The sequence below is a fragment of the Falco peregrinus genome, chromosome 5 (assembly GCF_023634155.1).
Source record: "Falco peregrinus isolate bFalPer1 chromosome 5, bFalPer1.pri, whole genome shotgun sequence".
NCBI classification, from domain to species: Eukaryota; Metazoa; Chordata; class Aves; order Falconiformes; family Falconidae; genus Falco; species Falco peregrinus.
In genome coordinates, this window is record NC_073725.1 from 63,002,812 (window position 1) to 63,291,169 (window position 288,358).

Sequence of the window (288,358 nt, forward strand, 5' to 3'; positions counted from 1 at the left end):
CCTACAATTAATTCAATTAGTGTAACAGAGGAGGAGTTATTTAGGAGAGTCAGAATAACAGAAGTCCTCCAGATGGACTTCAACTCACTAGTGAACACGACAGGGGAAGTTTCCCTTCTGTGATGCTAAAGTGATGAGATAAACATTTTCTTCTTTGATTTTCTGCATTTATTGCCTCCAGGGCGTTAGCATACATTTTGGAGTAAATTTCCAAAAGCAGGTTTATGCTACAGCAATTCCAGTGGTTTGGGGTTTGTTGGGAGGGGTGGTGCTAATTAAAAGGATAAAGTAAGCTAGATAGCCTTCCCAAATGTGGCAAGCTATTTTATTATCACAGTTGGTCAGAGTGCATTCTTTATGAGCCCGCAACCTGCTTGATGTCGTGCAAGGCATATCTGCCAGCAGGGTAACAGCTTATTACAATTAACGGATCACAGTTCAGCTCCAACAGTTGACCTCTATGTTTCAGGTCAAAGCATCTGAGATTACTTTCTATAACGGCCTGAATTTTACATTAAACCAAACAAAACCCAAAAAAACTGAGGAAGTTTTTCTTGATGTCTGTGAATGCAGAGCACTTGCCACACTGACACGTCTTTGAGCAAGAGGTTTGAAGCAAGCGTAGATCCTGTAAGAGACTTCAAGCAGGGAGGACCGTGTTCCTAAGTGACACAGAAAGCAGGGCTGGTGGGAAACATGGAGCAAGTTGCTGCTAGCAGACCTAAGCTGGCCTTGTGTCCTCCGTCCTAACCACCTCTGTCCCACCCTCCAGGTGCTCCAGGAGAAAGTCCTCCCCCTGATGTGCAGCTATTGCCTTCACCCATACGTTAGTTCACACCCAGAACTGTTCACCCCTGGCTCAAGGAAGAAGGAGGCAATTGTCCTTCCCAGCTTCCTCAGTAAATCTGCATGTTTTCAGACCCACCAGGCCCTTGCAATGGTTACTGCCCCCCTCCAAAGGGGACCTGGAGCTGAGCTACATGCAACTGGCTCATCCCTCCCATGGGCTGTTGGGATGCTACAGCCATCACTAAACCAGGCTCAGGGAGCAGGTGCCTGAAACACAGCTCTCTGTAAATGAGAAGATAATAGAAAAGCACTCTATTTTTAAAAGCTTTTAAAGAGAGATTTCTTCCACTCCCCTTCAATGGAGTTCCACTAATTCTTTAGGGGTTTTCTCCCTCTTCTGTGCAATCAGAGTAGGAGCACAGGGCAGGAGTGGGGAGTGAATATTTCAGTTCTGCATGATCCATTTCTGTTTAAGAAAAAAAAAAAAATCCCTTGGGCATTAGCTTGTACCATACTCAAGGTAGGAATTTTCTCACTGTTAACTGCTTCTTGCCTTTGGGACCGTTAGCTAACAACAGAGCATCCGTTCATTCATTCCTGATAAGGCAACTGCTCCTTCTTTTTCATCCTCCTCAGCAGGGAAGGGAATGCTCTGGGTCATAAACTTCCTAGCATTTCACAAACACCCTGGGATTTGAAAACTGCTTGTCATAATATTGTAACAGCTTTGCAGCTACAACAGACCTGGTGGTAGTCCCCACACTTCAGGTGCTGGCCAGACAGAAACGCACGCCTCATCATATAGGTCAAGCGGCTTATTGGTATATCACCTGAAATTGCACCCTGCAGGTATGGCTTTTTGCCTTAAGGCCAGGATATATTATGACATGAGAGCAAGGAGGATTGTTTGTGGCAGGAGCTCAGAAAAATCTTGCCAGTATTGGAGGAAAGAGCAAACATAAGGAAACCTTGCAGGTTACACATGAGAGCATGCAGATTAGTTTGCAAACTTGCCATCAATAATTCCCAGAACAGGGGCGGGGGTGATCCCCAGTGAATTCAGGAGTCGTGTCCCTAAACATTTTGTACACCTCTATCCTTCAACACATCGCAAGCAGATTTGGCATGTCACTTGGCACAAGACCTGTGGGATCTGATCAGGGTACGTGACCCACCTAACTGATATAGTTCAGGCACTTGACGTTGCTGAGGACTCACAAACTGCCACAGACTGACAAGTTGTGGCGAGCCCCATGGTGGTGCTACTGAAGGTAGTAACCACTTAGGCATGTTCCCTCAGGCCCCCCAGGATGCCTGATGATGCAAACCAGCTTAGTCCTAGCACAGGCTGTGGTAGCTTCTGGTGGCCTGCATTCGGCACTGGCAAAGAGCATGGGCACCAACATACTCCGTTCAGCTACTGTATGGTAAGGGACTGCTCTAAGGTAAACTGACCATGTACCTAATGATTCATGTTCTGGTATGATATCCCTCAGAAAATCCAAGCCCTTAACTGCCTGGAATAGTTGCTTAAGCACAGAGGCAGGAAGAATAATGTCTTTCCCTAAAACATAGGTTGTTTCACTCCAGATTGCGTTTTGCCCTCAGTGCAAACCCATATATTTTCCAATGACCTCACCAGTGAAGGTTCCTTGAAATCCAGACCAAAACGTGCTTATCTATGAACTCTCCTGCCTTTGAACTCAACGAACCAAGGTGGATGGAAAAGCAGTTTCTTTTTATCAGCTTTCAGTGTTTGGCCTCCATAGCATTATCCTTAATCCTTGTCACTACACAGGGGTTGCAGGTGATACAGGAGTGGGGTGAGGTGGGACAAGGGTTACTACAATAAAGTCACGTGCTAACTTCTCTGCTGCGTTCATCTCTACATCCCTGCTGATGGCTTTCTCATAAAATGAACAAAACAAATATTTAAGAATCATGTTTGAAGTTCTAAACCAGGCCTGCAGTTTGGCATATATCACCCTTTCTACTGGTTACCTCTGGTTTCTGCTTTCATCTCTTTTCAACAATCATGGATGAATTTTAAAAAACTTGGCATTTTCTTAGGTTTCCTGGGACTTGTCCACGTGGGGAGGCAGATTGGAGCAGGCTATTCAACAGAGACCCCTGGAGCACAACTCTGATGATGGAAATTTGCTGCCTGATGCCGTCTGAGATCCCCTTAAGTCTCAGCATGAGAAAATAAAAATTCATCTAAAGGAAAAAAGTCCTAGTAAGGCATCTGTAGGAAGTCTTCTATTGCACTTCCAAAAGACTGATAATTACAATAATTTAAATTCTTCTTTTTAATACCCTTATGCAAAAAGCCTGTCATGACTTTATAAATATGCATCCTACACCACAGTTTGTTGACTTGGAAATATAACCAGCTTATGTTGGCCGTGACTTTTTTTTTTCTCCCAAGACAAATCAAATCCTATTTCCTAGAAAATTACGTCAGAAGAGGCCCTCAGAAATCTCATGGTTGTCATCAAATGAAGGCCAAGTCTATTGAGCCCTTCCCACCATGTCTATCTATCTGTTCTTAAACACCCTTGGTGACAGAAGCCATGTGCTCGTCTCCAAGCGATCAGTTTGGGTACTTTATTGCCCTTTTGTTAGAAAGTTTCCTGCTCTTGAATTCCCTGAAATACCTTTTCCACCAATGAAGAAACTTGGATGTCAACAAAGAGTTTATTATTTCCCCTACCTCTACTCATCAAAAAGTTAAACATGTTAATAAAATTAGAATCTCTATCAATGAAGAAAGAAGTCAGGACTTCCAAAGGGCAAATCTTCCCCTGTTAAAAAAAAAATTGCATAAGATACTTGGGATAAATTGCACTCTAGTACATCCAGTAGCTGTTGAAGCAGCTTGCGTGACTAGATGCTCACCTTGTCACAGCTGAAGTTAGATAAATCGTTTGCCTAAGGCCTATAAAAATTCTGTAGAAGAGGACTTTGCAGAGAAAAAAACCCAAACTAGCCTTTCTCTCACTCTTCACTACTTTATGTTTGCCTTCCAATTAAGCAATGTTGACTCTTGTGCTTTCTCCCTGCCTTCTAACAATTGACATGAGTAATTGATTTTAGCAAATAATGATGCTGTTATACAAATGATACAGACGCAGCCCTGCAGCTCCCACTTGCTCTGGCCTTTCAGAGCACAGAGAAATGGAAAATCTTCATTTTCTGGTGACTTGATGCTCACAGTGAGGAGGGTGGGATGACCAGACACACACACACACAAACTGTTCTTCAGCATAACGCAGCATTTTTGTTTGCTCTTTGGTTAAAATTTGCACTGAGCACTACGCAACTATTTGCACTTGTGGGTGCAACACAAGCACCAACCTTCTCTGCAGCTTGCAGAGCACTGTTGAGACCCTGTTGGCACAGACATGGGTATTTCGTTCACCATTGCTCCCATCCTATCAAAACACAAATTGCATCACTGCCAAAGCTGTCCCTTACCCTCCCTCTGCCTGTCTGCCTGCTCATCCCTGACCTCCCGTGCCATATTTTAGTAAGTAACGCCACAGACATTCCTGTGACCGCCATATAAGCTGGCTCAAGAAACCTCTTGGGTTAAAACTAACCCAACAGAAAACATAGTAAGTTTTATTCTGGGTCAGCCTGACATCCTGGTTTAAGACAGCCTGAGTGAATGTGACGGTTTGGCCAAAATGTTAACAGAAAAAGACCTGGAGTTGAGCAAGAGTTCAGAATTAAATACTGAATGCTTAACACGGAGGGACTTAATGTTAATTGAGAGGAATCTCAACCTGAGACATCTATTAAGGCATTACAAATTCAGCTGCAACAGGCTTCCATGGCTTGAATGGGCAATTCGGCTGTGCACCAGTGCCCATATAGTCAATGATATACAAAAAGAGCTTGTAACTGTGGCAAGAAGTCACTCTAAGTCAAACTCATGGATTCCTTTTTGCGTGTACCATATTGTTCAAATCTTTTGAGTTCTTCTTTGCAGTCACTGAAAAAGCATCAGTCCGAGCTTGCTAGTCACACCTTAGGATAGATGGCTGAGCTAGGTGAAACAAACCTTTGTCTGGAGCTGCCAATTGCTCTTTGATGTGGGAAAAATTAATCCAGAGAACTGACTTAAACTTGGCACTCTAGTTGCATAGGGATAAAATCCATTGACAACCTTATTCTAAGTCATAAGGCAAGGATTCAAGGGGTTTGGGATCAATTCCCAGCTCTATAACAGTCTGCTTTTATAAACCCATCAAGTCACTTAAATTCTCTATGACTCTGCTTACCATCTGTGAGCAAGACATTTTTTTGCCTGACTCATCTGCTAAGAAGCTAAATTCTTGGAGCAGGAGCCATAAATCTCACCATAACTGCAGTGTTGAGCAAAACACATTGTTCTTGGTGAGGTGCTGTCGTAACATACTTCTCGGCGTTGTTAGAGCTTTCTCTAGCCCTTGTGAATCCACCAGCATGAAGAACAGGGTGTCAACAGCAAACCTGGGCACCTCATGCACTTTCTTCCCAGCCTCCAGGGTTGCTATTGACTATGTTGATTTCAAGAAAGCAATTAAAAAAATATTCTGATCAGCATCAAGGAGATTGGATATAGTCTTGAAAGCTGTTTCTTCCTCTTTTCCCCCCTGTCCTTTCCCCTTCTTCCCTTCCCTCCTATAACCATCTCCTTGTCAGGGAAGCCTTTTACAGCCAGCTTTTCTCAAGAGCCTTCCAAGAGCATGTGTTCGTAACGTCAGTCTGGGCAAACTTGAGCTCCTGAAATCAACATTGCAAAAGTAGGTGACCACTAGAATAATAGTAAAAATACGTTTAAGCAATTTTCACAATAGGATTGGGATTTTTGGGTTCTCTAGTTTTCTTTTATAACATGTTCTAAATTCGGCTTTGTCCACTCAGCAGACCACAATGCAGTGGCATGATTACAGCTTATTCATTCTTCAAAATAAATAAATTTTATTTAACTTTGGGGTGGATGTAGGAAAACAATTTCTGCTTTAACCAAAAGAGAAAGAAGAAGAAAAACAGTTCTGCAAGCAGCAGAACTTTTTATAAACTTTTTTTTTTTCCCTGCAGCTCCACCCTATAGTTTGGTGACTGATTTCACATTGCAGCCTCTCTCTCGGGGGTGGTTCTTTACTGGAATTTTTCCTCTCCCCTCAGCATCATATTTTCACAAAACTTACAGTAACTTAGTATTTACAGGACTTTCATCCATCTGTTAAATTTATTTAAAATTGAGCAACAAGTTCAAAAGTTACTGGGGCAGGGACTGAGAGACCTGACAAGCAAATAGATTGTCAGGGGAAAAACACCTATGGAATAAAATTAAATAAGTGTGATGCTATAAAATAACTGTGATAAACTTGATTGTTTTGATGAGGAAGGTTAGAACTAAATATGACTGATAGATATTTTTCTTGCATTCATGAGTGGTCTAAGGAATTTTTCCTTTTTTTTTTTTTTTTTTTAACCTGTCCTTGCCTCATTTTTTTCTACACCAGCAAAGTCATGGCAATAGGATTCATCATCAGTATATAAAGGTCCCCTCCACCCCTAGGTTTCACCTATGATACCTATTTTTTGTTGCAGCCTCTCACCCAAGCATATATAAAACACGAGTGGAACTGCAAAGCTTCCAAGACTGATTGTTTTGTTTTGCTGAGACGGTGCAATGCAATACCGACTGCCAGCTGGAAAACAGAGGTGGCAGGGGTTGACCACCTCCTTTAGCTGTCTAGAAATTGGTATCTACTCCAAAGCATCATCCAGGCTCCCTCTAGGGACCGTGACGAGAGATCGGCTTCTCCAGTGGGGCTCCTCCTGGGCTGGGGTGGGTTTCTAAGGTCAATCTCCCCCTGGCACAGCACCGCCCGAACTAGTTTTGATGAGATGCCAGTCTTTAAGTGTTTAGATTTTACTTGAATCCCACTTGCTGCAAAAGAAGGCTGTAAAAAAGCTATAAAGCAGCTGTATCAGAGATACTGTGAAACCTAAGGTAGAGAATCAATGACCTGGGCAAATTACTGTCCCAGCCAGTTGGACTTGTGCTTTGCTCGGGCGAGGAGAGAAATGGCTGGCACAACCATGTCGGAACCCAAGTAACCTGTCCAAATATGAGACTCAGTGATGAACCTGGAGCATGTTCTGGATTCAGGCCAGAGCCTTAATCACAAAGTGGTCCATCCCTAGGAAATTAAAAGTCACAAGAATTCCTTTAAAGTCATACAGTGGATGAGTTTGTTTATTTAAAGGACAGGTTAAGAGTGACATCAGGATAGCACTCATGCCTTACTCAATCTTGCCAGTAGACTTCCTCTCAGAATAATGAGTCACTTTTGGGATGTGACCATAGATGTGCCTCTCAGGTAGGCTATAGAGAGGTGTCATGTTAGATGTGCAGGAACCACAGTCCAAAATCCTCCTTGGATGAGAAAGAAAAATGCATCGTTGCCCACTAGCACATGGTAGCTTCAGCTGCAAGAAGGTTGGATGATCCCCACATGTTAGCTCACTGGGTAACAAAAGACAAAATGGGTGTTATACTGAGATCGTCAACACAGATGTTAGGCAACAGTGGGGGGTTTTTTATTGGTTTTCTAATAAAAAGTCATTGCCTTAAGAAACCAGGCTAAAAGCTAGGGTAAATAAAAACTGGGATAAAACAAAACAGGATTCACAGAAGCTGCCACATGGGATTCGTTGAACTGAAGACTGGTTGTCTAAAATGTAAGCTTCTCCTCTCTGCAAGCTGTGCAGACTGCATGCTTGGAGGTTCTGCCAAAGGGTGGTGCCTCACCAGGTCACCTTCTGGAAAAGCCACCGGCTCAAGAGGGAGCTGAGACCACTCGCTTTGACTGGACATGTAACCTGATGTGAGATAGCCTAATCTTTGTGTAGTAGCATCACATCAGTGAACAAAGACCAAAAAGACTCGTCACTTTGTTGGTTTTGGTGCTGTTATTGAACACAATGTCTTCTTTTCCACCTTCAGGAATTCTGTGGCTATTGCAGAAGAAAGAGCGAGTCTTTCATTTGTGGTTGAGTCCATGTGAAGAAATTAACCCATACAGAGACTACACCTTCACTTTTACGTGTCTGAATCTCACGTTGAATCTCATCTCTAGTTTTAGCCATCTAAACACGCAAGTGGAATCACACCTGAAGTGATTGTCCTACAGGAAGTCTCACAGGGTTCTTAGTGTTTTGGGTTTAAAGTCATTCAAATCTTAAACAAGGGGCTTAATTTCTTGGCTGACCTTTGTGTCCTAGGAAGATAAATGACCTGAATAACCCTCCAGACCAATTCAGTAAGTTGGTGGCAAATCTGTGCAGTCTCTGACCATAACCCAATGCAATAAAAAAGAACTTTTCTTTATTATTTAATACAGATTTCCTCTTATTTCAGGAAAAAATGTTACATAATGCACAAGGAAATATATTTGGCTCTTCATTCAAATAACAGTCTAAGCTGCTTCTCTCCCTATGCCTAATAAAGTATATTTGGGACCTGCTCCCCTTGGATGGAAAGAGATCAACTTTTTCATTGCAGCCTGAACTCAGGGCCAACTTACACTCCCCAGTGACAAAACTGTTCTTTAGCAGCACTTTTCCCTCCCCACCCTTCACCCACTCCTGGTGTCTCATACGCACCAAGACTCATGGTCTAGCCTGAGATGTTCTGCTTGGCAGACGCTGTTCCTGCTCTCACCGGCTGCAGCAGGCCTTCGGGGCTGCCTGCGCCGACGCCAGTGCCAGTGGACTCTAGCCTCACAAAGGCAATGAGATGCAGGTATTTAGCAACTAGCACAGATTTTTAGCAACCAGCACTTGGGCAACTGGCTTAGTGAATTGCTAGACACTGATTCACCTCTTCTGGAAATGGATTAGTTCCAAGCAGTTGACTATCTCCAGGCAAAGCTCAGTTAAAAATTGCTGACATCTCACAGAAATGCTGGACCAACTTTCTATTTCAAGACACTTCTGTCCATGTGGCACGTCCCCCACTGCCTGCCTTCTGTTTATTTCAAGGCTGTCTGCTGCAAGTAAGGATCTTGATGCTTATCATCTTCCAAAATCATAAATTCCTTCCTTTACTAGCTTACTAGAAAATCTCTTAGCATTAATGAGTATGCAGTATCTTTAATTGGAGTCTGAGCAGCAGCAGGGGATGGACAGTAAAAATGGGCTTAATTTCCCCTAACTTCAGCCATTGAGTTGTTTAGCTGAAACTAATCCTCTAGGCTCCCTCTAGAGTCATCAGAGAAAGAAGACAACACTGGCTTTCATTCCCACCCAAAGATAAGCATCTGAAATATCCTAGAAAAGTATCGTCAAATGGCTGAAGTTTAAATGCAGCGATCATCTCTCCCTTTTATCCGTGACACATTTCCCCCCGCCCATTTCTGGCATGGTGATTTTGGGTGGGGGTTTTTTCCTACCCCTGCTCCCAACTGATACTATTTGGCATCAACAAGGAGGTTCTGTTTGTCTTTGTTATCTTCTCTGCCACTGCAGGTGTGTGACTGTATACAAATGGATGCTCCTGTGTGAATGAAGTTTAGACACGTGCATCTGGAAACTAGACATGATTCAATTTATCACATTACTTGGCAAAAGAGGAGGGGAAGAGAAGGAATTCCAGAAAAGTCTGTTCAGCCTTGTTCCAGTCTTCAAAACCAACCCAAAACATCTCCATTTAAAACTTTCCACTGAAAAAATATCAGATGTGATGAATAAACAAAGCAATAAATGCAACTGCACAGCACATGGGGCAATGACATTGCTCTTGCACAAGGAGACTGATATTTTGACATTTGTTTTCCTCTCAAATTGGAACAAAGTCAAAATACTTAAACTTTCCTGGAGGGAAACATTTCAGTTTAGAAAGGTCAACATTTCATCTCAACACACGAGACTGACATCAAGAGACCAATGAAATGCTTCCCTTTTATTTAATGTTGCCCATTGAGTCAAGCTAACGCCACACGAAGATGTCACTTTGGGTCTCTCTGCCATGATCCCTGTGGACCCACTTCTTTGGCAGGGCTCCTCCCCCAACGATGCGTAACATTTTTTGCTCTCCTTTCTTTGTTGCCCCAAATGGTGTGAGCTCAGACGATAGGACTCTGCTGGCAATATGATTAAAAATTTTCTTTTTTGTGTATATAATATAATTGACTTTGTGTATATAATAATGGGACAAAGTACCGGCTTCTTCCCTAACTCTGATCGTAGAATCATAGAATCCAAGAATGGATTAGATTGGAAGGGACCTTAAAGTTCCTGCCACGTGCAGGGCCCCCTTCCCCCAGCCCCGGTGGCTCCCAGCCCCGTCCAGCCTGGCCTTGGGCACTGCCAGGGCTGGGGCACCCACAGCTGCTCTGGGCAGCCCGTGCCGGCGCCTCGCCGCCCTTACAGGGAAGGATTTCTCCCTCAGCTCTGATCTCCATCTGCCCTCTTTTACTATAAAACCATTATGGCTTGTTCTATCACAACGTGCCCTTGTGAAAAGCCCCCCTCCAGCTCCCACCCAGGCTCCTCTGCTACAAACAGCTGTCATCTCCCTGACGGACCAGCATCCTGGTAGCAGAGGGATTCAGTGGGTTGAACACAGCCATTCACAAGTGCAGTGCCACAAGGCATCTGCCTGGCCTCCAGCTGCCACTCCAAAAGGGCATGGATCTCCCTTAGATCCAGTGGCCCACCTGCAACCTCACACGGCTATGCTGGTAGCACAAGATACCTCAGAAAATACTGTCTACAGTTTGGAAAATGAATTCTGCTCCTAGTGTGAATGGATATTATTTAGGGTAAGCAATGAATACGACCTGCTCTAGACAAGTAGAGAGAAAATTTGATTTAGAGGTGACAGAAAGTAATGCTTAAGCTGCAACTGCATGAATCTTTTGTGGCCTGTTCCCTTCTTCACCATACCTCTACGAAACAGGTAATTTGTCTCTTTATTGACCCTCTCTTTATTGACCCAGAAGGCTGAGGGCTCCATTCATCTCATTGCTTCTGGCAGGGCAAGGCACACAAATCCTTCCTCCTTTAGCTGCTCTGGAATTAATGAGCACTGATTCATGTTTACGGCAGATAAGAGTTTCACTCGTTGGCTCACCAAGTCCCGCTTCCTGGGACACCTGCAGCTTGTTTCAGATTCTCCTTCAGCTCTTCCACCCACTCTCTGATACGTGAAATAAGCACATCCTGAAAATGTGAAACCAGAAGATATTTCACTGCTTAGTTCACTAGATCCAAACCAGGCACCACCTGGGATCCTGTAAGCAGCTTTTACTGGACTAGTTCAGGCTGTGGTCAATGCTGGATATCCAGGCTTTCCCATGGGGACCCTCATGGACATGGCAGAACATCACCGACAGGACTTCCTGCCACAAAAGAGGCTTTGAAGAAGGTTAAATACTTCCAGTAGCCTCCACTTCAGTGAAGCAAAACTTGCTCAAGTCCTGGGACAGGTTAAAACCCATGATTTCCACACCCAAGCCTGCAAAAACACAAACCAATTTAAAAATGTATCAAGTGAAAACCTTATGGATAGAGGGGGAGATTGTTATGGAAATGGTCTCCTGCTACAGTGGTTGAACAATACACTTTTTAATGGAATTCCACCCTAAGATCCAACCGGGCACTTAAAAGAACCAATAAATGTATACAAGCTGTACAACTGGCCACAGTTGAGGTTCCCTGCCTGTGCTCCAGCACCACTTCATCACCACTGAATCACAGAGAAACAGACACAAAAGGGACCTCAAGACATCATCTGATCAGCCCCTGCCTCAAGTTAAGAACAACCCTACCTCAGCCATCTCCAAACATATTTAATTTTTTTCTCCATAACATCCTAATCTGAGGTTACTACTTTCCCCTTAGGCAAAAGAGGATAAATTTCCACCAGCTGAGAAGCTAGGAGACTGTCTCTCAACTCGGATCATATGGAGAAGATTGGAGAAAAGGAGGAGAGAAAAAGAATAAATCTCCACTAGTCTTCAACACGTTCAGTTATAGCATTAAGACTGATCCTTCCAATACAATACACAAATTTATTCTTTTCACAGTCCTGCACCCTGAGAGTCAGCCCAGAACACACTGCCAAAGGCATCTCTGTGAGAACTGCTTTGATTCAAAGAGCTCATCTTTCCAAAAGATGGGGCCTTGTTGTTTCTGACTACATCCATGCTGAAAGAAAAGGGATCCCTGATTTGGAAATTTTATTATTAAATGAAATTTAATTTGTCACTCACTTCTGCTAAAGTAGCGCTATTTATAACTAAGAAAAGGTTTTTTAATAGAGAAGCTGGAAAATGTTCCTAAACTGAAAATACCTAAAATCCTGGCAAAAAGTAAATGTTCCAAAGACTGGTGTGTTTCTTTTCTTTTCTTTCTCCTTTTTTTTTTTTTTTTTTCTCTCTCTTTTTCTTTCCATTCTGCTCCCTTATTCTTATGCTTGGCTGAGTAACATTGTTGAAATGTGCAAGAGCCAACTTCCACCATTTCCTCATGCAGCAAAAAGTGTTTATGGGCTGTAGCCATACTGTGTTCTGGCGTATTTTATAGATAGCCTTTAGGTACACAGCTCAGGGAAGTGTAGAATGAGCTAAAGAGGCATGAGGATGTCTCCAAGTTCTGTCCGAAGAAACCAAGTTTAAGGAAAATCCTAATTCACAGCTGCCAGGTGTAAAAAAAAAGAGAATCTTTGAGGGAAATGTTAAAAACATTTGTGTTTCACACCTATTAAACAAAATGTTTTCTATTTCTCATTAATTATTTTATAAAATTTCTATTTCTGCAGAAGGGAAGGAAAAAATCCATGATTTTCTTATCGAAGTCTGTTTTCATCCTACAAAGATGGTCGGGAATTATACTGCAACCCAACTGCTTTCTAATACAAGGTTTTAAAATTAATGAAAAACTTAAAACCAAGAACCATAAGAACAATAGAAAATGCTGAATAACTTTCAAAGTTCCATTTTAAGAAGGCACTTCTGCCAGAAAAAGTAATTGGTAAAATCTTATCTTCTTAACTGTTGACTAACTACTTCTATCTGCTGAAGGTGGCAGATCCTTGGATCCTCCTAAGCCTCGTAGTTTACTATGGGTAGATCACTGGAGCTGCTTTGGAGCATTCTTAATAAAATCTTCGGAGTTTCTTTATTAAAAAACAATATTGTCCTTTCAAAATTGAAGACGTTGGTGCAAATATATCAGTTTTGGGGAAGGTGCTGCTGGAAAGAGAGGACATTTCGTTCAGACTCGGTGAACTCCTGACAGAGCCAATCATGGTACTCACGAGATGCTCAGGTTCAACCCCTGTATTAAAGGAGAAAAAAAACTGAGGATGCAGCCCCCTCTGGGCTTTCATTTACTGTGGGCACGTCTTCCTTGGGGTTTATCAGCTCATCTTAAGTTACGCACAGGTTCTGCCCATGTAGGGTGAAATGCACACGCACGGTCACACATATGAATATTTCCATTGCAGTTATACAGGGCATCTAACTCTCAATTCTGAGCAAATTGACCCAGAAGCTTGGGTCAATGATGGGGATGGCTAAAAAGCTCATACATCTTCTTGCAAGGTGTCTTGCCCAGGTTTGGCACTCACGACACTAACCCGCCCCCTGCTCAGTTTCCTTGTGCAATAAAGTCATGAAATATCTCAGAAAAGGCTCCTCAGGCACAAATGGAAAGGTTACAAATGTATTAAAATAGTATGTTGGTTTGAATGTGGATGAGGGTTGTTGGAGGTTCTCTTTGGCTTTTCTAGAAGAATTTACCTTTACTAGCCCCTGGCTTGAAACAGTAAGAACAAACGAAAGACACAAAAGGCAAATAACATGAGCTGCTCTCTCATTAATGGATAAAAGTGACCCAGAAAGCTGTCCAGCAGATGCTCTCCAAACCACCTGTAGTCCTGAAGAGATCAGAAGAGTGCATGCTATTTCTCCTGTAGAAATTCCTAGCCAGCCAAAGTGTGTCAGTACTCATACAAAGGAGAAAACCTTTTCAGCTTTCTCAGTTAACATAATGATTTTGTAATTACTCTATTTCTTTTGGCTAAAGGGCCTCAGTAACTGATTTTTTTAATACATCACAATTCCTTCTTTTCGAACCAGCAGACAAATAGAGAACACAAGATGAACAATTTCTCTCTATGTGCCTCTAACTTAGAAGGTTGGTCAGACCTCTGACTGAAAAAACCTGGAGAAACCCTGCTGTCGATGCTAAGCAACCAGAAATCCAAGAGGAATGGGTGGTTTTCAGATGGAGAGTATAACTTCATTAAAATTGATCATGCAAAGATTGTTCCAGTCAAGCAACTCTCCGGAAATCCAAAAAAAATGGATTTCCATTCCTGATATACACCATCAGTTCACCCTTTTCTGCATAACCTGGCTCTTGGCATCGTTATTGACTGCTGGTGGCAAACCAAGAACCTCCAAGGGCCAGTTCCCAGGCTGTGAAGTGCTCAGTTCCAGAGAAATCCTAGAGCATCTGGGCATTTATGAATTCATCCTCAGGGCACAACCACAATTCAGTAAATAACCTTTCAAGAGGGATTAGAATAAGAAAGCTTGAGTTTACTTTAGTAACAGGAAAAAAAAAATTATAACCTACTCCATATAAAACTTTGAAGGTTAGGCAGATCTTCAAATTGGAAAACAAAATGTGAATATCAACTCTGTTTTCCTTCACAGAAGAGAATTGCCTTTCTCCCCACTCCTCCTCTCCAAAACTCCCTCTGGGAAACTTGAAGGACGAGGTCGCTACAGCACTTAAATTTCTTTTAAAGATACTTAGTCAAGCACAGTCGATATCAGTGTCAGTCAACATTAAAGGGATTAAGAGTTTGAGGTCAGATTTAGCTGACTTTGGCTCTTGGTTAAGTGGAAAGCTATGGTTATCTCTGCAAGGAGATGCAACTCATTTATTTTGACAAGGGAACCCAAATACCCACCTTTGCAAAGGAGGGACATTCATCTGCTGAATATTGGCATTTACAGTGCAACCGTTGTCACTTGGCGTGCTCACTTAGGGCATCCCCCCCAGCCACCACAGGCCTGGAGTCTATTGCCCCATTTCCCTCACCTGACAAAAGCTGGCCTCTAAAACAATCAGATTAATTGTCATCCTATATCCCCTCTTTAATCTGTGAAGAAGTATCAATGCCCTCACGTGCATCTCGAGTGTCTAAGCATGGACCTTGGGAAGCTTCTGACACCTGACTTCCATAACACTGTTGTGGGATAAATTCTACCATAAGCAATACGGTGAGTCCCATAGAAAACCTTCTATTACACTGCATTTCTTAGAGCAGCAGTTATGAACTAAGAAGAAGAAGAAAAAAAAGCCAAAATACATAAATAAAAAGATGAAAGACAGAAAGAAAAAAAAACCCTCATAGAAACAGCAAGCGTCAGGGTCTGACTCCACTGTCTGGTCCTCCATGAAAAAAACAAGTTTATTTTGATATAGCAGTCTTGACCAGGAACTGAAAAGGTCTGGAGGAAAGATGAGCTTAAAAACTAGATGCAAGAAAAAACCTGATTTTTTTACATTGTGGGAGAACTAGGATGAGCTTCCAGAGGAAGGAGGAAGGGTCTGGGCTTTAAATATTTTTGATTCTAATTACAAACATCAGTCTTCCAGGGATACCTTGCTAAGTGCACACAGGATTCCTCTGCCATATATTATGGGAAGAAATAAAGCTGGTGTCTTAGATATTGCAGGTTCTCCTTGTGTGCCAACTGAGAACTGAGAACAAAGGGAGACACGCCGATGCGATCTCAGTGAAAATACATAATAATGTACATTATTACAATATTATTACAATTAATACAAGACGGGAAGGGGAACAGAAGGGTGTATTGGAGAGAGAAGGGGAATGGGATAAAGAAAGAAAAGGGAAAGGAAAGGGAAAGGGAAAGGCAAAGAAAAAGACCTGTGAGACAGACCCAGTCCTTTACGCTGGTGTATCTATGTGATGTTTAGCGGATTCCCAGGCTGTTAAATGAGATCATTACTGTTTTTCTTTCCATATTGTCTTGTTTCAAAGTCAAGATGTTGGATGTCTCTTTTTCCCTCTTGCTCTGTGCTTTGTCTTTGCATTTTCCATTACTGATTTTGACCTAGGATAAAATTTGTGCCAAAAAAAGAAAGAAAGAAAAAAGTTTAACCATTGATTTAGACTGAGCAAGATTCATCTGCCCTAAGTTGAGTGTCTAAAAAACAGATGGAAAATGCTGAGCCAGTAAACCTGGGTTATCTTTACAGCCAGAGGAGAGAAATGGGCACCTGCAGAGCTAATGTGTGCCATCTCAAGATCAGTGTCTAAGCTGGGTGAGATTAATTACTCCTGGACTCTCCTCTTTATCTACCTCAGGGCGACTAGCTCAGAAACAGATACCCAATGCACATCTAATATAGGGAAGATGAATACTACCTTAATATTTCCAAGTTTGCTTTTAACAGTATTTTATGAGGCAGTGCCAAACACTCTGTCAGAGCCAAGACGTAACACAGTCTCCTAATCCTCCCTGATCCCATTATCTTGTAAAAACTGAAAGTATGTGAGGTTGAGATGGCTTGTTCTTGACAGATCCACAGTGGCTGTTTTTCATCACCGTATTAGTACCTCCAGGTGCTTATGAATATATAATTAATTCATTCCAGTATCTTCCCAAGACCTAAAGTTGGGTAACGTCACCTGCACCTTCCCTGATCCTCCTTTTTCCCTCTGCATGAAGATCAGTTGCATCTCTGCCTTCCTCCAGCCAGCTGGGGCTTCCTTGCAATCTCAGCTGTCAAGGTATTCCTTACTTAGCTGTCTTCAGAGAACCATTTAGGCTGGAAAAGACTGTCTTCTCTTCTACTCCTCTAGGTAAAATTTGGGGGTTTTGAAGTATCTTCTTAAAAAAACCACCGGGCTTTATAGAAATAAAATGCAAAAAAGCCTCAGAATATTTGTCTTCTGGAGTCTCATTTCAATGGAGTAATAAGCTTATCCTAGCTGCTTATTTTTTTATTTCTTACATATTCACAGATGCTTCCCTAGCATTTTTCTTTTGGGGCAATATGGGGGACATACTGTACAAATGGTAATTAACTTTTCAGCTCTGGCATTCCCATTTGAATCCTATGCTTTCCTAACTCAAATATGTTCAGTCATGTACCTTTGTCCCCACTCTGACCTTCTCTGGAGACAATCTAATTCCCACACTGAAAAGTTTCAAGAAAGGAGGAGGAGGAAGTATTCCTGCCACAGACACAAACTTTCTAATGCTTCTCAAAACTTCTATTCATTGACTTCAAACTGCCTCACATGACAGCTGGTGCCAGTGATTTGTATACCTGTAAAAGAATCTGAAAACACCACGGCAGATTTTGCACTGGACTCAAAATGGATTTTTGCTCACCCATTCCACATCCAGATGATTTAATGAAACAGAAGAATACAACAGTAGATTTATATTACATTTCTATTTCAGGGTCCTGGCAGTCACATTATTGGGCATAGTGTAGATAAGCAGAAAGACACTTCCAACTTTAAATTATTTTTCTACTGCACAAGATCAAATCAGCTACAGTTCTCCCCGGCTTAACAATTTTGAGCTGAGACACAGGAAATCCAAGTGCCCACCTGTAGGCATCGCCTTCCTGCTGCAAATGTCCTTCTCTGAGTCCATCACAGAGTGTTGGAGAAGTCAGTTATTATTTCCTTGTAAATGAAGAGGAAGCTGCTACTGTCTCCCAGTCTTGAAAAAAAAAAAAAAATTAAAAAAATAAAAATGCACCAAACTTTCTCTTTGCAGACTATATTTAAGATCTTATGTTTACTGCTGACTTTCCTCCAGGCACTTTCTGGTTTGCCTGGGTGTTACCCTGCAATCTTTCCCTAAGAGCCCCCACTCAGACTGACAGCCAAGACCCCTGGGAGCAGCTTTGGTGTCTCACTCAGCTAATGGGAGCTGGATGGGCGCTGCGGAGAGGCACCTGCCAGCCCCATGGGTGGCTGGGCGGCAGTGCATGGCATCTCCTCCCAGCCCCAAGCTCATGTCAGATCATGAACAGGAACTTTCATGTCTTGCATGCACATGGCAGGACTCAGAGCACTCAGTAATCACCTGTGGGAAGCCCAGAGCACCTCGGTGCCCCTTGAGATGTTCACAATGTGGTGGCATGTCCGTGCTAGCATGTTGAAAAAGGATCACCCACTGGTTTTGAAGCAGAAGCCACACTCGGAAGACTGACCTGCTGTGTTTCATGTAAAGAGTGGCTCCCACCCCCCATTCCTGACCCTATTCCCCTCCAGCCCATCCTGGATCTCACCTGCTGGAACATCTTTCTTCAGCACTGTGGCCCCACATTCCTTTTCCAAGAGCTGCTGGAAAGGTCGAGGAGAAAGAGAGATGATGTGGTGAAGAGCAACGGCAGAGGGAAAGAAAATGAGCAGAAGCAGGTTTGAAAGCAATGCTGCTCCAAGGCACGTCCCTCTCTGCAGCGCCCCAGCTCTTCCCGGTGACGTGGTGCCCTTCCCCTGGACATTACATGGCCCACTTACACAGTGAGAGGAGAAATTTAAGATATCAATCCTAGTGATCACTTCTAGGTCATAATCAATTATTTCTCAATGAGGGGCAGGTGCTTTTTGTTTTCAGCAGCAATGTCATATTCTGGTCATTGCACTTGGCCTGGAGAAATTATGCTTCTTCATCAGTTGACGATGCACGTTTAGACCTACTTCTCAAGAGAGATGAGCAAATGAAGAGGAGGGGGAGCAGAGCTGAAATCACAGTTACTGTGTTCTTATAGTTTTTATTTTCTGTTTTAATGTATCTCATTTCATTACATTTCAATTTATGTATGTATATCATTTTAGATATTCAAATACATTTTATATATTTATAAATTTCAAAATTTTTTCTATATTAAAAACTCCCATTTTACATGTAAAAATCAGAACTGGAGAGAGAATAAATTGCAGACCTTCCTTAGTCTGTAGGGTTCAGGTCCACCTTTCCTGATTTTAAAGACAGAAGCCATTTCATTTAACTTTAGGGTCTTGAGTCACTTGGTTAAGCACAGGCGCCCCGTTACACCTGGGGTGCCTTGGACACCAGCAGTGCTAGCAGATAGAGCAGGCAGATCCCAGAAGCCACTTTCTTAAGCAAAGTGCATCTTTTTCTCCTGTCATCTTCCAGCAGTGGGCAGAAGCAAGGCGGCCAGGTGCTGGCTTTCTGAATGCTTTCCCTTGGAATTGGGGTGGGAGGGGAGCAGATGGGTTATTCTGGTCCCTCCCTGCAACATGCCAGCTTCCAGCCAGCTTCCTTATGACCCTAGCCCTGCCTGAGAGAGGTGGTAATGTTGTTGTTCATCTTTTGCCCCTGCCATTTTCCAAGTTTCTTCCTTTTTATTTAGGAGTAAAACAGGAGGAATGGCAAAGTTTGGGGTAGCTTCTAACAAAGACGAAAGAGGACATTGTTCATTGCATTAATCTTGCAGGGGAAAAGAATAATTTGGCTTCATTAGCTAAGAAAATAAAACCAGAGTTATCTTATGATGAAAAAAAATGCATAGAATGATGATTTAACCACAAAATTTTTGTGCAGAAGGCTCAGTGACTTGGCAGCATCCAAGGAAGGGCAGCAAGTCTCTATCCCTGAACAGATCCTCTCATATTTACTACTTCAGAGAAACAGTCATCCTATCTTCTTAAAAAAATAGAGCTTTTCTGATAAACATGAGACTCATGGGAAAAGGGGATTGCTTTTACGAGTCTATAGGGTACGAATGGAAAAAACAAAGGTTTTCAGCCCACAAGCAACTGCTTTCAGCCTTGTTTTCTGAACATCTCCTTCCAGGCTTCTCTGTTAAAATATTTGCATGTTTTTCCAAGTGCATCGATGGTCGGTGAGAGGAGAGCATGCCGATCTAAAACTCTGCCTTATTTACAGTCCTGGACCATCCCTGTTGCACCAGCCTTGCTATTGATTTTTGAGCCAAAGCTCCTGCGGCTGTTGCAAGGCTTTCCATGGCAGGTAAAACTGGTTTTCCACTAGCAGCTGGATGTGTGAATAAGGACAGAGCTGGGACGGGGAATGTGGTGACTTCTGCAGGTCTGGAAATCTGGTGGGGAAGAGGTACAAGCCAGGCAAGTGAGGGGAGTTTTCTAAGGATGAATGGTGGGATATGGGACACTCACATGCAGCATCACAGAAGCCGTTTCTGCTGTACCAGAGCCAGCTGATATTTGCTCTTTCACTGACCGAAAGGCTAAAGAAAATCTGAGGACTAAGAGTGCACCAAGCAGAAACCATGTTCAGGGAAGGACGCCAGCCAAAGAAGCCCCTTCTTCTTCCTCACCCTTAGAGACACCACCACAAGGAGAGCTCAGGAACAGGGACACGGTTGTCCCAATGAGCTGTACAGCTTGTCCAGCTGGAGGATCCTTCCTGAGCCAGATTTGTCATTCTCTGCAGGCAATGGTGGCATAGGGAGCATGGACACGTGTCAGCCTGGTCCAGACAACACTCAGGGCAAGCTCCAGCAGTTCCTGGGGAACTGTGCAGATGGGGAATACAAAGCAGGAGGTGATCAGAAATCACCGATCACCACCTTTGACTTCCAGCAAGCCTGCTGGCAAGTCCAACCTAAAAAAGTCAGTCCTACGGTCAAAGGGGAAATACAGCCCTGTTTTACTCTGCCTGGGTCCTCAGGACAACAGCAGGAAAAGAAAAGAAAAAAAAAGAAAAGAAAAGAAAGAAAAGAAAAGAAAAGAAAAGAAAAGAAAACAAAACAAAACAAAACAAAACAAAACAAAACAAAACAAAACAAAACAAAACAAAACAAAACAAAACAACCACACACACAAAGAAAAGAACACCTGCTCATTGAAACTTACACAGATTTTACTGTGTAAATCATGTTTAAAACTCTATCCTGGGTAGCTGGTGGCAGTTCTTCCATGCTTTAGTTTCTTATTTCCATTTAAAACATAATAGTTATATAAAGCACTAACTGGTCATAATGAAAGATGGATATTAGCCCCACTCCTGCAAGACCAGCTTGGGTATTACTGTGTTTCTTCTAGTGTGTAAGTGCTGGTATTATTTCATTGCTGTACCCCAGGATGCTTTCTTTCAGAGTCTGTGTTACAGGACAGTAGGAAAATAGCCCATAATCATATGTTGCTAAAAATAATTGGATACTTCATTGAGGCTGCAGTCATTGACACTGAAAATATATGTGCGTTAGTTTTTTTCTTTTTCCAGTTTTGCCTGATGCAGGCTGGAAGCTTCAATCAGAGATTGAAGACTTCTTTAAAGCCATCCACTTTGATAAAGGAGACTTTGTAAAGACTGAAAGACCAGCCAAGCCATTTCTCTGTTTGTGAAAGAAAGCTGTAAGGAAGTTCAAGAGCTGAAAACAAAAGCCACATGAGTTGTACACCAATATGCAGCTGAACCTTTTTTAGCAGCAAGCCAAGTATGAGAAGCAGCAGATTTCCAGACACTCAAGCCTCCAAATCAAGAGGTAACTCCTGCTTCTCAGTTAGATGCTCTTCTCACACCTCAGGATGGGGTGGGGGTCAGTGCTGTGATAATCAGGGGTGATGCTTCAGGCCTGGATAGCAGAGGCAAGTGACATAAACAAGCTCCGTGACTCTCCGGACACCTGGCAAGACCTTGTCCAGGCTCTGTGAGAGCAGACACAATGCTGAGGTTACCTGTCCCAGAGAGCAGGAGCTGGATTCGGACTGGTCCTGCCAAAACACAAGGACAGGGAAGAAAGGAAGGACTCCTGAGGTCACATCTTTTAATATTGCCAGGCTATCCCACCCATCCAAGCCCTGACTTTCCAGCTAATCAGGCGGTGGGGTGTCGGGCATGGGCTGGGGCAGACCCTGAGGGAGTGATGACCATGGTCCTGCTGGAGGGGTGGCAGTGCAGATGGACAGGAGGCATGGGGCACCGGGACCATGTCCCTGGTCAGGATTCTCCCAAAGTCCCGTCTTTCAGAGAGGGATGGACTTTGTCAGGAGCTGAGTTTGCCATCTGTGCAACTGGAAAATCAACTTTTGTTCTTTTTTTATTTTTTTTCTTAATCCCAGAATTGCTGATCCAGCTCAGATGAAGAGTATCCTGTCTCCAACAGCACTCGTAAGGGATAGCGACTGAACAATGTGCTGTACTGAAAACTATCAGCAGTAGCACTAATTACCATAAGAACAGCATGAACATGTACTGATGGTTTCCCACATGCCTTCCCAGGCCTCTGTAACCCCTAACTCAGAGACCTCCTAGGGCACAAACATTACATTAGTGTTTAAAAGTCTTGAATGTTTTTCCCTTCTGTTAACTCATCTAATCACATTTTGAATGTATGCAAAGAAGATCCTGTGCAGGCGGTTCCACAGCTTCACCACCTGCTTGTGAAAAGCCGCCTCCTTTTGCTTGCTTTGTAGCTACCCTGAAATTGCCAGTCCTGTCTTCCCAATCTCTTTATTAGCAGAGATACCTAACTGCCATTTCCCAGTGCCCGTCTTCTTGATTTTCATGTATCTATCTCTTCCCTATCGCCCTCCTCTTCTTCAGTACCCTCTTTTCTAGGTTGAAAAGTCCAGGTCTACTGCAAGGTTATGCTGACAAACCAGGATTCAACCCAAACAACCTATAAATTACCAGGGCTTGAAGTCACTGACATCTGTGGTCAGAGTTTTCCTGGACAGGGCTGCACTCCTGTCCAGGACAAAGGTTGAGGATCTTCCTAGGCTGTTTGGGGAACTGAATGAAAGATTTCATTCAACTCACGAAGCACAGGCATCCCAGCAAGCTGCAGCTTTGTGTTGCCTGCAGTGTGCAGCAGCAAGCTCCAACAGCCGCACAAAGAAAGCTTGTTTCTACACACACACACACACACCCCGCCTTGCTGCCAGCTCTGCAGGTTTCAGGCCATCACCTTTGAACGCTTATCAGAGCTGAAATGGACTGTGAACTCCGGGGAAATCTCACCCCAAGGCTGTTCATGAGAGTCCCTCACATGTTCCCCACACGCTCAGCCAAACAGGCTCATCAGAGATAAATAGAGCTTTATGAGGGCAAGATGCTATATACTGCTTTATGGCCCCAGGGAACAGGTTACAAGCTCAGCAACTGTTAAAAAAAAAATAAAATATAATATCCCTCATCATTCCCCTATCTGACTCAGCAAGGAGCTGGCTCACAGCTAATGATAAGGTGATTCCAGCTTCTTTCGTCCCACTTGCACAAGCACTTTGTGCGCAGGTTCTGAGCGCATTACAGCCACTGCTGCAGAGTCTGCTAGTTTAGTCTCCTATCTGCGATTAAAAAAAATATATGAATAAGTATTACTTACAAAGAACTCCTTGTCCAGTCGCAATTGGACACAATTGAAGTCTAGAGAGAGTCCCTGCAGCTGTGGTGTGCTGTGGTTTTGCTGATGCTGGAGTGGGAGAAGCTGTCCCATCCTGCAGGACGCAGGCAGCTCTCCTCCAGGCTCTCTCATCCACAAGCCCTGGAACAAGTCTGAGAAGCGAGTCAGACTCCCCATTATAGCCAGACTTCTCCAGCTGTTTTAACTCCATGACGGTCCATCAAAGCTGCCTTGACCCATGCCAGCAAGGGATCTGGCCCGCTTATTGGCCTGCGTGACTCCATGGTGCAGCTGGCAGCTGCGAAAGGGCTCATTTGGAAGGCAGCGTGGCTGGGATCAACATCACTTAAGCGATAATCTGCTAATCAGAGCTTCTTCTGTTGAAGTAATGCTCCCACCTCCTCGTTCCATGCTGGCAATTTTCTTCTGCAAAGCTTGCCAAATTGTTTCAGCCCCTGGCAGTTTCAGAGGGGTTTTCTTGCTCACCTCTGAATGGGAGTTTGCTCTTGGTTCTGTAGGTTGGATGGCAACCCAGGAAAAGGATAATCTGATTCAAACCCACAGACATCCAGCCTGTCACACATGCAGCAGAGGTGGGGGAGAGGGGAAAACAGTTTTTTTTAAAGAGTGATAGAAGACCTGGTGCATATGGAGAAAAGTACGCAGGCTCAAGACGCTTCTCCCTCAGGGTGGGAATGAGATTGTTCAGTGGTGTGCAGAAATCACTGAAATAGCTAAAGTGTGATGAGCATCGGGCAGGGTAACTACATGTGAAATGTAGCATAAAACCTCTAACTCACGTTGCTGTTTTGGAAGATGGAGCTGGTCAATCAATGAAGACCCTCCCCAGGAAAGAAGAAAATGAGGACAAGGCAGAAGTGGCATCAGTTGCTGCTCTGCAAAGAAGACAAAGCCCTGGTGGTAAATGGGTCGCCGGCAAGGGAAAACCTCACCTGGTAAAGAGAGGAGCTGCAATGCTCACCCTGTTCCCTTCTTGTGCTCACCTACTCAGCAGTGTCTCCCCACAACAGGAGGATGAATGAGGGCACCCTGGAGACCCACAAAGCTGCAGAGCAGGCAGTGCTGGATGCTGATGACTTCTGCCCAGCATGACAACTGAGGGTTCAACAACTACAAGCTGGAGCTGTGTTTCCCTGTCCTAGCCCTGCTCCAGAGCCCAGACTTGGATCACCAGCCTGCCCACCTCCACCCAGGCTCATAGCATCAGCACAGATCAGGCCTACAGCAAGAAGAACAACAGAAGGAGAGTGAGAGAAGAGCCCAGGATGCTTCACAGAGCCTGTCTGTCCCACCTGCTCATCAGGAGTCCAACAAAGGCTGGCATTTTCAGGGCTGCCTGGATGAAGAGAGGCTGGGAGACAGTCATCCATATCCCCTCGTCTTTCCAAAAATGCAACTAAATGGAGGCCCAGCCCATTGCTTGGAAGATGGTCCATGACCTCCCCAGACACTTTCAGTCCTGTTTGATGGAAGGACTTGAAAAAGCTCAAAAAGGACTGAATCAAACCTGTTTCGAAATGAAAAGTAGAAGAGGACAGCTTTGCTTCAGCTGAAGGCCACTGCCTGAAGGCATTGGCTACTGTCCCTGCTGCTGGTTTCTTTCCTAGCCCAACTGTTTTTCACCTGGCCTGCCTAAGATAGCAAATGCCTCAAATGACTTGTGAGGGAGATCTCTTCTTCACCTCCAGCACTCCTTTGTCTCCCTTAACCCAAGCCCTCAGCCCCACATGCCTCAAATCCCTCTTCTCCCAAACCGGAATTTCAGCCCTGTGATCCTCCCATTGCTACACTTGCTGCATCTCCTCATGCAGGGCACCCAGCCCCATGGAGATGGCTCACTGCCAGCTACCCAGACCAGGACCCCAAGGCATGACCCATAACCTGCTCTGTCACCCCTCCAGCTGCCCATGGCTGCATGCACCACCTCCCAGGTCTGCCCAGCTTCCATGGACCCAGGCGGAGGTACCCTGCTGACTGGAGATATTCCAGGTCTCAGGCTGGAAGGAGCTACCACTGAGAATAAAGGTGGCAGGTGGAAGGCAACATAGGTGCCTCATCCTATGAATTGCAGGTTCATCAGAATTTTGTCCCATCTCATGATCCTCCTGAATACAGCACGTAAATCTTTTAACATGTTTGTAGTCCCTGGATAATAGCTCAGGAAGGGACACAGGCCAGAAAGAAGGTGGACATGGCTGCTTTGGCACCTTCTAAACCATTACCACAGAGTGTTACAGGAGGTGTACAGTCTCCTTAGTCCACCCCTGACTACAGATCACAAGCAGTCTTGCACGCTCCTACCTAGAGAGAAAATAATGCTTTGCGGAGAAAGGTAAGCTACTTTTAAAATTTATTTTTAGATTTCCCCTATATATAAAAAAATTTTTTTTGACCAAGAGTAATATTTTTGCTTAGGCTGATTTCCTATCACATGGAGGCAGGGAAGCAGCATTTAGAAGGAATCAAAAGAAAACAGAAAAGTACTGAAAACCAAAATATTGTTCTAGGAAGGGTTTTAACAGTTTAGACTCTCGCTTCCAGCTCTTCATGAGGATTCACTGGTTGTTCACTAAGGCTGTATGAGAAAAATGAGTGTATTTTCCTTGTCCTGCCACTTACTTGCAGGACAGTCCTGTTCCTCGAGAACTAAATGCTTATGGAGAAGGTCAATGCAAGGACCAGCAAACAAAAGACAGCTTAGAAAAAAGGGCAGCTGTTTTCCCTACTTTTTGGGTGGTTGACCAATGGTCGATGCTGTGTTTCAAAGAAAGGACAGCGAGGATATAATCTGACATCCCTGGAAGCCTTGACACCAAGGTGGGTTGGGTTTCTGGAGAAGATCTCCCCACTGTGAAGGCCGAGAGGAGTGGTGACTGAAAGGCTGTGAGTGGAGCGGTAGGAGAGAGTGGGACAGAGACCCACCTAGGTCTAACAGCCTCCCCATCTTGATATTCAGATGGATTTTTTTCTGCTTGGCAAAAAAGCCTCCAAACTTGTTTCATTTCACGTGACCACATCGTTCACATTGCTGACAAAGATGGGCAGATGCATGCCTGGTCTGGTGCCAGGCCAGATACCACATCTGCAGCAGAAACTGCCAGACAAAAAACCAACCACCTCCTCCTTCAGCTTAGCAAGTTGGGACTGTGTTTGGCCTGGGAGCCACTGAGTGGGAACATCTCTAATAGTGTTTTCAGTGCATTGTGGCACCTCTTTGGTGTCACTTTTCTTGAGTCCCTCTCCACAAACTCATCTCTGACAGCTTCCCCTGTTCCACCTCCTCTCTCACACCTCCTTACTGATGAGGTGAAAGCCACTGTCCGCCTGCAAGGAGACTTCAACTAATTTTGGTTGGTTTTTGGGCTGAACATCCAGCCTTGCCCTTCCTTTCGCACAAGGCAGATCTTCAGGCACGACTACCCAAGGCATAAGGAGTGAGAGTTTTGAAGCAGGACAGTCTTGTCCTGGTCACAGAGGTGTCTGACGGCAAGGACGGGGAGGTCTTGATCTCCACCGGCGATACCAACACAGGCTGTTCACTCTGCTAACACTGCACCACAGCTACTGAGGCACCAAGAACTAAACTACAGAGGGGCTCACAGCTTGCCCTCAGGACCCTCATACGTATTCTCATTTTGCTTTGACAGAAATTTTCACCTTGGATTTTGTCCATAAGACCCAGAGCAGATGTTTCCCTTAAAAGCTGACAAAGAAGCCATCGCACACCGCTTTCACCGTCATCTCAGCCAAGAGTTATGACGTCAGCCTTGTGCAAACAGCGCCAGGCTTGAAGTAGCAGGTCTCCTTCATACCCCTTCACTTGTCTGCTCACATTAAAAGCAAGCAGCGACATCAAAACTCTCTTCTTTGCAACACGTACAAACCATACACTGAATATAGCCAGAAACCCATGGTGGCCATTTGGCCTGATGCACAAACCTCATTTAGCCAAAGTTCCTTCTTGTATGTTTTGGCCTTGACTTTGTATACAAAACATGAGCAATAGCCAAGTGGAAAAAAAGCAGCAAAGGCCATCTCGTCCTCCACAACATTTGGTCGTTGGACCGGCTCCTTACACAGTGCGGGACTTCTGCACTGCGGCTTCCAGCACCACCGTGTCAGCCCCTTCCCTCCCCAATCAATGGCTTTGGCTGATGTAAGCCGCAATGTTTCACTGAACCTGAGTGACTCAGGAGAGAAAGGACAGGAGGCTTTTTATCCAGGATGGGATTTCAGCTCCTGCAAAAGGGAAGTGTTCACCCAGTTGGGAAGAAAACAATCCTGGAAGAGGAGAGGTTTATTATTAGGCTGTGTAAAAGTCAGTTAAAATATAGAGCTGATTCCCAATAGCAATCATTTCTGGCCAAAACCTTAGCCAGTTTAAATTGATTATGCTTTTTTTGGATGCTATTTTACATCAGTAGAAGGATCTAAACATCTGGAGAGGTTTGTTGTAAGATGTTGGAGAAACTCATTTCAAACCTGTGCCATCCCCAAGGGTCTCCTTAAAATAGCAACATTACAAAGCCCTCTTTTACTGCCGCATTCCTTCGTGGTTCATTATATACATGCGCATGGATACAATCTCAAAAAAAACCAAAACAAAACTTAGATGTCTGAATTACCTTTGCCTTGATAGGAATATAAGCCTGGGACAGAGCTGCTAAGGAGAATGGAGTCCCCCGGTGGGAAGACTTCCAAGCAGGGACCTCACACACTCGCACGCCTCATCCCAAACAAAAGTAGGCACCTGGACATGCAGAATAATTCATCTCACCCTCAAAAGCCTGTAGAGAGAGAAAGGATCCTCTTAGAACCAGTGCAGAGAGAATACACAGGGTTTAGGGATGATGGGAGATGACAAAAGCATTTTTCTGGAGCACCTGCTCAAAAATAAACTAGAGCAGTAGAGCTGCTTCTTGTCTGACCTTGCACAAATCAGCATTTCCAAGGATGTTAAGGCCTAAAAGCAATCCTTGTCACCTCGCAAGTCAGACAGGGACTCTTTTCATGTGGGGGAAGAAGTGGGCAGGTTGTTTGGGGTTGATGTGAATGGTGAAGATGCTCACATCTGTCCACCTCTGGTACTGGGAGTCCTCGGACCTGATTCACTGCAACTTTAGAGGACATCTGTATCAACCACCCCCACAGCCCAGCTCTTCAGCGCTGTCCTGCTTTCCTGCTCTACCCAGAGGGTCAAGAAGATGACGAGCTGAGCAGGGTGGCACCCAAGGAGACCTCTCCTGCGGATCTGAGCTTATTCACAGCAGTGGCAAAAACCTACGTGGGTGATGCTGAGCTGTGAACGGAACTTTGATTCTTATGGCTGCGTCTGAGAGAGGGGTGGGGGCTGTGGGGCAATACCTTGTCCATCCTCACTTGTGCCTTGCATTCAGTGGTCAGGGGGAGAGTTACAGCTGCCACCTGGGGAAACCCCCCTTTGCACTTGGCTGCAGTGCATTTGATGCCCATCCTTCCGAAGAATACTCTAGCCCTTGCACTTCCCATCTTCCCAGATGGGAACAGGCAGAGAAATTAATCACGCCCTGACTGCTATACCAAGCAGGGGGGCTGACTTTGGACCTAAGGAGTCCTGAGGAGTGAGTTTATTTTGCTTGTGGATAAAGGGGAGCCAGGAAAATATCTCCCATAGTCTTGGTGGCCACGAAAGCCAGACACAGCCAGAGTCAGATTTCTCCACTGCAATTCTGGGCAAACTTTAAACTGGGAACTGTTTCCTTCATGTGCAGCTTCAGACGTTCGGTAGTACCTGCCTGGGGAGAAATACCAGCCCGGAGGCATCCCTGGTCCAGTCTCTTACCGTGCACATGGGGGACTAGGTACAGACAGAGGACCAAAGGCTGGACGTGGCGATCTCCTAAAGCGCATAGGTTCCACTTTATTTACACCACCTCCTCCTCCTGGTAGCAGCAGGAGGTGGGGGCATTTAAATATACAAGGCTTTCCCCTGCTTCTCCCAGGCTTCTCCCCTCTCTCCAAGAAAAAAAAAAAAAAAGAAAAAAAAGCAAGGGAGCTGCCATGAGGCCCCTGAAACTTTGCAGTGGATTTTTTTAACTCTCCTTCTCAGAATGACTATAGAGCCCTGAGTACATATTTGCTCAGTCCGCCCCACACTTAAACACACACAGATGCTCGGCTCCCCTGGGGATAGGGGCTCCCCCACCCCCAGCCCCCCCTCAGTCGAGCACAGTGGGCAGAAACAAGCCAGACCCCACGGAACAAACCCCATCAAAGCTGGAAATACCTGTGCAGAGATTCCCCAAGGAACCCCTCTCAAACCACCGCCCCTCTCCCTCTTGAGCCCCTGTCCCCAATAAATATGTTTTTAATCCCTGCTATAAGAGCTTGAAAAATAGATTGGGGATTAGCCCGCATTGGGGCGGGGGGGGGAGGGGGAGGGGGAGTATGGCTTTATTGCTTTTAAATCCGCCCCCCCCAGCATCCCCATCTCCCCACACACACACACATGCACCGCCTAACTAGAGGCATGTGTCGCCTGCGAGCCGGAGGGAAGGGGGTGGGACAGAGGTGGGGCGGGGGGGTGGGATGGGGTGGGAGGGATGCAGGAGTGACCCCGCGCTTCCCAGCCCCTCGGTCACAGGCTGGGTACGACCTACCAACGGGGTCCCGGAATGGGGGGGGGGGGGTGTTATACCTTGCCCCCCCCCCCCCCCCCCGCCCCCGCAGCTGGAGAGATCAGCTGAGGCTGGCAGGGAGAGGCACGGGGTTTGCAGGGAGGAGAAGGAAGAGGAGGAGGAGGAGGAGGAGGAAAAGATTGCATCAAGAGCAGAACTTTTTTTTCCCCCTCTCTCTCTCTTACAGGAAGCCCTACTCTACCTTAGCCTTGGAAAGAGCCCCTTTTCATAAAATTAGCTGAAGGCACCTATTCACAGCCATGGAGCTGTGAAAAAAAAAAAAAAAAAAAAGGCAAGCAACAAACCGACTGTAGAGTTTGGGGTTTTTTTTTTCTCTCTCCTTTTTTTTTCTTTGCTCCAAAAAATGAAACAGAAATGCACACAGCTCCACTCTGCGAAAATCTGATGTTTTTACCGTCTGCTCTCTGACAGATCTAGAGAGGAGGTTGGCTTTTTTTTTTTTTTTTCCTTTTTCTTTTCCCCTCCTTGCCGCCGTTCAGCTCCTAAATATCCGCTGCTCCTACACGGAAAGAAGAAGAAAAAAAAGAAAAAAAACCCAAAAAACTACCCAACCCCAAACCGAAAAGGCAAAGCACCACACCATCACGGCTTGATTTCCAGAGATCCCCCCGTGCGCCAGCGCGGAGCGGGTGTGCGCTGCCGGCGCGCCGCATCCCTGCGCATCCCTGCGCGCTCTCCTCCCCCGCCGAAAAAATGAGGGGATGTTTGCTGGAGCCTGCTGTCGGCTCCGGGATAACCCCCCAACAGCTTGGCTTCGGGGGGGGGGGGGGGGGGGGGGCGCGGTTGTTTGGGTTTTTTTCTGTCTTAGTTTTATGAATGAAACCTCCCGGCTGAGTTGAGAGTAACATCCCTCCCCTAAAACTCTGAAAAGCTGGCGAAATCCCGGGGGGAGGCGACTCCCCCCGGGCGCTCGGCAGGGACTCAGCCCCGGGGGGCGGGCGGGAGGCAGCGCGACCCCCCCGGCCGGTCCCCCGCGAGCCCTGGGAAGCTGCAGCCTCCCCCCCCCGCCCTTCTGGCTCCTCCTGGGCACGGGATCCTGAGTCCATGCGGGTGCGCTAGTGGGGGGTGGGGTGGGGTGGTAAATTAAAAAAAAAAAAAAAAATTGAAAACATTTTTTTAAAATTAAATTAAAAACTAAAGAAGAAAAAGTTAAAAAAAAAAAAAACCAAAAGAAAACAACAAAAACCCCCAAAGTAAAACAAAACAAAACAACGAACCAAACAAAAAAAACCCAAACCAAAACAAACAAAAAAAAAAAAAACCTGAGGATTTCAGAACATTTCACAGAGTAAATGAAAAGCGTTTTAGCCGCGGGAAAAATAATAATATCTAAAATAAACTCCTTAAAGGGGGTGGGGGGAGCGATCTTTCAGCCCCACGCTTTCATGCCGTACTCAATCGGCTTTTTGAAACTGCAGATCCTTTGAGACAGAGAGGGAGAGAGAAGGAAAAATCCCGATTTGTGACTAAAACACAGTGCGACCTGGAGAGCTGGCAGAATAAACCTATTGTGGGGCCGAACCGCGCCGGGACCCCCGGGCAGGACCCCCGGGGGCCGCTGCTGGCGAAAAGGTAATTGCTAAGGGGAAATATTTCCAAGCTTTCGCTTTTTGTAACTTTCGACTTTGCCATTTGTTTGCATGCCGAAAAGAGAAGACTTAAAAAAAAAAAAGCTGTTTTTTTCCCCCCCCCCCCCCCTCTCCAAACCCCTCTGAAACCTAAAAGATAAAATTACTGGATCTAAAAATAAAGCAGTGGTTAAAGCCTCCCCCACCCCCCCCCCGGTCCCCCACCCCTCCCACCCCTCTCGCCTTCCTCCTCCCGCCCTCCCTCCCTCTCCTTCTTTCTGTGTGTTTGCGTTTGACAAAGAAATGATTTGAACTTCCCACTGCTTCATAAAAAGGAACCCGAGGAGCGGTCCTGCCATGTGGATGTGATTTTTCCTGCTCCGCGGCAGATGCGCCGGGGGAGCCGCCGCCCGCGGGGGCTGCGGCGCTGAGGGAAGCGGGGCCGCCCGCTCCGCACCGGCTGCGCGGCCGCTCCACCATGCGAAAGCGGAGCAAAGGACCGGGGCTCCTCGTCATGTGCCTTTCTGGCTAAAACTGTGGAAACAAACAAACAAGCAATCAAACAAACACAAATTCTGGAGCGGGGGGGGTGGGGGGGTGGGGGGGCGGGAGGGAAGGAGAAGGAGAAATCATCTGCGACCGGAGCGCTGGAAGACCTCTCGTCCTCCTACTTCCCTGAGCGAGCGTGGATGCTGGAAGGAGCCTCTTGGATATGGGATCATATCTGGTGTATCACAGCCTGGGTTTGATCCTCTGCTGCTCCGTGCTGAGCTCAGTCTACGCGCTGGTGAGTCCCTCACGTTCCCCTTCGCGGTCCTGCGCGGCGGCTCCCTGATGAGTAATTTACTGTATGTAGCAAGGATTTAGAAGGCAGAGCGCTGGGATTTTTTTTTTTTTTTCCTTTCAGCCCAGTGGCTTATTTCGCTGGCAGTGTGTGCAGTTGGTCTGGGAGCTGCTGCTCCAGATGAAATTAAAATGTCTGTGCTTCCCCAAGAGTTTGAATCATTTTTAAACCCCTCCGGACAGGAACGCGTGCAGTTTGACAGGGGGCTGGGGAAAGCAGTTGGGAGATAATTTAAAAGACACCTACGGGTAAAGGGCAACTTTTTTCCTTTTCTTTTTTTTCTTTCTTTTTTTTTTTAATCCACACCCCTTTCCAAGACGACAAATTTAATTTTAATTTAATCTTTTTAATCTGCTTAATCTCAGTGAAACAGTGCCGCCTTCTCCGGCACTGAATTTGGAGAGGACCTTGGTGTGCAGGGCTTGCAGACAGTTTACACGCAGGAGCATGAGAGTAGTATTAACCCTTTGCTACTTGGCACTGTTTTCACCTGTTCCTGCACACACCGAAAGAAAGTATCTTCCCAGAGGTAGCAAAAAGGGCTAAAGTATGTCAAAACGGCCTTGGTGGCAGTGATGGGGAGTGGGCTAAGGTCTGCAGACCCTTCTCTGCAGTCCCATGTGGTCTCCAAAGCCCTTCTGCAGAAGTGAAGGGAAATGTCACACAGCATCAGCCACCAGCTGTTAACCCACCGGTGGGCACGCTGCTTTGAGGTGTGCTGTCCTGGCTTTCTCCATCCCTGGAATCACAGTTATTCTACCTTTTCCCAGTGCCTTCTTGTGTAGGAAGAGGCATCACCACCACCTAAAGTGGCATCTGCTTTCTGTGAGGGATGAAAATGTGTTTGAAAGGAGTGGGCTCACCCTGATCCTGGCTCCAGCCAGGTCCTCCCTGACCCTCCAGGAGCCATCACCCTGGGTCCTGTCCCCTGGGTTTGGTAGGGACTGCTTGGGACCTTGTGTGGGGCTGGTAGGGGGGTATTTCCCCCATATGTCCAGCATCGTGTTAGAGGGAAACACCAATAAATGAGGAGCAACAGCCCCTCGGAAAGCAATCACTGTTGCAGTCCCTCCCTGTCTTCCTTTACCTCTAAGCACAAACAAACCTTTCAAAACGTGAAGAAAATTGGGAAGACCGCTTGTAGATACCTTGAGGTTTTAGTGATGGTTGAGGTTTCTCCCCTTTTCTGAGGCTGGATTAGCATCTCGGTGAGCACGTCTGATTTAGGGCCATATCATGACAGGGCAGGTCCTGTAGCACCTGCTACCGCCCACCTCCGCAGCTCTGCTGCTGCTGAGGTCAGCACCAAAATTCCCGCTGGCTTTGGTGTCTCTGTTGATACCAGTGAAAATGTGGTTTGTGAAACGGCCAGATTGGAGCTCAGCAAATCAGGACCTGGAAAAGACAGGCGAGGTTGCAGAGTGCATCTCTGGTCCCATTCTCAATTCAGTCTCCTCTCCCAGTACATCCCGCTACCTCCAGAAGGTGCAGCGGACCAAACAGTGAGCCAAGTGTCTGTCAGCTGTCTCATGTTCCCAGCAGGTATTTTATTTCTGATACCCCCATCACAACAGACACTTTCCGATCACAAGCAATGTGCTCAGCAGCGCTGGCGGGCAACAGGGGCTCATGGCTGGAGCAGCTGAGCACGTCCCATGCACCAGCTCAGGGTGAGCTGGACCTGGGCATAAACCAGCAATAGCTCTGCCAGAATCATAGAGGGTCAAGAGACCAGGGCAATTTGCTGGGAAGAGCTAGGAGAAGAATGCACAAGAGTATTTTGCTTGGTTGCATTTCCAGAAGCGTGCTCCTCTCCTGTACTGGTTTAGGGTCCTGCTGCTAGAAACCCCATTTGCTTTAATTAAGCCCAGGCCACCGTGCATGTTTCAGACACTTCCCTTGCTTTTCAGACCCACTATGGACAGCTGGAGGAGTTGCCAGAAGGTTTCAAAAGTTGTCCTGAGAATTCAGGGGCTGCAGAGATGTTGTGTGTCCCTTCTGGCATCCACTTAGGCAGAATGAGAAGGTCAGCCTAATGTCACCCCACTGTACAACAACTTGTGAGGCAGGGAATAACTTGCAGGGTGCTTAGAGCCTGACTTCTTTTCACTGTTGTTGTTTCTTTCCCAAACTAACCTGATTTTTAAATGAACTTTGAAAACACAGAATGGTATTGACTGCATGTTTCAGCATGGTGATGTCTTGTTAGTTACACTATAAGAAGGGTCATATATATACTTGATATCTGGTGACCAGGTCTGAGTGTGTTTTATGTGCTGCCATCAATAGAAGTCACCGAGTGCCTTCCTCCTAGAAACAAGAAGAAAAAATCAATGAGCGTAGCTGCAGAAGGATGGGGATGCAAGGACTTAATTTAGAGGCAGGCTCCGTAGCAGCTTCAGGCTAAGCTAAAAGTGGTACCCAGCAGAGCAAAGCAAAGCTCTGTTGTGGCGTTGCAGTCAGGAGGATTCCCACAGACTGAGGCAGCCGACCGCTCAGAGCTTCAGGGCACAATTCATCTGTCTGAGGCTGGAAAACTTAAATCTTGAGAGCTGTGGTCCTAATTGCTGAGCTCTTTGCAGCTCAGTCGCTTTGTGTCTGAGAGCTGGTGATACTGAGATAGGGCAGAGCATGATGCAACCTAAATGTGAAGCTGTCACTGTGGTTATTCTTTTTGTCAGCCAGCAAAGATGATAGTAAAGGCACTTTTTGAAGTGAGAGTGCTGAAGCAGGGCTGGGAAATGGTTTCTTTGATTGCCTATGTCACCGGTACATCATCATGGGGCAGGACACTGGCAGCTGGATCACTTCTCCGCAGCACGAGGGATTGCATGTCCCTGTATTGACTGTAAACCAGGGTGGGAAATTCAGCACATGGAAAAATGCTGTGGGAGTGAGTTCTTTCAAAGTTAAAAGTGTCTGTGCAGAAATCAAGTTCCCCCTGGCCCTGGCGAGCCTGTGGCCACACAAAACCCATAGCAAGATCAGCATCCCTGTCCGGAGCTTTTGAGGGGCAGCTGAGAGGGACAGACCTTGATGTGGGGTAAAGTATTGGGTGAAGCTCTGCTCTCCTCCAGCTCCCCTGGCAATCCAGAGAAGTCGTCCTCCAACATTTCCCTGGGAATATCATGAACAACACCTGCTTAAACCGTGAGGGGGATTTTGCTTGTCAACTGAGCTCTTTGTGCCTGAAATCTGGCAGCATGAGGGAGTAAATTTGGGTTAATTCTGCTATTTGGTCCAATAGCCAGGGAAGCGAGATTGGCCTGAGCCAGATAGCCCTGTAAAGATGGGCTTGAAAAGTAGATGGGTGCAAAAGGAGCTTTAAAAGTAGGGTCTGACCTCAGCAGAGCGCAGGAGAAGTTAAGCTGCAGGCACTATGATTTTATCTGAAAGACACTGCCAGAGCCCCTTGCAGAAAAACCTCCCCATGTCCTACTCCCCGCTGAAAGCCCACAGTTTGCTTTGCTGACCCCTTCACTTTTCATTTTGATGCCTTCTCTTGCCAGTCTCAGCCTGGCAGCCCCCAACTCAGTTGTCACTGGAGGAGATATTCTGCATCATCATCATCAGCCCCCAGCCTTCTGCAGGGCTTTGGACCAGAATAGCTCCATTTTGGGAAACAGGTATCAGCCTGAGCCGGCTACAGTCGGCTGAGCTCAACATGATGCAGGGAAGCAGGTCTGTGTGGTGTATGAAGTGGGTAGCAAAAGGGACCCCCACTTTACTGCAGGGGTCTTGCATTTCAGCAGTGCTCGGTGCCTTGCAGAAGGTGCTGCACATCAGAACGATGCATTTTGGCAGTTGAATGATCTCGATGCCTTTCTGTTTGCTGGAGCCTGTAGTTCCCCAGCCCTGGCCCCACTCGGGCTGCTCGGGCAATGCTCAAGCTTCCCTCTGGTTTTCGCAGAGAAGCTGTAGCACACACACACACACCACACCCAGAAATTCGAGGGGTATCATTAAGGGATTGGGAACCTTTTCTTCCAGATATAACCCAAAGCAGGGACAAGCTTGGCCAGGTCACCTGCAGAAAGACCCCAGCCCCTATTCCCAAGGGAGCTGCATCCACAGCAGCATCAGTGTTAATCTCTGTTCAGAAGGTCTGGTGTAAATCAGAAAGTTCCCACTAGAGCGATGCTGGAGTCACCAGCTAGCCAAGATCCCAGCGCTCAGGCAGCAAAGCAGCTGTGTTAAGGAGTGTGGGGTGGTGGTTTGCTCTGTGACTTCTTGTTCCTCTGATCAGACTCACATCTTCACAGTTCGGGAAAGGGGAATGATTTGAAGTTGAATAATTTGTACCTGGAAGGGAAAGTTAATCATATTCTGCCTCAGAATACAGCCCATAATAAAAATAATAATAATCAAATAATCCTATCTAGAGATCCTGCAAATCCCAACTAGCTGTCTAGCTTCATTAAATAAAGACAGGCTCCAAGTGCAGGGAAACAATGTCTGAAATGTTCTTCCCTCCACACACGCTTGGGAGCGTGCCCATCCCTGCCTCGTGTATTTATGAAAGATAGGATTTTTGTTATTGTACATCGGGATTAGCAGATATCCCCGGATTGTAAAGTACTCAACCACAAAATATAAAGCAAACAAGCCTCCACGTCAGGGTAATGCATGGGCTGTGATTTCACCCCATGCAAGCCAAACAGAGCCCAGCTGCCCGGTGGCAAGCCTGACCTGAGCAGGCTGGGGCTGCTGCGAGCTCCCAGCATGGGGAAGAGGAGAAGCAACGGGGCAACTGCACACAGGGGGGGAAGGAAGGCTGGAGGAAATGAAATCCGAGGTGTGCCTTTTAGGTCCAGGCAGTTGTTGTTTGGTTTCTGGCCTCCTAGAAATAGCCCCGGAGCAGTGTTTTGAGATCAGTGGGATTATTCCAGCTAGGGCACTGTGTCTGCACTCCCTGCGAGGGGTACCCCCAGCCCAGACAGCTCAAGCAGAGACAGCTGCTGCCCCTGCCACCACCTCCCTTCGCTCCCATGTCCCTTTGAAAAATGATGCTGAGAGTCGTCCACAGCTGTGTGTTTTCCTGGGCCAGGTGTACTGATAAGGGACTCTCCCTGGGTGTAAAGATGCTGGCTGGAGGATTTCCCTCTGCTTGGGAAATTCACTGCTCAGCCCCTCCAGTAAATTCAGTTGAAACGAATCCCTGGTTTGCAAAGCTATTTGGGACACAGACATCACACTCATCACACTGAAACCCCCAAATTGCAGCTATTTGCAGGCAGCCTCCAACCGAGCAGCATGGGGCGAGCTGGAAAAGCACCCGGCTAGCACCCAGATACAGGGCTGGGGAAATCCTGCTCCCTGGAGTCAGTGGCAGAGCTATAGCTATGGCTCCAGCTAAACTTTGCAGTCCTTGAATTTTTTGTCTAAATACCAGGAGGAGGGAACAGCAGAGCCGGATCACAGCTGCCTCTGACTTAAGTCCCTCCTGGGAACTGGCCCTTGTCGCTGCTGAGCGGCTCCATCCTCATCCCGCATGGCTGGGAGAGGGCGGTGGGGTCCGGTGGGTGTTTAGGTGCTCACTAGACTGTGCAGCTCTCCGACCCCGTGGCTGTCGCTGGGCTCGTCTCAGCCGTTTGAGCTCTGATCCCTCCAAACTCCCTTGCCCTCTGACACAGTCCAGATCAAAGGGAGAAGCCAGCAGGGATCCTCCCCCCTGCTTTCGGATGGGCTGTTTCTCTGCAAAAGGGCAAGCATAGAGGGGTTTCTCTGTCTGCTCAGCTTCTGCTGTAAGTGAAATTTTAGCGCCTCTCAATTAATAACTGTTGCAACAACAACAAAAATAAGGAATCGTGCTCCTTAGGGCAAGCCCTGACTGAAAGGAAGAACTCAACAGGATCAGCCTTTGTTAAAGATTAGACCGTATCAAAAATACTTTACCCTGACATGGAGAATTTGCTTTCTCCCTCTACATCCACTTGGCTGTTACAATACCATTTGGCTATCTTGACCCGTAACACCTGAAACTTCAGCTGGCCTTCAAGAGTGTGCTAAAGATGATCTTTCTGTTGCACCTTTCGCGACATGGCAATAAACAAATGACCCCTGGGGCTGAAACCCCCAGTGGAATGCCTGCTGGGTCAGACTGAGCTTTGCTGTCTTGTGTCATGGGAAGAACACCCAAACCCCTGCTTGAGGCACCTGGCTTGGCATTAATCCCTCTATTTCCACTGAGGCTAGGCCGACCCTTGCCAGTGATTACAGGGGCTCTGTGTTTTAGGGTTTTCCTTTTCTTTTGGAAGCTCAGCTTGGACTGACTTCCATAAATATGATTTGCAGGAAAAGAAAATTTTGGACTGATGGCATCCTCATAACATATCGTACTTTGATCTTTCTGTTAGAGAAATCCCTCTGACGGCATTCAGGTGAGGGTTTGGTTGTCGAAATCTTCTGCAGGGCTGGCCTGTCTCTCTGGCCATGTGTTTTTCCTTTATCCAGCAAAGCAGAAAGTGGACTTCTCTGCCCCTTTTCCCTCTCACCCCTCCAGCATTGCTGGTCCAAGGCATTTCAGCAGCACAGGGGCTGTATTCCTGTCTCCCTTCTTCCCTCCTGACCATGTGCGCCCTTGCATGAGCTGATTCAACTCACTGAGCTTGCACGAAACTACCCCGAGATGGAATAAAGAAAATAAACAGAGGAAAAGGTTTGTAGCTGGGTCAGTGAATGGCATCTTCACAGGAAAGTCTTGGATGAATCCCCAAGGCATGTGACACAGACACTGGGGACAAGAAGGGGTGAGCAGCCCGTAATGCGTGCCGGTTTGCCCTGACACCATGGCTGTACTGTCATGTTACGTGGGCATAAAGCCCCCCAGATCCTCTGTTTAAAACCCCCCACCCCGTTCCTGTTGTACCTCCCACCCCTTAGTGATAAATACACATACAGCAGTGTGAGCCGTGGGGTCGGTGTGAGCTCACCGTGCTGCTCCTGAACCTCCCCTCCACCAGCCACACCATCTGGTCATCAGCACACGTGGCAGTTTTCGGCTGAGCAGATGAGTCCTGCAGATAGTGCTAAGTGATGTGCAGGATAACATAGGTCAGGGGTATTAGATATGACTACATTCTCGGGGTTTTGGGGGAAAAATGAGTTTAGGCTTGTAGACATGAGATGTGTTGTGCCATTTGGCTTCAGGGCCAGAGGACAGGACCCAGCCCTTGTATTTAGCAGGACAGACATAAACACAGACTTCCAAGTGGCCTGTACAAGCTGAGATACAACAGACTTGTTACCTACTTACCTGTTTTCTAGTCTGTTGCTTGCAGGGGCAATGAAATGGTCGAGGCAAACTGCTCCTGCTATGTCCAAATTGTGGAAGGCGTTGAGCCAGGCAGGACAGCCCTGTCAGAAAGGGCAGAACAAATGAACCTTCAAAGTCCAAAGGTGTCTGGTGTCTTTGAGTCTTTCCACCATAACAAGCTCTGAGTATCAGCTGTCTGTCGGATAAGGGCAGCTCATCCAAAGGAGACTTGGCTTCTTGTAAAAGACCTCCTGCTAGATCAGTGTCTGGGGCAAGGGCTGGAGGCAGGAGTTGCTGTCTCAGCACACAAGGCAGGCTGGTTATCTCGTTTTTCACATGGTTGCCCTGTTGCTAATCAGGGTTCCTCGATGTTATCTTTACTTCAGTCCCCCTTCCCCTCTCTCCAGTCATTTCAGTGTACTTATCTGCTTGGTCTTGCCACACTGAGATCAAGAAGCAGCCTCAGTTGCACACACACACCTCAGTAAAGGCAGGACTGAAAGTCACTGGGTGTCCTTAGAAAACCTTCTCTTCCCTTCACTGAACTTTGGCTTAGGACCTAAATGGTTTATTTCTGCATGTTTTAACAGAAAAGTGAGTGGTATGCAAAACCTAACTCATGCTTGCCATGGGTTAAGGGATGAGGCACTTTGTAAGGAGCAGCAGATGGGAGGGAGTTACTACCGCTTGGGCGCATAGCAGAGGACAAATCACACAATCATAGAATCATTTAGGTTGGAAAAGACCTTTGAAATCGTATAGTCCAACCGGTAACCCAGCACTGCCAAGCCCACCACCAAACCATGTCACTGAGCACTGAGTCTACACTTTTTTCCAAACACCCCCAGGGACGGTGACCCCACCACCTCCGTGGGCAGCCTGTCCCAGTGCCTGACCAGCCTTTCAGGGAAGATGTTCCCCAACCCACAATCTAAACCTGCCTTGGGGCAAGGTGAGGCCGTTTCCCCTTGTCCTGTCACTTGTTCCTGGGAGCAGAGACCGACCCCCCCTCGCTGCACCCCCCTGTCAGGCAGCTGCAGGGAGCGAGAAGGTCCCCCCTGAGCCCTCTTCTCTCCAGGCTGAACCCCCCATCTCCACACCACTGAACTGGTGCTCCAGCCCCTTCCCCAGTTCTATTGCCCTAATGACCAATTAACTTTTGGTCAATTAAATGATCAATTAACTGAGACTCAGTGAGGCCTTGGGAGACTGTGCCACTGTTTAGGACTACTAGTAAGTCATTTAATCATCTTATTGCCTTGATGTATCCCCCTGGTTTATATGCCTTGAGGACTCAAGGGATGCAGCATCCCGGAAGAGCTCCACCCCATGCTGTATGCTAACCACAGGAATGGTGCTGGTAGCAAACACGGAATGGGACTTTTCTTACCTCAGGAGGAAAAGGAAGATTTCAGGAGCTGGAATTGCCCTGGTGCTGCTGTGCCCAGCAAGGCTGGGACTGCTGGACTCAGGAGCATCATCTGAACTTGATATTGCTCACACTTTGCTGCACCATGCTGCTCCCCTGCTCCATCTCCCCACCGCCAGGCCAGCCTGCTCTGTCATTTCTGTCACTGTCTTTGGCCTCTCTTTCACAAGGCTGGGGAGAAATAAATCAACATTTTTGACCAACATGGAAAGCACAGGGGGCTGCACTCAGACCACTCCCAGTAGGCACATGGAAGCCCAGCAAAAGACAAAGCTGACTCTGACTCATGCACTGACTCACTTGCACCCAGACTGTGTTACTGCGTTTCCCTTAGCCCCAGGACCTGAAAACGGTCTCTAACCCGCTTTATTTAGTGACACAGTGGGTCCAGGGGCTCCTGAGACAGCTCAGCCATAGGAAAACATAGGCTGGCCTGGAGTAATTAAATTTCATTGATCTTGTGAATTAAAAGACATTAGGCAATGCCTGATCTCCTCTAGAAGCAAACAGCCAGTAGCTTCTTTTGTTTTGCAAACATACAAATCAAATTCCAAAATTCAGTGAAACCACTGGAATTATTTCCACGCACTTCACATACTGTTTCCATCTATCCCTCTTTTGTTGCCTAAACCCCTGCCTCACCTCAATGTTACCTTGACTTTCTCCTCATCTCCTACATCCCAAACAACTTCTCCTTTTAGGCACTGAGCAATCAAAGCTAAAGTAGCTTTGATGCATTGGCTATGGCGAGTGATTGCAAGGAAATGACCTCTTTCTGCTGGCTGCACTCGAAGAGTAAGATCAATAAAGCAACATTACGTAGCATATCTATTTCGTGGTTAGCAATTTCACTCAGCTAAGTAAAAATACACACACACACAAAACCTAACATAAAAGTGGGAGGGAGCTGATAAAAGGTGGGACTGCTAAGAGGTGACCAACGTAGAGAGCTTCAAAAGCTGGAACTGCTGGCTTATCAGGAGCAACTTATGAAGCCTTTGACCTCTCGGAGTTGATATCCTCAATGTTTTCTCTGAGTTTGTGTTTTCTTCCAGCACCCTCAAGGTTACACTCACTGATTTGCTTGCTCTAGATGGCATTTTCAGTAAGGAGAGGCATCCAGGAGTTGAGCTCTAGCCCTCCTGCTGACTTTCCGTATGCTTTCAGGCATTTCTTGCTCTGTATGTTCAGCAAAGGCACAGAGGACTTGTGGGGAGCACACAGGACACTCTGGGTTTGGAAACGTAGTTTATCTTTATTGTTCTTCCCAGAAAAGGGTAAGAGAGAGAACGATGGCTCTGTAAGCACTGAGGTGGAAATGTTTTCCCAGTCTAAATAGCCATGGTTACTAAACCGCACACCAGTAGGTGGTCAGAGGGGCTGATGCGCTGTATCTGATGCAGACATGGCTTATTTTCACTTGTGCTGCATCACCAGGACTGTTTACTCAGGCTAGCCACTGGATGGGGACAAAGCAGGATAGGGCTAATTTCCCTGCTGGGCTTTGATGTCAGCAGCGGGTACTGGTGCATCTCCAAGCTGCCCCATATCCTCGAGGGACCCCCTCAGCTGCAGAGCATCCTGGCACGCACCACCTCTGCATCCCACGGACCCTGGGTGGGCCTCGAGGTCTCATTTCCTCAGCTGACAAAGACACAGGCTTTGGTACAACGCTGTTACGTGTGTGTGTATCTACAAGTGAGCGGGGGGGCATAACTGTACGGAACTGACTCATGCCGTAGCATTGTTAAACAGTCTCGGAGCATCCCACCATACGATCCCACTGCAGAGTACCAGCTTTATCTCCAATTCATTTCCCACCATGACTGGTGTTTCTCCGTCAGCCTTTCACCACCACAATGAAGCATGTTTGTTGGTTTGGTGCCTTTTTTTTTTTTTTTTGTTTCATTTCTGGGATCAGATTTTCTTGTGATTTGCCTTAACCTCATCACAGAAACCACAAAGCTCAAGGGGCCAGAGCCTTCTGCTGGCATAAATCGGTGGTGTTCCTGTGGAGTGCAGAAGGGCCAAGAGAATCTCATCTGATGTCAATCAGTGTCTCGGCAGGGAAATAAGGAGAGAGCCGGAGGGTAAATTGGAGAAGCCCAACTGGCACATGCTGGTCCTTAGGAGGAATCTGGACAGGAGGGGAGAGAGTTTTGCAAATTGAGAGATCTGGGTCGGATGACAAGCTCCCAGTTTCCAGATGCTTCTCCAAACCATGTTCGGCCATTCTTCAGTAGCTTCGTTTGTGGCTGGCTGCCTTGTGCAACGAATGCCATCTTGAAAGCATTTAAACAAGAGCAATTTGGGGCCAGGGGACACATGGACTGACGACTCTAAAAGTGGGGAGCATCACTCTTGTTTCTGGCTGCGGTGGCAGTGGGGAAGGATGATAAGCATAAGCATGCTGGCAGGCTGGATTTTTCAAACCACAGGATAGGACTGAATTCAGCTGTGGATTTGGTTCCATCCTTAAAGGATGCCAGATCATGATGTCTAAATCTCTGAAATTTGAGCAAATATAGCATCACTGTTCAAAGCAGACAGTGTAACAGATGATTACTTTTTCTTTTCCCCTACACAAATTCTCACACTGATTTTGCCCTTGCATACCTTAGTGTCATTGACAATGTCACTGTGATCAATGAATTGAACTTTAAGTACCGTAGGACTGGAAGTGGGAAATCAGGCCTTTGAAAGTTACAGCTACTGCATACTACTAATTTACTTTGTCATCAGCAAAAGATGACTCAGGCTGATGGAGGATCAGGGAGAGGGGAGAGTGCTTCAGCTGGTGAAAATGGAACAGTCAGCCCTTGTTTTGCACCAGGTAAGGATCCAGCCCTGGTTTTGTGCCAACAAGTCTGAGCACAGAGGATCACCATAGGGGTCAATGTGGGCATGTGCTTGGCTGACCTGACTCAGCACTTCCTAAGGCGATAAGGGCTCTGAGCGACCCAGATAAGCAGAGCAATGGTCAAGCCAGAGGATGAACTGACTGCCAGCCCATGAACAGAGCTGGGTGAAGGAGACACCTGAGGTGGAGTAGGAGCAGACCACCCAGGTGGATCCCTGCGACCTTCCATTTGCCAGTTTTCCTGTTTAGGCTGACATGGAGGTGAATCTCCCACCCCTTCTGCAGTTGCAATGCAGCCAAATCTGCTGCATAATAGGCGTCATCATTGCCAGTGGGAGCATGCATGGATGAGGGTCTATAGGGCATGCACAGAGGGAGACCGAGCAGACATGGACACACAACTCCTTTCCCAGGCTGGTGCCTAACTCCCTTTTACTCTGCTGACAGTGCCAGCCTTCATTAGCAGCACCATTAGTCCTCCAGAAGAACCAGTTATGCATTGTCTCACTGCTGTGGTGGTAGCTTTTGCTTCTCTTCTGGGTTTCCTCATTCACTGCTTTCCCCTTTGCCTCTTGGTAGCACCGTTGTTCCTTACCCTACTGCTGGCCCTAAGCCCCTCAGATTTCAAAACAGACATCTAAAATGAAACAGAAGGGAAGAACACTCCATTGGGAAGGACCTTCTTAGGGTTCAGAGTTAACACGCCGTAGAAAGTGGACCAGGCAAAGATCTGTAGTTCATCCCTCCAAAAGCATTCAGGCTGGAAAGCCCATGTTTCCCAGAAAGCCTGGGGGGCAATGCAAAGCAGAATGAAACAGGAAGAGAAGGCTGGTTTTGACCCATAAAATTCCAGCATTTTCTGTCTTCCAGCCTTGTTGCTGCAAGGTTGGGGAAAAGGAGTGTGACAGACGCTGGAACAGGTTCCACACCTCCTACAAATCACCTGTTCAAGGCTGGAAACATGGTGCTCAAGATGGTGAAGCTGATACAGAATCATTTCAGTTGGAAAAGACCTTTAAGACCATAAAGTCCAACTGCTAACCCAGCACTGCCAAGCCCACCACTAGGTATCTCCAGCTTGTTGGTGTACAAAGAGGATACTTGCAGTGAAGACAGGTCATGAGATGGCAGGAGGTAAGACCATTTTGGTGTGGGTCCAAGGCCTTAGCTAATAGCCTTGGGTTGACCCTGGAATAGGGCAGCAGGGGGACATGTCCTATCGCAAGGGCTGACAGTGCTTTGATGGGGCAAGAGGCTCTTTTTGAACTGGCCAGGGGAGAGCAGGCATTGAGAACCATGGCTGTTCCTCGAGTCCAGGGAGAGGGATGGACAAGAGAAGACAGATGAGACTTTGGCACTGTCTAAAGAAGCTCCTAGCTGATGGGACTTTGCCTTTACTAATAAGGAAAAACAGGCTGGCCAGGGATGAGCAAGCTCCCTAGCACTTACCAGCCTGCACCACCCCAAATAACACCTAGGCACGTTTCAGGTGTGCTGTAGCCTGTAGGAAGTGATTTGGATGAGGCCACACTGCTTTGGAAAAAAGATATTGTAGACATATGGATGTTGGCACGGCTGAAGGTGACAGAGAATAGGACCCAGCTGATTTATTTTTTTACAGAGGATAAGCTGATGCTTGTAGTCCCATGGGAGGGGTCCCATGCCTGAACAGGTCCCGCTCCATGGGTGCCTGGCTGGATCCCTGCTACAGTCACATCTAAAGCAACAACAGCCCAAACCAGGGCTTTTTTGGGACTCCCACCAGCATCCACTGGCCGGTACCCGTGGCTCGGTGGGATGCTTCTATCTCCACAGGAAGATGCCCCACTGGAACGTGCCACAGGGTTGATTTTGTCTCTCGCAATGGGTGGCAGCCAGGGATTTTCACTCCGGGGATCTCCCTTTTCCCCTCCATCTCCCACCGAGGCACGTGCAGCCACCACAGCTTTGTGCCTTCCCCGGCGGCTCCAGGGCCATGGCTGCCCTCAACTCCAGGTGAGCAGCCTGTCAGGCTCTCCAGCATCTCCCCCCACCATGCCCAGCAAAAGGAGGAGACGAGGGGGATGGCGGAGGTGACTGGCTGGAGCTGGGAGGACGTCATGCCCCAGAGCTGCCTGCACCGCACTGAGGCTCAATGTGCCCCGATCACAGAGGTGGCCTTGTTGTAGGCACCCCGGCCACGCGCCGCTCCGGCCGCTGCTGGCAGCTCCCGCTCCCAGCCTGTGCCTGCTGCCCGGTGGCTTTTCTGGAACAGATCCCCCCCCACACACTCCCCGAGCAAAGAGAGGGGGGTCTGCAGGGAGCTTAGGAGAGAGTGGGGAGTGGGCTAGTGTCCCGTCTCGGCTACCGATGGTGCCGGCCCTATCGCGTCGTGAATCAGGACATTAATCAGTGTTATGGGGCTTGGGACAGGGTCAGATACCTGTGGTTTGAGGCGTGCTGGCAGCGCTCGGCATCGCCGGAGTCATAATACCACACACTGCTCATGAAAGAGTGGGGCTGTGACGTTCCAGGAGGCATGGTGCCGGGGGGGGGGGGGGGGGGGGGCGCGGGGGGCGCGGGGAATGAGGACGGGCTAGGGAGGTGGCTGCTGATGGGGGTGGGAAAGGAAAGGCGAGAGGAAGAAGGGAAAAAATAGGAATAAAAGAAAGGAAAGGAAAAGGAAAGGAAAGGAAGAGAAAGAAAAAGAAAGAAAAAGAAGGAGAGCAAGCAAGAAAGAAAAGAGCAAGAGAAGGAAAGCAAGAAAGAAAAGGAAGGAAGGAATGAAAGAAGGAAGAAAGGAAGGAAGGAAGAAAAAGAAATAAGGGAAAAAAGAAAGGAAGGAAGGAAAGAAAGAAAGGAAGAAAGAAAGGAAGGAAGGAAGAAAAAGAAAGAAAGAATGAAAGAAAGAAACCCTTTCTATGCGTTTCCAGGCTGCCTTGCCTACAGGTGTGTGAGAGGAGAGGGCTGCCTGCTTTATAACCCTGCCTTTTGCGTCCTCTGTGCAGGGAGTTTGCTGCACATCCCTTCCCACAAGCACAGGCAAGAAAGTGAGGGTATGAGAGCAGGAAAATTAATTGCACCAACCAGGCAGGAGAAGTGGCAGAGGAGGGTGGGAAGGCAGGCCCCTAAAGGCTGGGCCAGGAGCTTCGAAGAGAAATAAATGGGATCCCTGTTCCTGGGAAGGGGGGACCAGTGGAGACAGGGTCCCATCATTGTCCCTGCTTTGCTTTCCAAGGCAGCATGAAGCAGGCTCTCAGCCTGTGTCTGGCTTTCAGAGGATACCAGGTGTTACAAAGTCTAAGGGAAGTTGTCAGGAGTTCAGGTCTGGGTCTACCCAGGCAGCCTGCAGAGCTTTCCATGCTGGTTTCTCTCCACCTATGACAGGACACCAGGATGGGAGAAGATATGGGGATCTGCTATGGCAAGACAGAGGGGTCCCAGCAAGGGTGCAGCCTCACCTGGGGACTGCCCTGGGAGAAGCATGCTGTGGTCCCCAGCCTCAGAGCTCCCATCCACCCCTGACCCTCCCAGTCCTCCCAACACAAGCAGGGAAACTGGCCCAGCCATGCCATCCCAGGGCAGGAAAGGGACTGTAACACAACACTACAAAGGCACAAAGCTGGGAAAGTGGAGAGTGTAATGACAGAGGGGTCTGTGTTTGCCCTCAAGACCTGAACATGCTGTGAGGTATTTGTGGGGACACCTTGGCTATGTGAAGTTGTGTTTTCCTTTCTACTGCTGCTGCCTGGAGGGAGGCAGGACTCCCCACAGCAAGCATGGGGTTGAGCCTGACACTGTGACTTGCTTGGAAGTCAGATGAGACGGATCTCACCTGCTTTTGGAGGTCACAGTCTCTCCCATCTCCAAGGGAGGGTGGTAACCCAGTTTTCCTCCATAGGCAGCAAAGATCCAGCAAGGAGAGACATGCTACAGCAGGACCCCCAAGGGGAGCAGATAAGACATCACAGTGGCGATGAAAGCATCGCTCTACTCTTGGGACAGCCTGGGCACTGAGCTCGTACCACAAATATCTGCAGTGAGGCAAGCTGAATCACTGGGTGGGACAGAGGCAGAGCAGCCCTCAGGAGACCCTGGGTCTGTCTCCCAGGTCCCACCAGCACAGACTGACACAAGCTGCTTCTGCCTGTGGTCCAGGCAGCCACCAGCCACCACTACACAGGAGGTGCTAGGCCACCCTACAAGGCAAAACCCCAGGCCTGTTGGCTTAGCGTTGCATCTTTCTCTTCTTTTTTTTTTCTGTTCTTTTACCTGTTTCTGTAGTTTTATTACTGCGTCTTTTACCCACAGTGGGCTTCAGGCCATCCTCCCTGTTTTAAGACAATAATGTTGTGTTTGTGGAATCGTGGTTAGTGGCATCAGCAGGATGTTCTCAAAGGCTTCCCATTTTCCGTGAACACTGTCTGCTCTGAATTTATTTTGCCAGCTGATGCCAACAATAGACCTTGTAAGTCTTTTCACCTCTGCCATGAAGAAAAAAATCCTCTTTGGCCTCTGCAGTACAATGGACATTTTCTCCTCCCAATGAAAGTTTGCAGGTAGCACCCAGTGCTGCAGTGCAGGAGACCCTGCCTTAGCAACCCATTTGAATGATTACAGGTGGCAAACATCCCCCAGATTATGGCAGTTGCTTAAAATATCATGAGCTTTTCAAAAAGGGGAAATTTTTATCTACTTTTGTCTCTCCTTATTCTGGCACTCTGGAGTTAACCACCTCCAGCTTCTTTCTGCTGCCATGGCAGGTAAATGCTTGCTTCTATTTTAAATGTGAGCTGTGTGCCCCCCCAACACGTGAGCTAAGGCTCAACGAAAACCAGAGTTAAAAAACACCAGAGAAAGGAGTGAGAACTCCCAGTCCTGCTGCATGTCTGGCTACCCATGCCCTTAAAGGGTAGGGGAAAATGAGTAAGAAAATCCCGTTATCTTCTTCCTGCATGTCCTTCAGCAAGTCATCCTCTGGAAGGAGCTGGCAAAGTAGGTGTTTAAAGAGTCTGGGGGTGTTACTGAAAGTAAAAGTTCTTTAGCTGTTTTTCACGTTCATCATCTAGCCAGTCACTGTGTGGTAGAGGAAAGTTTCAGGGCAAATTAAAAGAAAACAATAACGCTCCATGTTTTTACTCCTCTGGGGATTACTTCTGTGCTTTGTTTGTAGAGGAAAAGGTGTTCTGGAAACGCCTCAAAAGAAATTTGGCTTCATTTGTTTGGTGTTTTGGGGATGATTTTGATTTGGGGATGCATTTATGACATTCAGAGTTAGGAGATCTTAACATTGAAGTTTTCATGTTTAGATTTTGGAAATGTGCCTTTGGAAAGAGCAAAACCCTGCATTTTGTGCATGAATTAAAAATTTAAATTAATATTTTAAAAAGAAGTCCTGAATATGACTGAAAGAGGACAGTCACAGTGAGAGCCCCAGAGCCAAAAGTGTTCTCTGGGAAATGCAGAGACTGTCTTGCACTAAATGAGCACAAGGTGTTGCAAGTAGCTGTATGAACATCTCACAGGGGGATACTTAGGAAGCTGCTTTATCCTCCAAGTGCTCCTTTTCCTCTTGGCTGTGTTGGAGCTGGAAGCTTTTAGAGGCAGAGATTGCCCCATGCTCTGGTCCAGGTTCCCTTGGGCACCCTGGGCAGGAGACTCTGAGATGTCTAGGTATCTACCTGGGCTTTGTGGTCTGAGCTTGTCCATGGAGCTCCAACCAGCACAGCAGTGAGCCTGGGGAGAAATTCAGTTCTGTCTACATAGGCAATGAAGGCCCAATTCATTTGCCTTCATGTAGTCATCTAGAGGCACCCAAGGTGTCCGAGATATCTGCCAAGAGCAGGTAGACATGGCACAGGACCAGCAGGAAGCCATGGAGCAGAAGCTGGAAGCCAAGTGAGCTATTGCAAGGCATCAAGTTGCACTCGACACCTTGTTTCTTGCCACTGAACAACCTCTAGCGAAGCAAGATTTCAGATTTTCCTCTCTGTGGTCAGTGGAACAAGACAGAGACCTGGAAAGGGTGCATCACCCCTCACAAGTAGAGTCTGTGTTTCTCTGCTGACTAAGTTGGAGGGATTTACCCTAGGACAGCTCAGGTATGTGTGGTGGATTTTGGCCTAAGTGATTATTCTGTAGTAGTTTCTGGACAGTTCCAATTCCTGGTCAGAACCTGCAGCTGCTGTAGTAATGCAAGTGGTTGTTACCAATGAAATTCCCTCCAAGACTGCAGCAAGGCTGGGAATTTTATCCTTCCTTTCTGTCCAGGATATTGGGCTTCAAATCTAATGATGTGTTTTAAATAAACTTTTAAAAATGTTTTTGTTGGGGTAAAAAAGCCAGAAAGCAGCCATTTATCTGCTTGTAAATAAACCTACTAATTTAAAGAGCAGAAGGAAAACACCCACTTGAGCAAGGACTTTTGAGAAAACCATGGCAAGTCCCTGTCCCTGCCATCTCTTTGCATTTTCACGTACCGCTGGAGAGTGGCTGGTACAGCTACATCACAGACCACCATCTTCTTCTGGAACATCCAGACCCACAAGCAGGACCTGCTCTTCCAGGCTGTGCCTCACTGGTTTTGAGCCTGCAGTCCTCATCTTCATTGGCAGCAATGGACACCGGGAGGTTTGTGAAAGGTGGATAAAAATCCCAAAGTCTGTCACAAATAGACATGCAGGTTTGCTGCGAGGTCCACACCTCCACCAAGAAATGGTGAAGGGCTCACAAATGACAAAGAAACGTGGGAAGCCACCAGTCAAATCAGTACTGCCTATGTTCTGTGGCCAGGGGAGCAGTTAGCCACCAATTCTTCCTTTAGACCACCAGGATTTGAATCCTCTGACCCTGAGTTTAAAATGTGGGTGTTTACTCTGGTTCTGTAGGGAAACTGGGGATCACTTCTCAAGCCCTCATCAGCCACCGGTGTGGATAACTGACTAGCTGAAAAGGGTCACATAGACATAGTCCAGCTGGCTGGACAAAAATGCACATCGCTCTCAGCTTATCTGAAGTAAAGCAAAATACACTGTCTTTGGCTGTCCTTGTTACACAATAACAGGAAGATTTTGGTGGGAAAAGAATGTTGCAGGTGGGAACAGGTAACTACAGAAGAGAAACTAGGGGTGGGCTTGGTATTTAGGCAACTAACCAATAATGAGCTTAACTTTTGTAATATGTATGAGCTAATTATAAGAAGGCATAAAAGGTGACTGGAAGAGACAATAAACGAAGTCTGCTGATCACTCATATTGAGTGACTGTGTCTTCCCTCCGTCGCGACACACCGGCTGTTGTGGACCATGGCATGGGAACACCAGCCTGGATGGAGACTGAGTGTGCTGCTGGCCCCTGCTGAACCGCAGACCTGCAGGTGGGATCCATCTCACCTTCTTGAGCCTTTTAAAAATAACTTCTTGAGGTTTCTTTTACAGTCAGTATGTCAGTCAGACCTCTCCTCTCATCCCATGTAAGGCGGTTTGTGTCACCTGATGGTTGTTCCTTCTTTTCTTCATGGTCTATAGAAAGAGCCTTGAACAACACGCTAGGTTAGATGCTTAACCTTTATATGGCTGAGGATGGAGATGGCCCCGCACCAAAATAACCTGTGTGCTATTCCTGGCTCTGCCAGTCACCCCGGGGTGACTTTGAGAAACCCCTTCCTTTTTTGGCTCTTCTGTCCTTTGTCCAACTCACTTCTTTAGGCTTGGCTTTCCAAGTATCTAGGTACTAAACTGAAATCTGAGGGAGTTATCACCAAAACAACTTTGTACCCTTATTTCTGGGCCCTGAGCCATGAGTTCCTCGGAAGAGAGATGTATTTTGCTGCAAGCGTGCATGAAGATAAGCTTAACAGCAACAGACCCTTATCTGCGGCTTCAAAATGTGCTTGTCCTACAAACAGTGATGTAAATCTCTAGCCTGTGCCTCCCACGGAAGTCACTAATACAGATCTATCGGCTTTGGAGTGGTGGCTGGTTTTGCTGTAGGCAAGCAGCCAAAAATAACATCTTCCTGTCCTCCCCCTCCCAAATCTGTTGTGCAAATCTGGTGTCCCATTTTAGGTGGGGCTTCTTTATTTTCAGTGGCGCAGGATCCTCTGCGCGGAGGGGAGCACACGTACAGAGGCGTGCATCCCACGGACACCCTGGCTCTGCCAGCTCCTGTTCCAAGGTGCTTGATAGCAGCAGACCAATAGTGGATGATCTAAGGGGACAATGAGGATGGGGGCTGGTGTCCCTCGGTGCCTGCTTGCACCTTCAGAGGATGGAGTCTGGCCAGAGAAGCTTTCTGCTTCCTCATCGCCTCTGCGGCAAATCAACCCGGGATGGGAGGGAGGGGGGTGTAAAAGAATCACAGTTAATGGATTTGAGAGATCGTTACAACGGGAACTGTGCACGACAGCGTTGTGGTTTCAGCAGCCGCTCTGAAATGACCATCTTCCCTCTGCATCTGAGTGCTCATGGATATTGTTTCAGACTCCTGGCCAGCTGAGCAGGATAAGCTGAGCTTGTGTAGGGTGTCAGTTTGTTTTCTCCAAAACTGTCTCCCATCTCTTTGTATTTCTCCTGAAAAAGTCTATGAAACTTTTGACTGTTTAGGAGGTGTGGCCTCTGATAGCTTTTGGGTAAAACAACTCTCCCTCGTGGTGTTTTTTAATATGCAAATGCGTATTTGATCTGGGGAACTCTTTGCCGTAAGACTGCATTATGACCAGAGGTAGAGAAGGATTCAAGTATGGGCGTAAAAATGGGTAGAAGTACCGTTAACATGACATAGGTAACATTTTTGGGATGTACAACAGTGCTTTGGGACATAGCCGGTCTGCTCTAAATACAGGCCAAGCAGAAGTTTCTTCCAATGGGAGACTATTTAATAGCTTCATATCACAAAATTTCTTTCACCTTCATCCAAGGCAGGTGGTGCTGGCCAGAATCAAAGGCAGGATGTTAGAATTCAGGATCAAGGGTATCACAACCAAGCATGGTTTTGCAGCTCCTTCAGGCAGAGGTCAGAGACCTGCCGAGTCCCAGGCAACAAAGCAGAGCATTTAACCTGATGTAGTCTTGAGAGCTCAAAGACTCCAGCAAGTTCCAGAACTCTTTACAGGAGAAAAATGCTTTGCCCGCAGGAGAAACTCAGAGACTAGTCCACTCCCCAGACACGCAGAATTTGTGAGCTAGCATTGGGATCTCTGCTTTGAATAACACGCAGTGGATCGCTCTTCCATAAGAAAGTCTTGTTTGGTCATGCCTTCAATCATTGCAAGTCCTCTTTGCCACAAATTTTTGCAGTAATGGATCTAACTACATGTTGCACGAGTGTCTCATACCTGCCACATCCTGACTTTCGCTGACATCCCACAATGCATTGTCACTCCACAGCTCCTGCAGCCAAGCACTGCCAATGCTATTAAGAACCATCCTTCTCCTTCTCTGAAAAGACCCAGTGGCCTTGAGAGGGATCCTCAGACCTGTATCCACCTACCAAGGAGCTGTCAGCACAGCTTCCATCAAATTGCTGAGGACACATTAGAAGATTTTTGGTGCAAAGGTTGTGCATCTGCCATAAGCACCCCTTCAGTTCATTGCTGCTGAGCAGTCTTGTCGTTGTAACAGAGTCCAGGAATAATGCTGTCCCATACATCCAGCAGAGGAGGTGACTTTGTCCCACTCTGGCAGGCAATGACTCAATGCCACCTTTGGTTTGAGTTTCCACCAAGCTACCACATGAAGCTACGAAGCTTCTACATGAAGCTACTACAGCAGCCTTCAGAACAGTGGGTTTCTCGCTCGCAGTCCATAACTGCCAGCCTATATACAGCATGTCTGTATGTTGAAGAAACCCCTCCAGGACCTGCATGAGGCTCCACAGCCTCACTCAGAGCATGACAAGGCAAGTCCTTGGCATTAAAAGCTGACAAATCACAGGTCCTCTGCTTTTTATGCTGCCTGCCTGGATTCAAAGTTGAGACCTTCATCCCTTCCTTCTAGACGCTCCATGTCCTACATCCAGAATATCAGAGAAATCTTTAACTTTGGCTGCAGACATTAATAATAACAGCATTCTTTGGTTGCCTTCAAACCCTTTATAGCAAGTGCAAAGGTCATCTGTGCAGACAGACACCCGGCTGCCCAAGAGCAAGACAGAACTCATGATCTGTGAGGCTGAGAAGACATCTAGTCTGGGGAGGATCAAGGGGGCACATGATCGCAGCCTTCCAGCACATAAAAGGCTTCTGAACAGAGGAAGGAAGAGAAAAGAATGTTCCTTATGTCCCTCAGGGACAGAAGGTAATGACATTAGATTGATGCTAAGGAAATCACATTAGAAGTCAGGAGCTTTCTAAGAGAGGGTTGCAGGGCAGGGGAGCTTGCAGCCTCCTGAAGGGAGAGAGACTGTCCATCGCTAAGAGTTTCTACAACAGCTCCAGCACCTCACCAAAGAAATTACAGCAGAGCTGATTCTGCATTTGATTAAGCAAATGGACACGGTCCTTCCCACCAGACCTGTCTTTCTAACAGTTCAGCTGTGGCACAGTTTCCCCAAAGACCACCCAGCCTACCACCTCCACCTTCCTCCCCGTACCCAGCACCTGTTCAGTTTTACTTTCCTTCTCTAAGGCAACTTCCAGCAGAAGATAGATGAAAGAAACCTAATCAGGACCTTTCAAAACCCTGAGACAATCCCCTCTGCACAAAACTGTCTTTCGGAGAGGAGGAAGCAAACAGTATGTCTTAAATGACCCACTAAATGTTTAATCTGCTCCTGGAAGTTTTTTGCAGAGGCTAGTGATGACTGGAGGATGATGCTATTTTAGTGGCCCCAGCCCAGAATGGCAGCCCTCTAGGACAGGGAAGCCCACCAGCCTGGATAGAGCTGTCTAATGGAGTAAGACATTGTTGTGAGACTCTTTCTAAGTGTTCCTGTCTGAAAGCAGCTATCTGAGCTGTCAACAAAACCTTCCTTTCTCTAGCAGAACAAAAGCAATTTGCCTCCAGCGAGGCTGGGTTTCCTTTGTTATGCAACTGTCAGTGGTCTCCGAGTTTAACTGTGTAATTACATTCTCCACAGCTGGCTTGGGTTCAGTAGGTTCCTTACTCAGCCCCTAGCTGCCAGGCACTTGCACAGCACGCTAATATCGCGAAGACACCCTTCAGCATCCCAAGCATGTATGTGTGCATGGAGGGTGCGATCCTCGGAGCAGATTCCCAAGTATGCCCAGACCCTAGTGCAAGGCTGGGCTAATACAAGACAGTTGTTCACAGGAGTGACCAAGCTGACAGCTGCTTTGCATCACCCCAGCCCAGCAAAACAGCTCCTGCAGGCCAGCCAAATCACTCCCTGCAATCCTCGCTGTGTTTACTGTATCGGTGGTGTTTTACGGCGTGTTTATATCTGCTTCATGTTCTGACTTTCTGGCTAGGCACATACTGTCACTGCAGAGCACGGGCGCGTGGGAGGTGGCATGAACGCAGCAGGACCTGGACCAGCCTCTGCTTGTGCTCAGGGCAGGTGACCCATGAGGAAACCTGTCTCGTCTGGATCTGGACCCGAGTTCCAGGTCTTGCTGGTCCATGTTCTCCAGACATACACATGGATCTGCAGACTCGAGCCTTCCAAAAGCACTGCAAGTTCAGACCACTACCAAGGTATTTTCTAAAAGCTCTGGGCCATTATCACCTGTGTATGAACCCACGAGGCTGGGAGAACCAGCCCCCTCTGAACTGGTGCCAGTTTGCTCCCTCAGCCACCAGTGCTTTTTGGAAATATCACCTGTTGTGCATCTGGGTAGCCCTGTGCAGCATCTGTCTGGTTATCTACTAAATAAGTACATAGGTAGGGGAACCTCCAAATCTTTTCCGTCTAATTAATGCTCCGCTCCTCTTTTCCTCCTTTTCAAGGGTTATTACTTCTCATTCCTCCTGTTCTACCCAGGAAATGCTGGGATGCTGCCTTTCATAGAGTTCCCAGGAGGTAGAGCAGATCAATTTTTAATTCAATTTCCTTTCCTTCTACCGTGGGTTTATCTAATAGTGTAAAGCACCTAAAAGAGGCAGAAAGCTGGAAAGAGACAGCTGTATTTGCTAATGCCCAGAAGGGTGGGAAATCAAGGCAGGACTGATACTGTGTATTTCTGTCTACCTTCCAGGAAAAGAGCATATTATTTTCTTGCAAAAGTCATCAGGTTGGTAAGTGAAATTGGCCTTGCAGCAGTGATATTTTTCTGCTACATTCTTTAAAATTCAGACCCGCACCAGCTCCGCTTACAGCTCCTGGCAGCTGCAGGAAGAAGTGGGGTAAATGCTGTCCCAGGGAGTCTGTCGCCTTCAAAAGCTGATGGTCACCCAGCCAGTCTTGAGTCTTCTTACTCTTTGACGAAGTGCTAATGGAGCCATTTAACATCATGCAAAGCACTCTGCCACAAGAGGTATGGCTGCATGTACACAGCCTGCACCCCAACAGCCCCCATCACTGCCCATCTCCCACGGGCATTCAGGAAGGATCAGGGAAATAAGTGTGCCCAGCAAACAGAGGGTTTCAGCCTCAAGCTTGTGCAGAGTTTCAACAGTCCCAGGACCCAGAATGTCCCACTGTCACTGAAATCCGGGAATAAAATTCCTTACTGCCAGGCAGCATCGAGCAGCGGGCATTATCCATTGCGGCACAGGGTGCACGGGGATCGCCCCATCTGCCCCGCGTGCCCATCTGTTTCGTGGGTCCCATTTTATGTTACACGGTTATACATGTTCATTACATTTCTCGGAATTGTTTGCATATGTAGGAGTCTTCACGCCGGGGCAGTTATACCGGTCGTTATCACCTCTTCACCCCGTTGTTTGCCCCACGGCTCCCCCCCCCCCCCCCCCCCACTTTCTCCTTCACAAACCCCAGGAGCTCCACCTGCTTTTTCTGCTGCGGACCCTCCCTTATTACCTGTTCTTTGTTCCCCGAGATTGATTGCCTTGATTAGAGGTCCTGTCGGCCATCAGTTTTCATGACTTGAGATGGTGGGTACTTGAGCATTAACGACTTGAGTGGGTGGGTGAGCTTGACCTAAGCTTTGTGCACATGCTTGTTTAATTAAACCAGGATTTGGTAACTGGGGACTTTAGGCAATACCACGATAGGCTCAATTGGAAAGGCTTAGCCTGACAGGCTTCCTGCTCTGAGCTGTATCTTTTCCTCCTCATCCTAAAGCTTGCTGCAAAGACAAGGGCGATGACCCTTCCGTGTCATTGGGAAGGCTGGAGTAAAGGCTGAGAGAGGGCTCTTTGTCTTGTGGTTGTGAATCAATGGGAAAAAGACAACTGCTCTTAGTGGGAGATCAGATCTGACCCCCGATGGGCCAGAGGTAGAAGACATTAGGTCAGTGGTGATGGAACCCCAATATGGGAGATGTAGCTCATGCAAATTTGCCCCCTCTCACGAATAAGGGGACATGAACACAGTGAGGACAGGGATGTGAACAGAGCAAGGACAAGGCATGTCTAGGGCATGGAGGCTGGGAGGCTGAACCCTTGAACAGGATGCTCCAGGTTGAATGCAACCCCCCCAGCCTGAAGCTGTGCCTCTGCTTGGTCCTTCTTTCTACATTTACATGTGTTGTGGGGGAGATCCAGGATCCCTGGAAGCAGCAGCTAAAGAAAGGGTAGACAGATGCTCTGAACCCCTCCCAAGTGATGAGGGGTGGAAGGGACACAGCATCAGCTGGATGGACAGCCTCTCTGCATCCTTCCCCATAGGCTTTTCCTGTTTTCCCTTATCAACAGAGAGGAGCTGGGGTAAATCCCCTGAAGAAGGGCCAAGAGACCACGTTAGAAGGGGATCCCCTGGCCCCTTTGGCAGCAGTCCCCCTCTCCGTGCTGTAACAAATAGACACGGAGTCACTGCCATGGAGATGCTGTGCCTTGCTCTCCTGGCAGCATCCCAGGGGCTTTGTGTGGGTCTGGCTCTAATGGCACAGCATCACTTGCTGGTAACAGGACTGATCTGTGATGAGTTTCTTTGGCGCACATTTAGGTAGTCAGGAAAATATTTATGAAGCAGGATTGATGTGCTCTGCAAGCCCTCCGAGGAGAGGGAAGGCAGGGGAGGAGAAGGAAGCAGAAGCAGCACTACATTTGCAGAGGCTGCTACAGTTCCCTCCTGTAATACACTGTTAAACCCTCCATGAAATGTTTTCTCTAAACAGGAATGCTCCCACATGCATGTGGGCAGCCCAGACGCTAGAACAAAGTTAATGGTTCAAACAAACCTGGCTCTGCATCTGGTATGTGGTTAAACAACAGGTACACATCAGTAATGACCCCAGGCAGTGGTGTGGGGACTCACAGCACCAGCCCACCAGAGCAGGTCCAGCTAGCAGCCATGGCACAGAAGTTGCAAGACCACGAGGTCAACCCCAGGCTTGTGTCTGGTGGGAACCCGATCTTTTCAGTGCAAAATTATTTGGTCCTTTTCCCCCACTCCTCTTTTCTCATCCTGCAATCCCCTGTGCAACCTCTTGCAGCACCAGAAGCTGCCTGGGTCTCTCCCACAGCATCACCACTCACCTGTGAAATGGCAGTAGGTCCTTCTGTCTGCTTGAGGTCCTCACTGGGACAGCCACATGCATTAGGGTCTTCCCATCACTCTGTAGTTCAGTCCCAGGGGCTTTCATCCAGAAAGGAGAGGAGGTAGAAAGGGCCATACTAACTTCCAAGCTGAGGCACTTCTCCTTTCTTTAGACATCCAAAAGATGAGCTCTTCTCTCTGGGCTGGTCACCCCAGCGCACACATTTATAGGCCATGAAGGGACTATTCAGCTGTAAAACAACTATCGTAAACTGAGCTGTTCTCATCCAACACAGATTTCTCTCAGCTGGCTGACAGCAGCCTGCAGAGACTAGCTCAGATGAAACATCTACCTTTCAGAATCAGCCAGCAGGATACCCCAGCCAGGTCCTCACCGTGTTCATACAGCATTCAGCACAACAGCACCTGAAATCCTGCCCGGGAGAGCTCCCAAAACACACACAAAACACAGTAATTGTCTGCCCTGCTTGGTGCAATACTCCACATACATTTGCTCCAGGCCTCTGGAGAGGGAAAACTCATACCCGAGAGAGCAGCAGGCAGAAAGACTCTGTAGGTGGTCATGAGCAGATGGCTTTGGAAACCCATAACAGGTCAAGTGTAACGCAATGATTCCTTTCAATACCCAAACCATACAAAGTTCAGGGACTTCCCAAGCAAGACTTCTTTTCCCCATGGACATACCAGACCTGAGTGGCTTTTTTTGTTTGATTTTTAAGCTGTCCAGCCTTCCCTTAAACTTTTAGCATCCACATTGCTTTGCATCAAGAAGTTTCCCAGCTTTACCAGAACTAATGCAGAACATTGCTGGTCATCAAGTCAGGCTAGTGGGATAAGGTGGAGAAAGCTGCTTTCTATAACTGGCTTTAGCACAGATCTTCTGAGGGCTCTTGGGCACACACTCCTTTTCCCTAGGCAGCCAGAGCACCTCTGTGTTCAATGTCACACAAGGGCTCTAGAAATATCCTGGATGCCACCAGCCTGGATGGTCCTTCAGAGCTGTGCCATTTCTCACCACATTCCCTGCTGTCACTGGGCTCTATTTGACTCTCTGAACGAAACAGCCCAAATTCATTTCACCTGAAATTCATTTCACCTGGAGTAAAGAACGTGACTGAGCTGAGTTAGCAATCTGGGTACATCTGGATGCCTCAAAAGTCAGAGCAGAGCATCAATAAACCGTCTTTTGGCTCCTCTAAGGTCTGGGGTGTGAGTAAACATCACCATCCTGCCCCATGGCAACAGTTTGAAGCTGGGCATGTAGAAGGTCACACAGCAGGTGATGATGTGTGGGACTCCTTGCCATGGGATGCTCTGAAAAGGGCTTAAGTGGTCCTGTGGAGGAGCCCATATCTCCATGCTAGCTATGTCCTTGATACAGGCTTCCCCGTGGGATGGGCTGAACTGTGCTGGAAGGACATGGTGTCGCCTCTGGGCTATGGAGGTAACCCTGCCACCCCAGCCTTGGTTTCGTTTCTGAGGTTAAACAGTATGGTGCCTGCACCAGACACACCGGCTCCGAGAGACCCAGCAAACCCAGGGACCATGGAGCTCGTCTACGTGCTTTGTCACACAGGCACCCCAGCTGTCTGAGGGTCAGAGGTTTGGGTTTGGGGAGGGGAAGGAAGGACATGGAGGAAGAGGGGCTGGCCCAGGGGTCCTCTGCTATCGCCAAACCGGCTGTCACAATAGCGGCACTGTTGCCTGGCGGGCTGGCTGGGCGATGGGATTTCGCAGGGCTGTAAATCACTTTCCTGGCGGCCGCGTTCTCCTGCCCGTGTTGAAAAGGCTTAGGTTTCCCTCCCGCAGAAGCGATGGCAAGCTGGGGAAGGAGGCGGAGGCCAGGTGCTGGAAACGTGCAGTGGGGGCATCCCCGATCGCATACCTCTGAAATCTGACCCTGGCAGGGAAGTCGATGCGGTTCAACTGACTTCAGGACCTCGCTGCGCTGGTGCCAGAACAAACAGCTGCATTGAGGATTCCTGGGCCATTAGCAGTGGCCATCCATGCTGGGAATGCTTTCTCCTGCCTCGCCAGGAGGGAGGGAGGGAGGCACCACACGCTCGCTTCTGCGGCTCCCAGATGCTCGCAGGCAGCCCCATGCTCACACGGCATGTGCGTGCACGGTGTCACCTGTACCAGGAACTTGCTTCAGGCATGGGGGGATGCAAGCACCCTGAGTGATAGCATGGATGCCGGCAGGGTAACACATGTCCAGATACTAAGGCATAGGTGGAGCAGGACATTGAAACCCTCTGGGATAAGTACCCGCACCCAGAGGTCTGGGCATACAGCTCTGCAAAGTCCCCAGTGTGTGAAAAACAGGTACCTGATAGAGAAGTCTTTCCACCTGTTGGGAAGAGCTGTCCAATATGGCTGCAAGGAGGGTGAGGGTGTCTTCTGGAGGGACCTCCCACCATGCCTAAGTCCCTTTGTCCCAATGCACAAGTCCATGATTTGATCCCAGTCCATCCCAGGTATCCTCTGACTTAGCTGTACTACATACTTGGGGACCAATTGCAACACTGAGGGGTGACAGATCTGAGAAGAGGAGGGGCAAACAGCCCTGAGAGCATAAATATCCTCCTGTCAAGTTAGGCTGTGTTATTAGCTTCATCCAGTGGTTCTTGGGCAAGAAGGAAGGAAAGGATGGAGGCCAGGAGCATAAGGCACACAGTGCTGCAGGTTTCTGCCTTGCAGTGAATGGGAGAGAGCATTCACACTCCAAGCATGGCCCAGCCAAAGAGGAGCTGGGGATGGGTGGCATGTCCTCTGCAAAGGACAGGTGGGTAGTGGTGGCCTTGCAAAGCAGGTAGCAAGCAGAAATCTGCATGAAGGTGAAATGGCTCACTGAAAGAGGAAAACACATTTGGTTTGTTGAGTGATGGTGATACTTGTACCATGTTAAGAAAAATGCTGTGGTCTGTCAGTTGAGCTTCTGTTTTCTGTAGGGTAACTGGATGCAACTCACAGTTGGTTTTGTTGGAGGGGTGTAGTCAAGGAGAAGACCATGCCCTTGGGAAGTCAGGTGCGTTGCCTGGGTCCTCACAGGGACTGCAGAAGAGCCCTTGCTTACAGCATGGAAGATCTGTGTCTCTGGTCACCCCTCACCCCACTGTGTCCTAGCTAACGTGCCAGCATGCGCTGGGCCCAGGTGCATGCAGTGATGGTATCTCAGGAGGAAGCTAGAAAGCCCACAGTCATTCCGGTTGTGCTGCACATAAAATGCATTTGCTGGTTATTGCAGCTCGAGTGTTTTCTATTAACCCTACAAACAAGCCCACATTATGTGCTCGAGCATGCTCTTTACACCCACATACACAGGCACATTATCTGTGCAGCGCGCTCACTGCGCATACAGGAGATGTGTAAAGTCGATCAAAGGAATCCTGTCCTAAAAGTGCCTGTTTTCCCCACCTGAATGTCTCCAGTAAGTCTGGGGAAGATCCCACCCAGTGTCTCTCCTGTGCTGATGCCATGTGTCATCCGTGGGGTTCCCCCTACACCACCCCAAAGGGTGATGGGCTCCCTGCGTGGTGTGTGCCCATCAAAATGCCCTTTGCCTCAGCCACGTGATGCAGCACAGACTTTGCTTCTCTCTGGGTTTTGCATTAGCGGAGTGGATTAATTTTGCCACACTTTTTGCAATGGTGAAAATATGGGGCCTCACAGGGTGTTGGCCACCAGCAGTGATCTCCCCTACACTCTTGGTCCCTGGAGCAGATACGTGCATGCAGCCATCAGCTTCCCTGCCTGCAGGTGACTCTTCATGCCAAGCCATGGAGCAGGAAGCAGGTGTCTGGTGTATGAGATCATGTTGTCATGGACAAGGGAGGTATTCACGCCATAGGGTTGTCTAAGAAAAGTGTTGTCCAGGGAGCAAGGTCATACTGGCCATCAAGCCCCAGCACTAGCTGAAGTGTGGCATGGTGACTCCCAGGGCCCTTGCAGATGGGAGAGACATGGGCCAAGAGCTGGTGAGAAATGCACATGAGACCTGACAGGTTTTATATCCCCTGTACTGGGGAACAGAGATTTCACAAAGGCCTTCCCAGCAGGGTAGGATGTGGATGGTGGGCTACAACACAACAGGAGCCCTGCTTCATCTTGCAGTTCAGAAAAGGGGGGGTTCCCTGGTCACTTGGGCAATGGTGAGGCTCTTATTCACTTTGCATTATTGCTTTATCATAAGCTGCCTGGGGGATCTTGGGCAGATCCATAGCATTATCAAGATCACTTGCTTCTCTGAGTTCCAGCAGACATCAGACCTTCAGCAAGCTGCATCTGGTGTGTGGGGCTGTGGGGAGGAAGAGGGGCTTCAGCTCTGTGCTTTGATTTGGGATATACAGCCCAGTGCTCAGAGGGGCCCTGCTACAAGATGCAGCTTCTCAGTGTTCCCAGTCTGTGACCCAGATGCACATCCCATTCCCCAGTGCCTCATTGTCCCCACCATGCTGGCAGGGAAAACCATCAAGGACCTACTTTTTGTCACCCTTTTTGTTGCACAGGCCAAAGGGAGAAAGCAAAACTTGCTAAGTGGCTGCTGCAAATGTGCAGCCTGGAACAAGGAACAATCACCCATTCCCAGTTATCCTAGGATCATTAAAACTGTGTCTGTGACCTGTGATGTCCCAAAAAAGCCAGGGCAGGTCAAGCACTTGCATTTCTGCAGCTATAGGCAGAACACAGAGAACATAGAAAACCAGGTTGTGTTACAGGAGTGGCTGCGGCTGGTCTAGTAGGAAACCAGAGAGGGTGCACAGGTGATATATGACCTGGTGCCAAGCCTGCCAGGGCAAAATCACCACCTTCAAACCTTTCTTGTACATTTGAAATACTTCTTCGCAGTTTCTTGGATGCTGATGCAATGGCAGTCCCAAAATCAGAGCTGGCTGTTCTCCAGGCATCTGCTCTGGAGACACCAGGGTGTAAAAGGGAAAGAGAGAAAGGGGCAGAAATGTTTTCCAAAGCCCTTCAAGCGTGTGTGTGTCTGTGTGTCGCCTGCAGGGCAGCTGTGCAGCAGCATCCACAGCCCCCAGGCTACCACACAGAGCTCCTGTCTCTCCTCTCTGCACTTACTAGCGAGTGTTGGAGTATTGGTGCGCTCTGAGTCAAATGGCTGGCAGAACCCTGTGTCCCGTGGATGCAGATGGATTACCATAAACTATCCCTCAGACAGCACCTCCCAGCCTCCCCGTACACATCCCCCTCGTCAGCCCTGGCCCCCATGGGAGAGAAGCATCCCTGTGGAGATGCTGCCCTGAGTAAAGCCCAGCCTGCAGACAGACCCCAGCCCTCTGCCTGCTTTTGCATTATTTATTATTGGCCATAGATGGCAGCAAACGTCTCGGAGCATCCCGCTGTGCTGGCTGGCTGCAGCTAGGAGCTGCAGAACCAGAAGCACAAGCCAGGGAAATTCCTCCATCCCTTTGCTGTACAGGCACGGTCCCTTCTCCAAAGGGAGAGAACAGCAGAGGTGCAGGTCATCAGCTGGCTCCCGTGCAGGGATCTCCAACAGAGGAGGTCTCGTGGCTGCTAGCAAGCAAGCCCTGGATCTCCTCCAGACGCCCATGCTCCAGGGTGCTGGGATGAACTGGGGGACTGTGGAGGGAGCCAGGCCTGGTGAGACCCTTAGTATTGCTCAACAGGAATGGTCCTGGAGGTCACCAGGGTCTGTAGTGACAGGACAAGGGGCAGCGGTTTCAAACTGAAAAGAGGGTAGATTTAGATCAGACATAAGAAAGACATTTTTTACAATGGGGATGGTGAGACAACAGAACAGGTTACCCAGAGAAGCCGTGGATGCCCCATCATTAGAAGTGGTCAAAGTCAGGTTAGACAGGGCTTTGAGCAACCTGATCTATTGAAACATGTCTCTGCCCGTGGCAGGGGTGTGTACAATCACAGCCCCAGGATGGGGAAGGTGCTGCAACAGGGCAGGAGGGACAGCAGCAGAGAAAGCGCCCTGGTTTGGTTCATTTTATCAGTGTAAATGCAGCCATTGTGTCCAGATATAGAAAAAGAAGACAAAACTGAAGACTTTCCATCTGTAGATCAACACACCCACCTCTGTATCAAGGCACCTTCGACTTTACCATCTCTGTTTGCCAGCAAGACCACAACCATTCCTGCTTTACAGAAACTTAAGAAAAACCAGACAGGATCAGGCCAAAAGTCTGTCCAGCCCCAGGCCCTGTTTCCCATGAAGAACAGTCTCAGATGCTTGGGAAAATGAACAAAAGCCAGAATTGCTGGGAGCCATCCTTCCCCTTCTCCTGCCCCAGATGCCATTTTAAGGCCCCCAGCTCGCAAGGTTGCATGAAGGTTCATGATGTTTCACAGTTGTACCTCCATTCAGTTATTATTTATCTTAGCAGAGGTGTGTCCCGTTTTCAGAGTGGAGCCATCCTTTTCCATCAAGCCCCACACACCCCAGCCTAGTGAAGACCCCTACTCTCCTCTGTGGTCTCAGAGAAGGAAGTAAGGGTAGACCTGAACTCCATCCATCTCCCTCCCTGCACCCCATGCAGGCACTGGACTTGCTGGGGGAGGCAGGCTGGGTCCCCTGTCATAACTTCACATTTGGATATGGGTTAAGGCTCCTGCCTTGGCAGGCTTGCTGGATAGCCTTGGTGGTGTCACTTAGCCTCCCTCTGCACCTCGACTCCTTCACTGTAAGAAAGGGGGTCCTAGTCCTGCTTTACCCCCAGCAGCAGCTTTGAAGGAGTTAGAGGTATCTGTGCATCTCACAGCCCCTGGTGTTTCAAGCTATATTACCTAAACAGAGAAGCAAACACCTTCCCAGGCACTTCACCACTAACACGAAAACATTGCAAGACCTGCAGTTTCTCACTTTGCCTCGAGTTTGCTGGATTCTCTCCCTCTAGCTCTTCATTCTGCATTTTGTTAGCCAGGCTCCAGACCCATGGCTCTTCTCCAGAGCCCAGAATGCTGTTTCTCTGCCAGGTCCCCTTCTCTTTGCAATCCTCTGATTATCATTTCAGGAGCATGATCACCCAGGGGAGAGACAGAGAGCAAGAGGGAGAGATGGAGTGAGCAGGAGTGTGAGTTCCCCCATATGTTTGCCCCTAGAAGTGCAGAAGAGGAATGCTGTGGTTCTATAGGTTGGCTCCTGCAATTAGCACAGCCTGTGTAATTAGACCAAGATAGATAGTGCTGGCAAGGAGACACCTCATCAGTCTAATTTCAAACTGTTATAAAACCAGTGAATGGAAAATGGAGAGTGTTCATTTTTTTCCAATTGAGAAAAGTGCAGGGTTCAGGTTGGTCCGCAGCTCCACCTCGCACACGCGCGCGCACTCACACGTGGCTAAACGAAGCCAGAAGGGAGCAGAGAACACACAGCTGTGACAAATCCGTTGCCTTCTCAGGACACAGAGATATTGAGGGCTCAGGGTGTAGTGTCAAACCCAAACCAAAACTTTCTTTGCAGCATCCGTTGTTTATTTGGCTGTGCTCTTTGTTTATTTACTTAGTTTCCTGCTCCACACCTCCTCCTCATTAACGTTTCCAAAGGAGGTTGGGCTCCCCTGTGCTGGTCAGTTTCGAATGCTTTTTGCTTTGGGGACTTTACAGTCTGAACCGTGGAGGGAGATGCCCCTGGCCACCCAATGAGTCTGTCAGAGGAGAGAAGGGATTCTGGTTCCTGGCTGTTCTCCCGAGCTGCAGGTCTACACAGTATTCATCCTCCCCTGATCCATTGATCTGTCTTATTTTAATTCATTTCTTTCCCAGCTTTATGGCTTTTCTCCCTTCTGCTAGTGCTCCCTACCCTCTCTTTTCTCCCACAAAGCTTTTCCTTTCCACCTTTTTTCTGTCCCCAGCTACAGCAGGGGCTGGACAGTCTGACACTGCCTGGGGGTGCTGCTCTGCTCCTGTCCTGTGATGGGATAAGGCTGGCTGTCTCTGCAATTAACACATGGCTCGGGACAGAGGAGGGCTGAAAATTATGGGTCCCAAAATGATATCCCCTGCCCTCCTAGAAAACACCGCTGTGATTGCCTCAGCCTCGAACCTTGCTTCTGGGTAGACATCAGAGCCCTGTGCTAAGACTCACGCACGCCAGGGCCAAAGGCAGGACTCCGGGGCTGTGTAGTCCAAGTAAGATGTTGCCCTTTAAAGCACAGGAATCAGCTTTGCACTGAAATGGCTCCAGCTCAGCAGGACATCTTCCCAGAATCAGGCGAGACACTCGCTGTCCTGTCCCGGCACCAGGGAACTGTACGCAGCCTTTTGGAACAAAATCCCACCCGGGCAGCTCACTTGCCTTTAGGTTTTGTTGCAAACTCCCAGGCTCCTGCCAGGTCCAAGTTCACACGTGCCAAGTTCACTTAACCTCTTGTGCTCACCAGGAGACGACGTGTGGGAGGACAGGGAATGGGTAGCATCTTTTTAAATAGCTTGTAGCCATGGCACTTGTCTTCCTCCCTTTTAGAAGCCCCTGGAGAATGGCGTGGAAAAGCAGTGTGCATGTCTGGGCCTGGCAGGTTGGTGCAAAGGGAGCAGGCAAGTCTGTTTGGGACCTAGAGGAGTCTGTGCAGTTGCTTCGTGTTATTTCCGTCACGGCAAAAGCAAAAAACAAAATGGGTGGATGCCATTTGGTGTCTCCTTGAGGATTCCTCCCTAATCCAGGCAAGACATGAGCTCATGATATCCAGGCTAGTTCCCCTTTCTCCAGTAGGACGACTGAACTGCATGCCCAGAAGGTCTGGCTGGGGATGTTTTTGTCTGTTTTTCTAGAAGCTATTGACTTTGAACCCAAATGCCAGCAGAAAGCCCAAAGGTGAAGAGGACAGTTCATACCTGCCCTTGGAGAGAAAACCATCAGGATTCAAATAGTACTGTCATCTCGGTTGCCCCCTTGCCAGGAATAGTTTGGATTGTTTTGCCACAGCACTGCTCAGGAACAAAGTAATGATCCAAAGATAACTGCTGTCCGTTCTGGAGGCAGAGAGGAGGGTAAGGGATCGTCGGTTTATTTTCAGCTGAGAATTTCTGGAATGAAAATTGCAGGGGTTCGGGGTTTTGCTAGCATGTATTATTGCATACATACAAACCCACACACAGGCGCTGCAGTCCTCAGAGCACTTTCTTCACTGCAAAAAGGCTGAACAAGTTGTTGGTTAGCAAGGATACCCATTAGTGGGAGGCATTCTCAGGAATATATTTTCTTGAGGGCACTTTATGACCAGATGTCACCCTTGGCCATTGAATTTCTGTGTTTCTTGACAAGGGACTGCATCATTTTGCCCTTCAGCAGGCCAACCTTCTAAACTGGGAGACACAAAAGAATGTCAGTGGTGTTTTACTAAGGAAGGCTTTTCCATCTGAGCCAAAAGTTTGAAGGCTGTTTGTAGACATGAAGACATTCTCCCCCACAGCGTGGAGAGGTACCAAGAGGCTTGAGTCAAGATCTAGTCAGCTGAGTTTTTCCCAGTAGTCAGTGCAGGCTCCTCCAACAAGAGTCACGGTATGGGATGGGCTGAATCATCCTCCAGAGCCCATCCCTTGCCTTTTGTGGTGGATGGGGGCTACTCCTAATTTAGGTGCTGTGGTAGGTAAAGTTAGATGAGAGGCCTCTGTGTTGTGGCTATGGTGTTTTTAGAAGGAAACATAAACCCTGCATCTTGATGGCTTGTCATTAAAGTTACATGCAAGCCAAAATACCCAGTTTACTCAGGAGAATTAGGTTCCTCACCAGTAAATCCTTCCTGGTTCCTCAAGGCATTGGATCACTCTTTGTTACCTCCTGAGCTACGGCTGCAGAGCACGGACCCAGATTGCCCACACATATTCAGAGCATCCGCATGACATCAGTCTTCTGCCATTTCACATTGTTCAAAAAGTCTTAAAAAGTGCCTCAGCTGAAAGTATTTCTCATAGCACAGGAACCTGTTCATCAGCATGGCAACTAGGTGGGCTGAGGCCATCAGGAGTGATGATCTCCAGGCCACGACCCTCTTCTGGGGCGTCGAGAGAAGCTTAAATTTTTCCACGTGGATTGAGATACCCTCACATTTGGTGTGGGGAAGCAAAGTGCTCTTGGACCAATGCCTGAAGTGAACAGTGGTGTTTATCAATTTTCCTTCTCAGTTCCCACCGAAAAAGATAAGCTAGTGCCAGAGGGTAGCTGAAGGGGCTGGGGGAGATGAGTGGGCCAGGAAACATGTCCGTCCTCTGCTGGGGTACTGTGCAAATGTAAAGAGAGCCTGAGCAAGGGTTCTCCAGGCACCTTCTGTGTCTCTGGAAACCTGAGAGGCATCCTCTCTTGCATGAGGGGTGAAAGCTGTTCCATTTAGATCTCATCCCTCTCCATCTGCTTTACTAACTTCGGCCCTGCTTATGACTAAAGACGTTTGGCTTCTGTCTCGGGCTGTCGACCGTGTTGATAGAAGTGGTTTCCTGTTGCAGGTCTTTGTTTTTCAGTGACCAGCTTTCCAGATGGCAGAGGCCACATTTCCCCTTCTCTCCTTCCGAGGACTGTTTCCCTTCTCGTTACCTGCCAATTAGGACTCATTACCCACTGGGGACAGCTGCTTTGGGAGCCAGGAGACTGACTGCGGGGCTGAGCACTTCGTGGCATTGCTGGTGGGATGTCACTGCTCTTGCTGTGCGGTTCTCACAAGGAGAACAGAGGGTTTGCTCAGCTGAACCCAGCTGGGGTCTTTCAACCCCAGTTCCTGTCTCCTAAGTGGCAAAACCCCAGATGTTTCAGGAGATGTGGAAGAAATGCCATTGTAAATGTATATGGTGTAACACCCCTCCCTCGCCTCCACCCAGGTTTATTTTCTAACTCCTCAATAAAAATCTGCCCCATGACAGGTGTCTAAGCTGTCCAAAAGTGTTGCTTGTTTGTTTTTTTTTAATTTAGTCCTCTAAAGAAATAGATTTGTTTATGTGTCTACATGTGTGTGCACGCACAGGTATTTTCCTTTGCCACTGTAACTTTCAAGGAGTTCGGGATCTTTTGGAAAACTTTGCACAAATCTGACTTCTAGCTGAGGTTTTAAGGCCAGCCAGTGCCTGCAAGGCCTGTAAAACTCAGCCGTTGGGTAGAGGAAAGCAACTGAACCAGCTGGTGACCTTGCAAACTTAAAGCTAAAACTTGCATTCAGCTTTATTAACCAACAGGGCACCCAGAGTCCCCGAAACCAGAACTGGCATTCACTGCACCCACTATCTGTTCAATGACCTGTTAGCACAAGCTATTCCTAGGTCCAAAAGCCAGCGGGCTTTTCTGTACAACTGAAGACAGAATTTCACCCCGTTATTCCAGCACAAAGCCCATTTCTCGCAGTCAAGATGGGGTGTCTCTTTTTCCGGAGGCATCCCATCTGCTTTTTCAGACGGAGAGCAGTCTGTGCCTTGGGCTAAATTTAAGGCACAGACACATGTACATGCATCAACAAAAAGCCACAGGGCTGGGTGTGCACCAAAATGCTCCTCTGAGTATTTCTGAGTAATTTGATATTTGCACGTGCTGATAGCCATATCTGTCTAGATGTTAGTGGATACAAATCACGTATTGTGGTTGTGAGAGCCCTGGTATTCTGAACTGGTCTCTCAGTAAGAGATCCTGCCCAGCACAGTCCGGCTGACGTCAGTGGGGTGGCTCGATTTCCATCAGCCAAAATTCTGGGTCCATTTGCTGCGCCTCAGTCAGTTCGTCAGGGCTGCTGCTGATGGGTGAATTTGCGTCACTCAGCTGCGGTAGGCATTAAAAAATAGCATGAAGGACTCCAAAGAAATGCAGCACTGGTTTTCCCAGCTTCAGGATGAGAAACAGCAAAGAGAAGATGTAAATGGGCGATGTTGTGCTTTGACATGAGCCCTAGACTTGTTTCGGTTCAGGTAGCTTTAGATCAGCCCTGGGAACGTGATGCATAAATCTCCTTTTTTCCCTGACGCGTGACAGGCAGTCCAACTTCAGGTGTGCCTGGGACGGCTGTATCGGGGTCCGCTTGCTCTGTGCGTGGCCAAAGGACTGAAGGGCACCTTCAGGTCCTGAGTGGTAGGTGGCTGGAAGGACTCTTCCCCTGGTGATGGAACCAGCCTGGGGAGACAAGCTGATTGTCACGGTGCCTCTTACATGCCTGGAGCTACTTGTGATGAACCATGCTGAGCAATAACCATGAAAGGTTGGTAGGACCACAAGGCCACAGCTTTGGTGTCGGTGCTGACACATTGGGCCTACAGTTCCAAACAACACAGAGAGAAACTGAAGGCTGAGGTCACAGGAGACTGTGAACACCACTACAGAGTAGGGATCCTAGCAAACCAGGTCACCCCAAACACAGTCTGAGCGCGTCCCCTGGTGATGGCTGGGCAAGCAGACGAGCTCAGGGCCTTTCATCAGGAAAGCCCAAACCAGAGAGAATAAGGTTTTAGGCTCGTGATGACAAGTTGCAGGCATCCTGTTTCCAAAAAAAGAGCAATGGCCTTTTTCAGTGCAATACTGAACCAGAGCTCCTGGCAGCAGCATCTTTAAAGAAATATCCAAAAGTCACAATCAAGAATATTCCCTGATGGCAGAGATGGAGGATTGATTTCCAGAGCCAGGAAAACTTACTCCTTTTGCTTCTCATAGCCAAGTTTCCCTTCCCTCACCTTCCCACCCATAATACCAGTTCACCTGCAGAGTATAAACGCAGGCTCAACCTGCTTGACTTCAGGTCTCCTTTCAGAGTTCTGCTTTCCATTTGCATATAACCGCGACCCCAGATTCCTGCTTCAGTCTCACCTTCCTGCTCCGGCTCACAGCTCTGCAGCATCCTCCCGATTCCAATGAAATTCTTTCCCCTCTGCTTCGTGTTGACACAGAAGTTTAGCCTCCAAATCAGGATGTGAGCAGGCACTGTTTGTCATAATCCCTCCACCAACCTCACCCCACAAAGAATCTGTTTTCAAACGGACAAAAACTCATTAGCTAGTTTATGAGCTTGTTGATGCACACTGGTGGTTGGCTTGTTTCTGAGTCCAAAGTGAATTTTTTGGAAAAACTTTCAACTGTAAAGAACCAGGGTGGTTAAATACAGTGGGATATTTTTAGTTGGGTTTGTTTGTTTTGGTGTTTTTTTTCATAAATAACAATCATCTGCCTTTGTATAGGCTGAAAAGATCAAGTGTGGAAGGGAGGCTGGGCTGTGATGGAGAGAGCAGCAAGTCATTTGTCCTAGGGCAGGCAATGGGGTGTCAAGGGCAGGGGTCACCATCACTTGCAGGACAGCATGCTGATTAGCAAGGAGGGTTTTGCACAGGGTAAGCAGCAGCAGAAAAAAAAAATTTAAAAATCTCAGATCCAGCCAGGTGATCTGCTATTCCCCACCGCAGAGCTGTGGCTCCGGCAGATACAAGTATTGGGAGAAAAAAATTGTTGAAACACTTGTTAAGGGGGCTATGGCTTATCTGGAATATCTTGTTCCTGCATAAGCCATGTCTGGTGACTTTATAAACTCTGAGCGGGGGAGGGGGGGGGGGCGGGGAAAGAAAAAAGAAAGGGATTGATATTTTAAACAGCTATTCTGAGACGTACAGATGGAGAGGATGCAGAGGTGCAGGAGGAAGGCGAGTAATTCACCCACCTCACTCTCGGTGACATGGGGAGGGGGGAACCACTCCCCCTGAGCTCATCTCCCAGGCTCCCTTTATAGCCGCTGAGGAAAAACAGGCACTTTTAAGGCATGATTCATGTGCCCTGTTTACGTGTCTACTTGAGGAGGAGATAAATCATGCCTGGCACTCCAGTCAACGCAATGACAGCTCTAGTAAACGGAACGCTGCCAGCGCTGGACACTGATGGGGACTTTTCCTTGGTATGAAACTCTTCTGCCTCCAGCACAGGGTGGCCCCAGCCCAGCAGCACATCGGGACGGTGCTTACCCTCCTGCTGACCCACACCCAGGAATAGTCCGGGACCGGGAAGCCCGGCGCTCCAGTGCCTGCTCCAGGGCCGGAGGGGTTCCCCAGCCATAACTCATTCCCCAACGAACACAAATACCATCTATTTTAAGCAGATCTCTGCTGGCGCTGAAGAGAGCCCAAGGTGACTAGTTCCAGTGAAGACATCTGCATTTAGTCAGCCGAATCCTTTCTAAATGTTATTTTAAAAGGCTGCTGGCAATTTATACATGTCTGATTTTTTATTTTTCTTTTTTTTCCAAAGTGCAGTAACAACTGTGAAGACAACTGTGAAAAAAAATACAGGAAAATAATACATGCACATACCCACAGAGGTACACTCATTCCCCTGTGGTCTGTGCTTTTTGCACTCCCAAAGGTACTTTTAGATAGATTACTTTTAAAAGCATCAGGCCACATTATCCAGAGACATTTGTTCTGATTTCTCAAGGGGCCTTTAAGACCCAGCTTTCAGAAGAGCTTTGTCTTTGTCTCAACACCTCAGTAAGATTTGAAAAGAGCTATTAACATGGAAGGAGCCCCAGTGCAGGATCGCTGGCTGTATTTTCCCAGAAGCACGGCATTCCGTGTGCTAAGCTTGTGTTAAATTGCAGACGCTCAAGCGAGCTGGGCACAGGAGGCTGAGCAGCCTGTCCCAGTGCTGCACATCTGTGCTGTTCCATAGCCCAGGTCCGTGAGCCCACCACAGGGTTAGCTTGACCCCAGCCATGCCATGCCACACCAGGGCCACCGGCATCCTTTCTCGTTCCACATCATAGACATGCCCAGGAGAGCCAAGACTCCCTCCGCAAACCCCTCTAAGATCAGCAATGCCTTTTGCCAGGCAAAAGGGATGCAGCCAGTGCCCCCAGAGGTCTTGCCTATTGATCCCTGGATATTATTATGCTACAAGTTGATACCAGGACAAACAAGCATTATAAGCAGGAATACTTTTAGCCTAGAAATTAGAAGGAGGGCTTCTAAGAAACATGCAAAATTCCTGAACACCTTCCAGTCAAGAAATCATGGAGATGAGGAAGCCTAAAATAGAAGCCTGAAGTAGCGTAAATAGGTGAAATGCCTGGACAACAAACCCCCGAAGCCCTTTATGTACCGAATTTTCTCTGATTTCAGAATTAATGTCTATCCTATCATAGAATGGTTTGAGTTGGAATGGACCTAATTTAAAGGTCATCTAGTCCAACCCCATCCTATGTTTTTATGCATCAGAAGAGATTTTAGGTCTTTTCTTACTGCAACTGCTTGGGGAGCAGATGTTTTGGTTGGACAGTCTGTGCAAGTTTCACCCACCCTCTGAATTCCAAGGGGGGGTTTGGGGGAGCCTGTGGAGGGATTGAACCCAGAACTGGCTTATGGACACACAGATGTACACACAGAGGTGCACACACAGATGTACACACGCACAGATGCACACACACACAGATGCGTGCACACAGACAGACATTCAGCACCGGGTGCCCTTGGCAGGCAGGCAAACCAGCTCTCAGGGTGCACATCGAGCAAGGGATGGGAACCAGGATGTATCCCATGCTGTGGTCCCACAACATGGATATCACTGTGGCTCTAGCTGCTCCTTCAGGTGTGTCAGTAAAAAAACTCTTTAATGCACCTCCTTTTTGTGGGAGAGATGGTTGATCAGCTCCAGGTGACCCCGGGTGGGGCAAGTCCCCACAACTAAAACTGCTACCGTGCAAAACCAGAGCAAGGAGCACGAGGAGGGCACTCCAGCTCGAATTGGGCTGACCTGACGTTGATCTAAAGCTAGAGCACTTCTATAATTTTCCGCTCAGGAAATCATAGACTCCATCTCCCCCATTCACATTTTAAACCGGAAGAGATTGATTTATTTTTTGTTGATAATTTTTGCTGAGTATTTTTATTTTATTGTGACTGAAGCTGGAAACTAAACCCCTTTTGACCTGCTTGTTTGATTTCTGATAAAATCCAGGATTTCACTGTACACGCCTCTGTTAAGCAGCAATACAGACAGAAGTGGATGAAATATAAATAGCTCTGGTGAAGGGAGGGCTAGAGATGCTTTCCCATGCTACTTTCAGAAAAAAAAACCCCTGAGTATTTGTATGTACCTAGACTAACACAGAATAAATTAAAGCTTAATCTTGATTGCTGGGGCAAGGTTGGACCACCTTTGCCCCTGGGACCACTAACCTACCATTGTGAAAATAAAACAAAATACAGCAGTCATTTCTTTAAGGCCACAAGGGATACTGTGATTCTTTGCTGTATTTGAACAAGCACCTCTTGAAGCTCCCAGTGCCTCGGGATATATGATGCAGCCCGGCTGAGATGGGGGGTGGGCCTTTTAGCTGAATTTGTTCACATTTAGTGTCTCGCCTTGGGAAAATTATGTATTGCTTCCTGTGCTGATTTCTCTAGGAATTTGGATTTTTCCCTCTAATGTGGTGCAACCCCTTTTGCCCAGGTGTTGCTTATCATGGTAATCAGTCATTTCCCCTTCTAAAGTATCTAAAGCAGGTATGCACCTAATCGTAACAAACTCAGCTCAGCCACCTTTCTGCTCTGGGCTAGGAGATGCAACCAGCTGGCCAGCTGTCAGTCATGGTGGCCTTGACATTTGGGAATGGCAGAGTCCAGCTGCAAGTTAGAGCAATGGTGGTCCTTCTCCTTACCACATCATGTCACAGAAACACCACTCTGCCTCCATTTCAGCAGATTTGCCAGGTGGAAGAGGAGAGGGGAAAGCAATCTGCTCCTTAACTAATTGATTTCTTCTTCGCACTCAGCACTGCTGTGCTGCTGTTCAAAAGACCATCTTTGGTCACTGTGATTAAAAGGGTTTGCGGATCTCAAGAGAGTGCTAAACCCTGGTGAGATGCAAGCAACAGAAGAAACTAGGATGCAACAGGTGGTTGGAATAATCATTTGCCAGCATTTCACATCAGAGAATCACGCAGTGCGTTACTATCCGAACCACTAATTAAAATTGCAAGCACCCCGCTGAAGTGGCATGATGCATTGTAGCAGCTGGTCAGAACATTTCCCTCAGCATTTATTTTCCCAATGGAAAATGGCTTCTGGATGAAATGGGCGTGTTATTGAAAAGCTTTTTTAATAGGGGAAAAAAACCCACCTCTTTTTTTTCTTTCTTTTTTTCTTTTTTTTTTCTGAGAAAGCTTAAAATCTGTCTTTTCCTTTCACAAAGAGCAAAGCTTTAAGCCTAGGAAAAATATCAGTTACTCAGGGCAAACAGATCTGTCTAATATTTGTGTATGTGTATTTAGGTTTTGTAATGAAAACCCAGAAGAGCACAAAGAAACAGCAACATTCCTAATAGTGCTGATTTCTTTTGTTGCCGAACTAATTACTCTTCAACTAGCTCTGTGCCTTTTTCATTATGGCTGAAACCCACAGTCCCACCAGCAAGGGAGAAGAAAGGAAGACCCCAGAATCCTGGCAACAAGTCCTGTGTGTGTTAGAGCATTTTACCTAGATCCAGACCAGCGATTCCCTATGAACTGCCCTTGCAGCTCCTAGGAATGACATAATGCTTTGGCATCCTTTTGACTGGGTTTTCTCTTGGGAGTCTATTTCTAAAGTCGCCGTCTTGTAGTGCTCAGAATTGCTGCTGAATGCAAAAGAACATGCCAATGTCAATATTGTTATTGACATTTTTGTGTAGAAAAGGGACTGAGGATGCAAGGAATATGAGAGACACTGCACAGGGTTCATGTAGTGCAGGAATCTTTCCGTATCCTTATAGATAATGGAGATCTTGTTCATGCTATCAATGTATGTGAGGCACTGTTTAGGTTCACCTAAAAGTAGGCATTTAAATCGGAGTTGATCAATCATGCCTATAAGGTGTCTGTTTCTCCTCAGTGGCTTCGAAGGGAGTGCAGAGCTTGGATGTAGGTGTCTGAGCTCTAGGTGCTCAAAATTATATGGTTTAGATCCCTGTAATGTGCTAGAAGGACCTATAACTGAGGGTACCGACCTTCGTCCCACAGGTGCTGCTGCATGGCTTTGTTAGAGCAGCTTTGATTTCTTCAGGCAAAGGAGCTTCTGGTGTGAGGAGGAAGAGAGCTCTGCTCAGATCCAGACTTGTGTCACTTGTTTCCCAAGTCCTTTACACCCTTTTTGGGGAACCTTACCCTAACCCCTCATTTTTGCCTCCTTGCACGGCTCCGGCTTTTGTCTGCTGTGTAATTTACACCACTGCTCACTTGACATGAGAATCTGGCTTCTGGAGATCCATCGTGTTTGCCTCTTTGGGGCTTGAACTGTAGGAGGGTGTATTATTTCTTGTGATAATCCACCTTACTTGTGCTTTCCATGGAAATCTGCCGAAGCCTGATTTTGCCTCTGTTTATGGTTAGTCTGGACCAGCACCATCCACTGAAACCAGTCACTTGGGTCAGAGATGGGTCAACCAAGCACTGACTCATGGAGCAAAGGCATGACAGCCTGCAGCCCGGCTGGGGGTGGCTGGGAGCAGGCACGCCCCTGGGAGAAGGTGCCCTGAGCCATCTGTCCTGTGGCTCACACCAAAAGATCAAAGGGATGTTCTGAGCAAATTCAACAGCGAGACAAAACAAGAGGAGAAACCCTCAGAGGTTTCAGACTAAGGAATTTGTTGTTGCCGTAGGGGTATGGAAACCAAGAGCCACAGGCAGGTGACTGGACATTTGAGGAGACAGCAAGTCTTTCCAGGTTTACAGCTACAAAAGGTGAGCTGGAAGGGGGGAAGGATGTTAGGGCTGGAGGGAATCTGTCACCTCAGCCTGCAAGTCTCTAATGACGGGGTGTTGGGAACCCTCTTTTGAAAATGGCTATCCCAGAATGTCATCCTCAGGTTACTTCCCAAAGCATCTGCAGTTTTCCCAAAGCATCTGCAGGTGGCTTCCAGTCCTACCTGCCCGTCAGTGATTCCTGCGCTCCTGGCAGCCCCTGTTGGCCAGGCTGTACTGCAAGGCTGAAAGGTGCCTGGGTTAGCAAAGGGTCCGGCCCCGCTGCCTGCACCAGCCCAGCTGGGCAAACCTCTGTGACCTTATGGCACATAAGAGAAAAAAAAAAATATTACCTTTTTAGCCCCAGAACAAGGAGAGGAGAGGCTCCCTCTCTTCCCCAGAGGGCAGTGAGCCAGGCAACTATCTGACTATCACAAATCGTCACTGCCAAATAAACAGCACCACATTTTAGTGCAACACAGAAGGGTACACAAGCCCAGGCATTACCGACCCCCCGATTTAGGATGCCGTTCATTGAAAGTAGGCCTGGTGGCTCAGTGCCTGCATTTACCAGTGAGTGGTGTGAGCTCACCAGTGGGTGATGGGAGCATGGCAATGTCTCAGAGGGGAACCAATGTGCTGGAGCTGCAGTGGAGCTGGGGAATAGGATGGGAAAACCCAGGAGGGCAAGACGTGTCAAGGCTGTAATAGTCATAATACGTTTTTCCTCTATGATCTATTTTAACTGTACTTTCTGCCACCCTGCCAGCCCACTTGCAGGACCCCCAAGAGGGTGCAGATCAAGTCACTGCATCCTTGTGCACGCTAGTCCACAGTGAGTAAATGCAGTGGGTCTCACCTAGGTGAGTGAGAGTCTCGAGGCAGGGGAAGAAACAACCTCCTTGGAAGGAAAATATTCCATGTCTGTAGGATGCAGGAGCCTGAGCCACTCTTAGAAGGAAAGCTGAGCCTGCACCCAGCCATCACACAAGTTCTATCAGTGCACACAGAAATGGAGGGATGCCTTTTATTTACCCCAAGCCCTTTGCAAGGGCAGAGATCCTGGCACAAGCCAGAAGTTCTTACCTGCAGCATCTGGAGCACAGGCTGGACCCATTATGCTGCAGGTTGCTCTGCTGGGAGGTGTCCCGGGTTGGCTCCACGCAGCATGGACATTTTGAGCTGGAGCTGCAGTGGGGTTGACAGCCAGACTGTGCCTGGGGCTGCACGACCACTTACCAGTTACGGGCTTGATCTTCACTCCAGGGTGCAGAAAGAGCTATCGGAGGTACCATAAGGATGTCCATCCCACCCACTCTTGTTTTGGGCCAGAAGACAGGCTCACAAGAAGTTGCTTAGCAAGATTTCTGTTCTTTTCTGATAATTGCTTGTTATGGAGGGATTCTTTAGATAGGGCAAGACCCTGTGGCCTTCAGGGCACTGCTGAGTGCCCTTGTCTTATTCCTCTATCCGATGCGATTAAGCAGGGCCATACCCATTAACCTGAGCATAGGCTGGCACGCTGAGTGCAGCTGCGGTCCTGGATGCTGCTGCAGAAGCTTGTTAGGTTCCTGGTCTGACTGCTGGTCAAAGGACTGCTGTCAATGTGACAAGCTTTTGCTGACATTACTTCTAATGTCCTCCAGAGAAAACATACCTTCAAAATAAAAACAGGTGTTTGGGTTGATGTGGGTTTTTTGTTTGTTGTTGTTGTTGCTACTAGAAACTACCTTGATCTGCAGGGTTTTTACTGTCACAGTGGTCTCAGTTAATATAAAGGACCAGATGTCATAGTCAAGAGAAACCTGGTTTTCCTGGAAAGTTTAGTGCCATGAGAGCGCTCTGCAGCTGCTCTCCAGGAACAGCAGCTCGCCGGTGTCAGCATCCTCCGGCACAGCAGCTATGGGACCTGTGGGACTCTGGCTGCTTGAGCAGGTGGATTTTGCTGCCTGTGCTTATCGTGCTGACTCACATTAAGCAGGGTCAGCCCATCACTGTCTTCTCCAGCAGCTAGTTATCCACATGCCAAAGGCATCAGCCTAGTCTTATGGGTTGGCTGAATATTCAAACACTCCTGGGCAAGCATCTAGGTTCCCAAACCAAGGCGGGAGAATTCCCTTCAGAAAAAAATGAAAGGGAAGTCACTTCTGCAGAAACCTGAATGTGGGCTGGAATGTTTCCTTCTGTTCCTGCAGGGCCTTTCTCCCAGCATCCAGGACTAGGACCCAGAAGGTACCCATGCTCCCAGAACCTCCTTGAGTCCTAAGGAAATCTATACACCTGCAGTCACAGAGCTGTTTCCAGCTCCCTGACATCTCAGAGACATGCTGAGATGACTTTTTGTTGGCTGTGTCTCTTGTGCTTGGCACCTTTGCTCTCAAGGGTGCTAACAGGAGATATTAACATGTATTATGATAGGCAGTCTGTTAGTCATCTGGGTAAAACTTTAGTACACGCAGTAATTTCAGTACGAGAGCTCCCTTTCCGTTACAGCAGATGGTATTTGTGGCCCATCTTAGGCAGGAGATGAGATATAGACCTGCTAATTATCATCAAGCCTTCAGGTATCCACTAAAAATATTTCAAGTGCACAGGCATTAAGTGATTTGCCTAAGGCCAAAAAAGATGGCAGTGTCAGAGGAAGGATTTCATCCCTGCTGTATAAGCCAGGAAAAGAGGGAAGCTCACCCAGCATAGCGAGGAATAGAAACCACATTTCTGCTGGTCCTGTGCAGGATGGTCCTCAGTCAATGGGCTTAATCCACCCCGTGCACGCCTGCTCTGATGCTCTGAGCACCCACAAAGGGAAGAGAGGCCGGTGTGCTGTGATGGCGCAGGGCTGATGCCCCCAGGAGCCTCCTCCCAGGTCCTGCGGACAATGAGGCAGGTGATGTATTACTGCAGCAGAAGCTGGGAAGACCTAAGAGTGCCTCTAATTCGATTGCGGTGGGGAGCCAACTCCTTGTGTACTCGGCACGGCTTTTCTGGCACCGGCCAAGGAATGCTGGCACGTCAGCTCCTCCAGAGCTATTAGTGGTGCCGCACGCTCCCAGGCTGCAGAGAATACGTGCACTGTGCTGCAGCCGCCCTGGAGATCCCACCAGGCCACGCTCTTCCATGCCACCCGCCGCAGAGCTCCACCACACTAGGGCAGGGCTCTGGGTTTCAGTCCTGGTCTTGGCAGGGGTTCCAGCAGGCAAGAAATTCAGGTTTTCTCCAATTCTTGCAACCTCCCCCGCTCCATCAACCTCCCTTTCCTGCTCTGAAGGTTTGTTTGCGCTTGCCTACGTGCAGTGAGGAGAAGTTCAGGTGAGCATCAAAGCGATGGGGTTGTGTGCAGCCTGTCTCAGAGGGCTGGCCACCCCAAATGCCCTGCACAAGCCACAGTAATTTGCATGTCCTCTTCTGCCAGGAGTCTGCAGCTTGTACTGACTCTCCCCAAAGCCATATAGATACCTGGATCCACAACATAATTTAAACTCACAGCACTTGCCTAGGTACCTGCACTTCCACTCTGGCTCTGAAACTGTATCTTGCTGTAAGAACTCAAAGTGAGGAGTAAGTCTTTGTATACCAAAGTTATTTTCAACAGAGACCAAACCAGCCTAGCCATGACTCTCTCAAAACGTTCCTGCTTTTGGACCCTCCAGTTCTGATTTCAACCCTGGAAAAACAGTGACTGAGACCTACTGTCGACCACTCTAAGTTATATATAAACTGGAAAGGTCCCTGGCTCTGGGTTCATGACTATCATCTCTGACATTAAGTACCAAGCACGGTTCCTTGGATGCTTTTCACCAGGGTGAAAAAGCCCAGCCTGCTCCCTAGCTCAGTCGTTGTGCATCGGCCATCATTCCCGTGTGACTGTTAGGAAGCATCCATCCTCTTTTTAGAGGGTGCAAAAGTTTGGCAGCAAGGATGTGGATTGCCCCATGCACCTCAGGGCCGGAGAACAATGCTGGACAGTTTGATTCACCCATGCAGACCCACAGCATCTTTCCTAAGCGTGATTGTCTGCCGCTTGGCTGGAAGAACACTTTCTGCCCTGGCCAACACCTGTAACCAATATCCTTCCTGCAGCTGCAGAGATGCTCAGACACAGCTGGATAACCAACTTATCTGCATCTTGACTCCGTGATGCAGAAAGAGCTGTCGGAGGCACTATAAGCATGTGGCAGACAAGCAGGCATTATTTGGGTGATACCTAGTTCAGGAGGTGATGCCTCGTGCTCTGGAAATGTTTATTTCTCTGCACTGACCTCTGAACTTAGATGATATGAATCCCACTGACACACATTTATGGGCACAGCATAGTCACAGAAGCTTGATCCCCACTGTGGTGGCTATCTCCACTGAGGGATTATTTTCCTCACCAAACCCACGCTGGCATCTGCCTTTGCTGTTGCCATCAGTCACTGGTACCTGACCCTCAGCTACCATCCCTGCTGCTCAGCATGTCCCACACAGGAGGATGTGTGGAGGCACACTCCAGAGGGAACAGATATTGCCACTTTTCTGTGAGCTGTCTGAGCCACCGAGGTTCCTCTGCTTTCCGCTGTGGCTGCTGGCACACGCAGTGCGGAGGGGGGGATTGCATCCAGCCCATACCTGCCTGGCCCACAGGCTTGGCACAGCGTGCACAGGGCCGAAATTCCTCATCTCCCTGCGGTCTGTATGAGGTAGCATCCCACCAGCAGATGTGACCTGGCATGAGTAAAGCCCAAACCCTAGTACTGGGGCGGCAGGCTGAGGGGTGTGGGACTGACCATTTGCAGCAGAAGCATCTCAGGAGCATCCACCAAGCCCCTTTATGGACATCAGCGATGGGAAGAATGAGTCGAGCTTCCAGCTGACTGCTTCCCCAGACAGGAGGGAAGAACAGAGGGCTGCACCAAGCCAGCCCAGTGTTGTGTCTCTTAAACCTGTGTGTGTCTCTGGCTGGGGAATTGCTGGGTCTGGAGGCTGGATGCCTCTGGATGTCTGGCACCAAGACAGCAAAATGCACACAGGGCTCTGGAAAGGAGCGGGTTAGCCTGACCTGAAGGCTTTGTGGAGTCCCAGGTCTCCAAGCCGCGGTAGGGAAAGTGTGCCAAGACTTGGCCTCCCTCAGAAAATTCATGGGCTGCATGGGGCCACGATGTGATCTTGTGCTTGATCCCTGATCAGGGCTCAGCAGCCTGTTGTAAGATGAAGAATTGATGTTTTGGAAGGAGAGGGGGAAAAAAAATGTGAAAAGAAAAAAAAGGCAAAAAAGAAATCAATCACAGCATGGCCTGGAGCAGTTGTATTGGATATTCAGTCAAGCAAAAAGGCTGATGATTTGCCAACATGAAGGCTGTGGAGCAGCAGTTCCAGCTGCAGGAGCTGTTTTCTCATTCCCGTTGCAAGCAGGGCTCCCCCTGATACCAACAGAAAAGAGCTTAATGCTTCTGCAGCTTGTTACTGCTCGTTGTACTGTCTGCTCTGAAATCTGTCTTTTCCTCTCCTTCGTCACTCCCTCTCCGGGCGAGCCATACGTGCACAAAAAAGTTAAGAGGTAGTCCAACCTGATAAGGCAAGGAAATCTGAGGTTTGCTGTGCCGGGGGGAAACTGAGGCAGAGAGGCTGTCACCTGCACTCACTTTTCAAACTCAACTTTTCAAACTCACTTCTTCCCAGCAATAGGAGGCGCAGTTATCTAGCAAGCTTAGATTTGCAAAGGGAGGTAGGTAGCCAAAGTTCAGTGCCACATTAGTGAGAGGAGATCACTGACCTCCCAGCTGAGGCTGGTTTGCCTCTGGGCAGCAGCTCTGCCCTGCGAGTGCCTGAACCAGGGAGCTGAAGCTGCTGTTGCAGGATCGCATGTGCCAGTCGGTGTCCGGAGCTGCCTGAGCCCACCCGTGCTCGAGTCCAGGCCCTACCTCTGTAAGTGCCCTTATGGGCTGCCTGGACATGGAGTCACTGCCACATCTTGTCTCGCTTTGGGCTGGCAATATCGGGCCCTTCTAGGCTGGAGAACCATGAGGAACATGCCATGACTGCAAAGGCAGGTGGGATACAAGGGGATTCAGATGATGAAGTGGGGATGTCCTGAGTGTAGTACCTTTAGATGGAGATCTAGTCCATTAAGTCAGTGGACTCTAGAAGAGCATGATACGTTTCATTTTACAGCCTAGCATCACTCTCTCCATCACTCTGCCTCTTTTGTCCAGACCAACCTCCCTCCTTTCTAGATGCTTCTCAGGTCTGACTTGAGTTTTTCAGTGGTCCAAGGGTGATGCCCCAGTTGAGGCATTCCAAGCATGATGCTACACAAAAGCATCTCCAGCTGGGCCTTTCCCTTTAGTTGAGCATCAGCCTTCACAAAATTGCCTCTTGAGAAGTCCTCAGAGGTCTCTGGAACAACCAATTCAGTCTCACCAATGAATTGAAATCTCAGGGGGTAAAAAACAATGGCAAGTCCAAAGCTGGGGAGTTGGGATCCTGTACAGTGGAGCTGTAAAAGTCTTTTCCAGCTGGGACTGACTGACAGCCTCAGGGCTAGTAAACCCATAACACTTAGAGGGCTGCTCACCCTACGCCCAGAGCTTCAGGTCCCTTGCTGCATTTTAGATGCTTTGTTAGGTGAGATGTCACCAGCCCTTATCACTCCATGCCTCAGTTCCCAGCAGCTGGTGGTAGTAAGGACACTGCTCTACCATAAACAAATGCAGAGCAGCTCAGACTTATCAAGACCTTTCCATCAGTCACTGGATCCAAAACCTTTATCCTGAAATAGGAATCCTGGCACCCTCTTGGCAAACGAGAGTGGCCGCACCTTTTGGCTGGAGAGCCAGAGCAGCCTGACACCGGGACTGTCCACACATCTTTCTGGGGAAACAAAGTGTGGTTTGCTTGGGTTATCTGATTTTCTTACCTCTGCACTGCTCAGAAAAATTGGGGATCTTGTCACTTTTGTGGCAAATAACAGGAAGAATAAGATTTTTCCCTCTGCAGCTGCACCCAGGGGGAATTTAAAGATGTTATAGTCAACATTTTAATGACTATTTCACAGGCAGTATGGGAAGAGCTTGTTTTGGCTTAATTCAAAGGAAAAACAAAGACATTTGTATGTGTGGGGTTGGACAGGTATATACATTTGTTATTCCTATATATGAATATTTTTGAGTCTATATTTGAATAGATTAGTCTAATTTTGAGCATCTAAACACGGCTGAGGTGTGATAGTGGCACACCAATTATTAGTACTCATGGACCAGAGTCACCAAGAATGTGTTTTGTTAGTATTACTACATAATAATAGGTAATTAATTCTTACTACTTAGTAGCAGGTGTTTACTCATAGACATTTCTTTCAATTGTTGTGCTAAATGGCTTTCAATTAGACACTCTGCTGGGAGTCTTTCATTCTTCAGCGTCAATGGTATTGACCTGATTTCAGACAAGCCACAGTAGTTGTGAAATGGAAAGAATCCTGTTTCTGGGAAGTTCCGAGAGCTGAGTAAAAGCTGTTGGCATCCTCCTCCCAAGCACACTCCCACAGGGTGTGTTGTGCTTTATAAACCCCAGCACTTTTGCTACTGGTATGAGAAATGAAAGTAAAAAGTACTCTTTCCCTAGAGCTCTAGTCTCATGATTTGGTGTAGATCTTTCTCCTGCACTTGTTGGTGCTTTCCACCGTGGGAGGATGAGGACAGCTCTGTTTGCATCCTTGGCCCGGCTGACTGCAGCCATCTGTCTTGCTTGAGGACAATTCTGAGTACTAGAGTGAAAGACTGAACTCCAGCTTCCTCGTCCAGGGAAGGTATTCCTAGAAAGGCTTAAAAAAAAAAAAAAAACCAGCGCCTGAAGCTTTGAGAAAAAAGTGAGAAAACAAAAAGAGGGAGTTGGTTTTGAGAGGTGCAAGATAATTGGGGAGACAAAGGGGAAGGAGTTAGACTTTCCCACAAATAATCCAGAAAAATACATCCCTTCTGTTGCTCTGTCCAAGTGACATCATCACATAACTGGAACAGACTTTCCTTAAACAATTTCAGGATCACAGGGTCTATACTCGGATGACCCTCCTTGCATCTGTGGTAGGAGCATGGGAAGGAGGAAAGAGTTCCTGGAAAACGCACCATAAATGTCAGTTCTCCTCAATAAATGGTCTGTGCTGACTGTAAAATCATGAGATGGCTTAGTAAGAGACGTCAGCATGCCAGGATGGCTAAGGAAGCAGAACCATACAAGTCATACAAGACTTTGGAAGTGACAGGGGTGGTAAAGGCCCTTGTCTGTTGCTGTCATGGTATCACTCCATCCCAAAGAAATTGTTTGCCATGTGGTCACAAACTCAGTGGACATCCATGTTCAAATCAGTTAATTTCCTTCCGCATGAGTTACCATGAGTCTGCAAGGTGTGTTTTGACCAGGTGGATTTTTTTGCCACTCTTCTTGTGCTGCTTGAAGGATGAGGCTTCCCCAAGGCAAAGTCTGAGCAAATGGGCTTGGAAGGGTGTCGAGGAGACCAGCTCAGCCTGTACTGTTCCCCAAGCAGCAGTGACAGGAGGTGACATTCCCAATCCTGCCCAGTATTTTGCCATGCTGATGTTTCCTCTTCCCATTCGTTTGATTGTCCCATCCTGGTGTTTACAAGCTCAGTTTTAAAAGGAGGAAGACTTCTCGTGAGGTTGATTCCTATCCTCTGGCAGCGGGATGGGGTGAGGGACAGACGTGCATTGCTTCATATGGCAGGACAGCAATGCAGAGAGCTCAGCTCAGCACCCATGCCTGAGCTCTCGAATCTGAATTCCTGCCGTCATTGCAACATCACCACGGGTAACATATGGTGGGGCGAGAGAGAGATGGGTGCTTGTCCATCACAGGGCACAGCAGAGCTCAGTGATAAGAACAGGAGCTCTTGCCAGGCTCATGTCTGGTCCCACGACAGGTGGGTAAATCTGATGCTTAGTTGCCGCCCCCCCCACCCCTCCCCGAGACATACATATGCACACGCACACCCCCCAGCTGTGTGAACTGAGCGAAGCATCTGCAGCCGGCAGAGGGGAAGAGCATCAGTCCCGCTGCAGCAGCCTGTGCGAGCTGCAGCCCCAGCAGCAGAGGGGGCTTAAAATCTTTCTTGTGCCTGGACCTGGCCTGTCCTTGAGTCCAGGGTCTCCTGCCATTAAATGACCTTCCTCCCCCCATCCTCTTTGCCACCCCAGTGTCCTGAGCAAACCACAGCTCCATAGCTTTTGCGATCAGCTGCTGGTGGTGGATCATGCCTCTGCTGCTTTCACTACTGTATCTCTGGCTGGGCCAACTGGCACTTTGGCTTTATTTATTTTTGAATCTTTCCAGCATTAACCTGAAAGGAAATAGGTTTCAAACCACATTTCCCCCCCCCCTAGTGTTGGAAATAATGCCTATTCAGTTAAATTAAATCCCTCAGGGCAGAAGAAGCACCAGTCCCTGCTCTGCCCCCCAGTTAGCCCCTCTTTGCAACAAACTGACCCGATGGATTTTGTTGTTGTTGTTGTTGCTGGGTTTGTATGGGTTTGTGCCCAGGCACTGACAACATGCAGGCAGGCAGAGGGTAAGAAGCATGGAGGCAGCAGGAAATTAAGAAAGGGAATTAGATTATTTGGACAGTGGACAAATCTAGCATTGCCCAAATTAGAAGAGAATAAACACTGTTTATCTGTATTTACTCTGCTTGCTCTCCACGAGGGAGATGCTGTAAGCTGTCACTGAAATATGGAGTGCCAGACCCTCACAGTCCAAGCACAAGTCCAGAGCAGCTTTAGGGCGTGAGGGATAACTTTGCCTGCAGTGCCAGCATCCAGAGTCAAGTGGTGGGGTCACAGTCTCCTTCCTAACTCAAGAAGCAGTTTTGCTCACCGGGGAGCATGTGCCCTGAGTAACTGCAAACACCTGCATCCAAACCCAGCAAATCGCAAGCACACCTGTATTTCTTCTGTGAAATACAGGCAGACACAGGGCACGGTGAATCACCAGTAGAGCTGCAGCCTGGCAGCAGAGACTGTGCAGGGTACATTTTGTCCAGGAGAGCATGTACAAATCCCTGGTCCTTCCATAGCTGCCAGGGTTCATTTGGACCTGAGTAAACCAGCACAGCCCAGTGGCCAGGAGATGCAGGGCTTATACAAACACTCACTTGCAGAAGCGTAGGAAAACAGAGAAGACAAACTAGGTATCTAAACCCCGTCACAAAATAATTGAGAGAATCCATCCTTTCTCATCCTAAGGGAAGCAATTACACTTATAAAAAAACACCGCTCAGGATCTCAGTTCTACACCATCCCATGCTGCCAGCCCAGTACAGACCAACCTCATGCAATGCCTCATGTCCCCAATCACCCCTCCACCCCCCACCACCTTTTCCTGCTTCTGAGCAATCCCCCATTGCCACGATCTCCGGAGCGATCCAGTTTTGGCTCAGCCCATGGCAAAAACTACATCAGCTGCTGCCAAAGGCAGCTGAATCCCTACTCTGTGACATTATTTAACTGTGCCACCCTTGCCCACATGCCTGGCATCAGTACTGCGTTGTCTTCAGCCCAGCCTGATACTCTGATGTCAGCAGAGGTGCGTTCACCTGCGGCAGCTGCCGGTCTGATGTCAGATGAGACTTGGTTAGATTTATGTCCTAATTCTAACAGCTCTCTTGACCCTTACAGAATTTAGCAGAAGGGTTGCTCCATCAGCAAGGCTGGAATGAAGCTCCAGTTTCCTTCCTGCTCATGCTGTCAGCTCAAGTGCAATCTCTATTGCAGAAAAATAGACTTGGCATATGACTTTATATCACTTGCCTTGGTGTTTCAGAGTCTTCCCCCAGCTTACCTAAGGCACCACGAAAGGAAAACCTTAGAAAAGTTTTGTCGCACTCCCCAAAGCTGACTGTTGGTCTCTGTGTCCCCAGTCCATCAGGTTCACTCCTCCCCAAAAGACAGCACTATGGTCACCCTTCCAGAGACGATGACCAAAATCAGCAGGGCTGCTTTGGAGTGGGACCTGACAGCCACCTCCACCTATGTCCCACCCTGTTCCCATACCCTTGGGACCCACCTCCCTCTTCCCTCTGTATCACCAGCACTGATGCTTTCAGTTTCATGTTTCCCTTCTTTCCCTGCGCCCCGCTCCTGCCTGCACCCCCTTTCTGCTTCACACCTGCAGTCACCTGGTCTACTGCCATCCAAGACGGTGATCACCAGCAGCCCCTTGCCTTAGGCCTGTCGCGCGGCTGTGATGCTCTCAACCCCGACCAAGGAATCTGTTTGCCTTTAGCTATTTTTTGAGCTGCTGCCAGGGAAGTTTCACAAAAAGGATAGTGTTATTTCTGAAAATGAGTCCCATAAACAAGGATGAATATGACCTCCCCGTTGAGATTTGGGGTTTACTTTAGTGGCTGGGAGATCAGCCAGTGAAATGGAAATACCAGAAAACATTATCATAATTACCCCATGGCCTTCTCTGGGGGCAAGGGAAAGGGGGAAAAAAAAAAAGCTGAACCAAAACTGATTTAACAGCCGCTGGATAGCATTGTCATTTCACCCTTCCCTGCTTGCCCTGCAGTTCTGCTTTCTCTGAACAAGGAAGGGAGAGGGAAGGAAAAAAAAATTTCCTAGATCTTTTCCCCACAAGGAACTGGCAAGAAACAGTGCCGGGAAGCAGGGAGGTGATAAACATTGAGAAAGAGGAGCAGATGGGTTTTGATTGCAAAACTGGGGAGGTCCAGGAGGAGCCCCCATCACTTCCAGCTGCACCCAGTCTGTAACAGCAGGAGCGAAGGGCAAAGCTGTCCTGCACCTACCTGTGCAGTGCCTAGCCTGCCTGCATCCCTGGAGCTCCTGAAAATGTGATGCCAAGTACGTTCAGTGCAAGAATTTATGCTGAAGCAAGTTAGGGAGGGCTCGTGAAAAGGGATTTGCTGTCAGCTCTTTTAGAGTGATTAACTTCTGCAGGGGCACCATGACCTCATACTTTAGAATAGTTGGCAGTGGGAAATGTACCTGTTTAGCAACACTATTTTTGGCTTCCCTTAGATGCTTCTTTTGCCCCCAGAGCTCATGCCAGCAAAAGCTCTTCTAAGATCTTCTCAGTGCTGCTAACATGACCAATTACTGCAGTCACCATCTGCCCAAAGGTGGGGGGGACCCCACAGCTGATCTGATTTATTTTAAGTGGTGGTTTGAGCATGGAATGAATTTCAGCTGACCTGTGTATCTGAATGCTCAGTGAGTATAAGGGGAGCTCTGGGTGAATACCTCAGAGATTTGGTAAATCTCAACCTGGATGGTTGGTTGGCCCCTAGTTGGTTAGCAAGGCAGGTATGGTGTTGGTAAGTATTTAGGATGTTTATTCCTCTCTCTTGGCTAATGAGCTAATGAGCTAATGCTAATGAGCATCTGTAGAATGTGAGGTGTTGGGCTGCAGGTGGGTGGGCTTGTAGCAGAGGTTCTTGGTAAAAAGTGAGCAAAATGTTGAGTATGTAAACTTTAGTGAGCTGTGGGTGCAGTGCTCACTTGGATGATGTGCTTCTAGCACCTCTTATCTACTTTTTTCATGGTCCTAGCAGCAAGTGCAGAGAGCATACAGAGTCGGTTGTGCTGAGCATGCTGAACTGAACCATACCCTGAATGTACCTGTATGTCCCTGGGTGCTCAGCACGGCGCAAGGTTTCTGTGGGTCTGTACGTATATATGAAAATAGCCTTACTGAGTCAATCTTCTATCCCAACAGAGCATCCCCAGGAGCTGCCAGTTTAGGATGTTTAGAGAAAGATACAGCTTTTATGGTTATCACCTTCTAGCTTTTGGTCATCAGCAGTGTAAAACCTTCCTGCATCAGGAATTTGTATCCAGGCTATAGTGTTTAACAGCTACCGATGGATATGTCCTTCATTAATTTGTCCAATTCTATTTTGAATCCACCAGCATGATTTGCTTACATATATTGCCCTGTTTCTTTTAGACCTTCATCTTGTTCGTCCCAGGTCTCAAACTCTACAAAATTGTGCCTAACTAGCCCCCTTTCTCTGTGCCACCTGGTATCTTACAGACTCCTCTCACACCGGCATCTCCAGCCACATTTTCCCCTAACCCAAGGGGTCCAAAGCAGTGGCTGCTTCACTAGCAGGAGTTCCCACCTGCTATAAAACTCTGCAGCCTGTACCTCAGCACTTCGGAAAATGAAGCCACTTATTTCACTGCTTAGGGATATTCAGATTCAAAAAAGTTGGCATATGCAACTGCTAATGATTTTAGCAAGGCTGTCCCACAGTATTTTTGGATCAGGTGTTGAGATTGTTTGTCAAAGAGAAAGTTTTGCCAAGCCAGATCCAAATATGTCTAATATCATAAGTGCATCTGTGTTGCAAAGAAGGTGTTCCTGTGGATTTCTTTTAACCTTTGACAGCCAGGATTGGAAGATGAGTAGGGCAACCTTGTCTTAAGAGCAGAAGATCCAGAGCAAGAAAGTCAGGTACACAGGAAAAAAAGTGGTATTGAAAGGACAAGTCCAAAGCTGCTCTACATTTTCCAGCTGTGGGTGTCTGTCCTGTCCTACCTACTGTCCCTTGAACCTGAGGCTGAGCCATGTCAGTGTCTGATCCTCTGTTCCTGAAGGGTTCTCAGCCTGGCTGACATCAGAATGTCCCAGCATGGGGGTTTGGCAAGGGATGGAAAGTGAGGTTGGGACAGGAGGGGAAGATGAGTTCAGGAGCACCATCTATCAGCCCAGTTTTACTCAGGTGTTCAATGTGAGTTATTCAGCAAAGAAGCAGAGTAGCCAGGCTGTGTAGTTTTTCTGTGAGCCTCTTGAAAATAAGTATCTCCCGCAGGTCACAGGATTTAATGAGGGGGAAAAAAATAATCTTATTCATGCCTGTTTTTACATACATGTTTCAGGCTCCTTGACCAAAGAGAAACACAGAAAGATATGTCCTAAATGTTATCTCTTGGTGTTTAAACCAGTTTTGAGGGAGGGGAGGGAATGGGGTGTTGTTTGGGTGGGATTTTTTGCAAGGGTCTGGCAGGTTTTGGATATTTAAGACTGGTAAGCAGGGCTCAGGAAAGCTGAAAACCTGGGCTGAGTTCAGAGCTCTGCCCCAGCATTTTTGCCTGGCTCTGGGCACAGCGCTCAGTGACTTATCCCCCTTTCTGGGAAGTAAAATTTATTTTCTGTGCCTGGCCTGGGGACCGTACATCCCTCTGGCTGGGGGCTGCCCTGCTCTCAGAGCATGGCCAAAGCAGCCTCAGGATGAAGTGTGCAAGGGATGAATCATGTGAAATGCCTGAGGTCAGACTCTACTCTGGATGCTATAAATCCAGACTAACTCCTCCAGCTTTGGTGGAATCACTCAGGGTTTGTACAGATAGAAATGACAGCAGGGCTTGACCCAGAGGTTTTATGTTTCCAATTGAAGAGTTGAAATGTGGGATGTTGCCTTAAATGTGGACAGGCCAAACATCTGGAAAGGGATAGCTTTGTTTTGTATTAATGTTAACGTGGTTTTGAAGCCAGCTCCCACTTCTGAAGGATTTTTAGCATGGATTTTTTCCAAGGACATGAAAAACTAACTTCTGTTTTACTCAGAATCCCCTTATCAGATCTAGCTGTCCATCTGTGTGTCCACTACTGCACCAGCTGCTCAAACATCCACTGTTCTTTTCCATAGGAGCACACTGGGAAATTGAATTTGAGTTCACTTCTAAGCTGGATTTCATTAACCCTCGTTATGTCCTTCATAGGAAGTCCTGCTCAAGAACTGATTGGTTTTCAGCTGGTTTAACTTACGTGCTTTCCAAAATGACTTAACATAAAATGAGCGAAGGAACCTTAATTCTGAATAGCAGTTTTGGGGAGGGCAATGAAATGTCATAACCCCCCTTCAGTCTGTGCTTCAGAGGGCTTGAAATGAGCAGCCACTTCCATGGGCAGGTTCTACAACCTGTTGACAGGTCTCCTTGTCTGCAGACCATGACTGGCTGCACAGGGTTTTGCATTCTTTCCTTTGCCTCCCTGTACAATGCACTGAGGCTTGGGTCTGCTCCATCCATCGAGATGTGGAATGTTGCCTTAGGTTTTGCGTTACAGATTTACAGTGGCCAGTCACACCAGCACAGTCAATGTGAGTTGGTTTTTTTTTTTTAAAAAAATAATTTCCTTGTATAAAATGGCACTGCAGCCCTTTCTTGCTTACGTTACACTTCTACGAGCGAGTGCTAAGTTCTGTACAAATCCAGAGAGGCAACATCTGCTCTTGTTGCATTTGTAGTCTGATTAATTAAGACAGACAAATGTTAGGAAAACAAGAGCAGTGATTTATCCCAACTTACTACATCACTTAATTTTCTCAGGCTACTGCCTTAACAACATGCTTGACCCAGGAGCCCTGTAAGGTGTTACATGTGGGGTTTTTGTGCTTTGAACCAGTTTTGGGGTGATCTTGTGGATAAGGATCCCCCCCCAGTCCTGATCGCCTAGAGATTCTTCTGCCCTGACTGGCACCATAGAAAGAATGGGCCCAGACCTCAAAGGTTTCACAGGAGGAGTCAGACTCTGCAGGTCAGGTCCTGCAATGGAGGCTTGCCAGTAGATGGACATAGTGCACCAGCTTTCCTCACCTCCTTCTATGCTGTAAATCACAAGCACCTACAGAGTACGGTCTGCATCACCCACTCGAACCCAGGGCAGAATATGAATGTAGAAGAAGGTTAAGTATACTCTTCTTCTAGGGGAAAAACCGGGAAAGAACAAAGGCGATACCGTTCCAGTGTAGCTGGGATGGGAATGGTGAAATTTCCATCCATTCCTGCCAAACTGACCTGGGAGAAGGTTCTTCTTACTCTCAGACTTTATCCAGACATGGGGACTGGTGCTGGGTGTCTGGGCAGGATGCACAAGCTAGGTACCCAAGAAGCAGAGCAAAAAATTGAAGCATCCATATTGCATTAGATCAAAGCCCTGTATGCTATAGCAACAAAAGCATTTGTAGAAGTCTTTACCACAGTTGTACTCCCAGTTTCCCGAGACCAGCCATGCCTGGTGGGAATAGACCAGCTTCATGAAGCAAGAGTTTGCTTTTTTTGCCTTTTTTTTTTTTTTTTTTTTTATGACCAGCAAGTGCCTTTGAGGGCTGAGCATCACCACACAGCAGCAAACAGAGGAGGGTAAAACAGGCCCTGGGTAAAGCACCCTCCCTGTCCCCCTTCTTGTCCCATGACTTCTAGACATCTTACAGGAAAGGAAATCTAATCTTTGCAGCATGATGATGTCCACAGGCTGTTCTCCCTGAGCTTTCAGTCTTTGGGGAGCAGATGCTGTCAGCTCCCAACCCTGCCCAAGGCAGCCCCCTCCGCACAAGTTCTGGCGTTTAGGTAGGATGTTTGTAGAGCCTGGCACTGTGTGGCTGAAGGCCTCCATGCAGAGATGGAAATAGCGCTGCACTGATGGCAGGTTGCAATTCTTAAAAGGAGTCCTTGGTACAATATTGTTTACTAGTATTTTTTTCCTCTTGGATGGTAGCCTGCAAGCTGGGGCACACCACCCCAGAACTGCCACCTGCCTGTACGTGCACATGTATGATGTGAGCAATTGCAGCGTGCGCTTCCTTTGCTGTGTGTGCAGGTGATTCCATGTAGCACCTTGTGAGAGGTGTTGCCTGGGTTGCTAATTGCTGAGCAGACTGAGATACCCAGAGCAAGGCTGGTGGAGGAAACTGCTGATGCAAAGGAGGTTTTGCATTCGGATCACCTGCATGATCTAGGAAGTTTGTGTCCTGCTGTTCTTTGTGTGCTGAGGTTTAACGTCATGTCTCCCCATCGCTGCAGGTGGATGCTGATGATGTCATCACCAAAGAGGAGCAGATCTTCCTACTGCTAAAAGCCAAGGCAAAGTGCGAACGACACCTGAAAGCCAAGGTGCCCAAGGTGCATGGTGAGTGTTCCCACAGCAACCCAGACTGCGTGGCTGGGGCTGGGCCCCTCTCTGCTCAGCCCCAGATCTTCCCCTCAGCCCCATATGCAGAGCTCAGAGCATGTGAGGCAGGCAGCTGAAGAAGGTACAACATCGGTTTTCCAGGTTAGACTATGGGGAAAATTGTTCTGTACAAGGTGTTGGAAAGCAAACTTGTCACAGCTTCCTTCTCCTGCTCCAGAACTCCAGGTGCCATGGGGTCAGGAGGATGCAAGAGTCATGGTCATAGGCTTACAGCCCTTAGCACTACTCCCAAAGCCCAGGCAATGCATGGGAGGTAGCATCGATCATCAGTTTTCACAAGATCCTTTGCAGCAAGACACCAGTGGTGTGGGAAACAAAGAAGGGCTGTTGGAAGGATGCTTTGTTTCCTCCAACATCCCAACATACTCCCTATATTCTCCTCAAATGGGTCCAAGCTCAGCTAAGCCTCTTTCTTCCACTTCCTTTCTATTTTGGGCTGCAAAACCACTTCCAGATGTAAGGCTGGGAGGGATAAGGATGGAGAAAGCTCTCTCTCATGTGGGTAGCAAAGTAATAATCTCCCATTGGTTTCTTTCATCAATTTCACATATGTTAATTATTGCTAAGGCACCCTGCACCCACCCAACTCCTTCTGGGTGGGCATCCTGTCCCATCTGCCTCTACTGCCTGAGAGAAGGGGACAAGCCAGAATGCTTCCCACCTTCACCATCCCATCCTGGAGATCTCTCTTCCCACAGCCAGCACTGTGAGAATATCTGGAGACATCACCAGCAGAGGGAAAAGTCCCCAAAGCCAGCCATGATTGTGCAGCAGAGGTGCCTGCCCACCTGGTGTCCCTCTCCTGTTGGAAATGACAGCAAGGGGTCACAGAAGCCCAACCTTCATTTTATTCCAGGCCTCCTGCTTTGCATCAGCCAAAACCTCAAGCCAAAACCTCAAGCCACATCCTCTGCTGCTTCTTTGTCCTGTTCACCCAATGCCCAATTAACACCTCATTAAAAAACATATGTGCAAAGGCATTTCCTTCTGTTGTACTACGGACCACCTGCCTACCTTGGGATCTGGTGAGATCCACCAGCTGCTCTTGTTCTCACACCCTGTTCTCTGACTCTGTGACCATCAGCATTCAGTACTCTGCTCTCTCCTTCATTGCCACAGCAGCGTTGGTGGGGCTGGGGAGATGGGCATGACTGGCAGACTATGGGCTTTCTAGCATGGTCAGTTTGGTAGAGCAAAGGCATCAAATCTCTGTGCTTTGCAGACATGCCCTTTGTCCTGTTTTGAGACCTGGTTTTGCAACTGAGGCCAGTATTAGCTCTGCCATTGACTGAAACAAAGAAATTTAATATATCTTTGTTTAGATATCTCATGGACCCAAGTTTTGGCTTTGGAAAAAGCTATTCTGAGGTGCTCAGCAATAGAAACCAGGCTCACTGCCCCATCTTCTACAGCAAATCTCTTTCCAGTCCCAAATAGTACAGCCAAGAGAAGGAATCATCTTGATGTCAATACTCACAGCAGTATATTGAAGGCTTTAAACACTCAAGGCAATCATTAGCAGTAGGTAGTTAGATCAAATTAACCCGCAAGAGGTCCAGTAATCCAAAGACAGAATGAATTCTGATGTAAGAAGACATTTCTTGGGACAGATTACAAAGTTGTGAAAGAACCTCCAGCGGCAGCCTTTCTGTGACACCCAGAAATTCACTCTAGCACTTCATGGAGCTGGACAAGGAGAGAAGGGGAGATCTGAGTATTTCCTCTGTCCTTTACAATGGAAAAGAATAGGAGCTTTGCATGTTGTGTCTCTGTTTTTCTTCTTTTTTTTCTTCTTTTTTTTTTCCTTCTCTTTGCATGTTGTTTCCAGTTACCTTGCATGTTTAAATCTGTGCTTGGTTTCTTACTCCAAAGAAGGAAAAAGGACAAGCCCACAATGAAGCAGGAGTTTTGGGGAGATCATGATGAAAGCACATCATACAGTCATCAAAGAATGAGACTTCCTCAGCCTTTCTTACATAGTGTTTTGTGGTGAGGGAGAAGATTTACATTCAGTTCTGCTTGAAGGAATCTGTTATTAATTCCCAGAAATGACGCTCTACTGCCTAGCGTGTCAAAGGTGAAAAAAGAGATGGAAATCCCTTCCATTAGTTCTGTTTCACTGTGTCTGAAACTACCAAAAGCGCTGGTGCAAGAGCTGGAGCTCAGCTGTTCAACCTCATGATCTGCTTGTAGAGATTCTTCTGGGACTATTGTAGCAGCCTTCAGCATGGAGCAACTCCAACAGGGAACAACCCTGCAGACAGCCCAGTGGCGTAGGATGTTTGGGAAAGGAGAAAGCTCCTGCTTAAAAACCCCTGCCTAAGTCCACAAAGAGTGGCTTTGGACTTGAGTCCCATCTCTCCAGGGAAACTCAGCCACAGGTCATAGGACAGGAGGCCTTTGACCCCATGGATGTTTCAGAGCTGCTTTGCACTGGATGCTTACACAAGCTCTGCAACAGGTGAAGGCTGCTGTGCAGCCTGAGGTCTGGGTTTCGCATCACTGCTCTGGGGTTTTGTCCTGCACCCCCCAACGTTCAATGTCATAGCTTGTGGATAGAGTCAGAAGAGGACTCGGAGAGGTGCATCTGCTGCTGTGGGCACACGGGGATACTTCCCTCTCATGGCTTTCTATGAGAAATAGGGGTGTGACTTTTGCAGGTGGCCTCTGCTTCTCCAGGGACCCTTCAGAGGACCTCTTCCTGCAAACCTGCCCTCATCGACACTTCGTGTTCATACCTGGACCTGAACCAGGCTGAATGAAGCACTGTTCCTCTGCCAGCTTGGAGGCAACCAGATGGAAGGTGTGAGGAGGCAGCAGTCATGTCTCTTCTCTCTGGCAAGGAGGTGGAATCCCCTGGAACCCTGACTGCACGTTGTGGCTTGAATTGGTCCTACAGGGCACCTCTATGGCAAAGGGAAGGAGTGACTTCGGCATAAGCCTATATCCTTGATGAGACAGCTTACGTAGCTTGTGGCTGCGTGGATTAAGGCAACCAGGGCTGAACAGAGATCGGTTATGGTGACAGAGGTGCTAAGGGCCTGTGTGTGTACACAGAGGCCGGTTTTCTTATGGCCAAAAAGCATGACCCCATTTGTTATTTCAGACTCCCTTTAGCATGCAGTTATGGGCAGGGACAATGGCCAACCAGTTGACCTGAGAAAGGGCCTGTTTGGAGGAGGTTTGTTTTTCAGCTGGATCAGCTTCCTGATCTGGTTCATCGTGCAGCCACATAAACAGGAGATCCATCACAGGGCAAGGAGCAGTGCCAGGAATGAAAGGTGTCGGTGTGAGCCGTACCACATTGAGCATTACCTGCTGAACGTCTGAGATTTTGAAAACCCAAGCTGATTTATCAGTGTTGCCTTCTCTCCTTGCTCCCTGCTTCACACCAAGGGGTGTATGTGTCCATTTAGTGCTGTCAGAGTCTGTCCTGTAACCGCCCTTGACCCATGCTTATCCCTGTCCATCAGAAGTTGCCAGATGCCACCTGGCAGAGGGATGCTCAGATCCTGCCTCTGCCTGGCTGTGACTGCAGCCCAGCGCTGTGATTTACTCCATAATAGTCAATGATGTGTGTTTTCAGAAGCAGTAAGGGAATTTGGGACACCTTGATTTATTTTTTTAATTAATTATTATTTTTTTAGATAGAAAGAAATATCACATAAGCTGGCAGCAAAATTTTGTAGGGCTTCTGTCCTCATTTTTGGGAGCTGACGCACAGGGATATTCAACACCTCACCTCCGATCTCAAAGGAGAGACTGTGGCAGAGCCAAGATTTGGATTCTCATCCCCTTACTCTTCAGCCAAGGCAGAAGCCACAAACCACATTTCCTTTTGTCCTGGAATTCAAGGTGAGGCTACAAAGACTCAAATAGAGGTGGACAGAAACCGGTGAAAATCTTTAGACAAATCCCACTTGACTGAAACTCAAAACTCTCATCACCTCTCTCACTTTAAAGCCTCGGGTAATGTTTGGAAATGAGGAAAACAGATTTGAAATTTCCTGCAGTGCAATGGGTACCTGGGTTCTCCTCCTTTTTTGCCCATCTCATTGATGAGTGCATTTCACGGGCCAGTTTTTTCCCCAGTATAAACTAGCAGATTCCCACTCCGTTTAGTGCAACAGCACATTCATGCCTTTCTCCCACAGTTCAGCACTGCAACTTACTTTTTCCCCAGCTTCTAATATTAATTCAACCAACATTTTAACATGGGAAAACTTCGAATTTCAGAGATATCAGTGGGCCTAAGGGATGAGAGGTAGCCTGGATCAGCACCAAACCTTGGTTTTGGGCTGGTACCTGCTGTTCTTCTCTCACCTTCAGCTACCTGCTCCTAACGCATTTCCTTGCAAACACAGGCTAAAACTGGCTACATGGGTTTACACAAGTGAAGGAGACACATTGTGGGAGGGACCCGTGAGTCCAGCACCACTACTTGCCCCCGAGAGGGTAAATGAGATTTTGAGGAGCAGGTTTCTGTGCATCGTTCTCCTGGCACAGACTTGGATTTGGTATGGAGACATGCATCAGAACTGGCTTTTTGAGTGGAAAGTGCGATCCTGCCTGTGCTTGGACTTCATGAGCTCTTCCCCAGGAAGCAGCCAGCCCAGATGAGATAAGTACCTTGATTCATGCTCCACCATCCTCTAGAAGCAGGAAGACCTTGGTCTCCCATCTGCTCCACCTAGCATTGTCCTTTTCCCTTAGCTGTTTTTTACTGTTTTGTTTTACTAAATCCACAGTTTTCTTCAGCCCACAGGATTATCAGCAAATGCCACGTGCCTCCCGGTGCGGTGCCAAAAGGCAGCAGTGACCAGTGAGGCGTTAATGGTTTTCTCCCAACCAGCCTCCACCCTCATGCCTGGCCAATGCTAGCTTCATCCTTGTGCCAAAGGGCTGATCTTAACATAGCTCCAGCTGCTGAAAGTGGCCATAAAAAGCAGCACAGGAGGCCTAAAACCTGAACTGCATGTTGTGGAAAAAAAGGAAAGAGTTAATGGGAGTATGGAGAGCAGTGGTGTCCACCCATCTTGTAGAGACTGGAAGGAGATGTTTATTGCAAGGAGATTTCCAGAGGCTGGGAGGGATGTTCACTGCCTGCCTCTAGTTTCAACATTCATCTGATTCCTGCCCCATGCCCTGAAAGATCAGGCAATGAGCTGTCAAGTGGAGTATTCAAATGTGTTATCTGCTACCATGGTTCAGCAATTTCTTGTTCAGTTGAAATAAACCAGATGCAATTTTAATTAGATATGACTAAGCTGCATTGCAGAAGTTGAACTGGGGACTAAGGAGCATCATGGTGAGCAATGGACATGCCAAGCATTTCTGGAGAGTGGGAAAGCATGGCTGTTATGTATGTGATTGCTAGCAGGGTTGATAGTCCAAAGGAAAGCCCTAGCAAACTGAAAGGTAAAAAAATTGATAAAACTCTGAACTTTCTTCAGCAACAATGAACAGCTGTTCATGTATAAAAGCTACAAATTCACTTCTCTCCCTCTAAAAATGTTAAGGTTTAGTTTTTATGCTAGCTAGTGTAGGGTGAGCTTCCTCCAGCCCTCCTAGGACAGACCACATAGACAGTGTCCTCTGTCCCCTGATCACCTTCCAGGCATCTCTCGGAGCCTGAGGACCTGCTGCGGACTCTGATCCATGGGGTGACATGGGGAGACAGGGCTGAGCCAGTCCGGTGTGCTCCCACACGGCCCTGTCTCAAGATACGTGCATCATCTACCACTTTTGGCTAAGGTACTGAGGGATGGAGACTCATAATATTAAAACAAAAAAAAGCTACCAACCCAGAAACCTGTCCCCACAAGCATTTGGCTTCCTTTCTTCTTTTCTCTTTTTTTTTTTTTTTTTCCTCCCCTTTTTTTCTTTAAATTTAGTCTTTAGATGAAAGCCTTTTGGAAAGAACAGGAAACCCTAAAATTTCTCTTCTACATACACAAATATTACATTTCAGCCATGGTGGGCAGCCTGATGCCCACCTGGAAGTTAAACCTGGAAGGGGATGAAGTGAAATTCCCAGCCGTAAGCCATCAGACCTGACTTTTTTTTAAAATATATTTTTTTTTATCCATGAATTAAAGGCCTGTCTTTCCCTGGTTTGGAAAAGGAGATGGGACATTTTGTGGGGGAAGGGAGGGGTTTTTTTTTTATACAAACCTGTTATTAACAAAGGCCATCAGCAATCCTTTCTCAGAGTCCTAGGTGTTGCAGCTTGCCTCAAAATGACTTGTTTTTTTAATAAATAAACCTATTTGCTAGGGAAGCAGGTTATTTTTAGCTGAGAAGCTGTGTATATTTACCTAAGCTGTGTGGGTTCTGCATCCAAGTTTACGGCTCCATTGTCCCTGAAGGACCTATACCCAAGCCCAGGATCTGCTCCTGCTTTTCTCTCCAGAGGCTCAGGCATCATCTCCTGGTCATCCAGCCCGCCAGGGTCTCCTCAGCGGCTGAGAGTAGCCTCAAGTGCCTTAGATGTTAAGGGAGACAAAGGCATCCAAGGCACTCAGGACTTGCCCTAACCACATCAATAATTCGTATCTTCTCCTGCCCTTTCTCTCTTCTCCTTACTTCTGTGTTCAGTCCTTGTGACTCAGTGATGCAGGGACAGAACATTGGCTTAAATACTGTCTTGCAAACATGCAAACTGTCCCGTGTTAGCATGCTCCCAGTACAGTTTTGGTCTGGGTGCATAAGTGCACATCATCTGGGGACCAGTATGGACCAGGGGAACTTTCAAGATGGCACCACAGACAATGCTGTTCTGGGGCGTGCATGAGGGGGAGTTCAGATCATGGATATGAGCCATGCTGGACCTGAAGGGCCTGAAAATGGGCTATGGTCTGTTGTATTGACTAGTATAGATGCAATCAGTGAGTCTTGGTCAAGCCTGGGGTTTCTCATTGCATCTGCGGTTCTGGTATGCGTCTAGAGAGCACTGAAACCCTACAAAGAGACATCATCTCCCGCCCAAGCCATCTACCACAGCTGCCATTCAGGTCAGCAGATTGTGATGACCAGCGAGGGCTTGCAGCAGTTCACAGATGGCTACTCACTAGTTGTGCCTGAATTAGAGCTAGCAAGAGATAGGAAATACCAACGGCTGGCCCCTACCTGCAAAAGTTATGGGCCAAAGGCTTCCAACCCTGTTGAGAAGTGTGTGCTGAGCAGCTGTATGGGTCTGGAAATGCACAGGAGGGATAGGTCTCAGGAGTTCTGGGAGGTGTAAATGGTCCATGTGTTAGATATTTAAAGTAACATGGAGAAAGGGTGAAAAACAGTACATAGGATGTCTAAACTGAAATACTAATTATGAACCTTATTTCTGTGCTCACTGTAGTGATTGATATGACCAACACTATACCCTCTCAGAGGGAGATCTGGAGAGGTTTGGAAGGACTAGATGTACTCAAATGAGGAAAGAAGGATGCCTGGGCTGAGCCAGGCCAGTAGTGGCAGGTCAGGTCTTATTGGATGGGTGACTGAAGGTGATATTTCTTCTTCCATGTTGTGAACTCAGTGAGTGGACAAGAAGCATGTGAAATGGGCTAGTGATGTCAGGGTAGGCAGCTCTCTGGAGCTGTGTCGTGCTAGCTAGTATCTGGTAGCAGTCATAACCTTGGGACTTCCCCATTCTGCCTTGAGGTGAGTGAAGACACATTATGACTTGAAACAGTCCCTGGCCCACGCATCTTTCCCTTCCAAAGTCCAGTTCCTCCAGGGCTGAGCACGCAAGGGGTGTTTTGCCCACTAAACGCCACTGTGCAGACCAGCAAGGGTCTCTGAGTAGTAACAGGTAGAACCTACATCCATCCACCCCCTCTCCTCACCCTCCCTTCATGCTGGCCATCCCATGGTACCCATAAACACACACAGATGTTTAGAGATGCATGCACTGGCACAGGACACACTGCGCACGACTCCGTTGAGAGACACTGCAGCCCTGTGTCCCCCAGCTACGCATGCAAACACACTTGGATGCGTGCAGAGCATCTTTCCCCAAAACAGACACATGCTCCCCCTGTATTGCACAATGCAGGTCAACAATATGCAGCCCTTCCTACAGGCATACCCACCTATAGATCTACACATATGCATATGCAAGCATTCATACACACATGCTGTAACAACTGAGCTTGAAACTCATCCACAACGCCAAACACCCCTGTACAGAGGCACTGGCCCTCCAAGTCTCCCTTTCTCCCTCCCCTGTCCCAAAATGCTGGGTCGTTTTTTCGGTTGCTCCTCCCTGCCTGTTTCCAATCCACCAAATGTCCTTCCCGTAATAGAGTGACCACAATTGCACACCGTATTCCAAATGTGGTTTCCCTGGTGCCTTGCACAGTGCCAGAGTAAGTTGGGCAGATTTATATTCCATACCCCTAGATAAACACCTCGAGACCATGTTTGCATTTACCCAGCTGCCAAGCACCCTTGCAGATGGTTTTAATGTGTTCTCCACATGCATGTACCACTTGCACAGAAATCGGGATTGAGACTGGGGGGAAGGAAAGGAGAGAGGAGACAAGGGAAAAGTAGCAGGCAGGAGAGAATAGCCCTCATTGCACCCTGTGGAGACAGTCTAAGCAGTGAGCAGGCATGGCCCAAATATGCCTTTCCCTTCCTCTCTCTTCCTCCGAAGCAACCTGCAGTGTGCTGGGATTTCTGACTAGGCTCAGGTGGGCAAGCAGAAACAAAGAACAACATGAGAGATGCCTGTGACACAGCCCTTTCCCAAAGTGCTCTGTGACTGGCCTTTCTGCCTGCAAAAGGCAAGTCCTGCAGCAATGGCATCAAAGAGTGTGTGCACTCCATCCTGAGCATCCCATATTGGCTTGTGATAATGACTATTAATTGCCATGCCCTGAGATTTCAACCCTCAAGGGCTAAGGAGAGCTGCAAGGCACATCTGTTCTAAAACTACAGTGATCTGTGCTACTATAACTACTCTGTAGTACAGTACTACTGTAAAGGAGTATTCATGACAATCCAAGCAACGGTGAGATGAATGGGTACACTATAACAGTAACCTTTAGGCACCGACACACACGCCCTGCCTGGAGGATTTTGCAGTCTAGCCTTAGAAGATGGGAAAAGATGATCTGTGATAAAACAGCATGCAGATGCAGAGAAGTAAATCAGATTTTCTGACTTCTAGCTGGCAGGTATATACCTGCCTTATTGTGATTGATATTAGAGGAACATGTCATTAACTTCTGGTTAGATGGTGAACTGACATGTTTCCACGTACTTCATCTTCTCAAAGTGCTTATTTCATGGTGGTGGTAGTGCGTCCTCTGCAGAGCTGGATGAGGAGGAACTCTCTGCTGGTGACCCAAGTCCCTGCCCCAGCACAGCCCTGGGAAGGCAGTGGGTGAAAGTAGTGTTCAGCATCATCTCTCCCAGCACATTTCCCTCAGGCTGAGGTCTGTACTGCACGGAGGGCTTTGTTGCCTGAACCCTTGGGGCTGCCTTCAGCTGAAGCTGGGGACTCGCGTGAACTGGATTGATGGGCTGAGAAGTACAAAACAGCCTTGTCGGGAATACACGGAGAAACTAGAGGAGGTGGCCCTTACTGGTGCAGGGATGTAGCAGTGGAAAGAGAGGGTCTGAGCTGTTGCTGTGGCTTGGCTTGGCTTGGCTTGGCTTGAGGAAGTGATGAGCTGGGCACCTCAAGACCAAGAGATGAGAGCACCAGTACATACAGGAGCTGTGTTGGCATCTCTGTACCTAGCAAGGAGGGAAGGAGTAATCTGGAATGTTTCAAAATTTCTCTTGTCCTTGAAAGTGATTGCCTCCAGCATAAGTAAGGTGGTTCCTGAGACCTGGAGTGGAGGTAGGGAGCCAGGCCAGCTGGAAATCTGAGATGTGTTTGGGAAGCCCAAGCGACTCTGCTGATATGAGACAGCAGCATACAGGGTACTGAAGTAGGATGAAGATGCACCGACCTGTCCCAGCACAAGGATGGCCACAGAGCTTGGTGTTACATGCAGAGGAAGCTGTGAGTGACATGATGCCCTCCTCCTAGCCCCATAATGTCACAGCCTCTATTTGCTCTAATAATACTATCTTAAAATCACTCAGGGACAATGGAATTACTGACCTCATCCCCAACATGATGCATCTAAAGAGTAGAAGCTATCTCTTAATTTATATTATAAGCTTTCTTCACTGACAGTTTACCCCTGAGGTTTCTTTGCATCATTTTCCATTTTTGTAGCTCATCTCCATTCATACTGCTTGCCAACAGGGGAAAAATCTTTCTTCTCCTTCTCTCTTCTTGGATTAAGCAGACCAAGCATTTCATTCTCCTCTGGGGCCACAAATGAAATCTTCCCACCCTCCCAGTCCTTCCCTATTGCTTTCTTTTTTTCTTTCTGTTCCTTTTCAACAAAGGGACTTAGGAGCTTTTCCTTAGAGCGGTTATCTTGTTTGACCAGCAGCAAGGACATCTCAGGACCTGTGAAGCCTCTTCTGGCAAACTACTATGGGATGAAGAAGCACAAGGAGTCTTAGAAGACAAAGCTTCAGTTCCTGCCTCAGCAGGTGGCTTTTGCCAACCTCACTTCCCTGCCCGTGTTAGGTTTGTAGTCAGGGAGTGTGGTGGCCACTGGTCTGCACTTTCTCCACAGGTACTGTGGCCTGTCTCCCTGAAGTCCTATCAAACTAGGGAGACAGAAAGGGATTCACCAAGATGAGGCACCTGCAGAGTCTCTGGAGAAGAAAAAGGTCTTGCCTTACTTTCAGCTACTCATGTCCTGCAGGACTAATGTCTATAGGACTACAGTGGTTGGCCATGTCCTGTAAACATGAGAAGCTCCAGTGCAATTCCCACCTTCCCTGTCTCCATCCATGAGAGCTACCTACAGCTCTGAATCTGGAGCAGCTTCACCCCCATACGTACATGCCTGAGAGAGAAGTGGTATCCTCCATTCAGCACTGCCTGAACGACCGATACACACCCAGAACACTTTGCATGTGGGATATGTATGAGATTTACTTGTTTTCTTAAAAGTTTATGAATTCCTTTTGACTTACATCTTCAGTGGATCCTGTTCCTTCCAAGGAAATAGATGGTTTGCATTCCCCATTCACTTGGAAGATGCGGCTTCATGTCCCAAACCTACCCACCTGTACTAATCCAAACAGCATATTTGAACTCTCAAACTATTTTTCACCAAAAAAAGAAATTTTTCAAGAGCTTTTCAATCAGCATTTAGAACAAACTGGATCCTTTCTGATTATCTCTGCTTCTAAATATTGTTAACAGTGTCTCAGGAGAGACTGGCTTATTTTTAGCATGTCAAAAGCACACTACTTACGGGTGGTAGATTTTTTTTTTCTAATGACAGCTTCTAAAAAGGGTTGAAAAAATGGATTTTATTTTTTATTTTAAAATATAGCCATCAGAAAAATTGTCAGCTTGTGGATTTTTTATTGATTTCCTGAAACTCCTCACCATTTTTCAGATTTCTTCTTGTAATTCAGTGTGGATCTCTTTTTTGAGAAGTGACCAGGAGAAAAGGAAAACAACAGAGAGAAGCCAAGTTGTTAGTACTGTTAATATTTTTATAAACCAAGAAAAAAAACGTTTAGAGGAAATATTTGGGAAAACAAACAAGAAGCAAAGTCTTGTTTGGATTCCAGCACAATACCAATGGAATATATGGTATTTTCCCTCCCCATTTTATCATCAGCTCAGCTGTTCTGTTAAGTGACCTCTACAGTGAGTAAAATAGGAGAGAGTTGGAGGCAGAAGGTGCAGTATTTGGTCCTGGGTATCACATCGGTGGTCTCAAGCTGGTGAAATTAATGGCAGAGGTGCCACATGGCTGTGCAGACCAGAGGATACGGCGGGTGGAGTGAGCGAGAAAGGAAGGAATGTGGGGAATCAGAGTAGTTTTGGTTGGAAGGGACTTTTAAAGGTTGTATAGTGCAACCCCCCTGCAATGAAGGGGGACAACAACTCAATCAGGCTGCTCAGAGCCCCATCCAATCTGGCCTTGAACATTTCCAGGGATGGGGCATCTACCACCACCCTGGGCAACCTGTGCCTGTGTCTCACCACCTTCCCAGTAAAAAAATTTCACCCTTACAACTAACCTGAATCTCCTCTCTTTTAGTTTAAAACCATTCACCCCTGTCCTATCAGAAGGCCAGTGGTTTGCCTTCTTAGATGGAAGGAATGGAGGTACCAAAGATAGGAGTGAGAGAAGGATGGTGAGGCTCTTCTCTGGGACACAGAGTGGAGAAACAGCTTTTGGCTGCATTAAAACCCAGGAATGTGGATCCAACAGTCACAAAGTGTGGCTGGTCCTGACGTCAGTCAATATTTCCATTTGAAAAATGTTTTCCAAGAGTTTCAGTCAATGTAGGAACTTCTCCATTTGTTCTGAAACCAGGAGGTCCAGAGGCACCTGGCTCAACATGCGGGTGTTCCCCGCCCAGCCTTCCCCTACCACAAACTAATAACTGCAGTCCTCTTCCCAAACCAGCTCCCCTCCGCTTGCCCCCACGGCTACCTGGACTGGCAAGGAACAGCCATGCTGTGCCTAACTGTAAGCTGTGCTCGTGCCAGCTGGTTGCCCAGCCAGCCAGGTGACAGCTGCCAATGGTCACCTGCCCTTCCCTCTGCTGATCATCAGCCACCACAAAACTGGCAGGGGGGAAAGGATGACTGAGATTTGGATGAAATGGGTTTTCCAAGCATTGAGAGGGCAGAGACAGGGGATGCTGTAGAGGTGGGGAGGAGGTTAAAGAGGTTTCTCTGTGTTGTAAGGGTCCATGATAACTATGACGGATTCATTTGTGTCTTTTCTTGGGGACTCAGATGCTTTCTGAAGATCGAGTCCCAACAGATCCTTAACAGCTTTAATGAATCAATTCTACAGGTCAATGCACAGAGGCATGGAAAGATTTCAGATGCAATGAGAGGCAGCAAAGATGATCTTATCTTTTCTAATTTCTGGGGCAGCTGATGGCTCCAAAAATTGTCCACATGATAAAGCAGCAGTCCAGAGGTGTCCCGACACTGGTTTCCACTGTTTCCTGCGTAGAGCCTTCAACCCTCTGCTTTTTGGGAGGATTGTGGGGATCAAAATACCCCAAAAGAACTAATTGCATAACCTGTTATCCAGAAACCGTCAGTTCCCTTTTGAATGAGCCCATTGCAAATGTGTGTCTGTGTGTGTTTACAGCATGAGGGTGTACCCACCAGATACATTTCCACATTAATATTTTCTGGACAAATATTGCAGCATGATACTAAATGAAACTACTTACAAGTGAAGGATGACCTTTGCAAGTCATTCTGAAGCTCTTAGAAAAGTGGAAGGTTTTTCTCCCAGCATTGACATTTGGACATTTTTCCTCCCCAATGTTGTTTCTTCACAGCTTACCCAAAGCTTACCCAAATTTATTTATTTTGTAAAAAGAATTGGTTTTATTTTAAGACCACTTTGACGACTAAATGAAATCTTTATTTACTTTTTTGTCTGGAAAGAAACCTCAGAGACAATAACATTTTGTCCTAATCCAAATTTTGTGGGGGACTTTTTTTTCCCCTCCCATTTTCTTTTGATCCTTTGTTGTGGTTTCAGAGAACTGAAAAATAAATAAACTGTTTTTCACAGTGTAAGTAATCCTGCAACATAATGAGCCAAAGGGAAGGGCTTTCCCTGTGTTCATGAATAAGAAAAGTAGTATTATTCTTCCTCTAATGTGACTGGAAGCAGAGAAAAATGCAATAAACTTCCTCCTCCTCTTCGTCACATTGATGCTGAGGAACTCTAGTTCCTCTGCCCTCACTCCCAGTTAGTGTTTCAGGAGATAGGCAGGGATTAGTCTGGTCCTTTTCATCAGCACTGAATTAAAGATAAGAAATCAGCTGTTAGGGGATGACTTTTCCTGTTGTTTTTCATGTCCTTAAATACCAGCAAACTGAATTGATCACTGTGAGCTCTGACCCTGGAGGGCACCATCCCAGCCCTTAAGGCAATCCCAGGTCTTTAAAGCAATCCTGGGTTCTTATTTAATCTTGTGAAAGTACATTCATTCTAAAGGTTCAATTCTTGTTTGGTTGAAAGATTGCTAAGGAACTAGCTTTGATACTAATGAAACATGCTGACATCTTGGCCGTGTTTACCATTTCTTTGCTAGTGGAGCTCTTTTGCAGATAAGAGCAGGCTGTTCTGTTTTATTTCGATTCACATGTAAGTCCTCTCTGTCAGACACTTTATATGCTGTTAATAAACACGGGCTGCCATCGGTATGGTGGGCAGACACTGCTCTGAAGGTGAAGTGGGACAGATTCACTCATTTTTCCTTTTCACTTCAAATACTCTACTGCAGCTGGATTTTAACCGATTAACACAGCCCAACTCAAAGGCGTAGGTAAGCATCAGGTTAGGTCTGGGCGCACAGTCCTTCCCCAGGGATGGGAAATGCAGCCCATGTTGAACATCCATGTCTGAATGAGAGCTTGCTCCCACGTAGGACTGGGAGCTTATGGATCAAAAGCTGCAGAAATGGGTGGCTGATAAACTGAGAGGATGTAAGTGTTGGGGAACAGGGTTTGACTTCCCTCTTTTTAACGTAGTGTTGATAATGAGGTCAGTTCCCAGAGCTTATAAGAAGCCTGGAGGATTCCTCAGCCCTTTCTAAGTATGGATAAATTCTGACTTTGTCCCCCACAGACTTAACGAACAGATGATGAGGAAGGTGAGACTGCCAGGAGGGTGGGCAGCCCATCTCCCAGGGCAGTCTGCCTCCATCACTGGTACCTCGGCTGCCTCAGAGCCCGGTGGCAAACCGTGCAGGCTGCAGAGCTGCTTGATGACCCTCTTAGCCTACATGCTCATGTAGGACATGATGCTGGAGCCCTTGAATGATCGGCTGGTACCTTCATTTGCAAAGAGAGAACCAAAGCTTCTCATAATTACGGGTCAATAGAAGACCTGCTTAATTACTTCTCCAGTTCTGGAGAGTTGCAAAATGACAATTAAAGAACTTTAAATATATACTTATATACTTACTAGTTTTCTGAAGAAAGTTTAGGGGCAAAAGGCAGGCATAAAATGTGGGAAAGGACTTCTTTCTTGGTTTGCATCTCTGGTTTTCCTTAAGTTAAGCACAGAAGCCAGAGCTATCTGCTGATAAATAACCAAGGGAAGTGGGAGCTCTGTGTATGGGGGAGGCAGGATTTCTCCTTCAAGGCTATTTTAGCTTTCTTCAATGAACAGAAAGGGAGAACAGAGGTGATTTAAAGAAAAATTCTGTAACAACTACCCCACCACTCCCTTCTCAAAAAGGTTGGGAAGTAGCAGTGAGCCTAGCAAAGTGGTATAACAGAAATAAACTGTTCCCCGGATATTTGCATTCCCAAGGCGACGGGCTCATGTGACTCCTCCACCTGCCCATTCTCTTTCTGCTCGTTTTCTGAAAACCTGTGACTGAGCGAAGGGCAGAAATCAAAAATAGTAAGTGCTGAGGAAAGCTAGGAAAACTCAACCATTATATACATGGTGCTTGGCAGCAGGTGACTGGTCAGTCGGTGTGCGTGCCCCGGCAATTAGCAGGGGCATGGCTCCAGATCAAATCACAGGGAAATGGGAAGCTGGGACCAGTGAAGTCATAGGCGAAAAGGATGTCAAATGGGAAAGGATGCAAATATTTAGGAAAGAGAAATGCCATCATTTTACTCCTTACAAAGCAAGATAATGAAATATTCTCTATTTACAGTTAGAAACATTGCCACAGATATATCTCTAAAGATTCTCACCAGTTCTCAGTGTTACTTAAAAGCGCACTGAAATTCCACCAAAAAAAAAAAGCAGCAAAGCATCACAGTATAGCATAGGACTGGCTGATGTATAATGAGTTAAAATTGCAGCTGAATTTGAATTAATGGTTCGTGGGCATTAAATCACAGCAAGTCTACTCTGTGGGCATGAGTATCTTGCAGGGAAGCCTGAACTGGTAACTCTGAGCCTCACAATGACGTAGCCACAGCACAAGCTCTCTCCTTGGTAGCCTAGGCTCAAATCTGTGCTGCCCTGTCAGGGTTATACCCAGCCAAGCTCCCTTGGGCATCTCCAGGTTGCCCGTCAGCCTCAGCCTACAGAGTCCTGAGGGCTCAGGTCCTCCTGTTCTCCACTCTGCTTTCCTGCCCCATTTTCATTTCTCCCAGCCCACAAGGGAGAGCAACTTTCCAGAAGCACTGACCCCTCTCAGGGAGCGCCCAGCTCTCCTCCTGCATCTGACACATTCTTCTGAAACAAAACTTGGGAGAAGTGGCACCTTCAGGAACTAAACACTTAGAAGAAAATTGTGATGGTGCCTGAAAGCTTTCTCAAATGTTGTGTGACAGTGTTGTTGGCTTTTTCATGGAGAGCCCTCTCTGAACAGTGGGGCATCGGTGTCTCCTCTGCAGGTTCAGTGACTTCTCTTCGTCTTTGTGTCTCTTCCACAGATGGCTTTTGTCTTCCTGAGTGGGATGGCATTGTCTGCTGGCCTGAGGGTGTGCCAGGCAAAGTGGTGGCTATGCCATGTCCTGAGTACATCTATGACTTCAATCACAAAGGTAGGTGTTGTCCTCTGTGTCAGCAGAGCCTGGTAAGATGCAGCAAGAGGAGTTCTGTGAGTCAGAAATTAGAAATCCTCTTTAACATCCCTTTTTTGTCACACAGTGACTCCCTTCCAAGCAGCAGTAAAGCCAGGGAAAAGGAAGCAAACAAACAGCCTTTTTGTTCTTCTATGCTGAAAGAAAAGCTCTGTTTTAACTGAAAAAATGACAGATTTCCCACCTGCCCCACTCAGACTGTAATGGGGCAAAATACGGACTGATTACCTGCTTACAGCTGGGCAGTCCTGCAGCGTTACCAACCTGTAATTGTTTGAAGCCACAAACTGTGTAGCAATAGAAACCCACAAGATATTCTTCCAATTCATATTCCTCACTTCACGAGTTTGTTAATTCTAGCCTCGATCTCTGCCCAGACCCCTACAGTGGGTATCTGAGAACAGAGCTGGTAACCAGCACTTGTGAATTCCTCCCTATCTCCCTTTCCCTCAGGCAGTACATTTCTTGGCTTGCTTGTGGTGCCGCGAAGTCTGTGCATGTTTTTAGAGGCAATTGAAGTACACTCGCTCCTCAGTGTGTTTTCAAAGCTAAAGCATTCTCTTCTCTCAGGCAAAGCTGTACACCCAAAGACTGAAAAAATAGAGAATTAAGACTGTGTGTTCTCAGCAGAGCACTGATGCTGTTTGCAGAACACAAGTAATGATATTCCAGTGCACCCTGGTTGCACATAGCCTATCCGGACTTCTCTGTAAGGGACTGTGAGTTGAGCCAGCTTAACCCCCAGCTGATGCCCTCTTGCAGAGACCCCTGCACATGCACGTCACATTAGAGACCAGGAGGAACAGGCAATCCATCCCTTTTTACTCCATAACCCAACATGGCACAGATTGCCCACCTCACTGATGTCCACTGGTTAAGTCAGCTAGGGTGGGAGTCAGATGAAGACCCTTAGATTCAGAGGTCTCTCAAAGTTCTCCCTCTGGAGTCCCAGGACAGGTAGATCTGTTGACTGGTCTCATCCCTGTCATCTGTAATGGGACTTCTTACACACAGCTCATGCAATGGTGCCTCCCACAGGCATCTGAACATGGATGTTTTCATCTGCTGGTTGAATCTCAAAATGAAACCTTGCCCTCTCTTGCTCCGTCACCATGAAGAGGGTAGCGATAGAAAAATCTACCTTGAGATGCACTGAAGAGCATCATAAGAGTAGTATAATATAGATCACTATTTATTTTCACAGAGAGACCTGTAACTGTGAGGATGGTTCTGTCTGGAATTTTTCAAAGCTTGTCTCCTTGGCTTGTAGACCCAACATCTTAACCTAAACTAAGGGCAACTTGTTATAAGCTCTCTGGTGTTTCTCAATTAGAAAACTGATAAAGTTGTTAAGCAGATGGAAACTGTTCTTGCAGCTGAGCTTCAGAGCAGGCAGGAGGCAGCTGGGTTGATTGGATCCACCCTTGGAAGAAGTTTCTCCTGTTCTGCCAGGTCTAGTCCCATTTACTCTGTCTCTCGTTTCTCTCCCACAGGCCATGCTTATCGTCGGTGTGACCTGAACGGGAGCTGGGAGCTGGTCCCAGGCAACAACCGCACCTGGGCAAACTACAGTGAATGTGCCAAGTTCCTCACCAACGAAACGAGGGAAAGGGTAGGCAGTTGCATTTGTGCATGAAGCATGAAGTGCTGGCCTCATCCAGGGCTAACCTAAGGAGCACTGTCTCATGTAAAACCCTTGATGAGCTCTAGTTTGCCGCCTCCTCTTGGAAACTATGTCCAAGCTTGCCAAAGCCACATTTTTGTTTTGATGGGGAATTACTTGAATTTGAAATTGTCCTCAAAGCCAGAAACGGTTCCTCCAGCTGCCATGATCCCATTTGTAAAGAGATCTTGGGGGAAAACTGAAATGGGCTGAGCGACACAAAGAATTGGTGGGAGGTTGTTCCATGCCACTGAGATTCTCTCTTCCCCACCAGGCAATAGTTTTGCTACCACAGTGACCAATAACTCCAATGTTTATGCACTTCTCCGTGCTAGGGGTTGTACAAACACAGAGCTAAAAGATGTGTGAATCAAACCAGTAGCAACGCTACTTCTGTAGCTGATTAACAGAGAATCTCTTGCTTGAGAGGTATAAATTAAGCATCAGAGATTTTATGTGGTCTGTTCCTTGGAGATGGGGTGGGGGGGGCGGGCAGTGTCCTTCGCTGAAGCAAATTAACATGTAAGAACAGACCTTGAACTAGTTCTGGTGTAGTTACAATTTTGAAACAGGGACAGCAGTCCAAAGTTAGAAGAGGGATTCACAGCACATTGGTATGCTCCTGGGAAAAAGAAAAGAAAGGAAAAAAAAAAGTCTTATCAATACATCAGATCTATGGCCTTTTTTTTATATGAATTCAGGTGACTGTCAAAATAGTAGCTGGCAGGAATTCCCTACTTCTCTGTCTGGGTCTGAGCCCAGCTGGAGCTCTGTAGCGTTTCTGGTGTCTCCCAAGCCAAGTGCATCAGAGAAGCAATTCCATCCTAACGTGACAGCAATGCTGTCAGCAGAGTCACCTGAGAGGATGTGACCTTCTTGTTTCGCAGAGAAAGACATTTCCACCCACGCGCGGTTGCTGCTCTGTTTCTGTAATTTGCAAAGAATTTAGCAGAAACCTCTGGTTTCTCAGTGGCACTTGGAAGATGTCCTCCTTGGATAGGGGGTATAGCGTTAGGGACTGATCATTTGCAGCAAAGGTTATTTTCAGACAGTTCGAGATAAAGATCTAACCACAAGCTTCACGGTGGGGAGCAGGCTTGAGGATGATACACAGTCCCTTTGGGAGAATGTTCTTAATTTTAAATCCAACCACAGCACAATTTTTTTGTTTTGTTTTGGGTTTGGGTTTTTTTTCTCTCAATGGTGAAGCAACATATGAATGAAGTTGTTTAGTGAGGAAAGATGTTATTTGAGCATCTGAATGCATTATATCATACAGTCAAGGAACAGACAAAATAGTATACACGATGTACAGCTCCAGCTACTTCATAGCAAAGCATGTTGTCTTGGTGCTGGATGATGCTTACTTTTAGAAAAAGTTTGGTGGGACTCATCTTTTCCCAGTCCATACAGTGGAAAGAGCTATTTTAGCCCCAGAGGTTCATGGGAAGTTTCTGGAGTAGGTGTTGGAGTCATGGAGCGTCATTTATTCACAATGATATACTCATCTTGAGTAAACCAGAGCAGTGATTTACTCTCAAGTAAATCTTGAGAGCTTTAGTGAGTTGCACAACTTCTTGACCTCTCTGAAGTCATTGTCTCCCCTGTCCCACCTGTCTCCACCCTGTGCTGAGGTGGGGAGTCACCTGCTGCAGCCTACTTCAGCTGAGCAAGTCTCCTGTATTTCCCCTAAGGAAAGGAGGTCCTTTCCTTCAAACCTCCCGTGCTGGCAGCTAGGACTTGGTCATAGTCAATCAGTAGGGAAAGGGTACAAAGAAGAGAAGAAAGGGTACAAAGAAGAGAACAGATGTCCATCTGTTACCAGCACAAGGAAGAAATAGAGATGTTCCACCCCCAGGCTGGTGAAAGGGGCTGAAAGCAAAGCCTGTTCTCCTGTGTTTCGTGTATCTTGTCTTTGTCTGTGTCCCCTAAGCATGGAGGTGGTCACGGCACAGACAGGGGACTTGGGCTGTGCTTCCTAACAAAGGGACATTAACTGAGGTGTCACAATGCAGAAGACTTCATTTTTATTCCAAGCCTCTGCTCTTGCTTGGAAAATTACTGTTCCTCATAACCTCTCCCTTTGTGAGCTGTTTCAATAAACCCTCTCAATATTATCATCCTCGTTCTGTACACAAGGCTCAGCCACCTTTTGCCATGAGCTTTCTCTTCTAGCTACACAGAGGCAAATCTAATGATATTTAATAGTAAAACAAATTAGACCATCATCATCATTAGATTAAATGGACAACACGGTATAGCCTAAGTGATGCCCACCCAGTGCAAAGAACATTAGAAAAAATGGAAGTTTCCCCCAGCTTTGGAATTGTATTGTGATTAACAAATGCTTTTCCACAGCATCTATTTCATTTATTCATTTATTTATCACCATTATTATTATTAATATAATTAACCTTGTATTTGCAAGAGGTTGCTTTCCTCAGTCGTGTCCTGGGCTCAGCTCACAGGGATGCTCATGCTGCCATGTAGTTGCCCCGTTTTACCATAGAGGTAGCTGCATTTTAGTGACAAGTGAAGCAATGCATATACATTCAGTGCAGGTCTCCTGGGCCTTCTGGTACAAAAAGCACTCTGGAAATGAAAGAGGAAAGGAATGACCTTTTTTTTTTCTCAGTTCAGTGCTGACTTTCAGGGAGTGAGGAAGCCCTCTTGTCTTTCACACTCAAGCGTGGCTCTGAAGTATTGGTATTAATAAGCCTTCCTTTGGTTTTTTTCTTGAAGTAAATATGTCAAGAGATGTCAGAATCAGGGAATTTGGCAAGATAGACAGTCGTCTTTAGAGAGAGATTGTTTTCTATTATTGTTCCCCCCCCTGGGGAACAGCATCTTTGCGTCACCAGTAACAGCTGCATTTAACCAACATTTTGAAAGGAGATCGTGGGCTGACTCCAAGTAGGACAGCATCTGAGCAGATCGAACCAGAGGAACTTTTAAGAAACTATGCATTAGGAAAAAAATGTCTGTCTGTGGCTATATATATCTATCTATATATAGATAGCTGCATTGCTATCTCTAGAAATAGGCCTATAGCTATATATACAGAGACACACACCTAAATAAATACCCATGTCCATGCGTGCATACACATATATGTCCATGTATGTTTGTTTAGGTGTATAGTTTTCTGATTTTAGCCACCACGGGATAATTATGATTGACCAAAGCAGCAAACAGAGGGCCCCAGAGAAAGTTTGTGACTTTCGCTACCTTTTCCTGAACCATATAAATAGGATTATTTCACACAGAGCAGCATGGAAACCGCTTTCTGAAATTAGCAAAGTATGCTAAAGCCATCAGAGCCGGGAGAATTAACAGCTCGTAACTGCCCAGTGAGCGATTGCTCTTGGGCTGTTTTCTAAGGGGAAATTAGCACTGCTGAAAGACGCTGGAGATTGACAGCCCTGAAGATTGATGCCCTCTCCTTAGCCAGGGGAGCAGGTAGGCTGCAGCTGGCTATTGGAGCATGTTTCCCCAAATACCTTGCAGATAGCGTTAGTCTTGCCATGAACAACCGTGTCTCAGACGTGGTCAGTAGAAAACAACTGTTTAGCAAGGGGCAGGAGGAAGTTTTGTGGAAAGATGTCTTAGCAGCGTGTCATGGGAAGATAAGACAGTTTTCTTCGTGCCTTCAGGCAGTGCTGAAAGCCACTGCTGCACCACAGTCTGTATATATTCTCTCATATTCTGCTTTTAAGAAAACCCTTCACCAATGCAGCAGAGATGGTGGAAAATCCTGTTGTCCCACTCCTTCCCCAGGAGGCATGCATGGGCATCCATCATCCCAGTTGCACCCTGGATCTTCAGAAGGCATCCCTGCCTCTGAACAGAGAAGCTGCGAGATCTGTGGCTTCCCACCCCAGCACCCTGACCAGGCAGCTCCACGCGGTCTATTTTCCATCCGGTGTTTAAAAAGAGGCATTAGGACAAGGAAAGGAGGGGGAAGGGGTTGGCTGGTGTTCATTCTGAGGAAGGCGGTGTGGTTAAACACCAGCTGTTTATTTGTCTGCCGCGTGTTTCTCATCACTGAACCCCAAGCTGCTGAGCATCGGGAGTGGGCATGCAGCACTGCTGCATCACCACTACATGATAGATGCAGTTTTATATATATTTTTATATATATATATATATTTACTTATTTATTCTGTATTTGTTTTGTTCTTACACACTTCCCTAAGCCTCTGTTCTTGGGCATGTTGGAGACAGGGAGCAGAACTCAAAGGACTCTTGGTCTGGCCCAGGTTGGCCATTCTCCTTACAGCTTTCTTAGGTGCCCTTAAAAACAGCGGTGAGGGAGATCTGTATTCTTGGAGCTCCTCAATCTTTAAATAAAATACGGCACACATGGCAAGTCCTGATGTGCCTCTGGCATTAGTAGGCAGCTTTTTAGGCAATCTTTCCAAAAACTATAATAGTGCTTTGACTATGGACCCCTTCCCATCTGCACAGCCAGCCAACAGCAGCACCTTCAGCATGGGCATATTTCTGGTCACCTCTTCAGACACTGGCAGGAGTAATGGCATGTTTTGTTCAATAAGCAGAAATTTCCTTCATTCCCATCTCCCCAAAAACAACCCTAATGCCAAACACATCTTTTTCTTAAATCAGGTCAAACCCATCCTGTTTTCAAGGATGAGCTTCAGGGTAAATGTGATCAACATCGACTGAAATCATGGGGAAGGGGAATATAAGCCAGCAACTTGGGAGGTTAGCTCAGCTTGGAAACCACCAGCCTAGTGAGATGGACCGTCCTAAGATCAACCTCAGCCTGCCAATCCTGCCTTCATCCGCTACTGCTTGTTTATATCATGGTGGTTTTACTGCTTCTAGGGAAATCAGAGAGGCCTCAAGGATCCATCACACACCAAACACAATGGGAAAGGCCAGCATGTTGCAGGGCTGCTTTATCTAAACTCCCTTGTTCAAACCAAAGATCTTCTGTGCTTGGCCTTTGTTCTGGGAGCTCTCTGAGGTCCTTTTAAAAGGGAAAAACTTTGTGTAACTTCTAACTGATGGCACAAAACATGTTTACACAGCATATACAATGTTATACAGATGAAATGCCATCAAAGCATCATGCGTTTGCACCATGGAAGATGGGCAGATGTTTTAAAGTACTTGTAGGAATAAAAAAATTTGCATCATTTAGATGTGTTCTTCATTCTTGCAGGCAACCCTGACATACAGTCCGTCATGCCTATAGGTTAGTCTATAGGTTAGTGGGTTCCTGCACATGCTATAGCACCTTTTAGTGTGGTGCTGCTGATAGCGGTTTATGCCTAAAGTCTGTTGGGAAAGTCTGATGGTTTATAACAGCAGCGTAGTAGCACTTCACCTGAAAGCACAAGGGTTCTCACAACACAGCGCATAGTCCCCTTGTACTCCATATTTAACCCTTGCTGGCCCATAGTGGGTGCTTAAGGACAGTTTAGGAAGGCTGGCAAGGCAAGGGTGATCTCATCCTTACTTGTAGCCTCCCAAGAGCCCACAGCTGTGGGGCAGTCTCAGCATGTGGTTGTAGCACAGGATTTGGAGAACTTCCTTCTGTTAATGTGAGCAGCAGATTCAAGGAACATTTTTTCTGTGGCCTTTTGGATGTCCTGTGGCTATGAACACTGCAGGTAAACTGGGCATGGCATGGAAAAGTGCTACCTTTCATGAAAACAGCTATGGACACCCAAAAAGTTCAGCTGGTTTCTGAGACATGGGTGTATTCCCACCCTTTTTGTTTTCCTTTTTTTTTGTTAGACTGTTCTATAGAGCTGAACAACTCTCCAGCTTTGCTGACTGCAGTTAAGGTGTCCAATTTATTTGCCTACACTCAGGCACCCGGCACCACTGGAGATGCATTAACTACCTACAATATTAGCACAAGGCTGGCAGGTATCTGTGAGACCCATGGTCTCCTGGGACAGCATCTGGGGTCCACACGGGTACTTTCAGGCATCTCACACAGCACTTAATGCGTTTGTGTAGCCAACTGAGTCTGAAGATCTCTCTTTTTGGCTATCATGTGAACACAGACACTCAACACACACGAAGACACACATTTACATATCTCAATTGGGGTGTCTTGGTCTGAGAGCCAACCCCAGTTGCCATCCAGATGGTGAGGATCTGAAGTGCCTGGAACCTCTATAGATGAGGGGAACAGAATTCTGCAGCAAAAAGTCATTTTCAACATTCAGTGTTTTCCCCTGGGCTTAGGAAATCAGTGAGTGCTTTGTGCCTTTTGAAAAATATCCCTTCTCCCTGCCATTAAGTTTTTGGGTTTTTTTTTAATTGTAAAAAAAAAAGACCAAAAAGCAGTGACTACAGCTAGTGACAGAGGCTTTCTGGCATTGTGTATCATTCACAGAAGTTTGCTGCTTCCCCTGCTAATTTCAAACATGTCATTAGCAACATCTGAATCAGCAGCTTTGAGAAACCTTGCTGATACTTGATCTGGAAAGCCCTTATGTACGCTTCCATCCTCATATACTGCTAATCCCACCCTTCAGCATAGCCTGCCAGCCCCTCCAAAGGCTGCTGGATCCATTTCAGCTTCACAACCTAAATGTTGCAGAGTCTTAGTATTGTCTCGCAGAAGGGGAAAGAAAAAGGATGAAAGGAGAAAGCTGGATGCAGGGCACAGTGCAATGATACTGAGAATGGCATTTGCCACCAGTCATCATGCCTCAGTCACCCACATCCACCCTGTGGCAGTGGAAGGAAACAGGACACATGAATGCCAAAGCCCTGAAGGTTTCATCCAGGTGCTAAAACACAGGTTATGTTTATGCCCAGAGTTAAATGAGATGTCCTTGGGTATATGAGACAAGTGCATGGGAATTACAGATCCAACATGGGACCTACAGGGAACTCATGCCCTTCTGTAAGAGCAGCTTGGAGCCAGACAGGACATTTGGGTGTCTAAAATAGCATGATACACATGGAAGGACAACTGAGCTGGGTCCTAAAAGTTGCAAGACCTCTTATGTGGGACAAGAATGGGACTTGCTATATAAATGTAAACGCGTCTGTTTGAGCTAGTGACCCTGGACCCTTGTGTCACTCTTGTGACACCCAGTCAATGCAGCTGATGGCTGGTTCATCACCACCCCGTGATTAAAACAGATGAGTTGCACCCCTTTCTTACTGCTGCTGGGACCTCAGGTGGCCAGCTCTGATGAAGCTACCCACACCACAGACATCTAAATCAGAGGACCATGTCCAGTATGGCAGACTCCATGTACCCATATTAGAATTTGAAGGAGCAGAAATACTCTTTGTACAGTGTCCTACAGCCTGCTGCAATGCAGGAGTAAAAGCACAGCCATGGTTTCACCTTGGATGGGGCCTCAGACCCCCCGCCTGGTGCTCTGCTGCAGCCCTGTGCTGTCCTGCAGAGGAAAGCAGATTTCCTCTGGATTCAGATCAATGCAAATTATCTCCCCACTGGTGGAAGTGGACAAATTAGGAGTCGGGTTAAGCCCTGAGCACAGTATGAAAATGTAGCAGCCAAGTGCTCTGAGGGTCACACACCTGGAAGACGTCCAAACCACAGGGAGCAGGGAATGCAGGGACCCTCATGGGAGGGGGGCACATCCAGCCCATAGATGCCCATGGTGGCTAGGTTTTGTTTATTTTGTTTTTTCCATCCACTCTCTGAGTTCATGCAGAAGCCATCTCTAGCGCTGGTTTGGTTTCCTGTTCTCCCAAAGCCACCAGGCTGCCGTGAATTTTCTACCCTGAGGTCAGGCTGGTGGAAAGCTGAGATGCAGAGGGGAGCAGAGAGGAAGTCTCCCAGCAAACCAAGAGGGAGGGGGAAAGGGAGATCTTGTTACAGGTGCAGCATGCAATACATCTGAAATAGTACTTACGCTGTTTGTGGTTCGGTCTGTTGTCAGCCTGAGTTATGGCTGGAGCGAGGTGGGAGGGCAGGATCAGGTGCACTAGCTGGCTGGGGACAGATCGTTTCACCTGGCTGCACATGCTGGATGGCTGTGGTTTGGTGGAGCTTTGCCGTGGGTGACCAGAAAGGATGAGGGAAAGGAAGTGCCCTGAGGCCGTGCAGTGCCTGAGAGCACCACGGAGCATGACCTAGAGAGGATGCCTGGTGCATCACTTGATGGGAGGTCATTTCACCAACCCCAAAACAGCTCAGCCATATCAGGTGGCCTCATCCTGGCCAGCACTGTCCAAGAGCAACTACAACTGCCTCAGCCACGTGCAGGGAACATCTTCAGAGCATTCTTTTGCAGGCCGTTGGCAAGGGCTAAGGGAACACGTTAGTACTCCTTAGGGAGATGGCAGATGCAAGAGGCACAAGAAATCTGTAAGAGGTGGGAAGAAGGGGGGGATCAGATCCATCCCAAACCTTCTCCATCATTTTCTCATCCCAGCAGGGCATGGGATGGAGTGGGCAGAGGGCAACTTTCAAGGACACCAGTTTTGAAACTGATGATCCCTCATCTTGGTATTATATTGTGACTTACTGTATTTTGTTGCTAATGCCAGCCCCTGGAATCACAGACATTGCTGTTTTGTCCTTCTGGTTTTCCTTTAGCTTTTTTTCAGTGCACATGTCAACAGTTGAAGCAGTAAAGGCATCAAATTAAATGACACTGGTTAAAGTATCACACTTTTTATACCAGTGTGCCATGGTGTGGCAAGGCCAGATCTTTGCAGGTTGTGTTGCCTCCTCCAGCAGCTCAGGGGATGACCAGCGATGGTTAGTCTGTCTTCAGGGTGGATTTATAAGGGTTGTTATGTAGAGTTCCTGCTGCAGCAGGATTGTCTAGTGAGTAGTGCACTGTCCTGAGACTATGGAGGTCCAGGTTGTGCCCATGGCTTGGCCATGTGTGACCTTTGTGGTCTCCTGTGAATTATATAAACTCCGACCCGTCTCAGCTCCAAAAAGAGGGTTGTCAGACGATGGAGGTGGTTGTTTCAGCTGGCAGATGACTCAGTGGTTTGTTACCTGGAGGACCTTTCCTGATTCAGCATTGTGGTTTCCACCAAGCTGGGACCTCCCTTGTGCTAGGAGATGAGTGAGAGCTGGAATTGCCTTTAAAGAACCCTCCTGGGAACTAACAAGCATGAGCTGCCCTCCCAAGGGCTGCCCTGTGCAGCCTTTTGGAGAACCTCAACGTTTTTGCTCCTGAGGCTTTCCCCAAGGATCTAAGCACCCCATCCAAAAAATCACCTTTCCTGAAGGCTGTCCATTGTGGCCCTGGTAAGATTTGTGGCACCTATGTCTGCAAGGCAGCACACCAGCGTGCACGCATGCATGCATGTGTATGTCTTGGCAGTTCTGACTCAACATCCTTTCAAAAAGAGGCCCTGTGGTTAATCAGAGGAATTAACCACAGCCTCCAAAAACGTCCTGCCAGCCAATCATCAGGCTCTTCCCAAGGCCATCGCTGCTACAACGGTGGCGTTGTCTGACGGGAACGTGGATCTTTCCGGTTAAATTTCTGAATGGGGCTCAGGGACGCTTTTGTTCAGCTGGGCATAGTAACGCCTCGCAACTGCCCAGTTACCAAGAACCCTTAACGTGGAGTAGGATTTTTGCAGTAGGATTTTTTTTTAATTTTTTTTTATTATTATTATTTTCACCATGGAGGCAAATGTTTTCCAGTTCAAAGAGGATTCCAGCTCCGTAATGGGAAAAGGGCTCCAGGCTTTGAAAGGAAGGAGATTTCTTCCCCCCCCCCCAAAAAAAAAAAGTCTCGAATCTGCTCACATTTGCTTTTTAGTGCCTGCTGTCTCCACAGATATATAGGGAGATATATATAAATACGCACATACACACACGCTAGATTAATATTGGCAAGCGCACCACTCTGCCAATGGAAACCGCAAAGAAACATTCACATATCTGGGGATTCTGATGTAATAGGGCTGAGGTTTTGCATTCCAGGACAGCGTTTCTAGCCTCAAATCAAAATCAGAGCTGTCATTCAGAGCCCAGCGTTACTAATGTTATTGCAACCCAGCGGGTGGGGTGAGGGAAAGGCGGGAGACGGGAGAGGAGGGAGCGAGGAGAAAGATGCTGAATGGGTTGATTTCTTCAGGGTTTATTTCTGATTTCAGACGATGAAAGGCAGTACCATCTAGGATGGTGGCAGGCATTTTAACCCTTTCCAGGCAGGCATTCAGTAATCTCAGAGCTAAACTGCATGCCCCCAGCACTGGATGAAGAAAAACATCTCAATATTTAATGGGGGGGGGGGGGGGGAAAAGGTGTTTCTAAGCCCAGCTCTAAAATACAGATGGTTAAGAGAACTAAAACCTACTACAGAATTAATTGCTATGAGCTCTCCTGTGACAGGACCTTTCCCAATGGGACTTTGGCGAGCTAAAGTATCTGGAGTGGATAACCAGTCATAGGCTACTTTTGATTTTAAAAAAGAAAGATAAATGCAGGTGATGTTTTCTCATATCCCGCAGCCAAAGTATATCCTCCCCATGTTTTCTGTGGTGGGTTGACATTCCACCAGCCTTGACATCAGTCATTCAGCAATGGTATGGCATAGCCTTATAGCTAAATTTTACAGTTCCAAGCAAAAATCCCAGGTCAGTAGGCATTTTGTTCAAGCAAAAGCTGCCAAGTGATCTCTGGATTTGGCTGAGAGTTTGTAAAGCGCTTTGGGTTCCTTTGGGATAAAAATGCTGCAAAACTCCCCCCCCTCCAGTCATTAGGAAAGATGAATACCACTTTCCAAGCTGCTCTTCTGTAAGAGAGATGAGAACAAGTGTGATTGCCAAAGCCCCCCCACCCCCAGCAGGGTGCACCCCCAGAAGGTATGATAGCCTGAATCTCTGTGCTGCTACCACGGTTGTGTTACGATGCAGTAGGATGCGTTCTAATGTGACGCTATTTTTTCCATCATTTGTACTGCAGGAGGTCTTTGATCGCCTCTATTTGATTTATACTGTTGGATACTCCATCTCTCTGGGATCCCTCACAGTTGCTGTCCTTATCCTGGGATACTTCAGGTAGGCGGCTCTGTTTCTACCTAAGTGAGTTGACACTAGACTGGAAAAGCCTCGGGCTTTCCTGAAGGATAAAACTGGGGTGGCATGTGCTTCTTCAGCAAGCCACAAGAGGTTGCATCTGTGCTTTGGGCTGTGTTAGTGCCACTTAGGTCAAACTTTTTGGGGTGGGGGGTGGGGGGTGGGATGTTTGAACTTCTTCCGCTTGCTTGCAGTGGAGTTTTCCAGACCCTAATTGCAGCAAACGGGAAGAAAAGCATCTCCAGGAAGAGGTTTGTCTCCCTTGGAAGACTATCTAGGGTTTTCCTGTCCCTATCTATTACCCCTTCAGATGACTGGCTTAGATTTAGATGGGTGATATTTAGACAGCTAAGGTTTCTTAAAGGAAATTCCACTCTAAACCCAAATATTCATGAAGGATAGAACAGTTCAAGGGGACTCCAGCCATGTAAAAGTGCCCAGCTGACCCCTCCAACCTGCCCAAGCTGCTGCTGTACCTAGGGATCCAAACCTGACTGCTCGCCCTCCTAACTCTGATTGCCTACCCTCCCTTTCCACCACACCTGCCAACGATGTAGACCCCTAAATAGCACTTTGAACCTGTGCCATCCACTCCTCAGACCTGGCTGTTGCATCTTCTTGCTGTCACCGAGACCGTGGGATGGGAGGGATGAAAGCTGTCGGTCACAGCTCGGAGTTTGTCCTTTGGGAACCATACCTGGTGAGCTGCAGACAGAGCAGTGTGCTGAGCCCCGAGCACCAGGTCTGCTTCCCTTCAGTGCCTGGCAGGACCAGCTATCTCCTTCTAGCAAACGGCAGGGCCCAGACAACAGCTGTGAAGGGAAATTCTCCATGCAGCAAACAGCCACGTGGTGTCTGCAGAGGGACTCAGCAGCTCCCACTGTGCAGACTCGAGCTAAGCCCCCGACACATGCCACTGGGAATAAAATGTGTGGCCTTTGGCTCTAAAAGCGCTCAGACCTCTCTGCAGTGAGCAAAGGTCAGGTGCATTTGCTTGGACAGCAGAGCATCCCAGCGCCCAAATCCATGACACACACAAGCCAAAGGGGACTGCAGACCCCTCCGGGAGGCACTTCACATGATATAGTCCCAGAACACATCCCTGCCACCACCCCGCTGTCCCCTCAACCCTTTCCCTCCTGTTTCATTTCCCACTGGACACTGGCAAGGTTGATAAAATATGTAATATCCATGTATGCAAGAGCAGTCCTGGTTTTAAGAGACTCTCTCTTCATCCATGCGGTCAGAGCACTTCAGTAACAGCCCAGACTACGTGGGCAGCTGTGCTACAGCATCTTTGTCCCAGGGGTCAAAGCAGCAGCAGGGACCAAGCCAGATTTTATTCCCGATAACGCATAATCCAGAGATTCACTGACTACATTTCAAATGCAGGCACCAAAGCCCATCTTCATTTACACTTTAGCAGTTCCACTCGGCCTAATTTGTGTCATAATACAACAGGAAACAACTGGTATTACTGTCACAATATCCTCCAAAGGAGAAAAAAACACAGCTTTTGTTTTTTATTCCCATTATTGGAGCTGGGGATTTAAGAGAGTATAAATCCATCCATAAATCCATGCTCTTGGCTAGCCAGCCAGCAGAGCTATAGAGGGCAGAAGGGGACCCGAAAAAGTCACTTAAGTTTCTTCTTCTCCCCAAAGGCATGACCACTGTTTCTAATACACACCTCATAGAAATGGGTTCACTTCTTACTGTCCAGCTTTTCCCTCAAAAGGATCTTAAAGCGCTTTACAATCAGCATTTGTGGGGTCATTGCTGCCATTGCTGGGGTGGAGTCCAGAAACTGCACAGCATGACCAAGCAAGGGATAGTGTCTCTAACGGCAAACAGAGAAAACAGCCCAGCACGCTATAGTTACTACTATAGTTGCTACTAAATTTAGAGTGGGCACAAGGATTAGCGATTTACAAGAACCTCTGCAAAGTTTCTAGCAGCCACAAGTCCTGCAGCTTTTGTAGTCCATTTCCTCTGCACCAAGTGCAGGTAAATGTGAAGTCTTTAACTGCAGATTTGATGCTGAGAAGGGCAGATTTGTTGGAGGGATGGATTTAACAGTGAGAGGGGCACACAGAGGATACGCAGTTCAGTACCAGTGAGCACTGTGCATGTGTCCTGCCTGCTGTCTGTACATCTTGGAAAATGACTGTGTGTCTGATGCACACCCATTGCATGTGCACTGCACAGCTGGGACAGGCTCACCCTGCACACCCTGCACACCCTGCATACCCTGCACACAGGGACATGCACATCCTGCACACCCCGCACACCCTGCATACAGGGACATCCACACCCTGCACAGAGGGACATGCACACACTGCACAGCAGGGACATGCTTGCCATGCACACCTACACACAGGGACACGCACGCGTTGCACACACTGCACACAGGGATGTGCATGCCCTGCACACACTGCACAGCTGTTGTTGCCTCAATGCCCACTCACTGCATGCCAGATGTCCGTTCCCTGAATGTACACCGTGCACTGGATGCATGCTCGCTGCACACCCACTGCATTCATCCTGACGTTCACCAGAATCCAGACACTGCATGCGTGCTTCACACTGAATGCGCTGCCCCCAGCTGCGTGCACACTGTACACAGTATCCTGCACGGGCAAACTCACCACACACGTACTGCACACACACTGCATGCACACTGCACTCCAGATTTGCACACACAGAGCATGGACTGTGTATCACATACCCTCCTCCAGCTGCACGTGCACTGCACACATGCCACCCTCCTGATGCAGACTCACTGCCCACTGCATGCATGCTCACTACCCGTGCCCAATACAGGCAATATGCATCCCTATTTCTTTGCAAGACTTCCCAGTCAGAAAGAAAGGATTTTAAACAAGTACAGGCACAGCATTTTCCTAATGCAAAGTCAGCTGCAATGTGCTGCAACCAAACCCCTGGAGTCGGTGTTAATTCATTTACCAAACCCACGGGTGAACCGCGAGCCCAGGGCAGCAGTGGCACTAGCACTGTTTCCCCACGGTGGCACAGTGCTGATGAGAAGAGCTTCGGCTCTTCAGAAGCAGAGGTGACCCTGAGTCTGTCCAACAGATGGGCTAAACTACTCCAATCCTTCTCTGTCTCCTCCTCCAGACGTTTGCACTGCACTAGAAACTACATCCACATGCACCTGTTTGTCTCATTCATGCTGAGAGCTGTGAGCATCTTCGTGAAGGATGCAGTCTTGTACTCTGGGTCAGCTTTGGAGGAGATGGAACGGATCTCAGAGGAAGACTTGAAATCCATCACTGAAGCACCTCCAGCAGATAAATCACAGTTTGTGAGTATTCCCGGAGCAGCCGGTTCTCCAGACATCATGCCTCTGTCCTCTCTGTTCACCATTGTGCTTATTTTGGGGGGATTTTCCACCCTAGTGAGGGGCACCAGCTTCTTGCCTTTCCTCACCCTCCACAGCCACTCCCCATCCCTTCCCACTCCTTCTCAATCTACTGGTCCAGGGGGACTGCCCACCCCCATAGCTAAGGAAGACCTGTTCCCTCTGGCAGTCAAAGGTAAAGCCAAAGGTGATGTTTTGGTTCCCATCTACACTTAGTATTTTCAACATTTCCCTGATGGTCCCTAAAGCATATGGCCTGGGAAACTCCCCTGGGTACCCCAGCACCAGGCACATCAGCGCCTGCCTTTCACAGCACATGCTTCTCCCACCACAATGTGCAACAAGCCGATTTTCCACTTGGACCTCCTCTCTGTGCGATCCATGGAGGCATCACTGTGATGTAACATCTGTGCCATCAAACTGACAGCCCAGATGTAACAAAGCCACGGTTCAACGTGCCCTGATTCCAGAGCCAGAGCAGAGGTAGCGTGTGAGATGAAGGAGGTCGGCAGTCGACATCTCACCTCACTTTTTGCAGAGTAATTTTGCAGCAAACCATAGCTCATTGCCTCTGTTGTGATTTATCACTCCCATCTCTGAAAAAAAGACATTTTAGAAGGGACGATGGAGGGATTATGTGCTATTATAAGAAAGGGTAGGGCTCATCTGCACAAAATCCATTGTCTACAAGGGAGACACCTTCATTCAGTCTAGTCATCTCAGGTTCCATCTGTGGTCAGAGGTTGAACTTGCCTCCAAAAGTACATGTTCTTTTCACCATAAGAAAGCTCAGATGGCAATATCTGCATTGTCCATGTGCCTGGGGGGACGAAGACCATCCTCAGATTTCAAAGTCATCCCCACCTGCTGAAGCTGTCTGTTGTCTTTGTTCTCACCACAAATTTCCCATGGTGGATTCTAGGTACGACGGCTTGTCACCCCCAAATTGTTGGATGCTGTGGAGACAGAGGAGGTAAATTTTAGTAAGATCAGGGGTTGCCTTCAATGCACACAAAAAAACTGAGCTAGCTCAAACACCCTAGTGGCGTGTCTCTCATAATGTGGCAACAAACCTTCTGCCTGTGTATTCATTTGGCTTTTCAAGTCTTTCACTGCTTGTGCTACTACCAGGGACCTGGCCACCAACGCTCCTGCATAAAATCAGCAATCATGACGTGTCCCACTGTGCAGCCAAGTCCCCTCAAATGGCAATTTGTTATCGTTTTTCCTTCCCATTTCACTGATTTATTTCATTAATTTGGTGAGTCTCTGGCCGGAGCACTCGGCACACTTCAGAACACTCCCTTTTTGGAAAGAAACCAAAACATTTTACTGCATTGTTTTCTATTTCTCCTTGGGCTGGACTCATTATAAGGAATAAGTGGGATAATATATTGCATTCCTGGAATATTAGCAATTTATTGGCATATCCTATTCTTCCAAATTGAAAGGCAAAGAAGCGACAATTAATGTATTTGTTTCCAAGTGAAGTGAGAGTTCGCAATTATTGCCTGATGCTCCCTGTGTGAGGGTAGATGGTGATTTTTTGTAAATCTAAAAATCATTATTAAACCTGAATGGGGATTTTTCCCCTTTTTCCTTCCTTCTTTCCTTCTATTTTAACTCACTTCATCTGTGAAAGAAAATGGATATAGTTGTGTCCGTATTATATATATATATATGTATATGTATGTATATGTATGTATATATGTGTATAATATGTGCATATTCATTTTGATTGACAAAGTATTAGCATAAGAACTGTGCCAGAATAAAAAATTACCTTTTTATTTACAAGGTACTTATTATTGATGTTTTCTGCAAGTCAGTTCCTCTTAAAGGAAGGGGGAGCCTGGAGAGTGCTGCTGCCATGGGCTGTCTTTGGTAGCCATCGGCTTCCTGTGAGGTCGAACCGCCCAGAGCCCCTGCATTCCCACACTGACAAGAGATGGTTTTGTGTGTCCCTTTGTACCAGCTGACCCCATATGGCATCATTACTTTGCAGCCTTTCTCTAAGGGGGTGAGAAATGCTGGATGAAGGGTGGCTTTGCCCTGCTCCGTCAGTGGGCAGGACAGCCTGGAGTGGCGCTCAGGGTTTTCCTCTCCAGCAAGCAAAGGGTTGCAGGTCAGCACGAAGCGAGGGGTCAGCTTACAAGCCCATTTGAGATCATCATGTCCTGGAAGTCTCTGCCAGGTGTCCCTCTTTGCAGCTCAGGTCCGTTCAGAAAACACCTTGACATCGCAGGGGAAATCCTCCAGATTGTGGTTGCTCTTGGAGGACCAGTCACCAAAGCCTACAGCACCCATCCAGGGCACCTTCACACTCACTGAGGAAAGACAGGCAGCTCTGGAGGACCTCGTCTTGGACATCCATGACAGGATGGGGTGACTCACCCTCAGCATGGTGCCCTCTCTCTATGGGCTGGGGAAGGAGTCGTACTTCCAAGGGGTGTGACTTGCACCAGGTCACCCAGACTGAGGCGATTTGGCCACAGCCCTTTGTCCTCTAACATGGACGAGAGACCCAGGGAAAAGATGCCCACAGCTCGCCTAGAAAGTGTGTGAGCCCCTCATTACTGGGATTGGGAGACAGTAGGATCAGGTCGGCATCTCTTCACATGTACCCTTGTCCTCCTGCACCTCCCAAGTCACCTGCTATTGGAGACACAACATCAGGCTGAGGGGAAGCTTTCTTCTCAGTTGTTGATCTCTTCTGCTTTTGCGTTGAGCTTTCTGATTTACTTTTTTCCTTTCTCCATCTTGTTTTCCAGCCCATCTTGGTAAATTATGGCTTTATGTAGAACAAGAATTTCACACCATCTTCCCACATAACCCTGCCTTTCTGTGGTCCTTGCAGGTGGGCTGTAAAGTAGCAGTTACCTTCTTCCTCTACTTCCTGGCAACCAATTACTACTGGATTCTGGTGGAAGGGCTCTATCTCCACAGCCTCATCTTCATGGCATTTTTCTCAGAGAAGAAGTATCTTTGGGGATTCACATTATTTGGCTGGGGTAAGTCACGGCTGCTCCTTACGGCTGACCTGTGAGAGGGCTGTTGGAGGTGGTCTTTGAAGCAGATAGCGCGTATAGATAAATATAGGAGAGAGGACAGAGGTGGGGTGAGCATCAGAGACACAGTGACTCTTGCAAGGACATGTCAACTCTCTTGTGAAGCCTTTGTAATTTCTAAATTGTATTCACACTGCAGCACTTCCAGGACCTCTAGAAGGATCAGGCCAGGCTTGGAGAGGCAGCACACCTTGGCACCCTTCCAGGGCAGCAGATGTGTGCATGTGACACCTGATTTTAGTGCACCCTCTGGGTCACCCCCATCTCTGCCAAGTGCCTCCTGCTGAGAAACAGGCATCGGGCTGGAGGGGCAGCAAGTTGCATGGGTCTGTGAGCATCTGCTCCCAACAGCAGCCCCCAGCTCTGATAGCCTTCCTCAGCTCTCAGCTGCCTTAAAAAGCTCCTGGGGTTTCATGAGTGCTGGAACACCAGTAGAAACCTGCAATTTGTGGGGAGGACTTTTTTCTTTTTTTTTCCTTTTCTTTTAATTTGGGCATCTTTTCCTGGAGTAAAGAGAAAGGGGTGGGATGTGGGTGCAGGGGGGGTGCTCATTAGTGGAAGGCACTGTGGGCACATACCTTTCAGACCAGAATGTGCTTTCTGTTTGCTTCTGGCATTAGCTTTGGCTTGTGAGGCGTTACGAGGTGACGGTAGGCTGAGGACAATAAAACAACTGCCCGCAGTTGTCTGAAGTGTGGGAACTGTAAGGGAGAACAGGAAACATATTAGATGATCCTCCAGGACATAACAAAGACTAATGGGGTGTAGGTCTACAAAGGAGCTTACAGCAGGAGCAACTTGTTGGGAGGTGTCTCTGGTTACCTCTGAACTGTACTGTCCAGGACCACTTCCCAGTTTCCAGGTCTAAAATGCACCTGGCCACATCCTGACTGCATTTTAGTACAAGATTAATGTGTGCACCACACCATTCCTGTTCCAGAACATGATTTCTGCTGGAAGAAAACCGGTGTCTCTAACAGTGGAGCTCTGAGCAAGCCAGATAGTGCAGAACTGAGTTTGTGGAGGGCTGCAGGCTTTTGCTTTGTGAGAGGAAGGAAGGGATTCAGTAGCCTGGGGCAGCCCAGCCCGGAGGACTCTGCCCAGCCTTCCTCCTTCCCAGGTGTGCTCTGGGGGAGAAGGGGACCACGAGCTCATTGCTGACCTCATGCTCAGCCGGTACATAGGTCAGAAACTGCTGGTGCTGCCATATGATAAAGATGGGAGGTGTAAATACGAGTCCGCAGGTGGGCATCCATCTCTGAGGCCAAGTCTAGTCCCAGCCAGCTGGTAGGTTTGGGGAAAAAAAGTAAATAAAGACAGATACTTTGGGGACAAGGCATTTCTTACCTTAGCTCCTGTGAGGCAGAAAGCACTTCAAATGTCACCTCTTTTTTAAAACAAATGAACAAAAAACAAATTCAAAAAAACCCAAACCCCATCCTCTTCCAAACCTTTAAGCTACGTAAAATTTGCTTCTCAGAAAATGGCACGAAACTGAACAGAGCAGACTTAAAGAAGCAAGTCCTCAGAGCAAATCCTGGAAGAGAGGGAAGCAGCTGAAAAATAATGCCATATGTTTAACAAGAAAAACCAACTTGATGCTGCTCGTAGTGCAGCCAAAGGAAAACAGTCTAACAGGCATGGGTTCCTCTCATTAATTCTTCCAACCACTGCCAGAGTATAATCATTTTATCAGAGCAACCACAAAGCTGAAGTCACACCTGTCACAACACCAATCATCTGTGTGCTTCCAAAAGTTTGAGGCTGCTCAATTTAAATTCCTCTGGAATGAGAACATAGGATCCCTCCAGTTGCATTTGGTTTTGCTTTGTTTTGATTAGCATGATAATGTACACACGCCTCCCCCTGCACAGACGTATTGTTTTGATAGCTTTTGGGCACTGGAAAGGGCAACCCAATCCATTGGAGTCAGTGGAAAAATTCCAGTTCCCTGCAGTGGGCACTGGATCCTGCCCATACCACAGCAATGAATGTCAGGGAATCAGTGATGGGTAATCACGACGTTCCATGTAGGTACAGAAAAGACAAGTTTGCCTGAAAAACCTAGATATTTTTTGGCTTGTGTAACAATAAACAGCAGTGCATTTATCCTGCCTGGACATTTCCAAGGTGGGGGCAGGGAGCAAAAATCACCCTACAACATCTTATTTCCAGACTGCTGAAGAAAGCAGAACGTGTAGTTACTCTTTGATGTCAGCCCCAAAGATTTCTGTGGAGTCTTTTCAATCCACATCCTCACTGGCACCAGGGAGCATGGCTCCCTGAAAGTCCGCAGTGCCCTTCTTGTGCGGGAGACACTGATGACAGAAAGGAACTTGTTCCTTGCCAATACCCAACAAAAATAAATAAATAATGATATTATGGGCGACAATAAATTCCCCAGCAGCCTTCAAGTTCCCTGCAGCTGTTTTATGAAGGAAGTCTAAGAAGCATGACCAATAGCTAGAAAACCCAAACTGATTCCACTGGCATTTTTCCTTCACACCATGTTAATTCCCCCCTCCCTGCCAGCTGCACTGCACCGGCTTTCAGCTGCGGTGCAAATGAGGATCGCAGGGAGATCTGGAAAACACAAATAGATCAACGTGTTAGTGTTGGAGGTGCTCAGTTCCAAAGCCCCATGATGGTGAGCCCTGCGTGTTTATCTAAGCACCAATCATCCTTGCCTGAAAGTGTTTGCACCTAACAGCACAAGAAGCATAAAAGGGCATTACCAGCCACACTTAATATTAGGAAACTGTGACACAGAGGGACTGAAAAAACACATGCATTGTTCCTCAGAGACGTTTTCAAATAGCAGGGAACTGAGACCAGATTTCTCCAGACCTAAAGCTTTCTTCTGGCATTTTTTTCTCTTTTACTCCCAGCTTTGACCCATGCATGCAAGCCACCTTTCCAACTGCTAGAAGACACAGGCACAAGAAAAGCGACAGAGGAGAGCAAGGGGTTGGGGTGGCCACCACACTTTGCCCAGCTTGAGGTTTGCACATTTTCCACCTGATGGGGAGACACCTGACTTTATAGCACCTGCATTGTACACACTGTGTGTATTGACTGGAAATGCACAGCGCATACAATGTGGATTCTGTAGAAGTCGCTCACAGCATCGCTGCCCGGTGGGGTTCGTCCTGCGTCACACCGGTCGTGCACATGGGGTACATCTGTGCAAGGGGGAGGACACGCATGCATCCACCCATGCCTGCATCTGCCTGTGTTCATAGCCACACAGGACACCACAGCTTTGTGGAGACTCACTTTCCTTTCTCTGCTGGGATGGCCAGATGCGTTGAGCCACACGTGACCTTCCTGCTCACGGAGCTCCTCTTGGATGTCTTGGGATCCTCTCAGGATCCTCTTGGGTGTCTTGCTGTTCATGGATATCTTTGGATGTCCAACTTTGAGGACCGCAGTCCTGATTTTTGGGCCAATGGTTCTCCCATCACCGGGCACTGTGAGTGCTCGGCAGGAGGGATTGTTAATCTTGGGGCATCACAGATCAGGACTTTCAAGTGGAGGCACCAAAGAGTCAGTTATCACCCTCTGAAAGTAAAAGATGCTGGAGGCAAGGCTAAGCCTTCTGACTATTCACGTTGAAAGACTTGCTTACTAGACTGGGAGGAAAAGGTTGAGCTCTAGACATCACCTGATGGTTCAAGTGCTCCACATTACATTGACGTAGAGTATCTAAAACTGAGGCAGAGGAAAGGGAGGGAGAGGATTCATACTAGTTTTTATAAATTTAAAAACATTTATGATTGTTCACACTGCAAAAAAAATAACCATGTAGGAGACTCAGAAAAACAAATGTAGCCATAAAATGGGTGCCGGGAACTCACCTTGTGCGTTTTGCAGAAGATGTCAAGGATCCTTTTCCTAAGCTTGCTTGAACGGAATGAGGCAGCAGCACACAGGGCACAATAAATCCACACATAGGTATTTCTTAAGTGTAATTATTTTCTGCTTTATATTTTATTGTTGCTAGGAACCTTGAACACAGCACAGGATTAGTGTGAATGGGAACAGTGTCTCTCCTGAAGTGCAGGGCAGGCAAGAGAGAAGCAAGTACATGTCAAACATCCAAATCTCTGACACAATCCGTCTTCCAAACTCAGAGCTTCACAATAGCGAGTGAACATCCATCATCTCGCAGGCAGGCAGCAGGCATGTCAGCCTCTCAACACGGCCAGTTTCTCAGTTGATATAAACTGGAATGTCATCAACGGGATCAGCAAAGCCGTATGCATTTAAGCCTTGGATAGCTCAGCCAGTAGCCCGGAGCGTGCACATGGTTTTCATAGATAGGTGATTAACAGTGAGGAGGAAATAGACAGGGCTTGTTGCAATAAATCACCGCCTTCCCCAAGCCCTCAGCTTCCACACGCTCATGGGTTCCCAGTGCAATAGGTTAAGTATTTTCTTTCCAATGCCAGCCATCGCAGGGGACTGTAAAGCAGGGCACGTTCCTTATAAATGTATCTTTGTAGCCAGTGCTGGTCCTGAGTGAGGCTCTGTGTTTAATTATTTATGCTTTCTTATATTACCATGGCATTTAAAGGTTCCAACCAAGATAACGGCCCCGTTGTCCATGTATGTATGAGACAGGCGTCCCCGCTCCACACCCCAGCTCAGGAAAGCGTCCGTGGTCAGGAAAGCCTTTAAGCACCCTAATGAGACTTAAGTGCATGCTGAAAGTTAAGCGTGTGCTTATGCATGCCGAGCCCCAATGAGCTTTGACTGTGAACAGCATATTTACAGTCATCGGTGATAAATGTCGCCTTTATTTATTTTTAATTTTTTTTTTCACCTGAAAGGGGCTATTCTTCTGGAATTTGTGGAAGCTACTGTGGATTTGATCCTGCCTTTTAAGGGAAGCCAGTAGGGGACTCAGTTGTACAAATAAAGCAGAACTGGACCCTAAAAAAATAAATAGAATATTGCATTTGGATATTGGTGATTCTTTTACTTTTCACAAGGAAAAGGTGATGCCCAGTGTAGCTGTGCTGAAATAAGGGTGGTTCATTTGGGAATGAACCTTTGGTTAGAGTATTTTGTACGCATTACCCTAAATTCTAGCATTTATCTGCCCACGATGCAAGCCTCTCACACGTAACAGAGCTTCTAATCCATCCAGGCCGATACTGGGAGAAATGATCTGATTCCCGATCCACCTTTTCTGGACATCAGGGGAAGGGAACGAATATCTTGGGAAAGGTGTGCTGCATTAAACCCTTCTCTGCTTCAAGTGAATGAGCTGGCTAAAGCAGATCCCAATCCCAGGTTCAAGCACTACGGCTCTGTATCTGCAAAGCAGTGCCAGAGGGCAGGCGGGACCTGAAGATTTATCCTGTCAAACCCATGACCCATCTCAGGCCCAGACCAGACTGGTACCTCCCAGCCGTGAATCAGGAGGTGGCTTAAGCCTGGACCACTCCTGGCCAGCAACTTGGGGAAGCGAGCTGCTCCCTTCTGGAAGCCAGGAGGGCTGAGTGGGGTGGATGTGTCCAGACCAGGACATTTGTCTTTCAGAAAATGCTCCCAGCCACTGTTTGGTTTACCATTTGGACTACAGAAGAGATGTGAGACCAAGATCAGGCTTTCCTAGTCTAAATTATGCTTGAATATTTAAAAGCTGCTTCTTCCACCTTCCTCTAGCCCACTCCACCTGGGCCCATGGTAATGCAGCCCGCTAGTCCCCCTGCTCACCCCATCGGACCTGTGTTTTTTTGCAGGACTCCCTGCTATATTTGTTACAGCGTGGGCCAGTGTGAGAGCCACTCTCGCCGACACAGAGTAAGTCACATTGCATTTTCTTTTCTCCTTTTTACATGTGATGCTTTAGTGGGGCTTTTAGCAATGGTGACTTTGTGGGTGAACCGAAAGGAAAAAAGGAACCAGGCAAAGCCAGAAGTGATTTCTGGTATGAAGTTAGCCAACTTCTAGGGGGGGGTGTGGCAGGGAAGCGTAAGGTGAATGCAACATTCCTAGATTTCCTTTCATTTTACAGAATTCTATCAATGTGAACACCTGCAGCTCTTATCCCTGGGGCTAAAGGACACTGCCTCACAGCTAGACAGGGACAGGACACGGATTTTTAAAATCCTGAAATAATGGGAATGGAGTTGGGAGGCAGCAGGTTCAGCACAGTGAAAGAATGTGGTTTGGCACTGACCAGGTGATGAGGCTGCAGCTCCTCCCCGCAGGAGACGTGGATGCCAGCGTGTGCTTCAGTTTGAAAAGCTTTTGTATAAATTCATGGAAGTTAAATCCTGCTAGAAGTATTAGATACTCGGTAATGCTCTGGCTCAGAAAGCCATCCCGAGCAGCAAATTATTGGAATATCCTAGGAAAGAATTACTACCTGCTTATTACCTGTTCTACCTTAAATATCAGCTTCTGGCTACTGTCAGAAATAAGATGTGGATCAGCTGCTTCTTTGGTCCTACACATGCACCCTCATGGCCTCATACCCTTACAGTATGCTGAATGAAGGATCCATAGCATCCAGTCTTCAACCCCCCCCAAATCACGTGTTTCCCCCATAACACACAGTGGGTTTCATTTGAACACTAAAGTGTGGGGTCCCCAGGCAACTTTTCAAGTTACGTTGCCTGGGAGAACACTGCTTTCCAAATGGGATTTCGGCTCCAGGCTTGGAAGGATGGAGCAGCACAGCTGCTGGTGTGACGCATTGGCATTGGCACGGGCTCGTCCTTGCAGAGCCTCTCCATCAGCACCGCTGGTTTCTCTGCCCCTGCCTCTCGCTTTCCTTGAATAGCTGCCTGGGCAGCATTTGGCCAGTGAAATGAAAACTGCAGCTGCCATGTGGGGGCTGTCTGGGCCAGATAAAGAAAACCCTGTGGCACTCCTCTCCCCGGGGTTGGAGAGAATTCGAACAGAGTAATTAACACTGAGTGACCTTATTCAATGGCTTCTGGAAACACCTGGGAAGAAATAGTGTTCAGCCCCTTCTTGGCAGATGGAGGACCATAGCCCAACGTCCATGCCACCAACTGTTTGCCCTTCCAGTCCTCACTTGGACAAAGGCTGATGACGAAAAGGAGACAAAGAATTCTGTGGGGTATGGCTGGGTCTCCCTGCACAAGCTGGGCTGCAGGAAGCACAGGAACGGAATGTGCAATGACAGCATTGTCCCCGTCACCGTGTCTTCAGACGGGACCTGTGCCCATGCAAAGTCGGGCGGGCTTTTTCCAAGGGGTAATATTAAGCCTTTTCAGCCTCTCTGATTTTCACAAACGCTGGATTGCTCTTAACATAGTTTTTTTCTGGTAGGGAGGTGAAGAAGAATTGGAAAAGGGTGGGTTCCTGCCCAGAGGGGACAAGAGCTGTGGAAAGAGCTGTTCCACCATCTGGAGAACATAACTTTACATGCATTTAGTAGTGGTTTCTGGTTTGAATAGTGTAAGAGCAGGAGAAGGGCTATTTCAAAGCCATGCTGACCGGAGGCAGGGTTGGAGCTGGGTCCTTCCACTGCAACAGGCCTGGGAGGATCCCACCGTTCCAGGCTGGATTTAGCCAATGGGACGTTTCAGCCTATTGCTTTTTGTAACCAAGGATTTCCTGATGGGATGTCAATCTCTTCTCAGGTGTTGGGACTTGAGTGCTGGCAATTTAAAATGGATTATTCAGGTGCCCATCCTGGCAGCTATCGTGGTGAGTACTGGCTGGCTGCAAGAGGTGGGAGGCAGCGCCTTTGGTCGCTGCAGGCTCAGCGGGATGAGTTGAGCCAGGTTTCCCTGCACTAATCACCCTGTGAAAGCAGCTCCTGCCTTGATAGTGTGGAGTCTATATATGTCCAGTTTAAGGCCCTTATATTTGACCTGCCTGTAAGTTCAGTAGCTGTATGCAGCAGAAGGGTTTATGAGCAACATCAGGTTTTGCTTAGAAGAGAAAAATGAAACAGGGGTAAGACCCTAAAATCATTAATGAAACAAACATTCAAGCCCAAATATTCCCAACCCATGCGATACTGGAAACCCTCAGGGGTCATAACACCTTCTCACCAGGCATCTCCAGTGGGAAGAACCGGAATTTAGGTTCCATAGCTGGACCGAATCTTTTCCCAAGGCACGCTTCAATGCCATCAGATTGTTTCAGACCCAGCCTTCTGAACTGATAAAAGCTTGGGATACCTCAAAGGTGGGGAAAAAAGTTAAACCATCCCAGCTACAATCAGACATGATGTTAAACACTGATGGAGGATTACTTCAGCCCCCACCCAGGAGCCAGACGGGACAGAAGGGATGTAAGTGACATTATCCAGACACAGGACTAAGCTCACAAGCTAGAGAGCTCATTGTAAGATGTGATTATCTGCACAAGTGGAATTTGGTGGGTAGTTATGCGTTTGTTTGAGCAGGGTCCTAATTAGCTGGAGAACCTGCTTTCACAGCTTTCAGTAATTACCCTCTTTCCTTCCTCTGTCTTTCTCTGTGGTTCTTCATTAGTCCATCTTCTGATGGTTAGGTGAGAGATGCATGCAGAAGAGCTTGTCCACTCCCACGCATCCTAGTTCCCCATTACAATCATCCACAAGTAGCTGAGTGGAGTCAGTAGGAAGATCTCTCCAGTCTTCAGAGGGGTGTGCATAAAGCTCTAGATACTTCCTTCTGACTCATAAAGAAAATCAGACCGTCTGCACATAAACAGCAGGAAAGTTTCTGGGGTGAATATGCTCATATGGGCAATTAGGTGAGCTGCTTTGGACTTGGGGGGCTTTTTTCTTCATCTGAATTTCTTTTTGGTGGAATATCTCTGCCTGGCTCTAGCAATTACTTCTGTGACTTGGAAGAAACGACTCACCAAGCCCACATCATGGTCACTGGAAACAAAATAGTAGGATGGAGAAGAAAGTTCAGATAGTTCAGCTAGATGAATGCCAGCAACCCCATTGCATTTAATTTAAAGCCCAATTAGCAGAGGAGAAAGAGCTCAATTGAGGCTCATCCTTGTAAAAATAATGTTTCTCCATGAGGCTGTGCTGTGCTTGTACCCTAGCTATTTGTAAATGCAGCTATTTATCATGCAGAAATATTCTGTGGGTTGTTTCTGTTTAATTTCTGTGGGTTCATATTGTTCATTTGGCTGCCTTTTCAATTCCCACACTAGCTGGTCATACGTTGCTGGACTAGAAGTTATGCATTTTCTGGATGTACTTGCAGAGAATTTGGAGGTTGAGGGGCTTAAAATCCCTCCACTCCAGCTTTGCTGCTAGCTTTGATGTTACGCAGTTGTCTGGATTTCTTCTGAAGCTGAGCACATGTTTCAGGAAGTCAGAGGAGTTCCCTCCTGACTGTGATAAGGTTGGACATCTTCTTTTAGCAGACAAATGCAGAACAAGATCCCACTTCTGAGCCTTTTTAAGCTAGAAAAACTCATGAGAAACAAAGCCTGCTTTTTTTTTTTTTTTCCCCTCCTTTCAGATTGGTTTCCAATGAAAATGAATTCTATGCCCCAAGGCTGTGTGCTTCTCTGCCTGTCGGTCTATCCATCCCTCCCTTACAATTTCTGTGCCAGTCAGTAAATTCCAACCAAATGTAACTAAGGGAATGGGGTTGCATGGATGTTAAATTCCCACAAACCTCATGAAAACAGTCAAATAGATACAGGAGAGAAATTCTACTAATGCCCCTTCAAAGGAAAGGGTGTAGTACAGCTTTACCCCCTTTTTAACACAGAGGAGAGCTGTTCAATATGAATTTGCACCTCATTAAAGGAGAAGGAATCCAACCACAGAAGACAAAGCCATAGCAAACCGGCCGTGTTCATTCAGCGGCTCAGGGAGCTACTTGTTTTAACAGTAAGGATAATTAACCATTGGAACGACTTACCAATGGTTGTGGTAGGATCTCCGTCATGGAAACACTGAAACCCAGATCTGCTATAGCTCAAACAGAAATGAATACAAGGAGGTCTTACGGACTGCGTTTTGCAGGAGATCAAACTAGAGGTTCACAACAGTCCCTTCGGGCGTAAAACTATGAGCCTGTGTGTGGCATGGTAATTTGTTTCCTTGAAATGTTGCTATACTGGCATCTGAGAAGTCAAATGACTGCTGCAAGTCTCCAGAAAAAGCCATGGGCATCCGTGTTAGCCTGGCAACATGGATCTGCCCAGTGCAGATGGTTACGGGATGGTTCTGCTTGTGGCCTTGCCCATAGTCCTAAGAATGGGTTTGTCTGGGGCAGCAGCAGGTGTGATCCCAGCCCCAGTGAAACCAGTCTCTGAAAAGCTCCAGAAAGCCAAGAATCCCTCAAAGGTCTCCCTATTTTTCATCTCTGTTCAGTGCCAGGGTAGCCATGAGATGTTGCCATTACCTTTTGCTGCATGGGTCACCACGCACGTGTTCCTGTAGGACTAGATTAACTTGACTGAGCAGCTGGCCGCAAGATGAGTCCACAGATGTGGCTCCCTGTATGGGAAGTAGACATTACCTCCCTGCTGTCCTTATCTGATCCATACTAAACCGTCTTCCAGAGGGAGGGTTAGCAGCCAACATACAACTGAAGTTTTATGGTTATATTGCCCTTCTGCATTCTTGATTTGTCATCTCTAGTTAAGTCTACTCTGTGTCTTCATCACAGTGCAGTTTTCTTGCTCTTTTTTCCTTTTGCACATGGAAATATGGAAAGGCATCCTACTAATGCATCTCAGCCTGATGAGATCTTAATCCTGGGTGGGCTGCAAGAGACAAACACAACGTAATTTCGCTCTGCTCCCTAAACCCCAAACTAAGTTTGAGAAATTTGTGAGACCACTGTATGAAGTTTTTTTTTTAAAAAAAAAAAAAAAAAAAGGTGATGTGGAAAATTCAGAGATGTCTGTAGTCCATACCTCAAAATGCTTGGTAAGCACAGCCTTATATATTGATCTCATACCCAACTACGCAGTGTCTGCTGGGCTGGCTAGCTCAGGTGTAGGTGTTTCCATGTGAGATGCACACACCTTGTCAGGGAATGTCATTCCCTTCTCTCTCTCAGCCATCCAGGTTAAGCACAGCTGACTAGAACACACCAAACACTGGGTCTTCCCAGGAGGAGCTTATCCTTTTCACGGGACAAGCTCTCCCAGGAGGAGCTTCATACACAGCATGGTCAGGACCCTGCCACAGCGCCTTGACTCATCTTGGGGAAAGCATTGACTAAACAACGCTACCATCACCTGGGTCTTTTTTAACAGTTATCCTTTCTTTGTTGTTTCTTTTCCCCCACCTCTTCCAGGTAAATTTTATTCTTTTTATCAATATTATCAGAGTCCTAGCAACCAAGCTACGAGAGACGAATGCAGGGAGGTGTGACTCAAGGCAACAGTACAGGTAAGTCACATAGCCTTTCCACTTTTTGGGAGATGTCAAAGTCCTTGTTTCACCCCACTGACTACAGAGGGAGCCCAGGGTGACTAGTTCATGGCATCTGCACTGTAGATGTCTAAAATAAGATGAGAAGAATTCTGTCTTCCAAGTCTGGTAATGCAGAATGAATCAACTGCAGATTAAACATCTCCTAAACTTTTCAAAACCAACCTGGGGGACCAGCCTCATAGGTTAAAAGAGGAATTCAGTCTTTCAGCGAGTTTGGAAGTGGCTGTGCCGGCCTTGAACCAAAAGTGGAAAAGTAAAAGCATTATTTATGCTGTTGAAGCCCCTAAAACTAGTACCAATTTATTTATTTCTATTTATTTCCCTCCTGTGCTTTGTAAAACTCGGTCTATTTGTTAAATCTCCCCTTCAGCAAGTGTTTCAGTGCCTTTGCTGAAATAAAAAAATGATTCCCAGCCCTTTGCTGGAAATCTGGCTTTTCCTTGTTTGTTTTGTTTTCTTTTCTTCTGCCAGCTCTTCTCTCTTGATAATTTGGGATATTTGTAGCATGGTCAAAACTGGACAGAAAAAGCAGATTGCTGAGACACCTTGGCTGCTTGAGAGCTCCCCAGGTTTCTCATAATCTTCCGAGCTCGACTGACCATGACACATGCAAAGGGGGAGAGCAGAACGATTTGGGCTGCAAACCATGAGCTCATTGCTACCATACCACTCGCCAAACACAAGACATTTCATTTGAAGCAGCAATGAGATTTGGCAGGAAAACACCTCTCCATTTTTCTTTGCTGCCCTGTCAGGGCTCTGATTTATCTATTTATTTATTTACCCCTGGCTGAAGCTTGCTATTAATTATGGTTTGGATGGGACCTTCTCCTTTTAATGTGTTAAATTCCCTCAGTGGTTTCCAGTTGCTGGACAGAGGAGGTACCAGGTCTTTCTGGTAGTGATGTCTGCCCTTCTCAGTAATTGCCTGCACTTGGTAACTTGCTTTAACTCTTGGCAGAAAGTTTAATCCTTCAATTAATATCACTTCCAGGAAAAGCTGGTTCCCTCAGGCAGAAACCTAGCCAAGTAGTCAGGGTTGTGCCGTACCTCCCCCAGTCCCCAGCACAGGCCCTACACTGAGATGGAGCTACTGCTTTAAAAAGGCATTTCCCAAGTGATACTGCAGTCCCGAGCATCTCCTAAGAGTGTTCGCCTTCTGCTTACCCCACAGTGCACTGTCCTTCTTCCCTTGATATCTAGAGTAATTCTGCTCCTACATGCACCTCCCTCTCCACCAGCTCTGCCCGTTGCACAGGAGGCACTAACCCAGGGTGGACCTTCATGTCTTGCCTCAACAAGCAAGCAGAATCACTGAACAGTTGAGGTTGGAAGGAACGTCTGGAGGTCATCTGGAAGTCATCTAGTCCAAACTGCCCTGCTCAAGCAGTGGCATCTACTGGCTGTACAGGACCATGTCTAGTTGTTCTAAGCTGAAGCAGAGCCATCCTTTTGGGAGAAGGGGATTTAGTGCCAGTCAGAGGCTGAGGGCTGGAAGCAGCAGCGCCCATTTCCTTCCAGTCACCCTTCCACGCTCTACTCATGTTCCTGACCCAAAGCTGGGTATAGTCTGAGGCTGAAAAAGACACCTGAGTGTCTTCATCTCCAGTACCTACAACAGCATCACGTGGGGGAATACATGTGCAGAGGGTTAGACTAGCACATCAAGACACTCTGGAGGATGGGCTGGGTTGTGTCACATGCCATAAGAGAAGCAACAGTTTGAAACTGCAGGTGGGCATGGTGCCTCTGTAAATGTAAGGTATCCAAGTCTAGCCAAGGGGACACGTAAGCAAGAGCAAAATTATGCACAACTCACACTCAAGGTATGAGGTGGGCAAGCCTGGCTGGGAGGCTCCCTCCATCCACTAATTTCCTCTGTGTCTTTCTTTCTTTATTGCTATAGGAAGCTGCTGAAATCTACCCTCGTCCTTATGCCTCTGTTTGGCGTTCACTATATTGTTTTCATGGCTATGCCATACACAGATGTGTCAGGGATTCTTTGGCAAGTTCAAATGCACTATGAAATGCTGTTCAACTCTTTCCAGGTATTGTAACTGTTAAAAGTATGGGGGCAAACTGTGAGAATGTCATTGGGAGAGGGGGGAAATCGGAGCACAAGGTTGTCTTTGGAAGCAGGACTGTTTTTACAATACGTCAGTTTTCATTCACAAGGCAATTTGACAGTATTTTCACGTATAAAGGCTCAGTGTGCCAACAAAAAAAGCGTTCCTGTTGAAAGATAACTTGCCCCACAAAATATTAATCTCTTTAGATCCAGGTTAGATGTAAGCTGGTGGAGATCCACAAAGACATGTTGTTTCAAATTAGCTTCCAATTTGCTTGTCCCAAGTTCTCTTTCAGTCCTGTGAGCGGATTCCTCAGTTCTAGGTTTGGGCAAAAGGCAGGTTCCATCACAGTGTTGGTCCCGTACAAGACACAGCAGCAAGAATAGGAGACTCTCTACAAGCAGAGCAGTGTTTGCTCATCACCGCACACACTCCCCTGAGAGGTTAGCTTTTGACTCGCATGCTGCTGTCTGTTGTCATGGTTACCCAGCGTGGCTGATGAAAGGTGGACAGTGGGCCTGGACAGATGGCAGTTTAGAGAAACTGTAAGGGAGATGGGGACCAAGCTTGTGTTTGTGTGCTTCCACAATTCATGTTGGGTGCAGACAGGATAAAATAGTGCGTGACCTCATTGGGTAAACTATTGGCCAACAAAAAGATGTGGATGGATTGCTCACATGTGAACTCCTTTGCTGATCCCACTCAGCCAGTTTTGCTCCATACACAGGCTGCCCCACTTATAGCCAGAGCTGGAAAAGTCCCATCAGGACCATCTTCCACCCTCCCCTCCTGGAGCACTGGAGATACTTGTAAACACCTCTGGTGGAGTAGACCCCACCACCTTTCCAGGCACCCATCACCATCTCAGAACCTTTGAAAAAGTTCAGGAGTGAAAATAGACCTGTTAGCTAGAAAGTGACCCAGAGGGCTTATATAGTCTATCAACTGCAAGGAAACGTCTGTGTTTATCCCTCTCTCATGCACTACTGAGCAATGCAAGGTTTCTTACGCGTGTTGTGCTCATCAAATTATGAATGCTCTTGATTTCAGAGGAACACTGGGATGCTGGGCAGCGCCATCAGAAAAGATGCAGCAAAATTAACATTATTATGTTGGGTTTTTTTCCTTCTAGGGATTTTTTGTTGCCATCATATACTGTTTTTGCAACGGAGAGGTAAGTCACCGTCTTCTTAATTATTTCCCTCCTTTGTTAGTTTAGTTCCACACACAGACGGACGGTGGATGCACAGCAGCATATCCTCACTTATTCTAGAGACACAGCCCTGTTTTGCAGTCAGTCAAAGATCTGTCAGTCCACATAGAAAGTTCATACCCTCGATTTTGATCACGTACAACATCCAGGTCAATAGGTCACCAAGAAATGAGCTGCTGGAAGTAGCTAATGGAGAAAAAAATGGGAACATACAGGTTTTTCTTTTCTCAGCACAAGTGCTCTTTAGTGCTGCTTAAAGTCAGATCTGTGGCAGGAAAAAAAAGTGGATCCATAGAGTAGCTGCCTGACCAGCAAGCCCTTTGGACTGCCTAGGCTTTTTTGACCTTTTTTTCCTATTTCCAGAGTCATATGCTTTAAAATCTTTGTTTCCATTAGTCCCCCTGTGGCTGCAAACTAAGATACTAGATGGTCAGTGCATGCGCACTGGAAAAGAGCAGAGCTACTTTCATGGCCTGGCATAAAATTGTTTTGGCCTAAGTCTATGTATGGATTTTTAGGGATTTATGGATTTAAGGATTGCAACTACAAATATGCTGCTTATGTTCTACAGCATAAAACCAAGATAAAATCCATACCATAAAGGGAATTGATCTCATCCTAATGTTAGCCATCTCAAAGTGGGATACTTAGTCTACAATAGTCAGCTAACTCCTTCCCAGAGGAAATTTCTAGTGACTCAGGCACCTCTGGAGGTAGTTCATCCCTGACGTTCATGGCACATTGAGAGGGCTTTCTCCTCGATGTGCTGCTTACCTTCCCTTAATCCTGGGAGAGAGTTAACCCATATTTTCAGTTAGATGTTTTCATCCATTCAAGCTTTGCAATGTCAAATATTTCATTTGGAAAGGATATATTTAATGTCAATTTACTGTTCCTTCCAAATTCCCTCCCCAGAGAGTTTCTCACCCATTCTGTCAGTAGATACTACCTCCTTCTGATAGTGTCTGCCCCTATCTCCTCCCACTCATGCTTTTTTTCCCCTCCTTGTCTCCCAGGTCCAAGCAGAAATAAAGAAGTCATGGAGCAGGTGGACATTAGCACTTGACTTTAAAAGGAAAGCACGAAGTGGGAGCACAACCTACAGTTATGGACCAATGGTTTCCCACACCAGCATCACAAATGTAGCCACAAGAGGAGCACTTGCCCTCCATCTCAATACGAGACTTATACCAGGGACCCTCAATGGACACCGGAATTTGCCAGGTTATGTAAAAAATGGGTCCATTTCTGAAAACTCCATGCCTTCTTCTGGACCAGAGCAGTACAACAAAGATGAGGAGTACCTGAATGGCTCTGGGCTTTATGATGGAGACAGACCCACAGTACTTGTTGAGGAAGAAAGAGAGACAGTGATGTAAAGAGAGGATGCAAAAAAAGAAGGAAAAGGATGAAAAAGGTTCCTGGAGAGCATTTAGTGGGCAAAAGAATATCAGGCCACGCATCGGATGCCAAGGGTTTCCATACAGTTTCTCTGTTCTGTGGAACAAGAGGTTAAGTTATATGGGAAAAAAAAGTGAGCCACCAATGTGGCCAGCTGTCGATCACATGCATGTACTCAGTGATCTGTGTCTCCCTGGTGTTAACAGAGGCAGGGCTATCCAGAGCCGCTGGCCTTGCCACCTGCTGAACAACAGCGATACTGAGGGTTTGCGAGGGAGGGTCGCAAAGCAACACGTGGTCCTTGGACCTCTTGGAGAGCGTGGGCAGCCAAGGAGGACAGGAGGCTCACCCAGTAAAGCAAGAGTCTTGCAGGCAGTGTACAGTGCCATCTTCTTGCCAAGGGGTACAAGCCACCCTGGGCATCACCGTCTTCAGTTTGGTTTGTGCTTTCCCGGTAAAGTCTGCCTGGTAATACCCACAACACTGGTCAAGACCCCTTTGGGGGTCACAGCTGCCCGGCCTTGCAGACAAGCACTCAACACGGACAGCTCAGTACTACCAGTCTCATGTCCTTCCGTTGGGCAATCTCACTCCTTGGCAAAATGCTCCTCTGGGGTGGGCAGAGCTAACAGCTCACGGTTGCTAGATGCAGGCAGAAAACTCTATTCTCCCCTCCCTGACCTGAGTCCCAGTAGAAGCCAGAAACCAGTGCAATTTTAGGATGGAAAATGTGGTTATCAGAAGGTGCGCCACTTTTGTTCTTCCAGATGCAGCAGTGGAGAGGGGCCCACCAAGTGTGTCAAGGCAGGGCAGGCAATTTGGAGATCTTGGGTGTGTGCACCTGTGTGTGTGTCGCTAAAATCAGTTCAGAGGATAGCCAACTCAGCCCTCTCTTTCTGTGGGTGCTCATGGAAACAGGCTTCAGCCATTTTAAAAACCTCTAAATTGCTTCTCATTCTGCCCTTTAAATGTCCAGTTTCTCACTAGCCCAAACCCTCATGAGGAGTAAGACTCCATCAACAGTCAGCCCATATCACCCAGAACAGAGCCAGACAAACCTACCTTTCTGAGATCTAACGGCAAATTTGCTGGATCAAAGCACAGGGATTGCTGGGGGATGGCCACCTTCTGAGCATCTTCTGCACTTCACTGCTCTTTGTGGTTTGGTCACACACATATGTACACTGGGTCAGACTCAGTTGGTGTAAACAAGCCTAACTTCAACCAAAGTCCCTGTGTCTGCCTACAGATGCTCAGATGAGGAGATGCTATTGCAGTTGCCTCTGATGGGAAGAGCACAAGGAAATACCTCCTTCCTACAGGAAAGAGAGACCAGGAATATTTTGTCACCCTGCAGAGTATCCCTTGCTGGTGGGGTTTTTTTTGCAGGGTGTGTTTTCTGATAGACACCACCTTTGGCAGCGATGGAGAGCTACAGTCCTTGTTGGCCAACAGCGCGTTGTGCTGGGGCTGTTTCACACCAGCTGATCATCTTGCGAAGGGTCTCTGCCAGTTTCCAAGCATGATACAGAATTGCCCAGAAGTGGAAAATTAGGAACAGTGGCCAAAATTCCTATTGCAGCATGTACTTCCCCAAGGAAGGACTCGGGCTGAGCCAGCTTGGACCCCCCCTTCAGCCCCTGTCATCACCATTCCCTTGCTGCAGTCTAAGAGTCAGCTTCTCATGGTGCTATTTTTCTTTTTCTTTTTTTCCTTCTTTGCAAGTTTCTAGTAACTGAAGCATTTTGACCTCACCTGGCTCTTACTCAAAGGGAATAGGAAAGAGGTATTGGGAAAGGTTGCAGCAGTCCTTTAGGATGCAGGCTGGATCAATGGGATAATGTACTCTCTATCCCAGTGCTTTAGATACAGATGCTGGGTCACATCAACCAGCACTTGTGATGCATCCAGTCGATGCAATCAGCTGGTTTCCTATGGGCAAATTAAGGACTAACTTCCCAAAAACTTGGAAGAAGGCCAGGAAGACCAGTTGGGATCTTGACTCTGCATCCCACATCTTCTTTACACAGCCTCTCAGGGCCTGATCCAAAGCACAGCGAAGGCAAGGAGAAAAACCTCCTCCCTTCAGCATCTCTTGAGTTTTGGATCCAGACCTGGTAGGGGATGTGGTGGCTGAGAGGGAGTCCTCTGCCAGGCACTGAAGCACCTCTCCACCAGCTGCAGACGTACATGAGCAGGTCTTTAAAAGCCAGTATTTATTTGTGATGTTCTTTTCTTGTCTTGCGTCATTGAAATAAGTCAAAACTCATCACAACCATTTACCACCAAATGGCAGCTATTGAAATGTAAGGTTTTCAAAGAATAATCTTTTTTCATGCTCTCTCATTATTGTTGTTGTTATTCACATAACAATGCTAGCAATAGTATTACAGAGAAGTTAAGTCATCTTGCAAGAGAAGTCAACTCCAGTGAAAGTTTGGCATGGAGAGCTAACCAGCTCCGCGGCGGTTTGGGCCAGCCCAGCTACACTCGCTGCTCGCCTTTCCCTCACAGATGCTGCTATGGCTTCTGGAGGCAATCAGATGGGGCAGACATTACTAACAGTCAGCTGCCAGAGTGTGTACAGCTGCATCATTTAGTATCCCATGTGGCTGAACTGCCGATGAGAGAGAACACTGCATATGTTGGCTCTGGCTTTCCATCCTTCCAGAAGTATGTTGTGCTTAAATCCTGCCAAGTAGATGCAGTGACCCTCCTGATTTTCTCGCTCAAAGAAATTTCCTAGTATCGTTTCACTGCTGGAACAAGGGGAAAAAAAAGACAAAAAAAAAATATCCCACCAATGACTCACTATTTGCTTGTGTTTGTTACTGAGAACTCAAGTTTAATAACATGTTTGACAATCACTTTACAAAGTTCAAGGAATTAGCAAAAGCCATAAAATTATTTATAAATAAATACAACACCCCTCATAAAATGCAGCCCTCACTTGAAATGCATTAATCACTGGGTTATTTAGAATAAATGTCTAAAAACTGTTGTTAAACATAGATAAAAATTACAGGCATGAGTGATGTACAGGGGAAGAAATATTTTCTTAATTCTTTCAATTACAAATCAGACATAATAGATACTATTTTTTTTTCTGGTTGTCCAGGTGCATGAACAATATTCATGCAAAAACTGGGAAAATGCTTGTACCAAAACAGGGGAATAACTGTCACTAAGGTATGGCAGACTGCACATCTGTCAAAGCCTGTTCCTATCATTCCTGGGCTGATCGTAAACTCTTGATTGAGTGTGTAGGCCACAATCTGTTATCTAGAGATACAAGGACATCCTTCACTGGTTTTAGCAAGGAAGGAATCAGACCTGTCGTGTCTAAAACCAGAAGAAACCACAGTTGAAATAAGTGGTTGCAATTTGCCCTGGAAGGGCATCCTGCAGGCGCTCAGCCAAAGCCTCCATCCAGAGTGGGGTCCTCCATCCCTGGAGATGCAGACATTGCTCAAGGGCAGCTTACCCCATCCAAAGGTCTGAGTCCACCTGGGATGACAGCCCCTCCCCTGTCTGATTTATTAGTGCAAACGTAGTCCCGAAGGCTACAGAAAACAGAAGGGTGGTGAGGTGAGGATGCACTCTGTGATTCATCCCCCGACCACTGCAAACCCTGCAGGCAGGACAGGGTTTGTGCCCATCCTGATTCAGGTCCAACAGGGCACCATGGAGCAGAGAGAGCAGCTTTGGAGTCAGTGTGCAGCAAACACACAGGCAAAGAGGTTTTCTTAAGTTCACTTCAAGGAGGCAGAGGTCCAAAGGAGCTGGTTGCCTGAAATTTTTCTGATTTTCTCTCCTCCATGGTGTCACATCTGTGCCCCTTTTCTTCCCATCCTGCGAAGCAACACTCAGGAGTCCCATAGACCCTCTCACTTCTCTAAGCATGCGGGGCTGGCACAGGGCCAAGCTGTGTACTGCAATACCCCAGCCCACTGGCTCACACAGGGAGGAATCTCCTTGCCCATCTTTTGGATGGGTGTCCTCTTCTCCAGTGCCACAGAGATGTTGGGTTTGGGTAGGGAACCTCCCCCCCTGACAGGTTCATCTCATCGTACCAGCCCTGCACCTCTTCTATCCCCATCCAGCACCATGTGCTCTTCCTCGTGAGTCCTCCCTACCTGATCTACCTCTTTTCTGGAGGGACACAGAGCTGTTAAGCGTCCCTTAGCCTTGTGTTTCTTAAAGATGACTTTTGGCAGAAGCCTTGTAATTTCTGCTTTGCCTGGATATGTGCAGACAAATGTTTTTACACCTATATACTGCTTGGTCTTGGTTCAGATGAGATCATGTCTTGTCCTATCCCTCACCACTCCTCAGCTACGCTTCTTCTTGTCTGATACATATTAGAGCCAAATCAGTTCACAAAGATCTCCCAAAATCAAACCCTTCAGCCAACGTTTGGCTTTATTTATCTGTCTATGGGCAATTGGCTGAAGGTTGTAGAACATCCACATTTCTGGTAAGAATTTTCCATTTTTTAAACTATGAAGATACATGAAGAGGGAAGAACTCCAGTACTTTATTCCTGTTTATTCTTTTGACAAATTCAATGTCTGGCTTATAAAAGTTTTTAAATTCCAGGTTCTGATGTTTCAAAATGTTAAGAAACCTCATGGCTAGTTTTGGTTCTCTTGCTTTTTCACTGGCTGATTTTTCTGCATGCACACTTTCCACCTAGAAAGCTTCAAGCAGAATTACTGGTGATGAGAAGAGTGGTCAGTATATCCCTGAACTGGCCCAAATCTCTCGCTGTGGTCAATGACTCTTTCACCTGAGATAGGACTGCATGAAATGACAGAAAGCACTTTAAGAGTTGACCTTTAAGGGAGAGGTTGTATGAACCTGTGAAGTCTTTTAATGTGCAACATTTCTTCTTACTGGTGTACATGCTTTTCTCCACTTGCTGGTGCCCATGGGTTGGCTGAAAACCAGTCTGTGCCCTGTCATGAGAAGTTCACATCTTCTCTGGCCTTATCTGAATTTTACAACATTTCAGCTGTAACAGGAAGCAAAGGAAGCAAAGGAGCCAGTGGATCTGGGGCAGCAGTATTTTCCAAACGTGGGGGGGTAATAATGGCTCCTCAGCTGTGTAAACTGCCACAGATTGGCATTGCACTGATGGCTGCAAGTTGCAGAGTGCTTGGCAGGTGAGGACGCTTTTATTTAAGGCTGTGAGCAGGTTAACAGAGGTCTTCACCGCAGCACCTGCTGACAGCACCTGCCAGGGAACAGATGATCTGCACCCTCAAGTCTAGGAAAATCAGGGTTTTTTCAATGAGCTTCATGCTGGAACAGGTTTACTGTTTGATTTTTTTGTTATTATTTTTACTGCTCTTTCTGATGGGCTGCCACATTCTGCAGGGTAAGCAGAGGACATACAATATCCCTGGCCAGCTACGGAGCTTTTCAAGCATCCAGTGTGATACAGAGTAGATTTTGTATCTCATTCCTCTAGGGTATCTTGAAATGAGAAAAATATTAAATTGTAAAGGAAATGAGTTTGTGAAAGACCCTGTAAATAAATTTCCATCGTGATTGGCTATGGCTGTCTGGGTTTGCCTGGAAAACATAATAGTTTATAAATTGTATAAGTAAAATAAAGAGCATGTTCATCTCTGCGGACATTCGTTGGAAGGCAGTTCTCCTGGTTCTGCCCATGGAAGTGAAAGGTTGAACCTTCCAGACAGCAAATTCTGTTGGCTCAGGGAAATGTTTTGTTTTGATGGCAAATACTGCCATCCGTATAAAAACTATTTGGTTTATTCTGTTCTACCCAAACTATTTTTGCAACCTCTCATAAAATCAAAATTCAAGCTTAGCTCTTAGCTAAAGGTGGGAGAGCAAAAGAAAGTAGATATGAGTTGTTGTAAAGACACATAATTAGCTGAACAATAATAAACCATAACTCCACCACTTTGATTTTTTGATATATATATATTACATATATATATATATATAAAAATTATATAGATATAATATATGTGAGAGGGTTTTGTGTGTCTATATATATATGTATATATATATAGCCTGGAAAATGCAGATTGAGTTTGTTTTCATTCAGGAAAAAGACAAAATGGATAAGAAAAACAAAAAAATGCAGGTTGGCTGCTTTTTTTTTTTTTTCCCCAATAATGCTCAGTTGGGCAGAAATTTTAAACAAGAAATCTGGTCTCCTTGATGTTTCCATGTCCTCCTCGGCCTCTCTGTAGTGAATTTTCCAAAGGTTATTATGAATGAGTTGGGATGGAGAGATGCATGGACATGTGGTTCAGATTGCCTGTGACCAGCTACTGGTCATTTAAAGCTCAGAGACATCAAGCAATCCTGTGCTGAAACAGAGATATCGCTGATGTGCCTCATTTAGTGGTTAACCCCAAATTAATTTGCTGTGTATATATCAAGTCTTGTAATAGGCAAAGGGTCTCCTAATGAGGGTGCTACTTTACTCAGTGCTAATAGTCATCTTCACTGGCTGCTCTTTGGTCTGTAGGAGGTTTTGGAGATTTTAGAGCAGGTATCTTCTACTGTGAGTACAGCAGTTGAAGCTGGGACCAAGATGTGGTCTTTTGGCAGTGCTGGCAGATCCCATGTACCTCCCTCACCTCTAGCATGAGGTTGCCTGTCCCTAGCAGGTAAAGAAGCCCACAAAAAGGGCACCAGCAAGGTGGACACCCCTACTGTTTATATCGATCCCAAATTCAGATTGGTTGGAGTCCTTCTCTAAACTTAACTCCTTTTTCCCAAACTGGCCCTACAAAACAACCCTAAAAACTTATTTAAAGAACTTGGTTAAGTATTTAATTTTCTATTTTAACTGGATGCAAATCCAGGATTATTTTTTTTTTTTTTACAGCTAGAAGCCAATCTCAACTCTTAGTTTCAAAATCAATCCAGAGCATTGGGATGAGAACATGTTTCGCTCAGATCAGCTGCACAGTGCCCTAGTGCCATCATACCCATCAGACGGGGTTCAGAGCACAGGTGGCAGAGGTGGAAGGTCAATCCATCAATACAGTCTTCTGCTCTTGGTGATTTTGTAAGAAAAGGGCACAGAGAGCAAGAAAGAGACTCGCTGTCTTTGCACCAGACTTAAGAAGGGTTGTAAACAATAAAATAGTAATTATAAGTTATCCTCTGTTTATTCCATCAGGTTCTGTTGAGTGCTCTGATGGGGTGTGGGCAGTGTCTGGCTTTCTGGCTTCTCCCATGTGGACAGAGCTCTCCATGGCGGATGGAATAGCTACAGCAAGTGGACAGAGTCATTCAGAACTGGTCTCTAGGGCAGGACAGTTAGAAACAGGCCTGATGTTGATTTTATATTCATTGGCAGAAGGCAGGATCTACTCCACTGAAGGCAATCGAGTTAGCTCAGTCTAATGCCAAGGTAAAACAGATCTGAATCTAGACCACAGCTCAGAATTCATGTACAATTTCCATAATGGAATTAAAAGAAAGCTTCCAGCTCTTGCTACAGAAATGCTCTGCTGAGAATTAAAGACCAGGCTTGCTGTTTGGGATTAAATAAAAGGACACCCAAGGCATCAGCTGTCACATAAAACAATCCCGTTTTATCTGTTACTGACCAGATTAGCCTGTTCTCCCCACTAATATACACTGTGGTCACTTAGCCACGCCCAGCTGTTTCAGTTGGTAGGGATTTTTCTTAGCCCTTTTCTTTTCTTTTCTTTTCTTTTCTTTTCTTTTCTTTTCTTTTCTTTTCTTTTCTTTTCTTTTCTTTTCTTTTCTTTTCTTTTCTCTTTTTTCTCTTTTCTTTTCTTTTTTTTCTTTTCTTTTTTCTTTTCTTTTTTCTTTTCTTTTCTTTTCTTTTCTTTTCTTTTCTTTTCTTTTCTTTTCTTTTCTTTTCTTTTTTCTTTTCTCTTTTTTCTTTTCTTTTCTTTTCTCTTTACTTTTCTTTTCTTTTCTTTTCTTTTCTTTTCTTTTCTTTTCTTTTCTTTTCTTTTCTTTTCTTTTTTCTTTTCTTTTTTCTTTTCTTTTCTCTTGTCTTGTCTTATCTTGTCTTGTCTTTTCTCCTACTTGCATGTGAACTCGGATCCTCCGAGTTTTCATGCTGTCTTCCAGGTTTAAACTAGCCCTGCAGTATACAAAGTTCAAGATAATATCAATATTTTGCCAGGAGCTGGGAGGCAAGTGGGGAAAAGAATGTCACAGGGGAACATTAAAAGAAATGTTAAGTAAGGTTCCTCTGAAACCTTTCCCACGGACCAGGGAAAGGTTTACAAACCTTGGCACAGCATTTCATCCTCCAACTGAACTCGCTCATGTTTTGCTCATAGAAGATGTTGAGCCATTTGATATGACCTGCAAATTTCACACGATGTCTTCCCACTGCCTTCAGAGGGCTTGCGGTTAGAGCTGGTACACTGCAATCGAATATTCCTGTTTAATTTAATATTCTGATCTGCTCCTGTGGTTTCTGCATCCTTCTCTAGGTTGGTATGTTAGTACTTTTTCATGGCACACTTGCAGGACTGTTCCTTGAACTGCTTTTGCATCTGTGGCAAGTGGTCATTCATGGCCCCATGTGGGGCCATCTCCCCTCCGACCGTCTCCGGACGGCGTTGAGGGTTGACAGCAGCAATGCTGCTTTGGGAGGGAGCTGAAGGCAGCGTTTGCAAGAACAGTGCAACAAGCTTTTTCCTAATTCAGAACGGGTTTGCAAGACTCCAGCAAGGCAGGGCAGGGCTGGAAATCAGCTCGGAGTCTGGCAGGGGCCAGGAACAAAAGAAAAAGTTATGGAAGAGCTGACCCACATGATCATAAGTAATTAGGAAGTCTTATAAATGTGGCTGCTCTCCAGGCAGAGCTCCCTATCCAGCACAGATCTGTCAGAGGTCGCACAGTTATGCTGTCTCCTGTGCTGGGAGTTTCTTGAGAGAGCAAATGGGGAGCGTCTAACAAAGTCAGTACAACTTTCTCTTCTTCTTCATCCTTACTGGCACTCTTCCCTTCTTTTTTCACCTGAAACAAGGGGTATGTTAGAACAACCTCAACATGAGAACCTGGAATTTAGACCCATTTCTCCCCACAGATTAACTTCTCCCTGCAACTGTAGCAACTTTTTTCCCGGCACGTTAACTAAGGAAATTTACAGTATTTGGTTATCTTCCTCAGACTAAGGGTTAATGATCCTGGGCTAGCGATGGCGTGTGCAGCAACACAGATGTGCTGGCATCAATCTGGGACAAAATCCTGACTCCATGGAAATCGACAGCAAAATGCCTGTTGATTTCTATGGAGTGGGTTTCCCCCATAAATTCTGAAGAGGAAAAGGGTAATGATTCAAATAAATTAACTCCTCCATTCCCAAAACCTTACTTGCCATCCATGTGTCTTTTTGCTTTAGCCCAGCAGCATTGCAAGCCCAGGAAGCAGCCATCAGGCGGCAGGATGGTCTGAGTGGCTGTCTTCTCTCCTGAAATGCTTCACGAGTGACAACATTAGGCTTTTGTATTGGTATCAGCTTCTACATGTGGGGATTTAGGATGTGGTAGGTATTTGGCTAGAAAAAGGCATGGGATTAAAGTGTTTGAGATAGATGGGATTAGTGTGCACTGGGTTTCCAAAATCCCCAGGCCTACATCCTCTGAAATAGAGATTCAATATCCACTTGAAAGACCAATTAAAACCAAGCTTAATAGAAGGGTGTTGTCCAAACAGGCAGACCTCAGGTACCTAAAACAGAAGACAAAACAATGACTTCACCAGAGAAGCAGCATCTATTTAAACCAGAGCATTACAACAGGCGTAAACCCTTCTAAATACAGAGCCGGGTGCTTCTTGCCAGACCAAGCTTTTACCTTTTTATTTTTCTCTGTCTAAATTAATCATTCTTCTTTGAGAGCTGCAGGGGAGGATGAACAAGAAGCCATTTGTTGTTAGAGGTGAAACGTTTTAAAGGACAGGTGGTGTGAGGTAATGCTGGTGGGAGAGGACAGTCGGTGGAAGGACAGGCAAAACCAAGCACCGTCACCCAAACCCATCCCCTCACCCACCCTCGTGTTCAGAAACAGTCCATCTCTTGCCATCTGCATGAGCTGCGACAGGCACGAAGAGACAGACCTGCTGCTAAAACTCATTGCTTCATCTCAGCAGCTTCAAGGTGACCCAGTCGTGGTGGTCACCAGAAGTGATGGGGTCTGGGCATTAGAACAAGGACTCGGCCATTCCCAGCTGTCTGCCAGGCTCTGTCCGGGGAGCCTGTTTTCAGGATATTGGCTCCTTTTTTCTAGTCTGAGCAGGAGGGAAAGGAGCTGTGGTGTTTTCTTCCCCCTCTAACATGAGTGCTTTCACTGAAGTGTTTTTTAAGACCTTCTTTCACTTCAGAAGAGGGACAAAACCCAAAAACTAAAGGACAAAACTGTGATTTCATTCTATGTGTTACGAGGACATTGCCTTGTGTGTGTCATCAGGCAGGCATTTGGTTTACATTCCTCCACTTCTGCTTTCTGTATGGACCAAAGTAACAAGCGGAAAATGACAAACCACAGGTGTATGTAAAAGAGAATTAAAATAAAAAGAAACCTTTATTGATTCTCATGAAATACTTCTTCTGTGTCTTTTCCTACAGGACTCAGAGCCTCAAAAATCCTTCAGGGGCACCCTTAGATGGACGTGGGTTAGGTATTCCTCCAGCTTCACAAGGAAGGAGCTCCATGAGCTCCTACAGTTCATTAAGGATACAGGCAGATGGGAGTGAGCTATGTCTCTGGAAACCTTTTGGGAACACCTCCCACAGAGTGGCTTAAACACCCGCTTAAGCTAGGAACAAATCTGGTCAGCTCTGTTTGGAGCTCCAGCTTCTGGAGACATGCTAAGTCAGCTGCTGATAACCTCCTTCTGCACGGTTTAGCTCTAATAGCTTCTAAATAAGAAAGCTGATTTACTGAAGCTGAAGTTTAAGGCTTTTCTTCCTAGAGTTTAGACAAGAGTGCGCTTTGCACAGGAGGACAAACTGGGCAGAAGCGCTCCTTGCCCCAACATTTAGCCCATCACCTACACTCAGTGGGCTGTGTACCACCACTCCAGCAGCAGTGACACTCCAGCAATATTTTCAGGAAAGCCATCCCTGGAAACAGGGAGTAAAAATTTTCTGCTGGGACAAAAGGCAGTTGCACAAACACTTGCTCCAGATGGAGTTCCATGGGCCTTGGATGAGAATGAGATGGGCTACTGTGTAGACTGAGTGTCTGGATCCCATTCACTGATTTCAATATCAGCATCAGATAACATCCAGGAGAGAGAACAACCACCTTGCATAATGTGTTCAGCCTTACAGAGCTCCTCATGCTTATCCCAGTGGGGTGCCTATAGACCAGGGGTCCTCAAACTTTTTAAACAGGGGGCTGGCGCGAGGATGAAGTGGCAGGAGGTCATCTGCGGCTGCTTGGTTTCCCCCCCCAACCCCCGGTGGGGCCGGGGGGGTTCTGTAAATACCGGGAGCCAGATTGAGGGCCCTGGGAGGCCGTATCTGGCCCATGGGCCGTAGTTTGAGGACCCCTGGCACAGAGGAATGAAGGCAGGTTAATTAACATTGGTAATACACAGCTGTGGGCTGGCTTCAGGGGTGGTGGGCTGGCTGATGTGGATAAGGTGCAGCTGTGGCTGGTTCCTGCTAAGTAGTTAAATAGCTTTAAGGGGGATGGAAGGGGAGTGCTGGGTGAAGGGAGACCTGGAAGAAGGAGAGGGAGGAGAGAGTGTGCCCTGGATGTGGGAGAGACAAGGAGAGGCCCTGGGAGAAGCAGGGGGCCTGAATGAGGAGAGGCTGGCTGGGAGAAGGAAGAATCTAGATAGAGCAGAGGCAAGGAGCAGGGTGGACTGACCTGAAGAGGCTGAAGAAACAGCCCAGACAGTAGATAAACCTTTGAAACCTTGTGGGGCATTGGTGGCTGTGCTGGGGCAAGGCGTGGGAACTACCTATTGAAGTTAACATGGGGTGGTAAAAGCCCTGTTGCAGCCGGCTAGTTTTGATAGTGCTGTGACAGGTGCATACAATGCCACTTCAGTGTGATGCAGGAGTAGCTCTGACTACTACCCCACTCCCCCTGTTCACACACAAGTAAGCTTTACTCACAGGCTCAAACCTGAATGCTAGGTGTCTCTCTAGTGATACTCCAGATCTTTGCTTCCATCCAGGCTTTCTTTCACCTGAATGAAGAGGACAGAGTATGCTGCAGCCATCCACCTCCAGGAGTCCTGGTCTCAGTTCTTCTCAAGTGCAGCACGGATGACTTCAGACCCAATACAAGCTGGTAAATGACCAGCCATGCAGGTAACTATTGCTTGAGTGATACAGTTTCGTAAGTCTGAGCCTTCCCCTGATCTCACATTAAGACTGAGTGTTTTGAGCAGCATTTGCATAAATTTTCACTGGAGTAAAAGGGTGCATGGCATCTCTCTGGCTGTGGCCCTAAACATCATCTGGAGAATGCAGTAGAAAATTGCAGAACAAAAATAAAGCAGTGGCAAAAGTTGGACAATCCACCCTTTTTTTCTCTCCCTAGTCTCAAAGCACGGTGCCTTCTAGCTCTGTTGTTCCATTGTGGTTGCGGTGGCTATTTTGAAGGATGCTCTCATGCCACCTGATACACTCACAGTATCAGTGTCATGACGGGTGCCTTGTTCCATTCACAGCTATATGATGCCTTCATCCAGCATGGCACAAACAATGCAGGGAGGTTCCCTGGAGCACTGCCCTCGCAGAAAGCAAAAGCTGTAACCGGGCACAAGCAAATCCTGCTCCTCCTGAGCAGGAAATAGAATCCCAGTAAAATCTAACCAGTGGAGACCTTTACAGAATGTCATCCCCACTGGCTAGACTGCTCAGTACTTTCAAGCACTCCTTGGAGCTCGTTCCTCCTATAACCTTTTCCCCTCCCATTTACCCATTCCAGAACTAAATGGTTTCCAAATCCATAGCTAAGCACTCAATTTGTTATGCACAAGGCTCAAATTAGCAGCAACTCTTGCTTCAGGCAGTCCTACATGAGCCTGGGGGTGAGTTCAACCAGCTGGTGCCAGGTGCACACATCCTGCATCACTGGTTCCACAGCACCCAGCTGCTTTTTCTTCCCAGGCATCACCAACCAGGTGACTTTCTGCAGCATCCCATTCTGGGGTAGCTTGGGTAGCAGGTTCTCTATGCTGGGCCGTTTATGGGCATGGGTGAAGCAAGAGCAGCATGGCAGCTCCTATGCTGATAATATGTGTGATGTCTAATTAGGCAGAATCATTCTGCTATTCTGAGGAGCAGAAAGGAATATGACCAGCAGAGTCTGATGTTTTCCTGCAGGGAACTAGTGAGTTCTGCAATGAGCTGGCAGAACAAAGGCAGGCTGGGTGCATTCTGCCTGGAGTTGGGCTGAACCCCAAATGTTACCCTCTGCTAGTGAGCACCTATGCATACCCCTTGATACTACTCCCACCCATGCTGCCAGAAAGCTCACTGTTAAGATGATTTCTCTCTGACTCTTTTCTGCATTTTGAGCCAACAGTTCAACCTAGCCAGGGGCAGGTGAGAGCTAAGTGCCCTTAGGTGTAATCTAGGTGAACCTGGAAAGGGAGGTCATAATACTGGAGCAAAGACAGATCAACAAGGCAGATATCTAGATTGACATAAAAACATGCATATTTTTCCCCCATGAGAAACAGAAGTCTCAGTTTGCTGCTGGCTGAGCAGTTGGCAGTTCCAAATCTCTTCAGTTCTCTCTCGAAGAACAAAAACTTCACAAAGAATTTTCCGTTTCTCTGTGCTCCACTGAATGCCACAAAGATTAACAAGTAATATTAGCTCTGCTGAAGTACCCTCATCTGCCCATGGAAAACAGAGGACATCTAAGCAGCCAAACTTTGAGCAAGAAAAAGAAATTAAATCAAAACTATGTCTGTTTGGAAGTAATACCCTTTTCAGAGAAGAGAAGGATTGATATCTGCCAGAGTGCTAACAGCTGGTTTTTATATGCAGTATGGTATAAATTTTCTGTAGGAGGAACTCTGGATGCAGCAATGGTGAATGATTTATCTGAAGCAGCAGGTGTATTGCGAACCACATTTCAAGCTGTTTTGTGTGTGTGTGGTGAGGAGGGCTTCATCATCGAGTGGTAAATTGTGGCCACCTATGCAGTAGGATGTGAGCCAACTAGGCTACTCTGTGAGTCTATCTGGAGTATATTTACTCCAGCATCAAAATAGCTCTTGTAATGCTTGTTGAATGAGCTTTACAGCCTGCTTGGGAGATAGCGATGTAGCAAAATCACTACTGTAAAGCAGGAACCTGTAACTCTGATTTTTAAAGGCTGCTCATTCCTACTTGATGTACAGTCCCTACTAGTCTGAGAAGGAATTAAATAGATGGGCCCTTCCAGCCTTAGATTTCAAGCCTGATTTTGCAAGGTTTCTGTCCAAGTCTCCTCCAGTGTTGTCCTCTCTCCTGAAGGAATAAGCAATCCTGGAGGGTGTCTTGGTTCACCAGCAGTTGAACAAACCAGCCTTCATTAACCTTTTTGGAGGAGCTACGGTGTCATTCTGGATACAAAGCCAGTCTATTAAGCAGTGAAATCTCCAGCAGGCTGAACTGCCTCTTTTGGGGGTCATGGCGTGAAAGGTTCATGACCACATGAGATCCCTCACTGTGGGAGAGCCCAGGATTTATGCTGTAGCTGGGAAATCTTTTCTACCCAACTGTAGGAATTGCTTTTTACCCATGACAGCTCCAGACAAGGCAAGCCCAAGCCCATTCTCTGGCCTCTCTCCCATACCATGACCAGGTAGTCTAGATCCAAGTGGTTAGCAGTGAATATTAACAATCAGGCACTGGGGGTCACAGAACAGGAAGGAAACCCTGATTCTGAAAACACGTGAGATACCAGTGTCCCAAATAGAAAGGAGGGAGTTGTGTGTGAACAGGAGAGATATCACTGACCAGATGCAAACCCAGCTCTTCCTCATGGCTCAGCGCCTACCTAACAGCAGATAAATGCACGTACACTGATCGTTCAGTTAGAAGACAGTATCTGCAGAGAAAGTGCTGAAGGAAACTGAGATGAGACCAGGAAATATTTAGCCCACATGTGAAATAAAATCTCTGGACATGAGAGCCCTGGAAGTGTTACAGTGCCGAGGTGAGATGAAGGGAGCAGGAGAAAGTATGCAGAGGAATTAAGTGAATAAACGACCAGGGTGAGTCCGCTGGAATAAGAAATGTTTTTAGCGAACATGAGCTACTCCAAAATGTCAAGCATCATTTATTCACTTATGTCTAAGCCTGAGGAACATCTTGTTTAAATCACACACAACAGCATGGCCAGACCCTGCACGCAAGTAAATCAGCATAATGTCACTGAGCTCTGAGGGATGATGTTGATTTACACAGGCATATCATAACCTCGTTTGGTAGGGAGATACTTAGGCTACCAGCCAGGATATGGCAGAGGAAAAGAGAGAGAAGATTTAAAGTGGAAAAGGTCTGTGACATGAAGCAAAGTCCTTGCCAGTGAATGTACTGATGGTAAAAGAGGGTTAAATGAAGTCTTGCTGAAACACTTTCTCCTGCTTTTGCTAGGGTCAGCACATGCCGGGTTCCTGAGTGCCCCCTGGGGATCTTTCTCCCATTTTGCATTGTGGAAGAAGGTGCCTCCCTGCCCAATGCTCTTCTGCTGCCCACAGAGGAAGGTTGCAGGACAGATATACCTGGAGGCGCGGGAAGCAGAGGCACTCCCAGGAGGTACCCCTGGTAGCTGGAGCTCAAGTGTATCCAAGTTTCACACCCGTAGGAAGGATTTTCCTTTATGTTTGTCCCTCCTCATTTTTCTCAACCTGCTTCCTAGAGGCAGCTGAACTAGGCACAGGCTGAAATTCCACCACCTTTTGCATCTTTATGATGATGCTTGAGCTCCTGCAGCTTCAGTACTAAAAGAGGCAGATTCATGTCTGTCATGTGCTCCTCCATGCCGACGTTTTTCAACACATGCTCCTTCCCTAACAAAATCCCAGACCTTATCCTCCCTCTCCTGATGAACCAGGCAAAGGTGGCTGGACAGCTGCCTGCTCTACACAGGAGAGTGTTTGAGAAATAAGCAGCACATTACTCTTTGTACTAATAAAACAGCAGCTGATATTTCATTTTTAAATGATTTTTTTTTCTCCTTCCAGCATTACATAGTGCCATATCCAGATACTGATGCTGTCTGTACTTTCCTCGTCCCTCTCTCATTTTAAAACCTTGCTTTCCCAAATGGAGGGTGCTGCTGACTCTGGTTACTCACAGAGGACAGTAGTGACTGCCATGAATCCTGCCCTGGAAGAGCAGAAGGGAAATCTGGGAAAGGGGACACTGGACCACAGAATACAGAGGATCTTCAGGGTTGCTGTAGGTGACCCTGGTGTGTAAATTCACTCACAAACTCATCAAACACTGCTTAAAAATTAGCCAGCTTGCCTGTGCTCCTGATAACTGCTTTGGATCAACAATCCAGAGTCAAGTCTATAAAACATGATCTCCTATTTTGCTTTTAGGAAGAAAAAGATCATATTATATTTGACTTCAGGTTAGACTTGAGCCATGTTTAGTTTTTCTCCACAGCCGTGAGGACTGGAAATTTAATTTTGGTTTTGAAAGAAAGCTGGCTTCTCTGGTAACCACAGGACTTTAGGAGCGGAGTCCTGAGAGGAAAATGCCAGCTCTTGTGAAACCTGCAATAAATTCACAAGAACCAGCAGTGCTGCTTGAAGGGGAGCGAGTGTTATTTGGGGGGGTGTCTGGCAAGAAAAAGACGAAGGAAAAGAAGACATGAGTCTAATCCAGAGGGATCCATCCAATCCAACATAATTATTCTTGTTTATTATTGTGCACATTTTTCTGGTCAACTCCTACCTGCCAGCATGATGCCACTGAGTTCTAATCTGCACAGTGAGGAAAACACATCTCTGTTGCATTCTGAATCATTTCCCTAGACATAAGTATCCAAGGTTTTTTGGGAATAGGGTCTCAAGTTTCTGCAAAGAAATCAAAAGTTAAACAGCTGGTATGCTGCAAAAGGCATGCTGAAAATATAACTTTCCTTCAGTTCCCCAACCAATTACAGTGGTGGTTGGAGGTTTTGCCTTCTCTTGAATTTAGTTCAGTCCTGCCTTGTTCATTCACCCTCCCATGAACATCTTCCCTGATCTGGTTACGCATTTGGGGTAAAGGCGATTTCGTAAATCACCATGTCCATCTGAGCTCTTCCTTGCATTCGGCCTAAAAGTAGAAATCAACCCAAAATTCATGACACACTGACAAATACCCACCAGGACTTAGGGGCAGAAGGGTCTACTTCATCTTGAGAGCTTCCCCAAAGTGTATTGGCAGGGCCAGGGGCAAACCCTGGTTAGGGGGGGGTTAGGTAGCAAAGCAGGTGTTCAGGGGGTCCATACTTTGTGATTCAACCATCCCTTGACACTCTTGGAAATTTGAAGTAGGATGGAGAAACACCACATCCTCTCTCCAGAGAAGAAATCTGCGTGACTTTAAGCAACCTGCCCCACCAATTTGTCCTGGGCAGCCTGAGGCCATCCCATTCCCACTGTGCTTATTCTTAGCTCTGGTGCTTTACACAGGGAATAACTTTTCAGAGAGAAAGGAATGCCTCTGGAAATTTCAGCATGGCACTCATGGCTCGTTATTGCGCCAAGTAGACAGCTCACTTGGAGTCATGACCTTCAGTTAAAGAAAACCAGCCGCATGAGGAGAAGAGCAATTTACAGACGGGTAATGAGATTGGTGCATCTCAATCACTAGGAAAATAAACCGGTTGTTTTATAGGGATGTGAGGCTGAGGCAAGATTGCTTCAGCTTGGAATTTTCTTTTTCTCTCCCCTTAAAGTGTCATGATCAATCCCATGTTCAAAACAACCGCCATGGGACTTGCATGGAGCAGCAGGACTGGGAATATCTGGAAAGGCATAGTGGCATAGAAAGCAGCCCCTAGGTATAACCTTAGGGACTTCTCTGGATGTCAGAACGACCAAATGCTTGGCCAAGGCTGTTGTGGAAGTCCAGTAACACTAAGCTATCTGATGAGCACCAGGGTCACTCTCTACATGTTCCCTCTGTCTATCTTCCTCTCTCTACATGCATATATAAATATATTTGTGCATATGTGTGTGTATGTATAGGAAAACGTATATACATACATCCCTCCACATATCTTCCTAGTCTGTGTATTCCACATATGTCTGTGTTGTTGGATGCAGCATGACTTCCCAATACAGAGATATTCGGATGTGTAGCAGTGTCCACTACTTCACCTCAAACTGGAAACAACAACCCTCTCCAGGAAGACCCAGGCCAGACAGCCAAGAGGACACAAGAGCAGGGTGCATGGAGGCAAGCCTGGAAGAAGTTCATTGCAGGTTTGTTCCATTCCCGTAGAATAACTTAATTTGGAAAGGACCTCCAGAGGTCACCTGGTCCAAAACCCTGCTCTAAGGAGGGCCAACTTTAACAGTGGATCCAACCTCAAAGTGTGTTCAGGGCCACATTCTCTTGAGTTTTGAGTATCTCCGGGAATGAAGATTTCACAGCCTGTGGGCCCTGTTTCGTTTTCTGACCACTGTCACTGTGATTTTTTTGATTTTTTTTTTCTGGTATCTAACGAGAAATGTCTTGCAACTTAAATTGATTGTAACTTATACTACTGCTCCCCTGCAGTCTTCAGTCTTTCTCATTCATTTTGACAGGCATCTGTTAAAAACAGATGTCTTAAGGAGGAGATGAGATGAGAGGTTTTCAGCTCACCAGGGCATCAATATTCCATTCATATATCATTCAAATAATTAGAGGCATCACATAGATAGAGTGCTTAAAATCCTTTTTTACTCACAATGCTTACTTAGTCTGATCAGTGGAATGACTATTATTAGTCTATAATCATCTCCTTCCTCACAGGGAAGATCCAAGAGGAACAGTGACACAGAGAAAGAGAGGAAAGCAAGCTCAGGGGAGGAATTACTTAGGGAAAGCTTTAGACGGGAGACAAGGAGGGGCAGAGAAGGTACCTCTGCTTTACAATCAAACTCCCTTCTTTTAGCCATCAGAGAGAGATGCCACCCAAAATGAGTACCTCAGGCACCCTCCTTGGGTTTGTCACTGATCCAGGGCTTTGTCCCCATGAGCTCAGGTGCCTTGAAGGCATTTTTTTCATGGGGCAAGTCAGGTCTCAGGTGCCTCAATGTACTGAGGGTACCAGGAACAGGAAAGAGCCCTGGAAACTCAAGTCATTGCTTACTTTTGCGTTTGAAGCACAGCATTTTTACAAAAGTCAGCTTTGCTCAGCATAAACCATGTTGTCTCCAGTTCCCCTCAAGGAAGCAAACACAAGCATGGGAACCAGCCTGCCCCACGGCATTATCAGTTCTAGGCCAGCCAGTTTATGAGTGTTGTCCTTTGAGTAATGCCATTTCTCTGCATAGGCAAGTTTTTCAGACCGTATCTGCCACTTCTCTTGACTCAAACCACACTCGCCCTGTCTTGCGGTTGCCCCTGGCTGGTCAGATCCCCTTGTCCAGGATGTTACAGCCCAGCCTTGTACCTGTACGATCTCTGCCGTTAGGCACTCTTACCTAAGCCATGCTGGTATTGGTTTCCTTGCCACTGCTAAGTCTGGTTTTTAGCTGCCTTTGACTTAACACCATTATTTTGCTCTTCATACCACCTATGCTTTTGCCCACAATTGTGTGTGCAATGAGCTTCCAGAAACACCTCTCATGATATTGAAACAAAGAGTGCTGTCATGCCAGATATACAGCACGGACCTGGAGAACGCAATCTCCCCCTCCACATTGCCTTTGAGAAGCTGAGGAGTTCGCTCTGCCAACACACGCGTTATCACCCCAGATCTCTGTTAACACCTTGCTAAGATGCATGGGGTGAGCTGCCCCTCTCCATGCTTCTGTCGCAAGCCCTCTGCAAAGTCTGGCGTGGAGCTGGATGAATAACACCAGGTTTGGTTCAGTGGCTGAGCTGAGAACTAAGGAAGAAGAAGGAGGAGGGAGGAAAGAATTCAGCAGACATTACTTAGACAATTACTTAATTCTGAACTTTCCATTTTTGGTCAATCTGAGAAATTTTGTTTGACACCAAACCCAATATTTCCTATAATCCCGGAGTTACTTAGCCCCACGGTTGATGCTTCAGCTCAAACCCCAATATTTCCTTTAATCCCAGAGTTATTTAGCCCCGTGGTTGATGCTTCAACTGTGAATTTGAAGTCCCTTTATAATGGAGCATTCCACTTCTATAAAGCAAAACCAGAAAAGCTTTATCTTTGAATGTCAAAGCTACACAGCAGTTTGTCCCCATCCCCATGTGGTGTCCCTGGGGGTCTAAGCCATTTTTATTCACATGTGCATGGGGTTCTTTTCTATTCAGGGTGCCTGATACCGCGGGCAGGCTGTCCCACCACCTGCCAGAGCAATATGTTTATAGTGTGAACCTGTGGGTGAGTGTTTTGTGGCTTGCAAATACAGCATGAGCTCGTGTGGGCACACAGTTCCTGCTGAGCAGCACTGCAGGACTGGGCCAGACCCTCTGCATTCAGCTGGCACTTTGCAAGACACACAATGCATACAGAGGTGAGACACCGTAACATGTTCTATGTCTCCTGCACGCACAAATTATCTCCCAGAAAGTGTTCCACAGCATCTTAAGATGTAGATGGTGCACTTCATTGCCAAACCAGACTCAGATGTGGACAGGCAGGTGGTAGCCCTTGATGCATCATCAAGGCCATTCCTGCTTGGACCAGTGCTGAAACTGGCCTCTGGTGGATCCATGGAGATGCTATACCTTGGCAACTCAAAGCTGCAGGGAAGCTCAGGGTCTCAGACTTTCAGTCCTGCTTTGGTTTAAGCTCAAACAGCAATTAATTACCCCATTTCTCTAACAGTCCCAGCCCAGGAGCTAGCAGGGACGCAGAAAACTTTGCATTGAAATACAATTCTGCACTTCCCTGTGACTGGTCCCAACACAGCCTCTGGTCTTCATCCACATGACTCTAGTTATCTAATCTCCCATATCCCTATGTGACAAGCTTATTGCACAATCCCCGAGAGGCCATAAAAATAAAATTAAAAAAATAAGTAAAAAAAGAAAGACAAGCCAATTCTGTTCATTTCCCTGCCCATAAACTTTCTTCTGGCTGGGTGAACACTCCTTTAATAAAAGTTTGCTTGCCTAGCTGCTGTTCACAGAGTTTGGTGGGCAGTGTACAGTCTGGAGATGGTTGTCATGAATTTCACATGGTTTTGCTGGTTCATAGACCAGAGTGAGTGGGAAATTCCAGGAAGCTTCCAAATCGTTACCTGCAGAGGACAGGAGGATTTGTGAAGGGTTTCTTCCACCAGCTGTGCCCATTGCATGGGCACATACTGCCATGTCCTGGGGTCTTGAACACTTTCATACTTTCTACATCCCCTTTCCTTTTGCCTCTAAAGCTTCCTCCTTTTCTACATTCATATCCCATTTCTTTACCTTCTAGGTAAATCTCAGGTCCCCAGCAAAAAAGCTATCCCAAGTTTATTGCCATCTAGGAAGAGAAATGTCTGGCCATTGAAAAATGACGTTCTATGCCCTCACACATTTCAGCATCCCTTTGAGACAGTGCAACCTGTTCATTCATTTTTCAGGAGATCTCAAAAGCATTTATTCAAAAGTTTAACACCCCAAAAAAAGTCTCTTTCAATACTGATGGTTAAACTACTTCAGACAAACCAAAATATTCCACAGATTGCTTTTTCCTCTTTTGTCCCTCAACTGCTTTTATTTTATAGTCTTGGTGAAGAGAATTAACATCAAGATGAGGAAATGCATATCTTTCCTGTATTAGGTCGGGAGAACTACTCAGCTTGGGAGCATATGATGCTGCTGGGTGGGAGGGTGAACTCTGGGGAACTGGGATTGCTCAGCACACAATCCTCGGCACTTTTATATCATTGGAAGGAAAAGTACTGAGGAAACTTGCCTGAACGATTCAAACGTGCTTTACAAGCTGTATTCTTCCAACACAGCTGTGTGGGCTGCCATAAACAGTGTGTCACTCGTTGTGCAAGACTGTCAAGAAGAAAAAGTTGAGAGGCCCAGATGCAAGTTCGTAGGATCTGAATGACCTTCCTAGTCTGGCCACGGCCACTGTGGGTGACCCCCATCTCCTGCACCCTGGCTCCCCAGAAGTGAATGGGGCTCCTGAGCAGCCAGGCTCAGGAGGGGCAGGAGCCCAGTGGTGCAAGAACCATCTTCCAGTTGTTTATGGGGTACTTGGCACCCAACTCTTGGCAATCCCAACTCTGATAGATGCAGAGAAGTAGAGGAGAAACTAGCCTTAATCTCTTACAGAAAACAACAAAGCAAGCCTCCATTTTTTGAAGTTCCTTCAAAATGACCTTTACAGAGTAATGAACTTAATCTACCTCAGAAGGATGAGCTGTTTCTAGTGTGATTCAAAGCTACAACCACGGGGATCACTGCCAAGGCAACTGCATGCATGGGTAATTCAGTAATTCCCTCCACAGCCTGCCTCTGAGCTAAGTCTATGTGAAGCCTCTGAATGCCACCGAGGTGTGCAGCATTGCGAACTAATGGCATATTTTATGATACCACTCACCTACTGCAGATGCCAGGTCCAAGGAACAGAGAGAATTCAACAGGTCTCAGTGTGATGGTTGAAAAAAAAAATATAAAAAAATAACAGTGTTATTGAATGCATCCAGCTTGGGTTCAGGGGTTAATGAAAGTCAGATGAAAATGCCAGCCTTTTCATGTGCTGCTGGCTGGGAGGTGGCTTCTCAACCAAAATCCTAGGGAATGTCACAAAAGAGAGGTTTTTTGCAAGATGTAGAAAGCTGCAAGCAACTGCAAGCCCCACTGGTTTGCAAAAATAGTTTGATCAGAAAATAAGGCTTGCAGCTTTTCCAGTCTCTAAATTGGCCACAGAGAGTGCACTTACTTAAAAACCAGGATGATTCCTAACAGAGGTTCATTTTTAATGCTCTCATAGAGTACTATAAAAAACTGAGAAACAATTTTTATTATTATCATTATTATTACTTTAAGTATGGCGTCAAACTCTCCATGACACTAAATCGGTGCAATTCTGGGAACTTCAGCTACAGAATTGACTCACAGATTTTAGTAAGGCTTAATACTCTTCCAGAAGATTTATTGTCATCAGACCCAATGTAATAGAGCAGGCGCAGAGATGACTGTGAAATTGGAAAGGTAATGGCATACATGAGGTCAGATTTGAAGATCTCATTATCCCATCTTGCTTTAAACCCAAACAAATCTGTAAGAGGCTATTTGGAGGTTCTGTTATAGAGACGACATAAGACTCCCTCTGTTCTCTGCCCAGGCAACTCTTTTACAACAGGTGATAAACAACCGGCCTTCATTATCATTTGATTGCATTACCCTTTAGATCAAATCCAATTATATGAACATCTTCCTTCTACAAACATTTCTGATTAGTTTATACCCTCTGAAATTATTCATTTCCTCAACTAACGTCCTCTTCCCTGGTAAATAGTATATATTTACATACATCTTCAGCCTCATTAGCCTTGCACAGGCCAGAAGACACTTGTCCACCATCCAGATTTAAGCAGAAGCCAAGAGATTGCTCTCTGCAGCAAGGTGAAATGCTTTTGTCATCATTCTCAATGCTCTGTATACCCAAATACCTTTCTGAGCAGCTCCCTCTGTGTACATCTCTCTGTGCTTTTGCTAATGAGTGCATTTTTCTGTCCTTGCCATGTTTATAACAAGCTCATTCCACAAGGGAGATTTCCAAAAACCTGGAAGCAGTTAAAGAACTACATCCTTTGAAAGCCTATAGAAATTATTGCTTACTTTGCACTATTGAAATTTCCCCAGAAAAGTCTTTACTGATGACGTTCCCCCAAGTCCTCTTTTCTCCTCACATGCATAACTGCCAAGCTGCTTGCATGAGCATCAACTACTCTTGTTTTCATCAGGACACACCACATTAGCTTAAACACGTGACTCAAACCCAATCCAAGTTTTATTTATTATGTCTTCTCAGCCAGGAACTGAACCCTGGAAAATGCCCTGGGTCTAATCTCTATGTGTCAGAGGTTAAAGAGCCTTTGTTGCCCTGCCTCATTTTAACTCAACCTCCCTCTAAGTCTGGAAGCTGCCTAGATGCCATCACCAAGCAAACAACCAAAGCTGAGGAACCAGGAGCCAAGTGTGTACTGCTGGTGTCAATTTGTCCAGCACTGATGAACCCCAGCAGGACACCCAGGTGTCCCTCAGCTGAGCTCTCAACAGCTTTTCTCTGAAGGAGGCCACCAGCCTGGCCAAACGGCTGTGTTTCTCCCCTGTGGTGGGGAAAAGCACACCAAGGTCAGAGGAGCACTGCTGAAGGCTGGATCAAGCCCAGTGTTCTGGTGGCACCTGAGTGAGCAATCACCCATACATTAGCAATGCTTGGCATGATTTATACACTGCCTGCAAAGCCTTTACCATCACCCTGTGGCTACTCAGCCCCAAACCCCACATCTGCCATAGCTCCACATTCATTTACAAATACCTTCCTCTCTCGTGGCTGCAACCATCATCAGAAAGAAAGGCCTTTTTTGCAAATGTCCCACTTCTGCCTTGTCTTTCTGGGGTGCAGACTGGGGAGGTGGGAAATCCTCCCATAGCTTCCAGCCTTGAGTTGTAAAACCAACCTACAACACTCATTTTCTAAAGCTCAGATTCAAAGCCCTGCAAGGAAATCCTGGTGGACACCACAGCTGCACGTGGAACAACCTGTGCCCTGGGGTGCACTAGCACTGGAGACTCCAGAGACTGCTGGGGTAGCATTGGAGGACCATGAAAGGACTCAAACCTAGTGCAGACCTGGCATTATTGCCCAGAACAGCATCTTTGCATGGCCCAAACCATGCCAGATCATGCCAATACTTGCATAATATAGATGATGGTGGGGCAGTGCTCAGGACCCTGTTCTGGCTTTGTTTCACCAGCATTAAAAGCAACCGAATCAGCCAGGAGTGCAGTTTTATCTGCGCTGACCAAAGCTACAGGTTGGAACTCCCGACATCTCCCCTTGCAGCCACTCGTTAGGGCAGTAGATCTGATGTCCATGGCGAAGCGCACTGCAGCCAGCTCAGGGGAAGTGCTACAGGAGAGCAGAATAGCTTGAGGACTCATGCAGGAAGCTTGATAATATCTCAGCTCATCACAGCCAGGAATAACACTCCTCTTGTCCCCCAAAGGGGGAAATTCTAATGCTTTTTCATTATAAAACATATCTTGGCCAAAAAAAAAGAAGCAGCATTAATTACATGAGACTGTAGTTGGGGCTTTTTCAGATAAAGAATAGAGAAAAATATTCAGAGCAAATGAAGAGCCAATTAATGGCTAATTTGTTTGTATAATTTACCAAGCCCTGCTGAGCACCTGGGGGATGCTATTGCAAGGGAAGCCAGGGACTAGTTCTGATAGATGCAAGCAGACTAACTTTCCTTTGTCTAAACCTCATGCATTTTGCATTACTCCACAGGAGAAGAGATCACAGGTTCATGTCCCTGACTTCACCTTGCCTGACAGAACCTCTTCGTCCATCAGGAGGCAAAGGAAAAGAGCTCTGTTTGTCAAGTACAGTCAGTCTCCCACTGAGATGCTGGGATTCATCCTGGGGTTGAATTCTCCCTGCAGAGAGCCAACCAAGAGGAAGGCAGCCTACTTTCCTCACAGCCAGGGAATAGGGCCCAGGCACATAGCTCATCTCCATCCCTCTCCATCACGTCTCCATTAGCATATCACATGTATCAATGTTCTTACATGTATCAGCTCCAAGATGGCCCTTCTGCCTGAGCCTGTTCTCCACATACAGTTTGTTTTTCAAGGCATGAAAGTACTATCTTTTAATTGAAAAATTGTTCTTTTTTTTTTCATCCTGAAGCCCCAGGCATAGTCTGAATCCTTCATGTTCTCCCACACATGCTGTATTAGATGGTGTATGAACCCAGGGAAGAAAGACATCACTTTGCCCAGAGATGGTGAGCTCCAGCAGCCTAATGCACTGGTTACAATACAACAACCCTAAGTAGGAACATGGGTATTATAACCACCAGCCTCATTTTTCCACCCTATTGATAAGCTCCTACAATAAGGACTCTTGGCTCTTTGCAAATGTATGCATTTCCTCTCCTAGTAAATTATGCTTTCCCAGGCCCCTTCCATGGTGACAAATTGCATGAAGCCCCACAGGCATGTTCTCTTGTTTAATCAGAAGACTAAGTGGACTCAGACGTTTGGCCTGAACTCAAGTATAATGCCCGTCAGCAGTTGATGTGCTTCTTCCCTGACAGCTCTCCCTGCCTGACACATTGCCAGTGTCTGGTAAAGCAGCAGTGCTTCCTGAAAACATTTGTTACACCCCCAGCAAGAAGCACCCCAACGTGACTGAGCATGAGTTGTTAGATGTAAGACCAGCAGCCAGAAACGAATGCCTCTTTCTCAGTGAAAAAGACCATTGAAACAAAAGAGAATGAATACAAATGAAAAGCAGGGATCTAATGTACTCACCGAGTAATTATAGTGACAAAACCACGCTCCAAGCCGAGAGCTGCCATGGAAGAAAAGGCTGAATACCGAGGAAGATAGATTTCATGCCTGTTTGCTGCAGATCTCAATTCTGCTCCATTTCCATGCAAGGTCTGTAACCTGCCCAGAACTCCCCAAGTAAGAAGAAACCACATACAGGCAAGACTCCTGCATTTCTCCAGATCCCTGAGAAGCCATTCAGATCCCCAAAAGATGGGCTGGCTTGTTGCATTCTGCAGTCTGCCTCCAGCCCGATGTCCACCCGCAGCAAGGTGTGAGGGCACAGAGATGGGGGAACTGTGTGGGCACCGTTTGTAATTTCACCTCCAGATTCATCGCCTTGCTCAGATTGCCATTTTCACTTGCAAATCTCACCTTCACGGATGAATTCCCTCTGCTTTGATGATGCTGTAGGCGTCCACCTGGATTTATGAGTTCCAATTTGGGAAGCATAGTGTTACTAATCCAGTGAGTATAATCCCTTTCCATTAAATCCCCCCTGGATTAATAATCATGGCTTGGAAAAAAGATATGAAAGTGAATGGATCTTTCTTTTGGTGTAGTTATAAAACAGAGCTTCTGGCTATTAAATGTTCTTCTACTACTTCTTTTTTTGCAAAATTCACTGTCCTGTCTTATTCTAACTTTTTAATGACAGCCTAAAATAACCTGAAAGGTGAAGGAGTTATAACACCTGCTCTCAGTTCTTGTTTGATACTGTTATGTTGCTATGCACCATGAAACACCATATTTCACCCCAAAACTGCAGCCAAATTTCAAAAAGCTGCTGTGTCTCTAAAAGAGCCCTCATTATCTGAGCTTCCTACCAGCTCAAGTCATATAATCACAGAATCCCAGAATGGTTTGGGTTGGAAGGGACCTTAAAGACCCCCCAGTCTCACCCCTGCCACGCACAGGGCCCCCTTCCCCCAGCCCCGGTGGCTCCCAGCCCCGTCCAGCCTGGCCTTGGGCACTGCCAGGGCTGGGGCACCCACAGCTGCTCTGGGCAATCAAGTCAAAGGAGCCTTTTTTGATTTTTTTGACAGCCTTCCCACATCTCAGATTATTCAAGAGAAGTGTCAGCTTTTGTTTCAAGTCAGTTTAACATTTCAAGAAAACTTCTGCAGCCAAGTGGAATTCACTCAGAATAAGGTGTTCTGCATGTATGGAAAAGAAGCTAGCAGACTTCATCTCAGGAGGGGCCCGTGGTGCCTGAGCCTGTCCATATGTGCCAGGGCACATCGCTACCTGAGAAAGGGCTAGAAAATTACATTATACAGAGCTAGTGCTGGAATCTCTGCTGAGCTCCAGGGTGTTCCTCCAGTGGGTTTCCCTCTCATCTGGGAACAGTCCATCAGTTGCCTTTGTGGAGACCCTTGCCACTAGCTTCAACAAGCGGCATGTACACCCCTGCCCAGTAGAGCCAGGTTCAGTTGAAAAAAACCCAGAAGTGTTTTGTGCCATGCAGAGAGCATCCAGGACAACTGTGGGTGAATGTCCCTGCTTTCAGGGTCTCCAGCTCTTGCACTTGGAGTGCTAGCTGGGGTGGTGGGAAGAGAAGGTGGTGGTGGGATGTTGAGAAGCAGGGGCATCCAGCAGTGTCACAGGGAGCTACTGGGGAGGGTCCAGTGGAAGACTACAAAGATGATGAAGGGACTGGAGCATCTCCCATATGAGGAAAGACTGAGAGAGATTTGCTTGCTTCTGATTTTGAAGCAAAGTCCCTGTCTCCACCTCTTTGCAGATCAATGGGCTTCTATCCCACCACTCCATTTCCAGCCCAGCATCTTAATACAACACCGTCTGATGGCTAAAATAAAGATGCTGATGTGACCTGAGATGCCTTGGCTGCAGCTTCCAGTGACATGCCGGCTAAACCCCCACAGGCACAGTAATCCAGGAGAGGGCCTTATGGAGCAGTAGTCTCTTGAATCTTCAGAGCTTCATCCTCCAGGAATTCTGTCTCTGCCATAGATTACACCAGCCATGCCACTTCAAACCTGGTGAAGCCTCTCTGGGCAAGAAGCTTTCAGCTATAGCAGTACAGCTACAATGTAGAAACATTGCTCCTGGAAAAACAAAAACAAAACCAAAAAAATAACAAAAATTCCCCCACAAAAATAAACAAAAGGAAAAACAACCCACACACTTTGTTTTGTTAGTTTCTAGTTGTATCTCCAGGGTAAAAACATCCCTTGTGAAACTGAAGGGAACCTAGCTGATTTAAAAACCCAGTGGAGGCAAGTTGTGGTAGCTTTTCCTGGAGGGTGCCGTGTCCAGCCTTAGGCACTGGTATCTCTGTAAAACCCCTGTAAAGTGAAAAGCAGCCTGTGCATGCCCTCCTTCAGGGCTCCAGAACAAGAGGGAAAACGTTGTGCAAAATATGTTGCCATTTCCACAACAGTCCCTAGTTTCCAGCGCTGCCCTTATGGTGGTTGTCGTATTCTGTGTATTTGTAACACTGTTTTGAAATGAGAGCGCTTCTTTCTAATTCAGTTTGTTTCTGTTTGTATGTGAATGCAAACTAAGAAAATTCACAAATGCAGCATGCCATATCTGTTCCAGATACAAATGCACATGCAGAAGTTTTTGTGATGGAGAACGGAGCATTTCAGATTAATTAAAAGCAATGTTTAATATACAAAAGTCTCATTTAAGAATGAGCGCCTTTCTTGCAATTAGCCCGACCAAAAAAAAAAAAAAAAAGGGAAAAAAAAGGAAAAAAAAAAGCTTGTATTCACTACTCATTTAATTGGGAGCCTTTTTAAATGCAAGCTGGTTTGCTGCTGTGCATTCTAGATCTAAGACTTCTGATTACCTCAATTACATGTGATTACTTGATTAGATGTGAGGCAGACCTAGCCTTTTACTGGAACCATAGCTTTCATGATTCATGTGGTTAAAATGAGTATTGCAAGTTAAACAGCATTAATCACTTCAGACTAGGTACTCAGAGCAGGAAAAATTGACCAAGTTACCTTCACCTTAGCAAAGCTGCACTGGTTTATACTGGGTTGGGAATCCATTACCAGTATGAAAGCATGATTAAATATCATCTGATATCTAACAAATCAGAGGCTGTTTGGATTGCTGTGTTTAGCCTTTGCCTCCCTTGAATTTTGCTCATTGTTTAGTATCAGAACTATATAATTACGATTATTAGATTACCAAATAAAGTCCTCTCTTGCAATGAGCTGTAATAACTGAACCATCTGTCTGTTAGAATTGAGTGTGCTGAGTCATGTATCTGCATTTGAGCATCCAGACCATTACACAGACACTACAAGCTCTCCTTCAACCTTTCCATTGATTTAAGATTTGTTGTTCTTTAGTCATAACACTCATAAGACAAAAAAAAAAAAAAAAAAAAGGCTTTCCCTGAGGCCACAGAGAGAAGCCCAGGTGATGGGTGTATAAGCAGCACATTTCCATGACTCAACATCACCCATCCATTGCTGGAGACACCCCAGGTGGTGGTGGCACCCAGTTTGGTGTGGTGGCACCCACACAAAGGGGTGTCTCATTTACCCCATGAATTTCCCTGCTGCTGCTGTCTAAACATCTCCAGAGAGTAACTCAGGGTGGAAACCTAACATTCATGGTCTGGTTTGTCTCCTGGAGAGTCCTACCCCTCTGTCCAGGTGCCCTTCTGCTGAGAAAGGTGTCCAGCTGGGACTGGAGGAATAAATGGGCATTTCTACAGCCATCTCATTATCATCTCACCTGCTACTGAAAGGCAGCCACCTCCAGAGGGAGAAACATGGGACACATACCGCTGGTTCAGTCACCCACAGTCTGCTTCACTCACGGCTTTGGGTGGGGGAGCAAAATGAAGTGACAAGCTGTAAAATACTGACCTTTACAAATACAAGAGGAACTTGCACTCAGGGGGAAGTATAACTCTTGCTTTCAGGTGGATGTGCTAGAATAAATGAAGTGGGAAAATTTAGCCTTTTCTGTAAATTGTTTACCCTAACGAAGCACTCAAACTCTTTCTGTTTGTGTTTTAGGGGTGTCTTTTGGGAGTTCAGTCAGTTTCTGGAGGCCTTTTGCCTTGGGGTTCCTGAATTCTTTAACTCCTTGCTAGTGTTTTTAGTGAGGACTGTATTTGTGCCTTTTTCAAAAAGGGACTTTTCAATCTCCTACTCATTGTTTTCCCAGCAGTAAGGAAAGAAAGGCCCAACAGCCCACAAGGTCCACCCCTCCCGTCACAAGCAGAAGCACCCACCATCCTTTCCAAAACTGATGGAGCTCTGTGTGACAAGAGGCCACGATCCGCCCTTGGTTGCTTCTCACTGAACCTGTTCCAAAACATCCATTTTCTACCTTTTAAAGACCTTCTAATTTCCCCTCTGAATTGATCTATGCTCCATTTATCTTAATTTGCCTTTGTTTTGACATTGTCCTTGAGCTTAAATAACTTTTCTTTCTCACTCATTTTTGTATTAAAACCCACAGCAGTTGTATCCCCACTCTGCACTGGTTTTGCTACTCAAAACTGATGTTTCCCTCAGGTTTGACCTTTCCTCTTTTACCAAAACTTATGTTGGCAACTCTGTGCACCATTCCTGGTTCAAAGGCATCTTCCCTGATCACAGAAGACAGTGAGGACAAGACAGGGGAGTCCCGAACACTTCTTTCTATTACAAGACATGTTCTTTGAGAGTTGGATGCAGTCCAGCAATTACTAGATTGCATAGATTGCCTCAAAACCTCTGAGGACCAGATAGAAGAAGGTTCACCTCAGCCTTTTATGATGTCCCATCGTCATCACACAGAACACAGACGGGGTTTCACCACACCAAGCCCAAGCTATGGCCAAGCAGAAGGACTCAGCCACGCTAACATGGCTGTCAGGCAGCTCAGACCAGGTGATCTGAATCAGGGAGCAGCCCTGAGGAGAGGGACTGGGGGTGCTGGTGGGCGAGAAGCTGGACGTGACCCGGCCACGTGCGCTCGCAGCCCAGAAAGCCCCCCGTGCCCTGGGCTGCATCCCCAGCAGCGTGGCCGGCGGGGCGAGGGAGGGGGCTCTGCCCCTCTGCCCCGCTCTGCTGAGACCCCCCTGCAGCGCCGCCTCCAGCTCCGGGGCCCCCAGCATAAGGAGGGCACGGACCTGTTGGAGCGGGGCCAGAGGAGGCCACAGAGATGGCCAGAGGGCTGGAGCCCCTCTGCTGCGCAGCCGGGCTGGGAGCGCTGGGGCTGTTCAGCCCGGAGAAGGGAAGGCTCCTGGAGACCCTGGAGCACCTTCCAGCACCCAAAGGGGCCGGCGAGGAAGCTGGGGAGGGGCTTTTCCCAAGGGCCTGCAGCGCCAGGACAAGGGGGAACGGCTTTGCGCTGAGAGAGGGCAGATGGAGATCAGAGCTGAGGGAGAAATCCTTCCCTGTGAGGGCGGCGAGGCGCCGGCACGGGCTGCCCAGAGCAGCTGTGGGTGCCCCAGCCCTGGCAGTGCCCAAGGCCAGGCTGGACGGGGCTGGGAGCCACCGGGGCTGGGGGAAGGGGGCCCTGCGCGTGGCAGGGGTGGGACTGGGGGGTCTTTAAGGGCCCTTCCAACCCAATCCAGTCTATAATTCTATTATTCTGTATTTCTTCATGGCTCACCATCTAGACCGGAGTGGAAAATGCCAACAAACCCATCCAGACAGGGCGTCCCAGCAGTGCCTCGGCTGCACCCTCAGCCCTGCCATTCACTGGTGTTCCACCCCGTACCTGCCTTTACAAAGGCAAACATGGACCTTTGGCAGTGGGAACTCAGTCAGCCAGTGCCCAGGAAGCCTCATTCTTGGGAAAGTGTTCTTTCTTGGCTTTCTTTCCCCCTTTCTGCCTAACTAGATTTGTCAGGTCTCCATGCTGCCCTCAGGGTTTCCAGGGGCCCCAGGCAGAGAACAGGCACACTCAAGACCTATCAAGCTGTATTCTAACTTAAGTAGGCAAGATCTTTTCAGGTCCTTCCAAACTGGATCACACCACACTTCATTCCTCCCTCCTGGGCAGCTCTGGCTCTCTCCCCTTTTCTTTCTCTCTCCTTTGCCTCATGTTCTCTGCAGAAGGGGAGAAATATCTGCTCCTCCCCTGTTTACAGCTTCAATGACACTCTGCTTCATGCTTTTCTCTTGGCCAAACCTACATCACTCCATAAAAAATAAAAAAAATAAAAATATGGTCAAATGTGTTTTCTAAACAGGACAAAAAGTACAAATCCTGTCCTTAGAGGCACACAAGCACATAAAAACGCACGAGAGAAGGTCAGCTGTTAATCTTGTAATTACCCCTCCTGCTCCTTAAGAGCAGTATTGTCTTCGAATTCACTGGGGATGGGCACTGTGGCTGGGGAGATGTTAGCATGAGTTGAGAGTCAGCTGTGAGGAATTAAAGGCAGCAGAGGCAGGAAGAGCTAATGAGCTTTCCTCCAGAGGTCTTGTGGTTTTAGGCAGTGGGCCCCAATTCAGCTCAGCACACGCTGTGCTCAGCACGTGCTTTGCTGCACAGCGGAGGAGTTTGGGATGTTGAACTTACCGTGATTTCTGTGAGCACTGTGTAGACACTTTGTGTATGACACTCCCAGGCTTCTCTTTTGCCTCTTTCCCATTTCACAGCCAGAACATTGCTTCAGATATAGACAACAAGCTCTATGTCCTCTCAGTCTACACTGTGTCTGGCCAGCTTGGTGTGGGACCACCAGGGGTCCAGGCTGTGGTGAGGAGCTGTCACCGAGTCAGAACCGTGGTAGAGAGGAGCAGATCTGCACGGTAACACCATGGTCTGAAGCATCCAGGAGAGTCCTTGATCAAGCCCATAGCATCAGGGAGCATCTCCACATCTTCTTTCAGGTGCTGCCTAGACCTGCTGGTACCAAAAGACCATCTCCATTGAGCTGCAAACCCAAGGATGTACCTTGAAGCTTTTGCCCCAACATCTGCTGGAAGATATTACTTACAGGTCCTATTCAGAGACCAAATGTACAGCCTATCTTCCCTCAGCTATACTGAAGTGCCCACCCATGGATATCTAAAGGGTCTCAGCAGCTCACCTTGAGCTCCCTCTAGATCTGAGGGGACACGGCTGTTTAGATGAGATCCAGCAGAAGAATATGCAGTAGTAAGAAGTCCCCATTTGTGAGGGTGCAGGGGTTTGTCCATGCTAGGACTTCTTCCAAGCCACTCTTTTAAAACAACTTACTCAGCAGGAAACAAATATTTTTTAGCAGTCCTTTCTTTCTCCTGGCTCATTTTCGTCCAGAATTTCTCTTGCATGAAAAAGTAACTGGAACAAATTCATAGACTTTTTTTTTTTTCTAAGGCGACAAGGGACCATTAGATCATTTGAGATTGAGTTCCCATATAACAGTGCCACAATACAGGGCTTTCCTTCAGGAATCAGTTGGCTCCTTCCTACCCATTTCTCATCAGAGAGGCACTGGTTAATGCTTCCTGGGAGAGCTTCTCTCTTTTTCCTAGTAATTTACATAACTAATCTCTTTGGTAATCCTAGTAGATGAGTGTGAAACAGACCCCTGCGCTTCCCAAACTTGTTTGGGCTTCTGGAGTCCCAAAGGTTGTTTCTGTAGTGCCGAGGACCTGGCAGCTCTGTGAAAGGGAGGCGCAGTTCAAATGTGCTGAATTTGGTCCCTGTATTGGGCAATGACAGGATAGAAACAAGAAGTTTTACATGAGCAAAGAAGAGGGCTGGCTGCCTGGTTACAGAAAGGGAGATGCACAAGAGAGAGAAAGAGGTGAAAATCCCAAGAATCATTGAATCATAGAATCATTTAGGTTGGAAAATATCATCAAGTCCAACTCAGCCTAAGACTAGCCCTGTCATTAATTTAGTTAATTTTAAATTTTAAAAGCTTAAATTTAAAATTTAAATTTAAATTTTAAAACAATTACTTTTAAATAAAAAAAGCTACTTTTAGCAGCTTTTGGGCCTTGGAAGAGAAGGACAATGTTCAGCAGTCTTTCACCACCATTCATAATGGGGATCACATCTCTGACCTTGGCATCTACCTTGGCATCACCTGCAGATGAATTAACCAGCACCTGTGTTGAGTTTGACAGCATTTGTTCCTCAGTTTGGACCTGTTCACATCTTCTTATCAGATCACCTTTTATACCTTAATAATACTGTGCTGACCATGCAGTGGGATGTGCCTTGTTTCCCACAGGAACTTGAATTTGTGGATAAGCAGCTAGAGAGGAGTCGCTCAGTAAACTAACATCCATACTCATCCTCACCACCACACTCAAGCCAAAGAGGCTCCAGTAGGTGTCAAAACTTCTGCTTCAGTTGTGCTTCTTTTGCAAGAGCATCGTTAGTATGTTACAAACTCTCCCAGGGCTGAGTTATGTCCTGGCCATTAAATCCCTTCCAGATTTCACAGACTTTTAGTTTGTGTCCACATTGTAAACCCACTCCTTGTCCACAGCTGTCCCAGAGAAACCCCCTCAGGAAATCAGTAACCAGGGCCCCAGGAGGACTTCCAGGCAGCCTTCCTCCCTGCTGCCCATCCACTGCCTTTTTACCGGACATAGGCACCACTGTGAGCAAGCACAATAAAGCAGACCCTGCTGGCCAAGACACCTCCACAAATACTTTGTAAGTGCACTACAGTGCAAAACCTCCATCTGGAAATCAAACTGATGAGGGAAGGCTGTTGGATGGTGTAGCTGGAATGGAGGTTTATTGGATCTTTCTCTAAACCCAAGCTTAGCATAATCTGAAAGTCCAGTTTTCTACGGACTTTGAAACACAAAGTGCTGCACCATCGTAAAAGAAAAAGGATGGGTTGGAAGTGAGACCACTGGCCTGAGATGTAGGACATAGCTTGATATAGATTACAGAGCCAGAAGATGTCTGGTCGTACCTCCTGCATAGCACAGTCTGCTACAGTCCCAAATTCACTCCTGTTCACACGGGCTGTCTCCAAAACACATTTGCAAAATCTATATTGCCTTAAAAAAAAAAAAAAAAGAGGCATTTTGGGACAGAGGCTCTGTCACAAGCCTTGGTAAACTAACTGAATAGTTAAATTCACTTATGTTGAACTCTGCTTCTTTTTCCTGGCCAGGACTGTCTTATAGCAAAGGGAAGAAAGGTGCTTGTGTTGGTAGTCACACTGAGGAGCCATTCTCTGTCCTTCCCCAGCTTCACCACGTGGTTGAAGTGATAGAGGACAGGCTACCTGACCCCTGTGTGCTTCAGCTGTCCCATCTGCAAAGTCCACACTCACTGACCTGCCTCATCTTTCTGTTACTTCCTTTTTGAACTTCCCTACGTAGGAATTGCCTTCCCTCAGCCCAGACCCTTCCCAGTTTCTGCTCCTTCTTTGGTCGGGAGTGATACCTTGTAGCAGTGAAGCAAGTCCTTCTCCATGCCGGTGACTCTCAGTGACAGTCTGGGTGCCAAGCACCATCAAGTAATAGAATAATTTATGTTGGAAAGGACCTTTAAGATCATCGAGTCCAACTGTTTAACCCAACACTGCCAAGCCCACCACTAAACTGTCTCTAACTGCCACATCTACACTGTTTTTTAAATACCCCCACAGATGGTGACTCCACCACCTCCCTGGGCAGCCTGTTCCAGTGCTTGTCCATCTTTTAGTTGAAGAATTCTTTTCTAATATCCTAAGTAGCTTAGTTTGCATTCAGCAAACATGAAAAGAAATCTGTGCGTCTTTGCTGTTAATTGCTGCTCCTCTTTGCTCCCTAGCCATCTGTCAAGAAAGGGGTCTGCAGAGGGAGAAACTGAGTCACATGCATCAAAGGCAAGGTCCCTGACTCCCACCTACCATGCCACAGCAGATCTCAAAGGGGCACTTCCCCCTGGGAGAAGCAAGTGTCAGAGCTTGAGGCCACAACTCCCACCCTCGGGTTAAGCTGGTCTCTCATACACCCCTAGATGCTCTCACTCAGATCACTCTATGCTTCCTGCTCCTGATGCTCCTCCAGCTCCATGCACCAAGGAGCCAGGTCAGGATAGACCTTTCTGGGTTATTCCCAGTTCAGAGGTGCCTGGGTTTTGGCTGGGAAAGAGTTAATATTCTTCCTAGCAGCTGATACAGTGCTGTTTTTTTGATTTAGTATGAGAGCAACATTGATAACACAGTGATGTTGCTACTCGTTGCTAAGTACTGTTTATACTAAGTCAAAAACTTTTCAGCTTCTCAGCCCTTGGCAGCGAGAGGGCTGGGGGGGCACAGGGAGCCGGGAGGGAGCACAGCCAGGGCAGCTGACCCCAACTGGCCAAAGGGATGTTCCATACCACAGAGCGTCATGCCCAGTATATAAACTGGGGGGAGCTGGCTGGGGGTCTCCAATTGCTGCTCGGGGACTGGCTGGGCATCAGTTAGTGGGGGGTGAGCAATTGCATTGTGCATCATGGGGGGTGTGTCTTTTCTTTTGGGTTTTATTCCTTTCTCTCCTTTTCATTACATTTGTTGTTGTTGCTGTTACCATTATTTTTTTAATTATTTTATTTTATTTCAATTATTATTATTATTTTTTTATCTCAAACCACAAGTTTCCCCTTTTTCCCACCTTTCCTCCCCATCCCGCTTGCAGGAATGGGGGGGAGTGAACAAGTGGCTGCATGATACTTCGTTGCCAGCTGGGGTAAAACCATGACAAGGGGACTCAGGGCTGGGTGCACCATCCTGGTGATGTCGGCCAGGTTTGGGCAGCCTTGTCCTTGGCCATACTCCCACAAACTCAGCAGGGTTAAACACCTCCTACTCCCCACTGGTGTTCCGGACAAGCGCTTCTGCACGCAGCTTGTGCAAGATAAACTAATCCTGACACTTAGCTTTTCAGGGTAGGATTTTTGCAGGAGCAGTTTAGACATTTCTGAGTCATACCCCTTTTGAAGCCATGCAGCTAGGTCTGGCAGGCACACAGACACACACGCAGACATACCTGCTTGCAAACACATGCCTGTAAATGGCGTGTACACGTACAGGACCACATATCTGGCTGACACAGACACCTCCCTGTCAGGTCCCCCTCTGAAAGCTGTTCTGGTCACTTCAGAGTCTGGATGTCCTGTTCTTATAAAAAACCCTACAATAACAAACGAGGAGTTGGGATGTGACTTCATGTCCCTCCATTTTTGAGCTTTTTGCAGTGAACTATGTTTGTTTGTTTGTTTGTTTTACTATTTTGAGTGCATTTTAGGGCTGTTTTTTCAGGGGGTGAGATTTCAAAATGCCTTGACAGATCATCCTTTAAAACCAGATCATCAGTTCCCTCCCGACTCCCCACCCAGCAGAATATATATAAAAATAAATAATAATTTTAAAAAAGCAAACATGCTTGTTACTCTGGTTTAAACTCTTGAGGGATCTGCTAAATTCCTCACAAGTAGCACAAGCAGCAGCCTGACTATTGCTGCGGACACACTCGTCTCAGGGGTTTTCCTCTTGTGGTCACCGTAATGTCATATGTGGGCTTTGATGCATGCACACAAAGAATAAGGGGGTAAAGGGGTGGGTGGGGGGTGGGGGGGCTGTGGGTGAAGGAGGGAGTGCAAAAATAACCCATGTTCGTCTGTGGCACTGAACTGGCCAAGCAAAATAAAAAGGCTGAGGCAAACAGTCAGAAAATCCCTTTCCAGAAGTAGCAGAGAAGCCCCCAAAGATCTCATCTAGCCCTGACTGCCAGCAAAGCAAAACTCTGCCTTTGATTTTGGTGAACTCCAAAGCAAGGTCTCAGCACACAGCTCCACAGGCCAGAAAAAATGGGAAACAGCCTGCAAGAGCTAAAAAAAGAGGAGTTAAAGAACCCCCCCAAAACTCAAGCACCAACTTGAAGCATTAGCCCTTGCATATATGTAATACCTTAATGCCCACAGATGATTGCCTCTGTGTTCAGTCCTTCCCTGCTCAGACCTTCTCTGGTCACACCGATCATGCCTGCATGTTGATACACACAGACCCTATCCCCTCTGTCTTAACCCTCAACCCATGTCCTCCCTACCTGCATCCTTATCCATGCCCATCCTAGGTGGTCCTCCACGCACGCCTTGGCCAAGCAGGACCAGAACATGGCCACATCCCAAGATGAGCACAAGAAAATGTCTTGCAGGTGCAGGACACCTCCTCTTCCCCTGCTAACCCTCTCTCCAAGAGACTTTCTCATAACCTACACCCCCTTGGTACATTTTCTGTTTCTTCCAGGAAAGAAAACACCTCCCTCCTTTAGCTTTGAGATTAATTCAAACATCAATTTAGACCTTCTTTGGGAAGCAAAGCATTGGAGTTCACATTCCTGACTGCTCAAAGGCACCTACAGAGGATCCTCAAAGGCTGGGCCTGCCCAGGCTGGGCCCAGAACATACTCTCATCTTCCCTTCTTCATTGAAGGAGGAGTTGGCTCTTCTCAGGCCATCCCCACACCGTCCCTAGTCCCTAAATTGGAGGCTACTCTGAGGGCAAAGCCCACCTGAGGTCTACATTTCAGCTAGTGAGATACTGAGCCTTCAGAAAGTGTATTCAAGAACCAAAAAAAGTGTATTCAAGAACAAAAGAGGCTCTGTCTACTCTGCAAAGGAAAAGGGACACAAACACCCACCAAGCCCATGACCATGCCAGCCCCGCTGCAGCTTGGGGTCAAAGTGTGCCCAGCTGAGAAGGAGCCCAAAGCTCAAGGCTTGAGCAGAGCTCCAGCTGCTGTGTGCAGGTGGCATGGCAAAGAGTGCAGCCTCTCTTTGCCATGCTCCCTCCCACAGGAGGGACACAGGAGAAGGCATGGTCTCCTTCTTCCCCTGGAAGGAAGATGAGAAGATGCCTTCTTCCCATCCTTAGAGATCTGGACTTTCCTAGCCGCCATCCCAGAAAATTCCCTCCCCAGCGGCACTTTCTGCCTACCAAGGAGTGCCAAGAAATAATGACTAATTAATCATCATACTTCGTGACCGCAAATGATGTCAGTCCTTTGCTCTTTGCTCGCATTTCCTTATGACCCTCAAATTCAAGATCATCCCTCGGTCCCTGGGTAAGAAGCAAACCACCTAGACCATCTCCCCGCAGACAGAGTAGCCCCCATTCTCCATAGTTTTCTATCCCTTCCCTTTTTAACTGCTTTCTGCCCCAGGATCCTGAGTATTCACTGACTGAGGAACATGGATGAAGATTTACTTGCATCTCTACCACTCTTCCACTACCCATTCCCTCTGAAAAAGCCCCTTGTTCGTGTTAACTGCCTTGTTCTGAGCTGCGTGAGCTGATGAGGAAAGCCAGAGAAGCCAGTGCTCCTGAGGTGACATGCACTGGTGCGGGGAGGAGGTAGGTGTGGGCTCCTGAGCCAGACAGGCAGTAGTTCAACCAGGTTAATTTCTCTATAAACACTTCTGTTTATGCAGTGATTTCCCCTAAAAGGCCCAATTTTATAGGTATGTTTGTGGATCAGTAACTATATATCTGTGTAAAACCTATTGAAAGAAGTGTAGTGTTTGTCTCATCCAAAAAAATAAAATTAAATGAAGTGACCTTCAGTGCTGCCCAGGATCTGATTGCAATGGCCTCACTGTGTCCCCAGCCCCGTCCAGACAGCCAAGCCTGCAGCAGAGCAGAGCCATTCAGGGCTTTCAACCCATCTCTGTTGCCTTCCCAGCTCTGCTCCTGCCTCAGGGCTGGCAGTATGCCTCTCCTTGGTGTGGTAACCTGGAGCTCCATCCATCCTTGAGACAACCCGGGGTCTGCCACAGTCAGGGGAGGATGCCCCCACCCCAGACCAAGGATGTCACACTCAGATGGCCGTGTTCACATGTCCTGAATCTCCCAAGCCAGAATTTCAGAAATACAAACAGGTCAGTTGACTTTTCTTGGACCTTCTTTTCAGCTTCTCTGTAGACTCAGGCTAGTGTCTCAGGCCCTGTTTCAGGGTGAAATCTGCGCTGGATCCTCCTCTGCAAGTAATTTCTAACCTGGGAGTCCTGTGCCGCACAACCTCCCTGTGACTATTCATTGTGTTTACCTGTAGCAGCCCATGATTTCAACATGCAGGGGCAAAGAAGAAAAATGACAACAGCAGTTAATCTTTAAAGTCTATCTCCAAGGTGGAGCTATGGATAGTAGAGATGGACAAATCATTTTACTGCAATGAAATGATGCCACCCATGACACATGGAGCAACATAACCAAAGAAGCTGTTGGAGCAGAGTCAATAGTCTGAAGTAGGACATGTACTGGTGGAAAGTGCTGTGGCGTGTGTGCACCTCTTATCATTAGCCCTCCTGTTCCCCCAGAATGCAAGTCTGAAGATGAATCTTTGCCCTCAGAGTCAGTGAACTGCAACATTGACCAAATTTAGGTCTTTACTCACAGCAGTGCTCATTGGCTGGTGGTACCTCCAGACTGGTCCAGCGTGAAGAACAGCTTACACCTAAAGGCTGCTGCATTCCCTTTTGAAGGTCCTCAGATGGAAATAACTGTGTGCACAGCCTATGCATCACTTCGGAGACCTGCAGGACTTTCTGTGCATGCTCTGAGCAAGTTCCTGGTGAATGCCTGCTTGGTTAAGCCAATGCTTGTCCAAAGAAGAGAAGATACCTGAAGAGAGAAAGAGGACACAGCAAAGAAAATCAAAATGCAGTGTAATCTTGCCTCTTCTGCAGCCTGGGGCACCATTAGAAGAGTGCAAATGGCTTTCTAGGCAGAAAACTGTCCTACAGCTTCTTTCTGAGAGCTTTTCTTCCTATCCTTTGGCCAAGAAAAGCACTGTCCCAATGGGGAAGACAAGGCTCACCCAATCAAATGTCAGCATCTCTGTGAGACCTGGTTGCCTAGGGCTCCCTTTCCATTGAAAGGATGTTTACTCAGCCATGAGTGTGATTCATCTCACCCAAAGAAGACACTGAAAACATCTCAGATGTATGGTGTCTTAAGAATTGTGTATTTCTTTATTGCCTGTAGAAGGAGTCCACGTTGACAAGCTCAGCTGGAAATGTCTAAACTGAGATGAGATCAACCTGACTTCCAGTGATCAAGTTCCACCAGTGCTTTGCCATACGTAGGTTTGTCCCTGAGGCAGCTGGAGGGCACAGCAGATCTGCTGAGATCTGTCTTTGCAACCTCACGCCTCTGAAAGCCTTTGTGCTGTGCCAGCTGAAGGATGATCCACATTCCATGCCAGGTTTGCAGGTCAGTTCAAGCTGATCAAAACTCATTCCCTTGCGACAGCTTTGAAGAAAAAGAAACTGCCAGCATCCAGTCCTTTTCCTATGAAATGTCAGGATATCCAGCAGATAAAATGACCATCTCTTTATTGTTCTCCGTTACATCAAAAAAACCTGGTGAAATGATCACCTCCTGACCTCTGAAAGTTGATCCTGCAAGCGAGAGTCTTTGCAAAGCTGGAGGGGTTTTGCTAGTGGGGTTGGAAGGGAGGATTTGATCCCTGACCCAGCAGAAAAAGACCCATTACTATTCCCACAAACACTACAAGGCTATATAAATCTTACAGTTTTAAAGCTAGAACCCAGGGAAGCTGAAGACTACGTGTGCCTTTTCTCAGTAGACACAAGGAAAGAAAGGAAAACCTAAGGTAGAAACGAGGAATTGCCACGGGTTTGTGAAACTGAGTTATTTTTTTTCTTTCCGTCTTACTAAATTTGGTGTGAAGTGAAATAGAATTACTTGGCTCCACTGCTTTTCCGGCCAGTTTATTTATTTTTTTAAACCTAATATGAAACCCAAGTCCAATTATAACCTCCTTCCCTGTGCTCTCCCCTCCAGCCTCCACCCAGAATAAATCACAGCCCTGGTCTTCAACAAGAATGTGAAACCACAACTCTGTTCCCCTAAAACTGAAAGAACAAAACCAAACCAAAACAAAAAAATTAAAAAGCTGACACAAGCCAATCAGGCAGGCAGGGGGAAAAATGCTGACAAAATTAGCACAAATGGTACCAATTACCACCTCCAGCCTTTGCCAACCACTAAATCATCCACAGAAACTAACTTCACACCTCATCTTGCTGCTGGGGATGTGAATGCAAGTCCAGCATGCTAACTGGAGTCCCAGCTACTCCAACTTTCCCCTTTCCAGGTCTAGAAAGTGGTCTGCACGTTGGCTCGCTGGGAAGCAACTGTGTCTCCCCTTACAGCACACTCCAGAAAAGTGCTGATACTCTCCTACAGCATCATTAACACTTCGGCTGGGATCATGTAAACCTTTCCATGCAAGGGCTGGCGAGCCTGTGTACACACAAGGAGCTCCACATCTGTGAAGAGACTAACGGAAATCAAACGCCCAGTGACTGGACCAAAATATAGCTGTGTGAAAGTGTGAAGGACACCGGCCAAGGAGGTTTTTAATAGACTTTTAGTGAACTGAACTTCCCCGGAGCTTGGCAACGTGCACATATGGATCAGAAGGACGGGCTCTGCAAAAGGCAGACACGTCAGAGAAACTACAAGAAGCTACCAGTCAGCATCAAAGGCAGGATTTCATCTCATGTGCCAGCAGCCCAGCTGCTTGCTGTCTACTGGATCAAGGCAAAAGGGAATTTTGAGGATTAATTTCATGAAATGGGCACAAAACACTCACAGGACAAGGAATTCAGGCACAGAGTAGTCTTGCACAGAGAATCAAAGAAATCTACAGTTACCAAGTGTCTTTGGTTACCAAATGTGAGCTGTTTCACGGTATCTGCCAGAGCAGTTATCTCCCCCTTTAGCAGATGCAAAGCAGTTCAATGCAGGTCATCTCTTGTGGGAAAAGTGAGAAATTACCCATCTTCTCCATATATTCCAGGAGAAGGGGGCATCCATGGTGGAGGTCATTTCAAAGCAGCAGATGCGTGGTTACTTTTTAAGCCCAAGGTAAAGCATATCTGGAGCAAAGCTCACACACATAGTTTTCTATCACATGAGGAGCAATGTTCTCAGACACCATCCAGTCCCCTGGGAATTCCCTTCTGATTTTTAATGTTGTGTGGAACGTCCTCACATTAAAGATGAGAGTGTAAGCATAAAGCCAAGGATCATCAAGGTAGGGTTAATGAAGCATGAGAGAAAAACGATACTGGAAAACCAGTTACCTGACCAGCTGGGCACCTTCCAGCTCACAGCTGAATGAAGCCAGGTTGTTCTCTTGCATGCATTTTCATGCGTGCAGACAGGCAGACAGGCCCAGCCAGCGGGTTCATGAAAGGCAGGTCCCGCTCGACCGACCCGATCTCGGTCCATGACAAGGTGACCCGCTCAGTGGATGAGGTCCAGGCTGTGGGTGCTGCCCGCCTGGACCTTAGTGGAGCCTTTGGCACCATCTCCCACAGCATCTCCTGGAGAAACTGGCTGCTCACGGCTTGGACAGCTGGACCCTACACTGGGTGAGAAGGTGGCTGGCTGAGCAGTGGGGAGCGGAGCCACGTATGATTCTACAGAAGGTGTCCTTTCTATTTCTTTTCCCACATCTTTCAAATGACATATGAAAAGCAGAAGGCCTGACTGTAATGGAAATCCCCTGGCTTTTTTTTTTTTCATTTTTTTTGTGTAGGAGAAGAGGTGTTAACCCCACCAAAATCCTGGCCTAATTCCAATTTAAGCAACTTCACTCATCTAGTTAAAATCCCTCATCTGTTTCGTGGGGATGCAGTGTCCTCTCAGAGCTGTAGATAACTCACCGCTTGGAGAGATGTCCTCATATGCAGTCACTCTTTGGCATCCATCAATGCTGAGTTACCTAAATTTTGCAAAAATGGACATAGGTCTGTTTTGCAGCTGGGGGCTAGAGACTGAGCATTAGATTTATTTTTACTAATTCAAGCTTTCTAAAAGAGAGCTCCATGGGCTAAGATTCAGTTCACCATTTCAGATCTCTCAGTTTAGAGGCTACATGGAGGTACCCACAGGTGTTACATTATCCGAGGGAGTCTCAAATAGCAGCGAGGAACTGTGTTTTGACAGCTGAATTACACCCTGACAATCTAAATTCCTTTTCCAGTCAGTGACAAGAAAAGGTACAATCCAGTTTATCTAGGCAGAATGTCTCATGCCTTGGTCCTCTCTCTTATCTGGGTACCATAAAGTCTCAGATGACTTTAGCCACCAATGCTTAGGAGCTGAATCATCAATTGTCACTAAATAATTGATACTGTCACTAATCGTCACTTATATCCCATGCACAAGTAGTTGTCCTGCTGACATCTAAAATCAGCTCTCTGCAACTGGAGATGAATCCCACCCAGGTCAAAGTGCGACCTTTAGGCTTCCTGCAGAGTCAGCAAGGATGGAGAGGTACTTCCAGGTGTTCTGTGCACCACTTCAGCTTCCAAGTCAGATGTGTTGGCTGAAACCACCTTTGTGGGCATTTAAGTTAAGGTGGCTGACTGCTCCGATGGTGTGAAGGGCATTCACTGGGACCACGGATGTTGCTCAGCTCTAGGGCAGTAACCATGAGGAGATGCAGCCAGAGAGTGAGCCACCCTAGCTGGACTGGCAAGAGGACATTTGACCATGTCCTAAAGTATAAGAGCTGCATGATATCCCTCACCCTTATTCGGGGGAAAAAAAAAAAAAAAGCAAGATTTTATTTTCTGTTGTTGGCTCAAAGAGGGAAGAAAAAGTCAACAATTCACTGTGAGAAGGAGAATGTGCTGGAAGTGTTCCACTGTATTAATGTGCAAATGTTTGTTTTAACTGCTGTTTCAAAGCGGATATAGCTTTTACAGGACAAAACACTCAAAATAAGGTGGAAACAGAAGATTTTTGACTTTAGCAGAGTGAAACTTTCCATGCCTTGCCAACACATCCTCCCCGAGCACAGGAAACCCGTTTGTGGTGGCAGAACCCAGCCTTCAGTGATGGGCCACATAACTCACTCATGCCGGGCCACACACACATGAAAGTCACCTCCACCCACGACCCCTCCCCAACAGATTTCCTATTGTTGCAGGCAGCTCCATCCTTCGGTGAGGTGCAAGCTGAAGAGGAAAACCAGCGTCTGCTCCACAAGCAAATACCGTAACTTTCTTTATGACCGCCTTGGGGTTCATAACCACGACGTTTCCCCTCCCCATACAGCCCCGTGCCAGCCTCGGGGCATGAAGCTGAGCTGTTCTCTGGGAGAGTATCACAGCAGGTTGTTGAAGTGAAGAAAAATAAATTCTAGTCTTTTTTATATTTGATTATTTATTTTCTTTTTGCTTGCGTCCCAGCAAACTCTTAATTTACAGCCTGGTATGCTGCTGTCTTAGAAATTCCATTTGGGTCCCTTTGCCAGTGAAGGAAAATGCCTGTCATTCTCCTATCCGGGATTATTTAAAGTTGCCGAGTTGCAGGTCTGCAGCCTGGACTGCTGTGGCTTCTTGAGTGAGGAAAGGGGAGAAAAGACAATAAACCAGATAACAGCATCACTTTTTAAAGCAGTTCAGGGTGGCAGTCCTGTTGGTGTTAGGCAGTCAGTTGGAGACACAATACATGGTTCAAAGCTGCCATCCACCTGTGCTTGATGGGACCAAGGCTGAAGGTCCCTGTCTCCCCCTCCCAGCTGGGAGACATGGGTGGGATTGTGTTTCACTCTTCCATAGCAGAAAAACAAAAAAGAGGGATATGTGAAATATTAAAGGAACATGACCTCCTTGAAGGTTCCCTGGCACATCTTAAAATTTTAATTTTCTCCTTTTGTTTGAAAACTGAAGCTTCCAAAAGCCTGGCAAGGGGGGGCAGGCGGGGGGAGAAACAAAAAAAAGAAACTCTTTCAGATTCTGCTTAAATGCATTCATTATCATCAATAATACAAGACCTTGGACTCTGAGCCAAGGAACTGTAAGCATATCAGAAGCAGCAATTATATTTCTCATGCTACCTGGAGGCAGATCTTCTGTTTCAGCTGTTCATCTGGACTTTCAGATCTGGGAATGACCATGTGAACTTCCACCACCTTCCATGCCTGTCACCCCCTGCCCTGCACAAGGGCACACACATACACACACACTCAGATGAAATGAGGAAATGCCATTATCCCACTTCTATAGACAGGGAATTGAAGCATAAATGATGGGATTTATCAGCTATCTAAACACAACCAGCACAGCAGTCTCCAACTGAACTCATTGCACAGGTTCCCTTTATATCTGATGGAAAGAAGCAAGTGCTGTTGGGGTTCTTCACCAAATGTTGGCCACCAGCCTTGCAGTAAGATGAATGGTACCCACAAACTGGATTGACCCTGGTGTCCATGGTCTATAGCAAAACCTAGGGTGGTGGATGCAGATAGTGGTGTCTCCGTGATAATCTACACTCAAGCCAAGGAACCCAGGGAGCTTCTAACCTACTGACTTTCACTCAGTGGCAGACCACACTCAATTAAAAGCCATTGCATCTGTGCTGTGCTGGCAAAGGCCCTCTTGCAGGCTGCTGCTGGAGCAGGCAGGCCACCCTGCAGTGAAACTTTCTACTTTTCCCAAGATGTACGCACCCAGCAAGTAGCTCTCATATCTCCCAAAATGAGCAAAAAATCTTTGTCAAAGGAAAAATGGTCACATTTATAATTCAGCAGCTTTAGACCATGATCTCTCCAGCACAGCACTAAGGTTCAGGGAGTAGCTTGGGACCCTTCCATTGCATGAGGGTTTATTTTTCATCTAGTTACCTTGTGCAATGAAACAAAACACTTTCAGAAAGTCAGTGTGGAAAATGCAGTTATTCCACAACAAGCAACAGCCAGGAATACATAAAATAAAAGCTTGGCCTGGGACCTTATCCTGTATTTGATATGAATTTTCTCATCAGTTACAGGAGAGAGGGTTTTTTCACTCTAGGAAAATCTTCTTGCCCAGTGCTAAAACTGTGCAGCAGTGGATTTGTACAAGGACAGCTGAGAGTAATGGGATGGAGGGTGCCTCTAGGAACTTTTTAATTCGGAGGAAGGTCTTACTAGAATATCTCCATACCTGCACTGGTGCCAAGTTGGTGTCCACTCCCACACACTGACAGGCAAGACTGTCTTGTGTCTTCTCCTTCCCTCCTCCTTTCTACTGAGGAAGAAAGTCTAGGAGGACTTCAGATATACTCCATGATGTCAGAAAGGGACAGAAAAAGCCATTTTTCCCAGCAACAGTGAAAATCCTTTTAAAACTTCTGGAGTTTTAAAGAAGTCCTCCCACAGAAGTCCTCCAGGAAGCTAGAGTCTGGAGAGAGGGAGGTCCCATGCCATAATCAGAATTTGCTCCAAAGGTTTGCCATCAGCCCCCCTACATAAATGTGCAAGTTCAGCACCAGGAGGTTTACCCTGTCTGTCCAACATTTAGATGCATCTTGATGTATAGGACAGGGCCATCACCACTGCGGCCACTGAGAAAGACCACATTTTTTTCATTTGGGAGCCGCCACCTTCCATAAAAGCAGCTCTGTAAAGCACAACGCTAAACCAATTTCCCTGTGTAACCCAAAAAAAGCAGATGGAAACACATGAAAGCAGAAAAAAAATCCAGCCATCATTCTGCTTTCCACAAAATACCAATATTGCTGAATTCCAGCACTTCTCTTGGATAAAAATCTCCAAATCTAGATATTTTCAGCAAAATTAAAACTTGCTTCCAGAGGGCTTTATATAGCCAGCAGCCTTACAGACTCTGAGTACAGGTTTGTAAAGACAAAGACAGTTTGTTCATCAACAAACTTACTTACAGGAAAATCAGTCAAAACTGATGCATCAGCAAAGCTGGAGGAAGAGCTGTCTCTCCCAAATTTTGCTAACCAGCTTTTGTAAGAAGTACAGCTCAAACTGCGTGGCTGTTACTGAATCCTCTTCATGCTTCAGTGAAAAAGATCTACACGCAAGCAATTATCAGCCAACTTGGCTGAATAGAACAAGGACCTGCAAGAAAATTATTTACAGGCAGGAAAGGCAGCAAAATTGGTTTTTAAATTATTCCTAAGCCCTACTTTACCATTTCTAAATGTTTCTCCTGATGTTTGTCAGTTCAGTAAATTTATCGCAGACCCTGGCACAGCTTTGCCCAAGGATTGCACAGGCCAAGGACTGTCCCCAGCTGAGTGTGGGGATGAGGCTGTCCTGTTCCATGGGAGGGAAGGTCTTACAGAGTCACAGAACAGATTGGGTTGAAAGGGATTTTTCAAGGTCATCTAACTCAAGCCCCTGCCACGGGCCCCCTTCCCCCAGCCCCGGTGGCTCCCAGCCCCGTCCAGCCTGGCCTTGGGCACTGCCAGGACTGGGGCACCCACAGCTGCTCTGGGCAGCCCGTGCCGGCGCCTCGCCGCCCTCACAGGGAAGGATTTCTCCCTCAGCTCTGATCTCCATCTGCCCTCTCTCAGCGCAAAGCCGTTCCCCCTTGTCCTGGCGCTGCAGGCCCTTGGGAAAAGCCCCTCCCCAGCTTCCTCGCCGGCCCCTTTGGGTGCTGGAAGGTGCCCCAGGGTCTCCAGGAGCCTTCCCTTCTCCGGGCTGAACAGCCCCAGCGCTCCCAGCCCGGCTGCGCAGCAGAGGGGCTCCAGCCCTCTGGCCATCTCCGTGGCCTCCTCTGGCCCCGCTCCAACAGGTCCGTGCCCTCCTTATGCTGGGGGCCCCGGAGCTGGAGGCGGCGCTGCAGGGGGGTCTCAGCAGAGCGGGGCAGAGGGGCAGAGCCCCCTCCCTCGCCCCGCCGGCCACGCTGCTGGGGATGCAGCCCAGGGCACGGGGGGCTTTCTGGGCTGCGAGCGCACATGGCTGGGTCACGTCCAGCTTCTTGTCCCTCTCCTCAGGGCTGTTGGCTGTTTGAATATAAATTACACTGTGCTACGAACCCCCAGGGCCATGAGCACACCCTGCTTAGTTCCCAGTACAGATGCAGCTCGCATGTACGTATTTAAGGACACTTAAGAGCCTGGACTGGATGATTTCTCAAGGCCCACCCGAACCACATTCCTATAATTTTACTGTGGAGGACACTCGTCAGCAGCCTGCCCCCTGTCATCAGAACAGATTAGTCAGCTCCAGTCAATCAAGTAGCCACAAACAAGTCATATAATTGCTACATACTGATGCAGTTTAGGTGAAAATACCCTTTGAGACATTCAGCATCCTCCAGCCAGCCCATTGTGGGTTTTTTCTGCTATAATGGACCTTATTAAGTCAATTCATTACGTTATAAATGATGAAGCTCTCCCACAAACAGTATCTCATAGGAATTGAGCCTCCTCCATGTAATCCACAAGAGTTCTTTCATCTCAGAGATGAAGAACAGAGCTATTTGGGAAAAGAGATTACAATTAGGACTGTGTTATTTGTAAGAAAACTGGCACTCAGCTGGGCTAGCTCAATAGTAAAATAAACTAAGATAGATGCAAATAGAAACATGAGGAATCAAACTCCCTCTTTTCAGCAGGGAAGCCCAGAACCGTATGGTCCGCTGCCTTATTAACTGTCCGTAGCCAGAACACGAATTCTTGGCTAATCCTAGGTTACTACATGTCTCTGCTCTTGAGCTGCTATTTGCAGTGAACAAAACCAGGACTGTGGCATTTATAAGCCTCCCATCATATCTGCAGTCCACCACTTGCTGTGAGAAGCTTGAAACTGGTCAGATGAAGTGTCTGCTGTGTTTTATTTTGCATCTGTGCTGTACTTTGAGATTTGCTGTGAAAACTGGGCTTCTCCAGAAACTGTGACTTAATAGCTTATCACTGCTCAACAACTACTAACTATCCAGCTCTGTGGGGATCTGAACTTCTTGGATTTGTAGAGTCATATAGGCTGGAAGGGATCTGTGGATGCCTCTGGTCCAATCTCTGCCCAAAATAGAGCAGGTTGCTCCAGACTTTGAAGCTGAGCGTTGAATATCTCCAGGGAAGGAGATCCCAGAAAACTCTCTGGGTGCCTGTTCCCATATTTGACCACTATTGTGGTGTGAAATATTTTCCCAGTATCTAATGTTTCCTTCTTGCAGCTTGAGTCCTTGGCTCCTTGTCCATCTGCTATATCCTTCCCAAAGAGTCTGGCTCTGTCTCTGTGCCATCAAGTAATTGTTAGGACGCAACCATCTCTATCCTATGTCTTCTCTTCTCCAGGTAGAAGAAAATCAGGTCCCTCATCTTCTCCTCACATATCCAGTACACCAGCCCTCCAGCCACCCAGGCAGCCCTTCACTGGGCTCACTCCCGTACCTCCATGTCTTTCTCATACTGAGGAGCCCCAAACTGGGCAGTGTTTCAGATATGGTCTCACAGGTGCTGAACACGAGAAGGATCCCTTCCCTGCTGTTGCTGGATGCAGTCTTGCTGGTGCAGGACAGTATGGGGGTAACCTTCCTTGCTCCAGCAGCACTTCTGGCCCACGTTCACGGTCTTTTCCACCAGGACTCCCTTGTTCTTTTCCATAAACCTGTTTTCTAGCTCACCTGGCAGCCAGTTTGTGCTTTTTGGTATTGCAAACAGTATAATTACTTCTTCCAATTTTTTTTCTCAGAAATTTTGGTTAAATTGACTCATCAATAATTCCTTCATTCATCTTTCACTCCCTTTTTAAAGATAAGTGCTGCATTACACTTTTTCCTATCTTCAAGTACTTCATCCATCTTCCATGTGCTCACTAGAACAGTCATTACAAGCTCTGCAATTCCACTGTCTGTCTTTTAAAATATTTAAGGATGAAGCCAGGGCAGCCAATTTCAAAACTCTCTCATGCGTTTGAGTGTTGAAACTGGCTCCTTCCCTATTCTAAACAGTCATCTCACCCCCTTATCCCTGGCATTAACACTACCTTCTGGTCACAGCTATTCTTTTTTAGGACAGATTGCACAAAAAGGGCAGTTCAGCCTTCTCAGCAACATCCATCAGTCTCTCTTCTGCACCACTGGATAAAGAACCAGCTGCATCTCAGACCTTGGCTTTGTTATGGCAGAACATATAGAACCATGAAAGCTACAAAAGTGAGTATGTTTGCAGTATTCCTTCAGGGGAGACACATGTCCCTTGACTTCATGAGGTGTCCTGCTTTCTGAATTCATCCCTGCATGTTCACGCAACACACACTGGAGGGATGTTCTCAGCCAGTGCTGCACCAAACGCTTGTGGCTGAAAGAGGCAGCACTCTCTGTCTCCATGACAGATGGGACACAGATTTAAAGTATCTAAATTTAAAGTATCAAGCCTTCACTGAATAATTTCATTTGTTTTCTTCTCCTCCGTCTTCCCCAGAGTGGAGATATAATTTAATAACACGGTATGTAATTAGTAACACAGCTAAGGAGATTTTGAGTCTACAAGCTGCATCACGGCTATGTTCCCTCAAGCAGAGCTCCTACCATCCCTTTCACATTCAATTGTTTCATCTCTGCCTTGGTTATTCACACAGCTTTGGAAATTCCCATGGTTCTGGTCACCAAACTGCACAACTCAGCAGAAAGTTCCTGCAGCAGGTCCCACCATTCTTTGTCCATGCATTGCAAATGTCCCCATGCTGCCAGTGAGCAGTCAGTTGTCACTCCTGATTTTATTCTCCGTCTGCCTTCCGGGGGGGGGGGGGGGGGGGGGGGGGGGGAGGAAGACCCTGGCATGCTCATGTGTACAGACACAACTGAAATGTGTGGGGCAACAAGGTGCTCAGGGAAGTCCTTTCTGAAAGCAGAAGAACCTCAGTGTGGCAAACTGCCTACATATACACCCAAGGGCAGCACAGCAAGACACCAGTGTGGGACATGACAGAGCTTCTGCAGGAAACTTCAGCAGGGACAAGCTTTTAGGCACAGCCCACACACTTTCCACCCCAACACCCTTCGTAAGAAAGAGACATCCTTGCAGTCAAAATTCATTATCCTGCCAACCTCACCACACACCCGCCGCCAGCTGGGAACAGGCTGCTTCTTCAGCTAATTGTAATTGCAATGTTCCCTGTTCTGCTTCTCACTCTAGTTGCCCTAATGCAGATGCATGGAGTGAGAGAGAGATGTTTTTCCTGCATTTCTATGCAAGTGCAAAGGTCAGGACATCTCCATGCACAAAGGTGCTCAGCAGCCCCCAAGGAGCTGTTGGGAGGTTTCCAGAACCCAACAAGCAAGGTGGGTATGTGACTGAGGAATTCTCTTCTGCCAGAGCTTGATCATTGACAAAAAGAACTCATTTAAAAGTTGAAGGGATCACTAAAACTCAACTGCTCAAGCAAGATGAGAAAATTGAGCTAATGGTTCTGCTGCTTAATGAGCTATTTTTCTCCTGTCACATACAAGAATTCATCATTTCAGAAAAAGTCAATATTTCTATCAGAAAGAAAAATATATCCCTCTCCTACAGCAAATCCGGCTCAGGGGTGGGGACTCCCAAGTCTTACTGGGTGATCTGTTAATTCTTTCGTGTGAGCATGAGCCAGCTTCTCCTTCCCTTGCATCAATCTACACTCACACGCACACGCGTACTGACTCAGTGGGTGGGCTCTTACAAACCCAGCAGCTGAATGCAGAGATTCAGACCTCAAAACAAACCCTGCTTACTAGCAGTCCCATCTGCCTGTCTGCCAGGTGCAACTCTTGATCAAGCAACAAGATTTCCTCTCTCTCCTCACCTTCCCAACTGGCTATTGCAAACCAGAAACCTGAGCCAATCTGTTTGTGCTTCTCTAAAAGGTACTTGTGCTTATCCTTTTCCTCAAAACCTGTATCTCAAATGCCCTTGCAAAAGGTGTGCTGGGGTGCCCAGCTCTCTGGGTGCCAGGCCTGGTGGGCAGGGTGTAAAATATGATTGCTTTCCAAAACCAAATGTACAGCAGCCTTGTGGTTGCTCTACAGCCAGTCAAACTGACTGCATTCACCAGATGTACATCTAGTGCTATCTGACATACCTTAGTATGTCCTCTTTGTCCTCCAGCCACCTCTGTAAAAGGGCACAGATCTCTCACAAGTCCTGTGTCATATTTGCTGGGCCCATATGGGTGTCTAAGATACCTCAGGGCATCTTAAATTTGCTCCTGTTGCCCTTGTGTGGACAACAGAAGCGAGCCCTGAAGCTCTGCTAACAAAAGACCTCTTGCTGCTAGCAGTGGGAGTTCAGCTTCCACGTGGTGTCTGAAGCAGGAGCTGAAACCCACCCTACATGACTGCTAAGTTCTGTAGTGTCTTCCCCCCGTTCCCTGTTGTTAAAAGTGCTAGAGGCCAGATAAATCCTGGTGACTTCTGACTTGCAATGGTTTGCACCCAGTCCTCCTCCATCGCTGCATTGACTTTAATTGCTTTAGAATAGGTTATCTTCACTCAATTAGAGATTTATCTACGTTCATGCCACTGCAACTAAGCACAGAAATTGGTCTGCTGCTTCCACTGTTGCTCAGAAGATGCATACCGCTAATAAAAGCAGCCACTGAGAGTTTTGACACACTACCAGGGAGGACATAGACAAATTTGATGTTATTTACTGTGAAAGGAAAACAGTTTCATGCAGCTCCAATTAAGCTGTCACAGTCGTGGGAAAAGAGAGTCACATGTTCTGCTCCAAGTCAGAGACAAAATCTTCAAGCATTGTCATCAGCAACAGAGTGAACTGGGAATCATTTTTCCCTCCTGCTGGCTCCCCTTTGATGCTTCTGTGAGACGGCAGCGTGGAAGCCTGGTGGAAACCTCTGTGCTTGCTGCAGATGGTAAATCAGATATCTTAAAATCGCAGCTGGAGTTGCAAATTGGGGATAGCCAGTCTCCTGACTGCATTTTCATGATGTCAAATTGCATTTATCACTCCTTAATATCCCAGGATTATTCCTTTCCAGGCTTGACCTGGCTGCTTTATCAGCCACTGCAGTCAATGCATTAGCTGTTTTAACTGCAGTTGCTTTCAGTTTGGGAATATCCTTCTGTGAGATGTAATGAAAATGTATTTATAGGAACAGAGTGTCGGATGGTACAACCAGGCTCCCATCTTCAGAAGGGCAAGGCCACTTAACCCTACGGAGATCTAGTTCTTCCTTAGGGTATTGTGAGAACTTTTCTCTCCTTCAGTTAAAACTCTGAGAACTGTGAGTTCCAGCTCAACCACCCCTCCCTGTCAGTGATGCCTTTCCTTTCAGTGATGTGGGTTTGACCATTAGGACAGTGAGGCATTGGAAAAGGGTGCCCAGAGGGGTTGTGCAAGTCTCCATCCCTGGGGGGTTTTAAGACCCAGCTAGACAAAGCCCTGAGCAACCTGGTCTGACCTCAGAGCTGATCCTGCATTGAGCAGGAGGCTGGACTAGAGACCTCCTTTCTGAAGTCCTTTCCAGCCTGAATCATTCCGTGATCCCTATGCCCTTGTTTTGTGAATGCTGTCCTGGAGCAACCTCCATCTAATCACCTCTCCCAACACCTCCTGACCTCCCTTTCCCCTTTCTCTCCCCCGTGCAAGGGTAGCACACCTGAAGGCCCAGTGCCACATTCCCTTACAAGGACTAGTATATGAGGAGAAACAGCCTTAGTGCCTGCCCTGGAGAATTCCCCCCTTTTGTTCAAATATTAGAGGTGACATTTTTGTCCCAAATGGCCAGGATTTGAGACCTTTCTGAAGCAGGCAATGGGCAAGTGCAACCAGACTGGGCTTTCCTGCAGAAGGAGAAAGCAGATGCTCTCATGAGATCCCTCCTCTCCCAGTAATTATCTCACCTCAAGCACAGGCTTAATTTTAAGCACATAGGGAGTTTCAGAGCAAGGACATTTTCCTAATGCCTTGCATTTGCTGCAGCATCAGTAAGAGACAAGTAACTGAGATTGCTTGGCAGCCACTGCTCACCAGCTGCTTATGGGGCTGGCTGTGAAATCTTTTATAGTTGGACCAATCAGTCAGGGTGCCATCTACCTGCAGAACCAGCATCTCACACGCCACCGCTCTGCATCTGAGTGGAACAATAGCAGAAGAGTTTGTGGGTGGTCCCTTCTATAGGACACAGTAACCGATAGGTGGAAAAGCTGCCAAGCTTTTGGAAAGCACAGACCCTGCAGGAAGCTGTTGAAGCCTCTGTGGTGAATACACATGCCAGCTGAATTTATGTCCTGGGTGGATGGGATTTATTACAGCAGTGGTACTGATTAGGTTCAGAAAAAGACAGTGGTGCAACTCACACGCCTTCTTCATGGAGGAGGGGAAGGACCAACACGCCATGCTCAACAGTCAGTATCCTGGGGAAAGCAGGCACGTTTCTCATGGGTAATGGGATAAGGAAATTTAAATGAATGAAAAACTCTGAAGAACACCGTGGATTGTGTCTCTTCACCCTCCCTTCAACAGCCTGTCCCTGGAGTGGTCTCAGACCTCAGCAATGTCCCACAAGGTCTGCGCATGAGGTGGGGTTTCCGTAGCCAGCTCCATCACCATCCCATCTCACTGAGTCATAAACTCTGTAGAGATGAAAAGGTTACTGCAGGGACTTGCTGGTGTCAAAGTTAACAGATTATGCAGAGCCAGGGTGCTGGAATACGCTCCTGTTCCTGTGCTGTGCCATGCTACCTGGCTTCTGCACAGGCAATGGGCAAGTTGCAGCCACATCAGAGAAGCTACAGCCACATCAGAGCTACCCACAAGCCAGACCACTCACAGCATACTGTCACACCGGGTTTTTGATGTGTGTTCCATCCATTCTGGTGTTTCTTGACTAAAATAGTGATGAATTTGGACTTGCCTGATGTTCAGAGTTTCCCAGGACTCAGCTCTTCTTCTGCAGTAGGGTGGCCCTGGAAACCATCCACACTAAGAATGTGGGTGTTCACACTGCCAGCTACATGTTGGTCCAAGCTGGACCTCTCTCTTGATGTATCTTCCCCATACCTAGTGCCCAAAGGCCACCTAACCCCATGACACAGAGCTCATGAGGCATTTGGAAGAGGAGCAGCATCAGCAAGTCACTAAAGCCTTTTTCAACCCATCCAGCTGCATCCATCCTTTGCCCTGCGATGCTCACCACATTACTCTCCGGAGCTATTTGTTCATCCTGCACTCTGCTTCATGTCTTCCCTCCAGTGAGCTGTCACTCTCAGGCTGACCCCAAAATAAGGCTGTGAAGCAAGAGGAACCTAGCTTTTCCCTCACTACTTCCTTCTGTTTTGACAATTATTTCACTCATTTGCCTTTAGCATCACATCATGTGACAACGAGCAACGTATAGCCTGTCATCAGAGGGAAGAGGGGAGATCACTCAATACCCTCTTTCATTTTGCTTCAACTGAAAGCCACCCATGTGGATTTTAAGACCATTAATTTCCCTTCAGATCTGCAAGCTATCAGTCGTCTATGCCCATATGAATATTGTTCTTGCTCTCAAAGAGGGAAATAATTGAAACCGAGAAGAGGGGAAAAAAAAAAAAAAGAAAGAAAGAAAGACTGAAGGGAGAACTACACGGTCTCAAAGGGATTCACTTGAAAACAGGCATCCCCCTCCAGCGCTTGGACTCCGTCCCAGACACGAGAGCAGGGACTGGAAGCCTACCACCCAACAGGACAGTGGCCTGGGTTTTGCAGCACCCTAGGAGGGACGTTGCAGCTCTTGGACTGGTGAGCTTTGTTCTGAGATCCCAGGCTGCATCCCAAGGCACGGGAAAGGAAGACACAGGGAAGTGACCAGATTTTAAGCCAGGGAAAATAAGGGAACTGGGAAGCAATGTGTTGCCTGGTGTAGGAGGCTCAAAGAGTCCCTATCAAAGGCTGACAGCCACAACCTCAGATGTTCATTAACATATTCTGGTAAATCACCAGCATATGCTAACTGCCAGTAAAAGCACATAACATGCTGTGCATCAGGAAAATAGATGGGCTGCTCAGCAGCTTCTTTTTGCCTCATCTTCCTCCGAGCCCACAGATACAGCAGTGATGTTGGGATATCTTATCCCTGAATGATCTTCCCTCAAGGAAGCCCGCCCTTTTTCATCTCCCCATTGGCTGCATCCTCCTTTGAGTGACCACAGCTTGTGCCCGACTTGGAAGTACTTCTTCAACCCTAAGTGAACTTCTGTGGAGCTCCCATAATAGACACAACCTGTTTCTACCTGTTTCTACTTGCAGCAATCCCAGCACCTGTTGTCCAGGCAGGAGTTTCTGCTGCAACCACAGGGGTGAGCAAATATCTGGTAAGGACCGCACTTGCTTTGAAGCATCATGCCTGTGCATCCTGGGCAGCTACACAAGACTCCCTGACCCAGACGATGCTACCCATGCAAAAAGCAGGGGCTAGTACTCACCCAGAACATCATCCCTTACCCTGAAAGTCTTAGAAAGTGGGATTTGCCTCATCTGCCTTTAAGGGAAGGATGTAATTGTCTAAATGTGTAGAGGAATTAAGCTGGGTTAATTAATATTGATAACATACACCTGTGGGCTGGCTTGGGGAAGTGGGTTGGCTGATCTAGATAAGGTGCAGCTGTGGCTGGTTCTGTTAAGTGGTTGGGTAGCCAAGGAAGAGAGAGGAGGAAGAAGCAGAGAGAAGAGGGAGTGTGTCCTGAATGAGGAGTGACTAGGAGAAGGCAGCAGAGGGACTGGTGTGAAGAGTATGATGGTATGTGATAGTAAAAGGCCTTGTTGCAGTTGGTTAGTTTGAAGAGTGCTGTGACATAAATGGGCACATAGTGTCAGTTGTGACATGTCAAGGTGTTTGCAACATCTACATGGGACTGTAGATATGGCCTAAGACCAAAGGAGGCCGCTGCCCTTTCAGAGCCACAGCTGAAGGTCAGGAGGGATAAGGTACTTGAATGCTTTGAATGGCTCTAGGTGCCTTGTTTTGGTAATGGAATTAGGCCCTGCATGTCTATGGGATGACCTTTTTCTCTCTACCAGTCAAGCTGGGCTCACCCTAAAGTCAGGGGAGGGAAAAAGCACTTTTAAAGTCCAGTTAATAAGTCCTATTTCAAGATGTTGACATTAGCATGAGAGAAAGCATATTCTCCACTCTGTGATTGTACTGACTCAGATTCTGGTAACTAGAAGTGGAGTGGGGCTCATCATCATCACTGATGGAAAGGTCCCTGTTGCACATCTTCCTTTACTCCAACAATTACCAACCCTGACTTCTCAAAGTGCTTAACGAGAACCCCTTTTGCCGTTAGTTTTTGTGTCATCCTACACAGTTACTGGCTCAGGACAGGTTTAGTTTCCAGAGGTGATAGGTAGATGGTGACCAGAGTGGCATTCAGATTTTCTGCACCCCAGTCAGCACCTTCTTTGCAAACCTGCACAGAAACCTACTTTTGGTTTACAATGGTCCTGAATGTCATGATTTGGTTTAGGATGAAGAAAATGTGAGGGTTTTTTTCAGGATTGTGATTGGGAAAGGATAGCAGAAGGAGAGGGTTAAAATGTTGTTTGATTGGGGTTTTTGTTTCTGTCACCAGAAATTCTGAATTTAGGTCAACATGAGCCCCTTTTCCAGCTGAAAACATGTTTGCAACCTGAGGAGTTCTTGAGCAGAGCAAGCAGTTCCTGTAGCCTCGTCCATCTGGCATTTTATCATGGCTGAAATCAATGGCTGGCATATCTGGTGCTAAGACAGAAAAGCTTGTTGCCAGGAATGTTCATGAAGAGGTTTTTGTTCCTTGTAATAAAAATTAAAAACAAAAACCAAAAATCAAACCTCTGAAACGGCTCAAATGTCAGCTCCACGGCAGAGGCTGCTGTACCACCATACAACAGAGCAGGCTTCTCAGGAGACAGCAAACAATTAAAAGCAGGAGAAGTATATTTTACTCTCTCCCACCAAAGGAAAATAATCTCAGCCTACAATAGATTTATTTTGGCAAACTGCTGGGGGGGGAGGGGCTGCGCGGGGGGAAGAGAAAAAGAAGGAGAAGAAGTGGGATGATGGACGGGAAAACTTAAGTGTTTCTGAATAGTTCTGCTTTCACCTTAGGTACTGCCTTCGTGATGCTGGAAACCTGGAGCGCATCCCCCTCCCGCTTCTCTCCAGACTGAAAGGTCCCAGACTATTTTACTCTCTCTTCATGGAGAAATGCATCCATCCTCTTGATCACTGTAGCTCTCTTCTTTGGTCGTCTTCTTGCTCCACTGCACATAGGTATGCTTTTGTCCACCTGTAGAAACCACAACCATGCACAGCAGCAGTGGCAGGACATCTTATAGCAGTTAAGTGGTGGCGTACAATCCACCATATATTACTCTTTCACCTGTCTAACATGGTCCTCCAGTGATGGAGATTTCTCTGTTTCCCCAGGTAGTCAGTTTAAGCTTTCATCTATTTATTGCTATGAAGTGTTGCCTAGAGGCTGCCTGATTACCAGGAGACATGAGTAACGATTCATTCCTTCCATCTCTGCAGCTGCATCCTAGGTGGTTGAAGGCATGTCTCGTTCCCATGTCATCCTTTCTAGACAAACCAGCCCTTCAGCTTTTAGTCCTGCTTCAAGTTTTCTTTTCTTTGGGATCTGTCCTGGAGCAGGACAGTGCTTTGGATTCCATGTATTGCCATATAGTCCATATGTTCTGTGTAGTTTTGCATTTTAAGTGTTCGCTTGCCCCAATATGAAAATGGACGAAAATTACAGTAATCCAAATAAGTAATCTTGCACCACATTTTCCAGAATAGTTCTGATGGATATAGGGCAATAGAGAAACCAGAAACATAGGGCCAACAGGCAGGAGGAAAAGTAACTCCATGAATCACTTAGTTCAGCATCGGATGCCATGCTCAGGGCAGGGATTTTCATTGCTGCAGGCTCCACACCTCCACTGGGAAACTATGGTCCCAGTCCCCTCGGTGACCCAGTGCGCAGAAAACACCATGTCACCTCACACCATCACCTGAAGAACAGTCAAACACATAAACCCATCTGAGAGAGAATAGCTTTGCTGATTAGACCACAGGATTAGGAAAGTGGCAGAGGCTGATGATTTAGTGTTAATTAGCATCTGCTGACTTCAGAGAGAAAATAACCCACTTCTTCCTTTTCATCATTGGACTTTGAGAACGTTTTCCCATTGCCTCCCTGTTGAGTCTCCCTCCTTTCCTGAGGAACCCATGACAGTAATAATTTATTTTGTTTCAAGCCATTTTAAAGCTAGGAGCTTTCTGACACATTTAAATTTTTATGTTGTAAACAAGGTGCTTGGCAGCAAGAAAATATCCGCAGCAGCCAATTTTAAAACAAAGCAAGAGCAGCACATCTTAGACAAGGGTGCAAGGTTATAGACCTTTCTGCATCACCCCCAGCTGATGCGACTCATAAAACCAGGGCTGTCCCTCTGCACTGCAGCACCAGCACTCAGCCTGGATCAGCAACACCCCTGGTGAGGAGCATGAAGGCAGAAGACTTTCTGGTCCACACCAAGCACTTCTGAACCGCACAGAGCTGATGAGCCTGATCTACCCTTGTTAGTGTGGGCCATTAGCATGACTGCAGGGTGAAGTCAACCTGTGAAGTCCTTCCAAGAGCAGGGGGCTGCCTGTGGGAGATCAGAGTGCTGAGTGTCTCAGCAGGTTGGAAGTATCACAGGCAGCAGCTTTTGCAGCAAATCCATTCTCCTGAGCCAGTCCCTTGCTGGGTTCAGGCGGGACCATTTCCCCTCCTGTCTGACTGGTGTGAATCTGGAGAAGTTCTGCTGGGTCAGGGAAGTTATATGCGTGCACCAGCAAAGCCACAGACTGAACTGGCAGGACAGCTGTCTGGAGGAGGCTGTCAGTCAAAGGGAGAGTGGGGGACGTGACCTTGCACAGCATTTAAAGAGAAGCAAGAGAAATAGTTGGGGAAGTCCTTGCTTTTTGCTTTGCTGAGATGAAGGTTTCCCTTCCACCATTCCCTTGCTATCTGCAAAAGAAGGTGACCTTCTTGGAGAGGGATCCAGAAAGATATCCCTGGGTGCATCCAGAAGGCAGCTTAGGCAGCTGTGACTGGACTCATTTCACCAGAAACTGATCTCAGAGAGGTCTTCACCTTTAGGTAAAGCCATTTCCAGACATGCATATGCATGAGTGCTCCTGACTGCAGTGCAGCTTCTTGATTCTCCTTCAGGCTGTGCTGCAGAAGGAATGCTGGTTCCAAAGCCCCATATGGCATCTTTTCAGGGGAACAACAGACAGATTCAAGCAACTATGTTAGGGAAGCTGTTGCTTTGTGAGCCAGGAGTGGGTTTACTACCGATAAGTAGGCACTAGGCACAGAGGTTAACTCTCTCCCAACAGCTAGTTTTTCTAGTGCAGAATGAAAAAAGTGCATTTGAACCAAAGTAACACAGAGAAACTGCCTCCTAGAGCTCTGGACCTGAAGCCTGCGTGGGCTCATCTGGCTCCCATCACCTGGTCCTTCATCCCCTTCTACAGATAGCCAAACTAAAGGGTGCCCTTTGTAAATATTAAAGAAAACCCCTCTGCAAGCAGAGCACTCGGGGCATGCAATGGACCTGGAGCTCAACACAGAAACTATGAGGATATATGCTCTCACCGGCTCTAAGGAGTCTAGAATATTTGGTTAAACCTTTATATCGCCTGTAAAGTAGGTACATGAAATACTGTGCTAAGAGAAGAAAACAGGAAATTTCTTCCAAAGGAAGGAACAGTGATAAAAATTATCTTTTTTATTCTGCTCCATTTTCTCATCCTATTATGTTGCATGTTTATAACAATTCCACTTTTCCCGTGATTACAGATGTATTAATTAATAGTGAACGAGCCAATAGAGCAGGGACACCTAAGCAACTAAGAATATACCCGGGAAAGTGAGGGGGTTGGGTGGTGTGCCTCAGTTTTGTGATAACTTTGAGCTGGTTTCTCATGCCACATCCTCTGCTGGAGGGCTGGAGAAGGACTCGGTTTTGCATCAAAGTCTTCGGGCATTAAGGGTAGCAGCAAAAAATCTCCATATCAAGACATAGTCAATCATAATTCTCTAAACATTGAGTTCAGCCTCTCCATTCCCGGTCGTGGTTGCTTTGATGCATCAAGACGAGCAGTGCAATGACAGCTACAAGGTCCAAGGTGACCACAGATTTGTTGCAATAATCACTGGTTTAATCACAGTTTATAGGATCCTTGAATTACTTGATGGCTGTTGTCATCAGCTCCCATCATCTTCCCAGAGCCCTTCAAAGATGACACAAGTGCTAGGTTCTGCATGTAAAAAACGGTCCGGTCACATAGCGTCTGTAAATAGACAACAACCATTACAAACGATCCCTTATCTGAAATAGATATATATACTCAACCAAGCAAAGACAGACTATTTATTTGGAAGATTTAATCTCTTTCCCCATTGACAAACTGTCAGGCAGCACATCAAAATGTCTATGAGTTCATCTGTTATTCATAAAACAATTTATGAGAACAGGACTCCCACCCACAGAGTGCTTTTTTATTGCCACTTCATGAGAACTATTCAGCATTTGACCTGTTCTGACTGGCATTACTGACCCCCTCCCATCAACCCTGTTCTTGCAATAAGCCAGCGTTAATATTTAGACTCTGATGAGATTCTAATGGTTGTCCATTTAACCTTAGCAACCAGTTAAGGCTCTGTCCTGACAGCACTATAAAGAAACTACAGAAAAAATATTTGTATTTTAACTCTTTTTATTGTCCCATGTTCAAACTGCTGCATTTTAAGAATGTCTTCTATAGCATCGTGACTTTTAATCAGAAAAGTAGAATAAAAAATGCAGCCTTTAACACATTTCTTCAGAGTGAATAGCATCTTCTTCCCTGTGGTGGCCCACTGAAGTTAATACCAGTTCTGGAAGAAAGATGTCAGAACCTGGTGCAATGTAGTTATCAGTTATATTCACACCGAACCATATTCAACCCAGATGCAAGTCAGCAACATTACTTTAGAGATAAACAAGTTCTCAGAGAGCAGCTTAGGCTCTGCATATAGATGAAGACCTGGCCAAGCAACATCTGTAATATAGAGCAGCTGTTCTAAAAAAATGTTTTGCTTGAAAGAAAGTGACGGTGCAAAGGGTGAATGCATGAGCAGAGCCTGACTTGAGGTTGCTATGTTCATCTACATGGAAGCCAAAAACCTTTCAAAATCGGTCTTGATGGGGAAACCACTGAACATTTTCACTCATTCATAAAATGAACAAATTTCTTTTTGGTTTGGGACCCTCTGAGAAATGGCTTCTCCCGTTCCAAGTGCTGACTTCATTCTCTACAGGCAATTACAGTAATACAGCAGTTAAAAAAAATACAGATCAATCAAATTTGACTAAAACTGCATTTGAATAAGTCCCCTTACAGTATGTGTCCAGGCTGTTCAGAACAGACCCAGAAATCAGCATTTTTTCCCCTAATTCTTTGCTCCCAATGTCAATGCAATCACGGAAGACAAAACAGGTTGATAATGGATAGATACATCTCTCTAGGGCACATTGTCCATATTCGTTCAGACAAAACTAACTAAACAGAAGAGCAAATTTTTGAAAAAGTTAATTTTAAAAATACCCACATGAAGCAATACAGTCTTGGTATCTTGCTATGTAACACTCCTTCTGGCCTCACCTTTACTGTTCTGTGCATTTTTTCTTTGTCCAGCACCCTTGCATCCATTAATGTCAGTGAAAGAAGGGCTTGATTTCCTACTGTAGTGAACTGGGAGTTGTTACTTACACTTGCACAAGAGAAGCAGACAAAAGCCCTACTCAGAGAGCTGGGCCCTCCAGGGTTGACCGTGAAGGGTTAATGCTGTTGCACAAGGCATGGGTGAGATCTTGCCTAGCATCAAGAATGAAGTCCTTGCCTCTCCCCTGTGCACCAGCAGCACGTTCAGGAGCTAACCCTGTTGCCAAAATACCTTCTCCAACCCATGGGTTCCCTGCACCCATGTACAAAGAAACTCTTTGGGAGGGATCATGCCATACAGAACTGGCACCAGGACACCCACTGAACCAGCATTTTTTGACATATGGGGAGGACCCTTCATCCTCTCACCATGTAGGTTTGCACTTCAAGTTTGCTCAATAGGGTGGAGGAATTCAAGCCATCCAGTCAGTCACAGCTTCCTGAGGCTGAGAAGAGATGAAGATGTCACGGCTGGAGTCAGTGCTTAGCTTCTCAACAGGCTGAGACCACAGCAGAGCTGTTACCCAGGCAGAGGAGAAAGCAGGGGCTAGGTTGCCAGGCATGACAATGAAGGAACAAGCTCAAGGATTGTGCATGACAAGTCCATTCTCCCTCCCAGTATTAGCTTTTTCTACACATCTTCCAAACCAAAATGAACATAAACCTGGAAGAACACAACTTCTGGGAGACCTCAGTGCCTGAATGTTTCTCCAAGCTGATCCTGGTCAGCTCATACCTTTAACGTGGTGTCTGGATCAGGCTCTTAGTGGCCTTAATTTAGACAGTGGAAGGTCCAGAGCAGAAAATGCAGCTATGTGAGCACTACCCTGTTAGAGCATGGGGCTGCTGGGTCAGCACTTCTTGGAAAGATTTAGCTTAATTACCAAGCAGGTTCCTGAAGAGGAGATGGTGATATGCTCACCCAGATCTCAAAGTGAGAAGTTTCTACTATGATGGTGATATGCTCACCCAGATCTCAAAGTGAGAAGTTTCTACTATGGAAAAAGAACTTAAGGAAAAATATCCCAGAGCACCCTTTCCAGTGCATTCGATCCATAGCAAAGAACTACATGGTAGCACAATCCTGTCCACTGCCTCCAAGTCCTGTTTTTAGACAGCTTGGGGGTTACCAGCAGACGTCTTCTCTCATTTAATGCACCAAAATGACAAAAAAAGAAGTGTTTCACTCCATCCCAATTCCCACCTGGTGCTGAAGGGGTGGGAATGAGCACAGTCTGGACTGTTGTGGCCAGAGAAGATGTTTGGAGGGTTGCCATCAGCCTGTCCACCTGCTGGGAGCTGACAGCAGAGATCCCAGCACTCCTGCTGCTGGAGACGCCCTTGGGGCACTCTGATGAGTTCTAAAATTGTTTTCTTCCCCTCCAATTAATTAAACAGCTATCTGTGGCATCCAGAGCAGCAACATTTTTAATCTAACATGTCAAGGCAGCCATCTGTCCCTCCTCCCTGAAGCTATAGGAACTTGTCCTGTTACAGATAGGGTAATGCAATCACAGAGACGGCATCGCTCAATGGGATAAACAAGCTGCCCTGTGGTTTGGCTCTTTCCTACTTCCTTTCTGCTCTCTCAGTCCCTTCTGTTCGTCCTGGAAGAGTTCTCCTTATTCTAACTGCTTTTCCAGGTTTCTCTGCTTTCTCTCCTCTCCTTTCCTTTTTCTTATTCAGTTTTCCCCAGTGCACTAAGGTATTTCAGCCTACTGCCATCCAGTTCCTACTGGCATTTCCCAGTTCTCCACAGTCAATGCACGTCTCTGCACTCCCAGCACCTTTTTCCCTACTCAGCCTCTCTGGGCAATTTCTTCCCCATATTCCTTGAGTCACACAGTGGAACCTTCCAGGTGTTCCTCCCCACCCTGGGGAGAGGGAGCAAGTATAAATTACTATATGGAGCAAAGCCATGATAACCTGGGTGACAGCAGTCAAGGGTCTGCATTGCCTATTAGAAGGGTCTGGTGCTGTTGTAGATGATGTGGGGCATCTTGCCTTTCCTCCGTCTCCTGCTGCTGAGAGGTGTCTCTCCTATGTCCTGCATCATGGTGTTGTATTTCATCTGATCTTGTGTCTGAAGATCAAGACTAAAACCAGGAGTGTTCAGATTCCTATCATGGTTCAAGTCTGTCCTTGCTCACCTTGTCTCAGGTGCTCAAAGGGCTGACAAGTGTGGGGGGAGTGACTGTGTTAGCCATACAGCTGTAAGTCAGTTGTGCAGTGATGGGTGTCCCCACGTCACACATTGCCCCCAGCAGAAGCCTACTGGTAGCTCTCACAAAGACCTAACTTCTGGTGTCACTGACTACATGACTACATGAAAATACCATTTTCTTACATCAGAGCATCCTGTCACTTATAAGGGTATTTTTTATCTTCATCCACATGCTAAAAGGCTTAAAAATAGATATCCTACAAAAGTGTTATTCACCACATAGAATAAGAACACCATTCACAAATGTTATTTAAATATCAAGAGGAGAGAGAAAACCTGATTAAAAAGTCTTTCAGCGTCAAGACTAACAGCCTGGGTGTATTCACAGCCTTGTCTCCAAGCAAGTGGTGGCTTTACAAAAAAGACTCAGGTATCTGTCCTCTCCCATTCCAGGTTATTGACGTGATATCTTGGTGGTGGTTTTGAAACCATGAAGTTATATGTAAATATGACATATTGCTGAGAAGAGCGTGAAGGGAAGGAGAAAAGCCTGGAGAGGACGTACAGATGGACAGCATCCTGCCAGGGTCGATGCATCAGCACAGCCTAATTGAAGGAAACGTTTAAAAGATCTCACCTCACAGCAAATGTGCATAGAATTCAGCGTACCCCCATGTGGTGAGTTAAATGGCCCTTTTATGTAAACACCTTGTTTATTTATATATGTTATAGTAACGCTTAAACTGCCTAGTACAATGAGACTGTCAATACACCTAAAATCCAGTAGAGACAGGAACAGCAGCAGTGGGGTCCTGGGCTCCCCATGTCAGATGAAATGGTCAGTACAATGAAAGCTTTAACAAAAAGAAAAAAGAAAAACAACAAACCAACAACCAAAACCTAGCCTGAGTTAGGCCAACCAAATTTTTTCATTCCTGAAAAGAGGTACTGAGGAATTAGAGATGTTTCAAAGAAGAAACAATGCCCTTTGGGCAAATTCCTCCACATCCTGACCCTTTCCTTAGACACATTTCAATCAATTTGCAACTTCTGATGTAAAATTCTGCTTGGAGTTTTCCCCCACGGGTCTAATAGCAAAAGACAATCTCCATCCAGCTGACGGAAAGGCAGTAGCATCCCCTTCATTTTATACATTAAGAATACAGAAAAAGGAAGATTAAATCTATGTTCATTTTGCCTGTTAAGACTGGTCTTGATTTTGATGTGCGGAGCATATGGACCCACAGCTGCGGGCTCCTACTCAGGTAGGTGTCTGGGCTGGTAGCAATGGTAAAACCATACATCTGCTGGGGAACTTCTGCCTGACTCCTCCAGCCTCCCAGCAAACACCCATCTGCCTTACACGTAGACCCAAAACAGTCTTCACCTCTCTAGGCTGGCTCTGAGGGAGCTGAAAGGTTTTGGACTCAGGCTGAGCAGGTACTCAAGGCTGAATTTCAAGTTCTAAAAATTTAAAATTGGGGAAGACAATTTCAACATGTGTTTCATAATGAGTAAGTATTCCCCCACCTTTATGCTCTCAGCTTTCTCAGCTACTGCAGCAGTAAAAATCATACCCAGACTGTAGGAACTCACGCTGACCGTTGTATGCTGGACCCTCGCTCACATCAAGTGTGAAGTTCGCTGCAGAAAGGTGGCTGTGAACTTAGTTTCTCAGGAAGCAAGAAAAACACTTCTGCAAAAATATTGATTATGGGAAAAGAGAGAAACCTGGAGCAGGAAGGAAAGAGGGACTTGGAGAAGGAAGGTGAAACATGATCAATTAAAATTTCCCCTGAGAGCCCCAACCCTGAAGCAGAAATGCGAGCCAGAGGCTGCCTTTTAGATTGCAAGCCTTGGCTTTCCTTCAGCTCCCTCTATGCAGCCCTTGTCCAATTTATTGCACTTGTGGAACTGATTAGTCCAGAGAGGAACAACCATCTTGAAAAGGGTTATTTGAAACTCCAGCAATAATCACTTTATTCTGAATTCTTCTATATGACTGACTCCAAGAGGGCAACTGCAGGTCTCAGCATAGGGAAGGAGTGATTGCATACACTAACAGCACCCACACAAAGTGGTCTCACCAGCTGATATGGTTCAGTGGTTTGGCCCCATGGAAGAAAAAATGTCAGTCATTTTACTAGAAATAAGAATTGGGGGGGTGGGGGTGGTGTGGGGTGGGGGTGGTGATAAGTAAACATAGAGCTTTAAAAGCATAACCCAGCTCTTCTGCTGAAAGCAAGCCTTGCCTCTAGAGCTTGGGCTGTTAGTGACACACAGAGGTGACACTGTACATCTACCATGGCTTTGGAGTTGCAAACCCCAAGTGTCACAAAAAGCACCATACTTCCTACCTTGTTGAGAGTCCTGGTACCAAAAATCCTGAGAAAAGGGAGGGCAAAAGAAATGTAGATGAACCAGAAGACTCCAGCAGAGAGACCTTTCATGGTCTGTTCTATGATTCCATGGGCAGGACTGTACAGAGTATCTCACGGCCAGCAGTAGCTCTGGGGACCACAAGAGACCACCTATAGCCACTGGACTGGGTCTGACAATACAGAATCATAGAATCATGTAGGCTGGAAAAGACCTTTAAGATGGTCAAGTCCAACTGCTAACCCAGCACTGCCAAGCCCACCACTAAACCATGTCCCTCAGTGCCACATCTACACGTCTTTTAAACACCCCCAGGGACAGTGACCCCACCACCTCCGTGGGCAGCCTGTCCCAGTGCCTGACCAGCCTTTCAGGGAAGATGTTCCCCAACCCCCAATCTAAACCTGCCCTGGGGCAAGGTGAGGCCGTTTCCCCTTGTCCTGTCACTTGTTCCTGGGAGCAGAGACCGACCCCCCCTCGCTGCACCCCCCTGTCAGGCAGCTGCAGGGAGTGAGAAGGTCCCCCCTGAGCCCCCTTCTCTCCAGGCTGAACCCCCAGCTGCCCCCTGCCCGGCTCTGGACACGCTCCAGCCCCTCAGGGTCTGGCTGGTGCTGAGGGGCCCAAACTGAGCCCAGCATCCGAGGGGCGGCCCCCCCAGTGCCCAGCGCAGGGGGACGGGCACTGCCCCGGCCCTGCTGGCCACGCCGTGTCTGACACCAGCCAGGGCGCTGCTGGCCCCCTTGGCCACCTGGGCATGGGGGGGCTCGTACTCAGCCACTATTAACGGACCATGTCTAAGGTGAGGGGAGCCAGGGAACACTCTGATCACCTCCCATTCACATCTGCTGTGTCCTGACTCTCCACCCACCTCCAGCCAAACCCCATGAGCAAGGATGCTGCATCAGATGATTCAAGTGCAGCCTGGCTCTTCAGTCATTCTGGCATGAGCACCAGTCCCTCAGGGTTCCGTCAGAAGGTTTCCCTTCCACACAGCACGGCTCTGTGCTCTGTCTGCATGCCCTCTGTACAGCCAGGTACATTCCAGGGTGAGAAACATGCCCGTAGCCAAAGCTAGAAATTATCATTTTACTTCCTTCACTGAAGGGGAAGCAGAGGTGAGGGAGCTCTGGTCCTCATTGCTATTGGCACACAGGGTGTTGCTCTGAGTATCAAAATTCAGAATAAAAGCAAAATTAAAAGGCCGGGAGTGGGAGGGTGGGGGAGAGAAAGGAGAGAGAAAAATGGCCATGATTGACTGCAGTGATAAAAATCAGCCAGGGTTAATTTGAAACTTGGCCCGCCTTCATGTCATGCCTGCTCAGAAATTCATCCTGGATTCCCTCCAGATCCAGCCCAGGTTTGTTTGAAATGCAACACAACCCTGCTCGGGACTTGACCAGATTAGTATGGAACGGCACAAACTGGCCCTGGACCACTCGGGTTTTGGCCCAGGTTCCCCTTGAAAGCAACTCCGATCTCCGAGGACCCAGGGGAGGCTACTGGGGAGGGGGGAGCTCCGGAGGGCGGCATCGGGATCACCTGCTGCCAGCCCAAACAACGAGCCCCATCCAGTTTTATTTTCATCTGAGCGGGTAACAGAGAGGCTTTTCCTTTTTTTTTTTTTTTTTTTTAATTGGATGATAAAGGGAATGGAGTCGCTTTCAATCCCCAAGCGGCAAAACGATGACATACTCCTTTACCAGAAGTTAATTATTTTCACAAAGCCTCGCATGCTTTCTGTTGGCGCTGCTCTGGGCTCTGCCCCACTGCTCCTTGAGTTGCCATACCTCCTCAATTAATTCTGTCCCAAGAGCGAGTGCAGCTCCCAGCGAGGGAAGTTACACCGACAGGATTTCATAAACACTTTCGCAGGCCCACAAATCTTTCACCGGAGCTCAAAGGGAAATTAATTTGTTACATAAATCTTAGGATAAATGCCATGTTTTGGAGGCTTCCTGGTTTCATTTTATGAAACGGGGCTAAGCAGAGCAGCAGGTTGGTCTCATGGGACAAAGGCTTGTTGTGGAAACCCATAAGCCATGTTAATTGCATTAAAACACCTGCCTCCAAAACAACATCAGAGCTGCAGGATCAAACACTGAGAGTTCAGGAAATGCCAGAACTAAGGTCGCTGTGCAACAATGCTGGGCAAATAGGGAATATTTATTTTCTGTGTTTGCTTGCTAAATGTAAGAATATATTGGCTTCAAATGAAAACAGATGATTTGTTTGACTGAGGGAAGGGATTGGCATCAATCCCTTGAGATGAAATGGATTAATGGCATTAAAAATAAAAGTCTTAACAACTTTGTTTGGGATCAGCTGGGAACAAAAATGAACATATTGCAGGGTTATCAGATCCTCTCAAAATGATGTCTAGATTCAGCTTTGAAACAGAAGCATTGCTTCCTCCTGAAGTATCCTGTTTGAAATGGCTGAAAAATCTTCAGAAATTTTATTTGTCCAGCATGAGTCCCATGCCCTGTCTTCCATTCACTCACATGCACCCACCCAGACTGCAGTGTCCAAGCAATTTGCTATTTGCATCCCAAAGACATGTGGGTTTAATTGCCAACATGTATCTTCTGTACAAGTATGCATCACAGCTTAACTGTGTAAGATGTCCGTATGCTCCTCTGGCCCAATATTTGGGGCTCATCACCTATTTTTTTTGCATAGGATGGATGGAGCTTGCTGGGGAAGAAACTCAAAAGTGTGCTTTCTTCTCCTCACTTGCTGTTGTGACCCATGTTTTTGCCAGTCACCCATCCCTACCCTGAAGATCAAACAGCTTGTTTTTCCAAGCATCCCTGCAGCATTTGTTACACTGATGCTTAGGCACTTTCAGAACAGGAATCCATCATCACAACACTCAGGAGTGGAGGGGATGCTGCTGCAGCATCCTGCTAAACCAATGTCAATACAGCAAGCCTAGGAGTATCTGCTAGCTTACAGCAGAGGAGAAAGGGAAATCTACAGGTGCTTTAGGAGGGATTTCTCTCTCTGGAATTCAGATACCTTAAAATTAGCTGTCAAATCAGTCCTTACAGACTCCCTCTGCAATTAGTCAACTATTCCAGAGGACAATCATACCTTTTCCATGAGAAATATATCCTATGAGAAGAAGGACCTCAGGGCATGCCTCTTTTCTCCAGTAACATGGTCAGAGCAGGCCTAGCTCAGACTCAGATGTCCAGCTTAGGGAAGATGAACAGCCTCCCCCCAGGTCTTTTATTTTAAAGCATTTAGCTCTTTGTAATGTTTTTGGATGTTCAAGGCGCAGCACCCATCAGCTGCAGGTGTGAGCCCTTGGCACTTTTGCAAACCATCCCATTATTTCAGATCAGGTATTTGCATTTCTGAGCTGCCATGGTTGGGTGCTTAAAATCAGGCAAAAGGATCGGGCAGAACTTAGTGGCGCTGAACCACAGCCTATGGTTAGGGCACACAGATGTGGGGGTGTTCAGATAACCCAGGACCATCTCTCCTCTTTCAGCAGACTTTTGCCTTCTCCATCCACCTCCCATCTCTTGCAACAAATGAGGCAGAAGTGATGGAGCAACAGCTCCTTTCCTGCCCGACTGCTCAGCGCGATCAATATTTTCCAGGTGTTTCCAGAGCAATCAGCACCTGAATCCATGGCTTTGCTGGCCTTTGGGTATGCACAGTGAGTCCTTCCATGTCCCTCCCCCCTGTCCTGATCCCCAAGACAGACCTATCAAGACTTTCTGAAAATGAGCCTCAGAGCTTAAAACCATAAGCCTATTAAGTAAAGCAAGTATATGCACACACAGATGTAGATACCTGCACATGGTTATCAGTTTGCAGCATGGTTTCATCATGTCCTTCTTCCATATTGCCTCAGTCCATAGTAAGACCAGACCCTCATTGCAGTAAGGGATGTCAACATATAGCCTAGAATCACAGAGTAAATTTAAATTTGAAAGCAGTTGTGGAGGCGATATAATCCAACCCCTTGCCCAGAGCTGGGCATGCTGTCAAAGGTAGCTCAGGCAGCAGTTCTTGCCCCAAGGAGTCTGTGCAGTGAAGATAAAAAAGGGAGTATCGTCCCCTACAGGGTGAACATCATGACCTGCCTGCAGACCCACCGCCCATCTGGAGGGGCAGCGACACCGTGTTGGCTTCATTATAAAATTCTCCCTTCATTGTGCAGGAGGTACAAGGCTGGAACGCAGCCAGACTGCCTGCCTTTCATTACGTGGGCAAAGGCGGCTTAGGTAAAAACTATATTTTATTAGACCTAATACTATAGTCGGGGGGAGGGGGGAAAGGTGAATTTACAGGTACAAGAAGAGTTTTTCAGGTCTGGAAAAGCAGCAAATGTCACAGCCCAATTCAGACTGACAGCTTGGCTTAATAAGCTTTGGATCCCTTAGGCCATCTGACAGAAAACGTAGTACCTGCTAAGAAGGGCAGGGAGCGTGATAGGGAGGGCTGGCAGCTGGTTAGCTTCCTTGGGGAAGACACAAGGAATTCTTTGTGCATGGAGCAAAGAGCATTTGATGGAAGGAGATTACATGCCAAATCGCAAAACTTTGTGTCCACATTCTTCATGAGGAGTGGTTTTACATCAAGGCTCAGGACAGAGGTTGGAGTCCATGCATTCTTGCGTAAGAAATGTTCCCTCACTCAACGGCAGTGGGCTGTTTCAGTCCCCTATTGGTGGAGCTGGTTCATTCTCCTGCCTGTCACCACACGTGCTCCAAAGGCGTTCTGCCTTCAAATGTCCCTTCTGCCTCCCTTTGGACCATGGCCTTGTGCCATGTACATGGTCATTGGGATTTGGGGTCTGGCCCCATGCACTTCACAGGGCCATTTCTCCAGGTGGCCAAGGTCAGAAGACTGAGGTAGTTTCACTCCTCTGTGACATCAGTGGGCGCTGCTGGCCTTTAGGGAGGTGTCTTTCCTACACCAGGGCTTGATGAAGGCCATCAGAAAGCTTAGATCACTACTTGAAATTTTGAATTGCTTGAAAGCAATTCAGCCTCCTGATGGGGGGATTTCCTTCCCAGGCATGGACTGCAAGGGCCATAAATATTTTTACAGCTACAATGAGCTGAATGACTCCGACCGGAAGAGATGTGATCTTCCAAGCAGACCCAAACAAGCAAATAATCATCTTCTTACAGAACAAAAGGTCAAAGGCAGGCAGGGATGTGAGCTCAGCCTGGAAAAACAGAGCCCTCATCATGAAAGAGTCAGGGCAGCACACACTAAGACATCACACAAGCCTTTTCAACACGAAAAGCGATGTTCTCTATCACGTGGAAACAATAGCTCAGTCCTGTGTGAAGGCATCTGTTTCAGTTCATGGGAACTGGATTTTTCTCACTCTCCATGGGTTCAATGCATGAATGTTCAGGGGGTCTTTGTTTTTTCGCTTGTTCCTCTGCTGGTGAGAGCACCCTGAAACATGCACACAGATACCCACATTGCACACCTGAAAGAGATGTTCCAGCATCAACCAGGATTCAGCCTTTGGTCTTGGTAGTCTTGACCCTCCTGCCTCACCCCCTTGTCTAATCTTGGGAACTCTAGGTCCCCACCTGCTAGCAGATTTCTCCCTTCCACAGGGGTCTTGGAGATAAAACCTAAAACCAAGCAAAATGCTACACCTTGCAACAATTCCCCCCATTTTTAGCGAGTTTAATAATAACATTTTCTGGCAATCATCTGAGCCATCTGGAAGAAGAGACACCTCATAACCAGAGAGCTGAGGACAGCTTGATTGTCTGTTTGCTATTAATTTTTTTTTTTTTTTTTTTTTTTTTTTTGCTTTACAAGGAAGGGTGGAGATAGGAATGCTGTATTTATCAGCCTGCTGACGGCCCTGGCTTTGCTCGCCTCCCACATGCTTCACACATCAGCAGACAGTGAAATGCTTCTATCATGTACCTGTTTCCTTTTGCAACACCTTCAGCAGCGAAAGCATCAGCTTTCTGACCCCCGTTATGACAGGGTGTTACCTTGAACATACACAGCTAGTGGCATGTCCAGTGTCCCCACAAGAGCAGCTGATGCCAGTGACAGCCTTGGTGTCTCCCTGCTCCACCAGCAAGCGAGATATGGCTTGTGCTGAACCAGATCTCAGGAGCTACAGCTGTGTTATTCCTTCCCACTGCTGGGATTCCAGTGCCCCAAGCCGCCCTTCATCCAGTACATCCACATGATGTAATGAAGCCCAGAAGCTGAGCTCATGAGAAAAACTGTGTCAAGCACCACAGTTCTGGCATCATTCTTTATCGGAGGGCAGCAGAAAGGTCCTGTCCCTGAGGTGCGTGATGAAGGAGAGGAGCGTAGGCGAGGAGAGAAATAAAGCCTGTAACATTGGCTGATCTCAGTTTCCCTCCATGTGTACACAAAGTGATCTGCTAATTCTGGAAGAGGTTACACAAAGGCGCTGGGTTCCTGTCCTGCCCTGACACCCTCACCGCTCCTGGCTTCAGATTCATCCCACCCGTTACACACCCAGCAGACGAGCCGAGGTCAGAGCAGCCCTTAGGAAAGCAGAGCTGGTTCACATGGTGGTTGAGAGTACATCTTGAGGGCAACTGACTGGGAAATTGTGTCAGCTCAAGAGATGCTAAAGTATCCTTCAATACAGGGAATAAACCTCCCTAGATATTCAGTCTTGGGGAAATACCTTTTTTCTGGATCCAAGCAAGATCCGGACAGCCTCCTTCCAGGCACATTGCACAACCACACCAAAAACAAAAAAAAAAAAAAGGGAAAAAGCAAAAAATCAAAATACATGTCCAGAGGAGCTCTGGAGATGGGCCTCTAGCTGGATCTAGCAATGCAATTGCAGCCTGTGTTTGTAAAGTTGGTGGTGTTTTTAAAGAAAACACTAACCACATGGTTCAAGGAGAGTGTAATGAACTCATTCACGTAGTAAGGCCACCCATTGGGACAGATAAATGTCAACCCCAGCTAGAGAAACAAAGACACGAGCGTTAATGAAAGAACCTACAGCTGGGTCGCAATCCTGGTTGCGGGCACCCCCTCCACATCTCCAGCAAAGCTCTCCGGCTTCTCTGCCAGCCGTTTTCCCTCTGGGCTGGGGGTCTCCGGGCAGCCCAAGGCTATGGGCTTCCTGCACCCACCCCAACCCTTTTGCTCAGCCCAGGTTTAAGCATTTCACCTGTGCTCTGCTTTGTTTTCTTCTGGAAGGAGGTGAAAAGACCGGGAGAGGTTAGCGTACCCGTTGCGAAACACCCAGCTGTTCACTCAGAAGCAACACCAGCGAGGGAGACAGATGAAAGAGCACTAGAAGGAACTGTGTTATTACAGCTCACAAGATGCTTTGGCCCTGCAGGAAAGCAGAGTAATGACATCACATCCCATGAATTCCTTCTTGCTGATTATTTATTTGCAAACACATTTTCTGGCCAAGATAAAGCTGGGTGACAAATGGAATCAATACCCTGACCCCAAATGACTCAGAAATATGTGGGTAAAAATACAGCTATGTTTAAAAACAACTGCATTTATTTTGGGAGAGTGGCTGTCATGTCGAACAGCACTGAGGGTTTCACAACCCAGATGAGCGGAGCAGCCATATGTTAATAATAACCATTAACTCTGTTGAGCTTTGTTCGGGCCACAGAGTGGCCCGGAGGAGGACATGGAGCATGTGAGAGACCACGCAACAGAGGCACAGAGTGGGAAAGCAGTTTGCCCAAGACCACACAGTCTGGAAATAGTCACTTCTTGGCCCTCCAGGGCAAGTGCTCAGCTTCGCCGAAGCAGAATTCAACCAGTAGTGATTGCTTATGAAAATCCTACTTTTAATTAAAAGCAGGCACAAATTTGCTGTTGATATTTTTATTAGCTGTGTTGTTCCAGCAGCGATGGTCCAGAAATACAGAACATGGCAAGCTCTAAGCAGCGAGGTAATTTCTTTCATTAGACAAAAGTCAGGTAGGCTTTCCTGCTCGTGAGGGATTCCACCTCTGAAAAAACTCATGGAACATACCCATCTCGATCAAAACTGGCTTGTGTTTCCTTTTCACTGAAAACTTCACAAGTGGAATTCTCTCCTCAATGCAGCTGCAAACAAAAAAAAAAAAAAAAAAAAAAAAAAAATTAGCCAAAAGAAAAAAGAGACCAGGGGAGGGGAGAAAGGAGAGGGTCTAACTGACAAGTTGAAATTTTCGGCTGAGCATCTTGCCAAAGAGGAATGTTTCATTTCTTTTTCAAAGCCTTCCAAGCAGGTCTGCTTTTAATACATGCAGCGTTGTGTGCCCCACAGAACTAATTGTCATGCCAGCACTCCTCTTCTTGCAACATCTGCTCGCAATGGCCCAGCTGCGTCAAGAAGCTGTGAGGCTCATCTTTTTGGAAACCCATCCTGCAGCATACGTTCTCCTGGCTGTGACTTATGCCAGCTGGGAGGCACGGACTAGTGGAAGAGACACAGGACAGGGAGGAGGAAGCTTGGATGATCCACGCTGCCTTTCTCTGAAGGGCTGTGAAAGCTAATTGCAACTTGTGGACATCCAAGTGGAGCAGGAGAACAAGTTCAGGTGAAGTGTCATTGACTTATTGGAGTTCTCCTGGTGATTAATTTGTCTGGGGACGATGCTCCAGCCTCCCCAGCATCTTCCCTCTCTGTTAACACCATATTCTTGAAAGATACTACAACTAGGACAGGAATTTCAGTTTTCCTTCACTATCAAATCAGTCCTTCGGGCTCGTTTAGACCAGCCTACTTGGAAGCCCATGCAGTAAACTTGTATGTCCTTCAGGGAGCTCTCTAAATACCAAATTGAGTCCAGATTTGAGCTCAGCCATTATCTGTGCTGCTTATACAGGTGGTCATTGTCAGGCACACGGCTGGCTTGAACGCCAGGGCAGGGAGGGAGCGAGAACTTGCTCCTCGCCTTGCCAAAAGTGCTCCAAAAAAGCTCCGCACAGCCAGGATGAGTCAGTTACAGGAGGAACTCACCCTGACACATCCTATTCCACCACCTGAGCATATCCTGGATGCCCTGGGATGGTTTCAACCCCAGATGTCTCCACAGTAGGTGCTAACTGCATTGCTTCCATGGAGAAGCAGGAAATGTTAGGGGCTAATTCCTATGACCTACTCGAAGCACCTGTGCTGGGTTGAAAGAAATCACACCCTTGGCTTCATTAAATATATTGATTAAGTTTCAGTAAAGCGATTCCAGGGTGACCAGCTCAGGCAGAGGCGTCTGTCTTGTCAACACCCAGCTTTAGTGAGGATGGATCCCACCCCTTGTCTCTGATCTGCAGGGCCAGCAGTGCCGGCAGAAAGCATATAGGCTGCGGGACCCACAAGCCTATACCCACGCTCCAGCCTGTTATTTACTTTGTGGTGTAGACATTCCTCCCATCTGGCATTTGAGAGGAGGAGGGGGCGTCCAGATGGGGAAAGCAGAGCCGTCCCAGGCACCACCCATGAGGTCCAATTCCAGCAGTACGCAGAGTCCGTCACGCAGGAGGCGATCGCCAGCCTCAGTTATCACTCACACACTCATCACTTCCCATCTTTGCAAGTCATAGAGCACCAAGCAGGGAACACATCTTGCCTCCAAACTGTTTGTGTTAGAACCAGGGTACACCACATCCAGCGCAGATGTCTTTTCAGAAATGAAAATCTGCTGCGGTTGGAGGATTCTGCTCCACTCTTGCAGCCTGCTTCTATCATCAGATTCAAATTCCTCTCCCTTATTGTCATTTTTGGATACAAGCAGGATCCAAGATCAAATGCAAAGGGTCCAGAGCTGTGTTTTTCCCTGTTCCACCAGTTTCTTTGTGTTTGGCAAAGGCAGTTGGCAGGGTTCCTCACACAGATGGTATCAGAGTTGTCCCGTTCAAAACACTGGGCCTTAAAAAGAGGGTCAGGGATGAACGGGTACCACAGCCATGTCCTAGCAATGCAGGCTTTGGCATGGACCTCCAGCTTACATCACATATGGTCTTCCACCTGCTCATTTCTCATTTGCAATTATCCAAATCCAACCAAGAAGCATTAACCAAACAAGCTACATTAAAGTCAGTAGTTACAGGCACTGATTGACAACTCTTGAATAAACACCAGTAGGGTGGTTTAGGCAGGTCATCTCTCATAAAGACTAATCACGGTTTCTCTTCTTCCATGTGCTTTTCTATGTTTCCCTGGCTTTAGCTGGCTCAGTCGGAAGATTTGCGCCTGAACTATTGGTCTGGTTCCCTTTTCTGCCAGAGCTTGCCCACATGGCTTCAGGCAAGCTTTGCACACTCATTTTTCAATTGCAGGTACCTAAAGAGGCAGGTGAACATCTACTGGGGTCACCACACACTTAGGTGGCTTCATTCCTTCCTCCTTTCTCCTTTGGCTGAGTTCAGGTAACTTCAGTGACCTAAATATTAAGGGTGAAACCACTGTAGTCAAGGGGAGATTTTCAAAATGTAGATGCTTCCAGCTGGCCACCTTCAAACTCCCTTTTTGGTCGGTGGATAGCAGGTCAGACAGAGTTCACCTTATGCTAAAAATCTAGAAAAAGTGCCTGCTGAGAGTAATGTTAGGTGGGAAGGGTCTCATCTTGGACATCTCAGCTAAGCCACCTCTGTTGGTCCCATCCAAGGTCAGCAGAGGTCTTCCCAGAGGGTGAGTCGTCTCAATGACATTTGGCACCTGATGCAAACATGGACAAACCTGAAGATGGGATGACATGAGCTGTAGGCTGCTGGGAGGAGGAGAGGCTCTGAGATGGTCCCAAAGCATCTGAACTCTGATCTTAACATGGCATCTGCTGCTGACCAGACCACAGAGGATCCTGGCCAAGGGAGCATTTGGCCTGACTTGGCACAAACCCTTTCAGGTCCCTGAAACAGAAAGATGCCTTTCCCTTCTGGCATTGCCTGGAGGATGAACCTGCTCAGACTGAACACCCAGCTTTTAGCTGGGGAAATGGTGAGGAGCTCTGCTAGTACAGACAGCTGATGGGTGTCATAGCTATAGATTTCTTCAGCGTTGCCAGTTATGGGAGATACTTGAGATTGCTGCATGAAATATAAAAGAAAAAAAAACCCAGAAAAAAGAAAAATCTTCACCACCTCCTTAGATCCACAGGCAAAAACAAGGCCATATTTAGTCTACCATTTAAAGCATAGCAGCAGGGATAGAGGAGAAGGAAACCGGACTATTTGGAAAGCGTGAGGGGCTTTTAAACCCCCCAAAACTCCCTCCTAGAGTTGGCTTTCAGGAGGATGCATGTTTTGCCCTTCTCATCATTAGCAGCAGCACCACACATTTTCCACAGATGTGTGTGCCAAACCATGGAAGGGCTTTGTCAAAGACTATCGCTTGTCTGACAGTCAGGGAAATCTCCCCACAGCAGATTAATTGACTCGGTGATTGATAGGAGAAGAAAACACAGTCAAAGAACAAAGTGAAAAAAAAAAAAAAGGATTGGATGGCCTGCATGAATCAGCTTGATGGATTGTTTAGTCCAAGTTTAAATGTGGCAAAATCTGCCTCAGTCTGCTTGCTTTCAAAACCCAGCATTGATATAATCTCTGCAAGTGCCTGTATCAAACCACCACACATCCAAAATAACCTGGAGACCAGTCCAAGCCCGCTTCCCGTTGAGGCACAGACCAAGTCCTTTCAGGTTTTGCCAGACCATAATACTATATAATTTCCCATAGCTATACTAATAACCCAGCATCTGAGCACGGTCTCTGAGGATTGCCACTCTTGAAGCTGTAGCATCTTCAAAGAACATGCTAATGGGGGGGGAGGGGGGGGGGGGGGGAGATGGACCCTGCCCTACCAACCCGCCCGCCAGACTCCTGATGCACTTGGCATGTCAGAGATTCAAGATCATTTCATTCTATGAACGGGTTTTACTCCAATAAACTCCCTAATTTCCCCCCCTGGAAGGCATCCTTAAGAACATGGACACACCACACATTGATCCCCTCTTCTCTGCCAGCTCAAAGATCAGAAAAATAAGGACTTTTATGACATTACCACAAAAGTAATAGGAAGTCACTCGGCTCAGTGCCTAACAGTATTGAGCCTTCTCTATGGAACAAGGAATTAAGTCATGAGTAACCACAGACAGACCTTTACATTGCCTGCCAGGAATGGCTTTCCTGATTTATGTTTTGTTGTTGTGTTATTTTTATTTCCCCCCACTATTTGACTCAAACCCATGAATTTTTTGGGGTGAAAAAGTGATTGCTCTAAGATGATCCAGCAAACCGTGGTATGTATATCTTCTCATCCATGATTAGTCCATCTCCCTGTAAAGAGTTCAGGAACTCAAATGACTGTTAAAAAGGAATTAATCCTTCTGGCCACTGAACTTGGTCTCCTTTGTCGAGGGAGGAGAAGCACTGATCATTTGCATTTCAGTAGCACTTCTGCATCTGATCTGGCTGTCATTTTTAGTGATATCTGGCTACTTTCTCCTAAGCTAACCACATGCGCCGAAAAAAGAATGACATTAATAGCAATAACGTGGCATCAAAGCAGTGTGGTGGTGTCACCACATGCCTTCAGCTTCTCTAACACAGTCACTTTTCACTATCCTGGCAAATACCACTTGAAGACTTCACGGCTATCACTTTTTTTCCTCTCCACTTGTTTGCAGAGTGGACATCCCCCACCTTCAGTGCCCGCTTTAAGTAATCAGGACTGTGGATACCCAAATTTACATGACTTTTCATTTCTCTGTTTTTCTCCAAGACTTTAAAGTCAATGTGATGCAGACATGTTGCCTGGTGCTACAACGAAGCTTCTCCCTGATGAAGTCACTGCAAATTACTCTGAGTAGCTTTGGTGGTGTCCTCACCGGTGATACCTGAGGCTAGACAGATTGCTGGCACAGGTAGGGGTTGCAAAGGAGTTGAAGCTCTTTGTGTTCATTGAAGCCCTGGGCTCAAATATTAGGATCCCACATTTTGCGTCCTCCAGCAGAAAAAAAAAAATTACTAGAAAGCTTCCTGCACTTTTCTGACCCAACCATGGTCTGGGAAAGGGAAGCTGGTCCAAGAGGTTTTAGGCCACTCCTCCCTTCCACAAGCTTTTCATAAAGGGTGGGAGTCCATGTCATGCAAGGCACTTCTTCATACCACAGTGCAAAGGGCCATGGTGGACGTGTGTGGTCAACACTGGCAGTGGAAGGCAGCCTCTGGAGACCCTGGCCATACCTCTGCGATGCTATAGCAATAAATGGCAGTCATTTGACAGTAATTTAGGAGAAGTAGCAGATGAAGGAAGCAAAGCCAAGACAGAGAGCGCCACTCCCCCAGCTGTCCTTGCACAGCCAAGGGTGAACCAGCTCAGGGTCATTTCACCAGGAGGTGATGCACCATGTGGTCCCACCAGCACATCAGCACAGCTAGAGGGATGATGTTTGCAAGGCAGAGTGAAGAGCAAGAGGAATGAAAGCCTGGAAGAAGAGTACAGGCTCATGGAGGAGCCCTTTAGCCAACATTTGGTATCACTTCCTTTAAATATAGGCTCTCTCTCATGCCTGGGGGTTTTCCCCCCCAAGAGCTGCATTGTCATTTCTGCAGGGTTTTTTAAATTATTATTATTAAAAAGAACTTTTTAACAAACATTGTCCCTTTTAAAGAAAATTCCACATTTTCCAACAAGAAGAATGTAATGCAAAAGCACCAATTTTTGTTCTGCTGGACAAACATTTTCCCTGTCTTCTGTCAGTGCAGGAAAGTGAAAACATTTTTCCCCAAACACAGTTGGAGGAAGTGGGGACTTGGGCTTAAATTCTCTTCTAAAATTCATAAGCATGCTTTAAGGAAGCCCAAATGATTTCAGGAAAAAAATGCTAAATTATGTTAAAAAAGGCATTCCTTTCAAATTGCTCCAGGAAATAGGCTTATCTTTCTTAGAGCAGTTTTTGCTAGTTAGCAGCCAAGTGGCTAATATTTCTGTCATCACTGCAACAGTTTTAGGGAAAATGTCTGTGTCAAATTATGAATTTAATTTTACTTTGTGAACATTGTTCATGATTTCAGCCTTCCTTCTGGAGCAGAAGCCTCCATTCTGTAGCCAAGGAGAATGATAAAACCCCCATATTTATTTCCAGAAATAGATTACGTTGAAGTATTTGACGCTTTTATTGAACCCAAGCAGAGGAGATTAACTGTGAAACTTAGAAATTCGAGGAATAAAGCATACAAGCACTGCATAGGACAGCTCACATCTTGGTTTTAAAAATAGCTTTGACATGGACTTAAATTACAAGTTTTAGACAAATAAGACTCCACTAGAAAAGGGGAGAAAGCCCCAGAGAGAGATTCCTGAAAAACTAAGAACTAGATGCTGAAGTAAGCACAACCTGCAAGCAATTTCTTTCACACAGGCTTCCTTGTGCCTGTAAGCTGGGCAGCGTCACGGTGTGACAAACAGTGGACAGGTCTGCAAACACTCCAAAAATGGAGAAAAAGAAAAAAGGAGATGAAAACAAGTGTGTGCACATAAGTACAAAACCCACATGTTGTGGCTACCAACCCTACCCGAGAGTGTCCAGTGCTGTCAAGAAGCTGACCATGATACTATCAGACACCAGAACACGGGCAAACACGGTATTTCTGCATATGCCTTCCACAGTTTCATTTATTGAAGATTTTTTTAAACCCCATTGGTTTAACTTCTGTTAGACATTATTTAGGTGGAGCTGGTCCTGCTTTGGGACCACAGATGGATGACCCAATTTCTCAAGGATCCTCCCAGCCCCATTTCAGTGAGTACTTCTCCAAGGAAACACCACATAGAGCAAATGAACAGACTCCAGCATGACAGCAATTGGGACATTTGGGCCTGTATCCTTCTTCCCTCATTTTGGATTAATTTTTAATTGATTTAATTAGTTAATTAACAGTAGGGAATATAGTCTTAGCCAGCCATTTAGTCTCTCTGGATGCAGACCAACAGATAAAAGCACTATTGGCCTGTGTTTCTTAGACAAGTCTTGTGGCACCCAGATGGTTAAAGGCATCTTCTTCAGATGTCTCCAGACTCAGTGAAGCAATGTTGGTACCTCCAGGTGGTGATGCAGCCAGCTGAGGACAGATATTTATGATGGACTTTTAATAGAAATGAATGACACTTATTAGGAGGTTATGTTTACAAGTTTTGAATTGCCTTTTTTGTTACCATTTGTTACCATTGATCATGAATCAGTGTTTTCAAAGTGCAGCAGTCATGGGAGGAGTGTGTGATGACTTTGCCTTTGAGTGTCCCACTCAGGGGCTGACCTGTTAAGCAGCATTTACAGGCTACAACATTGACAGCTCAAACTGTGGATGTACTGCACATTCTAACTCTGAATTATTTCTGACCTGAGCAGGGTGTAAGCAAGAAAGGCGATGAGGTACAAGGGCAGAAAACAAATCTTTTACACAGGAAAAAAAAATGAGCATGTAAACACAGGGTGGAATGTACACACATTTGTAAATGTACAGACATGTGTAATCTGCATCATCTGTGCACATGTAAATCTGCACAGACTTATACCGGCTGCCTGGCAAACTCCATCAGAAGTTTGGAGACTGCCAGAAGAAAAGTTACTTTAACTTGACATGACACTAAGGCTACATAGCACCTCCTAAACTGCATTTAATACCTAGAATCAGTTTCATGCACTCCCCAGTATAAGCCTGTTTCTGACTGTAGCAAGGAGAAATGAATTGTTGTCATGCCAGTGGGAGAGAGGGAGGAACTGGACAGGAGCGATTCCGTGAGTGGGAGTTGTGCTAATGGCAGGGAAAGAGCAACTGGCACATTTAATGCATCTTTCCGATTTAATGGGACTGGAAGTAAAAGAACAAGAGCAGGTTCAAATAATATCATTCCGAAAGGTAAGAGGAACAATGATGTTATTATCAATGAAGTCTAAAACGGCACATTGTTTTTGAGGGGATCTGAAATGCAAGTGGCAATCTTTCATATCTCAATTCACTGTGACAATTTATTTGAAAGTTAACAATTACTGGCTCCGGCTGCTCATCAGTTATAATAAAAGGCAGATCTTGTGCAAAATTTTGGCTGGCAGAGCATACCCCACACCACTTCACCACAGCCAGAAATGCAGTTAAGAGGTTTTATTTCCTTTTAACTTTTCAAAAGCTATGAACAAGTGATAGGAGTAAGATGAAGACCCAGAACGGATGTGAATTAAGGATGCACATTTACTCGGACTGTGAAGCACCTCTCTAACGCCTGTAAATAAGAACTTCATCTCCATTTAAAACTGGGTTCAGTGCAGTACGGATTGTACAACTGAAAATCCACTGAGGAGGACTGGTGAAGTGTCTAGAGACAGCTCCATGTAAATGCAAAATTGTGCAGACACACAGACTTCCATGACTAAATACCATCATTACAGCACTGACAAACATTTTCACAAGTAAGCAGTCCTGCAAATATTTGCAAGCCACAAAGAACAAACCACCATGTAATGTCTATGAGTCAGTCCAGCAGGACTATATGCTTGCAATTCTGCTTTTGCACCATTCCAATAGCTCTGATGTTTGGCACCAATTTTTCATAAAGGCGTAGCCACAAATCAGCAGAATGAATAAAAGCAGCGATCATGGATTATCTAGATATTTTCCTCCGTGTGCTTGGAAGTCCTTCACATACCCCCAGCAGTTTGGAAACCTCTGGCTCTACTCAGCCTGAATAGGTAGGTCAAGCTGCCCGTGGCCATGTCTGCACTAGTAAATGAGAGGTACCACGGAGATCTTTAGTCCTCTGTGCCATCCATCACAGACATCAGCTGGTACAACACATCATGCGCCCCCATTATTACTCTATTTTCATGCTCAGAGCATGGTGGCTGCATGCTGGCTGCCCACTGGAAGTTCTTCACTCACATGAACCTCCAAACCATGGCTGAGAGTTACCTGGGAAAACTATATTTGACCTAAGCTAAAACCAAACCAGGTGCTGCTGTGGCAATTTAGCGATATAGACAGCTGTGGCCCTGACAAGTGATGCAGTATGGCTGACATCAGTACAGCCAAGCCCTTTTCCCCAAAAAAAGTTTGGTTTCCTCTACATAGCATGGGAGAGGATGTTCTTGGTACATGCTATGTTCTTCTCCATACACAAGCAAGTCATGGGACATGTCTAGGAGATCATAAGTTGGCACGGGTCAAAGCTTTGCTGCAGAGCATGCTAGCTATTAAACAGCATCAATGAGCAGTTCCAGTTCGTGAGCCTTGGTTTTGTCTTGTTTACAAGTATTTGCTAGAAGCTGTTGCTACCAAAAGATTTTACACTTCATTATGTGAATAGTCTTAGTGAATTCCCCAGGGCTTCTTACTGAGTCTAAAGCCAAAGAAGTCCATAAATGCTGAAGAAAGACTTTGCTCGCTGTGCGTTGTGCTCTGTTTAGAGTTTTCTGTCTAGGCTGTTTGTAGTGGGGAACTTCCAGTTAGAGGGAAAAAAAATAAATAAAAGTTTAACATATTGCCTTGTTTTGCAAAAGCAGAGGCGGTAAAAGGTTACGATATGTTGCCACCAAAGAGGTGAATTTTGGGAGGTATCTCGAGTTCTGTCCCAAATAGCAGATCAGCACTACCAAGAAGGATAAAACTAGTAGAAGGAAGAAAATTAACATTGATATCCACAAACAGAGGCTGGATCTACAAAGAGCAGGATTCATCCTGGCAGTTCTAGCCATCAAAAGGTGGCATCTTGTCTAAGCTTATTACCCAGCACTTCTCCAGGAATGAGAAACTGTCTTCAGAAGGCAATCCTGGCCATCTCTATCACACAACAACCTTAGGGCAGAACAAGCCACCCTCTGCTGTCCCTGATCTCTCCCTATTGACTTTAGAGGGAGACTAAAGAGTTGCTGTTGACTGGATGACCCATTTTTAGACAGCTGAAGTTAATGGAGATAAATTCCACCCATAAAGCCCAACCAGGTGGTTCCTTCGCCAGGGTTTCTCAGCACTTCTGTTGAGTCTGCTCTCTGTTGCATCTTGGTCACAGGCATAACTCAGCATCTCAGCTGGAGGCTGCTCCTTGCTGGAGAACCACAGAATAGCAGGCCAAAGGGGGGTGGCACGTGGATGATGCCAGAGCCTGAAATGCCATGAGATCACTTCAGAGGACAAAGTGGGGTCATGCCACAGGTGGTCTGAACCATCCAAAATCTGATTCTATCATTTTCCATTGCTCCCTTTCCTGAGCCTCCAGAGTCTGAAGACAGGAGGGGAAGTGCGGAATAACTCAGCACCTGGTCCATTACCCCACAGTTCAGCCTGAGCCCCATGGGAGGAACTGGAAAGGATTCCCAGGACAGGATGGCACCCTTTGGATGAGGGCTGCTTCTCAGAAGTCCTGAAAGACAAGGAAAGGGTGGGGGGTGGTAACAGAGGACTTAAATGAAAGCATGATCCTGTCTGCACCTAGGACTAAACGTATGCTGCTCTTGGCCGTAGCTGTTCTCAAGCTGTCGGCATCCTGACAAGGCGTCTCTGTAACCTCTGGGACGATGTATCCCTAAGGAGTGTGTTTATGATATTTGGGCTATATGTACATCTGCTTTTACTTGCATCAAGGAGCCTTTATGTCAGCCTGGGCTGAAGAAGGTGGAGAGGTTAGCCTGCATTGAAGCAACAAGCTCTGCCTGAAACAGTGCTTGTCTCTTCTCACCCAGGACTGCAGACAATTATATCGGCTCTTTGCAAACCTTTCCTGCGACCTTTTGCTCTTGGCAGCAGAGGTTTGACTGCTGGCAGCAGGAACACATTCTGTTCCCCTATCTTCAGGGATGAACATTTCCAAGGTAAAGTCAAATCCAAGGAGAAGGGTGGCTCCTCAAGCCACAGAATGAGCCAGTTGATTTGGGGCAGACAAATTTCTTCTACAAGAAAAAGCTTCCTTTTTCTAGCAAAAATTTCTGCAACACTTTACCACCCCTCACCTTTGGAGAGCCAGGGACCATGAGTGTGTGATCAGCAGAGGACACGGGAGAGAAAAGGACCAGAAAGACGTTCCCAGGAGCTATAGGACTTGACAAAGGCTGGGAGCTCTGGGGGGTTCCAGGAGTGTCCTCTCCTTCAGGAACAACTGGCTGGCTTTATTGAACTTACAGTTTATATTATGGAGCACCCAGAGTCCCACAGCAAGATGAGGAGGTGGAAGGAAAAGGGGAACACATTGCATTAGCCCACAGGCATCTGAGGTATGATGCAAGGAAAGAAAATTTTCATCCTCTCTATAAGATCTGGGAATTAAAATTCAGAGAAGGATTAACCTATTTTCCAGGTGTGTAAAGATCACAAATTGAATCCCCGTCATCTGTGTTCAGTGCCGTTATCAGAAAACCTGTTTCTTTCTCATCTATAGCTGTTAAAAGAAAAAGATGAATGCAACAAGAATCTCCCTCCAAAGGCAAAAAAAAAAAATCTTTTTAAAGGTGCCAGGCTGGGGCTAACTTTGTGCCTTTTCTTCAGAGTGGGATATAACTCCACGCCAGGGCTGTGCTGGATTTGCTTTGTCTGGTTCAGAAGAACCCGCTGTGTCTGAAATCACAGCTATGTCCTGAAGTGAAAATTAGAAGTGACTTCCAACAAGCTTTGCTCCCATAATTGCTGTTCCTTTCCTTAGAAACCGCTACCTTGGTAGAAGCAAATTCACTCCCCTACTAATGGGCAGCACTCTCCATTACATTGGGGTTTGCAAAGGACTTACATCACCTATCCATCCCGACCATTTAATTGCTAACAAGCTCCATGGTCATGCTAACAAGGGCCCTCCTAGGAAACACACTGTTCAGGAGCAGAAACTGTTCCCAGCAGACTGTATGAGCTAGACAACCTCACCGGGGTGTGGGTTTGGGGACGGGAGTCTATAAGGGAGTCACCTGCATGGGCAGGAGCTATGCTGTGGCATAGGCAACACCGCATGTGGAGGCACACATGCATGCATACACTCACACACACAGGTGCCTGCACATCAATTTTGGCATAGAATCATAGAACCATTTAGGTTGGAAAAGACCTTTAAGATGGTCAAGTCCAACTGCTAACCCAGCACTGCCAAGCCCACCACTAAACCATGTCCCTCAGTGCCACATCTACACGTCTTTTAAACACCCCCAGGGACAGTGACCCCACCACCTCCGTGGGCAGCCTGTCCCAGTGCCTGACCAGCCTTTCAGGGAAGATGTTCCCCAACCCCCAATCTAAACCTGCCCTGGGGCAAGGTGAGGCCGTTTCCCCTTGTCCTGTCACTTGTTCCTGGGAGCAGAGACCGACCCCCCCTCGCTGCACCCCCCTGTCAGGGAGCGAGAAGGTCCCCCCTGAGCCCCCTTCTCTCCAGGCTGAACCCCCAGCTCCCCCCTGAGCCCCCCCCAGGCTGGTGCCCCAGCCCCTTCCCCAGCCCCCTGCCCGGCTCTGGACATGCTCCAGCCCCTCAGGGTTTGGCTGGTGCTGAGGGGCCCAAAATTGAACACTTTTCATCTCATTGACATGAGACAGCTCTGGAGAATATGGCCAGATGTTACTTTTTTTCAGAGATACCCGTTTCCTGCTCTCTGAGCTCAAGGAAAAGCCCTGGGAGATGCAGCCTTACCAGAAAAACCTATCCATAAGGCAGGGTAGCAACAACAGACAACCACGCTAAGAGTCCACTGAATCACCTGAGAAAACTATCAAAAGGGAGATCTTTGGTTTTTTCTTGCAAGCTGGAGATTTCACAGTGAAAAGCAGACATGCTTTGGAAAGCTTTATCCACAAAGGCCCTAATTTTGCATTGGAAATATCCAGTGTGTGTCCAGGTTGAGTACTTGACAATTACCATCTCCTCCACCAGTCCAATATGAAAGATGTGGAAACCCTTAACAAATCAGGACATAAGAGGAGATATCAGACTAGATATAAGGAAGAAATTCTTTATGGTGAGGGTGGTGAGACACTGGAACAGGTTACCCAGAGGCGTTCTGGACACCCCATGCCTGGAAACATTCATGATCAGGTTGGATGAGATTTTGAGCAACTTGATCTAGTTGAAGATGTCCCTGTTTATGGCAGGAGGGTTGGACTAGATGAACTTTAAAGGTGTCTTCCAACCCAAACCATTCTATGAGTCTATGAGGAGCTGGGCCTGTGGAAGGAAGATGAGGATGCAGTAACACCCCACTCAGTGCGAGCACTACAGATACAAGCCACTTGCCTTTGCTTTGGTTATGACTCAGCCAAGGGTGCAGTCATGCAAAATGGCATAACCCAGAGCTTAGCCTGCAGTTACGCCGGGCTGGGCTGTTGGTTAACACAGCAGCCTTGCCTCCGATTACTGGCCCTCATTATCCTCTCTTGTTGCTGTAGTTCAAGTATAATTCCAGGGAAGTTCAACAGAGGCTCAGCTATGGGAAGCTCTTTGTAAATTCAGATAATTTCTGAAGTCCCTTGCTACAGAAATGCTGTAGCATTTTTTTAGCTTCAAGTCTAGACCTTTTCTATTTCTGTTGTCTTGTTTTAAACATAAAACCATAGTGAAATACTCAAGGGAAGACTATACTGTCCCATTTTACATTTATGGTCTCTTGGCCACCAGCCAAGCAAGCACAAATGTGTCTGATCTCAAAATAACCCTCTGCCAGTTCCTACTTTATTTTTTACGGCCATTGAACACTGAGCAGATGACTTCATCAATTTGAATATAATGGTGCCCAAATAGAGATAACAAATAACTGAGCAAATCCTTGCACAAAGCAGGTGAATCAGTCACGCATGGTGTGATGGAAGTTGAGACAAAAGATGATGCAAAATGCAGCATTCACACCATGCTGAAAATAAAAGAGCCCTCTCGGGTCACATACTTCTCCTGACACGGGCAAGACTCCTGGAGAAGCAGTTCAACCATAGTTTACACAAACCTGCAACAGGAAAAAGAGATAATAAAAAGGCAGAAGCGAGCTCCAGCAGTGTGTGGAGGAGGGTGAATTTAGGCACATTTAAAGTAGCTACTCAGTGCACTTTTTTCATAGTGATAGCAAATAATCCTCTGGAAACAGGGCAGGATATCCCTAGAAATGTGGGCTTTGGGTGTCATTTTTCAATTACTCTGTGTCTTTTTTTAAATACTGCTACTGGGATAGAAATGAGCATTAGGTACTCGAAACCAAGGGTCAGGTCTCCATGTTATGCAGGCTGGTGTCAGACTCACCAGATGGCATCTCCGGTTTATATTCCACAGCAGTTGGGATTATCATATGGATTTTTCATGATGCCACTAACCAAAGTCAACAAATACAAAGTCTTGATTATCTGTTATTTTCTGTTTGCACAGAGGATGAGAATTGTTTCTACCACTACCCTGGTACATTCTACGTTCTCTGCAAAAAAGCAGAGTTTTACAAAGAGCAAATGCAGTGTTGCCTCTCTGCTCTGTGCCTGATCTCCCTCGAGCAGTGCTTTGTATACGCTACATACAGGTTGGCTTTCCAAAGGGCTTTATGCCTCCACTGGAAAGTTCCTTGTGGCAATGAGACCCAAACACCTTGGTATCTGACATGCATGAATAGCAGGAAGTTGTTGGGACATTGACAGGAGCAGAGAAGCCTGGAGGCAACAGGCCTGCAGGAAGAGTTACAGGAGACGAGGAGGAGAGAAAAAAGGGATAACGTTTAATATAGAGACTAATTTTCCTTTCACATCCAACGTAAACTAAACCTGTGGAACAATGTTTTCAATGTACATTTAAAAAAACTTTTTTTAAACAACTTATTTTAACAATGGGCTTGCAGGTGAAAACCTGGAGGATGCCAGGGGAAAAGCAAAGGAGGAGAGAAAATAGAGCGTGAGAACTGCTCCAGCTCTTCCCGAACACTGGGGGATTCAGAAAGGGCTGAAACCACAGCAAAGAGCCGAAGATGAGGAAAGCCACAAGCACGTTTTGAGTACAGCCAGCTACACTCGAAGCAGATTAGCAGCACCAATAATTGCCGAGTGAAATGCCTGCCATGTGCCACAAGGCTCAAGCTTCCTGCTGGGGCCTTTTTCCAAAAGAAATGCAAACAGGATGAGCATGCACAGCTACAACGTGCTGAGCAGGAAAAGAAAAAGGATTGAGTCAAACCCTGGACCTCCGCTAAGCCAAGAGGATGAAAGTCCACACTAGAGAAGGTCGCTGGAGCTGGATGTGGAACGAGGTATGAAAAGAAGGGATGGGAGGAAAGATGGAGGTGTAACATTTCAGCAAGATTTGTGCCAAGGCAACAAAGTTTAGGGAGGAGAGAAGAAGGTCCTTCCACCACGTTTTGCTAGCTGCAGGATTCAGGTTTAAGCCCTGACTCTGACCCAGTACAAGCCAAAGGTGATCAGGCACCAACAATAACAAGCTGTTTCCTCAACTTTAGTGTTAATCCTTTGTTTGCATTTCCTTAAACTTCCCTTTCCCAGTATCCAAGAATAAATGAAAGCATTTCAGCTTGCTTAGCCTCTAAAGTTGATGAAAATGTCCTGACAAGAGATCAAGAAGGAAACCTACATGGCAAAAAATGCATTGAACTGGGAAAATTCACAAGCACACTTGGATTGGGATCACTGTGGACTTCTGCAAGGTTTCACACATACTCGGGAGCTTTTTTGGAACACTTTCCCCAAAGGAGAGACCTCCCCCAGCCCACCACTGACCCATGTCACCTTCCAAAGGATAGTTAGGACGGAGAGGCAGGCTCTGCAGGAAGGACGGTGTGCTCCGTGCTGACGCCTTGCTCAGCGGTCCAGCTGCTACGCTCCCACCACCTCCGGGTGCCAAACAGCTTGTGAAGGCTGGAAGGACCTTCTGCAGAGAAGCTTTTGCTGCCTTGCATGTCTGGGATCAGGGTATGAGTGCTCAGTTCCCAGCTGTGCCAGAGTCTCCATGGGAGACCCTGGGGACTGGCTATAAAATTAAATTCAGCACAAGAAGGGTTTCTGCACAAGCACATTTTCAGGTACCTCTGGAGGGGAAGAGTCAAAGCACACATGTTGTTTTAGCCAGTACCTCAGTTTCAGCTATTTCTGAGCACTCAGAATATTCTCATCAACATCCAAATAAATGAAAAGTGTCCAGGACAAACAAATGGCCCTCTAAAACCTACACAGGAGCCATCTCCTTGCCTTGCCTGGAGAAGAGGCTCAGGGCCTGGCCCAAAGACTTAACAGAGCAAGACTCATTCGTTTTGAGGTCTTTAAACCAAGCACAAAGTCTTTCTGTTTGTCACTAACCCATACCCTAATCCCTCCCTCCTTCGTTTGTATGTCAGTGGTTTGAGTCGTTTTTTTACGGCTCATTTCAGCTGAGGCACCAACTGCAAATGCAAAGTGTATCTGAACAGAAAGGTTTTCTCTGATCTGATAGGTGAGACAAATACTAAAAATATTGCAGGTAAACATACAGTTACCATCCCAAAGGATGCAAATAATCATAACATCAGGTTCTATCCAAAAAGACCCCAACAGCCTTACCATGTTTCTATATTTAATAACAATTGAGCTGGAATTGTCAGTGTCCCATAGAGTTAATGATATTGTTTCTGGAGGTCTCAAGAACACACTAAAGAGACATCTTTCAGGAGTGATTTACAGAGCTCTCACCCTGCCCTGAGGTCAAAAGCTGGCTCACACAATTCCTGGAGGTCATTTCCACTCCTTTTTTCCCCTGAGTCTACAAAGTATTTGCAAAACAGCCTCCATTCCAATGCCCATCATCTTTTTTTTTCCCTAAAGAAAAAATGGAATTCAGCCTGAAACAACTCCCTTGCTGGTAGGGCTCACAGCAAGTGTTATATCTCAATTAAGGAACAGAACAATGTGACTATCAAAGTATGGAGGGGGTGGATTTTGGTTTCCTCCATTAAAATCCTCCCAGCGCGTGAGCCATCCCTCTGCATGTGAGACTCTTTGGCAACGACATATGGTCCATGTGAAACATGTGCCAGTCCACCGAAAGCTGTCTTTGCTCACTGTGCTTTTACTGCTACTTTATTTTTGCTCTGTTTATATTTCCTGTAGCAATTCAAGTCTTTATGAGGTGAAGGAATGACAGAACAGTGATATTTTAAATTGCAGCCCTCTTTTGCTTTCCTCTGTTTCTCTTTTTGTTTTACTTACCTCTAGACACTGAATGTTTTTTAAGTCCGGTGAAACTGAAAAAATGGAAAACCAACACAGATAATTTCTTAGAAAAAAGTATTTTAAAACCCAGTCTATTTTTAAAGGAATTATGTAAAACCACCTATGAAAATAAGCTATGATATGTAATAGAAATAACTTCTAGACTTGCCACAAAGTGAAGTTACACAGAAGCTGGTGAAGGTTGTCATCTGCGCGTGAGGCACAACCTGATACCATTAATAACTGCTCCTCCGAGTAATTAGACAGCCATGCTGTGGCACAGACAGGCATGTGGTGCTGCCGAAGCTCAGGTACTCCTCCAGATGGGGTCGTCAGTCAGGGCAACATCCGACTGATCGGGATGGATCCACCAGATGGGCTAGGACCCACCTCAAGGAAACACAGGATGGTTTTGTCCCTCCTCCTGCCAGGATGCTTGAGGTATTTTTTCTTCCAGAGCTTTGTGATACTACAACCCTCTCTGCTCGTGTCCCTGCTTCTCAGTCCACCAGAGGCACATTCCCAGTGGTGTCAGATAAGTGCAAAAGCTTCATTTCATGGTCCCTGAGACACCACCCCAAGTTATAGACCCCACCTCTGCAACGAGATCCTGTACCTGCAGTGGACTCTTATAGAATCATTTAGGCTGGAAAAGACCTTTAAGATGGTCAAGTCCAACTGCTAACCCAGCACTGCCAAGCCCACCACTAAACCAAGTCCCTCAGTGCCACATCTACACATCTTTTAAAAACCCCCAGGGACAGTGACCCCACCACCTCCGTGGGCAGCCTGTCCCAGTGCCTGACCAGCCTTTCAGGGAAGATGTTCCCCAACCCCCAATCTAAACCTGCCCTGGGGCAAGGTGAGGCCGTTTCCCCTTGTCCTGTCACTTGTTCCTGGGAGCAGAGACCGACCCCCCCCTCGCTGCACCCCCCTGTCAGGCAGCTGCAGGGAGCGAGAAGGTTCCCCCTGAGCCCCCTTCTCTCCAGGCTGAACCCCCAGCTGCCCCCCTGAGCCCCCCCCAGGCTGGTGCCCCAGCCCCTTCCCCAGCCCCCTGCCCGGCTCTGGACACGCTCCAGCCCCTCAGGGTCTGGCTGGTGCTGAGGGGCCCAAACTGAGCCCAGCATCCGAGGGGCAGCCCCCCCAGTGCCCAGCGCAGGGGGACGGGCACTGCCCCGGCCCTGCTGGCCACACCACGTCTGACACCATCCAGGCTGCTGTTGCATATGAATGAAGTGTTTTGAGATTTTCAGCAGGAAGGGTCATAAGAAAGCATAAAATAAGCTTGTTATGACTTAGCACACAAATACCTTCATCTTAAAACAGAAGGATATCCAATAAAGCCAAGCCTTATTTCCAGAGACTAATTTTAACCTTGACCCTGGAAGAAAGCAATCGAGAACAAAAGGGAATCAATATTTATCTCTTGCTACAAAACAAGAAGACAGCTTATTTCAATGACTTTTTAAGTGCAACTGCACGAGTCAGGGCTATGAGCTGTCCGGGTAACATCAGCACCCAGCTCCCGTTCTCCACTGGCAAAATCTCAACAACAACAAACACTTCACTGCAGCTCTGGCACCTGGGGACCAAAGCAGAAAAACAGGACCAACAAACAAGTGTCAAGAGGACTGCAGTGGTGGAGATCAACGAGAGCGAGCAGTAGGAGCCTGGGGAGGAGTGACAAGGAGGACATAGCTATGGATCAAAGCTAAACAGGGACCTTCCTCAGTGGGGAAGGCTGGGCTAGCTGGGAAGTCAGGGATGGCTTGGAAATAAGCAGCTTTGTCCTGGCTCCTGATAACAACGTGCACAGAAATACAACAGGGGCATTACTCCTACCATAAAAAAGAGAGAGAGAGAGAGAAAGAGAGAGAGGAATAAAAATAAATGTGTTTGCTTTCCATGACACTCTTAAAATGAGAAACACCAGTCATTTCTTATTCTAAGTGCAGGGTGTTGTTGTCTGTGGTGTAATACCTCCACGCCACAGTGTGCTAACTCTTGTTTTATTAGGAGCCACTACATACCGACAGTCTCCTTAGGATATTATAGATAGAGGTTTTAAAAAAAGATACCCTGTGTGAAAAGCAAGTTTGCTAGGCTAAGCACTGAAAAGTCAGGAAATGCTGCGGCCATGGTTATTATTGCTGTTTCTCAAGAAGCAGAGCCACGAGCTTCAGTCAGTGTGTCCTTTATCTGTCCAGTTTGAGAAGGTCTTGCAGGACCTGGAGGTGAAGATGGCATTAGCTCGAAGCAGTAAGTCCATGCATGTCCTGGCAAAAGGAAATTCATTTCACACCTGCGCTGCTGCAGCAGCAGCATGCACACGTTGCGCAGCACTGTGGTCCTGCTCCCAGTCCCTATCCCCAGGGGGCTCAGCTCCAAGAGGCTGATGAGCCGTAACTGCTCTCCACCAGCCACTTTGGTCCCGCGCAGGGAAGGAGCAGCACTCTAGGGGAGACGCAATGGCTGCACCACTGGGCGTTGCGGTGCTCAGCCCAGGCTGCAAGACAGCCTGTTTCCAAGGCATGGATGCAGAAGCCCAGCCCCACTTGCACCGCCACCAACAGACCCTGCCACAGGAGCCAGACCAGTGCTGCTTTTTGCTATGTGGGGTCAAAGTTATTCCAAGTCCCTTCAAGCATCTTCCCACGGCACAAATCTAAGGCACTGGTCATGCCTGCAAGGGTCAGGGCAGAGCCACAAGCTAAAGCAGGAGGTGAACCACCACCTCCCTTGCCCATGGAGGGAACCTGCAGGGAGGACAAGGCCTGGCTTGACACCTTCAGTTGGAAGTGTGAAGCCCAGGCCTTCACACATTAAAATCATCCCCTGCTGAACATGATGCACCAGTTTCACTTTTTATTTTCATCCCATAATGAAATGCAGTCAAACCTCCCAATGCTATCAGACCGGGGAGGGGTTGACAGGCATGTGATAGACAGAGCCTCCATCAAGGCAGGACTCCCAAGTGGGAGAAACTTGGCAAAGAGGAATGCAAAATCCAGCGTTGGACTTTGAGCCAATTCCAGGATATTAAAATAGAAATAGTAACACACCTAAATTTAGCTTCCCGTCTCCAAATGCTGAAGTTATGGGGTCTGAAGGAACAATATAAGCTGTAAGGGTGCACCTCAGAGGGATATGGGTTTCGCTGTTTTTTAAGGAAAAGAACCTTATTTCATCACTGGCCATGTGTATTCCTGTCTGGGTCACCCACTTCCAGCTGCTTTCAAGAATAGGGCTGAAGCTCTCAAAGATATTGGGCTCCTGCAACTCTTCTGAAAACAGGAGGCCAGGTCAAGGAGAAAGAAAACTGCTGCCCTCCCAGGAGGGGAATCTGCAGAGGGGCTGAGCCTACAGAAACACCAGTGAACTGGGATTTTACACATGTACAGCAAGTCTAAAACAAACCAGGTAGTTTGGGGTTTGCTGTTGGTGGAGCTATTTTCTTTAAAAAGAAAAGCAAAATGACAGCAGTAAATGGCCATGCAGGACATGTTGTTAAGAAACATCTGCTAAGATAAAATGAGATTTCCAGCTCCAAAATGGAGAACTTTTTGACTGGGATCATAGAATCATAAAATAGAATGGTTTGGGCTGGAAGGGACCTTAAAGACCATCTAGTTCCAACCCCCTGCCATGGGCCGGGACACTTTCCACTAGATTAGGAATGCCAACACAGAGTCGGGAAAGTGAAGAGGAAAGGCTGGGACAGCCTGTGCAGGATTGCACTGGAATGCCTTCACCATCCTGCTCTAGCAGATACCTGTATTTCTGGTCCTACCCTCTTTTCAGAGCAGCACATAAGCCACCCGGTGCAGCCCTTTTGCAGAAGCCACAGCACTTAACAGGGGTGGCAGTGCCAAATCCACAGCCGTGGGAGGGATGGGGAGACGGGGAATGCCTGCATCCAGCAGGATTCCCAGCCCACCCACAAAATTCACCTCCAGTAGGTACCCAGGTATAGAGCAAACTGCCACAGGAGGAGGTCTAGAGACCAACAGCTTCACTACAGGGAACCCCACACCACAGGACCTGTCAGCATTGCCACCCCTTGCCCAGGACAACCACAGCCCCATATCTGCCATGCCTGGGATGCCCAGCCAGCGCAGCCCGCAGCCCTCGTCCCCTCCCAGCCTGCCTGCTCCCCACCTGATGCTTGGCTGCTCCCTTGCTACAGTGGGTTAATCCCTCCTCTTGCTGCCCAGAGCTTGTGAACTTGGCCATTGGACCCAGCATCCTTAATCTGGGATAAAACAGGTTTATGCATGCAACAATACATAAACCACCGACTCTGAAAAAAAACACGCAGAGGCATAAGCAAACAGCAAAGGGAGGAAATTGCTATGTAGATAACCTAATTACTTAAGAGTGTCATTGCTGCACAGAAATAACGTGGAGAGGAAAGTTAAGTCTGTGGAAGACAGAAAGGTGCCCCAGAGATTAGACTATTAAGGACAAACCACATGAAGGGCTGTGAGCAGAGTAGCAGGCTTACCAGGAAAAAGTCTATAAGAAAGCAAAACCCACTTTCATTAAAATGCCAGTGCTGGGCAGGTTGCTCACAGCAAAGCCAGCTTGTGCAGGATGGCTGTCCCCAGGACTGGCCTCACTCTTCTTAAATCTGATTGCTTCTTGCAGGTGTTCGTAGGAGAGGAAAGATGCTGGCGGGGTGGAGATGGGGGTGACACTTCACAGTCACTCACCTTCAGCAGAGCTGGGGTTGTGCACAGCGAGTGCTTCGAGAAACCAAGCAAACCCTCACACGAGGCTCTGACTCTGCCCAGCTCCCCTGGGTAAAGAGGCAGCGGTATAAACACACCGATGTTTGTGACTGATGAAAACAGAAGCTGAAATCTCCTACTAGGACAAAGCTGTCTTAGAGTACCTGCCACATCTCAACCATCATCTGTTGTCAAAGCAGTCTAATCCAAAATATACCCAAATCACTATGAAACAGGGGGATACTGAAATCTTGCTGGCTTTTTTTTTTTATTTTTCCTTTTTTTTGACATGGAAGTCAGCATCAATCACAGAGACAAGGCTGCAGTAAACAACCCTTCTCCCAGTGCAGTCATTTACAAGACATGCACTCTAAATATCAGGCAGGAGGTCTGTCAAAGCCATCTCTGCATTTTTCAGATTTCTGGGGGCACACAGCATCCTCAAACTGTGGTTTCTTTATACGCAAAGCATCAAAGACCATGTCTCCGGGGGGGGGGGGGAATCAGAGAGGTGGTGGGGGTGTTGCTTGAGAGGGAATAAGAAGGACACGTGCATTTTGTGCTTAGCAGAGGGCTAAGTGCTATATTCAGTGCTGAGCACAGTGCTGGGCTCACTGCTGGGGTATCTGCAATAACATCCACATGCTATTTTTCTGGCTCATGTTACAAATACATTCATGCCATGCCAGAAAAATTGATCTCCCTTTCCCAGTCCAGCGGGCTTAACCCTTGGAGCATCTTGGTGTGATGGTGCAGGAAAAAAGCACACATGACCTGGCCAGAAGGGTCCAACCCTGAACCTAGCAAGGTGGAGAGGAAACTTTCCCTGAGTTTTGTTGGAGTATGGTTGAGTAGGGGGGAACCCCCCACCAGCTGGGAGACTGATAGTGCATGGGAAGATCATTTTGGTGATTTTGGCAATGAGGAAGACAAGGCAAAATGTGCTGGCTGTTCCCAGACAGCAGAACTGCAGATGATTGTCAGAGCAAGCCCACAGAAAGAGGTCTCTGAAGTTGGAAGCCCTGATATGAAAAAAGCCACAGCTTGCAATGCTCTTGTCCTTTACAGTTGTTTGCATTTCTGCAAACAGGAACTGGATTTTGCCACCCTCTCAGCTCACGGTGGCCCTAGAGTCTGTGACCACATTGGTACCCCATCATACACCAAGCAGTCTGACCTCATGGTCCCCCAGACCAGGCACACTCCTGGCACATAACTGTGCTGTCCAAGCACACCAGGGGCAGGGACTGCAGGGCATAGTACAAGGCTTGAAAAAAAAACAACCACTCAGCAAGCAGTTTAAAGAGGTAGGTATTTAGAACAGCCTTCCTCAAACCCTTTGCCACCTCAGGCACACGTGTAAGCCAGGCAATGGTCTGTCATGTGCACAGCCATGGCAGGGGAACAGGTAAGAGTCTCAAAAGGGATTTTCTGGGAAAAGAGCAAGCATCAGGGTGCATCCCCAAGAAGATGTCTTAGCATTATGACACAAAGTCAATTTATTACACAGCACCAAGGGGAAAGTGGATGGGAGTTGGATTCACTAAGTAATTAGTCACAAACCTCGATGAAGTCTTGAGGACGTTGCCTCCTGTCGCAGCACTAACAGAGCTACCAGGCTGCAACAGGGCTTTTACTGCCCCATACCGGCCCTCTCAGTCTCACACAAGGTTTCAAAGGTTCATCTACTGTCTGGGCTGTTTCTTCAGGCCAGTCCACCCTGCTCCTTGCCTCTGCTGCATCTGAGTTCTTCCTTCTCTGGGCTCCTCTTCCAACAAGCCTCCCCATCTCACCTACAGCCAGGGCTCTCTCCTGCTCTCTGCTGCCTTCACCCCTTCCATCCCCCTTAGAGCTATTTAACTACTTAGCAGGAACCAGCCACAGCTGCACCTTATCCACATCAGCCAGCCCACCGCCCCTGAAGCCAGCCCACCGCCCCTGAAGCCAGCCCACAGCTGTGTATTACCAATGTTAATTAACCTGCCTTCATTCCTCTATAATTCCTCTAACAGCCTCCCACTGATGTCAAGCAAGTCTGAGGTAGAATTCATCATCTTCAAGCACTACATGTCTAGAAGCTTGGAGCTGACAAGTGAGCAAGAAATGAGCTCTATAACCACTGATGTTTCTGAAGAGAAGCTGGCCTGACCAGTCTCAGATACATACCCTGATACCACCCTCTGGAAGTCCCCATTCCTGCCCACAGCCTGTAAGGGAGTAACGAGCTCTGGCTCTCTTGTAGCTGTCCCAAAGCTATCAGTGCCTAAAGGGACCTGGGAATTCTGCTGATTCCCACTCTCAAGGTCATGGGATGCAAAGGGACCTACAGACCTAGGGCATGACTTTACCCAGCTACATGAAGATCTAAGTTTGGAGCATTTTTCCTCTCGCTGTGCACTGAGTAGAGAAAGAAAGTAATCTCCAGGTAGTAACTCAAGGTTCCCATCTCTCTTGGTCTCTCCATTGACCAGAGGCACTGGCAGTGGTGGAAATCATTCATCAGGTGCTGTAGTTTCAGCCTGTTCTATCTGAGAGAGAAGAGATTCTTGCAGGGGACCACAAGCAAATATATGTTCATTAAATTTTTTCCATCCTTTGATTCCCCAGCAATATAACATGGTAATTCATCTCTACCCACAATACCATGAGGTTTTCTGTGATTTATGTGCCCTCTGACTAAGAGAGAAGCTCACTTTGGTCTTCTGTCAGCTGCTTTTACTCTGAAATCATAACTGGAAGCTGCAATCACATTGTATTCTCTTCCCCTTTTTCTGAAGGTGAGCCTATAAATCCAGCGAGGAACACTTAGTACTGAGTGCTGCTCGCTTGAATCATTTGTGAATCATCATGGACCACTTTGAACTACTGGGGCTTTGCAACAAGGGACAACCTTCCTTGTCCTGATGGATTCTGGACACCTGCCAAGACCCAAGCTGAGCACATTGAGGAGTTCAAATGTGGTAGAGAAGGTTAAAAGATGATCACATCCTAGCTGAGAAAGATAAACACTGGCAGAAGGTACCTGATACTTCAGAGACTCTTTCACCTGTGAGGCAGTGACAGAAGAGATCCCTAACAGTGGTGAAAACCAGAGAAGTCCAAAGCAGTAATTATGCACAGAATCATTCTTTTAATGGCAAACATAATTCAATCAATGGAACAACTTCATTAAGGAAATACAGATTCCCCACTGAGAAGATTTATCCTGGAGATGAAAGAGGATATAATAACCCCCCTCACTCCCATTCAGTTACCACCACATGGAATGACATAAGGCCTTTGTCATATGATGGAGATCAGTTATGGGCGGGTTCAGCAGCTATCTAAAGCACAGCCTTGCTTACATTCTCTAAATCAGGACCAGATGCTTTTTTTCCGCAGATATTCTGTGGCCTAGCTCCAGGTTGTGGAGTTGGATATCATAGCATTGCAGAATAATTCAGGTTGGAAGGGACTTCAGGAGGTCTCTAGTCCATCTCCTGCTCAAAGCAGGGTCAGCTCTGAGATCAGACTTGGTTATTCACAGCTTTGTACTGTTGGGTCTTGAAAACCTTCAGGGACGGAGTCTGCAGAACTTCTTTCGGCAACCTGTTCCACTGCTGGACAGATATATACAAAAATGCAAGATGAAAACCAAGAGGGGTTTGGGGTTTTTTCTTCCACTTCCCTGAATCCCAGTTTTGCTGAAACAAGTCTTCTAAGTTTGGTAGACACCCAGCAGTCGCAGCCCCCTACACGGGAGGCCAGGCTGTGGCTCTCATCAGCCCTACCGTGTCTGCCAGCACTGCTGTCTTTATGGGTTAACAGTTGGACTTGAAGATCTCGAAGGTCTTTTCCAACCTAAATGATTCTGTGATTCTATGGTGCCTCCCTAGTGTTAAAACTAAATCCACATATGCCTCCAGCGAATGCTCGAAGATGCCAATAGATCCCACCATAGTTGACAAGACCATATGCATTTAGAGATTCAGAGATTCCAACTTTTTGGGAGAGGTAATTTCTTTATTGGACTTGATGACATAACCTCCAAGCACACAATGCCTTTATCAGGTCTGACAAAGAAGGCAGAGCCTAAATGAAAGGCAGGTGATAAAAAATAGCTCCATGTTGGACCCAATTATTTTAATCCCTTGGAAAACAAGAGGGAAAATGGCAGCAAGCAGTGTGGAGTGGAAATGAATGCCAACAGGCAGGCAATTCACAGTTCCTTCACCGGGGGGTGTTGCTATTCCATCACATTCGGGACTTATTACAAAACATACCCTTCCCAGCCTGGCTCCAAAATCTTATTTGCTCCCACTTCTGCAGCAAGAGGCCAAGGAGACTGAATCATTTCAGTCAGGGCTGGTTTTGAAACCATTTGTGGCTCTGGACGACATTATTACTGCCTATATTTGTCTCTTCTCCCTGAATATGGGACATAGTACAGAGAAAAACCTTTTAAATGTTATTGCTCCTATAAAAATGCTCCACGGATTGCACTTGGGTTACTACCACGTGTTCAATGAAAAGTAATGCACTGCCACCATGCAGCTGGACGATGTGATTTCTCCAACACTCATCAAGGGAGAAGTAAGGCACCAGAAAAGATGATGGAAGTCTAGTTGTCAGACATGGACAACAGGCTTCAGAGAGATACAACTTTCGCAAGTGAGAAAATACTATTTATTGTTGCCTCTGGCTGCAGAGATGAGGTCTGACTCCTTTCTCTTTACACCTGACATCTCACCTAGAAAAGTCATCAATCTGAGATGGTCATCCCAGACCCCCTTACAGCTGAGAAGCTAGCAGGGGCATGATTCGGCTGGCTGCTCTTGGACATGCCCTGCAGGGTGACATGGGTTGTCACCCATGTGTAGCCTAACTTCCACTGCTGATGTCAACCTGGGCAGCAAAGCCCAGGGTAACTGGCTGAGGAGCTGGTGTGTATCATGTAGACACCTCTGTTTATCAATTAAATCCAGCTTGAGATCAACCAGAGATCAAAAAATCTCTTGAGGCAGGTATTCATTCTCTAACTCTAAAGCTTTAGGATACACTCCAGCGAACTGGAGGTTTCGAACACTTTTTCTGCATTAAACTTCTCAAAATCATACAGATGCTCATCTTGTCCTTTGCAGACCAGCAGCATATCTGGGAGTTTCAACATCCATTTGCCTCGTTTGGCAAGGTGCAGAAAGACTAGGACACCTCAAAGAGCTTTACTGGCAAAGCTCCTGTTGGGAATGCAAAAACACTGGCAGAAAATAACTTTTGTTGTCTATGCCTTCTCAGGAAGGTGATGATGCATTGCTGCCAGCTGGTTTTTTATCATTATTCATGGCCCTTTGTCTCCACTGGGGCAGGAGCTGTGCAGAAATGCAGTTCATCCTACCAAACTGGGGATGCACTTCCCAAGCGCATCTCATGTCTCTCATGTGCCAATGTTTATAGGCACCTTCTCACTTTCAAGAAGCCCTTATCTATCATACTTCCATTTGGAAGGTGGCCAGTGCAGGAAAATACAAATACAGAAAGCGCTAAATATTCTCCCTTTCCAGGAGGACACCACCGATACCAACCAAAATTATTTTTCCCATTAATGTTGAAGCCACAGTAGGAAGATTTGCTGGTATGCAAAGCTCAATAATGAAGATTTTACTGTACTTACTAATACTAGTATCATAGCAATCTGAAGCACTAGCCATGGCCCACTGCTCCATATCTTTAACTATTATCTTTGTCCTAGCTTGACAGAAGCTGACAGACAAATGATGGCTGGCTAGGCTGCCTAGCCAGCAAATTGTGAGCCCTTTGTAGACCTGGCAGGTGGAGGAGACACTTAAACGCTTCAAAAGTGAACAATGAAGATCTGAAAATGTCAGCATGGAGGATGAATACAAGGAAGGCTAATGCAATAACATTTCTGCTCTCCTCAAAAGCAAAGAAAATGAGAGGATGGCACAAAGAGGTCCAAACTCCTGGCCAGTCTCCTCTGAATCCGTTGTCCCAAGGATAGCTCTGTCACTAGCCTTGCCTTTCTGTGTTGACTAATCCCAGCAGCACTATGCTTAAAATGCATGAAGATTTCTTTAACCGGCATCAGACCCTCTTTAAGACCCCAGGGGCTGAGGCTGAAGGATGGCACATACTCACTTGTTCCCTGCTGTCACCATGACAGATTTTAAATTACAAACTGTTGCTCATTTTTAGCAAGAAAAGGGAAAACATGCCGCATACCAATTTTGAAACAATCGGAAGCTTATTGAGATAATGAGGGACAATAGGTTTTGTTTTGCCACTGAGAATCAGTGATGAAATGCAGAGGGGAAAAACACAACAGCTACTTCTGTTTGGGGTTGACAGATTGCAGCCTGATCCACCTGGGACTGATTTTCTTCAGTGGCAAAGGCACAGTATCCTGCATGGGAAGGATAAATTATTGTCGTCTCTGCTATAAAGGTGTTTCTGAAGCATGGGGAAGGCTTAAGCAGCTGGTTAGCTAAATAAAAGAGAGGAATGATAAGAAACTGTGCTTGAAAGTCTATATGCCCAGCTGTCTCCATCACAGCACTTTACAACATAAACACAAAGCCTGATAGTGTCAGGATTGGGGCTCCTCACTGATGGAGAAAAAAAGAGGAAATGGGAGAAACACAGAAAAAAAAGGCTTGAAAATCAGCTTAAATAACAGTGATTTCGAGAGCAAAGCCAGCATTGCCTAGCCTTGCTCTCAACTGGTTAACCAACCCAAAGTCATAGAAAAGATGCAACCATTTGCTTGGCTTCCTGAGCAGTCAGGAGGTCCAGGTAAATCCTCCTTTCCCCCAGTCTTCACCCAGCCCCACTGGCTCCTCCAAATCCCACAAACTGCTACAAGGAAGGAGCAGCATGGAAGAAGACTCCAAATGAAGAGCAAGAGAAAGGGCCAATGGCCAAAAGCTCGGAGTACAGCTTTCTCATCGAGGGCATACGTGGTGCTTAACCCATCTTGCTGACCGTGCTCACAAATATCCCTTTTCATCCGGGTCTGGAGAGCCATGGTAGACCCAGTCCATCTCCAGGGGGCCAGGGCGGGCAGCAAGTGTTGGTATGGAGCACGAAGTTTTGCCAAGGAGTGTGGGATTTGTGGGGAGCAGGCAGTGGAAAAGAAGATGAGATAGCCTTGCGCAAGAGGAAGAAGAATATCATTAAGAAATAAAGGGCCACCAATAGAAGTAGAGGGGAATGTTTTAAAAAAAAAAAAGGAGGGGAAAAATAATCAAAAGGCCTAAACATCCCTGGTTTGGTTGAGAAATTCAGCATAAAGACAGCCTTTTTGGGAAAGAAAGACAAAGCGCTACCTTTTCTGGAATTCAGGGATACAGACGTCTCTTTTTGGGAATTGTTTACACCTGGACACCAGGGAGTGGACTGAACAGCCAAAAAAGACTGAGGTAACTTTGAAAAAATCTGTGTTGGGACTGTGGGTTTTGTTTTATATTATTTGTTTATTTAAATACTTTTTTTTCAAATGAAACAGCTAGTGTTTGAAGAGATTGAGCTTGGTGGGATCAAGGTACATTTTTAGGTTAGTGGTAGCACTATTTATCATTTTTAAGACAAATTTGATTACCCTGATGGGAATTCATGTCTTCAGGGAAAGCTGCCCAGTTGTCATATTAATCATTGCTTTTAGTGTTTTCATTAGAGTTTTGGGTTTTGGTTTAGTATGGGATATTCATTTTTTCCCCCCTCTTAATTTAGCTTTCAGTTGCCCCAGGGCTTTGGCCTGGTAACCTTTGCAGAGTGTTTTTCCTTCAGTCCCTTTCCAACCTACAAATTTTATGAAGGCCGCTAATTCGGAGCACTGCTGTTGCTAAAGATCGGTCACTCCTTCCACCAATGGGGAACCAGTGTTCAAGGAAATTTTTCTCACAAGAAGAAGAAATAAAGAAAAAATCAGAGTAAAAACGAGCATTTACAGTTTCAACTATGTAGCATATGATTTTGATGTTCTTCCAAAGGCTTTACGGGGCACTGTTGCTATCTTCTTCTGTTATGGTAGCATCTCAATACCTATGTCACATCACAAGACTGCTCTGTGCTTGGTGAAGAAACCCTGAGTATTTCTTACTCCAACCAGCTTGCTCAGGTTCCTCTGAGGTGCATGGAAGCAGTTATCTCTGTGAAGTTCACGGATTACTGGAAGGGGTGAAGATAGTCCAGTGTGAGCTCATGGACCACCCAGTGACTCCAGCACCAAACCCAACAGGTGAAAGCACTCTAATCCATAGGACAGTGCACGGTAGGACACTGCGTGTAAACCATCCCAAGGAGACTCTTGGTGGCTTCAGACATGCGTTTCCTACCTGTGCTGTAGTTCAGGTGGGAGGTGTTGGTCCTGCTTCAGCCTTGCTGTGTCCTGCTTCTGTTCAAAGGTTAGATTAGATAATAGTGCTGGTCTGCTCCATAAAACATGGTCATCTCCAGGTCACCTAATCCACTAACATCAGTAAGACAAGGTCACCCAGGTAAACCGAGGCACCAGTAGAAATGAAGGACCCTGTATCAGGTGATCCATCTCAGGTATCCAAACCCCATCCTGAGGTGAATCGGTTGAGGATCCTGCCTTTTTTCCATGATGACTGAAAGTGGCCAGACCATTCTTTGGGGAAATAAACCTACATTTTAGACAACAAAAGCAAGGTGAAATCCCAACTTAAATGAACCATGGGACATTCCTACAGTGTGCCACTCTCCCCCAGAAGAACGTTTGAGCTGAGCAGTAAGGAAGTTGTAGATAACCATTCTACAGCTGGAGAAGCAGTTTTACTGTTATCATAACATATTGCAGGAATGCTGGAAAATATCACTGAGAAATGCTGAAACAGATTGCTTCTATTTTTCCATTTTATTTCAACCATGTTTAAATACTCCCCTCGATAAAGAAAATGCATCTATCCCATTTATCATTGTGATTCACTCAGCTTTGACTTAAATTTTACGAGCTGCTGCTTGCTAAATCACACTACATTCCCTATATTTCACTTTATCACAAATCATATTGCTGCGACATTTTCAAAACAAAACCATTCTATATTGCCAGAGTGAAGTAATTCAACATTATCACAGCACACCAGGTCGGCATTATCAAAATGAAATACTTAGATACTCTTGGAGATGAACATTTTGTAATTTCTTTCCTGTAAGGAATGTTCCTCTTTGGAATACAAACCAGTGGTACAAATGTTTAAATACCCAATAAACACAAAATTGTCTTTCTCACTTAGGTCTATTAAATAACTAATGGCAATTTGGGGGAATATAGGGCAATTTGCAGTAGCATAGCCAAGGGAAAACAAGGAATAAGACATCTGCCGTCATGGTCTCAATCTCATTAATATCTGAAATACAAGAAATAGTTGAGAATTGCTGCTGTCAATGAGAGCTGAGCCCATCCCACCCACAAGGTTTTTAAGGACCCCAGGAAGACCTATTATCACCCACCCACCCTAAAATGCCAGTTTGGAGCGTGAAGGCTGGGACATGGCTGGCTTCAGGTCTGTGCAGGGGCAGGAAAGGAGCCCCCATACCAGGCGGGATTCCTCCCCCCTTCCCCACTTGACCCACCGTGGGTTCAGCCCCATGGGGAGGGCAGACCCAGGCCCAACACCAGGCAAAGGGCTGGAAGAAGTGGCAGTTCTCCAACTGGGCCCATCGTGGCCTCTTCCCCCCACATCCCCGACCCTGGAGCACGATACTGAAGAGTTGCAGAGAAAAACATGGTCCTGAAGTGGGAAGGCACAAACCCCAGTGCTGGGCAGGGACTGGCTCCAGGGGGGAGGAAAGCAGAAGACACCAGAGCCCCAGCCCCCTCCAGTACATCCCTCTGGTCTGTGCAGAGACACACACCCGGGGTGAGTCATATCTTACGATAAGGGGAATCACCCTGTCTAGAGGAGCTGCATCCTCTGTCACGACAAGGAGCCTGGTTTAAGGAGGTTTCTGACTTGGACATCTCCATTAAGTGGCTGCTACCGAGAGGAAACCCGGAGGTTAGCATCCAGCAGCAACAGGAGGGACCAACGGTGCCACAGCATCAGCTGGCCCCTTCCCCTGTGCTTCACCCCCGCTCCCTGAAATGAGAACAGGAAAGCAGTCAGTAAAAGTTAACTAGTGGACATATTTGAAAGAAATTAGAGGAAATGGACCCACATCCTGTGGAATTCACCCCTGCCAAACTCCGCAAAGTCGAGTCCTGTGGCCAGATTTAGAAAGGGAGTGGAGACTTTAACGGCCAATAACATAGCCAAGCGAAAATGCCAGCGCGCGCCCCACAGTCCACAATATCGAGGCTTATGTTTCTGTTTGAATAACTGAAAGCGTCTCTGTGACACAGGGCAGGAATGCACGAGGAATCCCCCTAAATGCCTCCGTTACATTTTCAGACATGCAAATATTATTAGCACCACAAGTATAGTGACAAGGGCACCCACAAGACCCAGCGCTGGGCAATGCATCCAAGGCTTTCAAGAAGTAAAATCTGTCACCCCCCTAACTAAAGCTACCTAAAGCTTTAGGTCTAAAAAGTCTAAACTTTATCCTTAGTGAAGCCCACTTTGCAAGAAGTCACAGAGAAGCAAATTAGGAAATGTTTCTACCCCTGTGTGCTAAAACGGTGCTTTTATGCAACAGAGAGCCCGAGGGAGCACAGACTGTGAGCATAAACCCCCCCGGGTTACTGCACTTGACTAAGAAGAGTTTTGGGTGCTAGTCTCTATTTCCAAACCATTTGAGGGCCACTTAAGTGGTAATAATCTTGTCTGAGAAGAGTTTTGGGTGCTGGTTTCTATTTCTAAAATATCTGAGGGCCACTTAAGTGGTAATAACCACTCTGCAACTCTGCTCCCTTCATGGTCCAAGCGCTGGGACGTCTGATAGTTTCCATCATGAGCAAAGGTTCAAATTCAGCTCACAGCAGAGAACTGATCCTGAAAAAGTTGGTGGTTTCAGTCCAGTAGTTACAGGAATCATAGGAGCCAACAAAACCTTAAGTTGAGAAAAACAGCCTGTCCCAGCAAGTCTCTGCCTGGGACCTCAGAGACCTGGCTCCTCTTCCCAGTGCCTCTCCCAGTTTGTGGACCTGCCCATCGCCACCTCATCCCTGCATTTCCTCGCTCAAGCTGGAAAGCCTGTGCCACACATTTGCAGATATGAGTTATCTGTCAGTGAGATGCTCAAGCCATTTTTCATGACTTGCTTGAAGTCTGAAAGCAGCCTTCCCTTCTCAAGAGGTTCTTCTCAATATAGACAGAATATTTGCACCTCCGAGTGCAGCAGCAGCATCTGCCAGCCACAGCAAAATCCCTGTCAAATGGCATAACAAGGTGTGTTGGGACATAGCTGAAAAAATTCAGGGGAATTTGGATTGCTAAACCCAGAGGCATGAAAACATCCTGCACCCAGTCCTTTTCAGGGTGGCTTCAAAGACTCTAGCAAAGTTTGAACAAAAATGGTGATGCAAACAGAATTTTTTTTCTCTCCTCTGACCCCTTGGTTTGAAATCCAGGCATGGATTTAGAGGGATAACAGCAAAAAGAAAGCAAGAAGGAAGTTTTCAGCAAATACTTCCATACAACTCCAGGCAGAAGATGCATACCCCACTGTCAGCAGTGTGGTTTTCCCTTCCCTCTCTTCTCACTGAAGCTGCGCACAGGTCGGAGACATGCTCCCTCAGCTGCAAGCATCTATTATTACCTTGCTGCTAGCTAAATCAAATTATATTCTCCAGGTTTTGCTGTGAGAACAACCAAATTTGTCCTGCTTCCACCTATTCAGCCAGTACCAAACCCCGAGTACAGAAGAGCCAGGCTCTGAAGTTCAGAGGATGGGCAGTGTGTGAAGCAGATCCCAGATGGGGAGCGACTGCATGGGCTGGCACTCTTCATCCAGTGAAAGTGACGATTTATGGGAGACATAAAGATGTCTACAAACCCAGTGGTGCAGAAAGTGTCTGCTCTTTGTTTCTTCCAGGACAATCCATCTACCCCATCAGTGCTTTGCTGATTTTAGGACAGGAAAACCCCTTTAGGATGGAGTTCTCAGGGTAGACTTGAAGTCCCTTGTTGCAAGGAAGACTGTGGCTTCCTCTTGTCATGAATGGTGACAATTTTTTTCAGATTGCTTCAAGTGGGAACAAACTAGAAAGAAACTGGTTCTCCATCTATACAGTGGGGTTTGGAAAAAGTCCAGAAATAACCAGAAATAAAACCAAAGCGGGAGCTCAGTAAAAGCACTGGGCCATAATGCCATGTGCTGCAATGTTTAGCTCCAGCAGAGTTACTGGAGTCTCATCAGTTGGCACCAGCTGGGAATTTGACCCAGCACAGAGCCAGATGCTGTTGCTCTTGCCCAAAGACCAACGTAAGATCAGGAGGTAAAAGCTGGATCACTTAGGCTATTTCAGACAGATTTCCAACCAAACCTTAGTGACTCTGCTTTCAGGATCCAGCCCACACTGGAGCAGGGAAAGAGATTATCTAATCATGGAAAATCTTCCCATTTCCAGAATATAAGATTATATATAAGCATATAAAATTATGACATTCAGAATGAGGTCTGGCTGTTTAAAGTCTGTTCTTTCAGTGCTGGTCCAGAGGTTTCTCATAACATGTAGATACCACCTTGCTTAAGTTTTATGTGCAACTTAAATGATCGACGTGTTTCAGACAAGCAGACACGTTTCCAATATCACTTGAGAACTCATTTGCATGTGCTGGTATGTTCCGTGTCAGATATCTGGGCTATTTTTATTAGTTGCATGCTCATGAAAGTGAGATTAGAAATTGAAATGTCATCTGCTATTTGATACTGATTACCGACTTTCTTGACATATATATTCCTCTTAATATATTTCATATGGCTATGAAAAACTACAAGAAAGCATCCACAGTGTCGTTTAAGAAACTGAACAGGCTTTGTTATTTTCATTTTTCCTAAGGGCCAAGGGAGTCCTTTCAGCAATTTCTCCAGTGCTTTTTCCATGATTCCCTTCCAAATTGCAGACACTGCTGGTATCAAGATGCACAGATGCCTTTTTTCCTACCATGGATCTTCCTGGTGAGACTCCTTGCTCCGCAGTGTTGATGTGTATATGAACTCCAAGATTTCCCTGAATTTTACAGCTTACATGGTATTGTACTGTTGATCTAATAAATCATGCATCACCTCAACTGGTATTTCTGCTTTCTGAAGTGCTTCACAACTCTGGGGACCAAGAATGATGGCTCAGCAAGATCTGAAAAGATGGTAATGACACCACTCAGAGCCTGAGCCCCACAGAGGTGATTTCCAAATTGTCCAAACAAGCTCATGGAGGGCAAGGTGTCTGGGGAATCTCCTGTCCTGATAGAGATGAGATACAGCAGGAACGTGCACCTGGACTGTCCTTCCCACAGCACAGATGTAGGCTGAGAATAAGCAATTATTGCATTAATGAGGATCTAAACAGCTCAAAACCAAAAGGTGAGAGACATAGCTCCCACCTGGTGTTCAGAGGCAAGGTCTGAATACTGGGCACGGCCCATAAGCGTTACCATAGCCATCATCAGAGCTCTCCTGTCCACAGACCACGTTCTGGTGCAGAGTATTTGTGTGCAGTAGCATTCAACATGTTGCTCCAAAGCTGATTCCTGCCTCAGTGTCCTGCCCAAAGCCAGAGGTGATCACACAGTGATGCCATGCAGACCTTCCAGCCTTCACAGTACTCCCACGGGGCTGCAAGCACATCAGCTTCATGGCTGGTCCTCCACTCCTGTAGCACCCAAAGCCATTGATTGAAAGGAGTAAAGTCTGAGAAAGAGAAGCAAAGGAATCCAAGGTGATCCTGCTCCTCAGAGAATCCCAAAGGAAAAAAGAAAGTTGGAAAGAAGATGACAATAAAAAATAATAGTTATAAAAAGCATTCCTTTAGTCCCCATGTGGATGTTGTTAAAGTATAGCCAAACCTACTGTCATTGAAGATTTGTAGAGCCCTAAACGAAAAGAAAGCTAAAAGGCAAATAAATACATAAGCAGAATATTTAAAAGGTACATCCAGAGTATGCATTCAAGCCAGAAGACTATCCTAGAGCATCTATGTTTGCCAAACAACGTCAACAGAAAGCTGATAAGGTATCACATGGAAACAGACTGCAGGGGGAATTTAAAGAACAGTCAAGGCATGAAGGCAACTAGCAAAAAAGAAAAGTTCATATCACAAAAGGTAAACCAACAGACTGGGAGAGGAAAAGAAGAGAAACTTCACAAAACCACCAGAACTGTAATATCCCAGTGAGTGTTTTCATTAGAAGACCAGGGTGTGCTCTGCCTGAGGGCCCATGGAAAGATGCCCAAGCGGACTGGTCCTCCAGTGGTGGTGCCGGCTGAAGCTGTCTATGATGAGGAAGAGGTTCTGAGAGGTGAGGCAGGCAATACCGTTGCTCATGGCTGAGCACAAGCCACACCATGCAAGCCAGGCTGCAAAGGCAGCTCATACTGCCTTAGTATCAGTAGGTCTCTCTCAACAGTGAAGTACTGTGGAAGGGCTCAGAGCCTGTACGGTGAGCAGCCACCTCCTCAGCCCCACACCAAAATCCTCGTATGGACAAGAGCCACCTGCAGAGCTGGGCTGCTTTGGTGGTGATCCTGTAGACAAGCAGTGATGGCAACCCAAGCCCCCATATATTGACCATCCTCCTGTCAGTCACGTAAATGCAAAGCATCCAGCTGAAGACCATCGGTTAAACACTTCTGCTTTATTGCATTTGAGGCTCCACCAATGAAATACAAGAAAAGTGACCCAAAACCTGGATCAGAATCAGAAAAAGCATTTGAAGTTCATTAAAGTCCTTGTCATCCTGAATGTATACAAGAAACAGAGATCATCTTATTTTTATTCATCTGACAGCAAGTAATTTTTTCCAAATGATTTTTAAGTAGCTGTCACAATCCCAAATTAACTCGCAACTCATGATCTATAAAATTGGCCAGATAAATCATTCAAGAATGCCAGCCATAGTCTCAATGGGAAGAGAAACGAATCCACAATATTTTTTCATCAATGAGTTCTGAGATCTGGTGAGATGAGGGGGTAGCCAAAAAAACCACTGTCCTGACAGCTAAATAAATATATCCTTCCTTTTGCTGTTACCAAAATTCAGACAGGGTTTTGTTTTCCTTTGTAACCTTTTTAATTTACCATCAAAAATCACTACCAATCACAAAAACATCACACAAATCCTGAACGCCAACGGAATTTGAAAGGATCTCAAAATCAGAGGCATTGACAATGCACTGGAATGAAGCCCACTTTGCAAAGTGAAAAAAGCCCTCACCAATGAGATTTTACTATTTTTATGAGTGTATAGCTGATGGGAGGTGTGGGAGGTGGTAATGCTGTGGATCATCACCTACTCCTTAGTTCCTTAATACAAAGGATGAGGGTGACGTGATGAAGATCTGCTGAGAGGTTCCAGTGTGGGCTGTCCCAGCACAGACCCTGAAGGATGCAGATCCAAAGCTGCCTCCCCAGGACCACCTCCAAGTCCTCTCCCAGCCAGCAAACTGGGGCTAGGGGCAGTTGCATGGTCCCTCCCAGACTGGTCTCCCTGAGCTGTTGAGTGATGGCCATGGAAATCAGAATGGCCAAATTCAGTTTTTTATGGTGTTTTTTCCTGTCCCAGCAGGAGGAAGAGTTTGAAATATTAGAGTTTTCCATTCCTGAAGAAGTCAAAAACCTCTGCTGAGACAACTGAGCAGTGTTGTTTCAAGGGGAAAATCGTCATTATCTGGATCAGCCTGAACTGCCAGTGTAAAGGACAGGTCTCGTACTTCACAAATCCTGGGGGCTGTCTTCTCCCCCAAGGACAAGGAAGTTCAGGTTGAGTTGGCTTCGCTTTCAGTCATTGTCACTCCAGTCATGAATTATGGTGTCTCACCCAGAGAAGAGACCGCAGTACATCGCAGATGACATAGTCTCGTCACAGCCCATCCAAGAGAACAGGGGATGAGCCATGGAAGTGACAGCTCCAAGAAGTATCGACACAGATTGACCCAAAAACGTATCACTTTGCTTCCCAGAGGTGATTTGGAAAGGGCAAGGGGTTTTGGTGAAAACAGCATTTCATCAAAATATGTTTTGATAGAAAATACCCAGTGTTTGTGTACAGTCGGCCATGTCCACGCAGACACTTGTCCCAGTGTTGGGATGAAATGCTTGTCGCTGCCTGCTGAAGGCCAATTCAAACGGACATCCAGAGCTTCAGTTCTGATGTTCCAAAAATATGGGCCAACAGTCAAAACCAGCCCTGGTCACCCTCGTTATGCTGCGGTCATGTAAAAAGGAGCCAGAAATTTAGTGGCAAGCAGGAACAACTCTTTCTCATGTATTTGGTTTTTTGGGCAAGAAAATCAACCCAGGAAACCAGACTCATGCAAAGAAAAGCCCCATGCTTTCCCCAGACACCCACCTCCTTCTTCTGTCCAACCTTTAGAGTGATCTGAATCTCCAGGTTGGTGTCTAGAAGTTTTCCAGAGCTCCACCTGGCCTGGAGCATCAGGTCAAGGAGGTGGTGGGTTCCCGGCTGCAGCCCTGCAGGAGAGCAGAGCCCCAGGCAGCGGTGAAGGCAGGTAACATGCAGGAGCAGTGACGCTGCTTCCATCCAGCCCTGGACTTCACAGAAGGAGAACACTGGGCATAAAAGCCTGGATGAGTCTGGGAATAGGATGGGGTTCCTCAGGTAAAAGGTAGATGTCTTACCTGAGCAGGCTGGTCCCTGATTTTGAAGTCCCTGGTGCAACTCATCTTACCTAAACTAAGCCCCAAGTCAGGTCAAGTGAACAGCTCTTTAAAGACACTGTTCCTCTTTGTTGAATAAAAAAGAAATGGAGCGTAAGTCATACACAGCAGAAGCTCAGGTGATGGTCACACACCGAAACCACTGAGCATAGCTAAGCAGCGGCTGCCGAGTGACTTGTCCAGTGCAGATGCATATTGATGGCACCTGAGAAGCAAAGGACTGACCTGTCTGCAGCGCGTGTCATCTGTGCATCCCTGAGCAGGCGAGAAATGGCACTGTTAATGCCATAGCACAGACCCAGGGCCAAGTTTCTTGTCTTAAGAACTACAGACTGGGGTAATCAGGTGATTTAATGGTTTAACTGGGTAGCGGCTTCTAACCATTGATCTAAAAGTGCTTTTGATAACCTTTGGATCTACGTAAAAATTTTTCAGAGTATTAAAATGGCATAGCTCCAAAAGCCTGTCGAGCTGAGCATCCTATCTTCAGTAGTTACCAGTAGCAGACAGAGACCAAAATTAAATTGGACCTAATTATATGCAACTTCACGCAGGGATCCCATCAACCAGCCAACCCGGAGCAAACCCAGGGGTCTTTCCGCAAGGGACAGGTCACAGCAATGTGACTTAAATGAACATGACGCAAGCCCAAGATCTGGGATGCTGCAGACAGTCCCTCCAGCCATGAAACCATCCTGGAATCTCCCCTGCCCCATTTGGCAAAAAATGCTTTGGACACTGAGAAACAGGCAGGAGCTTTGCTCATCTTCCACCTACTTAGGGCAGGAAGGGAGGGACCCCGTGCAGCTCCGCCTGTGAGTCCTTCGTGCAGTGAATGCGAAGGGAATCACTCCTGGCAAGGACAATTCTTGCAAAGGGACCAGCTCACCAGGGCTGCTCTTTCCTGCCCACCTGCCTACTTGAATTGCAGGGGAATAGGAGACAGGGCAAATTCCAGAGCATTAGCAGTCCAAGCATTTGGTGCCTGGCTCCGCCAGGACCTCACCGCTCGTCTGAGGCCATCAGCACTGCAGGTAGCAAGGCGGCTGGAGCCCCTGAGCCTTGCAAACAGAGCTTCTCAATCCCGACTCGGAATGAAGGGGAGGAGGGAAGCTGAACGAAAATAAATAATTTCTGGCTCCTCTGAATCAAAGCCTGTTACAACCAAAACAGCCCTCCGCTGCAGCCAGTGCTCTGGGGCCTCATTTGTCAAAAATTATATGCGTGCTAGAAGCCACAGGAAAAGTCTCTTTGACAAAGATGACCCTCCTGGTGTCAAAGGGAGCTGGGGAATGCTTTTAATCCTCTATCTCTGTCCCAGTCTGCTGGAGCTTGTGCGGAATTTGTCTGGTGTCCAACCCAGAGTGGGTTAATCCTCCAGCTCTGGCTGCAGAGCTGGTAGCAGACCCTGCCCATGGGAACGATGGGCTGCCCAAAGGGAGAGGAGCATTAGGAAATGAGGATTTGGGGGATAAATTGAAAAGGGAAGTGGACAAGAGAGCATTGAAGGAGGCTGGCTGGAGAAACCCTCCACACAAATGCAGGCAAGGAACCCTGGTATGGGGTTTTCTTAGAGTGGCGCAGCACTACTGATTTCAGGGGAATTACTCCTGATTTACAGCAATATAAATGGGATTCGAAGCAGGTCCTCTGCTTTCGGGTAGCTTACGCACTTAGTGTCGTCCGTCGGCCTCTGTCTGTGCTTGTGCATGCATGTATATACACACGAGAACACAGCAGTTAAAACGTGAAATCAGAAGTCCCAGTATGAGGCGGGGAAGATGCCTGGGATGACACCCTCAGGGGGCACTGATTTATGCTGAATAGCTGGACTAGATATTTTCTTCTTTTCAAGAGGCTTGCAGACTCCAGCTTTCCTTGAAGTCACCCAGCAGCTGTCTGCTCAGGGTTGCTTTTATCGCACAGGTATTTGTGAGTGCCCGTGTAATGCTGCCTCTTGTAACAGGGATGTCATTCTGAGTAAAAGAGCCATGTACTGGTGTTACAGGGGATCTCAAGAGCAGGTAGGTCCCTTCCCACCGTGTGCCAGGCTGTATGGCCAAGGCTGGTGGGAAATCTGTGTGGAAAGTCAGGTCACAAGCAGGTTGGAGCAGCAATTTTGCTAATGCCAGAGACACCCAGATGCAGCCTGCTCTCCAGAAACGTCAGGCAAACCTCCATGACAGGCTGGCTCTGCTGAGAGGTTGGAGAGGAGGGAATTCGTAGACCAAACTGGGCTACTTGGCGTTGCAATTCCCTTTTTCTTTCATACATTATGTTGCTCATATAAAGGCATCATTTCTTTCAGCCTGAATATAGCCAAGGTCATATCATGGTGTGTGTAGAGAGATTGTTTTGCTTCAATGGGCAAGACATATTCTGCGGTCTCTCTCCTTCTTAGCCCTCACATCACCCTGCAAAGAAACACAAATTCAGTCAGACCCCCAATTACAGTGGATACTGTAAGCAAAGAAGTGTGAGACAACGAGTAGAGAGATGGATCTACCGGTGTCCAGAGGTGCCTTCCAACCCCAGTTAGTCTGTGATTTTACATCAGTATAAAACAAAGCCACGAGTGATACCACAGCACCCAAGAGACAGGTCGTCTGTGCAGAACCTCCTGGGAAAGAAGTGAACAAAACCCATTTTCTGTTGGATCCTCCAGCAATAAGGACATTTAAATAGACTCAATTGGATATTAATACTGTGATCTGGAAGCAAAAACGCAATAAAAAGAGAAGCTGAGAACAAGCAAGGTGGGAACTGGAGACTGAATAACCTTTAAGCCAGTTACAATAGTCCCCCTTGTCTCACAGCTGGAGTCTGGCCAGCGAGGTCATGAACAAGAAACTGCTCATTCCCTGTGTGACATATATTATTTCATTACTTGGTTTTATTTAATGTGGCAATAAATTCATGTGTTCTACATGAATGGAATGGTCTGGGGTCTTGCTTATTATTACTGCCTGACCACTGAAAAATGCTGGTGCAAACTGAAGATCCAGCTATAGCCAGATGTCTCACCATCTAGTCAATAGACAGATTCAAAAGATAACCCACCCCAATGAAGGTACGAAATTGTTACAAGGTGAACCTCCTCATGGATTAGAGAGAGACCCCAAGACTGTTCTTGGTTAAAATTATGAGTGGGACTCAAAAGAGGACAACTAGTCCTCCAGTCTGCTGCATCACCAGATTTGCCTCCAGCTTGCCCTGTGGAGTGCAGGTTGTTATGCCTTGCCCAGTCCTGGGTGCAGATAAAGTCTCATCTGAAGACAAGGAAGGAAACTTGGCTTTGCAGTTGCTAAAATTCAAAACATTTTACGTCATGCTAATAAGATTTGGGGTAGGTATGGTGGAGGATTCATGTTCATTGATACAACTGTTCAATACCCTGATTTTTCTGTGGTATCTCAATAGGTACAGGGCTCTCAAAGCCCGACATAAATTGTGTTAGGAGAGAGGCATGAAATACATACTCTTATGAGCTTCCCAATATTTAGTGTATCTCTATTCACCTATTACTCACAGTATGCATTTTATTCTGTAGTGATCCACGATGAGAGAGTTGCTCCTCCACACATACCGAACAGCATATTCCTGTCCAAATTTATACTTCTATAGGGCAGACTTCTGCATCTGCACTGTTTTGTGACTCCCTTTATAGTCACTGGAAAAAAAAAAAACAACCACACACAGATTCTGCTGTGCTATTTTTCACATGATTTATTTTAAATGCCTGCCTTAATGTGAAACAACGCTCCTTCCACAAAGCCTGTAAAGATGTCTCAGATGATGTCAAGGAGAATAGATCTGTAGGCTATCTCCACAGCCCCTAAATCAGTTCGGACCTGAAACAGACTTATCTGGAGGCATCAAAACAAAATTTCATAAGAACCAAGCAGAGAAGTTAACTCACCAATAATTCGATGGACTGACTCCAGCAACTGAAACCCTCCTGATAATACTCACAAGTGATCTCATGTGTTATAAACAACGACAAATGTCACAGAACCGAAAAAAATGCTCTCTCTATGCTGAAGCCAGTGTGTCCTACTGGTCCTGGGTTTCAGAAGGAATTGATGGGGCATAAAACCCCAGAGCATACAGACAACCCGGCCACTTGAGAATTTAATAATGTAAACCAAGAAAGAAATCTGGTCCAGAAATCAGGGTAGTGCTCTGTGAGTCCCAAGGGCTTCTAACACTTGCCTGTTGCATCCTCACCGAAGCTCAGGACAGCTCTGCACTTTGGTTCTGTCCCCTGCCTTTACTCCCTTTTTCCTGCGCAGGTCGGTTGGCGCTTTAAGCCATTGTGTTATAGCAACAACAGCCCCCGTCTCATTGGGAGACCTGTGCTGCCAGATGTAATTCTAATGAGATATATATCCTTATAATAATATCATATAACGTAATACACCATTATATATTATAACAGTATACTAAAAATAATAATATACTGCACAAGGCATGCAGCACCACGCCAAAACTCCAGCTTTTTGGGTTTCCCACAGTATTTTAATGACACATTGAGTCACACCAGTGTTGGAGCTAAAGCAAATTGCACTATCAGTGCACATTGTCTTCTTCTCACTTGCTGAGTAGAGCTGCCACAATGTTCTGAGCTCAGCACCCCTTTGTCCTGAAGCATAACTGGGTTTTAGTACAGGGAGTCATTCCTGGCACAGGCTTGTGCTCAAGCTTTGCTTTGCCTTTTCTGCTTTTCCAAGTGAAACTTAACCTATGATCTTCTTTGCTACTTGAAGGATATTATTTGGTGGATGTGGTTTCCGATGTATAGTTCGGTGCATGATTTAGGACCTGACCCAAAAGGCAGCAAAAGCCACAGAGAAACTCCTATGAAGAACTTCAACAAGCTCGGAGGGAGCCCATGGCTTGGAATGGAAAAACTCTCTGGGTGTTGCTGCCACTTCACAGCCACCACCAGCAGCCACAGGCTTTCACTCCCCCTGACTAGATTAGAGAGAGAAAAATACCTTACGGGAGCTATTTCAGACCTCCACGTGACAGGACACAGTATTTTCTTGCATTTTCCAGCTCCAGACTCATCTGTCACAAAGACCCACTCCAAATAGAAAGAGGAGCCGCCAGCTTAATCTTGGAGTCCCCAGTCCACTGCAGGCACCAGGGAAGGTCGGGTTATTTCAGTCCCATCTCTGTCTCTGCAGTCACATACCAGCATGGGCATCCCTCGATCTGCAGATCTCTCAGTCATGTATGCAGAGACATGCTGGCAGTAGGGATGCCTGGGGCGGATTTTCAGCACCGTTGTAGCACAAAGGAGATCCACCTGGCAGCTTCAGTGTGGATGAAAGTGAAGTTCTGACTTTGGAAACGAGTGCTTAAACATCTGTATTTCGCCCTTGCTTACTCCAACATAAAATACAGAATAGTTCTACCTGGACTTATGCTGACACAGGCAGAAATGGGATTCAGTAATTTAAACACACAGCAGGTTTGCACGGACTCATCATTGACAGATGAGCGGGGAAAAAGAAGTGACCTAAGCTTCATGCCCCTTGCAAAAGGGCCATTGAAATTAAATTGGTGTCAAACCATCGTTGAGGTGCCTCAAGGGTCCAGTTGCATCTGCTAACACATTTGTTAGTGCTCTAAAAACCTGAGAGGATTTCTACAGGAGCAGGATGCACATGATGGGTGAAAAAATGGACTAAACTAGTATTTGTCCCACTCTCTGGCTAAATAAAGTGTGCAGGCAAGTACCTTTGGGAGCTGCAACATTACATGGAGCATGCTCATACTGCAGACTGCAGCATTAGCAGACTTAAACCTGTCCCTTCACCCATGGCCAAGGAGGCATCTCTTGGCTCAGGGTCTCCAGAAATGTTTCACGGTGAAATCCTCCACAGTCCAGACAAAGGACAGATCCATCCACGGCTGTTGAATGCGGTGGCCTGTTGCATCTCACAGCCCCGGGACCCCTATCCCATCTCGCTGCTGTGGGGTAGTCAGAGAACCTTGTTCTCCTCCAGCATCTTATTTTTGTTCCCATTGCCAGTGGTGGGTTACTAGTTAGTGGGACACCGCAGCCTGATCTGCTAAGGCCAGCAAAGTGTTGTGCTGTGTCCCTCAGTGATGTTCTGCTCTCTTCTCATCCATCACAGGGTTGCACTCCTGTCCCCCAGAGCATGACCAGGGCATTCACACCTCTGAACTTCAAGAAGGATTTTTCTGGTGTCTAAAGAGCTCTTCAGTTAATTGTCAATAAAGGTGCCAACTGGTTGCTGTAACAGATTTCTTGTGCCACCTGAGACCCCTAGTACCCAAGCATCCTGATGAAGCTAGCTGATAGGACACAGGACACCTGCTACTTTCTGAACAGGGGGCTGCAGGTTGAGGAGACATCCAGAGGCATTTGAGACATGCTGGGGTATGAACACCAAGGCAATTGCACTCTGTCTGAAGTCTAGCTTGAATTGCCTTACTGCAATCCAATCCATGATTTGTCTAATATTTCCCATAGCCCCATATCAAGCAATATTGGTACAGAAGTTCAGGGCAGGTAGATCAGAGTCTTTGCACAAAGCAGACCAACTGAGTGGCTTTCTCATAAAAGAAAATCTGTATTTAGAACTCTATTTGGTAAATAGGTCATGCCAATGCCTTCATCCTTTGTTTTTCCAGCAATTTTGCCAAGACTCACTTGCTGTCAGGGTCCTGTTATGGCAGGATGATTGCAACACACCAGCAAAAATGAGATCTTCCTCCTGTTTCCTGCAGCAAACTTCTCACTGTGACACAGCTATACAGGGCTGCAATACCCACCAGAGGGACAGAAAACTGATAAAGACTTTGAACTCTGCACAAGCTGTCTGTACTCAGCTGCCAGCATCAGACTGCAGCAATGTTCAAGCTACACCAGGATTAGCTACATGTAGGCACAAACAAGCCAAATTCACTCTGGCATCAGTTTTGCCTTGTGAGTGGAGGGATGCCCTTAAGGCTGTCATGGGGTTCTGTCACAGCACTCTCAAAACTAGCCGGCTGCAACAAGGCTTTCACCATCCCATCCCACGTTAACTTCAATAGGTAGTTCTCACGCCTTGTCCCAGCACAGCCACCGATCCCCCACAAGGTTTCAAAGGTTCATCTACTGTCTGTGCTGTTTCTTCAGCCTCTTCAGGCCAGTCCACCCTGCTCCTTGCCTCTGCTGCATCCAGAGTCTCTCTTCATCCAGGGCTCCTCTTCCAACCAACCTCTTCTTATCTGGGCACCCTTCTTCTCCCAGGGCTCGCTCGCTCACTCACTCACTCACTCACTCACTCACTCACTCACTCACTCACTCACTCACTCACTCACTCACTCACTCACTCACTCACTCACTCTGCTTCTTCCAGGCCTCTCTTCACCCAGTGCTCCCCTTCCACCCCCCCTTAGAGCTATTTAACTACTTAGCAGGAACCAGCCACACCTGCACCTTATCCACATCAGCCAACCCACAACCCCTGAAGCCAGCCCACAGCTGTATATTATCAATATTAATTAACCTGCCTTCATTCCTCTATAATTCCTCTACAGGTTCCATGTCAGTGTCCTCCTTTACAGTCCTCTGCTTCTGAGAGAGAAGGAGACCATCCACACAGGTCACCTGCCCTCACTTTGCTTCACACTAGCTGCTGTGCTGGCCCAGCCTAGGCTTATGGTGATGAACCAGGTGGGATTTAGCATGGGTAAGGCATCTCCAACATCTGTCAGTACCCTGGGCCTTCTCTACAGCCAACAGAGACATCGAGAGCAGAGCCAGCAGGATTTCTGAAATAACTCATTCCTCTCTAAACTGTTGTCTAAAATAGGTCAGATGAATCACACTTTCAAATTGCTTGTTTTTCTTTGTGGAGTATAAACAGAGCCCAGGGTGACAGCCCAGCTGGACAGATCTGGCTGTGGACATCTCCAGAGAGGTGACGTGGGTTGCGCACAAGCTGTCACACAAGATTTACACAAGCAGTTTCCTTCAGAAGAACCATTTTTTTTTTCCATACTAGACTGAGAAGCACACCAATTAATGGTGAGCATGCTGGAAGAGATATAATACTTTGCACTTCAGAGCTTGCGTCAGCCTTTGACTTTTGGAAACCAGGATGAGATTTAATCCAAGATGCAAATTAATTTGCTTTTTCTTCCAGTGCCTTGTGTCCTGTCAGAGACACAAAACTGCAAGTCAGATCCACAGTGTTTGTTCCTCTCGTATTCCAGGTAAACCAAGCTCTTCATGTTGAAAGCCCTGAGCTGATCTGGAGAATGGAAAAGCCCTGACGATGCCCAGTGCTGTAGCTGGTTTGTGTGTGCCATGAATCTGGATCCTTCTGGTTTTCCCCCTCTGCAGGACCACTTGCCATGGATGACAATATCTGAAACTTTGCAGGTCTCCAGACACAAGACCACACACTTTTTAAGTGGCAGCACCAGAGTCAGACTCTGCATGAGGGGGTTCTCAGGTTTCCATTTTAATCAAGCTCTTCTGGCATTCCTGGAAAATACATTTCTGCTCTGGAAGGAAGACAGGTTTCACTTGCCCACTGCCCAGAGGCACAGTTCAGCACTGAGCTATTGCCCACAACATTTCAGCTCAACAAGATGCCGCAGCATTTTGAGCAGCAGAGCAAAGAGAAAGAAGAAATCCAGCCTCCAGTAATACCCCAGTTGGCTGTGGTAATCTTGTGATGCGGGATGATAAAAAGCAAGGCATCTGGGAGGCCAGAGCTTTACTGGTGGAATGATTAGAGTCAGAAGGTTACACCTTTAAAAACTGTTTTCCAGCTCTGATGCAGGGTCAGCCTGAGCAGTAATGATACTTCTCTTCTGTCCTGCACACGGTGATGTCCTCACACGTGAGCTACTCCTTTCTAGCACGTTAGGATGGACTTTTGCTGATGCTGCTTTCCACCCACACCTTGGAGATGGCAGATCCATACAGTGAGGCACAGTGTGGCAGGAGGCCATCCCACTGATGTCTGCAAAGTTATTATTAGGCTGTCTCTCCCCGTGCTGCTCCTGATGTCTGCTTGATGCATCCAGCTGCAGAGCCACCTGTGGGAGTGGGACATCCAACTATCAGCCACTTCTAGAAACCTGATGGCCCCCAGCCTGGATGAGCTGTCTACATGTAACCAAGAGCTGGCTGCAAAAACAGCAAAGGCTTTAACCACTTTTCCTCGGGGTTTTCTGCACCACCCCCCACCCCCACCTGCCTCACTCTGCAGGGCTCACACCACCAGAGAGCAGGCTGGGTTCTGGCTGCTGTCACCCCACACACCATCCTAGACCTGAAACCGGGAGTAACAAAAGAAACCAGCTCCTCCAGCAGCTTTGTTTACCAGGACCCTTCTCTCCATCAGCTCCTCTCCAATGTGACGAGGGAGGCAGGGGAAAAAAACCCAGCCAGAAACACAACAGCATTATCTCCTGGGTGCCAGCCCCTGGCTGTACAAATGAACGTGATGCACCTCTCTGTCTCCTTCTCTAGGAAACATCACGCTCTCCAAACATGAAACCACTCACTGCACCCTAATCCTTCTCCCAAAGGAGGATACCTGGTTGCAAGGAGCACAGAGCCATCCTGATAAGAACCAGGAGGCTTCTCTCCTTCCCTGGCTGGGCTTGGGCAAAGAGAGGTTGCCTGCTGCCTTCTCTTGACTTCAAGTGGCTTCTATTTATCCCACAGAAAATCTCAGCTTTCTGCCTATGTGAACCTTTCCAGAAAAGGTGTAAGGAGGCAGTAGGACCATAAGGACTCAGGAAAGCATCCTGTCTCTCTCCCACACCTCCTGCAGATCCCAGGACCAGCACAGATTTCTGATGTAGGATATGAGTACAGCATGCCTGAAGAGGAGCTGGCCATGCTGGATGCAGGAGGTTTGTCCTCTAAACCAGACACAGGGAACAGATGCTTGACCTCCAAAAGAGCCAGTTCACTGCATTGGGCTACCTAGATTCTTCTGCTGGGCTACAACAGAAAGCATGGGTGGAAGTCTCCCTTGGCATGGCTGCGGGGGCATTACCCCATGGATGGCAAGACCAACCTACACCAAAGTAATTGCTTCTGCAGCCTTCCACAGCTCCTTTCTCCCGTGAATTTTCAGCAGCTTTCCCAAGCATACCTGCACAGACAGGCTCTGCATCAGACCACAAGTCACAGAGCAGAGGAGGAGAACAGAGTGAAGATCTAGTGGCAAGGGGACAGGGGCATCTGGTAGACAGCAGGTGAGGAGGCACCTATTCAAGCGAAAGCAAGAACTGACCTAGGTGTGGAAGAAGAGGAGAACTGAGGGAACCACAGGGCATGTAAGGAGATGAGAGAGCTAGATGGCACAAGGAGGAGGCCATCAAAACCTTGTGAGAGTCTCAGGAGAGAGGCTACGGGTGCCCCAGCCCTGGCAGTGCCCAAGGCCAGGCTGGACGGGGCTGGGAGCCACCAGGGCTGGGGGAAGGGGGCCCTGTCCATGGCAGGGGCGGGACTGGGTGGTCTTTAAGGTCCCTTCCAACCCAAACCAGTCTATGATTCTAAGAAGGCATAGTGTTTAGAAAAAAATGCATCTTCCAAGGCCTCTCACTTAGGAGCCATCTATCGCAGCCCTTTGTCAGCTCCTTTCGACACCTGTAAGGAAATAGCAGTCAGATATTTCACAAGGACAGGAGGCTTTATTCCCGTTTCCACTACATGTATTTCAAACACTTCCTTTCAGTCAGAGTCAGAGCACAGTCAGGAGCCAAAGGCATTTGGATTATTATTGAAGGCACTGTATTTATATATGTGTGTGTGTATGTATGTATATATGTTACCAAGACATGAGGAAGAAGAGAAATCCCAGAGGAGCTGGTGTGTTTCAGAGACTGAAAGTCAGAGTACAGCAAGTGAGTGAACCAGAGGCCAAGAGAAGGCACCAGATATATCTGTTGCTTGCCTGGCCTCTGCTTGTAAGAATGGAGATGTCTGCTGCGCCCCAAAGTTTGCCCGACCCCAGGACACCAAAGAGCTTCATAACTCACCACTGAGATCAAATGTCATAAAAATACACCCAAACATTGCCTTTCCCTTGGGATGGAGACATGAGGTGGGACACGTTTCCTGAACCTCATGGGCATGGCAGACTCCCTGCAGAGGGATTCAAGCAGCAAAGTGCTCACAGCGGGCTCTGAGCACAGAAAAAACCAACATTCAGCCTTTTCATCCCTTGGTGGTTTATCAGGGTCCATTATCCCTGCAGGTCCAGTCGCACCCTCACGCAGCAAATGCTCAAGTGATCCTGTGGCAGAGCCTGCTTGGGTCATCAGTGCACCAAAAAGTGACTGCAAGCAAGGTTATTTTATTGGATTTTTTTTCCTAGGGTGTCTTCATGTGGGATGAAGGGCCAAGCTGATCCTACTGCATGGTTTGATTCTCCCTTTCCTGTGCCTGGACAGGCTGTGTGACCCCAGCAGGGTGTCCCACCACCAGCAGGCACCGTGTCTGGTGGAACAGCCCTTCCCTCTCCCTCTGGGATTCTGAATGTTACAGAAATATAATTACAGGCACTTGACAGCTCCTCTCCTGACTCCTCAAGGGTCTTTTTATCAGACCAGCGCAGGGTGATGGGTTGCAACGGTACTGCCGAGCTGAGCCAGCCCCAGCCGCAGCACAGCCCAGCACAGCCCCAGCACAGCTCCAGCCCCAGCCCCAGCACAGCCCCAGCACAGCTCCAGCCCCAGCACAGCCCCAGCACAGCCCAGCACAGCCCCAGCACATCCCAGCACATCCCAGCCCAGCCCACTGTTTCTTGGGACAGCAGCATCGCCACACTCGCAGCAGATTGACAGGGATTTATATTTCTGCCATAAATCTTTTGTGGGTATTTTCCCCCTCCCCTCCGAACCTCCACCAACCACAGATTGAAAAGTGCAGCGTTTAATATTCTCTCTGATGCTAATTCCACGGTGAAGATGGAAAATTCAATAACTTCTGCATGCTGTAAATTCAACTAAACATATTCCACATTCCAGCCGCCGGGAGGAAAACTCCCTGCCTCCCCCCTCCCCTTTCCCTTCTTGCTCTCCCTCTCACCCTCCCCTCAGCTTAGCTCCAGTCCATCCCATTCCCCCTTTGCAACCAACACTGCTTCGTCTGCAGGGATCCGACAGCCAGAACTGATCTAACATAACCTAATCAGAGGTGATTTTTATTTATTAAAAAATGAGCTGAGGGGATGAAAGAATCGCCATATCCCAGTGTGCCCCTGCATTAAATCTAAGGGCAGATCCATCCCTGCCACCAAAGGCAGTGCAGTTGGCACACCCAAGGGCTGCCCATTTCATCCTCTCTTTATAGCTGCAATAAACGTTGGAAACTGGCATTGTTTCAGGTTTCTGAACTTTTTTTCCTCCTTTTTTGCATGTTTTCAGCAGGCTTTGCCATGCACAGGGCAGACCTTCTGGGCATGGATGGCTCTGCCACCAAGCAGGATCTGCAAAATCCTTTCAAAGGCCAGAAAACATGAAAGAGAATCCCCTTTTTCTCCCCTTCTTCCTGAAAAAAAAAATCTAGATAAAAAAAAGAAATATCAAAACCTTCATCAGATAAAAAAAAAATTAAAAATCCTGGAGTTCTAAACTCTTCCTTTTAGCTGGGCATTTGTTGCTTGCTCAGCTTTCTGTTGCTAACCTGTTCAGAGTAAAGTTCAAACATTCACCAAAAGCAGCTGGCTTCATCTTAGACAGCCGATCTTCATTCTCCTCATTGGTACCAAGGTTGCCCAGAGCTAACGGCTCACACGAAGGCTGTTGGAACCTCTGCAAGACTCGGACCAGCCTGAGCGTGCCTGCCCCTGGGTCACTGGAGAAGGGGCTGCACAGATTTCCTAATGACGTCTTTGCCACAGCAGATGCAAATGACTGATACCATATTTTCCACTAATTCCCTCAGCACTGCAAACAGGGGGACCCAATGTTTGTCCTTTTTATTGCATTTGTCCCAGGCTTTGCCTCTGTCCTCACTCTCCTCCACCTGAAGGTTTTCTCGAGCTTTATTAGAATGATTGTCATGGAAGAAATTGGTTCCCCATCACTTTTGTTGCTTCAAAAGGCAGGGGCATGTGCTCGCCCAGTACTTTAGGACTGAAGTCTGAACACATAAACAGCAAGGATGGGATCATGCTGGCAGCATCAGGGACTTTATCCCTGGTGTGGAAACCTCACACATGGATCTACAGCAAACACTATCAGCTGTCATGGTCTCTAAATGAGTGAGATGTGTCCAAAAAACACTAATGTTAAATGGCAAATTTTAAAAATCCTTACAGCAATTATTTACTAAATACATTAATATTTGTAGTTCCAGGCTCAAAACTTCTGTCTCCTGAGCTTGGCAACACCACAGCTGAAATATATGCCAAAATACAATTTGCTTTTCTTCACTTATGCCACTTATTTCCTCTTTACACTTCACATGGGTGCAAACCAGCAACACTCGCCTTGTGTTGGGATTATTTGCTCCAGGAGAGAACCATAGGAGAGAAAAAACCTCCTTCCATAGAGAAGAGGAACCAAACCAGAGCTGTTTCTCTCCACCTTAGCCTACCGCGATTACACGTGGGGCAATGACTGATGGCTGGTTTCACCAGTGGACTTGATGCGTATGGAATCACCTAACAAGACCACATAGGATTTGTGTTAAGTAGTCTTTCTCACTATAAAGGAATTAATTTTCCTCCTAGACAAATCAATTCTTCTAATAAATTTCACTGTTCTGTAGCCCTGGATATTTTTTTCCCCCAAGGCCAACTCCAAGTACTTCAATCATCTCACCCTGGGCTATCACGAGCCACAGGAACTGACCTTGCCTTCTCCCAGGCAGCTCATCATTAATGTCTGGGCCCCAGCACACCTTCCTTGACAGCTTTTAAAGCATGTTCCAATATTTAGTGCTAGTGTTTCACTTGCATATTAATGCCTTAAATTTTATTACCCCGTGATCATAAAACCCCAGCTGCTGATCGCAGCCCCAGCCTTCGTTATTTTACCCTGCTGAATTCCTGGGACTAAGTCCAGCATTGCTTAGTATAGCGAGTCAGTTGGCGTGTAGAGACAGCCCTCTACAGATTGTTGGCTAAATTCATTTATTCACATGAAATATTTCACTCAGCTGCCAGCATGCCGTTTTTCTCCTACAGCCAGAAAGTCCAGGGCAGCCAGCAAGGAAGCATGGTCAGACACCAGGATGCAGGGATCAGATGTGCCCATAGCCAGGTCAGCCTTCAAGTACAAGTGTGCAAGCCTTGTTTTATTTGGGGCACAGGATTTCTTCTTTTTCTGGCCCTTTTACAGTTCTTGCTGAGCAGGAGAGACCTTACAAGACATGCCTTAGGAACGACACCAAGAGAAGGGACCGAGTCCAACCCTAGGGTTTCCTGAGGTTTCTCCTAATTTTGGCTTAGGATGCACGAGCGCTTGGTGGAGTTCCCTGTGCCTTCCTGCCCTTCTGTGCTCCCTGCCATGTTAATTAGCCATATCATGCCCCTGAGCTACTCCCACACCTCCAGGGTGGCCTGTCCCCATGCTCTGCCACAGGCAACCCTGCTGCACCCCAAGGACGGCCACGGTGCTGCAGCCAAGGGAGGGATCAGGCACCCGAATGGGGAAAAGCCCCTTGTGTTCGCTACATTTGCTGGTTCCATCCGCAACAGCAATCAGACCGGCGCAAGACTGGCATTTCACGGCAGCTGCAACCATGGAAGGAAAGAAACGCAGCCTTTTGCCCTCCATTGAAGTGCTAATTCTTAATAAACCCTTTATCCAGATCTACTTAAATTACTGCACCTGCTAATCAGTTAATTGCACAATTCAATTGACTGTAAATCAAGTTGTCCTGCAGCTAACAAGCAATGACAAACATGGTGTTTGTCACTGAGCTGGAGCTGGATCACTTAGCATGGGGCGGCGCAGGCTGGTGGCAAGAGGGGCTTGTGGTGGGGACCACCTGGGGACAATCAGTGCAGCAGCCAAGGGGGAAACCCAGGAAAAGGAAAGGCCTTCAGAGCCTGAAGGGAGATGTGGTGGGAACATGCTGCACCCCATCCCCAAACTGGGCTGCTGGATGACCCCACGCAGCCTGCCCCATCTCCCAGTGCTCACAGAGCTGTGGACCAAAGCCTCTAAGGGTGACCCAAGGGGTATGTGGCCTTGACAGCTCAGCCCTTCCCATAACATCAGCTAGCATTAGACGGATGGTGACAGACAAAAGTGTGGGATGGTCCCTCTCCTTGCCTGCTTGCTGGGTCACCTCCCCTGCCAAGTTACTGGAGACGTCCTCCTGCTTCTCACTCCCAGCCCTTGCCTTGTGGCTGTGTAGCTCCATGCAAACCATAACTCAAACCTTGCCCTGGAGCCCCTCTTTTTCACAGAAAGCATGGAGGAAAGGGTCTGGATTTGTCCCTGCTACCATGGAGCAGGGAGGTGATCACAAGGTGGTGATGTGAATCCATCCCTCGTCACCCAAAGAGCACTCTGGTACTGGTGATGCTCAGGGGAATCCCAGATGCAGAGCCATTCTGCTGCATGCAGCAAGCTCAGATGTCCCCACACTGATGCTTTGGTCCTCTTCCTGGGACCTGAGGGGTGTAGCACTTACCATATCAACAGAGAGTGGTTGAGCTGCATTGTACTGACTCCATGAAAGGTCTTGATGTGGTGGGAGATGCTTATGTAGCTGCCTGTGGTCCAGCAGTGTGGCTTCTTGTTCATCAGACTGAGGTCAAGCCGTTGACTTCAAACAAGCCACAGGAATGAGTGGGAGAAGATACAGCTGCAGCCAACCCAGGCAGTGGGAGGAGGTATGGCCCAGGGGAAGGATGCGCTGGTGGTCAGGATGTTAAGATGGGATTCTGGAGACTCCCTTCAGATTCACCACTCTGCCACTAACCCTCCCATGTGACAAGACAGATCCCTGGAGATAAGGGGGTGTCAGCCTCCCACTAAAGCCCACAGAAACTGAGCCGCAGGATGCCTGAGCTGGCCTAGCTCCCTCTGCCAGCTCCCCATCTCCAAAACAGTGCTCGGGCAACACCTTGACTTGTAAGAGGCACCTGGAGGTCAAAGCATTGAGGTTTGGGAGGTAATGTGGTACACAAGCTGGTGGAGAAACAACCACAGGGGTCAGCAAGCTACCCCGAGAGCAGTTTATTCTGCAGGTCAGAGCTCCCTCCTCCTGGGCAGGGGCAAATGTTGGCTGTGATTACGGGAGCTGCTGTTCCTGATCCATGTCTCTGATAGCTTGGCACGCATCTAATTAAAACACAGGGCTGATACTCAGCTTTTTCACACTGCCAGCTTCAGCGAAGGAGGGCAATTCAGGCAGACCGAAGCATGAGCCGGCCAAGAAATCCAAGCTGCACCCTGGGAAGAAAGTGTCCAGAGAACTGAAGGAGCTGTTGTCTTCAGGTTGAACCCTGAGGGGGACAGATGGAGTCACGTGAGAGCAAGAAATGGACCAGAACGTGCTGGCAGGGGCATCTCGCCCATCTGCAGGAAGTGCAGCTGAACGAGGCGTGCGCGCTTCTTCCAGCCTGGATTTCCAGGAAGGCGCCGCTTTCCCAGCACCTGCTCTTTCTGCAGGGATCTGAGCTCCCAAGGCATCCCCTGAGCCCCTCCACTGGGTGAAAGGCACGGCAGGTCCCCTCAGGACACCTGTGGGGAATGGGAATGGGAATGGGAAGAGGGGAGAGGAGAGGAGAGGAGAGGAGAGGAGAGGAGAGGAGAGGAGAGGAGAGGAGAGGAGAGGAGAGGAGAGGAGAGGAGAGGAGAGGAGAGGAGAGGAGAGGAGAGGAGAGGAGAGGAGAGGAGAGGAGAGGAGAGGAGGAGAAGGAGGGCATTAAGGTCCCCATCACACTCTGCCTCTCAGCCTTTCCAATCCTTGGTGCTGGTGGCCTGTTGTAGTTGCTCTGAAAGCTTGGAGGACTTTTACATATTGGAGACGAGACCCCAACCAGCAGCCCCCATTCAGCAGGGAGACAATACAGATAGTGGAGCAGCTGGATGATTTCTGTATGGGGATATGGGTAATTTTGCGCTTTTTATTTGTTGCTGGGGCATGGTGAATGTATTTCTAGATGCTCCCAGTCTTCAGTAGCTTGTAGACTGGTGTTCATTGCTCATACCTGGAGTGAAGTGTGACAGAGTGGGTCTAATTTCCAAGATAGAAGCAGATCAGCAGGTGAATTCTTCCATCTCCTGACTGTTGCATTATCACTGTTTAGAAGCTTAATTGCACCGAGGGTTCAAATGAAACCCCAAACCCAGGAACGATTGAACACAGAACCGCTGTAGTAACATATTAAGGGGAGAAAGCTCTTCGAACCCCATTTCTTCTCTATACCAGCATCACTCCTGACAGCCGAGCATGGCCTGTGGGTCTCACCGCTACTAATGAGCACAGGAAAGCCAAAAGATTGTTATTTATATCAGACTGTGAAAAAGATTGCTTTCCTTCCCCCCGCCCCCCCCACCCCCCACCCCGCCTTCTCAGCTGTCCCTACAGCTCTATAATAAGAGAGGAGGCTCTGAGTCTGGAAGATTTGCTAATCAGAAAGTCCAGCTGCCTGTCTTTTCTTCCCATGAAAATCTGAAAGGAAAGCAGTGAAAGTGTTTTAATTTTCATTTAATTTCTTGCTTCTGAATTTTATCAGATAAATTGATTCTAAAAACCATGTGTGAGTCGATGGATCAGACTGACTGTTCTCTGGGTTTTTCTTTTTCTTCGGATGGCTGAAAAGATTAAAAATACAAGATTCAGCTAATTTCTTTTGATTTCAGCCAGCTGAGAAAAGCACACAAACAAAAAATTTAGCCACTTGGAAAAAATGTCCCTTGTAAAGAACAAGCATGCCATGGAAATTCCCATTTTGAGGTACCAGCTTTTGTATGAATTATAGGGACTTTTAAGGTATTGGAGCCTCAAACACCTTGTATCTTGTCTCGGCTTCTTCACAAGTTTCTTCCCTGGCCCCTCTGGCACATCCCTGCCATCTGTGAGAACCTCCCCAAGCTGGGTGCCCACCTGGGCCTCTGGGACTTCATAAGGATGCTGGGAGGGAATATGGGAAGGTTGTCCCAAAAGGTTAACCCAAAAGGTTGTCCCAAGGAAGGGGAAGAAGTGGACACCAATCAGCAAGAGAAACCTTTAGACTGGAGAGGGAGAGAAGGGTTTGAGCTTTCAGAGAAGGGAAGGTCTGCAACACTTTCCCGACGGGGATGGGTTTGCAGGTAGGATGAGAGATGTTTGCTCAGGGGTTCACAGGACTTGTCACCAATGACCTCTGTTCCTGTGGGAAAGGGGAACAAGTTATCTTAATCTGACACACTGGGAACAGTAACTAACAATTAACATGGAGCTCATTAATAGAGAAGAGTCTAGGGCCAGGTAGAAAGATTAATAGCAGAGTTCATTAAGATTATTTCCACTGATGTTAATTAAAATGACAGAAGCGGAACAAGAACTTGAGTTACTTCATTAGGTCAAACTCTCTTCGGCAGACAAGATCTTGAGTACAGGGCATGACTCTTAATTATTTAATAAATTTATGGGTGCCTGATGGGCTCTGCAGGGATTTACAAGGAATTCATTTTAAAGAAGGGACTCCATGGTTTGACCCTTGCTGGTAAAATTCTGCCCTTACTTTGTATTAATAATAAATAGAGATGAAGCTTATCTCCTGCCAAAACATTCAGCAGAGTGAAGAATGGCTGAAACTTCTGAATCCAGATAAAGCCCAGAAGAAAGAATGGGCAGAACACTCACCCTAAAATATTGCTTTCCCCCCGCAACATCCACCATTCCATAAGCTTCTGTAGCCAGCTCACTGTGCTCTCAATTCCATTAGCAACATGAAAATATAATTCTCAGCTGACTACAAGAAAAATTCAAGGATGCTTGAAAGTTTCTTTCTGTAGTGCTTTATACCACCATAAAAGATGACATCACACTGCTACAGAGCAATTCACACCCAGCTAATGTGTTCCCACTGAAGGTCATTTTTAATGCACTCGTATTGATCTGATAGGAATCCCAGTGCGGCCACCCCAATTAAGAAGGGTTATCCAAAAGGCCGATGGGGAGAGCACAGGGGTTGCTTGGAACTAGAACCATTAAAGTCGGGTAGAAAAAAATAGGAAATGGATAAAATAAGCTTAGAAGCCTACATGCCTTCTACCAGGGAAGTGTCATGCCACATGGAGACTTGATGTTGCACAAAAGAACATTCACAGGGCACATCTTGCAATGGAAGAGGAAAGAAGAAAAGGGCTTGTTGGGACACAGCTCAGAGCTGCTGGCAGGAGGAGTGGGTTTCATTTCACCTGAGAAAACTGGAGATGTTCCAGCTTCTTTCCCTCCTCATGCTGCTCACAGACTTCCTTCACCTCTCCTGCACCTCAGGATCTCTTCCATGACCTTCTCCTGCCCTGGGACAGGAGAGAGCAAGGGGAGAGGAAGAGGATCCCCACCTTGCTCCTCTTTTTAGCCATCTGGCAACAAAATCAGGACACTGCCAGGTTAATTTGATCACCTTGGTAAGTGTGGGTCACCTACCAGTGGTGGGACCAGACACGCTCAGAGAGGAGCTGGGGAGCAGAGACATCCCTTCCATTGGGCAGTGGAAAATTTACCTTTCCCTAAGCAATATGCCAACATTTCTTCTCATATAACAGGGAAGAACATGTGCGAAGGGGGTAAGAAAGGCTGAATGGTGGTCACATCACAGCCCCACACCTATTTTTGTGGTGGGATGCTTTCCACCCAGTCATTGACAGGTCACATCCTGTGACAGGGCAGGATACGGAAGCAAACTGTGGCCCCCAAATACATTTGGATGGTATTAAGAGGCTCCTGCTCACACTCAGTGTTGAGGTGCAGCATGCACACGCTGGTGCAAAATGTACAATAAAGTGCTTCACCCCCTGCATGGTGTATTCTGCGTCACCCATTACACCCAGCTCAGCACATGACATGTAGCACAGCACATTGCACGTAGCTCAGGGCATCACACACAGCCTGGGGCATCAAAACCAGCCCAGCACATCAAGCACAGCCCGTGGCATTGTGCATAGCCCAGGGCATCACACACAGCCTGCTGCACCATGCAGAGCTCAGCACATCACACACAGCCCAGTGCACCACACATAGCTCAGCACATCACATACAGCACGACACGCTGCAAGCACCTCAGGGCATCACGCACAGCCCGCTGGTTTCAGCTGGGATAGAGTTAATTTTCTTCTCAGTAGCCAGTATAATGCTGTGTTTTGGATTTAGTATGGGAATAACGTTGATAACACATCAATGTTTTAGCTGTTGCTAAATAGCGCTTGCTTTAAATCAAGGACTTTTTGGTTCCCCGGGCTCTGCCAGTGAGGAGGTGCACAAGGGGCCGGGAGGGAGCACAGTTAGGGCAGCTGACCCCAACTGGCCAGAGGGATGTTCCATACCATAGAGCATCATGCCCAGTATATAAACTGGGGGGAGCTGGCTGGGTGTCTCCAATTGCTGCTCGGGGGACTGGCTGGGCATCGGCCAGCAGGTGGTGAGCAACTGTGCTGTGCATCACTTGAGTTTTGTATTTTTTTTTTTTTTTTTGGGGGGGGGGGGGGTTAGTCCCTCTCTCCCTCTCTCTCCTTTTCCTTAAAATTTTTGTTATTATTCTTTTCATCATCATCATCATTACTATTATTAGATTTTATTGATATTATTAGGGTTTTTTTATTGCAACCTACAAGTTTTACCTTTTTCCCAGTTCTCCTCCCCATCCTGCTGTGGGATGGAGGGGAGTGAGTGAGGGGCTGCGTGATACTTCATTGCTGCCTGGGCTTAAGCCATGACAATTGGGCACAGCCTGGTGTGGCGTGCTCAGCCTGGCACGTGGCGCCCAGCCCGGTGCATCCCGCACAGCCCGCTGCATCATCCCCTGCCCTGCACCACGTGCCCATCCTCGGGCATCGCACCCAGCCCAGCACCTCGTGGTGGGTCACGCCCCTCCCATTCCCCACCCATGGCCCCGCCCACAGCCCCGCCCCGCGATGCGGTCCAGGGTGCTGAAATGAGAGAGAAGGGATGGAGAGCAACCAAGTGGAGGGACTGGGGGTGCTGGTGGGCGAGAAGCTGGACGTGACCCAGCCACGTGCGCTCGCAGCCCAGAAAGCCCCCCGTGCCCTGGGCTGCATCCCCAGCAGCGTGGCCGGCGGGGCGAGGGAGGGGGCTCTGCCCCTCTGCCCCGCTCTGCTGAGACCCCCCTGCAGCGCCGCCTCCAGCTCCGGGGCCCCCAGCATAAGGAGGGCACGGACCTGTTGGAACGGGGCCAGAGGAGGCCACGGAGATGGCCAGAGGGCTGGAGCCCCTCTGCTGCGCAGCCGGGCTGGGAGCGCTGGGGCTGTTCAGCCCGGAGAAGGGAAGGCTCCTGGAGACCCTGGAGCACCTTCCAGCACCCAAAGGGGCCGGCGAGGAAGCTGGGGAGGGGCTTTTCCCAAGGGCCTGCAGCGCCAGGACAAGGGGGAACGGCTTTGCGCTGAGAGAGGGCAGATGGAGATCAGAGCTGAGGGAGAAATCCTTCCCTGTGAGGGCGGCGAGGCGCCGGCACGGGCTGCCCAGAGCAGCTGTGGGTGCCCCAGCCCTGGCAGTGCCCAAGGCCAGGCTGGACGGGGCTGGGAGCCACCGGGGCTGGGGGAAGGGGGCCCTGCGCGTGGCAGGGGTGGGACTGGGCAGTCTTTAAGGTCTCCTCTAATGCAAACCAGTCTACAATCTTATGAAATTCCAGGGGCTCTGTAGCTCTCTGGGCAGCTCCAAGCAAACCCTCCCTGGGACAAGCTTGGCTAGGTGCTGAGGAACTCGGGGGCAGCAAGCTGCCCCACCTGGCACCCCTGTGCATGCACACACACGCACATGGCTCCTGTTTTAGGCAAATCATACAGGTTGTTAAAACAAGACACCACCTGCACCAGACTCAGGCTGTAATGTGGCTGAGAGTTTCCCAATGGAGAGAAAATGTCTCAAAGCGAAATGCAGACCTCCAATAAGCCTTTCCCCCTCCTCTTCCCATACTGTCTCTCATATTTGAAGATGCATAATGGGGACCCAGGCCCTGTTCTGTCAAATATTCCTGGTTTCCATCAGTGGAAACTCAACCAAAATAGGAGGAAGGGATTATGTACACTTCAATTTGACTAAAACCTCTTTGTGTTTTCTTTTTTTTTTTTTTTTTTTGGGGGGGGGGGGGGGGGGAGGGGCGGGGAGCCAGGCAACTTGTAGGTGTTTAAATTACTACCACTTATCTCAGCGGGTGAGATGATGTCTCTGGAGAACCTCACAGACAAATTCGTTCAAGCCTTGCTGCTGAAAAGTCAGCCTTTAAAGCCTTCAAAGAGCTGGCTCCTGGCTGGGTCGCTCCACGGGGACGCTTGGAAAGCCAGGACAGGCAGGGAACAGCCCGTTCCACGGCAGCTCCCCCCAGCCGCCCCGACCAGCCCCGTGAGGGCTCTGCTGCTGGCTCAGTGGGCGCAGGGCAGAGCCAGCAGGAACCGTGCTTCCTCGCCGCACAGCCAAGCACAGTCAAAGGGAGCTGGAGCAAGATAAATTGCCCCACTGAAATGGCTTCAGCTGGCATCCCAGAGGCCCAGCCTGAGCCCCAAGTCAAGCTGATGGCTCCAGCTGCAGACCAGGAGCTGCTGTAGACAAAGCAGAGAGAGGAGGAGCCACCACCGTGGGCAGTGGGGGGATGCTGGGGCTCCCACCTGGCAGAGAATGGCCCAACCTTGTCCCAGGTAAAAACCAGTAGGCACAAGGGCTGGATCAGGCCCTCCGGGCATCCTCTGCAGGAGGCTGCTGAGCTCTCCGCTGACAATGAAGGTGCGCTGCGGGTGAGGAGCTCACAGTGGTCATGGCTCTGAGCTGAACAACAGGCAGATTAACAAGCATCAGGGGACACCACTCGGGAGGCAGGGAGAGAAGCCTCTGAAAGCACCTAGCACCATCGGAGATGTCTGAGGATAGCTGGGCTTGGATTAGGTGATCTAAAGAGGTTCCTTTCAATCTAAATTATTCACCAACTCAATCCCACCTGGCTTCCAAGCACCATCCAGAGGTGAGGGGGTCTTCAGAGCCTCTGGGTCCTGCGTCACCAGTGGTCTGGAAGTCTCAGATACTCTCAAGCATCTCAAAAGGTACTGAGGGTCTCTGTGTGGGCACTGTATCATGCCCCACATCTCTAGCTCAAATGTGTGTCATATAATTAGGCCACAGTGATCTGAAGACATTTCTGCAGGGGTGGTTGGCAGACCTACAACTTTCTGGAGCCACAGCTGCTGTCCCTCACGCCAACAATCTCAAGCCTTGGGGCACTCTCCAGGGACTTGCTCTGTCACTGAAATGTGCCACTGGGAGCAGGATTCCAGGACACCCCAGGGTTTGGTAAGCATGGAGTGGAAAGAAATACCTGACAGAGGTAAGAAGGGGATCATGGAGAAGACTGGAGCAGTGAGGAGCATTTGGTGGCTGGGAGGAAAAGATACTCTAGCCACATGTTTATTGGGGTGACAGTGGCAGGAAGGAAGACACAAGGGGCAAAAAGAAGAAGCTTCCATGAGGAAAGAGCTATGTAGACATCCAGAATATTGGAAAGGGTGTTGCTAAAGTCTGGATACACCTGAGCACACTCCACCCTGTGGGATGCTGGTTTGGCTGAAAAAGCAAATCACAGAGAGTCACTGCTTCTAAAAACCTTGTCACAAATGGGAGATAGGCACCAGGCAAGGACCTAGGTAGTTCAGCTTGATTTCTACCAGTAGCACTGAACATATCCGTGACCTTGTTATTGACCAAGACCTCCCACCCACATCAGCCTTTAGGGCTCTCTGGAGTGAAGAGTCCCCAGCTCTCGTGGTGAAGCTGTTCTTAGAAAGCTTTGGGCCTGATTGTGCAGAAAAGCATCTGGGGTTGATTGGGCTGGAGTAACAGAGGACAACTCTGCAGGTGAGCGGCTACAACATTCAGCTGGCCACAGGAAGACCTGAAAACTCATCCTGTGTTTAAATTAGTGTGAGAGAAAAGCTGCAGTGATTTGGGGGCATAGAGGCCTTCCAAAGGTAGCATCTGGCTGACCAAGAGGGGATGACAAAACACTGAGGCTGACCTTGGTCTTCTACAGAGCCAGATGAGTGCCTGCAGCCAAGCGTCACCAGAAGAAGGCAGGGCAGAGGGACAGCATCTCCTGGTGGAGTGACTTCACCTGGGCGACACAGAGGAGGTTACACCAGTGACGAGACACATCACTAAATGCAAGCACACTTCCAGTTCCCCCCATAGCTCACAAACTGGCGATTTAGGTCCACAAGGGAGAAGTTCCAGCAGGGAGGTGAACTGAATCCCCATCCCCGGCACCCCTCGACAAACCACCCCTGCTCCGGACTGTGCCTCCCTGCTGTGGTTTTGCATGAAAATGTTTTGGCAGGGCAGGGCAGCTGTGCAGAACGAGGAGAGGTGTTAGGAATGTCAGTCATGCCAAGGGAATGGGGCTGCTCAGGCTGAGCAAATGCCACCGCAAGGATCCTGTTCTTCATTAGAACTCACTCATGAAGGGCCAGGGTCTGGCAGGACCCAGGCAGTGCTGCAGGCTACCAAAGAGCCAGAGCTTTTCTTGCAAAGCTGGAGATCAAGCGTATTCCGCCCATGTCCTCACTTCAGACACCTCAGTGTGTTGGTAGCTCTGTAGCCCAATGACTGGGGACACTGGCTGGTACGTGGCCAAGACCTTATCCACTGAATCATGGAATCCTAGAATGGTTTGGGTTGGAAGGGACCTTGAAAGACCACCTAGTCCAACCCTCCTTCAATAAGCAGGGACATCTTCAACTGGATCAGGTTGCTCAGCAGCCTTTCATTCTGCACCACCCCTGAGACTTAAAAAAGGTGACAATGAGGATGTCTCTTTCCCACCTCGCCCTCAGTGATCCTCCAAGCTAAGCCTCCAAGCCTGGCAGGTTCCTTCACCTCTTCTCACCACACACTTGTCCTCCAAACCATGCCCTTCCAAGTGTTACCTCCTGACCCTGAAGGCGAGTGATGGGTTCAGAAGCACCAAGGGAGATTATTTTGGCACAGAAGAGGACTCTGTGCCTTGTGCTTGCATTGTATCCAGGACCAAGGTGCAACAGGACGTGCTCCAGGACTTCCCCAACTCTCACCCTCTTGTTGTGCAAAGGTTAAGCTACAGCAAAGAGCCGAGCACGTCTCTCCAGAGCTGCATCCCACACTGCCTTGCCACCCTTTGGGGAATCCAAGCATGAAGTCTCTGTCCATTACAGTGCAGCTAGCTCTGGAATCTTCTGCCTTTCCAGTATACACAAAGTGACTGTGGGGAGGCGGGAAATTAGGCTGAAATAAATAAATTAAAGCCAGCAGGAGGGATCGGCATGCTGCTTGAATTAGTGTGGAGGGTAATTGTAAACAACTGGGGAAATGTGCCTTAAATTAATTTTTAGGACCTAATGGGATTTTGCTTGGACTATAGTCAAGAATGAAAAGCTTTCAATGGCAAAACAAGGCACTTTGCATAAATTAGCAGTTATGACATTAGTGGAGCTGGCTCTTTTTGTCTGGCGACTGGGAGTATGTGTGCGTATGTGCACGCCTGCATGGAGGACTTGGGATTTGTTTTATTTATTATCTAGAGCTTGTTTAAAGAAGTTATAACAGGAAGGGGTGAATCTTGACGCAGACACTTAAAAGCCAGGACTCCTGGGCTCTGTTTGGCACGCCATGGAGGGGGAGCGTGGGGGAGAGAGAAGGACAAGTCACCAACCTCTTTGTATTGCCATCCCCTGAACTGGAATGAAATTTCTCTTCTGTAGAGAGTGTGTCGGGAAATGGGACTCCCCAGGACAGAATGGCTGCTCTGGAGGAAGGGATGAGGTGTTTTGGGAAGCGAAGTGATCTGAAATGATAGCCATGGAGCCTAGGAACAATGGATGTCATCTTTAGAATTAGTCTTCAGTCAAAGACCATAAAAAACTCACTCTGGAAAACACAGAGACTGTCCATAGCACTTACTGCAAGCCGCAGCCTGGAGCCAAAACCATCATAGAATCATGGATCGGTTTGGGTTGGAAGGGACATTTAAAGGCCATCTAGTCCCACCCCCTGCCATAAGAAGAGACATCTTCAACCACACCAGGTTGCTCCAAGCCCCATCCAACCTGGTCTCGAATGTTTGCAGGGCTGGGGCATCCACCACCTCTCTGGGCAGCCTGTGCCAGTGTCTCACCACCCTCAGTATAAACACTTTTTTCCTTATATCTAGTCTGCATCTCCCCTCTCGTAGTTTAAAAGCATTCCCCCTTGTCCTGTTGCTACAGACCCTACAAAAAAGGCTGTCCCCATGGTGGACACATCAGTGGCACTGCTGGGTACACACCCTGTAGCTGGGGTCCATCCCCGTGCTGCAGGGGGTTATGCCATATGGCGGGGGTGGTGGTGGTGTCTTTCTTAGTTCAGTATTTTAATTGCAGCACTGCAAAGGCATCAACATTTACCAAACGCTGGCTGCAGAAGAAGACTGGCTTTTGCTTGGGAAACAAAATTTTCACTATGTTCTGTTATTTTCGTAACACTTTTCTTTTCTGCTCTGTAGTTTTTTGTTTTCCTCCTCTGCAGTCCATGACGAGGTTCAAAACACTGTTACTCTTCTGCAGGATTAGACCCAAGGAAATCGCACCTGCTTTACCCAGGCCCAGCACAAATGCCATCAGCCACCAAGAAGGATTTCCCATGATCCATTAGCTGTGGTACTGATTTATTTTAAAATGGTATAAAATAAAATAAAAGGTTTTGGTTCCGCTTTCACTTTATACACTCACATAAATTGGAAATATGTCTACTGACCTCAGCATCCACCATTTCTGGAGTGTGGAGGCCTCATCTTTCTAAAAGCAGTTCTGTTCTGTGAAGTTGGGTGGATCTCTACCTCCTGAGCAATTGTACGATCAGGTCCCCCAGAACCTTGGCTTTCATTAACGTTTATCTGGGCTGATTTTGAGGAAAAGCCCAGAAACTAAACCCCCGTGTAACAAATGTCAGAGTAACTCTCTTAAGATGGAGACTAGAACATGAACTTGGATATTGACAAGGGATGGACTTCT

At 47.1% G+C, this 288,358-nt stretch overlaps 1 protein-coding gene and 1 long non-coding RNA gene across 8 annotated transcripts; one reads left to right on the plus strand and one right to left on the minus strand.

Annotated features, from left to right (window-relative positions):
• Positions 1-15,246: 15,246 nt before the first annotated feature.
• LOC114012229 (uncharacterized) lies at positions 15,247-30,949 on the minus strand. Of its 7 annotated transcripts, XR_008747544.1 has the most exons (8): positions 30,194-30,949; positions 27,858-28,019; positions 24,216-27,513; positions 24,012-24,107; positions 23,194-23,784; positions 18,148-21,580; positions 17,459-17,573; positions 15,247-15,947 (listed from the first exon to the last, which is right to left on the minus strand). It is a non-coding gene; the product is annotated as an uncharacterized LOC114012229 (long non-coding RNA). The 7 variants fall into 7 exon arrangements; XR_008747542.1 differs by having other exon boundaries at positions 24,012-27,513; XR_008747541.1 differs by having other exon boundaries at positions 18,148-21,441; positions 21,545-21,580; positions 23,194-27,513.
• Positions 30,950-31,751: 802 nt separating this feature from the next.
• Positions 31,752-153,047, plus strand: PTH1R (parathyroid hormone 1 receptor). Its single transcript, XM_005229553.3, has 13 exons — positions 31,752-32,264; positions 93,885-93,990; positions 110,537-110,647; positions 112,180-112,298; positions 123,256-123,350; positions 126,507-126,693; positions 129,608-129,761; positions 135,569-135,629; positions 137,444-137,510; positions 141,077-141,171; positions 143,123-143,264; positions 144,418-144,459; positions 145,515-153,047. The coding sequence occupies exons 1-13, from the start codon at positions 32,190-32,192 to the stop codon at positions 145,875-145,877; spliced, it is 1,617 nt and encodes a 538-aa protein (XP_005229610.1). The 5' UTR covers positions 31,752-32,189; the 3' UTR covers positions 145,878-153,047.
• The last annotated feature ends 135,311 nt before the right edge of the window (positions 153,048-288,358 follow it).

Excerpts from the sequence above, each read along its gene's own strand:
- PTH1R (XM_005229553.3), top strand. The coding sequence starts at position 32,190 with ATGGGATCATATCTGGTGTATCACAGCCTGGGTTTGATCCTCTGCTGC. Across the intron at positions 137,511-141,076 it reads CCATCCTGGCAGCTATCGTG|GTAAATTTTATTCTTTTTAT; the intron begins GTGAGTACTGGC and ends CACCTCTTCCAG. Across the intron at positions 141,172-143,122 it reads GACTCAAGGCAACAGTACAG|GAAGCTGCTGAAATCTACCC; the intron begins GTAAGTCACATA and ends TTATTGCTATAG.